We start from the raw sequence: 237,162 nt of genomic DNA on the forward strand, positions 1-237,162 counted from the left end.
TTGCTTGTTAGAGAGCCATTTTCTCATGTATAGTCTGCCTTGTTAAGCACCTTTTAGAATCATAGAGTCATAGAATTATAGAAACACAATGTTGGATAGGACCTATGAGATCATCCAGTCCAAGCATCCTCCTATCACCTGATACACACTAAACTACTAAATCATATCTCATAGCACCTTACCCAGATGCTTCTTGAACACTGCAAGAGATGATGACTCCACCACCTCCCTGGGCAGGCCATTCCAGTGCCTGACCACTCTGAGAGAAAATTTTTTTCTTTATATCTAATCTAACTCTCCCCAGGCTCAACTTCTGGCCATTTCCTCGAGTCCTATCATTAGCTGTCTGGGAGAAGAGGCCGACCTCCTCCTCATCACAACCTCCTTTCAGGAAGTTGTAGAGTGCAATGAGGTCTCCCCTGAGCCTCTTCTCCAGACTAAATAATCCCAACTCCCTCAGCCACTCCTTGTAAGACTTGTGCTCTAGACCCCTCACCAGTTTTATTGCCCTTCTATGGACATGCTCCAAGGCCTCAATGCCCTGCTTGTAATGAGGGGTCCAAAGCTGAACATAGTACTTGAGGTACAGCCTCACCAGAGCAGGGTACAGGGGGACAGTCACCTCTCTGTTCCTGCTGGCCACGCTATTTCTAATACAGGCCAGGATACTATTGACCTTCTTGGCCAATGTCTTAGTCTTCTCATGTCCCATATTTTACCTGAGTACTGGTTATTTTCTGCACTGATGACATACTAAATAAGGCAAAAATGCTGCTTTAATTCCACTCACAGATATCTACAGGTCTTCTGAAGTTCAACAAGGCCAAGTGCCGGGTCCTGCACCTGGGGTGCAATAACCCCAAGCAGAGCTACAGGCTGGGAGAGGAATGGTTGGAGAGCTGCCTGGCAGAGAAGGACCTGGGAGTGATGGTGGACAGTCGGCTGAATATGAGCCAGCAGTGTGCTCAGGTGGCCAAGAAGGCCAACGGCATCCTGGCTTGTATCAGAAACACTGTGACCAGCAGGGCTAGGGAGGTGATCGTCCCCCTGTACTCGGCTCTGGTGAGGCCGCACCTCGAGTACTGTGTTCAGTTTTGGGCCCCTCACTACAAGAAGGACATCGAGGTGCTTGAGCGGGTCCAAAGAAGGGCGACGAAGCTGGTGAGGGGCCTGGAGAGCAAGTCCTATGAGGAGCGGCTGAAGGAGCTGGGCTTGTTCAGCCTAGAGAAGAGGAGGCTCAGGGGTGACCTTATTGCTCTGTATAAGTACATTAAAGGAGGCTGTAGCGAGGTGGGGGTTGGCCTGTTCTCCCATGTGCCTGGTGACAGGACGAGGGGGAATGGGCTAAAGTTACGCCAGGGGAGTTTTAGGTTAGATGTTAGGAAGAATTTCTTTACTGAGAGGGTTGTTAGGCACTGGAACGGGATGCCCAGGGAGGTGGTGGAGTCACCATCCCTGGAAGTCTTCAAAAGACGTTTAGATGTAGAGCTTAGGGATATGGTTTAGTGGGGACTGTTAGTGTTAGGTTAGAGGTTGGACTCGATGATCTTGAGGTCTCTTCCAACCTAGAGATTCTGTGATTCTGAAGGAATCACAGTTGTACACATCATCTCATTGTACTAAAACAATTCTCTTCAATGAGTACAGATTTATCATCTTATATTGGGACCCTGGAGGACACCAGGGGAGCCCTAATGTCTTCCAGCTGTGTTTTTTTTTTTTTTCAGTTGAAACGATCCCCTTGAGTCCCTCCAGGGTTCTAGCATTGCTTTATACAGATGAAATTCAAAGACTTCACATAGAAATCAGGCCTGAAACTGTTACAGGACTGATCCAGGCACTCTGAAAGCTGTTCTAATCTAAAGGTCTGGTGTTTATAAAAATTGTATTAAATTAAATTAAACAATTAAAATGCATTAAGCTCACCTTTGAGATATATTAGTTTCACTATTGTATTTCATTATTCATGTTTATCTTCAATTTCTTCTTGTTTTCTCTCAAGGCAATCTTTGAAATACTGGGGACTATTGCTTTAACTGAGGATGCATTCACTCAGATAAAGAGACATCTTAGCAACTTGGCATTTTTAAGCATAGGTTCCAGAGTTATGAACAACTTTGGAAAGACAAGAAGTGCTATCCAAATAGAAAACTTTATCTGATGGGCACATTTGAGGATTAACAAAAGCATGGAAAGCTCACAGCACAGTTAGAACTGTGCAGTGCAGGAAACTGCAGAAGTTTATTGATAGCAATTAAATTGTTAACTTTTGAAAATAAGATGTTATTTTTTGAACTTCAGATTTCCAAACAAGCATATTAATGAACCGATTTTTGGTTCATTCTCTTGTTTGTGTAGCTTTGGTACAAATGGATATCGCTGGAGTTGATAGGTACAATTTGCAATTTTTGTTTTTCACTTGTTTAAACTTTTAAACATAACAATCTGTAGTTCTAATACTCTTTGTACAGCATAAACTGTACTAATTTTCAGTGTTGTGGACTGGTTGGGAGTGTTAGAAAAGATGAAATAACTACATGTATGCAGTCCATTTCATCTCTCATTCTCCTTTCTCTATAATCTATAGCAGTATACAGTGAATATTTTACACTGGGGGAGCTGTACAATGCTGGATGAAAAGGAAAAAGGTGGGGGAAAAGTTCCTGTATGTCATGATCTTGGACCAAAAGCTTGCAAGATTTGGTTTTGTTTCTGTAATGCCAGAGCTCCTAAACTATCAAGATGGTTGGAGCAGGAGTTAAGCAGAATTCAGGCACCTAGTTTAAAAGTTGCAACCCTGGAGCATCCACTCAATTAATGAATAATCTCTGGAGGTACATAAGTGTAATGAATAGCTCTAATTTGAATCGTAAGCTTCATAAAGTGGGTGAGTGTGTGTTGGTTTTTGTTTGTTTGGTTGTTTTTTTTTTTGTTTGTTTGTTTTTTCTGTCACAGTCTGAGCAAATCAGAAAGTACCTCTTAAGGATTCAGGATCTAGAAACTAAGCATTTTCTGTAGGGTCCAGTAAAGACATGCATCAAACTTTTCAAGTTTGAAGAGGCCAATGTGTGAGCTGGCCTCTAAATAAGTAAATCTGGTTGCTATTTTTTCTAGAGATGGTTGAGAGAAACACAGATCCCCTTCCTTATGCAAGGTGTCTAATGCCTTTGGGGAGAAGAAGAACTGGAGAACTTTGTTGGGGGTAGTGGGTTGTTGTTTTCATTAGGAGGAGGTTGAAATCCCCATCTCTTACTCCTCAAAGGACTATGCTGCGCTACATCAAGCTTATTGGCCATTCTAAGGAATGGTGTTTTTATATTCCCATTAACACTCCATAAAGATTGATTTAAGGTAGTAGGCCAGAGAGAAGGCAATGAAGGAATAGGACTAACATGGTACAAATTGGGAAGGGTGGTACTCCTAGGGGTTGTGCTCCCATTTAGAGATGACAGGCCGGAGAAACAGGCAAAAAGGAATCTCATGAAGCTCAACAAAAGTAAATGCTAAATCCTGCCCCTGGGGAGAAATTACCTCATGCACAGGCTGGGGACTAGATGGAAAGCATCTTTGCAGCTTTACAGCAAAGCCTTTGGGGATGTTGTTGTACAACAAATTGGACGTTAGCCAGAAACATATCCTTGCATCAAAGAAAGCCAAAAGCCTCCCAGGCTACATTAGAAAGAGCATTCATTGCTAGCAGGTTGAGCAACGTCACGCTTCCCTTCTTCTAATCAGTGCTGAGACACACCTGGACTACTGTGCCCAGTGCTGGGCTCCCCAGGAAAATAGACACATAGACAGTCCGGAGCAAGGTCATAGAAAAGCCACATAGGTGGTGAAGGGCTTGGAGCATCTGCTGTACAAGGAGAAACTGAGAGGCTTGGGACTGTTCAACACAGAGAAGAGAAGGTTTCACGGGATCTTATCCATGAATAGGAAATTGGTGATTATTCCACTATATCTGGCAATGGTGTAGCCTCATCTTGAATATTGCATGAGTTCTGGGCTTCCTGATATAAACAGGATGTTAAATTACTTGAATGAATCCACAGTAGGACACCAAAGCTGGTAAAAGGATTAGAAGGTCTGTCCTGTGAGGAGAAGCTGAGGTAACCTGGGTTGTCTGGTGTGGAGAAGAGGAGGCCAAAAGGCAGCCTCATGGTTCTGGGCAGCCTCCTGAAGAAGGGAGGCACAAAGGGAGGTGCTAGCCTCTGCTCCCTGGTGAGGAATGGCAGGAGGCGGAAAGAGCACAGAGCTGTGTCAGGGGAGGGACAGGCTGGGCATGAGGAGAAATGTCAGTGCCATGAGGGTGGTCACACACCGGGACAGGCATCCTGGAAAGGCAGGTGGTGCCCCGTGCCCATCCATGTTCAAGGGATGCTTGGACAATGTCCTCAGCGATGTTCAGCTTATGGTCAGCCTTGAAGGGGTCAGGCAGCAGGACTTGATTTTTGTATGTCTTTTTCAACTGTCCTGTTCTGTCCTGTCCTATCCTATCCTATCCTAGACATGAAAGAGAAAAGGTGATGGAGCCAGACTATTCTCAGTGGTATCTAGTGACAAGATATGTCATCCTGGAAATACAGGAAATTTTAATTAAGCATAAGAAAAAAAATAATTTTTGCTATGAAGGTAACTGAACACACATTGCCCAGAGAGGGTATACAGTTATCATCCTCAGAAATTCTCAAAATTGAACTTGACAAAACCTTGAGTAATTTGCTGTAGCTGAGAATGCTCTGAGCACGTGGATTGGACTAGTCAACCTCCAGACCTGACTCCACTTTGTTTCTCAGGTGTGTAGATTTGTGTCTAGACTTGTGTCTAGACTCTAGTCTGCTCCAAGAACAGTTTCTGTTTGTTATGCTGCATACTCCTCAGAGAAAGAAATCTCTGGTGTTGGGACTAGAATCCCCCTAACTGGTGAGCATTCTAATTTGTCATGCTGATTTATAAAATTTGGTAGAAAAAACTCCTTCAGACAGCCTCTAGAAGAGAAGAGTAACTTTGTTCAGATCTTTGAAAGATAAGATGAATATCCTCAGGAGAGATTTATATCCAGTTTACTAGATCCAGAGCTCAGCTGATAGGATAATATGACTGAAAAGTCATGGAAAAATCTGTTTTGGGGAGGAACTTCCCTCTTCATTAGATTTTCCCTGAAAGAGCTTGATTAATTCCTTTATCATTTAAGTAGGTAAATAAAAAACTGTATAATTAGAGTGATAGTGGTATGTGACCATGAAGCCAACAGGTAAAGAAAAGCAATGTAGTGCCAAAATCATTACGCTGTCACTCATGATAATTATTTACTAGACACATAGTCACAGAGATAACAAGCACTGCTTTTCTCTTTCATTGCAAGGGGTTTTGTATTTTCTTATTTGATCTTCATAGAGCTAAAAGTCACAAGGACCCTTTTACAATACAAGGTGTAATACCATGCATTTAGAACTTTCCTTCCTTCCTTCCTTCCTTCCTTCCTTCCTTCCTTCCTTCCTTCCTTCCTTCCTTCCTTCCTTCCTTCCTTCCTTCCTTCCTTCCTTCCTTCCTTCCTTCCTTCCTTCCTTCCTTCCTTCCTTCCTTCCTTCCTTCCTTCCTCTTGGAAAAGATTAATTAGGGAAGAAGTATTTGCATCAGCCTATCTGTCACCAGAAAACAATAACAGAAGGCAGGCAAAATTACAGTGGTAGACTTACTGGAAGGGTATTACATGATCAGGTTAAACTTAACAAATTGAGTTTGCTTCTATTTTGCTAAAAATCAGTTCCACAGTGGATTAGCTAATGAAATGTCATTGTAGTGACTGAAGGATGCAAACCAGATATAGGTTTGTTGAGTGTGTTCATAGAAAAGATGTTTATATCTTACATTTTAAATAGACATAGGGGATAAATGAACATGCAATGTGTTTTTCATCAAACATACTGCCTAGGAACTTTCAGTGCTTGAGAAACCGTACTGTCTGTCGGCTGTATTTCAGATGATCTCCTTATCATGTAGATCACAGCAATAGAGGCTCTCTGTGGACTTATGTTTTTTATTTATTTATTTTGTTGTTGTTGTTACAAAGACATGAAAAAGTGTATGTTTGCTTTTGTTTCAAATAGTACAAAGCAGAAATTACCACTTTTAGTAATGTTTCACCAGTAAAAATATGACATGAGAACTCAGAAGTGGTTTATGCGTTTACACACTATAATTCTCAGTAATTCTCACTGATTATTAAAATGGTTAGAGAGTGAACTCTGAATCTGAGGCTATTTTATAAACATATATACAGTGAATGTGAATGTCTCTTCTGCCAAGGCTTTCTGTTTCTTACCATGCAAACCACGAAGCTGAGCTTGTTCCATGCTGGGGAACAAACTTGACAATTTGTTGTCAAATGCAGCCACTTCTGACATAAATAGGGCATAAATAAGTGCAGAAAAAAAGGAAGAGGACTTTTCACTATAAAATATCCATTTTGAACATACAGACAAGTAGTTCTTGAGTAAGCTATGGACCTATAGGTTTGTTCTTACTGTCTTGAACCTGGGATACCTTTTGTGTTGTGAATCCTAGAGAAAGAGAGAAAGATATGAAATATATCATATATGAGAGATAAAACAGAATTAAACAGTCTCACTCTTGTTAAGGCTATGGTTTACATTCATGCCAAAATTGTAAGCTGCAAGACTGTATTAGTAGGTTCATTAGTAGCTACTTCAGGTCATCAGCAATTTCCAGTTCACATCACTCAAATCAGACGACTATCCATTATTAGAAACTGTTTTTCTATGTCTTCATTTAATCTTCATATAATGCTAGCATGCTGTAAAAGTGAAAGTGGTTAGTTATTGTTTTGCAGAAAAATAAAAATAAAAAAAGATTAGGCACATATCCATTGTCAGCTTATAAATCTCAGCTGGGAAGCAAAGACTTCAAAAAACAATGATTGAAGAAGTGCAGGAGTTCTGATCTTTTGCATTCTGATGTAAACTTACTGCTGAATACCAGTGCTGGTATTTGTACTGTCAATTAAATCTTCTTATTTTTCTTTTGTTAGGTATGCTCAGAAAGCTGGAATGTGTTTTCTGATATCAACAGAAAGTGGGTAGGAACTGCTCTAGCTCTAGTTATGCTTCCTCAGAATTCAGAGCATTCTTTCTGAGGTCCCTCCAGCCCCTAATCCTACACATGCTGTAATTATGAAATGTCTGGAAAAAGCTCTAACAAATTAGGTTTTGTCCACAATACTGAAATTTAACACATAGCAGAGCTTATTTTGGGGAAGAGAGGCAAGGAGAGGAAGGGAAAGAGAAAGAAAGAAAGAAAGAAAGAAAGAAAGAAAGAAAGAAAGAAAGAAAGAAAGAAAGAAAGAAAGAAAGAAAGAAAGAAAGAAAGAAAGAAAGAAAGAAAGAAAGAAAGAAAGAAAGAAAAAGAAAGAAAGAAAGAAAGAAAGAAAGAAAGAAAGAAAGAAAGAAAGAAAGAAAGAAAGAAAGAAAGAAAGAAAGAAAGAAAGAAAGAAAGAAAGAAAGAGAAAGGAAGGAAGGAAGGAAGGAAGGAAGGAAGACACTATAGACCTTCAGTAAAGTGCATGTAATTATTTCTCCATAAAAGAGAATCAAGGTCGAGGGTGGAGTGTTATTTAAGTACAATACAACCTAAGAATTTTGATGGCATATTAAAATATTACGTACTGGAAAAGAATTTTCAACAGTCATGTTCTTTCTTAGTACACTCTAATAATGCCACATAACACTATGCCAGACAGTCAGCTACTCTGTTGTCTAGACAAACAGCATATTCATGTTAATTACAAGCACAACAAGCCAAATTAAGAAGTAGGGGGTTTGGTAGTAGGAAATGTTAGAAGATGGACTATGCTTTCATAAGTTTTTCATTTCTTATTACTTCAGATGGAATTTAAATCTTGCAAATGAAATTGTACTGATTTAATCAACTATGAATATGTATTTTCCAAAATATATGGCTATGAACATATGGATCATATTTTCAATGCATGTCTCAAGTTTGAGAGTTATTAAAAGTCATCTGTTTTGTAATATTTAAACTATTTCCAGTGTTGAAACTCTACTTCTTAGACACGATATTTTCAAGCAACATTTGTAGAGAATTGTGTGGGTTTAATGTTTGCCAAAGAGAATGAACTACAATGCGGAGGAGCTGATTTGCTTTATATATTTGTTGTTTCTTTTGGCATTTACCCTATCAACTACAAGAACTTTCTCCTTAGACGTTTCCTTGTTCTGGCTTTTCTGGTATGTATCTGTTTTGCCTTGTTTGTCTCCAAGTGGAAAAGGAGATGCTTTGCATTTGTACACGATGATGAATCACAATGCAATTTAGAGTGCATCACCACTTGCATTCATTTCTTCACCAAATTAAAGAAGCAGACTTATTTTCCATTGCATCTTTCCTTCTGAAGCCTTATTCAAGGTGCACTAGAAATTATCATTAGTGAGGTCCTGGAGAATGACAGAATGTTTCTAATACCTGTTGGACTCCTCACGTGTATAGTACTTGCAGAATGAATTGCATTCTTCCTTTAGCTCAGCTGTGTCATTTTCTATCTATGCTGCTATGCTGTCCTGGACATACCAAACAGATGTATACTGTCCAGTTATGCCCTTCTGAACTTGCTGATGATTACAGCTACTTGCTTTTGAACTGGTGTATCATGCATATGGGTGACTTCTGTGTGCGAACTTCGCAAATGCAATGCCCATACCCTTTTGGATTAGGATAGCATCCAGAAAGTAGGTGTGCTCTTGCTCCAGAGCTAAAACTAAACATTTGCACAGAAATATGAAAATGACTTTGAAGTCCTGAAATTAGGACACAGTATAGTTGCTACTGATAAAACCACCCAAGACCACCAAGGCTAAACCAACACACTTCAGCATAGAAACAAAAAAAGGACTTGTCCTTATATATAGTACTCATAGCAGTGTCTCTCGAATAAGAAGAATCAAATTGCTGGTACCGTGGTGTAGATAATAATCTCTACTTCTGTATAGTTCTCACTGAAATTTCCAGTGTTGTATTGCTCTTTCTGAACTTCAGAAGTCACAAGTATGTGCAACACATAGCTCCAAAACCATCGGTATGGATGTTGAAAGAGAATGACAGGTAAGAGCACATATATAGGACTATTTTATGGATTGTGATATTTGTATACCAGAGACAGGGTGATATGGCAAATTCTAGAAAGTCCTTGTCAGAGAAGCCAAAAAGAGTTTTTGTGAGAGGTGGTGTGCTGGTGGATGTTGTGCCTGGTAAGCAATGACGGAGACACCTGGGATACTCTGAAACAGTTGTCTGGCCTGGGACATGGGTTCTACTTGCCCACCACCTACCTTGGTGAGGGAAACCTGGGCACCTACCCAACAGACCAGTGCAGACATTGTCCTGATGATTCCACTTCAGTGTAGAGGCCATGAAAAGAGAGCAGAAATCACTGTGGTCTTAAATTAACACTGACATGTGTCACAAAAATTGCCTACTCTAGTCACTTAAACCCACCTCCTCTCTGTTATGGGATAGGCCAGGATAGTCTCTGCTGACCCCAGGGAAAAGGATGAGGAAGGGTTCCCAAGCCAGCTTCAGTGGGATGAAAATGATGTCACATACAGACATGTCTACAGCACTGGATCACTGGAGTGCTGTGGAGTGCACAGCCTGAGCCTGCACTCACAGGGTTATCAGCCAGATCGCTTTCACGATATCCTTGGCATCCAAAGCCAAGACTACACGTACCGTCTGAGAATTTGCCCTGAAGTGAGCCCCTTCAGGACGCCGCAGAGACGGCTATAAAACCTTTGATCCTTTCTCCTAAGCTGTCAAAATGCCCGCTGCAGTACGGGGGAGCTGCAGGAAGGCCTCTCAGGGAGAGCTGCGGAGCCACCCTGCCTGCTCTGTCTCCTGTCATCTCTGCAGAGGAAGCAGCGCCAGCCCTCTGCGATTCCCTCACCCCCACTAGCTCCAGGATGTTGTTCAGCGCTGCCAGCGATGGGAGCTTGGCAGCGACTTCAATACGATGAGGCTGCTCTACGGCGTCTCCTGTTGTGCTCCGGCCCGTTATCAGAGACATAAAAGGAAGAAGGCACTTCTTACATTCCCCTGTGTGACCCGCAGCAGCAGCCCTGCGTGTGGATCTTTTGCTCCTCTGGGGAGAAGGGAATGAAGGTAGCCCTAGTAAAATAAATTACAGGAGTTTTTGTTTTGATTAAAGCCGTTGTGTAACTACTGCTTGTATTTTCTGCATTCACATTCCTAAGGCTGCAATCACAATAGAAGGCAGCTTATTTTTAAGGTAAGACTGGACAACAGGTTACAGTAAAGCAAGAGAAGCTAATAACATTGACAAAGTAATCCCTTATTATAAAATTATCATCCCTAATCCTCACTTTGAAGTAAATCTGTTGTCGGTTTCCAGATGCAGGCCAAACATTGTTACAATGATAATACACTTTCTCCCATGCAATGGCAAGGTAAAAGAAAAACAATCCAAATGCATTTGCTAAGGGTGAGTTGCTATATCAAAAGCAACCATGTTCTCCTACATTAAAAACGGCATTTTTTTGTCTCTGGAGAAATGCCACCTTCCTGTTTAAAGCATAAAATACAACAGTGGAATAGATGGCAGTATTTAAAACATGCAGATGAGCTCCAGAAACTTTCTAAGGGCATTGGGATAGCTGGCTGCAAAGAAGGTACTATTTATCTTAAGAGTCACTGGGTAATGTGTAACATATACAAAAAAAAAAAAAAAAAAAAAAGAGAGAGAGAGAGAGAGGTACAAAGTCAACTCTCTTATGCTTAGGATCCCTTATAATTTGGAGTTGGAAGCATTTTTTACAAGGCCTTCTACCACTTTACTTCCAGGAAAAGATACTGTAGCAAACAAATTCTTTCAACTTTTCTTCTTATCTCATTTTCTGTGTATGTAGGAAAGCAATTTTTTTTTTTTTTTTTATTTTTTATTTTTCATCATGAGAGTGTCTGAAAACTAAGAATAGATGAAAGAGAGAAATACTAACCCTCTTCTTGCAGAAAAAATTCCTGTATCTATAGATTCATGTATTTTAGGGTTTCAAAGGAACATTATGATTATCTAGTCAGAACTGCCTGACAGGCTGTAAAACCTCACCAAGTAATCTCTCCATCAAGCACATAACATCTGTTTGAGTAATTGCATACCTCTTAGAGAGATACCCAGCCATGATTTAGAGGCTGCAAGTGATGAAGTTCTGCAGCCCTTACTCAGGATTTGACTCAATGAAAACATTGGCATATTATGCTCTTTGTCTGTTAGGTTTGGAGGAACAGAAAGAAATATCTGGCTTTAAATAGAGTCTTGTTTGAAATCTGTATGAATAAACTCTACAGCATTTAAAACAAACAAAAAGAGAATGCATTGTAGGAATACTTTTGTACCACCTTTCCTCTTGCGAGGACACAAAACCATATTCTCTCTTTTTTCTTGGGCTTTCCAGAGACAATTGACAAAAAGATGAATCCGTCAGATTTACACTGATCTAGTTTTCAAGTTCAGTGACCTATAAAATAGTTTCCAATACTCTGTAAAATGCATTGTTCCTGAAATACAATCTAGTTTTTCTTTATGTCTGGTAATGTTCCATCTTCAGTATCCAATTTTAAATATACTAATGCCAGGAGAATAAAAGCAGAATAACCAACTTTGAACAGAAGCAAAAGTTCTCTCATAGGTATCGTAAGAATTCAAACATCTGTGGGCTAATGAGACTGGGTATTCAGACTTGGTACCAAGTCAAAATGGTGACCAAATTGCTCACGTACTGATAAACACCACGGAAACATGACAACTCTGCAACAGAAATAGAGTAACTGGCATTCTGATTGATGCATTTGTGTATGAGGTGGAAGCTGTATGAATATACTTGCTTGTTAAGTGTGATAAAAAAATCTGATAAATATATATACACATACACAAAAGATAGTAGTTTCTGAATGGATTGATGTAAATGCGGTATGCTCACAGATCTCCTCAGGACGTGAACCTATGCTTGTATGCAACTGTAAAGAACACACTGCCAGAAATTACTTGCCCTCTCTCTGACACATTGATGATAAAAAAATATTTCAGAATATTGCCAAAACATGATCATGTTGGTAATCTTGTTTCCTGTTCTAGTGAGCATTAAGCATATATAAACAAAGCACAGTAGTTCTGCTCTTTGAAATAACAAGTTTCCAATATTCATTTGCACCATCTGATACAAGAATAGATTTTGCTTACGTCCAGTGGTGTCCTTCTATTGCTTGAATTGACTGCTGCAGCTGAAGGTCATTGAATTCATGCCAATACAAACAGATGAAATACTGGAAAAACATTAAAAAAAATAAAAATCTTACCTTCCTACAAACAAGCACAAACTCCTGAAAAATGAAACCTTTGAAAAGAGAAGCATTAGCTAGGACTCCTTAGCTGACTAGGCAGCTTTCAAAGTTAAACTCACAGAAAAAAGCAGTCATAATATTTGCACACCTACATAAAACAGGTTTGTATTTTACTTTGGGACTTTAAACAGCTTGGTTCATTTCCCTAGCCAGATAGAAACTTCCTGTGTGACCTTGGATAAATTGTTTGTGACAAGGTTTTTGAAGGTATGTATATGTACACTTAGATGTGTATTAGGGTATTTGCTAGAGATTCCCATAATTTACAGGCACTGAAAATGAGTGCATAGCTACCTTTAAAATGATTTTTGTGTTTTTCCTAAGGGTGGCCTGTGAAGGACCAGAAGTCCACAAGCCCACAAACCTAGGCTGTTCTAAATGATAAAAGTCACACTTATTTTAAATTTTGATGTTAAGGTAGTGTGGTGCCCATGAAGCCTTTAAGAACTGACAACGCTCTAGTATAGAGTATGATCTCTGTAATATGAGAATATTGTACCTTCAATAGAAGCTGCCAAATACATGCAAAAAACATTTTGAGAGTCAAAAAGTATCACAATGTAGCTGTTTTTCAGGGTTAATTAAGACAAGGAATAAAAGTATGCACCCGTTTGAATAAAGAATATAGGTTTGTTCTGTAACTTGCTCTCCTTATTAACACACATGAAGGAAGGGAGAAAGAATGCACCTCAACTTTCCTATAAAAGCATAAATTAGGTAGGGGAGGATTCCTTATGCCAAAAAATGGCATCTTAATAATAGAAATCACAGAGCTGAGTGCTGCTCAGTTCCTCCTGGAAGCTGCTCAGCACCTCAGAATCAGGACAGAATCTATATATTTGTTTCAGGCTTGATTCTGTAACACAAAATTAAATGAGTCATCTGTAACTTACGTAGAATTCCCATAAAATCAAGAGGACTAATTACACAAAAATCACTCAGTTAGGAGGAATCAGACCCTAAGAGAGCACAACTATATACACTTTAGACAATTGAAAAAGCTCTTTCCACAATGCACATCGCATTTGTATGAATAAGCTAATTGCTGGCTGGAAGGCACTATTGGAGTTTATTAAACATGATGGCTCAAAAGCAACATCTGGCTCACGGAATCCCTTGATTTGAGAAGGCTGGAAGGGATATTCGTGAAGAAATCCTTTCAACTTTTCTTAAAATCTTCCTCAAACATCTGTCAGGAGTAGGATAATGCAGAAGGTGGTTACTATGACAGTTATTATGGTCCAGTGCTTGAGTGTCACAATTCCATCACGTCTATGACAAACTATGAGACAGTCAGAAAAGCACTTACACTCATAATTTTTTACCTACTACAGTGGACCAGTGAGATATGACTACCAAGGATCATTATGATGGCAAAATAAATAATGAAGATACTATACAGAGATTGCTGTGTGCATTTAACAGTTTAGTTTTGTTATGCTTTTTAGCTTTATGTAAATACATTTATTCCTTATACTATGAGGCAACAAACTTTTCTGTTTCAAATTATTCAAATATGGTTAGTCCAGTTTAATTATTGCATATAAAAGTGTTTTATTCTTTCTTCAATCAGACTGGCAGAGATCACTTAGAGCATTCAGCTAGAACAGTCTTAATAAAAACTAATCAAAAGCTCCTGTGAGTTTGAGCATGAGATCTGGTAAACTCAGTAACAAATAAAACATAATTCTAAACATTCATGTCTACAAAAAAAAAAAAAAGAAAAGAAAAAGAAAATATCTGAACAATAAGTTAATAAAGTAAAATAGTTATCTACTGCTCAGATATAAAAATCCCAACAACTTAATTTATATATCACTATAAGAGACATGACAAAACTGTGAATAATGCTATCCACTGTCGTAAGTGGTACTTCAAGATTTCCGATGGAAAACTCATATTTTAATTTTCTGTTCATATACAGCCAAAAGTAAGAGGCAGAGCCAGCCTAATAGTAATCCAAGGTTCTGTAGGAGAAACATCAACCAGGGTCGCCGTGTCTGAATATGAGTCATTTCAGGAAGCTAAAAAAAGAATAAGACACCAGAATGAGAGCCAGATATATTCATCTCTGGGAAAAAAGTCTTATGGGAAAACAAGACAAACTTCATTAAAAAAAAAAAAAAAGAGTTTCAAAATACTGTGCTTCTGAATATAGCTATTAATCTGTTGCATGTTCTGTACATTGTAATGACACAGATCTTGACAGTGAAATATTTAATTTAATAAAATTCTACCCATTTTGGTTCCTTTACTAATACCAAAAAGAAATATAAATGAGATTACAATATTTCTTAACTTCTCAATAGTTTTTAGTAATTTTATACAGCTGTCTGTAAGGAAATTCTTATTTAGTAAAATTAGTGATTCCCTTTTGTGGGAATAAACGAGTTTGAGTTATTTTGTTTCTGTACTATATATAGGGTCAATCCTGCTCTTGCTGAAATAACTGGCAGCGCTCCTATTTACTTGGGCTTTGGTAAGTACATAAGTAGAAAACAGATTTTTTATTTTTTTTTTAATATGCTGGAAAGAAAATACCTTTAATATTTTTCTATGAAAGTTTTAAATCAAGTAAAAGAGCAGCATCTGTTTATAATCATATTAGAAGCTACTTACATGTTGACCTTCCACCATACATGATCTTTTATCAAAGTTTTAAACAAAAAGTATGTCTCAATAGAGCCTGTGAAAATAATGCCTCGGGCTCAGACTCTCTTAGTATTCATGCTTTGTGTATTGTGGACACCAGGGGAGACACTAACAACTGCTGCTATTTTCACATCCATTTTGGAAATAAAGATAGAGTAACAGCCTGGCACTGCACTTTTTAATTTTTATTTTGCTGTTGCTGTTTGTTTGTTTTGGTCTATTTTTTTGAGAACTTCAAAACAAAATATGCAAAAAAATGAGTGAGTTGTCCTGGCACTCTCCCATTGCCTTGCCTTCCTGCTCCACTCACAGCCTGTGCTGGAATGAAGCCACTTATTTCCTTTGCTCTTTTAGAGTCTCCTCACACACGCTGTAACAGCATCAGCCACTGGGAGACAGTGGAGTGGTGCTGAGCAAGGAGGCTGATGGGGCACATTTACACCTATTTCAGAGTGGGGTCTCTGGGTCTGCTTCTTTGGCACTCCTGTTTTCTCTGGAAAGAGGAGTGGGCCCAGATGGAGGCACTGGAGTGAAAAGTCTGCCCACACTTTAACATTTTGCATAAAAATAACAGGCAAATGCAGAAGCCCTAAATCTTTGCAACTACTGGGCAGCAGTTTAAATTATGTTACAAATGTGCATCTTAAAAACTCATGTAGTTATATTTAATTTATATTTAAGGGGCTTCAGAAGCATTTAACCTAGAGCAAATGTAAACACCTCAGAATTCTGATGTAAATCAAAATCTGAACTGTCATCTTGTAAGTGTTCAGAGCATGTGGTTTTTGTTTTGTATATAAATAAAAACGGTTAATTACAGCTTAGGCCTGAATCCAGGATTTCAGTCCAGACCTTTGTTCTTTCTAATTTATCTTTATAATCAGTCTATTTTATTTTCTTCCCCAGTACATGGATGAACAAGTTCTCTGACCGTGTACAAGAGGAAACTTTTCCCCCTTCCACTGCAAAAGTCACTATTTTCTGTTATTGGTGTCACTGCTGAGTTATGGTATACACAGGGTAAAATAGGTTGCTAAGAAAGTTTTAAAAAGTAATTCTCCACAGGCTGTACCATTCCTGTGTCCAGTGCAGATCTCTACTCCCCCCACCTAACCTATGTGCTTGTTACCAAATGCACAGATAATTTTTATAGCCTTACCTAGTGTGACATCCCTCTTTATCTCTTTGAAAATAAAAGCCAGCTGCTGCCACGGTATCAGTGATGGTTCCCCTACTCTTTGTGAACTTGCATGCACAGACTGTGTGTGGCACAGCAGGGAAATGCTTCCAGTTGGGGAGCATAAGACTATTCAATTGGCAGATGCACAACACCAGAATTTAATAGCACCATAACCAAGCTGTTGGATGCCATCACACTTGCTAAAGCTTGAAATCTGTTCGAGGCCAAAGAGTCACTGTTAACTGAAGGACTACTCTATTCCTACTTCAGCTTATATTTTTATCCATGAGTACAGAAAGAATCAGCAAGCACCATTCTGAATGAAGGAATGAGGGCTCTAAGTCATGGGCTGGTTAAACATGAGTTCTACCAAACTGGAACACATATAGTACAGCTGTGCTGCTGTGCCACAACAGCACAATAAGCCTCTTTGAAAATACTCCTTTGTCACCAAAATCCAAAAGATAAGCTTAAGGTTAGTCAGAGAATACTTCAGTTAGGTACCTCATTGAGTGGTTGGCTAGCTCACACTACTTTGATACCTTTATTCTCTTTCTTGCTTCTATCTTCCACCTTTCAAATTAGACAGTAAGTCTTTTTGGTCAGTAACTATATAATCCTATAGGATTTGAACAATCACTCAGAAAAGATCTCCTAGCCCTTAGGGTTTAATACAATGCAAGTGATTTCATAAATATTTATCCATAATGATTACTTCATAGATACTCATTTTAAAGACTGATTAAGAATTTGCAGGTTTGTTTCTCAAGAGGAAAAGAGGACATGTTTTATCAAAGAAACAATTCATTAGGAGTGAGTTGGTCTGTTCCGTTACATGTATAGGTGTCTCAAGTTTTGTTTCAGATTAAGTGAATGTTAAGGAAAAGATATGCTTTTGATGAAAGCATCTTTGGAAATAGTGCAATGATATGATTATATTTATGACCTCTAAACAGAGGGCAAACACAAAAATCTCATTATACTTTTCATAAAAAAAGCTGCTTTTCAGGGGATTTAATTTTGGTTAAACAGAATCTAAAGACAAGATTATTACGGGCTTATACTTACATGCATATCTTGAAGCCAACAATCAGTTCACATTGTAATATTTCACCTGTGCATACACATTTGCAAATCAAAACATTCCTCCATTCTACCTTCCCTAATTGCTAGGAAGATGAAAAATTTTGCAAAATTCCTCGGGGAAAAATGATGAAGGCTATAAATCATTTCATCCATTGTCCTTCCCCTCAGATTTTTAAAATGATTAGTCTATGCTGCTTATTAATGGAACTAGAATGCCATTTTTAGGAATGAAAATTATTTAGTTAAGCACAAAAGTACTATTGTGCAATCTTGATTGTGCAGCAATCTCACAGTGCTGTCTTGTGACTGAACCTCCATCTCATATGCCTCAATGTTCCACAATGCAGAGATCAGTAAAACTGTTCAGTCTTATTTAACTAACACGGAAGTATGTGAAAGTCCATAAAACAGATTCTGAAAATTATTGGTATGCTTTGCACACCCTTAGGTATTTGTACACCTTTGGAAGGAACACTGATGATTGCTGTTTGTAGATGAGAATGCAACAGAAAGTGAAAGTTATTTGTATGCAGAAAATTGAAAAATATATAAAGAATGGCTGATTATCTTTTGAGATGTACTATACAAACACATGAATTTTTTCAGATCTATAGATTCCTGCCATGACAGAGGAATTTTTTGAAATAAAATATCTGTGATACTTAGTACTTGCACTTCCGGCAAAGAGATCATAGAATCATAGAATATCCTGAGTTGGAAGGGACCATTAAGGATCATCAAGTCCAACTCTTGACACCGCACAGGTCTACCAACAACAGGGTCTATGAACAACCCTATAGCAGTTCTTTTCACAAAGTGAAAAGAACTTTTCAAAAGCTGATTGGAAACCCTACTGTTCGTAGCAGGGAGGTGAGAGAAGCAAGATCTTTCTCTTTCTCTCCTTCTCCTTCTCCTCACATCAAGAACAAGGTTACAGTGTTGACCTGAGAACAAAAAAAAAATGTGCACTCTCTTTCTGCATAAATTTGTGTATTTTCTTGGGCTTTACAGCTGGCACATTGTTTTGAAGACTTGGGAAAAAAATGTGGTGTTGTTCTGGGAACTTTATCCTCCTGATCCTTCTCTGAAGGAAAGATATGACTAAGTCCTTAACCATGTTAATAAATCCATGCCTATTATTCAATAGGAAGGCAACCTCACCTCCAAATTTCTCTGTGTCAGAAGATACACAATGGTATCTTGGTACACAATGTTCTTGTCTGCTATTCACAACCTCAGTCAGGACAGCTGACACATCCACAATCCTCAGTCAGTTCCTTCATAAGCTCTTAGGTGCATTTTATATTCACATTACTTATGTTACAGGAGGAAAAAAACAGACTATAAAACACCCAAGGTCTAAGGCCAATGATTACAAGTAGATTTTTTAATGGGTTATAATACTGACATGGCATATGAGATTTCAAGTATAATTTCTGAACCTGGGAAATGATATCATAGGCATGAGGTGAGGGGTGGTAGTAAACAAAACAGAGACAGCCAGACTTGGGAAAGGCATGGTAACAGTTTATGAGGAGAGAAACCTCTTTTTTTTTTTTTTTTTTCAACCTCTGGACCTAATGACTCAATATACTCAGTCTTTGTTCAGAAGCTTGAAAACAAATTTATCTTAACAAACATTATTTAAAGAGCCCTGTGACACTTAAAATTATAATAATCTAGCAAGGTAATTAATATTTGTGTTGTTATGAGTGTAACATTTAGGCATCTCTTCAATAAATGATGTGTCCTGAGGCATGAGTGACTCCACTATGTTCTTCTACAGCCCTTAGACCTCTCCCAATTTTTTTTTTTGTCTTCAGATTTTATTTTCTATAGTTAGATCATTGTTATTGAACTGGCATTATAAAAAATGATGGAAAATATGAAAAAAATAGACAATATAACAGGTTTTTAATTGCTTAGGAACTCATCCAAACCTCTCTGATATAGAATGGCAGGCCACAGAGAGCACAGGTTAAGCATCTTGTATTTCAGTTCAGAAACTAGACATTCATGTTGAAATAATGGGTGAAGAATATACAGAGGGAAAAAAAAAAAGTACCAAGAAAAATGTGACCAAATATAACAAAGTTATAGATATATAAGTTATATATAAGTTGAATCTTATAGTTATATAAGATTTAAAAACAAAAACAAATGAAAAAAGGCAAAAAAAAAAAAGTACAGGTTCAATTTTTTAAACGTTATTTTAATTTACCTTTAAGCAATTCTTCCAGACCTAAATATATATTGATTTATATCAATATATAAATCCTCTTTTAAAAGTCCTCTGTTCCTTTCTCATATGTTACTCTTTTTATAGCTTTTATTTCACCTTTTTATTACTAATCACACCTGTAATGGCAGTGACACCAAATAAAACCAGACCATTGATCTAAGCACTGTACACATACATGACAGATGTATTCTTCCCAAGAAGCCTATGTGAATATTTTTTCCCTCTAAGTTCATCTGACACTCATCTGTAATGTGGATATGTTAAATGGAAAGTGTAACAATAGACAGAATTTCTCACCATTTCTGCTAAAGATAAATACAAGAACATTCCAGCGGTAACTGTAAAAATCCAGTTTTGAATGCATGGGTCAGTTGAAACAGAAAGGCCAATATAGAGCCCTAAGAATGCTGTTAGTGCACTTATAAAATTCATCAAAATTGCAATCTTTGTGGGGAGCCCAGTACTTAGTAGCACAGCAAAATCTCCTGCATAGAGAAAAAAGAAGACAGAAAAATTATTATTTAGCTCATAAATGTATTTGTAGGATTCTTTGTAATAAAACATGAAGTAAAATAATTGAGATATGTACAAAGAAGACAGTGAAGGATGGAGGATTGCCCTTAGATTTCTATAGAATTGGTTATGAACTCAACCTGTATCCAAAAAAAAAAAAAAAAGTATTTGTTTAGCTGTTCCTAAAGATAGCATACAGTATACAAGAGTGGCTTCTGTTAGTTCTTGATGTTCTGTGATATTTCCAACTTAGATACATGCAAAAGTGAAGTCACATGCTTTCCCAGAGTTTCTAAATCATTTTTTTTGATTGGGAACTTGCCAGTTAAAATCATGTGAGTATATTTACAAGGTCTTTGAGTGTTTTACAGGTGCTGCAAGTCAGAAAAAAACTGTCTGCCTGATTCCAGATTGAGTTCACTGATTGATTGCACTGATTTTAGATTTTTTAAACTATATATCAGAATCCTATTCCATATTTTTCCTCGTAAACTAAATGATCTTATCAGCGGTCCACAGCAATAATTTTTTTTCTCTATCCATGTGGAAATACGACTTAGACGCTGTGGTACCATTGCACCAGAATTAAAGTCTGGCTTTGGAGTTAGGCAATCAGTACTTTTACATTTTCTTTGAAATTTAAGGAAGAGTTACCAATTTTAAAAGATTTCCCCATCCCACCTTTTTGTGTGGGGAAGTTTTCTACAGAGACAACAAAAATCTCTGGAAGGAAGGAGGGAGGGATGAAAGGAGGGAGGAAGAGAGGGAGGAAAGGAGAGAGAGAGGGGAAGGAAGGAAGGAGAACCTAAAATTCTCAACTCAGTCTTGCCATTATATATATGTTCATCAGCACAATATCAGGAACAACTTCAGCCATGTTGAAAGATTTACAGTAAGGTGATAATTGGGGAAATTTTTCAACAGAACTATCTTACTGTCCTGTCTGCTAGTAAAATAGGTCATACATCTTCTTTTGTTATCTTGTTATTCTTGATTAGTAGCAGGAATGAGGGTAGCACAAAGGTTGCATTGTTAAATAGCTCTGCTGCATATGAAAACTCAGATAGCCCATTGTGTCAGGAATGCCCATTTTTGCACACATGGCTCTTTCTCACAACTTACTATCTTTTTGCTTCTATGGACATGAGAATAAAGGATCAGTCTGGTCTGACACCATTTACATCTGAAGAAGGTGAGATGAGATGGTAGCCAAGAATTATGGAAGAAGTCTCCTCTTCTTTTTGTGAAGGGGAAAGAGAAGTGCATAACCTCTTCATATACCCATCTGATACATTCCACCTCACCCATTAAAGTTCATGATGCTATAAGCAATTTCTACTGACATCATACAGGAAAGAATTCTGTGGAAAAGTTGTAACTACAAAGCCAATCAGGAAATAGGAAAAATACACATACATATTTCTTACCCATTTCATGAGGAATTTCATGGCATAATATAGCAATAGTCGTTGTCACACCTGTTTCTGTTGAGGATGAGAAAGCTGCTCCTATTACCAAGCCATCAGCAAAATTGTGAAGACTGTCACCTACCAGAACCATTATTGCTAACAAGCTAATTTTCTTACCTAGGAAAAAGGAAAAAGAATCAAACAACAAAAAAAGCCTGGAAGTTTAAACATAAAAAAGTATTGCAATTTTTGCTAGGTTAAAATTTATTTATTTATTTATTAATTCACATATAACATCATGAAAAGTCACAACAGTTAGAAGACAATTCTGCTTATCTGTTATGTCCTTGAAATTATACTTCCTTCAATACACTTGAAATGAAAAGGGAGATTGTAAAACAATTCAGAAATTAAAATACCAGGAAGATTTTTTTTTAATCTTTATTTATTTATTTATTTATTTTTATTTTTAGGTCAACTCTTTGGACTAAAAACTAGAATTCAGTTTGAGTCCAATTTTATGATAAACCCTAAAAGTTTCCATACTCTTTTTTTGGTTGGTGAAATTCACACAAGTTTTCCTGCATTCTACATTACTTTTTTTTCCTTAAAATTGGGAGCTTTTCCACCATCACTCTCAGAATTGCACAACTGCAATGAAGATGAAGTCTCATGCAGCTGACTGTTTTGATACTGTAAAGCATTTCAATACTGAGTTTTTCAGGGTCTGTTTTTTATGAGATTGTATTAAGTGGAAAAATAGAGATGAAAAGCAATAAGCCCCAGAGTGTCACTATTAGCTCAGTATCACAGCATGCTCATTTCTAACTTTTGTTCCAATCAATTAATAGCAGTTAGGCTCATAGTATTCCTGTCTACAGCATCACTCTTGGACACAGATGGCTGTTTTTCCTTCCCATACTGTTCTGTGAGCTTAGTGTGGAACAGCACATTTGATGCTCACAACATCAAACCAGACTTCTTGAGAGGAAAGGCGCTACTGGTGATACAAGTACTAAAATCAAGCTAGGGAATTGGACAGTCTCTCTGTCTAGCCTGTAATCCAGACAGTTGGGTAGCATGCTGAGCGGATTCATGGGGAGGGATTTTATCTCTTCAAGTAGCAATGAAGCTCAATATTTAGGCTCAATGTCTAGGCTTTGCAACATGTTTCATAGGCTACGCTATTTTATCCACAATCCTAAAAGCAGGGCTTTCTAATGCCTCCCAGGAAACTCATCCACCTTACCTCTATGCAGAATAGACAGCACGCTTTGCAGAGGGTTACTTTTATGACTGAAAAAGCAGGGTCACAATTTGGATCTTAAGCATCACGTTTTTTCCTGGTCCCACACAGACATAATATGACAGTCTAAGGATGTATGCAGAACCATCTGTGTTGTTATTACAAGGTTTTACTTCAGCAGTGTTTTTCCAGATATGACAATTTTATGGTGATGGGGGAGATGTTTTTCTTACACAGACTGGCTAGAACTGAAGCTTTCAGGCTATTATAAAAAAATAATAAAAAGAAAATAAAAAGAAAAAAGAAAAACCAACACACTGCACATAAAAGTCTAACAACTGTATTCAGCAAATCCTGCCCAGTTGCCTGGGAGCTCTGTGGGTTCAGAAAAATTGGCAGGCTTGTTAAATTTTCCTGCCAGCTTACAGAGCCAGACATGGATGTCCCCAGTTTGCACAGTTCTTTCTAAACACTATAGGCAATTTATAATCAATAGTGCAGAACATGAGTTACAGAGAAGTAATAGATTGCTGCACTACATTAAGTTTGTGTCTTGTAATAAGCACTGGTGAAGACGAAATCAGGATCTGCCCTGAGATATTATTAGTCTCTTTTACTCAAGTAGGTGATTGTTGAAAAAGACATAGTATAATTACTGGAACTCTTTCCAGTGCGTTGTCTATAATATAACAGAGGGGTCAGGTTAACGTGATAGAGCAATTACAAATGTAAGCATCGTGAACTTACTTGACTGAAAGTTAAGATTCGTATATAAACAAATCTGAATGCTTTTCTTCATTTACTTTCAGCCTATTTTAAAGCAACTTTGCTACTAGCAAATATCTCACTGAATTATGTTGCTGCATGTCTAACTATTAACTATCAAGTTACTATCATAACTATTTCTACAAAGCCTCTTCTTAAACAATCCTAACTTTATTTTCTCTGCTTTAATAAGAGGGTTGATACTCATAGCAAATTCTCTTCCATAATTTTCATAAAGCTAATAGGTGCAGGACTCCCACCAATGCTTTTTAAGTTTTGAATAAGAGGTTAAAGCAAATACTTATCAATATCACCAAAACAGAGAATATAAGAATTACTTTGAAGCTCTCTGAAGAACACAGGTTATCCTAAAACAGAGCCAGGGAGCCATTCTGAGTGCAGAATTCTATATTTGTAATAAACCGCTTCTAGTTTAAAGGGGCTATTGCTTTACCATGTAAGAAAAGAAGGAAACAGAATTACATTAGTACAATGAGCAGAAAAGAAAAGAAGAAAAAGAAAAAAAAAAAAAAAGGAAGAAAAAGAAAAACAAAACAAAATAACTACACTACCTTTAAAAGTAAAGACCCCATCAAAGTTTTCAATTATAAATATTTGGCTTATATTAAATTTTGAATGTTTCTTTTTAAGCAAAAGATTTAGAAAAAGTAGTTTGGAATGGTGAGTAAACAAACACTAAAGCATGGACATTGTAAGATTAATGAACTTCACAATTACAGAGTTGGCAGCTGTAAAGGTCTTTAAGCAGAGATTTAATTATGTCGCCAAGCACCATCAGATGTGGTGATGTAGCACATAGCAAACACTGAGCTAAGCCAACTTCACACTTTCAATTCCATCTTAGGTCTTAAGACTTCTCTTATTGCTTGCCTAGCCTTTGTCTTGATACTAACTTTTTGTGCTGATCACCTTACTGTCAGGAGGAACTTCAGTAGCCTCAGAATCTTCTGGACTTCTCTAATAAAAAGGAAAAGATGAACAGTGTTACGGGGCTCTTCCAGCTGATGCTACAAATATAGGAAAATATCAAATAAATTCATGCATTTATATTTATAAAGATAGCTGCTACTTTTTGCATAGATATCATTAGGATTATTTATTGAGTGCTGGCAATGTGATACTGCAGAGACATAAAAAAGAAACCTCCCTTGATCAGAAAAGATTACAGTCTAATTAAGGTAAGAAGAAAGACATTCATAAGCACTGTTGTAACCCCCAAAAATCATGTTTCTGTTTTAATACACAAAAATCCAAGCCAAACGCAGAACTAAAAAGAACATCTTAATTCAAACTTTATCTTTCAATTTTGTCGTAACAGGATGATTGTAGTTTCCTGGTGGACAGTGTGTCTATGGGATTTCCAAGGAAAAATGTGTATATATCAGAATATCCTTGGTATTCCATGCTCTTCACATTTGCTCTGTGAAAACACAAGACTAAAAAAGATGATCATAGGTAGGTTTCATAATAGCTGCAAGCACTGTAGCTGAGTCCTCCTTCCCTGCTCTTCCTGTTGTTTGTAAGGCTTTTATTTTAAAAGCAGAAAACACAGCATATGCAATTATTAAACTGTAGTCCATCAGGATGTGTTTACACTGAGACTGAAAACTGTTCTGTCAAACAGAACTCTTGAAACACTTTCAGAAAATAGGAGAAAAAAAAAAAGGGGGGGGGTATTTTTTTTTTTTTCCTTCAGAGTGGCACAACCTCCAGTGCCCTGCCTCTTGGCCTTTCAGTTAGCCTTTGTCTTGGCACCAGGCATCCCTGGCCAAGCATAATAGCTTATGAGTACAGTCCACTATGAGGAATGAAAATTAGCCTTATTTCATGTGAGGAAAGAGACAGTAGTTTTGTCCCTACCCCAGACAGTTAAACTGATGCATCAGCCCTAATGTTTAATTAACAGAGACTGAGAGACTGTTGAAAGAGAAGAAAGAAGGTGAGGAATCTCTCTCTCTGACCCCTTAGCTTCCTGGGGCTTAGTTCTAATCACTATCTTCTCTCTTCCCCTCACCCCCCCCCCAAAAAAAAAAAAAAAAAAAAAAAAGCTGCTGGCAGCTAGTGAAGAGTCAACAACAGACGACAGCACAGAAGAGTGCTTTGTTAGGGTCAGCAAGCAGCACTCCAAAAACTATAGCGTACTGGCTGCAAAACAGAACATATTTCTTGGCTGGTACTAGCTTGGTTGAGAAGTGGGATTTGTGCTGTAGAGGCATGAGGAGGGAAAAGAAAGGATTTGTTTTTTAAATTCTAGATTTTAAAGGAAAAATAAAAGTCTTTAATTCCCATGATTGCAGCCAGTCATATGAATTCCAGTAACTGTTTCACTTCTCCTATAATATTTATTCACATGCCACTTCTTTGAACTCTGAGTCAAAACTGCAAGACTAATCACTGACCTGAAGGATTTATAAGCTTTTCTTAGTTGATCAGTGTTTTTCTTACTGTTACTCACATGGTTCTGAAAAATTGGCTGCTCTTGCACAAACTAGCTAAGTCAGGCTAGTTCATGTGATATACATAACTTTAGGGTGATCTTGCAGCTGAAAGGAATGACTAGATTGTTCATTACCATAAACAGGAAGCTATGACAGGGCTCACAAATTAGTAAACATTCTTCTCTAGGCTGTTTGCTCTGCATTCACTTGACAGTTTCCCAACCATGCTTCAGAGATATGAGACTCTTACCCATCACAAGTGCTTTGTTAAAATGGAGTTCATGCTATGGATGATCTTTGACTTAAATAAGCAGAAACCTATGCACCAAAGTATTACATATAAACTGAAGAGGTTGGTTGGAAAAAGAGAAAACAGGTTAAAAGGTATGAGTCACTTTACTTTGCAAAGATACATCTGTCCATACACTCTCCACAGATGGAGAGGAAATTACGTAATTTCTTATAGGCAAGCACTCTTCCCAGATATCCAGCTTGTTTGTATTACTCTTCAAATTTGTGGAAAAAATATTCAAGAACATTCCAAGATTTCCTCTGTTCAGTAATTGTAAACTTAGCTCTCACTGCAGAAAATCCTAAAGTTTTTCCCATGGGAGAGTCTGCCCTTATATATAGCATGTTTTTGAAAAGAAGAGAGGAGTGAAATTTTCAAGAATTTGGTACAAATTCTCTACAAAAGGTAGTACGGGAAGTGTATTGTTATATTAATCTGAAACACTTAAGAGAAGTCATTGGAAAAATTTGTGTTTGAAAAGTCTCTGTAAAAGCTTATTTTAAGCTTCAAAATCTATAGATTCCTTTCAATCATGTCATATAATAAAAGACAAATCAATAAAGACTGAAAAATAATATTGATTATTATATTTATTTGGTTCATTTTGTTGAGGAGCAGAGAAAGAAGGATATAAAAATAGGGAAGTATTTCACATTGGTAACCTACCAACTGTATGGTTGAAGTAGATTTGCCTCTGACTGAATGTTCATTTAATTCAGATTCCACTGGAAGATCATGGGAATGTTCCCAGTGCCCATTAACTAAAGAAAGGCCCTGCTGAATGAAGATGCTTTGCAATTAGTTCTGAAACCCAATGAACACAGGTGCAGTCTTTCTCAGACTTTTGTGAAAGTTTGGCATTTATAAGAATTATTTTTTTTTCAAAACAACTATTAAAAAAAAAGATTGTTGGTTGGCATCTGCATCTCCTAATCTTTATTTGGTTTAAAAAAAAAAAGTCGAATCAAAGAGATCATAAATGACCATAATTGTTTGTTGAAATTTATTTCATTTTAAAGCTGAAGATTAAAATTGTTTAAATGTTTACACATTTTAAATATGTTACACATTTAAATATGTTTTAAACATGTTTAAAAAAATTGTGGGATGATGATACATAATTCTCTCCAAGTATGTAACATAATAACTATTTTTTTTTACCAAACTGAATGTCAATACTATCAAAACATTCTCATTCTATTAATTTTTCATATTATTCTTATGGAAAACTCGAAGACAGGGGGACCAGGGACTCAGTACTAAAGATATAAATCGGGCCAGTCATTAAACACTCTCTGTAAAACAAAACAAGCAGAGGCTTAGCCTTCTTAAGAGACATTAACATAATCTCCCATGCTGAGAAACTTAACGAGCCATCACACTGTGTTACATTATATCCTTGTGCATAGTTATATTTTCAGACATCAGCCACACTGAAATAAAATAAGAGAATTACTATAAGCATGGAACTGAGCAGGGAGGTATTATTAATATAAGATTGGGTTCTACTGACCACAACATTTATATTGGATTTTCAAAAACATTGGGATAGGGGTCAAAAACCATTTGGAAAAATTAAGATATCTTTAAAACATCTCATGCTTACATCTATGTCTTTCTCCTCTTCAAACCTAGACTAGAGTAAATGACTATGATCCATTTCATATGGACAAAGACTCTTCCCCTGTTCCACTGCTAGCCATAAAATATGCTTACAGAATACATTCAATTAATGGTTTCTTTTTTGAGTTACAAATATATGGAGCATATTCATGGAGCATAAAAAATCTATGGAGCAAAGCAAAATAGAAATTGAAGGTCAGTCCAGTAGGAATAGTTTAGAAAGCTTCATTTCACTCATACAAGTGATAACTGTTTTCCACACTCATCTTAACACTTTTCAAACTTTAAAATCTCTAAATAGAATTGATTTGTAAAAGGATAAAATGTACAAATTTGTACCTGGTCATGTGGTGTTACCAAAAGAAAGAAACACTTTTCTATCAGAAAAAATCCATGAATTCCTCCAATTATTCCCAAAAGTTTCCATATATATTCTTTCCCCTCATAGAAATGTTCTACCTCTTGTACTTCATGTTTATGCAAACCAAGAGTCTAAAAAAAACAGATAAAGCAAAACATTTAAAATCAAAGTGCTTTTCCTAGAATAATGCATCGTGTATTAATTCATTTCTTCCCCAAATTTGCCACCTCTTTAAATTTGAGCTAATCAGCTGAATAATAGATGGATTAAATGAATTATCATGAGTTTCTACTACACTTCATCATCTTTCAGTGTTGAAAGCTGTATTATTTTCAGAAACAGTTTTATGAAATTGTCGTTTATACATTTTTGAGTATATATTTTTGGAGTATATTGATCTTTACAATTTAAAAAGTTACTTGGCTGTTACTTGATCTTTACAATCTAAAAAGTTACTTCATCTTCAGAAGTCATTCTGAAAATAATCTTTAAGGCTTTCTGCTGATGAGCATGCTTCCATTTTTTCCCCAGCAGAAGATGAGCATGTTTCAATTTTTTCCCCAGCAGAAGGGCATAGTAGCCTTTCTTTGCATCCTTTCTGGAAGGAGCAACTTTAAAAGCTACTGGATATATCACTTAAAAGTAGTGAAGACTGCTTTCAAACTTAAAAGGTGTTTATTAAAGGAAGTTATTTGTCTGATGTTTACTGAGAATTGCCTTCCTCAAACCACTCTCTCAGTCCATCTTCCAGAGATCATGTATAGAGTACAAAGAACATTTTGACCAGAATCTCGAGTGAAGGTGTGAAGATCTCTTTACATGACCAGTGGAAGTCTCCTTGTAATAGTTGTGTCATATCAGAGGAGACTCAGTCAAAAATAAATGAGTACACAATGGAAAATATGGTTCTGTTTTTCATGCTATCCTATTCTTAGAATTTATTCTATGAATTTAGGAAAAAAAATGCACCATTCATGTTATTACAGTTTAAGGCAGCAGTATTAACTTGGCTGAGAGCCCCTGGACCTCTGGAAGTATTTGAGGGAACTGTTGATGCTTTGTAGAACATTTGAACAATTTTTCCCAACATGTGTTAAAGAATCTCCCTCAGGAAAGCATTTTTAGAGAACCTGACTTTCACACAACTTCTGGGTTATTTGAAAAGGTGTTTGTTTGTTTGTTTGTTTGTTTGTTTTTGTGAAAATAGATACCTTATTTTCTCTGTATTAACCATTTATTGAATTCTGCTTCTGATTACTTGGAATTTCTCTCTGAACTACAAATTGCAGATGTAACTTGAATGTTGATAGTTGATTCACAGATTTCATGGAAAGCGTTATTTTTAAACAGATTATCATTAGCCAAGTTTAAATGAAACTTTCCTCCATGTGTGAATGTGTGTGCATGTGTGTGACTGTGTGTGTGTAAGTGCTTGTGTGAAGATCTCAAAAACATAAAAGAGTGAATTACCTACCTGAGGAATAAGGTGTAGCAATGCATCTCCAGAAAGAGTCCCAACAGCCAAACCAACAAACAGCTGTAAAATGAGTGTATAGATTTCTTGACAGGAGTTAAATAAAATGAGGGTTGTACCAAACATAGATCCAATAGTAATAAGTAAAACTGCAACAGTGCTGTAACCATATTCTGTAGGGAAAAAGGAAACAAAATAAACTAAGGGCACCTTTAACCATTCAGTATCTGTATTTGTGTTTGTATTTGAATCTTTGTTTTGTATTTGTTTTTGCTTTTGAGGCTGCTTTACCATCTCTGTCTACAAGCACACAGAGAAGTAAATCACTGTGCTACATCCATTTTGCTAGTCATGTGTGATTCAAATAACAGAGTTGGAAGCCTAAAAAAATTAATTTTTTTCAGACTTTACAGGTAATACATTCCAATATCTTCAAATTTCAGGCCTTAAGTAGGCTGTGACTGTACAGATTAGAGACACTTAAAGCAGCACAGTGAATGCTGGTCTGCATTTGTTCCCTGTCTCAACAGATTTGTGCTTGCTATCTTATGTCATCACCTGTGTATTTTTACAGTCAACACCACATTATTAACCAAGCTATATTCAGTAAACAGACTGAGACCTAAAACCTCAAATGAATGTAGGCATTTTGTTTAGGATCTAAGCATAAAATGTCTGGTCAGAACATTGTTTACTAGTGTGTTGTGAGAATATACCCCTTTAGCTATCACATCAGGACCAGCAACCTATTTTTCCCAGTTTACTGGGATTTTTGAAAGGTTTCTCTTAAAATTCTTGAAAGTTATATGCTGCTCACATTTTCAGCCTTTTGCACAATATGAATCCTGATTAATCTGTATGGGAGTCTTATGATGGAGGTAAAACTGATGAAAAACAGACATTAAGGAACTAATGCCAAAATATTCCAAAGCGTCACTTAATGTTTCACACTTTAATAGCACTGCAAGTGCTCAGCACCTCATAAAATCAGACAGTAAATTTCACAGACTGCACATCCAAATACAAGGTTATAGTAGATACTCATGAAAGGTCAAGCCTTGGTGACTTATCCAAAACAGCACAGCATGTCAGTAAAATAGAACTGAGAATAAAATTAATGAGACTATGCTCAGGTTATTAGGTCACATGTAGGTCAAACACGAAGCCCTTTGTCTGTCTCAAGCCAGAAAATCTCTGTGGTCATGGAAACCTTCCTTAACCAAACAGCAAGGGAAAAAGGCTGTAGAAAGAGCTCTTACTCCTTCCACTATGTATTTGAATAGTTCCGTTTTTCTCATCTACACAGATCTCTCACCTTTATGAGATTACTAAAATATTGATGATTGGGCTGATAGTCTTAGAGTTGGGAGACTCTCACTCTAACTGTGAATCTGCTATGAACCTTGTATATGACCTGGATAAGTTCTTTACTTTGTCCCTTGATTCCCCATCTGAAAAACAGGCATATAAAAGCAGTTAAGATTGCAAAGTGTTCAGGTAATGAGAAGAGATATAACAAGAAAGGACAGTCACCTTCTGGGGAGATTTAATGATTCACCCTATTTTGCATGTTTCTTACTCCTATAACTGTTCTTGGGATATACATGAATGTCTTCCATGTCCTTATCTAATCTATTTTAATTCATGCTCATAAATTCAATTAATTTGCACGCCACAGAACGATAGCTCTGCTCATTCCCATAAACTAACTAAGGATCATTGGCCAGCTAGGATATGAGGAAAGTTTACTACTTCCTAATGGATCTAGTCATCTAGAGTTAGCAATGTAGGTAATAAGGCAAAGGTAATGAAGGCACTGATTTGTAGCCTACAAAACTTTTCTAGGAGCATCAAAAGAGATGCTCTCAGTACAGCTGATTATTGTTAGGTACTCAACCCTGTTGCTCATCCCTGGCTCCCAAATCCCCTTCCAGAAATTAATGTTCCCTGCCATTGCACCAGCATACCTATGTTTCTAACCACATCATTAGTGTAATGATTCCAGTATAAACTTGGTGGAAATTGTGCAAAATCACTGCCCAGAAACCCATTGATGAGGGCCTCCTATGGCTCATCTGCAGTCCTCTATGAAATGGGGAAAAAAAAAAAAAAAAAAAAAAGGAAAAAATCACCACCAAACCCATCACACAATAAAAAAGAATTCTGTCTAATATAAAATTGAAACATTTGGATTCCTTCACTTCTCAATATAGTGTTATTATCTGACATGTATGCTATGAAATCAGAGTGAGAAATTACATAGAACCTCATCCTGTTTTGGTTTAAGGTTAATAATGACTGAAATGTCTCCAAAAGTTAAGCCCCTGCACCCTTTCACCGGAGTTCAAACACTATATATGATGATAACAACAATGTAACTCACTTTCCAAAGTTGTTGGTGGAAGCTTTGACTGCTTGGATTCAGAAAGCTGACATGAACAACTTAATAGTTGCTGAATGATAGCTGGACTGATTTGCTTGAAGTGCTCCTTAGAAATGGACGATGAACTATTTTTTAAAAATATCTTCACAAGTTCATTGGCAGAGAAACAAACCTATATAGAAAAGTATACAAAATTACTGAATATGTCACATGCATTTGCATTTAATGCTGAGGTGAAATATGCAATTGTTGAAGGACAGAGGGTTATACAACCTAGAAAAATTTGTTTTCCATATACACTCTTCACGTTAAATTATTTCAATAACTTCAATTGCTTCTAATTCTTCTTTTTCCCAATTTAAACTTGATACTATTTTATATTTCAGATAGATATTTCAGATAGATATATAGATATTTCAGAATCTTTGGTATGAAGCACAATTTCTACTGAAGCCTATTAATAGCACCCGAGGATCTGACACAATAGTATCTCTAAATGTTTTATTATCGTACATGCTAACAAAAATATTTTAATGTTAACACAAATCATGTTCTTTGCTATTAGTGTAAAAATGAATGTCTTGCTCTGTATCAAGGCAGTACTGAATTTTGTCCAAGCTACATGCTTGTATTTTTAGTAAGGTATGGGACTAAGATGTTTTTCAAATTGTTTTAACAATGGCATATCACTTCAGGGTAAGTACACTAGATGCTACATACTCTAGATTCGGTTTAAAGACTACTTAATTTTATTATTAGAGGCACACAAGAACTTTATCTACTTTTTGTTCTTTTTATAAAGTCTCTGTCAAAATTGAAAGGTTTCTTGTGAAGATTTATTTTGAAATATTTTCATGAATAATTGTTTTTTCATCTACAGGTTGAAACTCCTGGTTAAAACATGAACAGTTAACATTAAAATAGTTCCAGTGAAAAATTCTTTAAGAACTTTTAGAAAGAAGTCCATATCAAATATGTTATCTCACTTATAGGAAAAGTCTTCATTTCTTAATGCCATCTCTTTTGTTTCTTTCACTTAAAATAGTCTGCAACTGAGAATCAAACAATTCCTAAATATTACTTTTTTTAGTCACTGGGTCTTGTAAAATGCTTAGATATTTTTTGGTTGGTTGGTTGGTGGTTTTTTTTATTTGTTTTTAAGGAAAAATATTATTTAAATAATAATAATAATTATTATTATCCTTACTTTTAAACAACCTATTTAAAGAGCAAAGTCTTCCTGCCTTTGTTCATCTTTGTAAATTAAAATATGGCTGGTTGCTCACTAAGTTGAATGAATTGAGTACTGGTACATTTAATCTGAATACCCCTTCAGGGCAATAGGTGATCTTGCTGCCTGGATTTATTCTGTCCTGCCTTCAAGAACAGGACAGCAGGAAGAGAATTAGAGAATTCAGGAACTACTGAATTAGAAGTATAGGTCAGTTTGTCTGTTCTAAACGTTTTTTGACTAAAAGTGTGCAACACCAATGAGTGGTATCAACACTTGGAAGAGTAGGTGATTATGAACAGTATTCCTCAAAGGTTAATAGTGGTATAATTTAATGCCTTCATCAGTGACCTGAGTGGTGGAACAGAGTGCATCATACACACTCATGAAACCCTGTTGAGAGAAGTAGCCAATATGGTGACAGGTATGGCTGCCATTCACAAGTATCTTGACACACCAAAGGCTGACGAGCCCTTCATGAAGCTTAGCAAGGACAACCTTATGGCACCAAAAAAAAAAAAAAATGTCCCTGGGGTCCCAACCGGCAATTTGAATGAGTCACCAGTGGGCCCTTGTGGCAATGAAGGATAACTGCATACTGGGCTGCATTAGCAAGAGCATAGCCAACAGGTAGTGGAGAATGATTACTGCCTTATATGTAGCACATGTGAGCTCACATATGGACTATTCCCAGTCTAATAACCAGCAGAAGAAGAAAGATACTGGCGAACAGGGGAAGGCCACCAGGACAGCCAGGGAGCAGCAGCAAGGAGAGGCTGAGGACGGTGGGTTTTTTCTCTTTGCAGAAGAGACGTCATGCAGGAGATCTTCACCTACTTAATGGGGGTTATACAGTAGATGGAGAGACAGCCTTCTCAGAGGTGTACAGCAAAAGGGTGAGAGGAAATAGGTATTAGATGCAGCATGTGAAATTCCAATTATATTTAATTAAAAAAAAAAAAAAAAAGGCAATAAATCACTTGTGCAAGTTTCCCAGAAACCATCCTTAGAGACATTCTGAATTCAACTGGACATGGCCCTGTGAAACCTGATTTGACTTTGATGTTGACCCTGTTTTGAGAAGGTTAGAGGAACCTATATTATCATAAACTTTCATGTGATTTTATGATGACAAATATTAAATGAAAAAAAAAAAAATCTCATCTGGAAAATACACACATGCACACACATAAATAATCCTTAATACTCATTTAGTAAAGTGTTCTTGTGAGTCTTGGGGCATAAGGACCTGCAGCTTTTCCAGTTGCCAGCTTTTTATAACATAGGGAGCAAAGCATAAGGAGAGTGATAGTGAATAAACATGAAAACAGAATTTGCAGTCATATGAAAAGCTGGCTGGCTACATGCATGGATGGATTTGTTTCCACCCCAAAATGTTTCTTTAATGAGGAATCATAAATGAATCCACAGCTATTGTGATATAGTTTAACGGAACTTAATGTTATTGCTGTTATTTGATCTTCTATTACTTATTTGTTTTAAATGTATTTTTAAAATCTGTAGAGACAATGATGGTTTAAAAAAGAAAGCAGTGACCTTTATATTTTTGGAATGATGTTTCAAAATATAATTCCTATCTAAAAATCAAATTACAGATCTTAATCTAGTTAGCAAACAGAAGCTGTAAACCAGTCAATGCCTCATATGTAGCAGCATCTGTTAATCATGGAGCACAATGACTATCACAGATATGTGCAGAAAACAAGAGACAAAATTAGCAACAACACTGAGACAAAAAGCTCCCTGATAGAATGATATGTCAAAGAAAATAGATATATCTAAAAGGGAGAGGAATGGAATAAAAAATAAAAGCTAGGAATCAATAAAGAAAAAAGTATTTTCTGTCCAGATGTTCCTTTGTGATTTCTCATCATCTGTACAGAGTATTTGGCTCTCGAATTTGACTCCGAAGCCTCAGATAACTTCCTTGCACAACTATCTTTCTATAGTCTTATTTTCTCAGAAGTTCAAGAAATCAAAACTTGTGTTTTATAAATTCTTCTATTACTGGGGAATTACTTTGCTTCTTGTACAAATATTATTATTGATATCTGAGCTTTATAATTTAAAATTATTAGGAAATAGATTTAAAGTGGCCTTCATTTAAAGTTATTTTGAGACCCCGTTAAATGCTTGAAAGGATATTTACTCCCAAATACAATAAAATTATGCAGATAAACATCTATCAGAGTGGTATTTAACCAGATGCCATTTGTCTCAGTTCCACATCACAAAATGACCGTTCAGCAAAAGACAAATGCACATCTCCAGGGAGAAGAAAAATTGCCTTTGAGTTAAGCTAAAGTATAAAGAGTGAAAAACAATGGAAGCATATTATTTGAAACATATATTTCGAATGTATACTTCAAAATATATACAGAGATATATACTTTGAAGTCTCCTGTTTCTGTCCAAGGAAAGTCTTTCAGTTTAAAGGATGGAAGTAAATTACAATCTTAATCGCTGTTATAAACAAAAATCATTTATTATTTAATTTTTAGGATAAGGATGATGTCATCTGATGAACCACTGTCCTTCAAACTCCTCAAATAGGGTACTGGCTGGCAGCTAAAGTTCTGTCTTACAGACTTCACACATTTTCTAAAGGGAGCTTCTGGACACCATAGGTGGATAACAAAAGTGTTTGGAAATATACTGCAGTTTACAAAGACCTTTTTTAAAAAAAGAAGTTATATAGAACCAGGGGAAGTTTAGGAAGAACTTCTTTACCGAAAGGTTTATTAGACATTGGAACAGGTTGCCCAGGGAAGTGGTGGAGTCACCATCCCTGGAAGTCTTTAAAAGACGTTTAGATGTAGAGCTTAGTGATATGGTTTAGAGGAGGACTTGTTAGTGTTAGGTCAGAGGTTGGACTCGGTGATCTTGGAGGTCTCTTCTAACCTAGATGATTCTGTGATTCTGTGATATATTTTAATTTGTACATAACCAGTTTTCTTTCTACAAAGGGGCCCTATAAACTCTGAGACATAAGAATGAAAAAAATATGTGAAAACATTGAAGTCCTCTGTCTTGAAGGAGCAGTTGATTCTATCTAATACTGATCATTTTCTTAGCCCTTCCCAACAGTTTACAACATATGTTCATTATATACTCAGCAGTCATAAAGTTCTTCTGCCTACTAATATTTAAAAAAATATAAATAATTAAAAATATAATTTGGTATCTATGTGACTTTCTGAAACTCATAACTAAAAAAAAAAAAAACTTGAATTTTTATCACTGACATTATGTCACTAACATTATAAAAACATAAAAATAAAATAACCTGATCCCAATCTGTGTTACTTTCGTGATCTTCAAAATAACCTTTCAGGTAGTCTTCTTTTGTATAATTTGCTTTGACTGAAATATTTCTGGTTCCAATATCTCTACCTGTCATACTATAACGTCGTCTTTTGTGACTGTGGAATTGTCCATTTATAGTGCAGGTCTTTCTGGCTGTAAGCACATTCAGGAGTTGTTCTAGATCTGGTTATTTATAAAATAAATAAATAAATAAAAAGAAATGTTATTATGGGAAAATACACATTTAAACAGACAAAACTTTATATATTAAGGTTATAAACCTTAATTATATAATTATATAAACCTTAATATTAATTTGATTCCTTATTCTAATATTTTTCTCTCCTCAGTTTGGTACTGCATATAATTTCAGTTTAACACCTCTAGATGTTCAAGCCACTACATATTCAGCATTTCCACCTTTACAGTACCACACTGATAATATTTTGCCTATGGCTATCTCAGAGGAAAAGAGATGTGACTGAAAAGCAGTTCATATTCCTCTACCAAAGACATAACTGAGTGCAATGGATGTGCCTGCTAATTAAATGCTTAGTTTTATGAGGAGCATGGTCCATCATTCCTTATTTTTCCCTTCCATTATTTTCAGTCTGGTTACTTTCCTTCCCCCCTTCATTTTCAGGATGAAGTCATTATGATTTTTTTCTGTTTGTTCATTAAGAACATAAGCAGTCCACAAAATTTCAAAGGAATTTAGATCAATCAGATTAAAAATGTTTCCATGTGATAATCCTCTATTTTTAATGTTATTATTCAGAAAGAGCAAATGATATAATCTTAATAGTAAATCTTATAAAAAGGCTTGTGCTCAGTTATCTGTCTACTTTCTTTGTCTTAAACAAACAGATCTGAACACAGCACAAGCTGCATTTGTTTTCTAAATGTAGTCAACTCTAATTTTTTTTTTCCCACACTGCCCATTTCTTGCTTTTTCCTCCAGTTTCCATTATGAATTTAAATAAATTCAAAGGAACAATTTAATTAGCTTAAGCTTAAAATATACTTACACTCTAACAAACCAGTTAAGAGTATTTTTCAGTTTCTCTGAATGGCATTCTAACTCTACTAACCATAAGGAAAGTCTTTCTATTGTCTTCACTGGGGACTGGATTTTACCATATATAGCTATTTAGAAGCACTCTACCCAGCTGGCTCCATCCATTCTTGTGAGTCAACTATTTTATAAGATCTACACTGGCAATTTTAAAGGAATGGTTTTGCTGCAAAACTAGTTTATGCAAATGCAATCTAGGTTTAGGACTGAGAATTTTGTTCTTTGCTTTATGATTTATTTATGTGATTCAATAAAGTTCTTTTCACTCTAAGAGTGGTAAAACATGTTTACCTATGCTTAATTAAACTTTTTAAGCTGTTTTAACACTTATTTAATGTAACTTTTAAAAAGTGCTTTGAATATCTTGTAAGTGTTGCTTTTAGTAATTACCACAAAGTAGGTATCTTATAATAGCCTTCTAAACCCATAGTAGGCCCAAGTTGATGGTTTAGCTTCTTAAACTGCTAAGCATCCAGAATCTTTTACAGGACTTCGTAGCCGCTACTGAGAGCTTGATGCTTCCATTATTTTATTTTATTTTATTTTATTTTATTTTATTTTATTTTATTTTATTTTATTTTATTTTATTTTATTTTATTGGACCACTTAGAAATCTCAAATGCATCTATTTATTTATGGTCAAGTAGCATTTCTAATATGTCTAGCAATAGAACTCCTGAAGAAAATGGGTCCTTGTGTTTCCAGGTAGGGAAACACAAACCATAAAAACATTTTAAGTTACAGTGGGCAGATATCAGAGATATATATATATCAGGCAGATATATATTTGCTCAAATAAGAGTGGACTGCATCTACTTCTCTTCTGGGGGTATGTCTGCAGTGAAGTGTGAGGGACTAAAGTGCCTAACCTGGCTACCATGCATGAATTATCCCCTCTACCCCAAGATTAATCTTGTGATATAGTTACAGTAGCATAATGAACTGCATAAAGAAGCAATGTAAATGAAGCCTAAGCAAACTCTGCCCTCACAGCTAGACTGCCACCCTTGGAGCTCAGACTACACTGAGAAACTAACTCATAAATTCTGATGACAGTACTTACTTAATAACCACAGTAACAATATTTTATATCTCCCTGAGAATTATCAAAGAGTTTATTTTCTAAATTTAGAAGGGTCTACTTAACAGCTATAAAATGAAATGGCATTTGATGAAAAGGCTAAAATGAAGTGCAGAAAGTCCTTTAGGCATTTAAACATAGTTTACATAAAATGTGTGTTGTGAAAGGCACCTAAAGATGAATAAATAGCTTACCTGTCACTTGAAGCTCAGTGGTACTGTTTAAAGAATTGAAAATGTATTTCATAAAGAATTCTGGAGAGGGCAAACTTGCTTTCCCCATACAGACTCCTTGGAGAGCCAGAGTAATGATTAAAGCAGCCAGGCGTGGAAGAGTGTTTTCATCAGCGCCATCTCTGTCCATTATATCAGCATTTTTCTCCAGAGTACTCACATCAACACACTGAAATCAGGACAAAACAGCATAAAGACAACCCTGGTCACCTCCATTTAAATAATGAGTGACAGGAGAAGAAACTGGAGAGAACATTTTCACAAGCAACCAGGGTAAAAAAAAAAAATAATAAAATACTAAGATTAAAGCTGCAGTTGACAGCAGGACAGCAAATAAGGAACAGAGAACAGTTTCAGGAGAATGGGGATAAAATAAAAAAGGCTTGAAAAATGTTTTCCTTTAGCAGTATTTTCATGTTGTTTCTGCTATTCCTATGTCATCATCAATTGCTTCCACAACTAACTCCAGAAATTGGCAGGAAAGGGTGAATTTTTTGTGGAGGTACAAGGCATCTACTCAAAAAATGTAATTTCCAAGTCTATTTCAGACTTCAGAAAGAATTTTCTTAGTGATTTTCATTCCCTATTTATTAAATGAAATCAATAATTTGTTATAGGGCACTTATCTAGGACAATACGGAAAGCAATTATTCTACAGATAAAAGGTGATTTCCCTCCTGTGTGACCAAAGAGATGCAATAGACAGTCATATACAACACCTACGTATATGGATGTGTGCAGGTCTGAAGTGAGGGAGAAGGCTACAGCTCTCTTATTTACCTGGAAATGTATCCCTGTTTTCCTCTATTTCTGCCTTTCTTGTTTATTTTCACTGCAAATGCTTTGGGTTTGAGAGAAACAACAACAAAAACTGAGTGAAAATTATAAAAGTTGATTTATCTTTTTCCATATAAATTAATTTGAAAAGTCAGCTAGATGAGCCAATACAGTGTTCATTTATTTTACATATATTTTACATCTGTCTATATATATGCCTTAAACACTGTTGGGAGAAGGCTGGCATTTTTTCCTGTCCTTCCATCTGGTGCATTTTAATTTCCAGAACCTGAAATTTCATCTCTCATTTGAAATTTTCACCTTGGCAAGCTTGAGAGGTGGGCCTGTGCAAACCTCATGAGGTTCAACAAGGCCAAGTGCAAGGTCCTGCACCTGGGCCAGGGCAATCCCAATCAAAAACACAGGCTGGATAGAGAATGGATTGAGAGCAGGCCTGAGGAGAAGGACGTGGGGGTGTTGGTTGATGAGAGTCTCAACATGAGCTGGCAACATGCGCTTACAGCCCAGAAAGCCAACCGTATCCTGGGCTGCATCAAAAGCAGCATGGCCACTTTTGGGCGAGGGAGGGGATTTTGCCCCTCTGCTCTGCTCTTGTGAGACCCCACCTGGAGTGCTGCATTCAGCCCTGGGGTCCCCGGCATAAGGACATGGAGCTATTAGAGTGAGTCCATAGGAGAGCAATGAGGATGATCAAAGGGCTCAAGCTCCTATGAACAGAGGATGAGGGAGCGGGGTTTTTTCAGCCTGGAGAAGAAAAGGCTCTGGGGAAACCTTATAGTGGCCTTATAACTTATAGCGGCCCTAATAACTTATAGCAGCCCTATAACTTATATAATTATAAACCTTATAAGCTGGGGAGGGACTCTTTGTCAGGGAGTGTAGGGATAGGACAAGGAGTAGTAGTTTTAAACTAAAAGAGGGGAGATTTAGATTAGATATAAAGAAGAAAATCTTCACTCAGGGGGTGGTGAGGCACTGGCACAGGCTGCCCAGAGAAGCTGTGGATGCCCTATCTCTGGAGGTGTTCAAGGCCAGGTGAGATGTGGCTTTGAGCAGCCTGGTCTGGTGGGAGGTGTCCCTGCCCATGGCAGGGGTTGGAACTGGGTTATCTTTAAGGTCCCTTCCAACCCAAACGATTCCATGACTCTATGATAAATAACATATTAGCTGTTATGACTGAAGATATTTTCTGTGAAGACAAAAACATATAAAGAGGCATTAAAAATGCCTTTCTTCTATCACTGTCTTACATCATTGGCCCTTTCCCATTACACAAGTGTTGTGATTCTAAGCATTAGATAGCCTATAATGTTTTGAGTACCTTTCATTAAAACATAAAAACAAACAAACAAGCTCTTCTCCCGTCCCTCCCTCCCCCTCCCCCTCCCATGCCAGTGAGTGGATAAGTCTCACATAGTGAAGAGACTTAATAATTGAATATACTGCCAGCACAAACAAACAGACTACACAGTAAAGCACTTTATGGATTGTTGTTCTATCTTGACATGCCAAATACCCACCAATGTCTCTTTACAGTTGCCCAGATACCATTGGATTTTTTGGGGGAAATCAGCACGTTCACCAAGACTTAGAACCAAAAGTACGGGTCAATGAATAATTTATGATGGGAAACGATTACACAAAGAACACAGAAAAAGGGACCGGAGGCTCTCAGCATCCTGCTGTACAGCTAGGACTCCTCGCCATCTTCCGCTTGCATAAGAAACTCGTACTACAGTATGATATATATTACAATTGAATGAAAAAAAAAAAAAAAGGGTAAATTCAAAGTTTGCAATTTTAATTTCCAAATTTAACTATATATCATGAGCAGATCTAACGGGCTTCTCACAGCAGGTCAACTTGTACTTTAAGAGTTATCTAATCAGGCAAAACCTTATTTTATTGCCCTTTACAAAGAAAACATTTTATTTTTTTTTAGATTGTGAAATCATGAATAATATCTTATTATTTTATAGGTCCTACTTGAGATAAGGAATAATAAATAGTGTTGAGAAAACTTGGTGCCTGTTTCCTGACTTTAAAAGGATGTTTTCAGTTTAATATACTCAATAGACTACTTAAAATACTAATAATAAAAATTAACATTTAAGTTTATTTGTATCAGTCTCTGCAAGGCATACTCATTCTCACAGATAATTAGATATGCGTCCTAACTAAAGGAGGCCATAAGATCTTTGGACAGATTCCTCATTCCACCCTACTTTGGATGGATATGGAAGTAAAGGTTCTGGCAAGGATCTCATTACAGCAGACTGATTTATCATTTTTGTTATACAGCAAGACCAGTTTTAGAACTGCTCTGGTTTATGCCATTTAGGTACAATCATTGGTAACATACCTACACTCTTTATAGCTGCCTTAGGCAAAGCAATTGTTTCTAAATTATCTACTGGAAATAGACCCTAACATGCTACTTCCCCAACCACTTCTCAGCAAAGTCTGTGGAAGTGTTAGGTAGCACATGACAAAAGCAAGTCAAGAAGGCTAGCATTGAGCAACATGTACAACAAAAGACCAACATTCAGCCTGTGATTTCACGCTGCTATTTACCAGTAGTCTGGAGAGCCATCATATAGACGTGATATCTGAACTAGCTTACAGGCTTATCAGTAGCAAATATGAAGTTATTTTAAATTTCTTTACCTGGGTTTCAGGAGTTTTAAAATGTAGCTTTACTGCAGCTAACGTATCTTCTGTTTCATTCCGTGAAAAATAATAGCAGTCTTCATCATGCCTTAAACTGAGCATACTCTGTAGGTAAAATTTATAATCCTTATTACTCAAGCTGACTTCTGAAGAACACCCATCTTTATGATGAAGAATGTAGTAGAGGAGAATAAGAGAAATTCTCTCAAATACTTCTTCACTGAGATGGTCTTCTAAACCTCCACCAGCTATTAGTAACACAGCATCTGGTTCAAGGCACTGCAAAAAAAAATTAAAATAAATGGAAATTCAGTTCAAGTAACACATTGCCAGTCATCTGCAAATTTGATTAGTGAGGGTAATAGGAGAATTCATCTCTTTTATATATACGGGATCAAACCTAAGACTATGTGGATGCAGGCTGATGGATATACAGTAGGAGGGCATGTGTAAGTCATTGCAGTTCTGTTGCTGCAAGATCATGCCTTGTGTCTTTTTCCAGAGCCTCTTCTATTTTTAAGAAACATTAAGCATCCAAGGGATTTAAGATTTACTACAAAACAGAAAGAATTCTGATCAGAATTTCACCATGGAGAACTGAAAGTCTTCTACTGGCTTCAACAGATTTTACTCCTGGTTATAAATATATTAGATAAGGTCTACAGTTTAATCATATTTTCACCTCTGCATGCTGTATGTGTTTCTGTTATGAGAAAAAGACCATATCTGCACTGTCGTTAATTCAAGGTATGTGAACACAAGTTATATCATATTCAGTGCACTGTTAAGAGACTTAACTGACCCTACGATCATATGTATATCTTTATTTTTTCTCAGTGAATCCTGATAAGTGGAACAATTCAGTCCAGTGCAGAAAGTCATCTCAACATCATTTAGTCCTTTAAATGGATTTCAAGAAGGACTGAACTGATACACTCTCTGTGTGTAAGCTTTCTATCTGAGCAGTCATAGATTTCAAATATAAATATATGTATGTAAAACTCCATTGTTCTTGATGCAACAAACATTTTTCCAGAAATTTTTGCTAGCTCAAACTAAAGTTAGCCTTTAAAACTAGGCCAGAAGACCAATAAGGCTCTAAGTCAGGCTACAGGAAATAAGATAGTGAATTCCAGAATAAAGAGTCTTTCTTGAAGAGATCCTGTAACTATTGCCATTCATTCTGTAGCTAACTTATTTATTTTTCCCAACTGTCTCTTTCCAACCATTTTATAGCCATGCCAGCTAATCTCAACCACTGTGGCAGAGCAGAGAGACTGTATGTGAGAAGACACTACAACATGTGAAGGTACCACAGAAGGACCATAATTATACTCAAATAAATTCATGAGTCCTAGAAAGAACCTATTTTGTCAGACTAAATTGCTTATGGCTACAAGCATGATGTGTTCAGCAGTGTGGCTCACCTTGTATGTTAGTTCATTTTCCTACACAGAAGCAGAGTAGAATCAAACACACATTGTCGTATTCAGAAGCCAATGTTCCCTGGAGGAATCGAGAGAGCTGCCACATTTTAATAGAAATAATTCCAGCAAAAATTGTCACAAATAATCTAAAAAAAGACAACTGTGTCTGTAATCTCCAAATTAAATATTTATACTCATACGTAAACTAGATTAAAATATGATCGACTGTGCCCTGCCTAAATTGTTTATCAAGATCTAGAAGTTGAACTTTTTCTAGTGTACATCTCTAAACATTAGTATTTCGGCTAGGAGAACGTAGCTATTCTGTTTTCTGTCTGTAAAAACCTTAAGTTAGTTAACTAACCTTTTCAAATACCCAACAGTAGTAGAGTAAATATCGTGAATGTAGTGGAAAGATTTTCAAAGGTTTCTATAACATTTCAAAACCCAGTAGGGATAAATTTTAATCAAGTGAAGTTTTTGTTTGCCCTTGCAAGGAAGATAACTGAAAAGGAAATTGCTTATTAGAAGGAATCAGGTGCGTTGTTAAAGATGCTGTTATTCCATAGTATATGGTCAGCCTATAAAAGGTAATTATTAAGGAGATATCGGGAGAAAATAAATTGGTTCATCATTTCTAATTTTGCTGTCAGACTGTCAGAAATATGTTATAGGTATAACCTCCTCCTGCATTGTCTTGGTTTAGAAAAACTTATTTGCCACAAAAAAAAAAAAAAAAAAAAAAAGCCCATCTTTGAAACTGGGAACCACGAGCTGACTTTCTTTGTTTGAGACCAGAATTTATTAAAAACAAAACAAAGCAAAGCAAAACAAACAACAACAAAAAAAAACACCACCCGTACAATTGTAGGAAATATATGCCCTTTGTGTGCTTAGGAGATAAAGGACTGTCACATGTTCAATCAAGAGCTGTCAGCCCCTATCTAAAGAGTCTTGGGAGCCAATATGTAATGACAAACCAGAAGAGGATCTAAAAAGTGTTAAACTTCATTCATTTTAAATATCTATTGGAGACATCATTAAAAAGGAAAGAAATCTAAACCCAAAGTCATCTGGTATGACAAGGATCCTGGATTTAGAAGGGAAAGTATAGTGTGAAATCAATTAGTTATTCCCAACGAGCATGAGAAAGAAAATGCCAACATAAGGTGGGGCATTCTGTTTCAAATTTTGGAGATCTTGAAAGACAGGACTTTTCACACAGCTTTTGCTATCTCAGCTTACCCAATGTTGTTAAAACATATTAGAAGACTTCAACACAGCTCCGTGTGGGTTGCATGTGACTGAAGATTCCGTCTGTCTCTCTCATGGTTTTTCTATTGAGAACTGTGTTCATGTGTCACTGAAGGATGTGTGCAGTATTACTGGTATATCCAACACTGAGAAGTACTGGAAATGGTGAAATTCTTCATGTTTTTCCCACACAAATGTTTCAAGAAGAAGCCTAAAGAGCATGGAAGTCCTAACTAAAGTAAGCCCCAGAAAAGTTTCACTTCAATTTCTTCCATTCAGGGACACAGTGGTTATGCTCTCCACAAAAAAAAGATCACCAATAGAAGAAAAACTATGGCAACCCAAAGAAGCAAGACAAAGAGGGAGAACAAGAAAGCCTAGACCCCTGTTTTGTGAAGTTTAGGAGTCATCTATATCCATTACCAGTTAATACTTTCTCAGATTTTGATCTGGGTCCATATTGTAACTGAGTACTATATGTAAACTGAGGAAAAGCTCCTGCCTCATTTCTTTTATAACAAATACCCACAGGGAATAACTGACACCTACATTATTTATGTATGAAATTTCACATTGGGTATCATATAAAAAAGGAAAACATTTGAAGGAAGAGACAATGAAGTGAGTAGTTTTCTTCTGCACGGGAGAAAAATATCTCAATTTCATTAGCTAGTCTGATTGACAAGAATAGTATATTCTCAAAGCAATCACCTTTATGAGCATCCTTGTAATTCTGATGTAAAGAGACAGTCAGCTGCATGTAGGTCACTGAACCAAGCCAGAGCTAGAATATCATTAATCAAAGCCAAGACTGACCAAGCCCTTTGTACTTACTTTCAGCTAAGTCGCTCACTTGTCACTGTCTCCCTCCTACCAGAACCTATGATCTTATTAATTTTGTTCCTTTTCTTGTCAAATCAGGAATCAGTTCTGAAAACAGTCTCAATTCAACTAGACAGTCAAACGTTCTGTGAAACTGTACCTTGGACTATTTCCAGTTTGGATTTGCAGATTCATTGTTCTGTCTCTGATTTTCCTTGACCTGAACTGCTTACCAAAACTTCCCCTGAATTTTCAACATTTCAGTGAATTGGCAGATGAATCTGTGAGAATCCTGTCTGGGTTTTATTTTTATAAACTAAATCTACTACAACAACAACAAAAAGTGACAGAACTGGAGCCCAGTTTTTACCTATGTCTTTCCACAGTGGAAATCTGTACCCCAAATTCAAGCTCATGACTTAATAGTTAGATAAGAGTTAAAAATAGAAAAACCTTGCTGGAAAATAAAGAGTTGAAAACTTTAAAGGAAAATTATTACTGTTATGTGACTGAACCATGGGCTTTTTAAGGCATACTTGTCGTGTCTGGAATATCTCCTCTTTACAAGATCAAACAATTAACATTAATAATTTACAATGAAACAATTAAAATGGGGACTATCAATTTTTGGCTGCAACAACAAGTCTTTTACATCTTTAGGTTTTGTATTTAGGAGGGTTTCACTCTAATAAACAATTTTAGAACTCACTGACAATCCTGTAAAGATATCCCTCATTAATTGAAGCACTAACCAGATTACAATCCTCTTGCATGCCATAAATCCGCTGTGGGCACTCAGCTCTCTCCAGTAACATTTTGATCAGTTGTTGTGAGTGGTTCATGTGGAGCTCAGTGTTGTCAGCTGAAAGAACGCGTAAAACTTCCATCAGATAGCCTCGGCTGGGAGCATAGCTGCCATCCTGCCCATGCTCTTTCCCAAGCTGTCCTTCAGCAATGAGCACGCTGAATATGAAAGCAGAACATACCACCCCAAGAGCTGGATGCTTGGTCAGAGAAAGCATCTCCTCTTCCTGCAGTGAGTGATATGCACTGAATGTTGGACTGTTGTTTGCACTTCCAGCTTAAACTTGAAACCTGAGGAATCTGAATAGTAAAGGGGAAAAAAAACCCAACCCCTTAATTAGTGTGAATGCAATATGTTTGAAAGGATTTATTAATTGGTCGGCTAAGCTGATTTGCAGTGACAAGCTGTTTTTGAACAACAGGGAGCCTGTGAGGGCTTTACAGCCCAGAACAGCAGGAAACTAAGACAACCATGGCCTTAAAATTTCTGTAGAATTACCAAAAAGAGGTTGACTCAAACTGCCCTTCCCTCCTCATAAAAGTAAAGTGTATGGTTTTCATTTCAGTGTTATGTTATTGCATTCAATAATAATCCTCTTCAGTAAGAAAAGGAAAATACTGTAGCTTTCACTTTTATTCCATTATGAAACAGCTTTTTAGTAACAAAATAGCTGTAAATAAAGATTACTAGTCTATTTCTGATACAACTGCATAGTAATTATATTACAAAGCAGCAATATAGAGCAGGTTTTATTTTCAAAACACTTTATCAACGTTACCAAACTCCAGCTATACAACACAAAACAAGAATGAGCAGGATGTACTTAAAGATTAGTGCTATTTTATGATCAGAGGAAAGTTTCAAGACTGACGTAATTTCATTCAGAGAACTCAGTGAACAAACAAGAAAATCACATCAGAAGCAACAAGTTCAACTTTTTAAAACTCTAGATACAAAAGACATTTTTTACTGTAAATCTGTCTTGACACTATCTTTCCTAATACATCATTATCTTTGCTTTAATAATAATCTATCCCAATGTGGAAGAAAAATAAAAAGAGTTTCAATTATGTTCTCAAAAAGGACATTTTCACTCTCTTGATGCTGTCAGCAATATACATTTGCAAACGATAATGCGCATGTGTTAAACAACCACACACACAATCATCATCTTTTAAATGCAATACGATACATGTGTGGTTTATTTTAGAGGAAACTCTGCTAAATCAGTATTTAAAAAGAAAAAATTAAATATATATATATAAAAAAAAGACTGCTGAATTCAAACCGGCATTAACTCACTAACTAAAGGTTAGTATGTTTTAGATTGTAGGAAATCTTTTGATATATTTATATTTAGTTATATTTTATTGTTAGCATGAATATGTATCATTGTTATGGGGATGCATTGATTTCTAAACATTTTTTCCTTACCTTCTGAAGGGAAAAAGAATGCTTGTGTATCTAGCTTTGTGGCCTTTTGAATCCTCAGAAGTATTTAGCTGCTGGAAGTCCAATGTTTTTAAAATTCTTGATGGTGCTCTGGAAGCTGGAGAGGATTAGTTTATTGCTGCCTTGAAAAGTTTTCAGTTGCTATGGAGAGAGCTGCTCTTAAGGTAACAATGGAGGTGGATAGGAATTAGTACATGTTCTTCTTGGCAAGTTCTAAGCATCGCATTATTAAATGTATTTCTCATACTTTGGTAGTTATCAGTTTATGTAAACGGTCCCTGCTTTATTGTAGCAAACAAGATGTATAAAATACATTGAAGAATCTTTCACTACAATGAATAATACATGCAAGCACAACATAGCTGTTCTCTATTTTACCACATCATTGGAGCAATTTCATAATGCACCTGAATTTCTTCTTCCATCAAAACTTTCTGTCATTTTGCAAATACCAGAACAGAATAGAAACTGAAATCTTTTCAAGCACCTCCATTAAGAAAATGCTATTTTCTGGGGGGAAACACTGGGAAGAACAGGCTCTTTCATCCCTACTCATTCTGTACCACAACTGCACCAATTAAAAAAGGGTAGCTCAGACTCTGGTGAAAAGAAAAAAATACATATTCAGGTTTTCCTGAGGGATGCTGTTGCAAAGTTGACATATATGTCGCCATGCTGTTACAATGTCATTGCACTGGAAGTTAGTGAAAACTCATGACTGACAGATTTCCATAGTAACAAGTACAGCAGTCATATCATTCTCCCACCTTCCACACATTCAGCGTGGTAATGAAGAATTAGAATCAAATTTGTCTCTTCAAGTCCTGTGAAACAGTAAGGCTGCCTACCTTACTAGTAATAGAAATGCTGTAATTCTCTTTAAAGCCATGTTGACAAAATCCTGAGTTTTAAAATGCTGCTAATGCTTCTTCCAAGGTGGTCAGCTGAAAGGGAACAGTCCTGTGTTAGTAAAGCTGAGAGCTGGCAACGGACACTGCCAACAAAAATAAAAGAAACCAACTACAGCAGCTTGAGTGAAGTGCAAAATATAAACAAATGTTCTCAAAAATACAAAGTACAAGTACATGGAACTATGCACAAACTCTTCTGTGATCAAAGCTGAGAATTTTAAGAATCACTATTAGTTACTCAAGTACATAAACCCTCAGACATCAGTATCAAAATACATTTTATTTTACTTTCCCAAATTCTTTTTTTTTTTTTTTTTAATATGAATGACTGAAAAGCAGAAACACATAAGATGCATCTCCTCTAGCCTTTATGTAATTTGCTCTGTGAAACAAAGCTAACTACATCCACATTTGTTGCACTAATAAAAATAGTTCCTCAGATAATGAGGGAATAGCTTCCAGCATTTAATTCTGTGGATTGCTCAATCTTGAAACAAACATAGAATAGGTTTATCCATATATAATTTGGTGGTTTGTATGTAATTACTAATTGAAACAAAGAATTTATTCTATCCAATTAATGTGTATAAACAGAGGGTGAATTGCTTCAATTTGAGAGAAGTATCATTTAAAAATCACACATTTGATGATTTATAACTATTGAAAGCTGCTGAGAGAAGATTTACATAATAATACTGACAGTATCTTACACATTAACATTTATATTACAGAGTGATGGTAAAAGGAGATGCTCATTATTACAAATCATATGCATTAAAAAAACAACAAATAAAAATTGGTAGAGGGTACTATGACTGATTTCAAAGGAGAATTCACTTCCCTTTTTAAGGCTAAGTGTTGCAAACCTTCTTCTCTGGCTTGCAAATGAGTTCCTCAGAGGTGACAAAGTTACTGATGGCGACTCAAGCTTCCACCTCTGCTTTACACCCTGACAAGGCATTGCCTCTGCTTTCTGTCATGAGCTGTCATCAAATAATTTTTCTGTCAGCACAACACTTGGAGGACTACTTTTAAAGTAATTTCTAAAACCAATTGCTAACTCCTTTTTTGAAACCTTTCTGTAATAGCATTGCTCCCCTACAACCCACCCATGCTGACACCACTCACCTGATAAAATGGGATATTGATAACAACAGAGCTATGTAGATGCCTATTTTAAGTTTGCTGAGATAGAGAGATTCAATGATACAGTTCAAAAACGGCTCAAAACCTCACAAATTACCTCTCATTAACATAATTCTTTCATTTGTTATAACAGTCTCTGCCATTGTGGCTTAAAAGTGATTGCATGTCTTTTGGTGATTTTTAATAAGGGGGGAAGGGTGAGCAGAAGGTCTGCACAATGCACATAATCCAATAAGTCTCTGCTTGTTGTAGAGTGATAGTGTGTATGGAAGAAAAAGCCCTCAGGTACTGCAGAACTAGGGTAACTCAAACCCACATAGCTTGCCATTCTAACACGACAACAAATATATATCAGAACCAGAGGTACGGTAAACTTCCTGATTAAATAAGTAAATGAAATGATTTTATTTGTTTTGTTTTGTTTTTTAATCTATTCTACACTTAGTTAACAACCTTGGCATGCTCAAGCAAGGACACGAGGTCAAGAATCTGCAGAAATAAACCACTATTTTAAATCAATTTGAACATATACCATGGAGAGATACTTGAAAGAGTAACTGATTGCTGACAGAAACTGCTGAGTGTTGGAGGAAAGTGAGTAATGGAAAAGAGTGGGGAGAAAAAAGAAAAGGAACTTCTCAGAATTCATATTTTATTTAATGTTTGGTATCATGATCTCAGACAACTCTATAGCAAATCATCTTCACATACAAATGCAATCTTTTATGACTTTTAGTGAGTAGGAGTAAAGGCAATTTCCCAATAGCATACCAGACACAGAACATTAGTACATGCAGCAAGCCATCTTTGGTTACAGGATTTTTATTTATTTGATTTTCACTTTAAGTGAGCCAATATGACTTACCGCAGCTTGTCTTGTTGTTTCTCCCACCTACGCACCTGCTGCGAGAACAAAAGCAAGCTGCCCATTCACAAATGCCATGAATAACTGCACTCTGCAATTTACTGGTTTTCAAAGGATCAGTGAATAAATTATGTGGGAATAGGAAAACTCTTTAGAGAACTCACTCAGAGATGACAAGGACATTCCTATGAGTTCTATCAACCAGGCAAACCACTTAATATATTTTTATTTTATTTTATTTTTTTATACAACAGAATGAGAGACAATGCAAACATCATTTTTGCAAGACCCCTTGCTGAACTTCACAGCTTACTGAGAAATGCAGCCATATAACTTTTTTTTTTTCTTTAACTACTCTTATTACTTGTTTTGATGGACTAAGCAAATGTATTTTTTGCCCTTTTACTAATCACAGAAATTTTGGCAAATAGAAGAGAATCCCGTAGTACTGCAAATTTCCTCCATGTTATTAATGTGAAGTGTGCACATTACTATAATTACAGCCATAGGCAGCATATTGACATGCGAAAAGACTATATTTTGCATGTAATTTATGTAGAATTTCTTTATATAAAATATACTTGCCAAAGAATTAATGCCACAGTGCTGTAATAAAAAATGTCAGTACTTTAAAATTACCACAGTCTATTCAGCTTCATTGGCCTCACATGCCAATCCTCACAATATCACATATATTGAGCACCAATGAATTAAAATAAATGAATGCTATTGAAATGAACAGAGCCAGACATTAATATAGTTTTATATATTAATATATGTCTCTGGAACAAGCCTTGTATTACTTTAGGGTTGCAAAATTCACCTGTTACAGAAAGCTTCCTGAGCAAGAATTGTGAATCTATTTATACTAGAAGAAAGGAATTCATGGATTATTTTGACTATAGGTAAGTGAAGCTTCACGTTTTGCAAAAAATACCTTCCAAAATATATATTTTTTCAAATACTGAAGAATTAATCTGTGATATTTACTGTTTTAAGACGTTCCTGTCCTGGCATGAAAGCTTTTATATGGTTAACAAAATTTATATGGAAATTTATATGGAAAGTGCAATCTAATGCCCTCATCTTACAAGGAATTTGTCCCACATACAACTTTTCCGTTGATGACTTTCTGGTCAGGAAAACAAAACAAATAAATAAATAAAAAGACTACAGGAACTTGGTCCATGGAGATAAGAGTATCTGGGATGATGACCCAATTTTTTTCTGAGTTTGGAAGCTTGCTAAGGTTATGACTGTTCAATGAATTCCTTTTACAATGTTCCACCATTGCTCACAACCCTATGAATTTCTGCCTTGTCTATAAATTTTGCCCTCAGCTGTTTTATACTTTTTCAGTGCTGAGAGAAATATTGAATGTCAAAGGATCAAAAAGACCCTTCTGAAAACCTGTTTTGCTAACTCACCATTCACCATTTGTTTGACTGAGTCAATATTGCTTTATGGGATCCCACAAAGTAATTTTAAATTGCAGAATCATTCAGGAATCAGGTGAAAGCCTCACAGAAGCCTCGGCTTCTGCCTTGTTAACTCTTTCATCCAAATTTATAATTTTAGAAGAGAATTATCACAGTTTGTTTTTCCAGATCTATTTCCCATAAAATCATCTTGACTAATATTAACTATTTTACCATCTTTAAACTCCTTACTCCTTACATTCTACAGTGCCCTTCTCTGCTGTTGGCTGGGATTGACATCTGGTGAAATAGCCTACTGTTACCCTCTCATCCTGTTTACTCCTTTTAAAATATTGAAAACATTTAAGATTTTATTCCATTCTTTGAAATTTCTCCATGCTTCTGAACATATTAACAAATTTATTAAAAAGCAACATTAATGTTTCATAATGCTCTGTGATCAGTGCTGCTGGTTAAGAGTATGCTATCCTGTCTGGCAGATGCAGAAATATTTAACTCAAATAATTGTTTGGTTATGATAGAGTAGAAAACACCTTCATATCAGAATAAGGCACTACACTATTTCTTTTGAAAGGTAGAATATCAATATACTTATATGTACTTTATATACACTTTTAAACAGACTTACCTAAACCTTATACTTGGGCTAGAATTTGCTTTGGCTTTGATATACCTCTTCATACTTACTACTGATTACTTTGATTTCATACTGGTTACTTTGGTTTTGATACAGTATTAAACCTTTCTTTGTCCTTAACCTTAGCATTTGATAGCTTTTTTTTTTTTCTTTCATATTTGTGCTCTTCTTTTTTTCTCTTTTTATCATAAATGATGACTGTGTTTATTTACTTGTTTTCATTCCCATCAACAATTCTTTTTTCCATCTTATTTTATACATTATTTGATGGCATTATATTTATACTTTTCTGTACAGAAGTACAACTGGAAGAGGAGAAGACACAGTACAAATTACCTTACAGTGTTCAAAAAATGATAAAGCAAAATATGTGATTGTCTTTCTAAATTTTTGTTACGATTTTTATTGCATTCTCCCATACTAATACTTCTTAAGTCAAATTTGACCTTTTCATTAATTAAAGAATTTGTGCTATTTCTGTTTAATACAGCCTTCTTAGTTATCAATAATTACTCACATTTTATTTTTAAAAAACTCTACTCATTTAGTTTTGCTCGATGTTGTTTCCAGCATTACAGTACTTTTTGAAGTACTGCATGCATGCACACACACTGAACCACATGAGTCCAGAAAATCATAAATGCAAAGTATAATCTCACTTTTCACAATTTAGCTGAGCTTAAGATGTGTATTTATTAACCATTAGATACAGTTACTTACAATTAACAACATACAATCTGCAGCACAGTGTAAAGTTCAAAGTAGCCTAGTAGAACAAGTCAGTGCCTGGCAGTTGTTAGCTGGAAAAAGAAAGCGTGTGGATTAGTATGCAGAGCGTTAGCACATTGAGGTTAAATTTTTAATTAACTCTTTATAAAGAGGTCTGGTTTTCTTTTTACCTAGAGTTCTCTCTCTCTCTCTCTCTCTCTTTCTCTATCTCTTTTTTTTTTTTTTTTTTCCCAGAAATCCTCACAAGAACTGAAGAGTAAGCTGATGCAAATTTATTTAACATCAGGAAAACTAAGGTTCCTTTTAAACCGGTGGCAAGGTTTAAAAAGGCAGTTGGGAGTTCTGGGTTTAAGAACCCGTACTCTGCATGTACCTTCAGACAAAAGTCTGGAGAATGGATGCATCCCTATCTTCTCAGTGATGAGTCTCCTCGCATTGCTTCTCTTCATCCTTTTGAGTGACATGGAACTGTCCTACTAGGAAATCTTACCTACTAAAGGGAATAAACATAAACAAAGAGAATGACTGTGTGCAAGCTGGGATAACTGGCTATGTATTAGTTTGCTCTCTTACTGCAGAAAAAAAAAAAAAAAAAAAAAAAAAAAAAAAAAAAAAGAGATACACCCTCTAAAGACTGTCTTTATTGACATTGTGCGAGAGGGAAGTATATGCATACAAGAGAGAAGAAAATATTCCATGATCCCTCTCGGCATGTTCCTTTATATCATCTTTTCTTTAACACAGCCATAAAGCCAAATCAAATCTTTCAGAATGAAAATATGTAGGTGTATGTCAATTAACCATTTTTTTAAAAAACGTCAAACTTTACAGTAAAGCTGCCACTCTTACCATGCTTGCTACTCTTTTGTCTTTGATCTGAATGTTTTCCCAAAAAGCTAACATGCTTTTCCAGAGAGCCTTTGTATTATATGCATAAGGCTCATTAACTCTTTCACCTTTTTGTAAAAATAAAATAAAATAATAAAATCCTACATTTTTTTTTTATATATATATGAGCATAGTCTCAATTATTTACCTTTCTTCCTTATTATATTTTTCTTATTCTGTTTCCATTTCTTCCTCATTTAAAGGGGGGGGGGGGGGGGGGGAGGAGGGAAGGGTTGTTTCTTTTCTCAGTGTGATTTCCCACATTGAAAAAAGGAAGTGATGCTTAGGCAGTAAAGGTCAAGCAGGATTAGCCTTATTTAAATTTGGTGTATGTAGAAGTCTATGTCTGGGCTAGTCATTGGAAGAAACAGATTTAAGACAGACTTTATCTGGCCTATTCTGATAGTCTGCTTTTGGAAGAGAGGCATTGCACTCTGCGGTCAGAGATTGTATTTATATATTTTTACATAAATTATAAAAAAAAAATGTTATATAGTCATATATATAACTTCCTTTAAAGTTAAGAGAGCCTGTGGGGATTGTCTCTGTTGTAGACATCTGTACCATGGAACTACATATTGCCAGCTGAACTCCTCCATGCCTCTGTATGAATTCCCCCTCTTCTTCCACCACAGTAAGTCTTGAACAATTTTTCCCATTTCAAATATATTTGACAGAGTAGTAGAATGCTCAGAGATATTTCATTTCTGCAAGTTTTGTGCAAAACCAAGGGGTTGATGGAGCACTCTACTAAAGTCTGCATATCTGAAAACTGCAAACTCAGCTATAGACATGAAAGAAATGGAAGAGCAGTGTTATGAATGCCAGAAACCAACTTATTCAAAACAAAGAATCCAAAGAAAAGAATCCATTTGACAAAATCAATATTCATTAGATTTGGTGTTTGATTAATTTTTAATGGATTTCCAATCATTTTTATACTTATGAGAAATACTTCTTTTAAATTAGTGAATTCTAATGGAATATTGACTATTAGGATGTAATAAAGCAATCTTGGAAATGTGGAACTAGCAGTCATATTAAAGATGATAGAAGTAGACATACAGTAATCACTACTTGACATGCCATTTTACCACTGCTGCCCTCTGCTGTATGGAACAATTTCCAAGTGCTTGTATTTCCTACAAAGCTGGTGACTGATTAGTTTTAGAGGCAGATATTCAAACGTATATGACAAGATTGCTTTTGTTCATTCCTTTAATGTTCAATTAAAGTTCTGGCAACAGAAGAACGTGAAAGTACAACTTAAAATTGTTACCAAAGTCAATATTAGTTTTATTATATAGAAGAAATACATTCTCAAATTTGTTTTGCAAAGAAGAATGACTTACCTCATGAGGTAATATACCTTTGGAAGGACACCCTCAAATGGGTACACATCAAACTACCCTTGTATTTAGCAATGAAAGCCATAGACACCTACATGATGCTTGTCACATATTCTTAACAGAAACAAAAAACTATAAAGTGTTTTGGTTTTCCAGCATGAAGCTTAGCTTAGCCTCATCAGTAAGTTAGCCACAATCACAAATATGAGACACTTTTTGAGCAAATTCTCTTTCTATCCTTAGATTTTCAGAAGGATTTATTGTTTTGTTGAAAACCCTGCTAAAGTCCATGACATCAGTTAATTTTATTCTATTTAATACATGACTTTTTGGCTGGATTGAGAATCAAAATGCGAGATGAACCTTGTGAAGAGAAGGATGGAAGTGAAATGAAAGAAATAACCAAAAAGACACGTAGAAAAAGAACCGTAAAGGCTAAGAAATGTCCCACTGTCTCTGAGGAAAAGTTTTATCTATTTCACTATTCTGTATCAACAACAGATGATGTTATTAGTGCATGCAAGCCTAGCACCGTGGTCTGTTCCCTTTAAATTCCCTTTTAAACCACAATCTCCTAGTTTCAGTTCATATATTATAAAATTGGAACGATAACAGTTGTGTATCCATTTTATCCACAACCTTAATAGTTTTTTAGCCACCAACAATATACCTCATCATTTTTTTCCAGACTATAATTATGTATTTTTCTTTCAGTTTCTTAAGACAGTTGCTCTATCCCTTAATCTTTGTACCTATTTTAAGCCCATGTACTTCCAAGATGCGGAGACTAACCACAACTTCAGAAAATACTCAAGATGAGGATAGTACCCCAGTCTGGCATAGCTGAAACAGAATGTTCTTGATCAGATTTTAGCAGAACTAGCAGAACCCTTTCTTCTCCTTATATATTTCTTAGTGACTACTGGTAGCAGACATTTGATTTAGTTAGTTCCTGGAATCATTATATTGTTTTGTAGGTCATCTTAACTTTGGTAGTGATGCATAAAGGCAGTACTCTGCAGCAGTTTATATCATTCTCACATACATTCTTCAAGGTACTTGCTTCTAAAAATCAACACAAGTAAAATGTGTATTGAGGTTGGGGCGGTAGATGAATATAGGATTGACTTACACTGAAGCTTATGACTAGAGAAGCTGAGGGCAGGAAAAAACATACCTTTATTTCCAAGAGTGCAGTCCTACAGCCAGTTCATTGCAATAGAAGCTAAAGGGAGCTGCCTCTTGCTGCTGACATGACAATAACGTATAAATATGGATTCATCTGTTGACTAGTTAAACATTTTAATGGAATTAAATGACGAATTCCTACCAAATCTCAACTACAAATAAATGATGCTTGTATTCACCACAGTTTTATATGAACAATTCATCTTGTATTCCTGCAGAAAATCTTGTTTCTTAGCATTTGGTTGGTGTCTTAAGGCACATTATTTGCAATCTATTATCAGTTCTACACAGCTCTCAGTTAGCTTGGAAATATTAGAATTGTTACTGCCTCCTGTTGAGTGTACCTGTGAAAGTTCTTCCTAATATCCAACCTAAACCTCCTCTGGTGCAACTTTAGCCCATTTCCCCTCATCCTGTCACCAGGCATGTGGGAGAACAGACCAACACACACCTCGCTACAGCCTCCTTTAAGGTACCTGTAGAAAGCAATAAGGTCCCCCCTGAGCCTCCTCTTCTCCAGGCTGAACAAGCCCAGCTCCCTCAGCCGCTCCTCATAAGACCTGTTCTCCAGACACCTCACCAGCTTCATTGCCCTTCTCTGGACTCGCTCGAGCACCTCGATGTCCTTCTTGTCGCAAGGGGCCCAAAACTGAACACAGTACTCGAGGTGCGGCCTCACCAGAGCTGAGTACAGGGGGACGATCACTTCCCTAGCCCTGCTGGCCACACTGTTTCTTATGCAAGCCAGGGTGCTGTTGGACTTCTTGGCCACCTGAGCACACTGCTGGCTCATAAGGAGCTGATGCTTGCTCCTTAGGACTCCTTTCTCTCTTTCTTCCCTCACAAAAGAACTGAAGTATTTAATCCTTCGTCCTTCACAAACTTCCAATTTTTCCCCATGTTCTGTGTTAATATCTAACCTCCTAAAGTGTAGTCCTTGGTGCACTTAAGAAAAAGTCATGTCCCTAGATTGAAACTATTACATTAATTTGCTTACTTTCGAGCTGTTTATAGAGAAGTAATTTTCCTTGTAAGCCATTGTCTTCCAGGTTTCAGTTAGCTCCATATAAACACAGTCTGCTTTTGTTTTCTTCTGGCTTTCTTAGCAATATCTTGTATTTTTGACTTGCAAGTCACTCAGAAACACCATTAGTCTAAAAGGAAAAGGAATTAAAACATTGTATGTGACAACTCATGGGAAACATGATTACATTGTCTTAAATTTTAGTGACTGCTTTCAGTTGTCATTAGCATACCAATGATAACATAGGAGTAATTTAGTGACACTTTTTATATACAAGACATAGCACATCATGCTGACCAAGGGTTGAAGAAAGCTTCAGAGATAACGGAGTCACTACCCAGTGGAGTTGAGAGATGTCACTCATGGCCTCTAGAGCACATTAAAACCACTTTAGGTATGACTAGTCTTGTACTCTTCATGATCTTTGAGTTCGTACCTGAGCAGGAATGGCCGAAGCTAATCCATAGATACATCCTACCTCAGCCATCGTGGCTGATTCCATTGGCTAGTGGTGTGTTAGGGTAATATATCCAATATATTACTTATACTATTAAAATGGTTCAGGAAAGAGCTTCTCTGGAGTGATCCAATGTGAAAGAAGACTAGCCAAATATATTAACCCCCTTCATTGACTTGAGTTATATTTTCTTACTTATTGGCATAAATTCCAGTCACTATTTACTAGACAGGGGGTTGTTGAACTGCCAGGCACTAAGACATTCAATTCACAGACACAGGGCAGACTGTGAGCCTTTGAAGCAGTGCCTAAGAGGGCACATCCCTACCATGGGGATTTGCAGAAATGTGACAGTAAACATAATGCTACATGCTAGAACAGGTGGAAATGCCAGCAGTAGGTAATGCCCAGCTGCTTGAGGGTGCTATATTTTAGCATATACATCAACAAAGCCAACATTTGTTCTGTTAGCATGCCTAAAAGATAATCTTTGGCTGTGAAGAAACTGGCCAATAGTTTCCTTAACAGTATTCATGTTCTCCATATAAAATACAATAATATATTTTTTGATGGTAAGCACTGGAGTCATCGCTGATGCAATTTTTAAGGTTCAAAAAATGACCATTCATGCTTTTAATTTCGATGGTCCCCTTACAGTGGCTATAAACGTAAAAACTACATAATATCATGCAGCAGCTCAAAGTCAAATCCTGGCTTCATCCACAGGCAGGAAACTGGAGAAAGCAGTGGCACACCTGGATATTTTTCCCATGACATTTTCTTTAAACCTTCATATGAAGCATTTTTGAAATTCAATTCCTAGCCTTGGTTATAATTCAAATTCGGAATTTATCCAGGATAATATAACCCAGGACTAAGAATCTTAAACAGAGTGTAAAACATCTTCATAAGTAGTTAGTTTAATAATAATAAAAAAATCCATTCAGTTTTGTAAGAATGGAGTTTTTAAATGATGTTTCACACAGGGCCATACACGAAACATTAAGGATGACAACAGCATAATAAAAATTTATCATCAAGACAAAGAATTCATTTGGAGTTTGATTACATACTATTGTACAAGAATGGAAGACAGCTGCAACACTATCACTAAAACCTACCAAGCTTTCATTTTTAATTTGCTAATTGAGCAAATGAATATTCATGATCTCAAACTTGTAGCGGTTCTGCAGTTCATTTCTCAGCAACATGGTTTTCAACACTGCCATAAAAATCCAGACTAGCAGAAAATCTCAAAGAAAACTAGCAGACTGTTTAAATTTCCCTTCTTCACACATTGCCTCATACTCCCTATGCAATACAATACTATACTGATGACCCTACTCAGATTTAAATTCATGTCCTTTTTAACAGGGAAATCTATTGACCACAAAATAAATTTATCCTTTAAACCTCTGTATTAATTTTATCTTTTTCTGATTCCCCACAGCTGGGATAACTGACTGTGTTTTTTTTTGTGTGAGAGGATGGCACTTGCAGTTGCCCACTATTTTTCTACTACAAGCAGAAAACAAAAACAGTAAAATTACTGAACATAGCACATCTGCAATGATAATTCTGTCTAATGATTGCTTAAGATTGGAAATAATTTTAGATTACTTTCTTAATGGATTCAATACAAAGCATTGGATTAAGGTTTACTATCAAAACCACTTCTAAGAAAAAAAATGCACAACAAAAAATGAGTGCTTTAAACAGTGTAATTTGAAAAGATTTTTTTTTTGTCTGTAAGTTACTCAACTGTCAAATATAATGTTATAGGTATTTGTTACCATAGCTTTTTAACCACAAGGTTAAAAGCTATGTTGTGGGACATGCCGAAAAGATAGAATTTCCAAAATCTCTGCTGAATTTGTAAGACTGTGATGAATTTCACTGACAAAAGGGCTTGCATAAGTACAATTTATGCTATTCCAAAACCAATTTAAATATAGAAAATAACTCATTGGTTGGGATTGACATTTGCCGTGCAAAATCCATCACAGCAGATGTCTCAATTCTCTGAGACATTTTCTTCAGGAAAGACAGATAAAGTACACCGGCTAGATACTCACAAATTATTGAACTTGAATTAATTTGGTATACCTCATCTATCATATTTACATAATGCTCCAGTCCTGCCAGTACATCCTGCATGATGTACAGAAAAGAGCACTTGACTAGAGTGAACAGAGCCTGCATAGGAGCACAGAGAAACCCTACTTGCATTAGACAAACCTCCACTTTTGGCAGCAGTGAATTTCAAGTAAACTTCAGGGAGCAGCTGTACGTGGTTACGGGCTTGTTTACATGTAGGTTTCCCATTTCACTTTTGCATGTGATTTTTAAATTGCTTTTGCTTAAACTGGAAAAAAAAAAAAAAAAAAAAAAAAAAAAAAAAAAAAAAAGGTTAGTGTGATACAAAGGAACTTTGCATTTTTCATTTTAAACTAAAAGTCAAGCTACATTTCAATGAATATAGGCATGTCTATGCAGTCGACCAAACCAACTTAATGATTGATTCAATCTTCTGTACAAACAAGGATAAAACCTGAAACTAATTATCCCTGACTATAGTCAGCGTTCCTCGACTTTTTTAGTTCCCAGACAGCAAAAGTATGGCAACCAAAGAGTAAGAGAGTGTATTGCTACAGGAATTTCTGTTTGGTCCAAAGATATTTCTATTGCATTTACAAACAAAAAACAATCAAAAGAATGTTTATGGCTACAGAGCACAAAAAAATATCTACCAACAAAAATATATTTGTACCAAACAGAATCCTAAAATCCTGTCCTGTGGTTCACTAGTATATTCATGTACAAGCATAATTTTCTCTAGCAACATAACAGATGGGCTCAACTACTTTTTCAACTGCATCATGACTTGTGTTTCACAGCCAGGCACACCAAGAAACCAGCAGTTATGGAGGGGGGAGGTTGTGAGATATGAGGGACAGCATTGTTTCCATTATCTTGCACTGAACAGCAAGTCAGAACTCCTATTCTGCAATCTTCTAACTTGACTGAGAGATTCTAGTTGTCCAAAAGTTTTCTCCAACTCTCCTGCTATTCTAAACCTTCTCTACTTTCCTGCAAGATCCTTCTTCTAGCTAAAGTAATATCCTCCACAAGTTCAGCTGAAAATTTTCTCTCCTTGAGCCTATCTACTTACCTCATATCTAAACACCTTCATAAATAAAACTACTATGCAATTCAGCCAGTATTAAACATTTTGGACAATCTAACTACATGAAAATGAGAAATGCTGTGGCACTGCCCCTGTGGTGTGCATAGTCCCCTTGGCACAGCAAAATCCTGATTCTTCTGTCCCGATTTCAAACCTTTGTCCTAGCTTCTGTCTTGTTTTTATTTTACCTTAAATACAACTTTTGTTGTATGGCCACCATCCAATACACTCCACTGAATTTGTGCTCTGATTTGTGCTCTGATACCCAGCCACTACAACTCTCCTCTTAGAATAGTTCCTGCATCACCTCACCTACAAATCATCCATCTTCCCTTTCATCCATATTTTGGGATTGCTCAGTCTTCTGTAGCTTCCCTTTACTTGCCCTTTGCTTAAGGTATATAGATACAAAATGCGCATGCATAAATATAGAATATAGAAGTAAGTTACAAATGGGCAAGTATGTTTTGGTGTTGGTTTCTTTTTGTTTGTTTGTTTTTTGTTTTTGTTTCCTTAGAGACAAACTAAAGACACTAACAAAGAAACTGTTATGGGACTAATATTAGCTATTTAGAAAGCTGCATTTAGTTCTAAATACCTTGGTACATATCTTTGGTATAATGTCCAGCTCAACATTATTATAATAACAGGTGCACACCTCTTTGCACAAATGGTTATGCAGTAGAAAACCAGAACCTTTCAGTTAGAATAGGAGCTCATGAGATTTTTGATACGCCTTAGCTTTATATGGGAGTTTATCCTACAATCTCTTGAAAACCATATGAAAACAGTTCTGAACAAAAGGACACTTAAATTAGCTTTGTTCTTGAAGAAAGTCCTTTTGTACCAAGAAAATGAGGTTGTTTTTTTTTGTGTGTGTGTGTGTGTGTGTGGTGGTTTTGTCAGTCTCCTGGAAACTGCAAGGACAATACCAACAGAACTTGCAAAAATCCCCATGAAATTCTGAGAGAAGTCAGTATAGTAAACGGAATAAATGTTTGCAAAATTTGTTTAGAAGATACACTACAACTTTCATTGTAGGTTTCTGTTTCAGACTTTTGCCTTCAGACTTAGTTCTATTGCACTGGCATAATCCAGCCAAAAGACAAAGATTGGTGGGATTAGTATCAGGCACCCAGACACTACTTATTTGTGCTGTGTTACATACCACAACATGCAGGAGGCAGAAAGGATTGGTTGCAGGTGTAAAGCTTCAGTTACAGAAAGGCTACCCAGTTGATTTATTAATATAAATTAATTTACAAGTGTATGTGCATGTATGCGCATGTGTTTCCACAAAAAGTGAAGTATGGCTGTGAACCCTTTTTAGATAGATTTCTCTGCATTCAACAGTTCATCACTCCTATATTGGTATAATTCAATCACTGAGATTTTTTTATTGTAAGGTATGATCATACAGATAAAGGTTAAATAGGTTTACATTTTTCAGACTATTATTTTTCAGATTAAGGCTTTTTCAGGACACTTAAATCATATCAAACTCCAGGAACCTTTTACAATGGTGGTCACTGTCTAGGTGGACCCAAATTACCTGGAAGGACTTCCTGACAGTCCATTATCTAACCAGTAAATATACAATCATGTTAGTAACCATGTAAAGTGTATCCTAATGTATATGTTAGAGGATAAAACCAACAAACATTTATGGGAGTAATAATAAGAAAAGATATTATGGAATAACCAGTTAATTCTAATCCCACTGAAACCTTTACATGTAGTATTACACTTTCTGCTTTATTTTACTCTATAGAATAGGAAACAATTTATTCAGTGGCTCGCTACCCTTTAACTGCAGTTATGGGAAAAAAAAAAAAAAAAAGCATTGAGCTGACAGTCAATATTCTTGATGATACAGACAACTTCTAGATATTGCTCATTCCCACAGCACTAGAAGAAGAGCATTTGTGGTCATGTAGCTAGACACAGAGTGCACTTTATTTCAGGAAGCTGTAGGTTTATCAGTTAATAGAAACTGAAGTTGATTTCCTCCTGAAAAGACTGTTAATTTAACAGGACAGCTGGCTTCCTCCTGTAAACCCTGAGAAATGACAGAGATGACAGAACAGCAGAAAACAAAACAAATCAGCGGATCAAGTAATCAAAAGACACATATCTCTGAATAAGATGTTTGAATGGCTGCTATGAAGGCTGCTATGCGGGAAAGCATTATTTGTTGCCCTGTGCTCAGTCTTTATAGGTTAAGTAATGGGTATCCTGAGTATCCTTTGATTTGAAGGATAAATTAACTATGCTGCTCTGTATTTCCAGCATAGTTTAAAGTAAAGATGGTGCTGAATATTCATTATGTTCATGAACATTGTCCTAAAGGGGATGTTTTTAAGGTAAGTCAGAAGCAGTTAAATGTACAGAAAGGAAATTTGCAGGAAATATATATCAGCATATTTCTGAAACAAAGCTGACACTACAAGAACAAAGTTGGGAAATTGTTAAATATTTGTTTTGTTTGTTGATGGCAGAGGGAAAATATGTAATCTCTTTATGAAATAATTAAGAGATACAGTAGAAGAATTGGTAAGTTTTACTATCACTGGGCTCTGATTAAAGTAGGCAATTACTATGATGATTTCTGGCCTTTCAGTGTATGCATTGCCTGTACCATACAAATATCTATTTGAATACAAGCTATTTGTCATAGCCCTACATACTTGTTAATCACCTGAATCAATGTAAAGGCAGTACCTTGAAGTATAAAGTCAAACACCCAACATCTTTCACAACACTCATCTGTATTGCCTTCTACTCATGTTCTGAGCTCCTATTATAACACTAATATGGAAATTCTCAAGTGTACTAGTAAATAGAGCTAGAAGTCTCTCCTGATGAAGTATATTTGTGGCTTTTAGTGTTACAGGAAGTGTTTTCTGTTTGGTCAGTAAATTCTATCTCCATGAATGATTTCATACAAATAAACAGATTATATTTCAGGTTTGTGCTTCAAATACTGGAAAATCATTAAGTAAACAAGCATGGAATATGAGAGTGTATTTTCTTCAGTAGAATACACCTGGCAAGGTCTTATAAAAAAAAATAATTTTATTTTCCAAGACAAAATTAAACGATGCTATAAGCTTTCAGAATTCTTCAGTGACAGACAAATGAAAGCCGGCTATTTTAGACAGTAAAAAAAAAAAAAAATGCTTTGAAGGAACCAAATCAGTGGATACACGAAAGAGAGAAGCACATTTTACAGACCTTCTGAGCTAGCAGTCACATTTGGATAATTGTATTCTACAGCCACCCATGGACTTATCCTCCAGAAACACGGGAAATCCATTTTTGATGCTATGTTATCCCATGGCAGTTAAAAAGCTCATGATTTTATATGCTTCCATAATATTTGCCCTTTATTACCTTGTTTTATAACTGAAAGCTCCTAGTGTATTTGCATGCTATAACCCAGTCACAACATTGATTATTCTGATAACCTTTCTCTTTACCTTTTATAGAGATCCTCTGTGTTTTTTTTGACTCAAGAGACCTACACAGCATAAAGTTACAGTTATAGTTACATATTTCCTAATACTCTTAATTGCTTTATGAATGTTACAAGGGACTAACCAAATGCTTCTTAAATGCCTGTCGCTGCACATGTTTTTGATATACATATTTTTAGGATTATTTTTCCCTCACATTCATCATTTTGATTTTCATAGCTGTGCTTTTAGCTTCCATGTAATTATCTCATATCTTAGCAGCGGACAAATCTTCTGTGGGTTTTAACAGTCAGGGTCTAATTTTGACAAATATGAATATTTTCAAGTCTTTGCTAAATGTTGCCATTAACTCTTTCTTCTAAGTGAGCTGCAATAGCACATGACCTATGAGCTCCACATGTGTACCATGTCCCTACGATTCTACAATTCTAGCAGAGTTGCGAGGCATGATTTTATAATACAAATATATATATATATATATATAAATAAAATAAAAATAAAATTATTCTTCTATAAACTCTCATATGTATTTCCAATTTTCTTATTACTGTGTTTACCTCAGAGAAAGTCAGTTTACCTTGGAGAAAGTTAGACTATCTATTTTGTAGAGCTCAAGAAACACAGATGGTTTTACAGCCTGATGAGGTATTTGTCACATTCTTTCCTCTGGCACTTGAAGATTTTTTTTAGGAATAGATTATGTACTAGAGCAAACAGCAACTTCAAAGTTCTTTTTTTTTCTTATGTGATCTGTATTACCTTGCTTCCTTTACCCTGACAAGGTCTTGTGTTCCTGGGATTAAGCTTCTGTTGTGAGTTTTCACTGCAAAAAGCAGTAATTTATTAAATTTTATACACCTGCTATCTGCATGCTTGCCAATAGGATAAGTACAAGTCTATTTGCAGGCAACTGGAGTTTTCCATTATTCCTGCTTTCTGGGTCTGAAGTCTCTCAATCTGTTGCAGTCTCTAGCATTTTAGTGAGCAGATGAAAAGGCAACAAAAATAGAAAAAAAAGGAGAGAAGTACTGTTAGCAATTATACTGATGATCTCTAATGTGTTAATGTTATATTGCCTCTAAGTGCAATCCCATTTCACCTTTTTGGAAAATCTGCAAAGAAACTAATGTACCTAATGAAAGTCTGGAAAAATATGAAAACACCAAAATCAGCATTTACTGAAAGACAATAAAGAACAATTACTGAAAGACTGGTGATGGAGTGAGATATCTTCATCCTGACAGTAAGAAATAAAAAGAAATTTGGAAATAAAAGTGGCCATTAAGTATTCCCCAGTGGGCCAAGTTTGGTGTGTAAATAAGTTTCTGAAATTAAGCCAGAAGAATTCCTGACAGTTCTGTGTCACTAATAAGTTAATGTACTTTGCATTTTTGTGGACTTTTCAGTTTTAAGATTTAAAAGCAATTAACTATTCTGTAGAATGCTTCTGAGAGCTAAAACCACTTTATCACTGAAGGAGAAGCTGAGGAAAACAGTTCTTGATTTGCCACATAATGCACAAATGGCTACCTGGAACATTAAAATGAAGAGGAGGGGCGGGGGAATGGAGGGGAGAGAAAGAAAAACAAGACAATTATTAACATTTTACTGTGTTTGCTTTATTTAAAAATTAAACATAAGAACTATGTGAAAAAAAAAAAAAAAAAAAAAAAAAAAAAAAAAAAAAAAAAACCTACACAATTCTTTAGGCTAGTAAGAGTACTCCAACTGGAAAAAGATGGCCAGTACATTATCTCATTCATCTGCTAAAAAATTAATTTTGAAATCAGAATCAATTCCTTCTCATCATCTCCGTAACAGGTCATTTATTTGCCTTGAGGTTCTGCTTCTCAGTGATGCTCAGGGTCGTATCTGGTTTGCTCTAAGCAAAGCCTGTGTCTGAGAGCGCAGCCTGCCTGTCTGTGGGAGTAAAACCTGGATAGCTCAGGCTGAGGTAATTCACTCCCCAGCAAGGATGAAAGTCCGCTGTCATGTCACAGATACCGTCGATGGCTCCTGAGCTTCCGTCTGTGTTTACTGCAGGTGAACCAGAATAAAGAGCACAGCCCGGAGCTCCCTCCCGGCCGCAGCCTGCCGCTCGCTCGCTAGATGTCGCCGCCGGCTGCCGCGGAACATGGCGCTCCTGGCGCCGGCCGCCATGTTGGGCGCGAAGCCGGCGGCACAGCTCCGCGGAGAGCCCAGCCGCTCGCCGACTCCTGACCCGCTCCCTTCTTTTTGCCTTCCGCTGCTCTGCTGTCATCGCTGACACCTCATCTCATGCACTCCGCCGCCGATCTGCGAAAAACCCGCAAAGGCCGGGCGCCCAAACAGCTCCCGTGCAGGCACCTTAACGGGGTGTAGGGCAGCAGGCAGCTGCTCCTCGTGAGAAGGGGCCGTGCCCGATGGGGAGGAGTGAGGTGCAGATGGAGGACTTTGGAAGTCCCCCTCGACTTTTGGGCACTGTTGCTTTGTGAGGTTTGGCCTGACACATTGAACGCCGTCATGGCAGCCCATGGGAGGATGGCCAAGTCACACAGGCACTGGAAGGTTTAAGTAGCTCCCATCCTGGAGACTCCACTTACATAAATTAAAATAAAAATAAATTCTGGCCAGATTTAGCTGAACTAAACATTGAAATTTGGGGATTAGACTGGACTGGACTTTTGTAAACCATTTTCCTCTCAGCGATATGCATCTCTCGTAGGAGCATCACAGCCCTCATTTCAGATACTCAGCACAGCTTATCAAGGGTTCACTGGTATATTGTACACATCAGCTCATGGAAACTTTGAATAAAAAGACTGTATAGGACTGTAGGCAAGCATGCTTCGTTGATTTCTCACCCATCATGGCACTGAGCCTGGAAAGTGTTCATGAGAATACAAAGGCAGGTGGGCACCTATTGAGATTGATTTTAATAGTTATTTTGTGGAATATCCTGGAATTCTTTCATGAATTAACATTAGAGATTATAAATAAATAAATAAATAAATAAAATTAAAAGATTAGTATGGGCCATGCCAGACATTGCATAATATATCAGTTAAGAACTGGATTCTGAGGTATTCGTTTTTTCTCATTTCATCTGTATGCGCAGTATCTCCGACACCACATTCCTACACTAGTCTTCGAATCTGCCATGCTGTCTTTTTAAAAATGCTTCCTTAAAACCCTGACAGAAGAGCTAGTCACTGTATTCACCAGTAGTCATTCAGTTTTTTTGTATCGCTTTTTCATCCCAAGCCATAGGCCATGGGCTTTGAGACAAGAGTTAATAAAACACACAAAATAACAGCAATAAAAATTCCATTTTATTGCAACTATTTTAATCACACTCTCCCTGGATTTTGTTTGTTCACAATGATTCTTCACAGTGTCATTGGATGTGTCATAGCATTGTTATTACTAAATTCAAATATATGTGAATCTTTCATTTGTTTAAACTTTAAGCTCATTGATTAGCACCGTGGATGTACGTAGGTTATTAATTCTACACAGGCTAACAGCTAACTCATGTTGTATAATGAATTTATCATAACAGTGGAAACTGTATGCATAGTTAAATACTGTTTTGTGTTTGCTCCAATATGTCTTGAAGAAATAAAGGTAACAAACACCAACAAGAAGTTAAACCATTTGAATATATCTGTAGTAGCTACATTTGAAATAATTGGTTTAGGTTTTCTCTGTTTCAGTGAGAGTCTGGTTCTCATGATTCTCTGGAGTAGATCAAGTAGTTGTACCCTGATGTACCTATTTCTCTGTATCGATCACAATGGAGACTGTGGGTGTGTAGTTTAGCTACTACATAGATATTTCATATCTAAATTATGTGGGATGAGTTCATTCCATTCAGTTGTCTTAAGTGGTTGAGCCTGTGCATGAAAGAGATTATGTTGTCATTGCAAATTATTATAATGAAAAATGAGGGAAAGATTATGTGAAAAGGAGTCCAGAATTTTTCTTTTTGTGACAAGTTGTTGCTGGCCTAAAACCATTTCCACAGAATGTGTTTGCCTGTTCCTTCTTAACATACAGTAGGTTTATTTGTAAGTATGTTGTAAAGATTACAAGTTTGTCTTAAAAACCAATTTACTACCTGGATTAAGTCTTCATACTTTGTCCAAGTTTAAAGCTTTAAAATATATATGTAGGGAAAAGAAAAAAAAAAAAAAAAGGAAAAAAAAAAAAGGTACACTTTGCTTCTGTTTACATTCTCTTTAAAATGCTTTAAATAAGCAAAAGGCTGAAAATATTTTTATAATTGTAATGAATGAATTTGCATGGTACAAATTGATATTATTCATAAAGTAAACCACATGGCCCAGGAGTGATTCAGCCTGTTACATATTAGAAGTTTTTAAAGGTCAGCAAAAATAAAAGTAGGCTCTACCTTCTGAAGACAACAGGTAAGATAATAAGATAATAAGCAAACAGCAGAATATAAAATAATTAATTAAAACTAGTGTGTACATAATCGATGGGAAAAATAACAAGATGAATTGTTTCATCACTCCTTTTGTGGTCTGCAGTTAGACAGATACCAGAAGGGAGGAGGGAGAGAAGAATAAATTTGATCATCTTGGGCACTGTATTTACTGTCTCCAAAGGCTCATGATTCACTGTGGTGCTACTGATACTGCCTGTCTTTACCTTGCAACGCATAAACATGATCGTCTCTGCTGGCCTCAGCACAGCAACCAGAAAAGTGAAATTACTGCCCTTATTGTCATCTCTTTCCATATGATTCTTTCTTCTCCATCATGCTTTTTCTGTTTCCTAGTATTGAAATGATCCATCTGTTTAAAAAGAATCCACTTAAGTGAATCAAGACAGCATCTCTGAAGCATTGCTGTAAAGAAACTAGACGCAAAAGTTTAAACTTCTGAATGGTATTGGAGATTTGTCAGCTCCTGGAGTAGCTACAGTGATTATATGCAGTAACATTTTTCGTCTTTCATTTTCTCTGCTTTTCTTTTGTGGGCATGTTTTTCTCTTATATTAAAGCAGTTAAGAATGCAGTTGAATAGCGGCAGCTGCAGCACATCTCAGATAACTTCCTGATTTCCCAGAAAGGAAATTTGTGATCATCTTTAATACCATATAAAGTCTTGACAAGCTAATTTTTTTTTCCTCCCTATAAAAAATTGTTCTAAGTAGAGGAGTAGAGAACAAGGAGATCTGTTAAAAAGTCTTACTTAAAATTTGTAATAACAATTGTTTGTGAAGGGGTATCAGTCCATAAAAACCCTAAACATTTTTAATTGTTGTGTAGTTAAAATGATAATAATGATAATAATTCTGTAACTGCTATTTATTCTGAAAGTATTAGCATACTGGGATCGATTTTTTTTTTTTCTTGGGGGGGGTCACCTGTGATTAATTTTACTGACACCATTATAACAATTGTATGATCATTGGATCCCAACTTCAGTACTTAAGAGCAATGTAATGTCATAAAAGGCACAGGCATACTGCGACTACATGCTGCTGTTTCTGGATACATCCTGTCACTATTCTTTTTCCTGTATTTACAGTAGCATATATTGACTTTCGTCATCAGTGTTCATGATTTAACACAACTCTTTCCTTCGTGTTCTTTTACAGATAAAACCTGCTATGTCCAGCAGTGCCACTCCAATTGTCTGTATAATTTTTTTCCATTGTGTCAACAGTTTAGTCTGCATGCAACAGCAGTCTTGGATACATGAAAATGTTCCAACAGATGCAAAGCCAAACTAGCACAGAAAACTGAAAATATTAATTCTCAGAATTCTGCCATTGTAATTTTGAGACAACAAATGAGTTGTAATTCCATCCACACCCCTGGTTTTGCTCTGATATTTTGAATACCATATAATTTCAGCTTTTCTGCAGCCACGGTTACAAAATAAAACATCTCCTTTGGCTGCAAGAAGACTAAGAGTTCTGTATTTCCATTATTGAATGATATTTTCCTGTCACAAAACAATCACAATCTAGTTGCAGAGGAGATTATGTATGCTTCGGAAACTAGTGGGAAAAATCAAGCATTATTCATTTATAAAAATAAGGTAAGCAATCATACACAATTATACATACATAACAGTATAAATGCTTATATTTAACAGCAGTGGTGAAGTGTCTTATGTTCCCCACTTTGATGCTAATTTAACTGAGACATTCATAGTAAGCAGTATTTTTCTTATCCCAAGATCTGAACTGACAGCATTTTAAGGTCTTTTTGACAAGAAACATGCAGACATCTGACTTGGACACAAGCAGTAGAATAAAGTATTCAAAGGGGTAAGGTCTCCTCTGCCCTGTACAACATTCATCTCCAATAACCAGTCTGAAAGACAAGTGTAGAGGAGTCAGAGGGCTTGGGCACAAAGGTCTCTGTCCAGTGGCTTGTCTCATTTGATTGAATGATCTTTTTCTTTGCTATAATGATGCTGTCCCACACTGCAAGAAATGGGTAATGATGACAGTGCCTGCTTCACATGAGCAGGTCTGGGGCAGGGCTTTGGCCTTCCTCTCAGTCCCTTATGCAGTTACAGGCACTGCAGCACTGGCTCACTCTGCCCCGTTTTCACTGCTGTTGTCACCAGGGTGCTTTCTGTCATTCCCTTTTCTGTAAGTCATAGATCAGTCTTTGAAGTTTTTTGGTTTCTTGCAGAGATATCAGCAACATACATTATGCCTAGCCCATGATCATGTCCATTTCTTGTTCAGACATGATGCTGAACTGAACTACAAAGTATCTGTACATAAAAATGTGTAAAAATCTATATCAAAAGATATTCATGTGAATACACAGATAGCTGGCATAAGCAGAGCAGCATGTCTATCAAGCTCTTCTTTCTTCCCATGTGGTGGTGATACCAGCCAGGCTCCTTCCCTGGAGCTCCCAGGCTGTGCTGAATTTGATCACCAGAACACCACTACTATGAGCTCCTAATTTTCACAGGTACAGACCATAAAACCTGCAAATAACTTAAAAAAAAAAATAAAAAATAGAGCCCTATATTATACATTTCTTAAAAATGCTGTCTTTCTTTTAAGAAAGATAATTTAAATTATGGGGCTCACTGAGATGGACATATATACCATAATACCCAGCAGCTTATATTGGTTTTAAGTATAGAACAGGAAAAGCACTTTCCCTATTTGCTCATCCAAAAAGGCAAGTGTAACTGTATTCCCAGATTGATGTAACACATACCAGGAAACAATTTAATCTTCAGTCATCTAAATGGGAAGCAGGTGGTGTTTTTCTCATTCCAGTTTTATCCAAAGTTCTCTGAGCTATTTCCTATTTCCTCCTGAGAACAGCAGTGAGTTGGTATTATGGGATTTGCTGTAGTAATTTAGGGAGTTTGTTATTATTTTTTAAGGGTTTTTATCTCAGAGTTTTACAAAGTGTTCAAAGGGCTTTAATTGTAAAATTACTTAAATTTAAAATTTAAAAGTAATTCTATAATTACTTTTTATTTACTGCATTTTTATCTTTACTTTAAATAACCTATAATTTTGGTGGTAGTGGTATCAGTTTTTTTATCACGTCTCTTGGTTAAGTAATGTCATGCAGACATACAGAAAGGGAAGAGTCATACCGTCTTGAGAAATCCTTCAATATCCATGATTGGAAAGACCCCTTTACAAACTCAGACGGAGCTGTAGAGTAAGGTTTGTCTATCCAGCAAAGGAGTGCAGGGGGAAAAAATGAAAGCTGAGAAGGAAACATAAGTTAGCAGGGGCGCCCCATGTTTTAAGACTGCTCATGATAAAACAGCTCAAGAAAGTATTCCTGATGGAGCTACTTCCATTCTAAGTTGCTAATAATAATATTTTTACTTAGGGGACTTTATTGTTTACTGGCTATCCAGATGAAAGGTAAATAGTAGAGGTAATAAAATGTGTTCTGAAGACATAGGTGTAGAAACCTATTCCACACATACAACTTATTCTCTTTAAAAGAGAGCCTTAATTGCATCATCTTTTTGTCAGTCAGAGACTTTAAGCTTAAGAAATCCTGACAACAGCTCTTACAGATGGGCCTAGGAGAGCATCTGTTTCCCCTTGTAGATACTTGGTAAAAGCTCCTGTGCTCTAACCCTCTTCCTCCAGACACTTCTTTGCTGAGGCTGCTAGTGCCAGTTGTCCGCCAAAGCTTGCAGCAAGGTGTTTCTGTATCTCAGCAGAGTTGTTGCATGTCTTAAAATATGATATAATAGACTGCCCCTGAGGAAAATGCCTCTATTGTGTACAGTTAAAGAAACTCTGAATCTTGTAGAGCACATTATCAAATGATATTACAACAAAAATGTAAGAATTCAGTTTCAAGAAATACACAAGTGATTTTATTTCTCTAAACTGGAGAGTTATGTAATGCAGTATAAGATAGCCATTTGTTATACATTCTTTGATTTAAAAAGATGCAGCTCCATTGCATACTGCAAGCATCATTACCAAAATAATACCCAACAGAATCATCTAATATTGTATTTTTATTATTAATTTGAACCTGCTGGAAAATGCTTATATTTACAGAAAACTGCAAAAATGCAAGGCTGTAGAAAATGACATAATTGTTCTCAAAGTTCAGACTAGAAGTAGGAATACAGGAGCCTTTTCAATTGTTTTCCATATATATATTTATTTTCTGGTAACAAAGCAATACTGAGTTCATCAAGGCAGGTTTTATAGTGGGTTTTACATGAATGAAAAATAGTATCATAAGCTGTGAAGCTGCAAGTCTGAAACGAGCAGTTTTTCATCATAACTGAAGCAATACAGCAGGAAAAATCATGTAAAGATATGATTAATGATTTCCTCTTTATACAAAAAGGAGAAATGAGTTAAAGAAAGCAATTTCACATATTAAACATCAGTCAGAGTTTTGCCCTGACACCTCTAGAGCCAACTTTTTAGCCATGCTCATTTATGTGAAAAATGTATTTGTACTCCCCCTTAAAGAAACAGCAGAAACTAACATTTTGGAGGGCATTTTGGAGGGAATGTACATATATGTGAATATGTTTAAATAAATCCATGAAATTTATATCTGTGAAGGGAGAAGACTATTATTTGGGTAAGAAAATGCAAAGCTGGCCTAAGATTCCACTGAGAGTTGCACAGATTGATTTTCGTTATTTGGGACATATGGGTATTTTGTCAGACTACATGTTGGTACGTGCATCTTTTCCTTGTATATCCACAGTTGCTTCTGATCCACTCATTCTGGTTAAAATATATGGTTGGTTTTGTCTTTTCTTCCTCAAGTAGAAATAAACTATAATTCCAGCTACAACTATAGAAAGGGCTAGTACAACAAGCAGCCATGTAATGCCAGTGGAAAGTGCTTTCTCCATTTTCTCTCCTGTAAGTGGATGAAATGGAATCAATACCTTTTATTTTAAGAGATTTCAGAATCCATAAAAAACAAACAAACAAACAAACAAAAAACAACACTAAACTAAAAGTCAGAAGAATGCAATAAGCATTAGAATTTCCCTTCAACAAGTTGTTGTTACCATCAAAACTGAATAAAATATAATTAATCATGTCTACTCATAAAACAATTTAATTCAGAATCTCTTGTATTTCCTATACCAAGATACAGATGAAGTTTATGAATTTTTATTTTTAAATACTCTCAAAAACAATATTTAGAAACTATATAATTATTTTCTTGTTATATTTGAGTTTCTCCTTAGTTCTACTTAAAAGGAAGTCTACTTACCTGTGTTTTCTGGTGACATCTCTGTCTTTTCAGGAGCTTTTGGAAGGAAAAGAAAATGTTTATTCTGAATGCTTTAGAAAAATGAGGCAATTTAAAATTCCAAAGTCTGGATGCTCTTGAGAATTACCCGTAAATCCACCTGCTCTCCCAGGGCAATGGAGCTAAGCGTGTGTAACCTCTAATACAATGCTTTGCACTTTCTTCTAAAAGCATCTGACCTCCTCAGTCAAGATACCCAACAAGAAATGAAATTATAGTCAGTTTTCTGTTACTTCCAAAAGTGTTTTCAAATATGTTTCTTTCGAAGAAACAAACATGGTATCTATATTATTTTTTAGGTGTTTTCTGGAACAGGAAACATTTCCTGAATTAAGGTGTTATAAGTTAGGAATGTATCATGAGGAACTTTACATGAGCTGAAAAGGAGTTTATCTTCTTCTGTTGGAAACAACCACTCCTTGTGGATTTGGTTCGTATTTCAATTGTACTTTCTAAATGTATCAAGTAAGGGAAAGAGGAACAGAAATATGTAGTTTACCAAACAAAATGTTCATGTTCTCGAATACTTTCATTTAGTCTTCTTAGGTAATAAAACCCTTGAATTTTCTTGCAGGTGATCATTTTGGTATCAAGATATTATTAGCATTTTATTAAACTTGATTCTGCCACACTGATGTCACATATAATTCTACCACATGATAAGTGCCACAAGAAGGTATTTTATCAGTTCAAACGATAGTAATGAAAATAAGCGCCAAATCTGGCATTTATTATCAGACAGAGTTTTCGTTGCACTCATCAGAACAAGATTTTTCTGAGAATATATTCAGTTGAAATGAAAGAAAACTCACTGCTTTTGAACTTAGACTGCATGATAATTAATGGAAAATTGTAAGGAAAACATTCTTTTTATTAAAAATGAGTGGTGTCCCTCCATTCTTTTTGCTAAACATAGATACCTGAAGTATGCATGAGAGTAGCACGGGGCTGATAGTTATTTTATAGGACTTGCAGGAGCTGCAGACTTGTGAGGAGGCAGTCAGAAGCCACATGGGATATCCAGCTGTTCCTGAGACAAGTATTTGTATCCTGTTCTTCAGTATTTGGCAAATGAATGTTGCTATTGTAGTTTATTGGTTTTGCACATAAAGCTATAATATTTTACATTTTTACACGTTCTACAATATACAATTTAAATATATTACAAGACATTAATAGTCACAGTGTATTAGAAATGTTACTTACTTTTTGCTTTTTTACAGATATATCCTTTTCTGAAAGAACAGACATTGCTTTTCCAGTGCCCAGTCAATGCACAGACTTCTCCACAGTCTTTATACCTGTCGTTTGAAGGCTCTCCAGTTTGCCAGCTGACAAAATCCACTGCAGACTTTGTCCATACCCATTGTCCTGACGTTTAAAATGAGCATATACATATAAAACAATGCTTTAGACAGAACAGATTTTGATAGGGAAAATAAGAAAAATATAGTATGAATAGATTAATGTTTCAGTTACAGTTCTAAGTGCATGTAAACCTGCTTTGAAATAAACATATGTTTGATATATATTTATATTTTCAAATACACAAGTTTGTTTTCTTAATATAATGCATAGTCATTTTGTATGAAATATGAATATACGATTAAATATTGAAGATACTACCTCTGTCATTTTTCTTTAGCCCTATCCAAAAGTTCGGAGATTTTCCATGAAGAATCTTAATGGTTTCTGCCAGAAAGTTTGCTTCAGTATAGTCTCCTACTGATACCAGATCAGCAACTGAAAAGTATTAACAAAAAACATCACAATGTCTCATTTTCTTGCAGCTTAAGTCAAAAACTCTTAAAAGATATTACTGATTCTTACACATAATGTTCAGTAATCTTTTTATGGTTATTGTATCCCTATAATTGTATTTTGAGCAGGACTCTGAACTGTGTGGATGCCAGTCAGTATGAAGAGAGGAATTTTTGTTTAGTCTCTAGGTAATTTAGAGAAGAAAAACTGCTCTCCTACAATGCTTTTGGACAGGTCCAAGCACACCACAAACTGCAGGTAGGCTGAATGTGATACATATGATGTTGTCAGCACCATGCATCCAGCTGTCACCTGCCAGTGGCTAGGCAGCATTTTAGCAGCACTGTGCTATTAGAAATGTGAAGATGTCTAGAAATTGAGTTATACTTGTCATATATCCTAACAGCACAAAGCTGTGTTGTGTTCATCAGAAAATAATCACCTTCCTGGCCTGCCCAGGTAGTGTGTAGGCAAAAACATAGGAATCTAGAATATGGACCATCCAACTACATCTTTTATTCTGGTTACCAGGGTATTTGCAATTAAAAGAGTATCACTTAGAAATATGGTGTTGATATATGGGATGTTTCCTATTCTTACTCGCACTGAAATATATTCTGTTTCACAGTAATTCTCAGTTAACAGTGAAATCAGAGATGTGGAGTAGTGTCATCTCTCCTTTAATCTACATCTCTTCTCCCCAGATCACACATAGCAGTGGGGACTTTTCCAGAGAAGGAGCTGAACAGCTGAATGTGTTTTACTGGTTCATGGAAGCCAAGTGACTCTTCTATCTCATTTGTTGTCCAACCAGTCAAATCCAATTAATAAACTGTGCCCTGGAAATAACAAGAAAAACTTTCCTAGTTTATATCCTAGTTCACGCTGAGTGTGGATTCCCTCTTGTTTAGGGAAAGGAAGGTAACTGCAGTCTGTGCCTCTGTGGGATATTAAGTTTCTCTCTACCCAATCACAAATTCTCATAAAAATAGTAGGGATTTCTTTTTTTTTTTTTTTCTTCTGGTAATTGAGAAATCAAAGATGCCTCTGTATCTGACAAGGTTTAGCTCTGTTGCGAGACAGCATAAATATGGTTTTCTCAGAAAAGCAATCTAAAAGCATTGTTTGAAGTTTTAAAGTAATCTAAGACATTCTTAGCAATGTCACCCATTATTTCATCTATTTCATTGCATCTTTAATCTTTCTAAAACACAATACTCACCTAGTCGCATGCATTCCTGATGAGCTTGAGACCAGCTTTTTTTCCTGGTGGCCTCAAAGTAATAGCAGTGACCATGGAAAGGTACCCAAGATTTGTGTCCTTTTGATTCAGGGCATTTTCCAGGAAGCTGAGGGGGCTCAGTTGGAGCTATTACTGGTAAGAGATCAGGTAGTTGGAATCCAACAATTTTATAAGATTTGTGTTTCCCATTATATAAGTAAGGCAAAACTAAAAAGATTACATTAAGTTTGTCATCAGAGAAGAAATGAAGAATGTTGGGTTCATATGGCTTTGTTTGTGCATATATTTTACTTCATATTTGTTAATCAAGGTGATTAGGAAGATGCACTAGTCTATAAGAAGTATGGATTCTCTCTTATGACAATTTTTATAGTGACTAATCAATATAATATCCATCTGGTTTTCTGGCATAAATATTTGCCTAATTAGTTAAAACCACTATTTTTAAAATGGCTTTTGATACTATGGTCTCATTTTTTGACAGCATCAAAACCTTATAACAGAAACTATGATTATGAAAGAAAGTGTTGATATGACTTAACATGGCTTGCAGGATTTTTCATTAAACTGCATCCTGAATAAGTTCCATAGTGACTGATATAATAGGAAGATTTTGGATGAGAAGATAAATGCAGATGGAATGAAAATTAAATGTTCTGCCAAATTACATTTTCTTCCTGTGAGTCTTCCACAGTCTATTTCTTTCCCCATTAAGGAACATTCAGCTCTCAAATTAGATTTCCAGAATATTGAAGTAGACAGAGATATTATATATCAACTCTGATGATTTTTGTCAAATTACAGCTTCTTGGGATGTAATTTGGTATGTAATTTTAATGTTTCTAATGGTTCAAGATCTTCATAGTATTGAAGAAAACATAAGAATACTTAGATGAATTGTGAAATCATATTTATTCTAACTTCCACAGAAAGTTTGGGTGTTTGTACTTGAAAGTTCCTCAACGGTTTATTTAATTCATCCTTGTGCTAACAGGTGACAAGAAGTTGATATATAATATCATCATTTCTAGCAGATGTTTGTCATGGCTGTTCTTAACAACCTCTAGAGATGGAGACTCCCTGATCTGTTTTTATTTTGTGTTATGTATATTTTTGTCCTGTGTTAAAGGTTTTTGTACAGTTAAAATCTGAAGGCTTTCCTTTCTGTTTCCTTTAAGTCTGTCACTCCTTTTCCTACTCATACCAGACATAGGGAATAATTTAATTCCATTTCTTTAGGGCTCATTTTCAATAATTAAAATTGATTATCTGGTTGAATTAATTATTCCCAACAATTAATTGCCTGGTTTCTCTTAGTCTTTTGCACAAGCCCAGTTATAATCTTTCCTTATAATTCTTGTTTCCAAGTCATCTGAAAACCCTACTTTCAAACTTTTCTGTGTCTTAAACTGGATACAGAATTTCATGAAGGACTTTTCCCAGACTGAATAGATAAGAAATCATTGAGTCCTCACTTTCTTGAAATTTTGGTAATGATTAGTATGGGTTGATTTACTTCTGGGAAGAATTCCAGACAATTTTTAGATCTAGTAGTTAGCTGCTTATTCCTTCCTATAAACTAGTGCAAAACAAATATTTTTTTTTCCAGTGGTTATATTAACAATTATATTAACACAGTTGATAAATCTCCACACCCTGTAGTTAAAACATATGCTTACCATCTGATTTTTTACAGACAGAAAAGAATTTTTCTCTGCATGAAGCTGTCTTCCAGGTTCCATCAGTATCTAGGTAGACACATGCTAATGCCTGTTTTGGTTCTCCACTGGACCACTTGCTGTAAACTAATCTCCATCTGTCAGTCCACTGATATGTGCCCTTGGTCTGGAAGTAAAATCCATGTTGTAATTTCAAGGCTGCTGATGGTGACATATTCACTACACAAGATACTCAGAGGACTGTCATGTAACTGGTATCACAGAATCACAGAATTTCTAGGTTGGAAGAGACCTCAAGATCATCGAGTCCAACCTCTGACCTAACACTAACAAGTCCTCCACTAAACCATATCACTAAGCTCTACATCTAAATGTCTTTTAAAGACCTCCAGGGATGGTGACTCCACCACTTCCCTGGGCAGCCCGTTCCAATGTCTAACAACCCTTTCAGTAAAGAAGTTCTTCCTAAGATCCAACCTAAAACTCCCCTGGCGCAACTTTAGCCCATTCCCCCTCATCCTGTCACCAGGCACGTGGGAGAACAGACCAACACCCACCTCGCTACAGCTTCCTTTAAGGTACCTGTAGAAAGCAATAAGGTCCCCCCTGAGCCTCCTTTTCTCCAGGCTGAACAAGCCCAGCTCCCTCAGCCGCTCCTCGTAGGACTTGTTCTCCAGGCCCCTCACCAGCTTCATTGCCCTTCTCTGGACTTGCTCCAGCACCTCGATGTCCTTCTTGTAGCGAGGGGTCCAAAACTGAACACAGTACTCGAGGTGCGGCCTCACCAGAGCCGAGTACAGGGGGACGATCACTTCCCTAGCCCTGCTGGCCACACTGCTTCTTATGCAAGCCAGGATGCTGCTGGCCTTCTTGGTCACCTGAGCACACTGCTGGCTCATATTCAGCTGACTATCAACCAATACTCCCAGGTCCTTCTCTGCCTGGCAGCTTACTATTGCCACCTTTTTGTGCTTGTAAACACTAATTGCAAGAAGATTTGCAGTGTCTGTTATACACAAATATGAACACAAACAAATTTTCTTTCTGCCCTACAAAAAGTATCTAACAGATACTTTTTTCAGAACAATTTTTCAAGTTTGGGGAAATGGAAGTGAATAAAAAGGGGACATAAGTAAAAGCATAAATTAGTTTTTTGTTCCGTTTACCACCGTCATGTTGGTACCACCATGAAAAGGCCTGGATGGTGTGGGTGGAAGTGTTCTTAATAAGCAGTGCTGATCATCATTGCTTTGGTTGTAGTTATCATGACTGTGATTCATGGGGAAGAGTGTAGCATGTCAAAAATAACACCTACCATCCAAATGTTCACCTCCCCTGTCATACAGCTGGTCTATATGTCTCAAAGATGGAAAAGTTTGTTGTTTTCTTTTTTTCCCATTATATTCTAATTTTTTCTTGGGAGCAATTACACCATGAAAACATATATCCATTGCTTTATATGTACAGTTATATCATATAGACTAAAGATTCCCTTAATTAATTTTTGCCTTGATTCTGTCCAGAATTGTATTTTTCCATTGCGACTAGAAATAATGCTACTCTGGAATTATTTGTGAACATAGATACACATATCAAAACCATTACTTCACAGATCTCTCATATGCAACCAGAGATATTATGTCACTGATGACTCAGGTAAAAAAACACATGAGAAGAGACTTTAAATGACTACAAACCATACAAAGCATTGTTAAATACCAGCTTGCAGGAGTATTTCCTTGTGCTAAAACACTTAAAAAACACTTAAAAAACACTTAAAAAGTTCTTAGTTTGTTAAAGTTTCCACTGCATCCTTTTCGGTGAATGCCAATGTAGATGGGTACTGCACTGATATGCTGTTTTCTGCAGTATAGTGGCAGAAATTCCTATAGGTTTCAAGATGAAAGCATACAGTAAGTTCAGCCTCTGTGTCAGCTTAACTATCTGTATTGCATGTGTTCTTACCATGTTGCTGTTAAGACCAATCCACAGAGGCTCTCCATATTCCTGTGCAATTAAGAACAACAGTGACTGGCTATATGCATCTAAAATGCTGGCAAGTTCCGAGGCATTGTTGTTGCAGGATTTTTGTGCTTCCTCCCAGTTCATTCTAGAACGAGTGACAGAATAGCTAATGCCATCAGAATGGTCAAAAGCAAAGTCCAACACTGTTGATGAAGACTTAAAGAGTTTAGGGTCTGGAGGAATAAAGGAAAAGAAAAACAAAACACAAGAACAGTTATATCTGGAGAACATATATTTGACTTGAGCAAATGAATAACAATATTATTTATGAACCTACTAGAAAATTGCTAATTTGAATACACCTCATATAGTAGTTCTCAATAGATCTTCTCATTAATTCCTTTTAAGTAACAGATAACTTCAAAACAGCAATGAGCTTTCTGGATGAAAGAAATACATTTTCAGCTTCTGGGAACTTGGTACTGTTGTAAATTCTCAGAATTTTACATAGCAGAGGTAACTTTTATACCATGAGTCAAAAATAGTACCCCTGCTCTGCTTTTTCAAAATATTCTTTGTGACTTAGCATCTTCATGACTGTCAGGTTTATTTGGATAAATGTAAAACTTACTTACCACTTACATCTATAGATTATTATTAAATTGTGTAATTATGGTTTTTAGCTATTTAATTACACTTATTAAAATAAGAGCATTTTGCTTTTCTAACTTCTGATTTGCTTTCCTAAATTCCCTTTTCCACAACATTGCTAAGTAACACTGAGATGCAAGAGGGGCTCTTGTTTTATTGATATTTTACCTAAAAACAAACAAACAAACTGTAACATAATGCATGTTAAATAAAAAGTTAATTTTAATCTTTGTGATATAAATCCCAAATTTAGTGATACAGAACTCACCACTGTTCTTCTGGCATATATACCCACTGGATTTATAACATGACTCATCACTCCATTTTCCTGTATCATCAGGAGGACCTCTCTTCAGAGCAACACAATCATACTGTTGGAGAAAGGGAAGGAGTATGAGCATCCATTGATATTAGAAGTTATAAAACAAAGTATTCTAACCCTGTGAAGTTTAATCCTTTTTTTTCCTTTGAATTCTGACATTGTGGGTTTTTTATTACAGCTCTGGAAACACCCTCCGTTTTTCCCTTTCTCTCCTTTCTGGCCTCCTCTGTGGTGGACAGCTCCACCTTGGTACTTGCAAATCTTTTCATCCAGCTTGTTCATATAATCATTTTCAAGAAGACATATTTGAAAGATGCTGGTATTTTCAAGAACTTTATCACACTTTCTGTCTCAATAAACAGCTCTAATATTTTTAATAAAAATGAAAAAATAAAATAAAATTGAAGACCATGATTTGTATTTGGCTTGCAAAGACAAATAGTGCTTGTTCTTTACAGATGGGTCTAACTGATGATCCTTGACAGTAAGTTATCATCAACTTTAGTTCTTAGAATATCTCTTATTTATAGAAGATCAGGTGCTGAGTGCTTTAGAAGCTGGAACTTCAAATTAGTTACAATCTGCAACAGCCTGCTATGTTGCCATACAAAAAGTTTAGGAATGCCTGGTTTAGTGGGTTTTGTGGTCTTACTCTGAAGAAGATTAGGTAGAAGAAAAGAAGCCGATCATGAAACAGTAGAGAAGATGGGCAATTGCTTTTTAAGCTTGAGCAACTTTTTCAATAATATTTGAAATATTATTTTTCAATAATATTGCACTCCTTTGGAAATCATAGAATGAAAAAATAACCTAAGTTGGAAGGGACACAAAAAGAGTCCAACTCTTGGCTCTACACAGGACTACCCCAAAATCAGTCCAAACACTTCTTGAACTCCAGAAAGCTTGGTGCCATGACCAGTTCCCCGGGGGAACCTGTTCCAGGATCTTTCAGAAGAGGATTCTCTGAAGGAGATAATATGTTCAAGGTGAAGAAGAGAATTAGAATGTAACTTAGTGTATTCTGTTTGGTGGTTGTGGTGGTGATTGATTGGTTTGTTTATTTGTGTGTGTGTGTGTTTTGTTTTTTCTGTATATTTCCCAGGAGTATTTTTAGAGCTGTAGTGAAGTTTAGTCAATGTATTGTGCTGTATCCTATTGTCTTTCTGAACACCTTTGACTAGAACATAATGAGCAGGAGCAGAATGAATTGGCTGAGGTGCAGATTTAGCTGGTTCTCTAGTATTATTTCTGACTTCTCTGCAGGAGTGAATAGCAAAATGAAGGATGGTTGGACAGCAAGTAGAACAGTGACATAGAAAGTGAAAGGTAAGTTTTGAAAGGAAGGTATGGAAATAAATGTGGTTCAAATTTGTAGAAAGCTAATTTGTTTACAATGTTATGGGGTTGACCTAGGTAATAACTGCTTTAGAAATTTATTGATATCTAAAAATAGTTTATACCTATTAACCCTTCACAATTCAGTTACAATTTTAAATGTGAAAGAAGTAAAAAAAAAAAAGAACTCTTGCATGCTCTCCTTTTTCAAACATGATTTAACTTATCAAATGTGAAAATGTTTCTAACATGCTAACTTGTAAAATTCGAATTCTACATTTACATTTTCTCCAAAATAAACAGAAAATTACTACAAAAAAAAAAAGAACATTCTATCTGTCATTCTGTCTCAGAATACTTACAAATTCTTTGGCAATCTTACAACGATATCTTATTCTCTTGTGCTCTGAGTTAGCTTGTAGACTCAAAAATTAAAGCACTGTATTTCTAATCCCAGTTTAAAGATAAACATACAATTTGGAGAAAAGGCTGAGGCAAAGTCTGAAGCAACATGAGATGTTTACTTGAAATGATATTACTCTCCAGATTTAACTTCATGGTAAACTCTGAGTGATATTTACCTGTAACCGATTGCGACCATCTTCTGGATGTAGGCTGTCAAACAAAATGGGTTCTACACGTTTTGGAGAACCTGGAGCCCAGTTTGTATATGAGACAGCCCTTCCATCAGCCCAAACAAAGTTGAGTTCACTGAGTACATCATTCAAGCCAATCCAGGGATCATAAAAAACATCCTTCAAATGGTAAGTGAGAAAAGCTGGAAAAAAAAATAATAGAAAAAAGGTGAACATGTCATATCATCAGTCAAGACATCAGCTCATAAACAAGTATTTAAGCATTTTGTTCATTTTTTGAAGTAATTTAAATGCATTTAAATTAGCATTTGATCAGAAATGTACCCAATTTGATTATGTAAAATTTATTATGTCAATATTATACTAGTCCTTTGCCCATGTAAAGTCTCAAAGAGTGAAAGTATTTGGAACTATAAAGCAAGATCAGAAAGGCAGAAAGTTGCCTGACTGCCATTTTGTCTAATGAGTTTCTTTAGTTCAACCCTCAGGATGAGCTGACTGACTGACAGAACTGCAAATGGAAGCCCAGAAATGCACTTAAGGTGAAAAAGTGCCCTCATTTGACATTGTACTGCTGAATTAATTTGCAGAATTTAGGCAGTCATTTCAGAGAGGTATAATAAAGTATCTTTTTCTGTTTCTGGCAAAAGCAGACCATGGGTTCCTTTCTTTTTCTTGGTGTCAAACTCTATGAACACTACATCTGGATCTTTTATTTTGTGGTAATTAATACCCTACAAATAACAAAAAGCAGTTTGCATGGAATGGGAGGAAGCAACCTTTAGCATCATTAGCATGAAATAGTTCTAGTTCTTCAAAAAATGTTTTGTGCTGTGGCCATATAACTCATGTTAAGTATGTGTATTATAAAATACTTGTATTTACATGCTGTCTCTTTTTGCCATGTTCTTATTTGCAGAAAACGACCAGTGTCTACAGAATAAATGCTATTACCTATAGGGTCATTGTACTATACCTTGTACTTGTTCATTTGTTATGGTAGCCAGGTGTCCTCCAAGGCTGATACAAGCTCTACTTGCAGTATGCCAATATTGATAGGAAGAACCAAAGAATTTGTAACACTAGGAAAAACAAGTTAGGCCATCAGTGAGTGACACCAAACGGAATTTAGGTTTGCATTGCACCAGTTTAAGTAGAAATTAGCCCCATCATACAAGAAGAGAATTTTCTAGAGGTAGCAGGGGCTCAGCTCTGTAACCAAGTCAAAACCATTCATAATTTTTAAATTTACTCCATACCATGTCTTTTTGAAAGGAACTCTGAATGTCACAACAAAATTCAAACAGACCTTTATAAACTATAAGCTTTATAAACTATAGTTCATGGTAGGAGCTTGATGAGAACTTAATGTGTTAACTGTTCTGGAGAAGCCCAGCCCAGGACTCCATGTGAAATCATCGGAACTTTCTGAAAAGTAGTTTTGGCCTATGGTATTCTCATGTGTGTATTCAGCCTTTCCCATTTACTAGCTCTTTTATAAATGGAGATGTATGATGGCTTCTTAAAAATAAATGTATATTATGATTTCTTTAAAAGTGCATAGTCATGTAGTCACCACACTACCAATAAACATTCACCCTGGTATAGTTTTGGCAATTATGAGTGTGCCCTATGTGCCCTCTCCTCTCTGCTGTACCAGTAGCACTCTCAGAGAATGCCATACTCAGTTTGTGGAAAATAACTCTGACAACTGTTAAAATAAATAAAAATAAAAATAAAAATAAAAATAAAAGTAAAAGTAAAAATAAAAAATAAAAATGAAAGTTTAAAATTAAAATTAAAATTAAAAACAAAAAAAAACCTGTACTGGCATATGGGTGCTTTCAACACAATATTCTTTATGTTAGAAAATAGAGCCCTTGGTTAGTAAGCTCGTCAGAGTTTTTCCCTTTTAGGGAGAGGAAAGTATATTACATTGAAGCTAGTTTGGAAAAATCAGGCACTATTTCTGATTTGTCCCAGCTCAAATGATTGACTGTACACTACAATTGGTGCTTTCAGTTGAATTCAGTTGTAGGGTTTTTTTGTTAGTTTGTTTTTAGTATATACTATGCAACAGTTTTCTAGTGTATCTCAGATTAATACTCTTCAAAAAAAAATCTATAACTATAATTATGATTTAATTTTGTAAGAATTAGGTAGCTGGTTAAATTTTTAACGTGACTTTGGATAATCCCAGTCAAAAGATATTTGGAATACAAAAGACCCCTTGTGTAGCTTTAGGTATCTTCTCAAGGACAAATATCATTGCACTTAGATGCATGTTATGATACCTGATTTTTAAATAAAAGCCAATCTTCAGGACATCCTCCTGGAGGTGAAGTTACTGCTGGAGCAAGTGTTGCATTTATAAAACTTCCATGCCTCTCACAGATAAAGCCATTTGAAAAACCACAATTGACATCATTCCACAAACCTGAAATCAGTTTAAATATAGATAATAAGACATTGATTCAAAGACAGAAATTTGTGGAAAACTGAACTCGCTTCCATGCTTATAGCATTGAAGGCACTCTGTCTGGGAACGTAAGACTGTGTGCTTCAGCTAGACTCTACCTCCATCACTGCTTGCAGGAGGACTTTGATCCTGCTGTGGCTGTAGTAGCCATAAGATACGGCTGAAATGGTGACTCTGAGTGAACCCACAAACAGCTTTGTTATATTCAAACCTTCTAGTGGAAAGTAACAGTTTCACAGTGAAAGCACAACTAAATGTGAAACTCCATATGTCTGTTAGGTCCTTGCTTATATGTTCTATTCTTTTGCTAAATACTCCCTGATTATTTTTTTGAAAGAAAAATATGCTATTGATTTGAATAGAACATACTGCTCGTACAGCTGAAAAATTAATGACCGTTTTATCCTTGAATCCCTATCGATGTCAAATCTCTTATGGCAAATGTTGCCCCTCAGCTAACCTCAGTTATAATGACTACACTTCATTATGTATATTTTCCCTCAGATTACTGGGACATAATGTATTAAAGTTGACAAAATATATTTAGCAAACATGGGAAGAATTACACCCATAAAAAAAATATTTTTTAAAAGTTGTGTAACTCACCAGTTTTTTTATTTAACACTACACAATTTTCTTGACCATAAGCAAAGTTGGGTTCCTTTGCTGCCCAAGCTGCATAGTACACTGGGCTCCCATCCATCCAACTGAAAAAAAAATAAATAAAAATCCACACATATTTACAGCTGAGTCTGTCTATAATTCGATTTTAAACTAGGATTAAAAAAAAAATAGATTAAAAAAATCCTGCCTGCCAAGTCCAAGAACAAAATTACCTTCATCTTTAACAGATCTTATCTATGTATTTGTAGCATGGATATTCCTTATAAAAATGCCATTTAAACCAGTGATTTTACAAAATAGTTAAGCCAAGGGAGAGCACACGTTTCAATATGCAATATATCTCTCCAAAACTGCTTTTAACTTCCTTGCAGGTGTCCCTGCAGAAGGAACTCTGGCAGGACAAAACTTCATTTTATGAATTATTACAGAATCACAGAATCACAGAATTTCTAGGTTGGAAGAGACCTCAAGATCATCGAGTCCAACCTCTGACCTATCACTAACAGTCCCCACTAAACCATATCCCTAAGCTCTACATCTAAACGTCTTTTAAAGACTTCCAGGGATGGTGACTCCACCACTTCCCTGGGCAGCCCGTTTCAATGTCTAACACTTGAATACCTACCTAAACTGTTGATCGGCATTCCGAATTAATCCTATGAGATATGACTCCAATTTGCCATTTTTTAAGATCTAAACACAAAAATATACGTTTTGTTAGTGCTTTCTCTTACTTAGTTATCTGATATTTAAAAGTGTATATTTTGTGCTATTGAAGCAAATAGATGAATACATGTTTTATGAACGATCATGACTAGTCACCAGAGAGGACTCTTGTTGAAATAAATATAATAAATCACATACTGTTTTGTTGCTTTTACTGATGATTCCCTAGTTTTGGCTGCTGTACTGGTGGTATAATCAAAGCTTTCAAAATGTGTTTGTGCTTTCAATTTTGAAAGACACACAGAACACTTGAGAAAACTAACTAAATAAATAAACAGTATAAAATAATTTGGCACTTAGCAGTAAGTAAACGTAAATTTTTCTGTAGTTAGGCAGTTGTGTAATTCCTGTGTCTCAAGCTGTCTGTCCGCTATTCCTTTCATATCCTATCCCACACATAATAAAAGAAAACATCTAATTATGTGACACAGAAAGGAGGTTGTGGGAATACTTTGGTATTAATAAACCAAACAGAGTTCTGGCAGAAGTCTGAACCAATGTCTATGCTACCTGATTGTTAGCATGACCCTGCCATGGCCCACCATGTGCCCACCAGCATCATCTCAGGCAATGCTCTTGAAATATGTGGGTGGTTTTGATATGTTTTGCAGCAAAATTAATTCATGAAGTTACAGATTCTTTTACAAGTCAATCCCTGACCTGAGGAAGGACAAATCTTTCTTTGGTATGTAACCCTCAGAACTACCCTGGCAGTAGCCTTAAATCTGCACATAACACTGCACTTCTGAATATGGGATTTAGATGAGAACTATCCTGACAAAAGGACAGTTTTGTCAGTATCTGCCTGTTCATTGCTCCTTATACACATTTGGTCATGGGCAAAACTCATTGAACATTGAAATCTACTGCTGATAAAATGTAGTAATATTATGCAACAAGCATGTCCTCCTGTACTTCACAAACATATGCAGTAGGGTGCATATATGATGTATATGGTAAAAAATTAATTTTCTCCTTACATATTTCCACAAAAATTTTCTTTGATTATTATCTCCAATGGTAGCAAGATCTCCATGATTGTTTCTGCAGAATGTTCTGGCTTTTTCCATAGAGCTACTTTCTGTGCTGAAGAAATACTGTTTGACCCCTTTTATAATCCATCCATCCTCTGTGACTTCATACACTGCAACACAGAAGAGGAGTCTCTGTATTCTGCACAGTCCTTACAAAAGTTGCTGTTGTTCCTTTGGATGCAAGGAAATAAAACAGAAACTTACTGGCAGAAGGACCCACAGGTTCTGGCTTTAAGGGTGTCCCTGTGACAAAATGGGAAAGAAATGAAGATGTAAATTGTTTCCCAAATATTGACCAATGTTAAGTGTTCAATTAGTGGAAATGATCTCAATGACATTCAAATTTCTATCAATACAGTATATATTTATTCAGTATCTTTGGTTCAAAGTAAGAAGGAAGGTTTGGGATGTGTTTCAGCCCTACATCTCTGTCTTGGTAAACTTTTGGTAAGTGCCTTTTGAAGGTTGGCTAAACTTTCTTGTTTCTGAAAGAAAACAAACAAGTAAAACTACTTCAGTGTGGGTGTACTCTGCACAACAATAAAAGATTCTGTATAGATGCTGTCAAATTTGAGCAAGAAAATCAAATACTAAACAAATTTATCCTTCAAATATTTTTATTTTTTTTTTTACTATTCATAAGTTGGTGAAACTTATTTTTTATCCATGCCACTACTTTGTGGAGAATCACATTTGACTGAAAACCCATGAACCATTGAGAAATAACTTAAATGGAAAAATATAACAGTGAATGGGACACTGGAGCAATGTATCTAAACATGCAAGGCCAGGAGCTACACAAATGTAAAACAAATATCATCTTTGTAACTTTTTTTCCCCCCGCAGGACTTCATCATGTTTTTTGTGTTGCTGTATCTGTAATTGTTTTAAATGAAGTGTGTGACATATATGCTTGAGTAAAAAACCATCATGTCACATTATAAAAATATTCTCTTGCTGGTTGGTTAAAAGATTTAAATGATAGTAACTACATAAGATCTGCAACTACAAGGAAATTCCCGCCAACTGAGAGATCCAAGAAAAATACATTTTAATGTTAAAACAAAGTTGATAGTTATCAGTTGAAGCATTGTATTCTGAAAATATTGATATATATTGGTCTATTTTTCCTTCTGTAAAATTTCTGTGAAAACAACCGAATTTTCTACAAGCATGCAACTTGCAAAATTTCCTATTTTGATACAACATGATGCAACTTAAATTCTTTTTCTAAGGTGATCTTAGAGTAAAAAATAGGAGTTGGACTTAGTGATCTTTGTGGGTCCCTTCCAACTCGGGATTCTATGAAATAGCCTACCTTTCTTTATTTCACAAATCCAGTCATGACTGTATTCACAGTGCATGGTAATCCATAACCTGAAAGACTCTTCATGGATTGCTCCACAATGTTCAAATCCAGTGTCATCAAAAGAAAGTTTTTTTGTATAATTCACCTACAATATAAACACAGCTTTGATTTTTATTCTTATCTTACAGGTAAAAGAGCTGAACTCTGGAAGGAAAAAGAGGTAGCACCAAAATGTTTCAAACCACTCCTTACTTTCCTCATGTGGCTTCACATGAGTCTATGTGGGCTATTAAATCAATATAGCATTTTGTAGGAGAAAAAAAAAAAAGTCTCTCATCTTACACAGCATTTAATAGACCATTTAATTGACGCCAGAAGTCACATGAAACCTCTTCGCTGTGGTGTGGAATTGAATGAGGCTATAAATCAAAAGCAGAGGAAAGGAACATTGCAATATATCACCACAGACAAATAAAACCATTCTCATATATTTGTCACCTAGATAATTGTCTCTGTAACTAGTACTCCATGTTAGCACTGTTTTGATGGTTTTACCTCGGGGTTTATCAGTCTTTTTATTTTCCAAACCAGTATGAAGAATAATGACTATGAGTTACCCAATGGTAAGGCAGCCATTTCTGGGAATTCTTATACAGCCTTCATCTGTGCCAGTAATGTAAACAACTCCAACATTGAAAAAGCCAGAAGAGAAACTGGAAAGTCTGAGCACTCACCGGGGATCTGTCACTCCAGGAGTACCCACCATCAGGATCCAAAAGATGTAAACCTATCCAGAAAGGCTGAGATGATGGAGATTTTTTTCTAGAATGTGAAAAAATATATATATTAAGGAAGAAAAGGACACATTAGCTGTTTTAAGTTTTGCAAGTTGCGTGGGACAGTAACTCACACTTACTGAAGGTTTTGAGTAGTCAAAACTTTGAAACCAAGAGTATAAATAATAGTAATATAAGTAATAGTCACAACTATTGGCTGATAAGTACTCGGTCTGTAATGGTGGGGTAGGATAAGTTCTTCTGAGGATTTAAAGACTAAACTGTTGAATTACTAAAAAGAAATTATAGTTGAAATTTTAAAAAGAAAATGATGTTGGTCAGTTAACTCTCTTTTGCAAATAAGTGCTTACCACCTAAAATTTTCCACTTTGCAAATGGCTTTGTTGAATATACAGTATATTGATTTTATTCATTGATGCTGCAATTACTGTGTTCTTTGAAGAGTGAAATGTTTATATTTACTTGAAGTGACAATTTATTTTCAAAATGGTTCAATGAATAAAGTTATAAATGAGTCTGAAAGAGAAACATTCAACTGAATCTTTTTTTGTTGGTGGTGGTGGTTTTGTTTGTTGTTTCTTTTTTAAATTTTAATAGTTTGTGGATTTTGATTAATTTTAGCAACTCCAAAGATGTATTTGGAGATGGTACCTATTTTTTTTTCTTTTATAGATATTATTTTACTCACATTATTAAGTTTTCTATCATTCTTTGCTCTTCTTCACTATTAATGGCAGCCAAGTCTCCTCCTATTTCTCTGCAGAAATCTCGGGCTTCAAACCATGTTTTCTTTTGGTTGTTTTCTCTAACAAAAAGCTGTAGATAAATTTTAGAGTAGAACTTTATGTTTACAGTGTGTTAAAAATATATCTGCTGACTGCCATGTATGACAAAAATAGGGAAAACATTCCATTAAAAAGATCATATATAACATTGGTTAACAATATGTTACTTGGATAACCCTACTGATGCAGTGATAGTGATCATTGCAGAGATTTCCATGAGTAGTCTGTGTAAAAGCTTACTACAATATGGTACAATAATGTGCCATTCTCTGAAGTTCAGACTTCCTATGAATTTGGAACTCTTCTATCTCATGAGCAGGATTATTGGAAAAAGTAGTACTTACTCTGAAGCATGAATTAGTGCTATTGCTTGTATCCCAACCCAAGGGACATTTGGAATAAGAAATTCTTTCAGGAGCAAGAGGAAGAGTCATTTTTTCAGCTAGTTTTTTGCAGAGAAATTTTGCTTTTATTTCACAGTTCTGAACATCCCACAGTCCAGCTGCATTTCCAGTCCTTAGGGCAACACAACCTGCTTCATTCCCTTTGTGAGAAATGAAAGAAAATTAAAATGTGTTTTAAAGTGCTTCCCCTGCTATTTTTACAGTTCATACAATTCATTTACAAAAGTCTTTGAAATATTATATGTAGTGTCTGCTTTGTAAAGAAGAAACCAGCAAGTAGAGTACTTCACTATCTTCACTGTCCCCTGAAAAGCTTTGTAGCCCAAATGCATGAACACACACTTGCCTAACTTTTTCCTATGCCACTCACTGCAAGGATTTGGCAGCCTGTTCCACCAAGGAGCACGCATCTTTCTGAAATGTTATCTCCGTCACCTGATGAGTTTCATTCTCTGCTCTCAGAATCAGTGGAACAATAGTCTGTGACTCTCCACAAAGCAATTGTGGAGCTGCTATTAGTGTATTGCTATCAATCTTAATTTCTAAGATTACTGCATACACCTCAGTGTTAAACTCCTAGCCTAACCAAACTGCTAGATTCCTTGCCTCTGTATTCCCCAAATGTGCACGTACAGAGAACTCATTCCTCTTCTACTTGGGTGGAAGTTTTGTAGTGAAGAAAAGAGCAGGTAGACCTGAAAGAATCAGCAGGTGTCCAAGGCTGACATCAACAGGGGATCGGGTATTAGCCATGTGTCAGCTATTATGAAAACAAGGAGAGTTTTTCAGGGACCCAGTGGGCAGGGAATTAGTTGCAAGTGAGAAAGTCCTTATATTGCTGGGTTCAGAGCCAGAGAAAAACAATCTGCCTGCCAGCATGTGGGGAGCATGGGTACATCTGGCTGCCAAGCTGTCCTGTCACATTCTTAATTTTCTATATTAAAAATTGGTCCTTATAATGTAGATTAAATAAAGCTAATTGCAATGAAAAAGGAATATATATATATATATAAGAAAGAAGGAAAACAACCAAACAAGAAACCTATGCAACTAACCCTCTGGTGCTTGGAGTGCTTACTTAGAGGTGCTGGCAGAGCACCTTCAAGCCCTGACTGCCTCCAGGTGCTGTCATAGCAGACTAAACTGATGTCACCAAGAAACAGCCCCGGAGAGTCCAGAAGCAAACCCAGAGCTGGAAATGACACTAGCTGAGACATATTTGTGATTATCCTACTGTAATTTATGCCTCTTTATGTTGATTCAGGTACTGAAATGTTTTCATTTGCTGCAGTAACTCAGAGGGTTGTCTGGGATTACAGAAGGGAAGCCCTGAGATAGTCTCCTTTGACCAAAACCTTAAGGAATGACTACTGACTACTTGCAGTTGCAGTTTCAGCAATCTTGCAGGTTGACTTCAGGGATGCTACTAAGTGCAGCATCACAGGAAAAAGATTGGTCTTTGGGGAACAGCTACTGGCAAGACCAGACAAAGATCTCAGTCCTCAGTGCCTACTCTGTCTTTGCTGCTATTGAGAAGTGAAGAGGCAGTGAGAAGGGCAAAGGTGTACATATACTTTGTGTAAGTCTCTTTTCCTTTACATTTTTCACACGGTGAAATAAAGCAATGCCTGAAGAAGGCCATTGTGTTGACCATATGTCACCAAGGCTGGGTTCCAAGGGAAAGATTTACAGTTGGATGCTGTCATACAGGGCAGGGAACCCATCAAAACTGCAAGATTTCATGCCTTAATTTCCAAAAGCATATATATGTGACACACCCTAAGCATGATATCTTGGGGACAGAGAGGAGCAGCTGTGGACAAATCGATGAGGATGCAAAGGTACAAAGATCTGCCTAACCATTACACCATTTCCTAAATGACATTTGAAAGCTTGTAACTTCTGTGTCCTTTTTCTCCAGCACAGGACTTTAAGATCCTGCGTTTAAACACAAACTACAAAGACTGCACATGAAAAAGAGTACCAGGCATTGCTGAGTTCCAGTTTGTGTAGAAAACGCCTTCACCAGTCACCCATTTGAAGATCCCTTGCTCTCCTGTGTCAGTGAGACCAATCCAGAAGTACTTCTCAGCGCTCAGACCAACAAAACTGGTCAGGTAGGCTTGCTCATATCTGAAATGAGGTGAGAAGTTAGATGAGGATGAAACTTAGTTATCCTTTAGTTTGCTGTTTCTCAGCATCCTAAACTACACAAGACTAGAATGAATGGAGTCATTCCCCCTCAAACCCCTTTAGGTTTCCTTTTTTGTGGAAATGCCTCACTTAAGTGGATACCAGAGGAACTAGCTTCAACAGTAGTCAAGGCTGTGATATACTGAAAAACTGCTCCACACAGAGAAGAAGCAACTGTGATCTTTTCTTTGAGTACTGGAAAACATGAAGGAGTAATGAACATTTGGTTAGTCAAGATGTACTGTATTCAATATTTTTCTCCAGAAAAAGGTCATTCTTTTATGGTTCCACTTTTTTTTTTTTTTTTTTTTTTTCCCTGACATTCTCAACTATTTTATAAAATGCCATAAGTTTTCCACCAGAAGTACAATGTTTAGATTCTTCTCATACCTGTCTGCTATACTTGTTAAATAACCACCACTCCTTTCACAGGTTTTCTTTGCTTCTGAAAATGTTAAAGGTGTATGTCCAACTAGATAGCAGTAAAAGCCATGCCTTTCCCAGCCCTGTCAAGAAGAGCACATGTAATACACTTATAGATAAAGAGCATATGTTTTAGTACTTGAATTTCAATGTACAGTTTTAAATCCACATATTTTTAATATAAGCTAATGTGATAACATATTCATTTAAAATCCAGTAGACATAATAATTAAGTTTTGTGAGCCTACAGAGAGAGATTTAATTTACATGATTCCCTCTCTTTCAACAACTAATAAATCGTACATTTTAACTAAGAAAAGTCAGAGGCATGTAGAATGGGGAGTGTATTCAGATGTAGATGAATAAAACATTTCTTTGCTCAGAACCACAGAGAATGGTCTGTGTTATAGTGAGACACTGAGTCAAATGTACTTAACGTTTCTAGGCTAAAAGAACTGTAACTAGACTAATTAATTGATGTAACCCATCAGTTCACTTTAAAAGTCCAACTGAAGATAGCATAAAAACTACCAATGATGAAAGGTCTGGAGCACCTCTCCTATGAAGACAGGCTGAGGGAGTTGTGGTTGTTCAGTCTGGAGAAGTCTCTGGGGAAACCTTATAGGGGCCTTCCAATACAGAAAGGGGGCCTACAGGAAAGCTGGTGAGGAAATGTTTGTCAGGGACTGTAGTGATAGGACAAGGAGTATGGTTTTAAACTAAAACAGGTGAAGTTTAGATTAGATAGAAGTAACAAATTCTTGACTATGAGGGTGGTGAGGCACTGGCATAAGTTGTTCAGAGAAGCTGTGTATGCCCTATCCCTGGAGGTGTTCAAGGCCAGGCTGGATGGGGCTTTGGGCAACCTGATCTGGTGGGAGGTGTCCCTGCCCATGGTAGGGGGGGTGGAACTGGGTTATCTTTAAGGCCCCTTCCAATCTAAACCATTCTGTGATTCTATATTGAGAAAGAAAATATTCAAAATTACATACATACAGCTGAATTCCAGTTTCCCCTTCTTTACCAGCTCAAGGTATACTTGCTGTGCCCAAGAAAGGTTAACGGTTAATGTATATATATATGTATATCTGTGCTCAATATTTTATATCTGCCTAGTTCCAGTTAGTGCAATGAGCCTCTGCTGTGTTCCCTGTATAGGGCTGTGGGAAATGTTACTAATTATTGAACACTAGTAAACAGGAAAGTAAATGGAAGAAATAAAGAGAAGAATAAAAACAGTAGGATACAATAACTTGTTCTAAAAATAAATTCATTTATAAAAAAAAAAAAAAAAAAAAAAAAAAAGATTGTTTTGATTTGACTTCATTAGCAATTAGATTTGTCATCTTACATCACGTCACTGTTCAAAAATTGTTCCCAGTTTCTGCTACATCTTAGATAACCACAGATGGTTAGTAGAAGAATATAACATATGCACAAAACCACAGTAATGGCTTTAGTCTTTTTCGCAGACCATTCTGAAAATAATGCGGATGACTCATATTAGCAATAACAAAATTAAGAATAGCTTTACTGTAAGTAAGAGAATATATTGAAAATTATCACTCTTGATTTACAAACACACTTACTAGAGGAAAAAGATAATCTCGATGTCAAGTGGACCTTGTGAAGACAATGAGTTTTTGTTAACCAGATTATTGAAGATATTTTATTGTTACCTTCAGACAGGCACGATCAGTCTTTAGGGTCCCAGAAACTCCCTGTAGTGGCTTTCTTTTGCAGATATAACCTAAATTCCTATCACAAGGAATGTCTGCCCAGTATCCATCCTAGGTGCAATTTAGGAAGAGGTGAAAATTAGCCGGACAGGATGTGTTTCCTTTAGAAATTTTATTGGTTATTTTTTTACAATATTTCTTCAGTGGGAAAATAAAGTTCTGTGTTCTTTGAATGAATTCCAAGTACTCGTGCTTAAATGTGAGGTTGTGTTAAATGTCATAGGCAGTCTGTTAAGGTTTGCTTGGCATATAATGTACACCCACAGTCAGATATGAGCATTTATCTAGTTATCTCTAATTTAATTTAGAACAACCATCCTTTGAGTGAATAAAGACATCATTCTCTAGTTCCGTGCACTCATACTAGAAACAAAAATGAAACAGTATAGTGCTGCAGAAAGGTGGGATAATTTTACCTCTCCTGCCATAACAACACAATCTTCTTGTCCGTTGATTGCATGGGTTGGTTCTCCAGGCAACCATTTGGTGTATGTTACAGGAATCCCATCACTCCACTCAAAATACATCTGCATGCTGAGGTCATTCAGGCCAATCCACAGCTCATCTGTAGCTTCTAAAAACAAAAATTCACCTGTGAGAGACACCTGTTGTGACAGGAGCAAGATTTCTAGGAGATAAGCTGATATTGTCATGTTTCAATACAAATTTATTTGGATTAGATGACAGGGAAGTGTATTTTAAGATCTCATTCACATTCTTCTTTCAAGAAGTTAAAAAGTGAGATAACAGCAGGAAATGAAATTCCTTAGCTTTATCAGTAAAAGTTGCTCCCTGTAGCTATAGCTACAAAGTATCTGAGGCAGAAAATCAGCCTAAACACTGTAGCCCAAATAGAGCTGTTTTTTCCTTAAAGTGATTTTATGCAGTCAAAAACAAATGAAAATCAAACTGAAAACAATGAAAAATAAAAGAGAGAGTGCTAAAGATTCCGCTCGTGTTTATGGGGATTTTTGTGATATTTTTTTCTTTTTATTTATTTTTAGCTATATATCTGTATGTTTCCCTGTAAATAATCATATGAAACAAATAAGAAACTTTTTTAAATGCTGTAAAATTTAGAATAATATTTCTAAATAAAATAAATAAATTTCCCATTTGTCATAAACACCTCCCTATATAAATACTCACTGTAACCAAGCTGAGATAGTATGAAGCCATGCTCTTCAGGATTGTGAATACTGACCAGATTGCCATTGCTCTCATTGCAGGAAGTTAAGGCTTCTTTCCATACCCTGGGCTCTCTATGAACCATATAACAATGACCTGCATAGGGCAACCATCCTTCTGGGCATTTAACTGGCAGCGCATCCCCTCAAAATAAATACATATTTCAAGTTTTTAAATGATGCAAACAATACAATGACATTTGAAATCAAATAATAAGCTAATTCAAGTGAAAACTGAGTGATTACAAATAAGCAGTACTTCTATTCATTCCTCAGATGTGTAAAACATTTTAGTCTGTTTGCTGTTGCACATTGTACTTTTACAGAAAACATGCTGTATTTAAAAAAAAAAAAAAAAATCATAAAAAAACGGAGCCCATGGTAACTGGTCTTCACTAGTGTGAAATATTCACTTTTGGATGGGGAAATATTTTGAAATTGCACATGCGGTGTTTTCATACAATATATCCCATCCAATTTTATTTTGCAAGTTTTATACAGGCATTATTACTGCAGCACAAGTAATTCCATGGCTTTCCCTGATAATTGTCACTAAATTAATCACCAGAGAACAAGAAAATAAAACAGTGCAGTGGAAAACTGGTCTGAAGGAAGTTGATCTATTTTGCCGTCTTTGCAAGTCACATACAATCTCATAGAGAAGGGCTCTAGCCTGTTGGTGCCATCTCCCAGATTTCAGTGAGAAGCCTAGATTTTTTTGTTAGAACACGCCTCAGGGATGGTGAAGCATACCTAACTTTATTTTCTTTCACACTAGGATGTACAGTCTTGGTACATCTGTGATAACACATGGGTTAGATCGTTGCCTCTGGAATCATGTATAATAGCATGAATTAAAAATTGCTTATGTGGTTCCTAAGTTTCAGGAACATTTCCAATATTTAAATGTACTTGGTTTAAGAAATAAAACATGCTTTGTTCTGTTCTACTCATCAAAGCAGTAGACAAAGCAGTTTCACATCAAGTGAAAATGACTTTTTTTTTTTTTTTTCTTTTTTAAGTAGCCGTGGAATTTCATCTAAGTGACACAAATTTTGCTTTTATCAAAGGTTTTCTATTTGCTTGACATACCTGATGGAAGACTGAAAGGATCCAATGTGAAGTTTTCCTTTTTACAGATATAGCCAACTTTCTTCTCACATGGCTGGTTTTCCCATTTAGCATCTCTTCTGGGATTTAGTACTGCACAGAGTTTCTCAGGCTCAGGAGAAGGACTTCCTTCATAAAGTGAAAAACAAATTATTTTTATGTAGCACAGGTTTTATGTCAGCAGCTGAAAGAACAATTTACTTCCAGCCTTTTCATGTGTCAATTATAGACTCATGACTTCATTGCTACATTTATTTTTCTACTGCAGATAAGGAAATGTAATTTAAAAGTACCCATCAAAACATTTTTTTTCGATGCTTGTTGCATAATTCACATTTTCTGCCATATCTGATTGCAGAATTACCGTCTCAAAAATATGATGGTCCTATAAGTTTTGTGAAAGTTGTCAGTTTGCACAAAAGAGAGACTAAACTTAGAGCCCACACTGATGGAAATGGTGCAGCAAGTTTTCTCCTTTTCCCATTGACCATTTATTCAGCCCGTACGTGGGTGTCAGCCATAGATCCATTAAAAGTCATCAAATGTATAGCTCACAACCAGCTGCAGCACAGCTAATGCTCTTGCCCAATCAGTAGATACTGGACGGAAGACCCCTTCCAGACACTGAAGGGGTACCTGTAGTGATGCTGCACTCAAACTGTAGGAAATCAGAGCTCACGGTTTCATAACTCATGAAACATCTTGTTTTGTGTACATTTTGCAGTCAGTACCCTGTTATACTAATAGAACTAATTAGTAATGAGCTTAAAGCCCTAAGTTACTTTCATGGAGTCAAAGGACACAGTTTGAGCTAATATTTTGGAGCAGGAAGACAGTAAGGCAGCATCTTTTCTTAATTGATATTCAGGTAAGGAATTTTTCAGATGCGAAGAGAGAAAAATGTTCTTCAGAGTAAGAGCCATGATCTGCTAGTGATAAAAAGAAGTTTCAAAAAATGAAAATTAGAATTCTAGGTCTGTATTATAGAACAAAACCAAGTTCATTGAGTGAATATTATTAAAAAAAAAAAAAAAAAAAGAGAAAATGTAAAAAGAAAAATTAACTGATCTGTGAGATCTGTTGTCTAGCAGTTGAACAGAGAGTGATGTGAATTGATCAAAGTCCAGCAGGGTGTGATTCTTCTTTGGGGGAGCATGTTAAATGGTTTCAAGTTCCTACAACTGTGTTCAGTGGAGCACAAAAATCATAATATGGAATTCCCAAAATATAATAACAAATCAGGTGGATGAGACATGCCAAATCACAAAATGGGAAAGCAAATCTCCCTGTTTCCACATTGCCCTTGCAGGGTAGTCTTTCCTTTGTATGTTAGCTTCCAGTCCAGCATCTTTCAGCATTGTGCTGGAATGAAAAATGTCCACTCAGGCCCTTCAGAAAGGTTCTTTCTGCATGCCCCCTCAGTGAGAACTGCAGATTTGTTCCTTGCTGCAAGCAAGGTCTTCTCACATGCCCTTCTGCTGGGTGCATGTCTCTGCCCCGCCTGCCTCTGCATCCTGCCCTCCAGGAGGTTCTCTAGGACCACTGTGTTAGGGGAATGAGCAGCGTTCCTCTTCTCACAGAGGTTCATAGTTCAGTGAGTCTCTCCCCTCACAAAAGATACAATTTACAATAGTTATGCATTAAACTGGAAATATATAGTAGTCATTTTGTCTGGATACAGGAACTCCAGGGCGTCGGCTGCTTAACCTGAGGACCAGCTTCTCCTCTTCTCTGCAAGCCTGAAGGGATTTGACTAGTGGTACAGAAGGTAGAAAACCCTCTGTCAGGCTCAGTGGCACTGGGCTTTCCCCCCATTCTTTGTGTCAGACAAAAACAGGTGGTGCAGGGGAGCCTTTGAGACATAAGGAGAGCCAAAAGATGGACTTACGCAGTAAACGAACATTCGGCATTTGCTGCACACTGCTACCATGACAACCAGCAGGAGATCTTCAAAGACAAACTGCCAGTGCTGTGAACTCCATTTACAGCCTTTCTCGAATTTTAAAGAGGAGACTAGAAAGGAAGAAAAGTGTAGGAGGCGAAGGGAAAGGCTGATGTTCGGACAGCTGAGTCCTTGCAAGCAGCAAGGTCTGATAACCCTTATGTGAGCTGGAGACATGGGTTTTAGCTCGCTTGAAGGTAAGTTGAAGAGTGGTTGCACACTGGAACAGGCTCCCCAGGGAAGTGGTCACTGCACCGAGCCTGACTGAATTTAAGAAGAGATTGGACTGTGCACTTAGTCACATGGTCTGAACTTGGGTAGACCTGTGCGGTGTCAAGAGTTGGACTTGATGATCCTTAAGGGTCCCTTCCAACTCAGAATATTCTATGATTCTATGATTCTAAGTATGGTATGCTACAACTCAGCGCTTTTCACTTTAGCTACATCTGGTAGAGCATAAGTTTATTTAACCCTTCTGTTAGAAACTCCTTTTGATACACAGTGAAAAAAAAAATCATCATTCTCAGTTTTTTAATCTCATGTCTCATAAACCTTTCAAACTTAATTCATTGTATTCATGGGGAATACTACAGTTCTGTAGTTAATATGCATTCAACATTCTGTCAGGAATGATTCATTCAAAAATCTGTTAACAAAATAAGATTACAACCTGTTGCCCAGTTTAAGTATCTGAAAGGAAAGCCACCGCTCCACTGCCAGCCGCTGTTGAGATTCAGACTGTTAAGCCCAATCCAGAGGGGGGATCTCTTGCTGTCAATCAGATCTAGGTAACCAAAAGAGTGGGAATTCTCATCACATTTGTTATGAAATGCTCCATGACCTCAAGTTTCAGAGGAGGATAATAAATGTCTGTTAGTGATTTCCAAGTTCAGCACAGAATTTGTGTTTACTAGTAATAAATTCAGAGACTTTATTCTGCAGGTGAAAGGTAGAGCATGGGAAAAGATTAGTTGACATATTACTTTATCTGAATTTAATATTATTCTGTGGTTGTATGTAAGCAATAAGCCCTAAAAAGGGGCTTACTGAATTGCAACTGTTAACATTTACAAGTTTAGTAAAGTTTGGTGAAATTAATTCAGGGTCTTCATTCTACAGAGTCCATGCATAAAGCCACAAAGTCTTTATGCAGATTTTCACTGGTGTTTTGTACAAAATTTTTATTTTATTTTAAAAAATCTGTATTATTAGGTCTACAAAAAGAATACCGATTTCTTAGTACAAAAGTCATATATTGACTATCTACTATAATGATTTTGTTATAAGGTTCTTTTCTTGGACTGGTATGTTCATATGTTCTGAATTTGATCCAAATCTTGCTTAATTAACTGGAAAATTTTAAATTATTTGCAAAGAATAATAATAATAAAACTAATCTTAAATGACAACTCCACAGCTTTTATAAGTTCCACTTTTTAAAAGTGTTATTTACAGTAATGTCAATACTTTCCTAGCAGCGGAAATGCTAATAATAATTTAATTATTCATTGTGATGTTATTAAAGCACCAAAAGATTTTTAATCAGACAAAAACTCCTTGACACTCTTTTTATTGCTTGTTTGCTCACCTCTTAGATACATTTGCTCATGTATCTCTGTGACACTTAGCAGCTCTGCATTCTGTTGTTGGCAGCTCTTCCTTGCTTGGTGCCATGTGAGAGCTGACTGGAAGTTTATCTGGTAGTAGGTTCCTGTCAAAGGATCTACACTCCAAAATTTGTCATTGTCACTGCCTGTGTAAAAGAAAAGATATTTAATAGTGCAGTTTGTTAGAAATATAAAAAATGTTATGAGAAAATTTAACTATAAATTTACTTGTGAAATTAGATCATTCTAAACAAACCTAAACCCCTAAAACCCATACTTTTCAGTTAGTGTGCTCTTTATTAAGTAAAAGAGGGTTTGCTATTGACATTAACAGAGATGATCTTTTATCCTTCATTTACAAATTTTCTGCCAAATCTGATACTCTTCAGGTTAAAAAAAATAAATAAATCAATAAAGCAAAACTACACCTTAGCCATTATCTACTCTGAAAATCTTTTCAGATTTTCAGAAGCTCATAAGCTATATCTGAATTAATTCTTCTCTGAAATACAGCTGAAATGCAAAGATTTTCAGTGATGGAAACTTTACTCTTTAAGTTATGTCATCATTTATCTTTTTTTAATTTTTTTTTGTACATCCTATTTCTACTCTTTGTGGGTCACTAGAACTTAGAAATTGTCTTCTGGGAGCTTTTTCTTAGCAAAACTGATCTCTGGGTATTTGCTAATACACTGTGATTACAACTTCCCTTACATTTTTCTTTTGTTAAGGAAAATAAGTTGGATTTCTTGAACCATTCTTCAGGAAAAAAAAAAAAAAAAGAAAAAAAAAAAAAAACACTTTCCTATTTTTCTATTGTGTTTCTTTCTTGCTAATCCATTTCAATATTTAACATTCATTTTGAATTGTAGACCCAGGTATTGATGACAATGTCCAACAGTTATATAATGCCAAATACTTCTTGTTTCCCAGTTTGTACAGGGAGGGTGTTTTGCCTCTTTTAAGCTATTGTGTGTAATATTGCACCAGGTAGTCATCTTCAGTAATGTCAGTGAAAAAGATGGTGGTGGTTGTTGGCTGATTATGAGCTGAATCTTGTTTCTCCTATCTATCAAAATGACAAATTTGATTGAAAAATGAGTCTGTGGTATAACACTGAAATATTAGGCAGTATTTTCATTATTTTCAGTAACGCTATATTTTGCTGTCCTTCAGAGTCTGTTCTCAGATGCACATACATTTATCTGTTGGCTTTCAGTGTAGCATGAAGCAAAGCAAGGGAGAAGCCGTCACGTGGGAAACTTTACAGGGGAAAGGCTGATGATGCAGCTCTTCCAGTAAGACCTGTGAACCAATCTTCTTCCTTTTTGTTTTCAGAAAACAAACTACCTTCCCATGGACTGTAGACCAATGTTGTCATGCAGAATAGAGATTTGCATGGATGAAGACAGTTGTACTACCATTACCACAAATAGCAACGAGGTAGGAAAAATTATAGACTGTGAGTAGCATCTCTATTTTGAGATTTGGCTAAATGTGGTCATATTTAAAACATATTGGTATTTTCTCAGGTATTAACTACTGATGGACATACCCAGACAACTTCAGTTTGACTGTAGACTCACAGGAGATGTATTTTGTTTCTTCTGTAAGGAAGATTATGTCATGGCAACACATCTTTTAGTAAAATAAAGCCACCACAAGAATTTTCCTTTCCATGTTTGTAACAACATTTCGGTATTGATGTATTTACTTAACAATGCTGTGTGATAACACCTATTTCAGCATTTGAGACTTACTGACTGTTGGACAGAATCCATACAAGTGATCCACTTCGAAGTCAGGTGTTGTTGCACACCAGAGCAAGCCATCTGACCGGCCAGCAGCCGTGCACCCAGTGTACCATTTACCATGGAGCTTGAAAGGGAAGGCACATGGAGCTCCATTGGCATTTCCTAGCAGTGTAAACAGATCTGAGGGGACAAAAGAGAAATGATAATATATGTATAGGAATTTCTATTTTCTGAAAATATCTTGTGTAACAGAATGGTAGCATGTATAGAATTATTTCCTTATGTTTACTATTGGCAAAAACCTTAAGGATTTTTGTCTTTCATCCAAGAACGATAATACAATTTCACTAGTACTAGTAAACTGCTTTAGTTTATTTAATTAAGCTTGTTTAATTAAATAAAGTGCTTAGAATAAAGCTAATCACTAAAATAACTTAGAACTACCTTTGCTTTTAAAGTAAAGAAATAGAAGAAAAAAATGATTTTATTTTATTTTTTTTTTCACTCTGTAGCCAAGCACCTCTGCGTCTCTGGATGGAGGAATGGCAGCTTGAGTGTATGAACTGATCATCCAACATTGCTTCAGGGGGAACAGCTGCTAAGACTAAGGGGAGCAGAAATAAAAGAAGTCTGTGATGGCAAACAAATGAGAACATGACACTGTCAGGATTAATCTTCAAACATTACCTTCATGGCCTTGAGAACACAAGTCATCCCTGGTTCCATGGATCTTCCATTTATTTGTTGTACCTGACACCTTGTTCAGTACAATATTGTCTTTTCTCTTTTTGCCAGCACTGAGAAACAAATCTTCCCCTTGGATTGCCAAGCTTGCATTTCTGCACTCCCATTTTTGGAATTCACTTTTCTTGTTGCAGGGATACAAAGAAATTTTAGCCTGGTCTTGCTTGTAAGGCACTCCCAGACATTGTGCAAATGCCATGCTCATCACCTGCTGGTCAGACACCCATCTGAATTTTTGTAATTCACTATTTTTGTTGCAAGCAGCTGTTGTGACTTCATGAGATCTCTGAGCAGTTAAGCACTGTTTGCTATCCTCATTGTATATTAAAAATATTTTATCATCTGTAAAACAAAATAATCAGAATTAATGTATTTATGGTGAACATATTATGAGGGACCTTGTAAGGAGAGATACGTATTTTGTTGACAATTCTATGCTAATCTCCTGACTCATGTCAGAAGACAAAATTTGAGTCACTTTTGTCACATCAGACAGCATTTTCAAGCCTTTTCTTTCTTTCTGGTAAGGAAAAATAAATGCATCTCATATAAATATAGTGCAGAGCAATAACAATACATAAATTATATTATGACGTAGCTTCAAAAATATCATCAGTACAATAGAATTTTCATGAGTATACTGGATTTTGTTTTTCCACATCCGTGATGAAATATACATTTCTTTCAAGATTTCTAAAAGAGGCCTCACTGAATATTCAGAAGTCTGCCATCACTTCCTGCACATACATTTCCACCAGACTATATTTGTGGTTAATAAAGCTAATAAATTAAGTTTATTTGACCTTTGCCTTCTGTAATTGGTGTGTTCTGTTTTGTTTGTTTGTTTGTTTTTCACGTGACCTTTGTTTATTTGATTTTTGTTTGTTTGTTTGGGGTTTGTTTGTTTTTTAAGGGTGAAAAATGATGACTTATTACCTTGCCCTCTTCCAGTATCCTCTTAGTAATTCATTTATCATCAGAAATCAATACATATAAACACAACCAAATCACTCAACAATTGTTACAAGAACCAATACTGGGCAGTATATAGAGATACCAGGCATGTGTCTGTGCATTCCTGTAACATCTTTCTATTTGTCCAAGAGTAACAGCACAACAGAATATGCAATACCCTTCCAAACACTAAAGTAAATTCCTAAGCTAGGGACAGGATGTTAGGGGCACTGTCAGTGTCGAACTGTGAGCAGAATAGAAAGTGCGGGAGAAATTTTGATTAATGTATTTATGACAATTCTTGTTATATCTGTGTTCAATATTCTCTCTCCACAGAAGGTCCTGTGTATTTTTAACAGCTTTGTAATTTATGAAAGTTTCACTTCTTCAAATCTGGATTCAGAATTACAACACAGTTTCTTCTTTCCTTTAGTTTAGTTTTAGTTTTTTACAGTTTTCAGTTTATTTTTTTATGTTTATTTTATAAGTTTTGTAAGTTTAGTTTTTTATAAGTTTTATCTTATATTAAATCTTTTAATTATTACAGCTTACTACTTAAGTGCAAAGTGTAATATACAAAATTTCAGCCATTGCCCTCATAATTGAATCATATTGGGTCTAATAATAGGAATTCTCACTAATAATTGTGATGCTTGTGATTGGGCCATCACATGGGGTTGGCCCATGTGATCTGGCAAAGTGCAGGGTAGACATCCTTTTTTCACTGGCTGGTGCTGGCACAGCTCACATGACACAGTATCTGCTTTCAGAAGCTGTAATTCATATCCTGATCCTCCACAAATTTAATGAATTGAAGGATGGATAGGGAAAATATCCTTGAACCTTATCACTATTTTAACGTCAAAAGGGAAAGCCAGCTGAAGTCTGTTCACAGTCAGCTACAGAGCATTCACTGCATCTCTTTGCCTTACAGTAAAGGTTGCAGTGACTATTCCTGGGCCATTCTTGACTCGGACCTTTACAATATTTTTTTCAGTTGCCCCAATATTATAGCACAGACTCCATGGCTTCTTACACATTGTCATCCTAAGGACAGGATATACACATAAAGCACTCTTTCATTCTTTACGCTTTCTTATTTTTCACAACTCTTTCCATTTACTTCACATAGTAGACATACCCAGTAATTAAGATGCATCCAAAAGAAATCATTAGCTGAATGCATGACTGTCTTGACTTCTGACTCTTAGCTTTGTCCTACCCAGACTTTTCCTTTCTCTTTAAAAGTGAACCAGTATCTCTATCTGTATTGATTGTAACTCCAGTTAGGATGAATACGAAATAAAGGATAATCAAGCTGCATGAAAATCTTAAAGAGCTTAAGAAATGAGCAAGAGAACAAAAGCTTCTACTTTCACATGTATTTTTGCAGAGGATAAAGAATGAAACTCACCGAGTGTCTGAAAAGCAGTATGAATGAAAGAGAGGAAAACTAAGACTGTAGAAAAAGTCAAGGGTTTCATTCCTTTCTTCTTATTCACAAAAAGATGAACAGAAATTCATTGTTGAAGTAATGATCCAAAAAGAGTTGTTGGTGCTGGGTCCTTCTAAAACACTTCCTTGGAGAGTTTTAATTGAAAGAGAAAACTCTGGGCTGTAAATAAGGAAATATCCTGTCACGTGTGGTATTTTGAATTCTAAAACGATTACAAAATTCTAACTTTGCATCTGAAAATTAAGTTTCCTTCCATTCAGATGCAAGTGACTAAGTTTGAACAGTTTGACATAATTCTGCTATTTTTTATTGTTATTGTTGTTGTTGTTATTATTATTTAATTATTGATTTTTCTTCTCTGGGATATTTACTTTAAATCTCATGCCTGTGAAACTGAGAAAAAAAAAAAAAAAAAGTTCTTGACCAGGTATACAGGTATATGCAGGTATATATAGCAGGTCAATGCAATAAAGGATGTATTTAATTTGGCTTGCCAAGCAGTGTTAACTATCACAGTGTGAAAAGTTAACTGGAACAAGATGATTTAATTTTGGTTGGAAAGTTGACAAAGAGAATACTATGTACATACATTCATTTTGTCTTCGGGTTATCAATGGGTGACACTATTGTGTCATAATTTCATGTGAATTTGACTCAGGCGAACCAATGCAAATTAGACAAATCTTTACAAATCTTTCTGTTAATTGATGATTTTGACAACAAAACAGATTGAAAGCTACCTTTCAGAATTACTTAACACATAAAATATGAATGAATTTTAACGCTTAAAATTCATTCTTTGCACCATGTGTGAGACAAGCAAAAAGAAATATTCTCAAAAAAAGAAAAAAAAAGCTGTAACCCTTTCTTAAGCAGAAATCAATTCTAGCTATGTGGCAAACAAACAAACAAACAAACAAACAAACAAACAAAAAAAAAACATTATTTGTTTTGAAGGAAAAAGATATTCAGCAAAAATTACCTTTAGAATTTTGTCTCAGTTTTCATAGCTTTATTATGAAAACAAATCCCCCAGTATATTCTGCAAGAGTGATGCATCACTTTATGTAAGACTTGATGAAATTCATTTACAGAATATAGGGTCTTGCAGAACTGTGTTAATGATATCACCTATCAAAATATCAAAATTATAAATCATGTTATTAGTTGTTATATTTATGGTTTTGTTTTTCTTCATCTGTTTACTCTTCATTTGCCTTGGCTTTATCACTAGCCACCAAAGAGTGCTGGATTCAGTTCAATGTCAGTATTTACAAAAACATAAACATTGGTACATTTTCTAACTTACATGAAGGAAAATAAATAAAAAAATGTAAGATCAAGGGGACTGACAGTAAAAATAGTTTGAGCACAGAATGCCCTTCATTTCCTGTCCTCTGAAATATTTTCTTCTTGACTTCAATATCCATCAACCACCAATCCAACATCATATGAATCTCTCCTTCCCAACAACCTCACCTGTACAGTTTCTATGCACTTTTTAAGGGTCTGTTTTTACCAGAGGACTTCCTTAAGGTCTTTTTTTTTTTCCTTTTTCTTTTTTTTTTTTCTTTTTCCCAGTCTTGCGTAGACAACATAGAATAAACAAACAGCACAGTACACATGATACACTACCAAGATGCTGTTCTTTGCCCCACTGCCTTACTGGCCTGAACCATTTGAGGTTAAGCATGAATACAATGTCCTATCATGAGTTGAATTGTCAGAGAGCTGGAGGTTAAGAGAAGGCATAGAAAAATGAGATGTCAAGTGAAATAAAACAGGAAAGGATTCTTCCAGCTTTATTTGGCATTCACATTATTTTATAGTTTATTTACATTTATTTTTATTCATACGCCTTGTTCATGTTTCTGTGTTTCCTTATAATCTTATAACGTACATGACTCATTTGGTCACCAATCCATATAACACAGTTGAGCATTAGCATGCTAATTCAACAGCACTGAAGTATTATTATGGAAGATATAGATCCTTTATTGATATAATTTAATATTTAATTGATGCAAAATATCCATTGTCAAAGAATATCACTAATCTAAATTGAAGCTCTGAAACTCCATGAATGCAGGACAAATATTTCACTTATAGCTACAATATTATGACAAGAAAGGCAATATGGCAAGTTACAATATTATGGCAATTTTATTTGTTTAGTGTGTAATAAAGGTGTGATAATGGAGGAAAGCAATTCATGTAAATCTCTGGTTATTCCAAACACCATTTCATTTGAGTATCAGCATGCACTCTCAAAAGGCAGGCTTTGGGGCTGAGTGGTGTCAAACACTCACTGTGTATCTGTACTTTGTTCTGTGTGTGATGGTGCCACAGATCTCTAAAAAAAAACAAACACTAGGTTATTGATCCATATCTTTTAACTCCAGATACACACTGGATCTTCTATTTGTCATGCTTGTTTAATTAGCGATTTTACACAGTACTCTGAGTCTTAGTCCTGAGAGAATGTCTTGAAAAGCATAGAGCAATAGTCCTTAATCCATACAAAAGGAATAATTGCTACTTTAGTTCATAATGTAAGCTGGTGTATGTAACATTTACTATGACTTCTTTTGTTCTGGCTAAATTATTTTTTAAGCTCAACTTTACAGTTTAGCTATGTAATCACATTAGATGATGCTGTGTTCATCTTTTTCTTTGTTGCTGGCAGGATCATTATCATCGTCCCCTCCAGGTAGGTTACTGCTGTGCTCTAGCAGTGTACTATATTGCCTCACTGCTCGCTGAGTCTCGCTTTGGTTTTTGATCTTGAATAAGAAATAAGCCATGAAACCCATCGCTACTAAAATGATGACGACCAGAGTAAGTATCCAAACAGTGCTCTGACCATGTTCTTTGTCTTTTTTGGCATCTGTAAATAAATACAAAGTTATTAGAAGCATGCCTATTAGAGCCAAAAATATGTAGACTACTGGACTAATTTTCCCCTTAGTTACTGTGGTGTTAATCAGGAACCCATGTTTATGAAGGAAGTGGAATTTAACTTCCAACATCCCCTGGCCTTCTTCAACTGCTCTCTTGAGGCAAGTATAGGAAGTTGACAAAGAAGCTGTGGTTGTTAAGGTGTAAATACGCTCACATGCTTTTTTAGGATGAGAGCTGTATTAAAAATCTATCGCGGTGTCTGTGTGTCAGCCCCCTCACAGACATTAGAGCATATGAAGGAGCAAAGAGAGGGTGATCAGTTTACCGAAGCATTTAGTTTTCTTGGGATGCTGTGTGTGTCTTCTAGGTACTGCTAAATCATTATGGCAATTAATTCAATGGCAACTAAGTAAACTAAAAACATAAAAATAAATATATAACCCAAATATATGTATATTTCATAAATTTTATATTTCATGAAATCATAATCATATGAAATTATAAAAAATCATAATTTCATACATTCAATACATTAAAAAAATACAAGTGTTTGTTTACATGTCACTTTGAAGTTATTGGGAAGGAAAAATAAAGCCTACCTTTCATATTTGCAGTTACTTTAAGAATAGCTGTCAAAGAGAAAGGCAGATGTTTTGTCAAAATTACATTCCCATCCTGACAGACCATTTTCAGCTAAAGATCTGGTAACCTGCACACCAAGGTTACTTTAACGCATCTTCTAGAAACACATTTGTTAAATTAATAATGAAAATGTGTGATTGATTTCAACCTGATATTCAACGTATGAAACTACAATGTTTTGCATTTCAAAGCCTCCTTCTTGACCCTTTATTAGTAACCAAATAATCTCCAAGCACAGATAGCTCCTGACTGCATCAGGCTGGCTTTCCCTTCCCCTCTGGCTGATAAATCTTGTCATTGTTGGGTCTGCACATCAGCAGATGGGAACAACTTGATCAAATGCTAAGGCTATAGGACAATTTTCCTGTACAGCACACGGTTCCTTTGAGACCCAGCAGATTTTTAATTCACTGTAATCCATTCGCATCTGTAATTACATTTATCAGCTCAAGATTTCTTATGCAGTTTTTCCCAGCTGTGCAAAGAGGGCGCTGTCTGCAAGATATTTCTCCACACACTGGACAGTGCAAGCTGGGTGCAAGCTGGCCTATGGCCTGAGCATTTCAGTGCAGCAAGCAAAAGGAGCTGTGCAGCCACAGCAGAAGCACAGCACAACATTAAGCTCTGGCTTGTTCATGGGCAAGGATGAAATACAACTGTTAAATTGTCTATTGGGAGGATGCAGGGCTTGCTGTGCTGTTAAGGGTGCTTATTCAGAAAGAATGTTCTGCTGGAGAGCCTGGTGTCAAGGGAATACTAAGGGAATATTATCAAGGGAATATTATCAGCACTTTGGCACGGCACTTAAGGACCACTCCTAATCAAACCCTCAAAACAAATTATGTGTAGATCCTGAGTTTGTGCTTTCTGATATAACTGGTAACAAGGCATTACCTTCCTGTAGTGTCTTTTTCTCTAACTACCCAAAGAAAACTAGAAGTTGCCCTAAAAGAGGAATTTTCCATTTCAGAAAATGCTCTGCCACTACCAAAGCATGTACAGCTGTTTACCACACCAGCTGCAGCTTTGCTCTGCTAGGAGAAAGGACAGAACCTCAGAAATGTGCTGAAGCTTGGGGGTTGCGAAATAGGGCAGGAAATTGTACTTTAAAAAAAATAATAAATAAATCTTTTTCAAAATTAACAGTTGAACTCAAAAATACCACATGGCTGCTTGGCTCACTATATTCTGATATTTCTACTTCCTGACCAAAGCAGATGGTGCTCAGTTACACAGAAACACAACATTAAAAAAATAAATGCTAACCAAAACACTTCAACTATTTTCAAAGGTCACTATACGTGCTCTGGATTCTGCTTCCGTTCTGTTATTATTTAAATGAAATTGCTTCATCCATCTCTTGCTGGAACAGCATGTAACAGTGCAGCAAGAGGAAGAAAAGCAAATAATTGATGCAACTCTTGTTCCACAGAACAGGAATTAATGTTACCAGGAAAATGCGTGTGCATGTTGGAAGGGAGAAAAACCACAGAGGAGCTTAAACATTTTCCGGAAAATATTGATAATCTTTGGTTAGTAATTGAATATTCATTACAGAATGTGAGAAAATATGAAGTTATAAAGTAATAAAACATGAACAGTACATACAGCTCTATGTATTTGTAATATTTTTGGCTTAACGTTGAAACAAATGATAGGATAAGTCTGTAAATAGAGCATTTTATTTGACATAAATTGTGGGTCTTTTGTAGTAAAGATATTATGTTATTACTACTGAAATAAACCCATAACCATCAAGAGCAATTATTAAACAAGTCACTTACTCTTTGGTTTCTTACAAATAAACCCTTTTTCAGAAGAGCAAGGAATGGCACTCCAGTACCCGGAGGAGGCAGAAAGTTGCACGCAGTAATCAGGCTGTTCCATTGAGGGCTCTTCTTCACCCCAGTTGACAAAGTCAAAGGCACTGTTGTCTTGCCAAAGCAGCAGCCCTGGTGGTGCAAATGTTAGTAGCAATACTAATAGTTTCACATCAAAGATCTTCACTAGTGTTATTTTTCCTCTTCAAAAATCCCCTCTGTGGTTATTTTCTAATGCATTTTATTTCTCTCAATTCTCATCTTAAAAAAAATATAATTGCATTTCAGCTTTATGATTTATGGATTTGCTAATCATAACACTTAATTTACATATCTCCATGTTTTCTTGTCTAGTGGACTATATTTTCAAACAGAACTGGAGTTCTATAGTTCTAGAGTTCTCTAGAGTTCTAGAGTTCTAGAGTTCTACTTTTCAAAGTAGAATTAGACTTTTTCTTTTTTTTGACCTTCTAAAATCTTTTTTCAGCAGCACTTGCTGAAAATTAAGGAACTTTTATTGCAAAGCTTGAAATACACTTATTTAAAATTAAAATATTTATGTTTAGCATAAGCTCTAAAATAAAAATATTGAATTATCAATGAGTTAAACAGAATCATAAAAAAAAAAAAATCCTTTCTGAATGATTGTGGTCTGAAACTAATGTGTTTTTTTTTTTTGTTTTGTTTTGTTGTTGTTGTTGTTGTTGTTGTTGTTTTGCAGTTAAATGTTTTTTACTGGTAGCCAGTAGCCTAATTTTCTCCATTCAGAGAAGTGTGATGGAGCTCCAACCAGACACCCACAGTCCTTTCAATGGGTACTGCCCGGCCAGGAGAAGGTGGGGCCTGCTGAGATGCATTCCCAACTGGACCACAAAGCAATCAGGGAGGGCATTGCCTTCTTGCAGACCAGGAGTGGGAGACCCATCGCCAGGGAGGGCTAAGGATAGAGGGAATGATCAATGGTATGCGTCAGGGATAGGTATCTTCTGTGAAGTCTTGGTTACATGGCAGCCAATTAGCAGCCGTGCAAAATTGTCACGGATTACAGCACTTCCCAATCAGTGGAATTTAGGAATGAGGCCCAGTCATTGTCTCAATTACACATTGCATCCTACATTCCCATAGAATAGTGTCTTTTGTGTTTTGCCTCTTGAGAGATATTCCCAACACCTATCCACACTTTTGCTACTAAACCAGATATACAATAAAAATATTGGAATGGAGGCAGTGCCCATGCTGGCAAGAAGGCGCATCCCCTCTGGTGGATCCAGAGAATAGCCAAGATCCATAACTGAAGCCAAGCTGACTTCTTTTCTACAGCCTTTCACACCTATTGGATAAACCCACACACTTCCAAGAGTTTTTAAATTAATATGCTATAAATCTATTTTTGTTTGGTTTTAACTACCTTTTACCTTGAATTAGTTCCTCAAAAGCAGCAATACATTGTATTTCTGTTCATTTCATGAATCCTATTTGTGATTATATGTAGAAATACAAATATTTACCATCTGCATTTCTGTATATTCCTATCCAAAAGCCACTGGTCTTGCTTGTGTATAAGTCTGCTTGTTCTGCTAGAAAGTTTGATTCAGCCAAGTCTTCTACAGAAGCCAAGGTGCCACCTATCACACATAAGAAAACAAACAGAAGATGGTTGGAGATATGCCTTGCTGTAGAAGTCATCCAAAGTTTCAGCCTTTGACACAGGACAAGATTAACTATAAAAACTCCTTCCTGACAGTAGGAGTAAGCAAGGGTTTAAGCAGAGACTGCTTAAAGCACAGACTGTGAGTCTGTAATAAAAAACATGAAAGCACAATAAGGATGGCAATTTTGAAACACCAGGAAAAAAAAAAAAAAAAATAATAAAAGAGCACATTATTTTTCAAGTGGTTGGATAATATTTTTGTTATGGATGGTTATTATAGATTGTTATTTATTTCTTCTTCATGGCCTTGACAGGTTATTATATAGCAGGTAAAACTGCACAGCAAGCATGTTTGTAATTCAAACTAGGATTAATTTTTCTGAAAGTGTTTGCAAATTAGAAGTGCTGGAGGAAGAGCGCTAAGAGGATCTAATGACGTGAAACAGGACACATTTAATTTGGACAGCATAATGTTTCTTTTTCTTTTTCACAGCCTTCTGAAGACATGGATGATGTACCTGGCTACCAGACAATTCACCAGTGTGGGTGGAGGACGGACAAAGCTCATGGTCTTGGCCAGGTCCAGACACCTCCAAGAGGAGGGAAGAAAGCATTTGCCCTCCCCTGGCTCTGCAGACTGCCAGGGAGCCCATCGCTGGTAAAGCAAGGGCTGTCAGGCAGTACTTGCAATCCTTTTCAGATCACACAGCCCGAGTTAAAAATAAATGATTGCTATTATAACATTTACTTTTGTCCTTGCATAGGAAGAGATACAGAAAAGAAGAGATATGGCCAGAAAGAAGTTCACCCACTTTAAAATCTCACTAAAAGTAGAAATTTTGTGAATAAATATAATATATGTATTTGTAAGCAAAGATTACAGTGTTAAAACTAAGCACAGCTGGTAAGGGGAAAAAATAAATAAATAAATAAATAAATAAAAAAGAAAGAAAGAAAACAAAACAAAAATCTGATCACCTTTATTTCAGTGTAAGTGAAAACCAAACAGCATCAATGGTGGAAAAGAGACACTGACTTCTTTTTATATATGCATATATACATATGTGTGTGCATATGTATATACACATATGTATAGATATTGCAGTAGTTTTCAAGACTTTTTAAATGTGATTTTCTTTTCTATGTCAAGATTGAAATTCCATTTGAGTAAAACTAATTACCTGACTGAATGCATTGAGTCACAGACTGAGCCCAGCTCATTTCACTGGCATTGAAATAATAGCAGTGGCTTCGGAAAGGAATCCAAGCTATGTGATCAGATTCAGGACACTTTCCAATATCCTGTGGCGGATCAGAAGGAAGTATACCTAAAAGAAATGTGATATTATGGATGCTTTCATTCAATAGGCACTGCAGTTTTTCAGATATGAAATCGAGTTTATAAAAAAAAAAAAAAAAAAAAAAAAACTTTCTTAAAACTACTTAAAGTATTCTAAGTATTCTGAATTGCTAGAATTATCGGTGACTATGGGGAGAGTGATAAGGAGCAGAACTGCTCAGTTGCAGCTAAGCAGTTCAATATGAGCCTGAACTCTTCAATGTTACCAGTTAAATGAAACTTGGGCTGCCCAAAGAATATATGGGTGTTCAGGTTTTTTAATTTCAGTTATTTCTTATGACCGTCAACTTCATACAAATAAGAGATACAGTAAAAAGAATAAAAAAAACTAGAAAACTAGAAAACCCTCAAGAGTTTCAAATAATTTGATTTTTAATGAGTTACCACACAAATCATAAATAACTAAGGAAATTTCCAATCTAATATTCTCCTTGAGATAATTCTTACATAAAGTTTCTAAACAGTTTGACAATACATGAAATAATTGGAAGCTCATTGAATATTTGTGTAGAAGGTTCACATTTTCCCACAATCCCACAAATGACATTATGGGGTGAAACAGTGAGTACAGTTTCAGTCAGTACATACATTTTAAAGTAAAATGAAAGTTGCAAATGAATGGAGATGAAGCTTAGAACATGTCCTGGAGAAGAAATTAAAGCTGAACTACACTAAAATGGCTCAAAAGAATCTCTGAATTTCCATTAACTCTGTTACTACAGCTAACAGCAGTTGACCTAGGACAAATGAAGGACAAAATGTTCCCATCCTAGAGTTTGCCTGTAGTGTTTTAATTTGTAGTATTCCTCTGTGAAGTCCATAGAAACACTGTGAATTAAGAACTTTTGTTTCAGCCTATAACAGACTTTATTTTTCTAATACTGTCATACATGATCAGCAGTCACCAGACTTCCTATTTTATTAATAACCAAACATAACTAGTCCTCCTTTCCCCAGTTTTTAGAATACAATAACAGTGAAGCTGGTATTGAACACTACTTACATTGAAGGAACAAAAATTATTTTATATTTCATGGGCTTTATTGGCTCTAATCCTTCCCACAAAATCTCTGTCAGCAAAAAGTTTCATGTTTTATACTCTAAAGCAGTAAAAAGTTTAGTATTCTCACAATCTGTGTTTTCTGTCTGCCTGCAGCATCGAAATCCTTCTGCATTTATCACCCGAGTCCAATAAAATGGCAGGATCTTTGCCCGTGAATAACAACTTCTTAAAAATAAAACATTGTTCATGCAATACAAAGGTATTGACACTGCACACACAGGGTTATTATTCTGTAATATTTACTTAAAGATATGTACTTTAGTTGAAACAGATCCAGCAAGATTTCTTCCTTAAAACCAAATGTCATCATCCATCAATCATCTTACCCTCAGACATTTTGCAGACAGGAAAATGTTTTTCATTACAAGGTGCTGTTTTCCAGGTCCCGTGGACATCTAGGTAGACACAGGCTTTTTTCTCTTTTGGTTCTCTGTAGTGCCAATTAGAAAAATCAATTTTCCTTTTATCAGTCCATCTGTAATATCCGTAACCCTAAAATTGAAACAGACTTTTTAATATATTTTTTCTACACTGTAAACTCAGATAAGCTGATTTATAAAATGCACCTTCTTGCAGTGATATTAGAAGCTCAGTTTGTATTTCTGTGCAAGCCCTGTTAGAACATTAATCAAATTCTAATTTGATTAATATGTAAAAGCAATGTAACAGTACAACAGCAGAACACCACCCATGAAGGTGTTTTGAAAGCTAAATGGGGCTTCCCAGGTACTTCTGGTGCTCAGTACCTTGCTGGGCAATGTTGTGAGGTAGAATCACTGTTGCAGAAGAGTCAGGTCACCACAAAGAGTAACGTGAGCACCAGGAACACAAAGCCTGTAGAGAGTTCAGGGGAACTGGAGCTCTGAAGCTGGCTATCAAACGAGGACTCTAAGCTCAAGTACAGTTTGCAGGAGAAACAACCAGGAGTAAAACACAGCTGTTACTATGAGAATCTCAGAAAGTGGAAGTTTCTTAGGAGCAAAAGAACAGCACAGGAACAGAAGCCTTAAGTGTCAAAAGGACAAGTACACAAGCTCCTGCTGAGCTCAGCATAATCAGAGAAAGATCACTGCCAAAGGAATGGGAAGAAGATCAGAGTCTCACTCTGCACCAGAAGGGCCAGCTCATTTATTTAGAAGTCTGGTGAGATGATGTCTGGTGATCTAAACTTGATCACAATGGAATTTTGACTGCTTTATAAACCACATTTCTACAACTGTTATATCAGCCAACTTTGATATTAAGTGTACTTAAACACTAGTATTTGTTTTGGATAGACATCTCCTGTGGAGTTCTGCAACTGGGAGGATCTACATCAAGCATTTATTGCAAGGTCTCCATAGGGATACTGTGTTTCAAACATGTTTTGCTATGTTATATATCAATGCAGAAACAAAATTAGTAAAAAAGGAAAGAAAAAAAAAAAAAAAAACACTAGTAAAGAAAATCATTACTGATGGAAGAACTAATTTTTAATATCAATGTAATTTATTTAGCTCAAAGATGCAATAAAGTACAGTAAAGATAGTACCTAATGTAAGTACATTGGACAATTTCATTCATCAGAGAAGCTGAGACTCATTTTGGCACTCAGTCACAGAGCTGACAAGCTAATGCTCACTCAAATGTTGTGGTGAGCCTGGATCATAGGCTGGTCACCTAAAAGTTAACCAGGTAGTTTCATAGAAGTGGCTAAGATTCCCAGAGTTATCAAAGACACCAGTGCTGTCAGAGGTTCCCGTCCTTCTCTACTGCCTGGGATGGTGTTTCATGATTTTAAGATGGATAAAGTTAAATGGACCCCCAGTCCTAGGTCCCTATTCGTGCTACAAATCTTCCTTCTGATAGTAATCCAGCCATAGCATTTAACCACATCACCCTTCAACTTATTAAACTTACCGCATTACTTTTGAGCCCAATCCATAAGGGCTCTCCATATGGCACTGCCTGCAGCAGCAGGAATATATTACTGTAATAATCTAAAATGCTGGCAAGATCTGAAGATTTCTCTTTGCAGGCTTTTCTTGCTTCTTCCCAATTCATTTTAGAAGGAATAATCAAATAGCTGCTGTTACTATAATGGACAAAATCAAAATCTGGAGCAGTTGTGGAATGAAAGAGTTCAGGCTCTGCAGGAAAGAGATATAGATTTGAGAGGAAGACAAGAAAACTTTTAAGTAATAGATTAATATTTTGTGGCAACATAAACATCAAGTAAAATATTTTGTATTTAAAATGCAGGACACACAGGTAACAGAATTGTTTGTAACTATAGCATATATAGTGCATTCAGAGATTAGGGAGAAGCAGAGGAATTGTTGTGCATGTTTGTGGACATACACTCTCACCAGATAAAATTATGTGAATACTCGTCACACAGGAATTCTCCTCCTATCTCTAGGTTCCCTTCCTGCAGTGCAGGTAAAAGCATGGTGCAGAATCTCCATTCCACTTGAGTTTAAAAATAGGATCAATTTGGGGATCAAATCAACAGGAACAAGTTTCATTCTAAGTCTAAGAAGACTCTACTGCTTCTTTTCAATGAAGAATAAAATGAAATATATATGTATATATATATATATATATATATATATATATGTATGTATGTATATATATAATTCTGCCTTAAATGTGGAAGGAGAAGACAAAGACCTAGAAATGATGATGGGTGCAGAAAAAGGACATACATGTTCATGTGGTATTGAGAATGCCCTGGAAAGTGTTTCTGCTAGTGATGCCTTTGTGTAGCTTTCTGCACTTGCATGGGACAGAGCCTGAAGCATGTGGTCCAGATGTGCCTTCTTCCTGTATTTTCAGTTGCAGAACATGACTTGCTACCTAGCAGTTCCCATTTCTCTTCCTGCAGACTCTGCAGTGTAGCTATGTTCCGGATGTGTCTCCCACCCTGAGGATATGTGAAGAAAACTGGAGCTTTTGCCCTTCTGATCCTTAGTCTTGTGTTACAAAAGCATTGCTAGGGAGTGTAACTGACCTTAATTAACACACATACACACACACACAATCTCCTCCCAAGGGAATATGTGTAAGGAAGGGTTTTTGGTAAGAGAGAAGGGCTGATGTCTGGAGGTGGGGGCGGCTTTTGCTGTATTGTAAAGCTAGCTGAGATACCTATGTACCTATGGTGGGTGTTATTGATGGACTTTTCTCCATGCTTTCTATTTACATTTACAAAATCACCTTATTCAGATACATATATCTGGGCCTGTTGACTATCTCACAGATGGCTAAACTCCTTTTTAAGTCAACAGATAAAAACAGGATTTTGAAGTCATGGGTCTTCTAACCTGTGTTAGATTAATCTCATCCTTCAGGATGAGATGAATCCTGCCTTCAAAGTGTCTACCTGTCATGTGCAGGCACCAGATCTAAATGCAGATCTGACGTGTAGGTGTATTCAGACTCTGTGAATGCTGTGTATGTCGGTGGGGAGAGGCCATAAAGCAAAAACTTTTCTGTGATCCTTATCCTAGAGAAGGTTTCATATCTGGAATTCTTGAGTTGGGAAAGGATCCCTGCTTCCTTCACACCAATTGCTACAGACACAGACAGGCAATTGTAACTGAGGACTTGTACACTCACATTGTTCAGTAAGTCTTCCAAAAAAGAAGATGAAAAATAAAACTTACTGCTGTCCATCTGGCAAACATAACTTTTGTTATCCTGACAGTCAGTGTTTTCCCAGCGCCTTGCTTCATTTACAGATCTTTTTGTCATGGCAATACAGTCAATCTAGGGAAAAAGTGAAAAATAAAGTTATAGTAGATAAAGAACAAAATGTCTGGCAAATTAACAGAGGAAGTTCTGAGGAGGCCAAATTAATAGCTTTCTTCTCTGATTTTTTTTTTCTTTTGTTCTACTGTGTAATTTATTGGAAAAGAAATGTATCATGGTTTACATCATAAGCCAATGTATTTTCCCTGGCAGATTACTGTAGGAAATTTTGTCACATTACTAAAATTTCTTGAAGTGCACCAAAGCTATTTTTGCTATATGGTTTATGGTAATCAATACTTAACTTGTTGAACTTTCATTTGGATTCATGCTGTCAAGAAGAAGTAATAAAATGAAATAAGAAACCCAGCACATTTAGTAGAATTTGTATTTTCAGTTAATATATTATAGATATTAATATATTAATATAATGTATTTCATGTTAATATATTTTATATTAATAGAATGTTTTCATTTAAATCTCCTAAATCTAATAATTCTAAATAAGTCTAACAGTAATTATAGTAGAGCATTCTTTTTCTGCAGTTCTAAACTTCTGCAAAGGAATGACAATAAGTTTACATGTATATTCTTAACAGGCCTATTAATCACTGGGTACATCTTTAAAGACTTGATCTCTGAAATATTATTCATTTTTTTTCTACTTAAAGACATTAAAGTATAGAGATCCTAGCTAAGAGAATTCAGGCCAGTTACACTAAGTTACAGGATATTATCTAAGTTATGCACTTGCTGATTTTTTTGTTTCTGTTTACCTGTATTGTAGTATACCTCCCATTAACTTCAATATATTTATCCCTAAAAGGGAATTGTCTTGCCCAATGTGAATAGTCAAAAGAGCTTCCATCCGTCCACAGATAACTGCCCTCATTATTAATATCATTTAATCCAATCCAAGTTTCACTGGAGACATCCTTTAGATTGAAGGTGAGGAAGGCTAAAACAAAAGATATTTAAAAATGGGTAATTTAACAGAAGCATCTTAATTCTATTAAAAATATGAAAGGGATAGTTTTTAAGATAAAAATGCTACTCACAGTGTTCTTAGAAATATTATAGAAATTAAGGTTAGAAGGGACTTCAAAACATTAATTAACCTTCCTAAAGGTAGCATAAACTGTCCATATGTCATTTCTGATGGATGTTTGTTTACCGTCAAACCTCAATTTCTGGGGCCATTTCAAGCCATTGCTATTTATCCTACCTTCCAAAACCACAGGGAACAGATCCTTCTGCTCTTTCCGCCCTATGGTTTTGCCAAGAGATGAGAAGTGCCATAATAGCTCACTCCAGTCTGCTGTCTGGATTAAGCAGCTCTGGGTCTTCCTTCACAGGAGCTATTTAGATATGGAGTCTGTTTTGGACCATTAGATAGGCCAAAAACTCATTTAGTGGCTTCAAAGAATGAGTTTTATAGGAAAGGAAAGGTGCTGGGGAAGGTCAGAGGGATTCAGGAGAGGGACGGGAAACAAAGAAGGCGCTAAGATTTTAAATGGATGTGGATAGTAGGTTTCTCCTACTGTTAGGTTAGTAACCTAACCTACTGGGGGGGCCGGGGGGGGGGGGAGCGCAGAGGGGTTATATTGCAATGAAATCACGAGTATTCATCTTTATTGTCACTATGTGATTTATTTTACAATTATTTCCCCAGGACTAGTATTGCTACGAGGTTCTGTGTACCGTCATCAGTATATACAGGACCTGAATGTTGTGATCCAGTGCAAAATAAGTAGTTGAGATATGTCACTTCAGAGTGCTCAAATATCGAAGCTGTTAACCTCTAGAAGGACTATATTTGGTCGCAGCAGCCACTGTTACAATTTTAGCTAATAATTATGATGTTTTTAGTGACATTTACTGGCATTGTACCTAACACCAAAAGGTTGGGATTTCATACCTTGCACTTGATCATTGTGAATAGAGGCCAAATTTCCCCCTAATTCTATACAAGCACTTCTTGCAGAGTGCCAAGTCAGTCTCTCTTCTTCTCTGGATCCAAATATTTTATAACACTGTAGGGAGAATAAAGGATTAGGCAAAATTTCAGGTGTCAAAGCGAATTAAATTTGATTTGATTAATTCAGTTCCAGTCCCTGCATGCAAAGAGCAGCAATTTGTGGAGCTGCTGAAATGCCAATCCACTCAGCCAGCAAGAAGGAGACAGAGCTAATAACAGAATTTTACATGCAGAGCTCTCAACCTCCCAAAGCTACTGAAACATTTAGCAGATAATCAAGATAGAGGTTTGGGGTCACATTGCTGAAAAGTAAAGTTTTTGAAGGACAAACTATTGCTGGATTGAGACTATTACTTGGGACAGGTAACTCTCAGGTCAAGTTCTTTCAATTATATGCCACAGACATTACTAAACCCTGTGCTTAGGTTAGCATTAAACATGAATGAAGCAGCATTGAGAACTGCTGTTTTGTACAGTATATTAGTATCACATTTTTTTTTTTTTATTAATACTGGTGTAAAACTTTTTCCATAGTTGCGTATGTTCTGAGGGACATATTTTTAACTGACATGCTGCTTCTACCTTTTTCTTTTCCTCCTTTGAAAGAAAAAATAATCCTTTTCCTATTGATTGCATTGTGGGAGTGATTTTTAGTTTTGTTTTATTGTTTGTTTTGTTTTTCTAGTGTCTATGTGTCCAAGTATACTTATGCTCAACTTATTGGAAAACAATGTTTGCTTGTTTTTTACTTTTAATTTAACTTTAATTGCTGCTTGTGTTACTCAACTTAAGATGAAATGTGGTAACTGATTATGTATGGAAAGTGTGTTCATATTTTCAGTTCAGTGTCACTCATATAAAGGGGGTTACAATTATACATTGGGATAATGGAACAGTAATTCTGTACAGTACATCTAATATAAACAGGAAAAAAAATATAGAAACTGCGAAAGTTTATGGGTTGCCCAGGGAGGTGGTGGAGTCACCATTCCTGGGGGTGTTTAAGGAAAGGTTGGACGTGGCGCTTAGGGACGCAGTTTAGGAGATGACATTGGTAGTAGGGGGATGGTTGGACCAGATGATCTTGGAGATATTTCCAATCTTAATAATTCTATGAAGGTAACAACGTGGACATCTTAATATTTCATAGAATAGAAATGAGCAACTGCCACAATCCATTCCAGGAACAGATGCTTTTCATAGACCTTCAAGATAATCTGGTCCAAATTATAACAAAATATTCAAGTTCACTTTTTTGAGATTTACATACGGATTTAAAAACATGAAAATTCACTTTTAGAATACCACATAAAAGACTGTTGTATAAAATAAGAGCATTTATATAGTGAGATAAAAGGGATAATTGTTTTCTCTACCTATAGCAAATCTGCTAAGAGCTACTGAGATTTGTTACTTCACCTTATTATGAAACAAAAGCCAAGTTTCAGGACATCCTCCCAAAGGCAGAAGTACAGTAGGAGCAAGTCCTGAGTAAGCTGAATTGTGCCTTTCACAAATGAAGGCATTTTTCAAAGCACAGTTTATATCCTTCCAAAAGCCTGTAAATAAATGAAATACATAGAAACACTCATGGAAACTCTTGTACCACCATTACAGAGGATAACACAGACAATATTCATAAAGCACAAATGAAACCTTCCAGAGGTAGGTGAAACAGTTGCCACATACACTATTAGCCCAAATACAATCCTCCTTCCACTGCAGTGTGTTTGTCTTCCAATAGTGAAGGCATGATTTTAACCTCAATGTACTTGTTATGAAAAACTGTCTCTGCTGTTCAGCTATGTGGGGAGCCGCAGATTTAAGTACGTGGCAAACATATTAGCTTTTGATACCATTATCTCCTCAAGATGCTCAACCAAGTGTTTCACTTTGCTATTTTACTCACCAAAATCTTTTGACATTATCACACAGTTTTCATCATTATTTGCAAAATTGGGTTCATTTGGAGCCCAGGCAACATAGTCCACTGGGGTCTTATCCAGCCAGCTGAAAGAAAAAAAGGCAGAGTGGTTGCAGGACAGATATCTCCAGCAGCCATTTAGAGATATGAGGTCTCTTCAGCAAATGGGCTAAGCAAGGTATCAAGGTATCAATAGTGACTAGAGGGCAAAGGCTCTAAAACTGAAAGGACAGTTCCACAGCAAATATTACGGCCTCTCACCTATTTAGTATTATCACATTCAAGTCCCATCAGTGTCCCATTTTGTCAAAGGCTAGATAAACAATGTCATACTCAACAGCTTCTTACAGTCTGGATGAGACTGTAACACCAGAGTTTGAATTTCTCTTTCATTCCAGAAAAGCATCCTCCAGAAATAAATCTATTTGTAGAAGGCTAAAACAGGTTCTCTGCCAGAAATTTCAGAAAGCTTTTGGGTGAGATATTGCTCATGCTTCAGGCTCACATAATTCGGGATTTATTTATCAATAAGTGGGATTCATATGGTTAAATGCTTATGTCTAAACCTCTGGAGCTTCTACATAGCCATTAGAGGCCTAAATCAGAGTTAATCTCATCTTAAAGTGGATGTCTAAAGTGAACTAGGTGAACATCATCCTAAACTTAGCTGCTTGTCCTCACTACTTATGAAGGGTTGCTTGGGTCTTTAATTCAGATCTCTCAGTGTAAGACATCAAATGAAATGACCCTTACCCATGAAATACTATTGGATTTTTTCTCCCAGATGTAAATAAATAAATAAATAAATAAATAAATAAATAAGATTATTTGCTTAAATGTAGGAAAGCTTAGTACTTCTAATCTCAAACTTCTGAAATCTATCTAGAGGATAAATGCGTAAGAATTATTAACTTGTAAGATGAAAGCACACACAAATACCTCCACAGACTGACATGAAATTGCCATCATTGTTGTACATTACTATCTTTAATGTTCTTCCTTTACTCACCTGAACTTATGATCAAAGCTGACAACTAAGCCAATGAAAAATGATTCCACTCCGAGAAATATTGCCATCTCTTTTGTCTTAATCTAAAACAAAAGCAATTTAATCACTAAACAGTTCCACAGTTATGCTTTCCTTGTTTCTTTGTTTGCTTGCTTGTTTTTTACATTATTTGAGTGTCAGGCAAGAATGTTGTAGGTTCAGACCTGAACTGCAAGAAGGCTACAGAGAAACAGATCCTGGAGGGAGGAACCCAGTGGACAGGAAAATAATAGTAACTGCTCTGTAGGCTACATGTCTTAGAAGAGATAAGCAACCTGGCCCTGATCTGCCCTTTGCTACTCCTTTAACATTCACATGCATTTTTTCTCTACTTACCTAATGTTAGTTCTTGACAGGTCCTGAAAAAATATACCAAATAAGTAATGTAGGGCAGTAGCTCAGGATTTTAGCCTAGCTAAACAGCTAGACCATTCTCTTTATTTTTTAAGCTGCTCTTCTGTTAAAAGTCAGCATTAGTGGCCACTGACCTTTTCCCTACAGGAAGGCTGCAGTATAAGTCATGCTGCCTATGAATTGCCTGAGCATGTGTGGTGCAAATTACTGTTTTGTATTGGATGCTGAGAAGAAAAAAACAAATCCAAGGGACAAATCCATGAGCAATACAATCTTATCAAATTGTTTACTTGTAAAACAGAGTGAAATTGATCATGGGTTCAAAAGTGCCCACACTCATTATGCTGAACTAATAATTAGGACATAAATATAAATAAATAATTAATATATGATATATGAAATATTTAATAGACACAGTGCTTACATATTTCCATATAAATTGTCTTTTTCTTTCATTCTCAATGACAATAAGATCGGCAAAGTTCTTCTGGCAAATTCTCCGTGCTTGTTCCATAGGGACACGTTCTTTGCTGAAATAATACTGTTTATCCTCATGTATAATCCATCCATCATCAGTGGCTTGATATTCTGGAAGATAAAGAAGCATATACATTACATTCTCATCTGGTTTGTAAAGAGTCTAAAAACTATCCCGTAAGTCTTCTTTTGAAAGAGGAAAAAATCCTACCTTGTAGCTTGTAGTTTGGTTCAGGTTTTAGCAGTGTACCTGTAAAATAAAACATCATAATGAGCAATAGTCTATTAATAATAACAATAAAAAAAATATATTATTTTATTAACAGAGAAAGAAAATACAAATATGAATTATTTAACAAACTTCTCAAAATTTTAGGGCATATACCACCATATTAAATTAAATGATAATTTAGAAACATTTAGCGAGTGAAAAACACATATGTTTAATGCGTACATAGGTATCTCCAAAAACACTATATTAAATAAGTCAGGATATGCAGCAAACACTTTGTAGATGAAACTTACATCCATTTGAAAATGTATTTTATATTTTAAGCCTATCATGCTATTGATATTTCTTTACAATCACGGAACAAGTACCAGACATCATAATCCATCTATTCAACTCTCAAGCTTACCTATCAAATAGTCAACTACTCACAAGTATTGAGAGCATAATTTTCTTAACACCACACATATTTTCCACTGTCTAGATATATTCCTACTATCCTGATGGCTTCCCTTTTACTTGGCAAGTTTGTTTTTAAGAGAGTCCTGGAGAGAGCCAGGTGATGTATGGAGAGGCAGTATATACCCCACTTCCCCATTACAGTACAGACCAGGAGGAAGCAATGAAGCTGATGCTATACCCACGGCTAGCTGTAGCTCCTCAAAGGTAGCTCTGCTAGGATGCCTGTTGTTTTTGTTTGTTTGTTTGTTTGTTTGTCTTCACAAACACCATTTCTACTCATTCAGCTATTAGCCTTCTTCATTTCTTTTGAGCTTTGATATAGAGGAACACATTATTAAAGAAAGAACAAGAACAGTTTACATGAGAGTGAAGCAAAATAATAATAATAAAAATAATAATATAATAATATTATAATATAAAAAATAATAATATAAATAATAATAATAATAATAAAAATCTGTTGGAAATTTCTAAATATTTTCTCCTTAAGCAGATAATGAAGAATAGTACTAGGTTTATTCAAATATATTCATAGTGAATTTACATTGTTCACCTAGTTTGGATTTTATTTTTTAATCCGAATTAACTGTAACTGTCCTTGTTTTTCAAAAAGGAAAAAAAAATAATTTGTTGTATATGTACCCTTGTTCTCATCTCGACAAAAAATTTGTCTTCATGAATGTCATACCATCTAAGAGACTTTAATAGAATGGTCATAACATGACTTTTTTTTTCTTTGTTGTTGTTCTTTGTTTTTAACTCCTTGAGAAGCAGCTGGAAAATTCTGGAAACCACAAGGTTACCAGGTGAGCAGCCTTGTTAAAGGTGAGCTGTTGCTGCTGGTGCAGACAGTGGTTGTACAGGCAGCACCCACCAACATGAGTGGCTGGTGACTGACTCTGTTGGACTTAGCTCCAGTTGTGCTGCCTTTTGCCTGCTGCCATTTGCAATGCTGTGGGAGTGACCAACAGTGAATAATTTATGAAAAATATGCTCAGTGCAACTCCTTCTTTCAAGAGCAGTATGGTAAAACATTTAGTGAACAACGTTATGCATGGATCTCAAGGCACACCAGGTCAAACAATGGGGTTAAGCGCTGAAAAATGAGAATTAACGGCTGAGTTTCTCCCCTCTCATGGGTATTATCGTCTAATCTAGACTCACAATAACAAGGTCTAATTTAAGTATTTATTTATTTTTAACTTCTGAAAGATCATCTAGGGTCAAGATAAACTGATCAGAGTCTCTCTGTCATATTTTCTGAACTCCCCCTGAGTAATCCCATCAAGAGCAGAAAGCCACATCTGTATGAAGCAGCATGCCCAGCATGCCAGAAAGGGCTGCACAGAATGTGCTGCTCCAGGCTGGTGCACAGAAGTCAGGGGTTTGGTGGTGTATTTGCAAGACTAATCTACCCACAAGGGAACAGTGATTCTTCCTGTTTGCATAAGTAATTTTTCAATTACTCAGTAAGTAATTTTTCACTGTTTAAGGATAGCTGTTTGTTGGCAGAAGTATATGAGGTATACCCAGTTCTGTTTGTGCAGCTCCTTCTCCGTTGCCCACACTATCATGCCTCCTACTCATTCCCTGTGTGAAGTCAGCTTTCTTTTAATTTTAGGGAGCTTTTAAGGTGGTTCTAGGAGTCCCTCAAGGCTACGCTAGCTTCTGGTTTTGATCAGCTTTTCAGAGTTGCTGGTTCCTATAGCAACATCTCCCTCTGTTTGGTTCCCATTGTTAGTTTCACAACAGGAACCAAAGCTTTTTTTATCTTTTGTACAGGGAACTCTTAGTCCCTTCCATCTTTAGGTCTCCTGGGTAAACCCAGAGCAGATAGAAATTGAGGGAGGAGATAAAAGCAGAGAAATCCTTGCTAAAGAGATAAGTATCTTTGTCTTGCGAATTTATTCAACTTGTGACAGGAAGAGATAAAGCCAGAGATAAAGTAAGAGGGATATCTTCCTGCATCTGAGTACAATTGAAATAGCTCAGTTCATTCCTCTCCTTTTGTGTTGCATTCACTACTCTAACATGCAAATGAAAAATACCAAATATATTTCTTCCTTTCAATTGGTTGAAATCCATACAATTTGCCTTTGAACTTGTGCTTATCACTCCATTTAAATAGTGAAGTAATCATACCTTTTTTTGTTTCACAAATCCAATTAAGTAAGTGTTCACAGTACAAGTCATTCCAGCGCATTTGGGGTGATCTATTAAACATAGCACAATGTTCAATTTCTTCATGGTTGTTGGGTTCATCTTGATCCCAGTTCTCATAAATTACCTGTGTGGGAAATACATCTCAATTACCATGTGTTTCAAACTGTGTGGAAGTGACTGTGTTTGTCATCATCACACAATTTCAGGGTTTCATCATCCCAAGCACCTCTTTTATGGGATTAAAAGGAGTTCAGAGGGCTGTGGAAGTCATGCCGATCAGCTCACTTTACCCCTTGCTCCCCAGAGAAGGTGGAAAAATTTCACTTTATGGTAAAGCATGTTTTTCGTGGAGGAAAAATAGATAGATGGAGAAAGTCATGTTTATCTAGCTTTGTAAGAGATGGCAAGCTGATTTTTCTGTACTGTCTGTCACACAGCACTTCCTAGTCTGCGATGCAGCAAAGATCTAGGAGCTTGTACTGTGGAAGATGGGGTATAACATGGCACCAGGAATGACAATACAGAGCTTTGTGCTTCCGTTAGAGTGCTAAGATAGTGCTAAGATAGTGCCATCACTAAGCACTGCAGCTCTTCAGCTGATGTGTTAAGTGCTGCCCTGCACCTGCCAAAATTTTAGAGATTGGAAGAAAAGCATAAAAACATGAAAATCTATATATTCTAAAAGTCAGAAGGGCAATTAACCTTCAGCAAATAAGTACTTACAGGAGAGCCATCAATCCAAGCAAATCCTTCATCAGGATTTAAGAGAAACAAACCCATCCAGAATCCCTGCACGTGCACTCCTTTATCCCTAAAGAAATCATACAATATCAATGCATGAGTGTAGAAAAAGGAGCTATGGTATAAGTGCTAAAAAGCATGAAATCATACACTTTTCTGTCATATCTGAATTGGGAGCTGCTTGTTCACTGTTGGCCCATAGCCAGGCTCACTGTTTGCACCCTTTCCAAGTGTACTTTCTTGAGACAAGGCATGCTGCACTCGAATTTAATTTGAATTTATTTGAATTTATTTTGAATTATGCAAGTGGAGTGGCATAGCACTAGTCTGGGCTCCCATCCTTGAGTCAGAAGCATAGTTCTTGCTTGTAGCAGGAGTTCACAGGAAAGGTTTTAGTAAAAGTAAAGCACAAATAGAGAGATATAATATGATATGAATGAAAAAAATAAAAAATATATATTTTTTTCAACTTCTCTGATTTCCTTCTTGACACTTCAATTGAAGTTTATTTAAAAGTTTCTGTTGTTTATCTCCTCATATTTATGAATCAGATACAATAGGTTCCTATCTCACTCACTATATAGCAGGAAATTTTCCCTTCCCAAAATTTTAATAGGCTAAATCAAAGAGCTTTAGCAGATGAAGAAAAATATGCTATTTTCTTCACAATATTAAAAAATAATAAAATGAAAATGGATGAGATCATGAAGACTTTTCTATATAATAGTTTTAAATCTATTTGAAAAATTTTAGAAATTACACCTGAATTCACCACTATGTGAAACAGAGTTTTTTGTTTAAATACCTATATATTATTTCTCATTGAGATGTCTTAATATTAAATATGAAATGCGATCAAAAAGCAGTGGTCTGATTTGGGGGGAAAATGCTATAATTTCTATATTGTGTGTAATGTGGCATTTACAGCATTTATATAAAAGAATGAAGATGAATTCTTGTTTGTTTGATTTAAGTCTTCAGCTTATAGTCTGAAGATTTCCACATTAATTCCTTGCATTTCAGTTTATGTTACATATTAGCTCAAGGTTTGTTTTTTGTTTTGTTTAGTTTAGTTTTGGTTTGGTTTTTGAATGTGTGTCTTAAAATATGAATCATAGTCATTAAAAAAAAAAAGGCACAATTGGAGCCAAACCATTTAATGCCTCCCTTTTGGAAGAGGGCTAACATGTACATGCTTGAGCAAATTTGGAGAAAGCCACTGATGAAAAACTTATGAAAATTTCAGAAATATCAAAAAATGAAATATTTGAAATATTCAGGTTGAAATATACATATTTTTTGAAAATATAATTCATTATGATATTTCCAAATTATATCTTTCCATTTTCTTTTAAAAATTGCTTGTTTTTATTTGCTCGCTTGTCCAGTTCCCAATACATTTTGATAGAATTTTTATTTAGCACTAACATGAAAATGAAATGTTGTGCAAGTACTCACAATGCTAACCGCCTTATTAAAGTTTGCTCTTTTCTTGAATTGATTGTGACCAGGTTTCCTCCTATTTCTCTACAGAATTCTTCAGCTTCAAACCAAGACTTCTTTAGGTTTCTCTCCCTCACAAAAAACTGTTGAGAAAAAATGTGATAATAAATTACTAAATATAATATAATGTATAATTAACTATGTAATTAAGATCAGTACCACTTCAGCATCTCTTTATTCTTGAGTAAGGCAACATAACATCTGTCAAGACCTATAATATTAAATGTTAGTAATGTAGACTGTATTTTTTTCTTACTTTCCTCTATTTTAAAATAGTAAGGGAAGAGTAGTGTAGGAGACTAGGGAGAACAAAAGTTGTCACAATAATTTATCACTTAATTGGAACTTTGACCACTGAAAGGCTCAAAGAAAAATAGAAGAGTCCAGTCTTAGCATTGTGCAGTAGAAAGGAGGAAATTATTGAGAAATTGAAGGTGGTGAGTAGTTCAATATGTTAGAACAGAACAGAAAACATAGCATGAACAGTGAGTTATAATACAAGGTGCTGTTACAGGGTGAGGAAGAGATTTTTCTATTGTGCAAGCATACATAGCTCTGCTTCCTGATGTGAAGTACACACATTCATGAAGTAAGGAATTGTATGCTTGGCATTTTTGAGAAAGCAGCAATTTGGTAAATGGCAAAAGCAATAATGTGAGTAACAGTAATTAACTGGGTGTGACATAAAAGTCGAGAGACATTTAAATACAGAGCTAAAATCATTTCTGTCCTTCGAACAGGTGGAGAGTCTCAAGAAAGTGAGAAGAAACTTATGTAAAGATCTGGAAGAGCAATGTTTCAGATTATTAACCTTTCCTTGTACTATTTTGCTTTTGCTTTTTTCTTAAAAAAAAAAAAAAAAAAAAAAAAAAAAGAGAGAGAGAGCATTTCTAGGCATTTTTTGCTAAAACAAAGGAATGAAAGGAATGCACAGAATTTTTACTTGCTGATGTGTCACCAATGGCAAACTAAGTCTGGATCTAAAAGTATCACATTCTCTGATAAAAGGTTGTTGAAGGACCAGGCTCCCATAAGTTTTCTCTTAGAAAATAATGTCATAGGCAAGTGACACTGACAGCTCTTGAGATACGTTTGTTTGAAGTCCAAAATTCTTGGACATAAACAAATGGAGTGAGGTTCTCACCTGTTATTTAAATAAAAGAAAACACATTTTTAGCTCTCTATTTTCATTGTAGCAAGCTTTTTGTTGTTGAGTTTTGTTATTTTTGATGGCTATGTCTCACGGGTTGGTTTTCCTCTTCCAAGGAGAAGATAATTCTCCAAAAATGTCCCAGCACTGGGTCCCTGCACATCAGGATGAGCAGGGCACTGACCCCTGGGCTCCCCCGTGCTCAGGCTTGCAGGGAAGGAGATGCACACTGACCTTGTAGCACGAGTCTCCCTGGGAGGCTCCATCCCAGCCCTCAGCACAGGCAGCTGCAGGCACCTGTGCAGGAGGAACAGGGGGAGGAACGCCTGCTGCCCACTGCTTGCAAAGAAAATTTGCTCTCTCCTGGCAGCTAATGACATCCCATAATCCAGCATTCGTTCCAGTTCCCATGGCAACACAGCCTTGTTCTTTTCCTTTGTGATATATAAAAGAAATGAATGAAACCGAAGTTTAATTGCTTTATAAGAAAATGGATATTTGTTTTTATTCATATAAAACTGTGAAAAGGAAGATGCAGATTAAAAGCCATCCTGGATATAAAATTATTCTGAGTATCTCCTGCCACAGCTGAGATAAGGGTCAGTATGTCTCAGAGACCCACCTTTCCCAAAAATGGATTTAGGATACAAATATTCCTCATCTTGCCAACCCCAGGCAAATCACAGGACAAATAGCACTTGATTTTATTTACATTTACAGCAAATGGACTGTCAATTACTTTGTGATTCTCAATATCAGAGTAATTCAATTTCAGGAAAGGTGATATCAACTACAGCAAGACTTTCTTGAAACATAACTAGCTACAGAGAAAGCAACGGTTTCCAGTCATATGCTCTGCTGAAATGCAGTAGAGCAGGACATTTGCTGTCCATTTCTCACACAGGCACCTTGTGGGTCAAATACTCAGCTCATAGTCATTTTTCTCAATTTGATGAGTTGCTGTAAACAGGTGTTTAAAAACAAAAAGAAGACCCATGGACCTTGTTAAGTCCTCTACCTTGTTGTTTTTGGTCTAGCTCAGGATACATATGCTTCTCTACAACTTCACAAGTAATGAGTAAAGCAGCACCTGGCACTCAGCTGCAAGTGTATGTTACACCAGAGGCAAATAAGATCTGACAGTGTTGGTCACCTATAGCTGTAAACACAAAAGTACCTGCTCTAATTTCCAATATGAGGAGCTGGAAAGCAGAAACCTGCTTGAATTTCAGAGAGACTCTGATCACAAGGGATGTGCCCATGCAGAACTTACCTGGCATTGCTGAGTTCCAGTGTGTGAAGAGAGGAGCTTCACCACTGGTCCACCTGAAAGTCCCTTGTTCTTCTGTGTCAGAGAGACCGATCCAGAAATATTTTTCAGACCTCAGACCAGTCAGGCTAATCAGAAAGGCTTGCTCATTTCTGAAGTGGAAAACAATATTCAAACACAAAATACTATTTGCAATATAAATCTGATACAAATAGATGTATCTCTACCATGCCAGCACAGCCCCAAGAAAACTGGTCCTTAATGAAGTTCAAGCAACACCTCAGCAAGCTCTTAAGTGTAGTCAGAAATATTTAGTGAAAGACACCTTTTCCTCTTTAGGCAAAAGTATCTTCTTTCCTCTCCATCTGGTTCTGTGAAACATCACAAATCACAGCTCACATCAGTTTATAATTGTATGCTGCTATTGTCCAAGACTTTGTGATGCCTCAAATCTACCAGCAAGTCAGGACCAAACCACTGTTAGCTTTGCTACACATTGTCTCTCAAAGCACTCATCTTCCTCAGAGGCCATGAAGCCTGCAAAGACCATTTGAGATATAGATACATGAGATGACACATTCTGGCTATGGAAGGAATGTACATAAAGCATTCTTATATTTGTTCAAAATTTGGCTTATGTGGTATTTTAGGGAATATTTTTAAAGATTTCCAATAATTAGATAACATTCATCAGTAAATAAAGGAAAATAGTAGTAACCACTTTTCAACAGAAAAGCAAAAATAAAATAGAGGTTTCTTTAATTAGGAATTGAAAATTAAGGGATAATGGAACTCAAGAACACTCAAAATCTGAAAATTGTTTTAGTTAGTTAAATAAAATGCCCTAAAATGCTTTTTTTTTTTTTTTTTTACTACATAGATAATTTTATGTTGTTGACTATTTTTGAAAACTGTTATTGAAATGGTTTGAAAAGCTTTCTAAAATATACTTTTTTTTTTTTTTTTTTTTTTTTTTTCATCAGAAGTACTAACTTGGAAGTAGAAAGAAAGGTATTTTTCCTACCTGGTTTCCACTGTGGCTAGATAGGCTTTACTTTGTTCACATTTCTTATTTGCATCTGAGAACGTTACAAGGTCAGAACCCACCAAATAGCAGTGAGAACCATATCTTGTCCAACCCTGTGAAAAACATGAGGTTCTTAATTTGAAATTGAATTAAACTTCAGTATAGAAATTATCTCCACTATTTTGTATGTAAATATTTGATGTTTAGTTTGTTGCAGATAGGCTTAAAAACAAGATAACACTAGGCAAATCTGTTAATAAAAAAAAAAAAAAAAGCCTTGTTTTGTTTTTGTTTTTGTTTGCTCCTTCAAAGACCTTTTTATTTAAAGGATGACATCATGATATTACTCTTCATCTCTTCAAATTTTCAAAGAAAATTTTGACTCTGCTATCATATTCCAGTATTTTGTAAGGTTGAGATTATGCAAACCTCACCATAATAAACCAGTGATTCATTCAGAGGGAGCTGCAGCCAAGTCTTCCAGAGCTACAGGATCTGACATAATGAAGTGCAAAAATATTCTGATTCTGAAATTAATTCAGCTATAAGCACAGCTCCCCAAAGCTGCCCCTAGCACCCTTAGAGGAATGTGTAAGGAAACTTTCTGAGCCAAGAGGAATCCAGATGGTGCTTGTTTGTAGGGAGGGTGGAAAGAAGGAATATCACCCAAACACCCATGCTTCTTCCTGTTAGAGAGATTTATGCTGGTTGGTATAAATTTAATAAAAGGTGAATTTTGGAAAAAATACTAGTTGGGAAAAAATAACCTTCTGATATCACTGAAAGGCCAACTAAGTAGTCCATCAGTAGTAACATGGTATGGAAAAGCTAATCTTATATTTTAAAATATTTTAGTTCTTTTGTAGTTCTTGCTGTAAAGATTTTGCTATGGGGACTGTAAATAGTAGATCTGAGAGAAGGGACAAAGTGCCTTTTGGTAATTTTGCATGTTTGGCTACAAGCATAAGTAGAGAGAATAGTAATGAAATTATTTCAAAGATATATGTGATTTTGTTACAAGGTGGGTCACCTGGAAGTGAAAGAAAAGTATTAATATACACATAAATGAATCTTGACATTCTGTAGTATTTTCAGAGTACAAATGAAGTATGCACATATATTAGTAATTTGCTTATGGGAAGAGACTAAGTTTCCTCAAGAGTAGAAGATACATACAAATGTAAAGACTCTAAAAGAAGAAACAACAAGTAAATTAATTCCTGTTCATTTTTCCCAACATAAATTATTTGTGAGAGAACATTTACTTTTTGGCAGCCTGGGTCTATGATCATCTCTTTTTCAAGAGATTGTGGTGAAGGCTTCTTTTTACAGATGTAACCAAGTTGCTTATCACAAACATCAGTTGCCCAGTATCCATCCTGGAATAGCAGGAAAAAGAAATACATGTAAAAATATTGGCATTTATAAACATAAGAAAACTGCTACTTCCCTCCTTCTTCACTACAAGGCTCACTGAAATGTATTACATAAGAAGACTGTAGAATTGTCAATGGAGATTTATTTAAAAATATATATATATATATTTGAGGAATGGTTTAACATTCATTTGAGGATATTTTGAGATGAAAGAAGGAAATAAATTACATCTTGAAGTCTCAGCATTATTGCCTATTATAACTATCTGTTTCATGAAAGGATTTGTAAAGATATATCTCATCTGGGCCTTTTGGATCTGTATTTACAGAGGCATTATTTCACTATACTTATGGACAAGAGATCAATGAAACTGAAATAATGCATATCTAAGTGTGTGACAGTAAAACCTATTATTTCATTCATCAAGGAAGAGACTCTGAAAATGACTGCTTTCTTTTAAAAATAGAATTATGTAAAAAATAAAATTGAATGTAAAGCTTTTTTTTTTTCCATAAAATCTGGTTTAGGGTCAATTCTTTTGGTGCCTAATAGTGACAAACATTAATAATATTCTACAGCATATCAGTTGTGCATTTTCAATTTATTTATTTTTTAAAGTTCATGACACTTTTTGTGTGTGCCTTTGTGTGTGTGCGCGCATGTGTGTACTTGTGTGTCCATGTATCTAATAAGCCAAACAACCACATGTGGCATGAAAATAAAGTCTGACAGACAAGCTGTGAGAAACACTATAGGGTTTTAGGTTAGATTATTTGGCAGATAGATGTAATTCTCATCACATTACAGCTGAAGAACCATGCCCTAATGCCAGGTCTTCATGCCTTAATGAAATGACACTGAGGAACTTAATGGTCTATCAGACTGGAAGACAAGGTATGCCAATAGCATCTATGATAGCATAACATATTACTTGCTCATTCTCCTCCCTCTCCAGAGCTACAACCTTTTTCATTGCTGCAGCCAGCAGAATAAGGCTAACGTAAAACTTCTGAACCTGGCTTTGTACCAGGTAAGAAATTTCAAAAAGTAGCCCGAGGAAAATAATGCCTTTCTGTTTCTGATCTCCACTGTACTCTGAAGTCTCATCTGGCTGATGCCAAATTTATCGGGAAAATTATTTTAAGCTAAGATATAAAAAGTTTCCTGAACAAGTATGTAGGGACAAGTGACTTCAGTTTGAGGCAGTTATTAGCTTGCATTTCTACACAATGACTGCATAGTTATACCTGCCCCTTCATAACAACACAGTTCTCTAGACCACTCATGTAGGTGGGATGTCTGCGCTGCCATCTGGTGAATGTCATACGAGTCCCATCGCTCCACTCAAAATAGAAGTGAGCCTTCAGGTCATTCAGACCCAGCCATAGCTCTTCTGTTGGCTCTGAAACATGAAAAGAGACAGGTTTGCTTATGGTCTGCTATGCAATACCATGAATACTTCCAAACCCATAAAAAACAGTGACTGATAGAAGGTGGGATGTGGTACGCGACAGCTGATTTTGTGCTTCAACAAAAGCTCTGGTTTCTGTTCAGATCTGTAAGAGTGTATGTATCTTGGCCTCAGATGCCATCCAAGAATTCTGAAATAAATAAACATACGTCTTTTTATGACTGGCAGAAGATTTTTGCAAATTTTCTGAGTGCCTATGACTTGGTAAAACAAAATACTTGGAGCAGGGAGTGGCTGTGTGTGTCCTGCCAGTCAGGAGATCATACTGAACACAAGCCATCAAGACATTTGTCAAAACATGTCTTTAACAGGGGAGCATGAGAGGGTCTGTAATGGCCAACCAGTGGTGGTCACCAAGTCCAGCACATGGTTGCTACAGATCCAAGGAAAATCAAAAATTTTATTTTCTTGGAAGAAGATATATCAAGAGGTTAACTTCAGCAAGAAGTTAAATTTCTTTCAGATTTGGAGCTCATTTCTGAATCAATTAACATAACAAAAAGGAACAAATACTGTGATTATTGGAGGTTTTTACATGTCTCTTTTAGGAATATTTTTTTTTCTTTTCCTGCTTTAAAATGTTTTAAAATGTAGATTATATCTTGATAAATATATATCATTGTTTACGTAACTGCAGCAACCAGAACACAGGTTAGATATGGCCTTCAGCTTGTGACATTTCAGAGAAAACATTAATATTTAATGAAGCCCAGCTTTTTTATTACAGACGGGGCAAAGAAACTACATGCGTACTCACTGTTATCAAGCTGTGACACTAGGAAGCTGTACTCAGCGATGTTGTGGACACTTGCCAAATCTCCATCTTGCCTCTTACATGAAATCAGAGCATCCTTCCACGTTTTGGGTTCTCTTTGAATGCTGTAACAGTAGCCTGCATACGGCCACCAACCATCTGTGCATTTAATAGGTCTCAGTTCCTCTAAAATAAAAGCACACATTTTCGGCATAATTTCATGAAGAGAAAAATAAAGAACACTAGAATGAGGTCTCTCTAGCACTTTTTACAAGTAGTACTATATGAATAAACATAAAGCTGCAGTTAGAAATGCAAATACTTTCAAATGAAAAACAAATGTCATTAAGGCACAGTATGCTCAATATGCAAATAGAGTGATAAGAATGATAAGTCTTCGTATCTTAAGTAGAGCATCACTGAAAACTACCCACATTATGTCAGAGATGCAATTTAAAATTATACTCTGGGAGGAAAGAGAGACCAAAGCTCTGTTTTCTTCCTGCTATAAGAGTAGTTTTTATAACATTCCCAGATGACAGCCTCTGGTAGATCCCTCCTGCATGGGGCATGTCCATAGACACAAGGTGGTGTCATTGAAGCCATGGCCCACGGATGAAATGCAGCCTGCATGAATACTGCTGCTCCTCCTGCTCTGTGTGTATGAACTCATCGAGTAACACACTGCTGTTGAGGAAATTTTTTACATAAATATTGGAATAATGGCAATTGCTAATTTGAAGCAAATGAGAAGCATAAAATTCCTACTCTATTTATGATTGTTGACACTGGTTACTGTGACAGAGCAACTTGTATCAGTTTCACTAAAATGAATGATTGAAGGAACAAAATAATAATATTCTCCGATGGATGATTAATACATAACGAGAGGTTGAAAAAAAATGTTGTGTACCTTTGTGTCTTGCACGTGTTTATAGATTGCTCTTTCTGGAAGTTAGAGAAAAATCTTTCTTTTTAGTTGACTAACTTACCCTTGGGTATACTGTCAGGTTTTGAACTGAACTTTCTCTTTTTACAGATGTAGCCAAGTCTCCGGTTACATGCTTGGTTTTCCCATTTAGCGTTCTGTCTAGGATTCATCACCCCACAGATTTTCCCAGGGGCTGAGAAAGGATTTCCTTTGAGTAGGAGAGAAAATAATATCTCACAACAAATATAAACAAAAAGATCAACAAAAAGATCAGTAGAAACATGAGGTTATTCTGATTTTTTTCTGTGCTTGATATGAAGAAGCCATCCCCCACAAGATAACTGCTGTTGTAGTTTGCAGGATGCTGTTTTTGGTCTATGTTTTGAGAGTGGAGTATGTACACTGAGTGAGATGAATGACTCTATCTTGATTTCATCTTAGGATAATATTGGGAACTTTCTAGATCTTTTCATTATATCCTGGTGCTCATAGACAGAACAGTGGAAACTAGGCCTCTATTCTGTTTCAAAAACTTCCTAACTAAAAATATTCACCTTTAAATGATATATCTCCAGTATATCTCAAGAAGTTCCAGTTCTACTTTCCTATAAAAGTTTTTCTTTTTTTCTGTTGTGGTGTGAATGAACATCTATAAGCGGCAGAGGAAATTGCCTGATAGAGAATTTTTGAAAACTTAGAGTTTTCAAAACATGAACATAACTGGGTATTGGCCAAATTGCAGTCCTCACTGCCCTGGCAGTGGCAAACCCCACACCCACCACCCACACCTCTTCCACCAGCTCTGGGCTGCTTCTCCTCCTCTCTGGGTGATCTTTCTACCCCCGTGTGAGGAGCATCACAAGTCCACCCTTGTCTCTATTCTTACAGGTGGCCCAGTGCTGCTTTGCATGTAGTGTTGAGGAATTATGAGCCGGCTCTCAATAATATTTAGAATTTGACCAGACAGCATAGTGCCACTATTTCCTAAACACTTTGCTACTTTTGGAAGGCTTGATTTAAATTTATACTCTTGGATAAGATGTTATGGAAAAATTCTGATCTCTGATCTGCAGGGTTATATATCACTCCAAAAAAGACTCTCCATTCATAAACAAGCTCTTTGCTTATATGAGAAAATAAAAGAACCAGCTATAACTGATGTCCACAGTGAACTTTGTAATTTGAAAGTGCACTATAAAAATAAAGTGTTAGGTCTTTGGCTTTTGAAAATCAGCATGGACTTCCCTGAAATAAAAGCAGCTGGGGTAGTTTTTAGTTGGTTTCTTATCAGAATCCATTCAAAGATTATAAAATAGTTCTTACCTGGAGCCCAGTTTAAATATCTGAAAGGACTGCCCCCAGCCCATTGCCATCCACTGTTGAAATTCAAAGTGTTCAATCCAATCCAGAATGCAAAACTGAATTTTTTAGTTAGCTCTAAATGAGAAAAGAAAGTCATGGTACCTCCTTATTCTCATTATTCACAGTATATCTAAAAGAAGTAAAGTCAAAAGTACATTTCTTAGCTTAAGCCAGTTTAGACTAAAAATACTGCTTTCCCCATTAATGAAGTTCACAGATTAAAAAAGTAAGATTTGCAAATGAGTTAATATAAAGATAGCAAAGATCCCATCTTGGTAGCAAAAATGAAAAATTAACATCTGATTTTACTACTTATTAAGTAATTACATCTCTCACTCTGCCACAAGTCCCTGTTTCATTACAAAATAAGAGATATTAAATAAACAAAACAAAACAAAAAATATTTTCATAAGAGTATTACACTAAAATATTTCTGTAACAGATTTCATGGAGTAAACACATCAAAAAGCTTAATAAGACAGTGCGCTAGCAATGTTTTGTATGAAAATGTATCCACAAATCTAGCCACCATCATATGTTATCATTTATATCCTCTATATTATTAAAAATAATCCTTGAACCACAGATGTAAGAGGTACATTTGAGGAACGGTCAACAGTCCTGCTGGGGAATGAGTGCACTAAAGGGGAAGGCAAGAAGGCAAGTGGAGGAAACCTTCCCTGATGGAGCAAGCTGCAGAAGATTTGGCAACTCCTGCCTGGAGTGCAAAGGTGGAATGGGGCCCCTTTCTTCCCAGAACTGATTCATGACCAGTCCTTCCCCCTACCCCAAAAACAAACAAACAAACAAACAAACAAAACTGCTAATGTAAGGGCACAGAGCACCTCCCTTTTGTCTCCTGCCAAACCACACCTGACAGTCTGTCTTCTTCACTGAGCTGGAAGAAGACAAGGCAGCCAACTTTGTCCTGTAGAGCTCTGGGGCAGCACAACTCCCATGCATAACTTACGGTTTTACAGTCCTGTTCTTTATCATTTTACCTCCTATATATGCTTGCTCATGTGTCTCTGTGATGCTTAATAGTTCTGCATTTTGCTGCTGACAGCTTTTCCTTGCTTGGTGCCATGTTAGAGATGATTCTGAATTTATCTGATAGTGAATGCCAGTTGAAGCATCTTCTATCCAAAATCTTTCTGTGTCATCTGGAAGAAGAAGTGAAACTGAATGCTGTTCTTAGAGGATTGGCATTGCATCAACTAAAAGCAAATGAAATATGTGAAGCTGCAAAAGCTATAAAAATGCACAGTATTAACTGTATGGTGTCATCAAGTCTAAAAAAAATTGAAATTGGACTAGTCATCAAATAAAAAACTGTATTTTTTAAATTAAAAGCTTATTTAAATGTTGTAAGTTTTTAGAAGGTATGAGACAGTATGCGATATTTGTTTTTATTCACAAAATGGGTACTAATACTAGGTAAACCAGACATGTCTGTATATTAAAGAAAAAAATAATCCTGGATGAAGTCAAAGGAAGAACTGTGACACTGGAGGCTCTCCAGGAGAGGAATTCCCTATTAGTTCATCATCAAAAGAAGTAGCTTCTTCAGACATTGGAGTACCTGGCCCTTGACAGTCCAAGGAGCTATAAAAATGGCCTGTGTAGCACCAATCTATAGATCATCTGCAATCTTTGTTTGCAGAACAACTCAAAGCCTTGTGAAATTGTTGTGCTATTGGGAAAGCAGTTGGCAAGGAAAGCAAAGCAGTCTGTGTTCTGAGGTAGAGGAATCCCAAACATAGTTTTAGTACAAAGATGGCAGAGGAGGATAATTTTAGCAACAGCATTTTCATGTAGGCTTGCCTTAGAAGACAAAAACAAAATAGGATATGTATGTTAAGGGAGAAAAAAAAAAATATATATATATATATATATATATACATACACTAATGTAAGTAAGAATTGATACAGTATGCGCCTGAGGAATAAAAAGTAATGAGAGGAAAGGAAGATAACAGTCTAGATTCAAGCTGGTCATGCTATGCTTAAGCCACAAAGTGAGACATCTAAGAGCCTCCTCAGTTCTTTAGTCCCTGAAGAGAAACAAGCACCTCCAAAGGAAAGTCAGAACCTGGCTGAGCTGAACCATGCTCTGGAGGGAACTCTTCCCCTCCATTCACTTTAGAGGGAGCACTTGCCTACAGGAGCTAATATTCAGACAGTTGTTTTTCATTGGGGCTACTCTGAAAAGGTTTGATATGAGGTTGTGAAGCTTGTATCTGATAATAAACCTCATTGCTAGCTCAATAAATTGCTTTCTCAACACCATTTCATGACAAGTTAATAAATAAAATTCAGGACTTACTTATTAGTGGGCAAAATCCATACAGTTTATCAGCATCAAAGTCTTCAGTTGTTGCACACCAGAGCCAGCCATCTGACCTACCAGCATCTGTGCACTCATTGTATTGTTTGCCTTCATACTGGAAAGGGAATACACAAGGCTGTCCATTGGCATTTCCTTTTAATGTAAAGGTTTCTACGGGGAAGAAAGAGTTAAGAGAACATATAAAAATAATCATAAACTCATAAATCTGATTTCCTAGCAATAGATCTATCAGTCTCTCTGCCTATCTAAACTGAGGGATCATACCATCCTTTTTATTAATTTAATTTAGCTAGAGATTTTAAATAAAATGTTGCATCAGTCTGCTTTGGGTTTTAAATGTTGTTTTTAGAGTTTTATATACACCTTGTAGGAAAGTCTAATTCTGCCCTGTGATGATAAGTTGTGGCTCTTGAAGACAGAAAAGCCTCAAGTATATCTCAGATAATAAAGGAGTTCATTGCATGGTAGTATTCTGTGTAGCTCAGTTGGTCAGGTTGTGACAGACATCACTACGCAGTAAAAAGTTTAATTTTCAACTGCACATTTCCGTATTTGTAGAGCTACTGAACATTCACCCTCAACTCAGATTCTTTAAGGGTAGCAATGCTTCATATTTTTAAATTATCACAGTATTGCAGAAGAGTTATTTTATCCTGAAATTTCCGACACTTGCTCCCAATCTCACATTCATGCAAACAAAGCCATCCACTTTTTTTTTTCTACATACATTATTGTCTTACTATTTCTTTCTCTGTGGCTATACCCAATGACTGACATATGCCTTTAGACTAGAACTACTCTTCTAATTCGGTCAGACTGGAGGGGAGGAGCCAATTCTTTCTGCTCTTACCTCACTTCTTGAAGTAGAAGAGAAACTTCTACAGCTAACATGAACATATGGCTCTAAATACCTGTGATTGATTACTGCAATATGGAGATTATGGGGAGGGTAAATGGAGAGAGCTTTCCCCATCTCCCAACACCCTCCTGTTCACTCCTATCTCTTTTAGTATTTTCACAGAAACACCAGTTTAAATACCTGCTTTCCCCTCAACATTCCCAAATATCCCTCCTTTAATTCTCTGAATTGAGAGCCACCAGTATAGTACCTAACATACTCTTTACATCCTGTATCAAATCTGATAACAAATAAAATAATCAACACTGTAAAGCTGACCAAGGAAAAGAATTTTCATATCTAGTTTAACACAAAACCAGCAGGAGACTTACCCAGTGACTGTAATGTACCATGCATGAGGGAAAGAAAAAACAGCAACTGGGTGAGAGTCATTGCAAATTTTTTTTTCCTTTCAATCTTCTACCAAAAGTAGTGTATAAAATCCTTTTGAGTGAGGCTAGTGCAAGTCCTTCTCTCTGTCAAATGGCTGATGTACTCTGAATAAGGAAATATCCTGTCACATGGCGTTTTGAAATAACTGAAGTGCACATAGCAAACACTGCTCTCTTTGAGGAGCAAGTTGCTTCCAAAACTAGTTTCCATCCTTGTTACTAGAGATGATAAGCAGAAGGGAGACGTTTGTCCTTTCTGTGACTTTGCAAATATTAAAAATGTGTCAGATGCTGAGGTGCTACAAGAGCCAAGTCTGTAAAAAAGCAACTTGTGATGAAAAGTGTTGATGAGAAACCTGCAGCAAAATATCAAGGACTAAAAACCTAACCTTTGCTTTTACTCTTACACCTTAGAAGAAGAGGGAGACAAGACCCCAGAGGTTCAGTACATCACTATAGTGTCACAGTAAAAGTCTAGAAGACAGCATAGTTTACAGAATTTGCAGTATTCGGTGCATTGTGCATTATTGCTCATTTTGAGGGCTAAAATTTTAGAGGTTTTGTTTGTTTGCTTGCTTTCAGCACTATTACACTCCTTGCTTTGATCACAGTTTGATCATAGTTGAGGCTGGGCTGTTCAACTACTGGTTGAAGATCTGAAAGAAGTGAATATGTTCAATGCCATAGGCTAGTGATAAGTTTCCCTGCATCAGGAAGAAAACTAAGGCCTGCAGTACTTCTGTCAAGCAAAATTATATATTTGTTTATCTAAGAAATTCCCAACAAGGGAGAAATCTTGTTCTAGAACTAAACTAAAGTAAGCTAAAATCAAAAAGGTCCTTTTAATTTGTGCCCAAAGCGCTCACCCGAAGACTTATGTTGGCCTGGCAATTCTTGTACAACTATGCTGACAAAGTTCTGTTGGCAAATGTTCACATGCAGACAAATCCTGCTGTTCCTTCTGTTTATTTGTATCAGTGAAACTGCATGAATGCTTGTAAGGGTTCAGCTCCCCAACGCTGCAGAACGACTGGGAAAGCTCAGTGCAGACACTGAGACTGGCTAAAAGTTAACAGAGGAACTGATGCTGGTTACCAGTGCCTCAGGGAGTGTTCTGAGTGCCACATTATGCTTGTGCCAGAGGCTGATGTATCAGTGTGCTAAAGTCTCAATTTTATTTATGCTAAGAAAACTGGGTTCCAGTGCCTAGAAAGGAAAACTTATTCCTTTTTATTATTATTGCTTTTAAATTTCCTGATTGTTCTCCATAGCCTAGAGAAGGCAAGTGGTGTGTAAAATGGTAAGTGCTATGGCTAAGTACTCCCCACAAAGTGGTTAGTGACTAATTGTTTTTTGCAGCTCACCTAAATTTTATTTTGTACTGATTTCTGCTGTTTAATGGCTTAAAGTTTATCTTCTTGTAGATTCCTCATATAATCTGCTGCATTCCTCAATTTTCAGTTCCTTTTTCTTGCATTTAAAAATTGCAAGTTGGTATTTACTCAAGCTGAATTCAAAGATATGGGGAGAAAAGCCCTCCTTTTATTAAAAAGTCATTGCTCAGATGGGAGCACCTCCCTTCCCTTTCCTTCAAATGGCCCCCAAGGTGCTTGGGAGCAACCATATTGGTACTCAGCATCTTGGCTGTGGCTTCTTGCTGCATCCATATGACTAACAAATAGTCCTAGTGATGGTCCCAGTGCTTTGCCTGTTGGTAACATTCAGCAGCATGCAGCTGAAGTGATATTCTAAGTGTTGCCAAGTGTTTTTATACTCTAGTTTATTTTTGTTTCCTGTTTAATATTGTGACACTTCTGAGAGACAGCCTTTGGCAATCAGTACCTAACACGATCAGCGTAGACAAAAGTTGGCTCTATTGAGCTAAATTGAGCACAGCCATCACATATGCACGAGAGGCTGCAAGGCAAGGCCAGGCCCAGCCCATGGGAAGGAAAGTACTGGGAAACTGGGCATTGTACATGTGGGAGAGGAGACACCTACATCCAGGGAAGCAGTGCTGTATGTCACTAAGGATCTACCAGCACCATGTAAAGCTGAGAGGACTCTTTGAAAATTATACTAATAAAAATTGTATTTTTTTTTCTACAACAGTAACAGTCAGGAGGAATGCAATGTTAAACCCTTTGGAAAAGTCAAAATATTTTAATTCACATTATTGAATGTATTACTGTTAACAATCATATCAGCAGACAGCAAAAATAAATAAAATAATAATAATTAAAAAAAAAAGAAGTCTACTTCTGAGCTTGAGAGAAAGAGAAAGAGAGAGAGGTATGGGGTATGAAATGTTTTCCATTGAAGAAAATGAAATTGGCAAAGTTTTATATGCCAAAGTTATCTGAGACAAGTATATGAAGCCCAAGCCCCGTTTTTATGCTGAAGAGGATACAGCTATAAGGAACAATAAAACAAGTGGAATAAAGTTTATCGGACAAAAGGATTTCTTGATTTCAACACAGTTGGGCTCTTCTTATTTTTTGAGTTCTTTGCAAATTCAGAAAGTAATAGAAATCCGGTTCTAAATAATAATCATATTTTATATAACTTTTTATTCTCAGCAGTTCACATTTATTTTTTTTTCAGTATGTTAGTTTCTTCTTGACAATTTATTCACACTGGTGTTTTTGCTAAGATGCTTAGGAGTAACATCTTGACTTTTACAAAAGTACAACATAAATCAGTAATTCTTATTTTGTAATGATACATGATAAAATAATCTGCTATCACAAAAAGAGACAGAGGGCTTGATTTAAAATCACAGGTGTCTTCACTGAAGAGTTTCAACAGATATAGTTTCAGCATGTAACTTGCTCCTATAAATTAGTAGGTGCCACAGAACCAATCTCACCAATTCCTTAATGACTAAACCCACAATTTTAGAAGTGTTTCATTGGCTGTATCTCTTGATAGTTGTTTTTGCCTTTTTTTTCTTGTAGAAGTAGATTGCCATGCCAGCTCCAAGAAGAGTGAGAATAGCCAAGACAAGGAGAAGCCAAATAGAGAGATGAACAGGTGGATGAGTCTCTTCATTCCTTTCCTTGTCTGAAATGAATGCATATTACTGTGAGACACACTCTTTTTATTATTATTATTATTATTATTTATTTACTATTATTATTATTAAATGTACAACATGAAAAACAAGGAGCTCTTCTCTCCTGTCTGAACTTGGAGTCAGTTCAGAGTATGTCTGAGCCCTGAGTTGTTGCTGATCAGTAGCCTGATCACTTTTGCTAATGCTAATATGGTCTCAGTGGATCTGGACTACAGTGATACATGGAAGTATCATTTTTACAGCATCTTCCAGTGCCTTAATGAGGGAATGGGGGAAAAACTCAAGACCTTTGTTCCATAAAGAGCAGATCTTGAGAGCCACAATTTTAACAGTCATGATTTAGGTCATGCGTTAGGTCACACTTTATATATGGCTAAGGGGTGCTAATTATTCGGAAGTCAATTTTACAATATTTTTCTGTCTGATTATTTACAATAATACCTATGGAATCAATTTGCATATACACCTATACAGGTTTTTACAGCCAAGTTAAAGCTCTCTGTTCTCAGTGTTAGTCACTAGTTGGATCACTGCTGAGCTTGTCAGCTCAGGGTTAGCCCTCTGGCAATCCAGTCACCCAAGAACTCATGTGTATGTGGGATTATCCTGAGAGATTTATAACCATGAATCTCAGTAACTGTCAGCAAAGCTTGTTCTCTAAAAAGAGATGATTGAGAAAAACTCATTTTAAGGTTTTTGTTTGTTTGTTTTCTTATTTAAGTTTTCTCTAATTTTCTTATGAAAGCTCTTACCTTTCTCATATAGAGGACTTCCACTTGGCTCAACTTCAATGAATATCAGAGAGAAACAATATAACACTTCATTAGAATTCATAAGTTTGACTGTTTCACTAAAATTGTACAGGAACAACAACAACAACAAAAACCTGAAGTATCACCATTGTGTTAATGTCATATATGTCTATTATAAAAGACATCATAATTTAAGCAAAAAATAAGTTGCTAAGGTTTTACCTTCCTATGTAACATTAGTAAATTCATTAAAATCTTTATTTTGTTTTAATATTTAATAACACTTAAATATTGACTTTTTTTCTATGTTCATTCAAAAATCATTTCATATTTTTCTTCTAATATTAGTTTTAATTTACTAAGAACATGATGTACAACACTGGGGATTAATTTCGCATAGTATATTCTAGGAAGCTCCTCATGTTCGGTGGGATGCCACTGTTACAATGAAGTCTGAGATTCTTAAATATCTTCCCTAGAAAATACCTTGTGAACCAAGGCTTTAGTCATCCAATGTGGCTATACGAAAGAGAGGAACAGAGAGAAATAAAAAAAAATAAAAAATCTTTTGTTGTTATTGTTGTTGTTTAAGAAAGAGGTGTAAAAAAAATATACTAAATTTAGAAAAGAGGAAAAATAAAACATACCAGATGTTCTTAGTCAGCAAGAAAAATTACTCTGAAAGAAGACTTCCTAAATTATCAAGAAAGTGTTTCTCCTCAGGGTTCCTTTGCATTACAGTTTGGACAAGTTCACTACTGAGGGACAAGTTATTAAAGCAAAACGTAAAAGAAAACAACAACAAAAAAAAAGCAGAGTTGAACTTAAAATAAATGGATACAAAGAAACAGTAACTCCCTACTTAGGCAGGGAATAGCTATATATGTATATTAGAATATCTTATGATTCCATGGATCAGATTTTAGTGCTTTCTAACTGTTTTAATTAGATAAGATATGTGGTTAGCTTTTATTTGCTGATAATATTTATTTTATATTTTTTCACAGAAACTAAGACGTTAACTGCTGATATTAATTCTTTTGGTTATTTGCATACAGAGAAAGAATATTAAGAATAAGAATAATCTTAATTGAGTTTACTGCCAAGGACAGGGTTATTTAAAGATGAAAATTAAAAGTGCATTGAGGATAACTGCTTCATGGTTGTATTTTTAATCTCTCTCTCTTTTTTTTTTTTTTTTTTTTTTATTAAGCATTCTGCACGATTCACTATCGACTGGCACAAGACTCCCCACTGTATTACATGCCAGGCCTAGGACATGCCTAGGACAGAACAAAAAAACAAAATTTGTAAAATTAAACCTGGTCTCACAGGTACTACAAAAGAAAGTACACAGTTTTAAAGACAGCAACAACCATTTTTAGATTGATTTTAAGACAGCAACAACCATTTAAGATTGATTTTAGCACCTAAATTAAAAGAGCATGATAGTGCTTTTTTTAAGACAATTGTATTTTTGTATCTCCACTTGGGAATACAAGAGGAAAAAAAAAGAAAAAAAAAAAAAAGAAAAAACGAAAGAAAAAGCAATTTGCTTTTTTTTTTTTTTTTTTTTCACCTTCAAAACTTTGGTCTGGCATATCAACTATTGGCCCAAATTTTCCATAAATACTGATTTGACAGGTTCTGTAGTGACTTTCTTGAAATCTTCTTTTTAACAGGAAAGTTTGCTTCATATTGCAACACAACCAGCTGTTATTTTTGTATTCCTGAGGCATTTTGAAGTTGTTGAATCAGGTCCAATGTTACACTGGTTTTTGATGTTGGGCAGTAATGTAATTAGTGTACAACAAGCTTGAAAAAGAAGCTTGAATATTCAGACAAAATCTTCCTTGCAAGATTATAACAATTATGACAATACTTAGTTCCTGGAAAAGTTATAAATTTGGACAAGTGTTTGACAGATGCCATACTAATATCTGTGTTAGGTATTCAAAAGTCTTCTAAAAGTCTCATTCTCAATCTAGAGTGTATACAGCATGTTACCATATTCCCATGTGAGAGCAGACATTACTGCAAACACAGGCAATTACAAATATCTGAAAAAGTGGGATATGCCAAACCAAACCATCAGAAATTATTTACAGACTTGTTGTAGAGGAGTACAATTGCTACTAGTAAACAGATCTGCTCTATTCCCAAAGATTTACCTTTGTTTTTTTTGCAGATAAATCCCTTTTCAGAAGAGCAATCAGTGTTGGCCCAGTAACCAAATGGTGCAGTCATTTCCACACAATTGTGCTCCACACTGGTCTCTTTCTCCTCCCAGTTAACGAAGTCCACTGCAGAATTGTCTAGCCACAACCACTGGTCTAAAGAGCAACATATAGAGCAATAAATTTTTGAAAAACTTCCATGAGATATGTAACTTCTCAGCAAATTACTTGAAAAAATTAGTGAATCCATTTTTTCATTAGAAGACCACATCATTTTTCTTGCTAGAAGATTCTTGAAGTAAGGTGGCTCAGGAAATGCTACACCAAAACAGTAGAAAATTATTATAGGTATAATAGTATTTCATTAATTGGCACCCAAAATAGCTATAGACAGAATGAGAAATTCCAGAGTACAACAGCCTTCATTAAAGTTGCAACTGAAAAACTTTTTTAAACATTTGAGTTCTGGAAATTGCTAAAGTTGTCCATATTACAAAAATAGTGCCACAGCATGGAATATTAGAAATGAGACTCTGCTAGAATTTGAGTGCCATTCATTGCGAGTTTTTTCACATTTGTGAAAAAAAGCCTTATAAAAAGGCAGTGGATTATTGTAGGAGAGATAATTCATTAATTATTTTCACAGTTAATTCATTTAATAAAATATTACTTAATAGCAAAATAAGTCTTTTGATTGTATGCTGCATGCTTCTGTATGCTTCTTCTAGAAATCTGCTTTACATTTACTATGTAATTATCTTCCAGATAGAATTGGCTGCAGGATATTTTTTGTTATTGGTCAGGTTATCCATACCTGCAATATCACTTAACTAAATGGAGTAATCCCTTCATTCAGTTTCATCTGGCTATCAATAAATCTCCAGAAACACCATAAATCTTTACTTTATGCCCTGAACAGTTCATATATATTGAAGAAGGGCTGTGACATATGCACATGGAGCACCCTGCATTAGAGTGATACTGACTAGATAAGCAATTTTCCAGCACTGCCTTCATGTAGGAAATTATGAACAGACAGGCTCTGTTTGGTGCTTTTCCACAGTCATGCTGTAAATTGTTGGATCCAGGATCTATTCTTCACTCAGAGGGTCATGAGGCACAGGAACAAGTTGCCCAGAGAGGCTGTGGATGCCCCACCCCTGGAGGTGTTCAAGGCCAGGTTAGATAAGGGCCTGAGCAACCTGATCTAGTGGGTGCCTATGGCAGGGGGTTGGAACTGGGTGATCCTTGAAGTCCCTTCCAACCCAAGCCATTCTGTGACTCTGTGATCTATGTAGATTGACAGTTGACCAGCTTCTGGCCACTACTAGAAACAGATTGTAGATCAACATAATGCACATAAGATATTTCTAGAGAGAAGGAGAGGTAAAGAGGTGGGGAGAAATTTGTATAGCTATTTATACAGATGGTGACCAAATTTATAAGAGAACATTTGAATCATCCAAGTTTTGATAGCTATTGCACTTTTTTTTATTTTTCTCACTTAGGAAGAAGCCAGGTCCTTTCCAAAGACAGGTCAAGTCACCATGTCAAGCAACACTGTTTTTAGAGGAAAGTATACTCAAACAGTTACAATGCCAGTAGGGTCTCACCTTTCTTTGTGGAGACAGTAACAGGTCACAATGATTATCGTGACCATTTTGCACTTTTTGACTATTGGGTTGATTTTAGCTCACATCCTGGGTCTGAGCTTTTTCTAGCATTTCCAGGGTGGCAGCGAGCAACATGATCTGGAAGTCAGCCAGATAATTCAGCCTAATTAATTACAATATGTAAGGAATGGTCCACCAATTCGTGTCAACAGAGGGTTTGAAGGGTAAACCTTGAGTCTCTGATATCCGGGGATAAGAGAACAAAGGGGTTTCAGAATAACTGCTAACTATTGTAACTATTGCATGGGACGCTGGGCAGATCTCTGATATCCAAGTCTCTGATAGCCAAGAGACTAAGGAGAAAGGGGAAGCTGAAGGACGACTGAAGGACAAAGCCTGGGAGGAAGACTACGAGCCTTCAGCACAAACAAACCCCAGTGGGACCAGCGGAGACTGATACGCATGTGCCAGTGGGAGGGTTTGGATTCTGGGAACTAATTATAATAAACCTGCCTTTTCTAGAAGTAGTAATGAATATATATTAGCCTAGGAGCATAAAAACAGCCGCCTGATGTAACGGGCATGCGTGTTGGAGGAGCCCAGACTCCCCATGCACACAGCTCTGTTTACTTGCCTTTTATTGATTTGCCCCATGAATAAACGTTATGAAGCTAAATTGACTTGGAATTTATAACACAATATATACATTTTTTTCACAATGGGAAGGCTGAGGTCAAAAACCCAGAAGAGACATCCTGAGTAAGGCACAACTCAACAAATCTGCTAACTAAAATTTGAAGATTTTGTCAGAGAGGCAGGAAGTTTCTTTTCTTCATGGACGTTCAGGGAGGTTACTTCCTCCCAAAGCATTCAGTGATGTTCACCGGGAGGCAGAAGCATCATCCTATTGTTCACTTCATTTCATTAGTGTAAATTATCTGCCAGCTCAAGTAGTAGGATAAACTTTTTGTACCAAAAAAGGACCATCCTATTGTCATGAATTATATCTTTCTATTTATTGACATTAAGCATTAAAAAAATAAAATTAGATGCTACATTTTTTGTAAAAGTAAAGTTATCCTCATTTTTTTAATGTTAGAAAAGCATTTTTAAATTAAACATTGAAAATAAGACATTACCATCCACATTTCTGTAAAGTCCTATCCAGAAGCCTCCTACTTTGTTTACAAGTGGTTGTATCATATGGATCAGAAAGTCAGATTCATCCATGTTTTCTACTGAAACCAAGGTAGCACCTGAAAGGCATTAACAAGCAAACAACCATAACCTATATGAGCAACTACTAAAATGATCTCCTCTTTTAAGTCTGTAAAAATGGAAACTTTCAAAAGCTTTATGTGTGCTGGCTTCACTCATTTCTTCTCCAAAACTTGGACTCGACAATCCTTCTGGGTCCTTTCCAGCTCAGGAAAGTCTATGATTTTATGATTCTTGTGGAGGAAAGAGCCCTGCAAGTGCTTGGTGGCCATGGTTCCCCACTGCTTCACTCAGGATGGAGCCCCAGAGGCCAGAGACTGACAGGGAGCTGCTGTGCCCCATCTAAATCTGCAGATTTAGGCAAATAAAGTATTTAAATGATCTTTTTAAAACAATCTTTTTACATTTTTGTGTGTTTTGTATGAATTTCTACAAATCTTGTCACTTGATAGAGAAGCCTCTCACCGAACCGAGTGCACTCAAGGGAAGCCAGGGCCCAGCTTGTCACAATTGATGCTTCGATGTAGTAGCAGTGGCCATGGTAAGGGATCCAAGCTTGCAGACCAGCTGATTCGGGGCAGTCTCCAGGCAGCTGAGCAGGGTCAGTAGGAGCTACAACTAAAGATGACATATGGGCTGAAATTGGTATTGTATTATGAGCAACCCACCAAGCAGGACATGTGCATAAGTAGGGTGGGATTTCTCCCACTAAGCATTAACTTCCTAGACCTCTGCTCCTGACTATTCCTTCAGGCCCCCAGCCCAGACACTGGGGAAAGCTAGGCAGTCAGCAGTGCAAAACATCTTACTTCTCCAATCACATTTCTCAGGACAATGAAGCAAAACACATCCTGCAATACCTAAGTGGCTAGTAGTACTGTGAGGAAAAGAAACCCTGAGAAATGTTGACACCCATCCCAAATTTGTATTCTCACATCACAGCAGGCTCTCATAGTCTAATGACTACTGCAGTCCCACATCATACAACTGCCTGCTGTCTGTGTGTGGTCACTATAGGAAGGTGCCATCAGTGGAACATACTTTCACCAAATCAGTGCAACTCCTGTTCACTTCTGTTGGTCTGCAGGTCTTGAACTGCATACAATGACCAAACTTACAGCTAGAAAATTTAACTTGGAAGCTCCCTTGAATCTCAAATATGGAACAGTCTATGTCATGCAACCTTAAATCCCCAAGGAGAGAAAACAACACACTTCTACAAAATCATACAATTTGTGAGTACATTCATTTGCTTACCATCTGATATCTTACAAACTGAGAAGTAGCTTTCATTGCAGGATGCTGTTCTCCAGGTACCATCAAGGTCTAGATAGACACAAGCATTTTTCTCCTTTGGCTCCCCCGCTGCCCACTTAGTGAATTTGGTTTTCCAGTTATCAATCCATTTATAATAGCTCCCAGTCTGAAAACAGTTAAGTTTTGGTAATTTTGGTAAGTTTTGGTAACATTGTGTTTTGGTTTGGTTCATTTTTTCCACATAAAAATTTCTGACACATGACATTCCATGTTTATTGGAGTTTTCCAAGGAAAAAAAAGGTGTGGGGGGGGGAAGTCCTTTAAAGCCCTTTGTTGCCCTGTTTTTTTTAAAACACTGTTCACTGTACTAAGCAATGTCACTGAATGCTGTAGTTACAAGTTACATGCAGTCTACATATGAATAGTGTTCAACAGTGCATTACATTTTGGAAGGTTTTTTGGAAGTAACACAAACTTCTAAAACACAACAAGAAAATCAGATAAGTTCATCTTAAGTCATGTATCAAATCTCATCCCAAGAGAAACAATTAAAAATAACTCACCCTCTCTAATCTGTTTTGTTTAAATTTAGTCTGTGAGCAATTTGATGAGTAAAGATTATTTGACAGTAAACAGTCAAAATCAGACATAAAATCATTACACACACAGTGAAACCATTAGCATGGTGATTGTTTCAGCACTTTTACAAACTGGGCATACAGCAGGACTATAAGAAGCAGGAGAGCTCACCAAGCACCTGAACTTCCCATCTGTCCAGCACTTACCATGTTGCTGTTAAGACCAATCCATACCGGCTTTCCATATTTCAACATCTGAATCCACAGGAAGGAATGGATGTAGGCGTCTGAAATGCTGGCAAGCTCTGCATGTTTATCTTGACAGTTTTTTCTAGCCTCTTCCCATTGCATTTCAGATGGGATGATTAAATAGCTACTGTCACCATAACGGACAAAGTCAGATGATGGATTTGTTGCTGGTACTTCAAACTGTGTGGTAACTACGGAGAGAAAACTGAACGCATGAATTTAAAACATACCATGGCTATCTAGCATACAAGAAATTAAAACAAAAGAAAAAAGTTGCAAAATAGCAAAAGGCCAAAATATTCATTTAAGCTCATGAGCAATTTGTAAATGAAAAACAAACAAAAAAAATTAAAAACAATTAAATTAAATTAAAAATTAAAAATTTTTGTTAATGTAAAAGCAGATTAAAATCCCATGAAGTAGGCAGTATATTTGCTAGGTGCCTGACTCATAAATTGGATATTTGGTGTCCTACACTTCTATATATTTTGACTAAATCTGGATATCTGAGTAACTGGTACAGAGGTTTTAGGGCTAGTATATAAAGGCATTTACTGGTGTTCTCTATTATCACAACTTGAGACTTTGATATTTGATGTTAATTGACCACCACTCTTTGTTCACCGTAAGTCATTAGCCTGTCTATAAGGTGAATGCTGTCTGAACATTTGAGCCAAGCAGGGTCTATTTCTACCATGTGAATCAGTGATGTGTAAAGAACAGTTGTATGTGGGATTATATGAGATAAAAATGCCTCTCTAAAGCTCTTGAAAATCTTACTTGCTGTGCAGTGAGATGGGTTTCTCACAGACTACATTGAGAGTGAACAAGCTGCAGAAGCTAATTGAAATGAGGCAGCTAGTTTTTACTAATGATGTGGTAAAGGTGAGGTAAAACTGTTTTTTTACCCATACTTTGTCTCTATTCCTATTGCATAGCTGGGCTGACACAATTTGCATGATTACAAATCTATAGCAGGAGAATAAACATTCATTATTTGCTTTGGTGTAAAATGTTTTTCAACAATTAAGACACGGCCAAGAGTCTGTACATTTTAATAGACTCCATATAACATTCATAGACGAAGATTACATGCTCTACTCAGAGATAGACAGGAGTATGCAACTCCATGGTTTACATTGTACTTAAAGAGGATGCCAAAAAGACTTCTGTTTCACTAAGAAATCTGTTTTCAAATATTATTCTCTAGTATTGTTTGTGATTTAGGTACATAATCCTGACTGAGATAGTGGATCCTCTCCAGTAATATCTGCAGCATAAAAAGTACTTTAAAAACAGACTTCTCTTAAGACTGGTGGTGCTAAGAAAACCCGAGAGACTCAGAATGAGGCTCAAATCTAGAAAAAATCATATCGTTTTTCCTTGCATTTCATATTATGCTTGTCTAATTGAGCTACTTATCCTGTTTATGAGACTGGGTTAAACAGAACTCACGTGAATTCATTTGGCATATATAACCTCTCTCATTTTCACAGCTATCATCTCGCCATTTCCCATCTGACTGTATGATGAAAACACAATCAGTCTGAAAGAGAGGACAATGTATGCAATCATTAGAAATGGCAAACAGGATGTGGTGAGGTGCTCCTATATTCCTAATGCAAGCCTGATGACAGAAAAGAGAGGTGAGAAGAGAGGAACTCGTTGAGCACCTTTGTAAATAGTTCACTTTGCCTAAGTTCAAATTGGCTTGACCCGGTATTTTTCAACAGCCCATTTGACCTAGGCTCTCACTGATACCAGTCAAAGTTTGAAAGAACTGTCTACAAAAACAGTCCCACTAGTTTTATTAAGAATCCTTTAATGACTACAGAATTTATTAGGGCACCTGCAATATGTCTTAATGCTGATTTACAATTATGTACAGCTACTTCAAAAAAAAAATAAAAATCCACATATGAAAAAAATAATATATGAACTATTATTGAAAACAATAGTCTGGATTTATCTTAACAGAAGTAGTCTATCTTGCAGAAAGCATGAACTCACTATCAGTTGTTTGCAGTCATTATCAAGATATCATTATCAGGTATTTTGGGGAACAACCAAAATTTCCCTTTACTTCCTTATTCTTAATTTCTTCAAGATTTTCTTCAGATGGCTCTCCTAGTTTCAGGATTGGCCTTGTCCATCTTTCAGCATTTCTGAGCATATCCAAGTTTCTCTGCTATACTGACTTAAACAAGTTTTAATCATAAAAACTCAAAACTCTGACTGATGGCAATTGTCACAAGCTTTCCATGACCAGCTTTCCAGTTGCCTACCATTTCTGCAGAAACTATGCATGTCCTTCCTTTGGGAAGGAGATTTAATTTCAGCAGAATGATTTCCCTTTTGTTGAAAATGTCCTTTTTTACCATTAGAAATTAATGAAACTATGTGGGATCATATTATTCAGAAATGGGACACATAGGTAGACAAATGTTTCAACAATAACCTTAATTTTGGTTTATTGTAACTTTTCTCTGCTTGGTGCTGCAACTTTAATGTCAGTGGTAATGTGGTTTGTGCAGGAACTGGTTTAAAATATTCCTCCCTGGGCTTGTTTTACAGAATCGGTATTTTACAGTATAAAAATGATGAAAAGCACAACGCCCTTCTTCAGAATCTCTGCCAAATATTCTTGGTATATTTGGAACGGATATCAGGTACTTTGCTATCCCAATCCCATGCAAAAAGTCCTGTTTCAGCATCTTGTTATTGATGCTGTAGCTTCCCCTTAAGAAAAATTATCTGGCTGTCTAAGATATACAGGTTACTTAAATTTTCTGTACCTCTACAGTGTTGTCTGTCAACCACTCAAAGTCGTAAAAGTTGAAGTAGGCTTGTGCCTTTTCTGGTGCACCGCTAACCCAATTGGTATAGGAAACAGTGCTCCCATCTGTCCAAAGAAATGTGGACTCTCTGTTGATATCATTCATCCCAATCCAAACATTAGTTGTAGCATCCTTTAAATGATAGTGGAGGAAAGCTAGAGGGAAGCAAAGAACTCATTAAGGAAAGCTCATCATGACTCACCCAAAGCATGAAAAGATGTGGACAAATATGAAATGGGAGCCATATTAAAAGCATAACATTTCCCAATATAGAACCCATCTACTTTTAACTAACTTTTAGAAAAGCATCTTCAGGAATTTACACTAAATAAGCATTAAGGTTGGAAAAAATAGCCAAAAAAAGAAAAAAGAAAAAAAAAAAAGACACTGGAGTAAATTAGAAAATGTGCTATTGCTTACTATATATGTACATGTAGCATTTCAGAAAATCATATTGCCAGTTTTCCAGTGAGAGCAAGAGAGACAGACAGAGAATACAGATGTCAGGTTGAGAGATTTGTGCAACCACACTCAAAACAGACTAGAAGTTTCATGAAAACTGAGCAACTGAAAGAACTAGAAACACACATTATTTCTTACATGTAATAATTTATCTACTGTTTCACACTTCAGAATTAAAACCAAGTATAAACTCACCTAGCTAATAAGACATTTTCAGCAATTAATTTGCTTATGTATTTTGGAAAGTATAGTATTTTCCTTAGTAGGAGATGAATATTTTTCTTTGAGAGGTAACATGTTTCAGTAAAGCTTGTATATGTACCTTGCACTTGCTCATTTGGTACTGTAGCCAGGTTTCCTCCCAGATTAATACAAATATCTCGTGCATCATGCCACACAAGTTTTCTTGTTATATTGGAAGCAAAAATTTTGAAACACTGGGAAAAATTAAAAAAATAAAATAAAAAAAAAGCAAGCAATTTACTCAAACAAACATGGAAACTGTTATTTATGAATAGTATCAAGCAGTTATAGGACACTATTTCTCCAGAAGAAGAAATCAGGGCTAAAATAAATGACAGATTTCAAGAGTGCTAAATTAATGGTGTGCAAGATCTTTGCACAAAATACATACATCTTTTGAAGTAGATATTTGGCCCCTCTTTGCACATAAGGTGCAACCCAGGAATTGAGTATCATCTAAATTTATCATAATGACATCAGGTCTATAAATCTGCTTCACATTTTCTTCTGCCTGCTTTTTAGAGTAACAGAAGGATCATTTAAGTTCAAGAAAATGTGTCTTTGGGTAACACAGCTGCAGAAAACGATCTCCACTGCTCCTTGTCCTGCTTCTAATGACTGTGATTATAACTGCTCATCCTGCCATACTGTGTGAAATATCATTGACATGTTGACCTAACACTCTGAGGATGCAAGTGCAGTGCAGAGTGTGTACAGCAGATAAAACAGCCCTTGGCAAATGGAGTTTCACCTCCAGTTGGTACAAATTATTATGTTACAGCAATGAGGACTTCCAGACTAGGACTGTATGTGAAATCGCTTTCAAAACAATTGTAGTTTGACATCATGTTTCTGAACTCAGAGCTTTGGGAGCTCCTATACAAGCCAACAGGATTGTTCAAATGCATTCTTTCTAAATCACTTCACCTGAAGAGTTTTTTGGTGGTGGTGGTATGTTTTGTGTGTGTTTGTTGTTTGTTTGGTTTTTTTTTGAGATGAACCACTATAAACTTCAGTTCCTAACATAAATACATAACACAGGAGAGAAGTATTATTAAACAGTAACAATGTATTTTGAGCTTGCACAGGCTATATTCTCTAAAAGTTATTCAGCATATACCTATTTTTACTGTATCCCTCTGCGAAGTTAGATGTTTAGTTACTTCCAGAAAAGTCCAGCTATCAACCCAACATGTACTGACTGGGTAACTGCACTGCAGATTTATTTCATAACCATAAAAACATATTTTTGCAGTTCTTTTTTTCAGTCCCACTGTCATACATAATTCACTAAAGGTGCTTGTTGACATACCTTGTTGTTAAAGAGAAGCCAACTTTCTGGACATCCTCCAGGAGGCAATGGAGAAGCAAACGTTGAATTAATAGAGCTATTATGTTTTTCACATACAAATTTATTGGAGGAACCACAGTTTACATCGTTCCACAAACCTAAAAATAGTTAGATTGAGTAAACAAGTCAAGATGTTATAACATTTGTAACAATAATATATAATTCCCTGTTTTGAGTAAGAAAGAGGGTAATCGCTGTTTCTCAGACCATCGAAGTGATTAAAAGACATGCATGCTATATTTATGCAATCAGCTATTGTTTACAAACAGAAGGTCTTCATAGACCATAAGGATGAGCAAAGAGCTGGAGCATCTCTCCTATGAAGATGGGTTGTTCAGCCTGGAGAAGACAAGGCTCTGGGGAGACCTTATAGGAGCCTTCCAGTACCTAAAAGGAGTCTACAGGAAAGCTTGGGAGGGACTCTTTGTCATGGGGTGTGGTTATAAGACAAAGACTAATGGTTTTAAACTAAAAGATGGTGCATTTAGATTAGATATGAGGAAGAAAATGAGGGTGGTGAGGAACAGGTTGCCTAGAGGAGCTGTGGATACCCCATCACTGGAAATGCTCAAGGCCAGGCCGGATAGGGCTTTGGGCAACCTGGTCTGGTGGGAGATGTCCTTGTCTATGCCAGGGGGTTGGAACTGGGTGATCTTTAAGGTCTCTCCCAACCCAAACCATTCTATGATTTTATGATTCTATGACTTTTGCTGCTCAACACTATTAGTTTGTGGGCTACTGACTAGCAATTGCAAAAATGAATAAATAAATAACATAAAGGGCTGCAAAGAAAGGGCAAGTGACTCAGAAGAGATGCTCTATCATCAGTTAACTCCATTCCACCCTCCCTACCCCCACCCACACCAAGACAACTGAGTAGGAGAATTACAGAAGACAGAGGATGAGGAAAAAAAAATCTGATGAATATTCTTTTATCAGAACACAATCTGCTGCATTTTATATCTCAGGTTTCAGCTTGATCTGAGAGCAAAGTAACCACTGCAGATCTGACTGAGCCAGTTGAAGTTCTCATAGTAGCACAGCTGTAGCACTTTGTGCTTAATTTGAATGCCTGACCCTGCTGCTCTTCCAGGGCTCTCCACAGTGTCTTTACCTGTTCATGATTGGTTCAAGCCATGACATCATTACATTGCAGGCAACAGTGGTAATACACCAGAAAACAAATTTGAAAGAAAACAGATAAAAAAAGGATGAAACAGGAAATTCTGGATCAATCTGAGAGCACATTATACTGTTTGAGTGTATTATAAAATATTTGATATTTTTTACTCATTGGTTTTACTTTCAATTCCCTTTCTTCTATAGCTGAATCATAAATATTTTCTCAAGTTCATAGGAGTAAAGATAGGCTCTGATCATCTATTAGGTTTTTACTTAGGGAAGTAGTAAAAGGCCCTATAATGTGTAATGTCAATCTTATAAATGTTAACAGATGCCCACATTAAATTACATGTGGTTCTAAAGTCTCCCCCTTCTAAAGACATCGACTCTTCCATGACTGGAGTTTATGCCTGTTACCATATCTTGTTAGGTCGTCCCTCTTCAGAAATTCCCGAAAACAGCTGTAAAAGACTGTATCGCAGCTAAAGGCAGAAGTTTGACACCATCAGTTATAATCCAAACAAAGAGAAGTAAAATCTAATAGTTTAGACTTGTTACTTACCTGGCTTTGATGACATTACCACACAATTTTCCTCATTATTTGCAAAGTTGGGTTCATTAGGAGCCCAGGCCACATAGGTTACTGGAGTCCCATCTACCCAGCTTAAAGAAAAGGTACAAAAATAGTTATTAATTAATACACTTCAGTCACTAGATGAAAATTCTAATGAACATCTTGACATGAAGACAATGTCAAAGAGCATTAATGGGAACTGGCTAAAACTGGAAAGGCTGTTACAGATTTTTTTTCTCCTTACTTGATTATCCAAATTTGAAGTGTAAAATATTGCTGGTTGCAAAACAGAAGAAAACACCAAGAATATTTTCCATTGACAGGCATGAGTGATCAGTCATCATTTAATATCAGAAACCATTATTCAGTTAGCCATAATAAGTAATGGAGAGAATATTAAAAAAATATATTTATCTTAATTGATCACATTTTATCATCTAGATAATATTATGCTCCTCAGTCTAAGTATTCCTGATGTTTCCATAGATGCAATTAAGGACAAAAATATTCTTCTGTAAATTTTACTCTGAAGAGAAATATTTCAATAGGTTAATTAAGTCATGTGTCCAGAAATACATTGTCACCTTTAAGACTACTCTTTCTGAAGTATCAAAATTATTTTTTTTTCTTTAGTCCTGCATGCTTTTTACTTAATAAATTGCTATTGAAGGATATTGCCCTTAAATCTATACAGATGAGATGTTCACTGGACCCAAGCAATAGCCCTTCTCCCCTTATTTGTGTCCTAAATCAGGAAGACACTCAGCCACTCATAACCTCGTGCTTCTCTTTCACTCTTTCCGTGGTTAGTGGTTTACAGACACTCAGTAGTGGAGGAAAAATATAGAAAAGTTCTACTAAAAATTCCTCTAACCCTGCTTCAGGTCAGTTAAAACCACAGTCTGTCACCTCCCATAAGTGTCTTAACTAGCAGATGAGAAGGTAGGCACTGTCTGTATTGTGCTCTTTAGTAACTTTTACTATAATTTTAAGTTTATTTGTTTGTTGACGATTTTTGGAAACACTTGTTAATTTTACTGTAGTGTAAACTTCTGCTAATACATGTATTCCTCCTGAGGTGGGAGTATGCAGAGACTACCCTGAAAACCTCAATCAGAAGCAGCTTTTGAATTCATTATGCAGTCCTTCCTAATTCTGGAGGGTTTCTCTGGAGCTACAGTATAGAGATCGAAAGTAGATGAAGAATGAAGCTCTGAGGAATCAAACATATTTTGTGTGTGCATGCATACATGTATGTGTGTGTGCTTGTAGGCATAAAATCCAGCACAGAAAGACATCTCTCTAGTTTATGGGGCCAATCTTTGAAACAGGCTTGACAAAGCATGAGAGTATGGATGTCAAGCTTTTCTTGACTAAGTATCAACTCAAGAAAAAATGTTGATTTCATTTTTATTTTTGGGAAAAGCTACGCTACTAGGACTTAGACTATTCTAGGATCCTGCTTTGTACTTGTTATGTACATCCTTCAGTCCTTGTAAAACAATACGTTTAGTACCTCCAGCTACATAAAATACTGTTTGTTTCTACATGCTAAGAGCTGCTGTGATGATCTGAACTTACCTAAACTTTTTATCCAGACTCACTTTTAAACCAATGAAGTAATCTCTTGACTCACTCCAGTAACCATCCTAAAACAGAAAGCAACTATTTTTTTTTTTATTAAAAAAAGTCTTTGAAATAAAACAAGCAGAAATGCATATGTTATTAATTACAGAAGTCATCAGCAATAGGCATGTGTTTACAGCTAAACACAGTTGTGTTTACATGCTCAGGGGCAGACGTCAGCTTTTCAGCTGGAGCAGCAGAGACCTGCAGCTCTGAGGACCCTTAGGATGAGGAGAGGGAAGCAGAGTTTGAGGCAAAGACTGGTACATGTCTTTTCTCCTCCCTCTGTGGCTGCAGCACTGTCTAGTGCCAACCTCAATCCTCTCTGAAACCAACTTCTTCCCAAACCCGCACAGTTTACTACCTTATTCTTTCCACTACTCTTCCTTACCACCTCAGCATGCCTGGTGCCAAACAAGAGAGACCAAATTGCACAGAAACAAAGGACATCTGGGGGGAAGGGAGGGGAGAGGGGGGGCAAATTCATCAATTTCAGGTAGAATTCATTAATAAAAATGCTGATGGCTCTATTTCTGAGACAATTCAAATTTTGCAAGCAGGCTGTCAAAAGCATTTCTACTTTTTATTGATTCTTACATTTTGTTTCAGAGCTCTCTGTAGGAACCTCCTCTCACTATTACTACTAACAACAGCCAGGTTTGCAGAATTCATCCTGCAAAACTCTTGGGCTTTTTCCATGGAGACCTGTTCTTTGCTGATGTAGTATAGTTTATCTTCATATATGACCCATCCATCCACAGTGGTTTGATATTCTGGAAGATAAATAAGGTTCTTAAATTCTTCATCAATAAGACATAAAAGTTAATTTTAGAGTAACGATTTTGATAAAAAATAATTAACAAAACAAATAAATGTATGCAAAAACCTACCATATGTGTCAGTTGGTTCAGGTTTTAGCATCACTCCTGCAAAACAAGAGAACAGAAGGCATAATGTGTCCATATAGCACATTTTTATGACTGACTTCAAGGAACCAAGTGAGGACCAGGGCAGAATTCTGTACCCATTTGCCATTGACTAGAAAAGAAGCAGGCTTAATCACACATTTCAGCTACACATTATGAAATATGCATGGTCATCTACTTATAATTTTGTATCATAAACTGTGCTTTGTTCCAGCAGAGTCATAACTTTGCTTGGACCACATACCTGTGAAGAGAAATATAAAGGAAAATCAGTTTTCCAGTCTGTAAGATAAAGTAGATTTATCTGAAATTCTTTAAACTTCAGTTTTGTAGCCCTTTAGTGAAACCCCAGTAGATATATCATAAACTTCCAGAAAGATCTTCTCATCAAGAGGCAGAACGTTTCCACTAGATTTCTTCAACTCTTTCAAATATTCTCTCAGTCCCAAATATTCATAAGCAAAAATAAATATGACTTTGTATACTGACTGCAAGTTGTTTCTGCTTCTGGTTGGAAAAAGAAACACCACTGTTTTGAACCATTCCTTTCCTAGAAAGAGATGTCTACTGAATAATTGTAAAAGAGAGCTTGGAGCACTGCTTACAGACCTGTTTCATCAATTTTCTCTAACGATATTGTTAAAGCTATGGCTAGCTTCAGTGACAACTGCCAAACATACCAACACAACTGTGATCCTGAACACTTTTCTTTCATTAAGTGGATTCAGACAACAAAAAACAGCAGAAAATTTTCTCCTGGAACTGGGGAAGAAAATAAAAAAATAAATAAAAGTGATCTGGCAGAACTAAAACATCTCAGACAAATGTAATATCCCAGACAAATGTTTCAATACTCCAAAGATTTGGTGGATGTCAGACAGGAAACCTGGAATCTCCAATACTGTGCAGCTCCCGACTGTCCTCCATGGCCAGCTGGGCTGCATGGCAAGTGACATGGCATGTCTGACTCTTCAGCCACTTACCCTATGAAAAATGGGGCAGGGTCTCAGCCAGCCCCAGGAGGCTCAGCATCAGAGCTGAAGCGCTGCAGGAAGGCAAGACAAAGCTTTCTGCTTCCGTACATCTCTCATCACCTTGTCTCAACCCATTTAATGGATTTGTGGTAAATCTAGTTATATCTTAAAGCAAAAATACATTTGGTGTACAAATATTAATTTATTTTTCTTAGCTTTACCTGTGTTAGTATAAAAGTAAAAGTGTTGTAAGGACTGTACAACTCCTTACTTCCTACACCACAAGCACACAAACAAAAAGTTCTTAATAAACAAAATGTTTGCAATCTATGTAACCCTCACAAATATATGGGTTATTAATACATCCTAATATACATCAACGAATAAATTCATTTACTCTGATCATCTATCACTGAATAATCCTTTCCTACATAATGCTACATAATTATTTTGGCATGCATTTGGAAGTACAGTTTTCAAAATTTTGTACCTTTCTCCAGCAAATTACATTAGAAAACTTCTACTTTAAAAATTATTTAAGCTTCCTGATTAAAAAGAAGAATGAAAATACCTTTTTTTATTTGACAAAGCCAGTTATGTAGTGCTTCACATTCTGAAAGGATCCACTTCATAGAATATGGCCCACCACTCAGCACACCACAGAACTTGTACCGCCCTGAATTTCTTGAACGATCCTCCAAGACTGTGTACCTAACCTATAGAAGAAAAGGTATTTTCATCTGTTTCAGCAGGTGTACTCTCCATTGGTAAAAAGAAACAAGGGTATTTGAAAGACTCCATCTCTCACTAGGATAAATACAGGAAAAACAATAGGTGCAAGAATTTTTACAGTGTGGAAATGTCACTGACTGGGAGATCAGGCTGTCTTGACATAGAGGGCTTTTTGTCTTGTTTGTTCCTCAAGCTCTGAACACAGACAGAATAAAAACATGCAAATGGACAGTTTCTAATGGCCTCCATCTAGTTCGGAACACAGTCACAGCCCCAACACAGTCATGTTGATCCTATGCAGGCAAGGTAGTTTGCACTTCATCAGCTGTAACCTGGTTCAAAATGATATTGTCCAACAACCTTGTGGTAGCTGTGACCATACTGTGCCTCAATTCAGCATTCACGGCTTCCCTTTACTGAGGGTAATGAGGACAGGAGTGTGGCTTTTAGCAGGGAAGTCTTGTCCTACAAACCTAGTGGAGCTACCTTAAGGAACTGAGATCCAAATGGGAAGGGTGATCCATTTGCTGTAACATGCTTGGGATTTTCAAAAAGGTTTTGTCCAGATCTCTTTAGGAAAAAAAAAAAAAAAAAAAAAAAAGGAAACAAATGTGTAAATGTGTTACAAGATAAGAGGAAAGTTCCTTGCCTGGGTCAAAAATAGGAAATAGGGAGTAGGAGTGCATGGAGGGTAATGAGTGGAATTCTGCAGGAATATTTCACACATTTGTGGATATTTACTTGGGCTAAAGAGATGACTGGATAAATTAATTGAAATATAGAATTAAGAATAAAGTTCTGAGCTCTGGTTCTGAAAGACCCTGAGGCATCACTTTCTGGGCGATACAGGAGAATACTGTGAAATCTGTTTGCTGCATGCTTAGCTCTTAAGATGTTTCTGGCCACTGCCAAAGACAGGATACAAGGTCTGATATGACTAACGTTCTGACATTATGTGTTCATATTTTATTCTTGAAAAAGAAAATATGTTGGAATGCTGTGCAGAAAGCTGCAGATCATAGTGAAATGCACATAATTTCCATGTATTCAGATGTGTTGCTGTGATTTTACTGATGGTTATCAACTTTAACAACCATATAAATGTTTGCAGGATTAGAGTTCTCTTTCAACAGGAGGAGTAAAAACCCAGAAAGCACGTGTACAAACCCCAAGACTTCTTAAGCAAACAAATCTGATGAAAAATTAAAATACTCACTGGAGAGCCATCACTCCAGGCAAATCCTTCATCCGGATTCAAGGAAAATATACCAATCCAAAATGTTTGAAATGAACAGCGACCAACCCTAACACAAATTACAAGACAGAACAGTGTGTAAGCACCAAAACAATCAACATCCAGGAACACATCTTGAAAACTTCTACAGGAGATTCCAAAGTGCACTGAAGTTGTAATAATTATCCTATTAGCTTTCATGAAGGTCATACAGATGTTTATATTCTCCCTGGAAATATCTATTATTTACCTGCTTATTTACTTGCTTTGCTTGCTTTTACTCTTTGGTACAGTTTTTCTGGAATGTACAAGAGCTTACATTCAACAAGTATCCCCAGTTTGACTGTACTAGTGCAACAAATGTAACCAGCAGAGCACCTTGCCAAGAGCTAGCTCTGACATCATGAGCTATGCAAAGACTGTTGTATCAACTCAGAAGTGTAACTAAGGTCATTAAAAACATTAGTAATTGTTGCATACTTTAGACCATGGATGTTTCTTGAACAAAGATAATAGAATCATAGAATCATTTAGGTTGGTAAAGATGTTAAAGATCAGAAAGTCCCTAACTAATCATCAATACCCTAACTATGGTGCTGTAAGAATAGCTCATATTTTAGCCCTGCTACTTGTCATATGAGAAGCCACTGTACACTTGTTCAGTGCCAATGGCTTATTTATCAAAATTATTGGTAGTACTGTTTTTGTGTTCAGTTTTCTTAGGAATGGAAAAGCCTTCACTGATTCAAAGAGGCTGATCCTCTTGAAAATTGTCTCAGCTTTGACTATGTCACAGTGAGACAAAAGTAAATATGTTGGTCATATTTTCTATTCTGCTAAAAATACCAGCCCCCATATTTTTATGTATTCCTGAATGATATCTATTAGCCATGATACATATTTTTCAATCTCTTGGATATAAACAATTCCTTTTTCATGAAACAGTTAATACTAATGTGTAGATAAAACTTCAAGCTTATTACAGTGTTTTTGGCTTTTGAGGAGTCTGTTTCAGAAATCATTTAAGAGTGTTTATAATAGCTCATATTAAATATTTTTTTAGGCTTGGTAGGATAAACGCACAGCAGATACTCACATCTTTGCTCTTGATAACATTTCTTTCTCCTCCTCAGAGTTAATGGTCACTAGATCCCCTCCCATTTGTCTACAAAAATCTCGAGCTTCAAGCCAGGATTTCTTTTTAATATCTGATCGGCAAAAGCTCTGGAGAGAAATTACTTTAAAACATATTCTACACATAAAATGTATAATAGAGATATACACATATACATACATAACATGTAATGTAATACACATTATGTATAATACACATAAAATAAAAAATGAAGAAATGTACTCTTTCTCAAATATACAAGCCAAGTCATAGCCCACACGAGAAATAGCATGGATTATGCTGTTCATAAAAGTTTTGCATTAGAGTGGTTTAATTAGTTGCAATAGAGTGACAAGCAAAGGGGAGGAGTTGCTAGAAGAGAAAACAATTCACTTTAACTTGCTTTGCTTGTAAGAGGGCCCAGGCCACCCTCCAAAGGAAGGTAAAGGAGATTAGTTGTGGCCAAGGCAGAATGGAGGATTCTGAAGACATGGGCAAAAGTTTGACTTCATGGTATATATGTCTCACTTTGCATTTGCAATATGATATCTAACAGTTTGGTAGTTTAAAAGAGAATAAGCATGAGTTTGACCAAAGTTAAAAATGATGATATGGGGATAAAGGAGACCAAGTAAATATCATTCGCACTGAGTGAAAGAAAGAAATGGAAATAATAATAATAACAAAAGCAACAACAATTAAAAGACAAGACCTCATTAATTCAAATAAAGTTATAAGAAATACTACCATCTCACACTTACTTAGAATGTTGCTGTTCTGCAGGATCCCAGATCAATATTTACACTCTATCCTCATTTGTTGTTCAAAGTCCTTTCATATGCCTGATAGTTGCAATTGAGTGTACTTCAAGTAAAAGTTACCTGTAGCTTTGCTACAGCTATCTAATAAATGTTCATAAGCTTCACAAAAAATGGTTGATTAATCTTTCAAGTGATGTATTATCCTTCATTTTGGGGGTAACATGGTTTTCTTAGCAAGGTTAAGCCTTAGGCATTTTGCTGTGTGTGGGCAGACATTATTGTTTCTTTACTTCATTCCCTGAGCTCTCACATACCTTGGCTAAACATGGGATTTTTGCACAACCTAGTGACCACAGCTGATATAAAGAGCCATGCTTACAGCCAAATTTTGCTGCTACTACTATTTAATGCAAATTCTCAACATTGCTGTCTTAATAATGTTGCAAATATTATGTTGTTTCATCTTTGTTCTTATCTTTTCCATATACATGTATATTTTTTTTAGAGACTCAATATTTCTTCCCCTTCTTCCATTTTCTACTCCAGTTTATTCTACCCCTGGGGCACTAACTTCCTGATTTTCTTTCCTGCATCTTTCTTCCTCCCCTTGTGCCCAGTTCCTTAAACATCATCTTCCTTCCTCAGTTTCTTCCCCCTTACAGATGATTACAAATGATTCCTGGAGTTTTTTTTGTTTTGTTTTGTTTTTTTTTTTGGCGTTGTTCTTATCTCAGATATTCATAGAATCATAAAATGATTTACATTAGAAGCGATCATGCAGTTCCACCCCCCCTGCCATGGGCAGGGACACCTCCCACCACACCAAGTTGCTCAAAGCCCCATTCAGCCTGGTCTTGAACATCTCCTGGGTTGGGGCATCCTCTGGGCAACCTGTGCCAGTGCCTCGCCACCCTTATAGAGAAGGATTTCTCCTGAATATCTAATCTAAATCTACCCTCCTTTAGTTTAAAGCCATTCCCCCTTGTGAGGATGTAAAACCATCCTCCCTTCACTATACTCCCTAATAAAGTGTCACTCCAGCTTTCTTATAGGCGCCCTTCACTGCAAATATTGCCAGACGAAGATGTCCCTTTGTCCTTCCACCCTTTGTGTTTTTGTTTTGTTTTGTTTTTCTCCCCAAACCCAACATCCCAAAGCCTTTCTTCTTTTAACTATTTAAGCACTTACTTTAAAACAGGAACTACTATATTTGCTTGACACCCAGCCTTCAGGACATGTGTGTGCTGTAGCAGTAGTTGGAATAGGTGGGGCAGTTGCACCATATGCCCACTGTTTACAGATATATTTTTGCTTTGTCTCACAGTCAAGAACATCCCACAATCCAGCTGTAGTTCCAGTTCTCATGGCAACACATCCTGGCTTATTTCCTTTATGAGAAATAAAAAAACACTTTGGCTATCTTATACAGTCTAACTTGTTTAATTCTTACTTGAAGATTCTGCTTTTTTTTTTTTTTTTTTTTTTACTTTTTTTAATGTCCTTCATAATTAATTATATGGTAGAAAATAATTTATATATATTTTTTTAATAGGTAAAACATTTGTTTGCAAGTGAGGACTTCATTGCTACTTACATTAAGCATACTTTATAACAGGTGGTATAACCTCAGTTACTAGTGCTTTTCATAAGTGCACACACCGCACAAGATGTAGTCACATGCATACAATGAGCTTATACAATGGCATATTTTTGTTCTTTCTTCTTTTTCTGAGTTTATTTAGCATTTATTTTTTGTTGTTGTTGTTGTTTCTGTTGAGCACAGAGCTGAAATTCTAATGGACATGTCTACCATGGCCAATAATTCACCCCTGAAATGAAATGTTCAGCTATAAGACCATCATTTTATGCCAGTTCAAGACATTTTGTTCCTACATGTATGTATCACTATACATGCATCAAAGTTTACCTGCCATTTTTCTGATCATTCTCAGTCACTCATTTGCCTGAGATTGTCCTGCATTTTATCACAGGCAAATTTTCACTATCAGATATAATTTAGTATCATCAGAAAATTTTGTCATCTGACTATTCGCCACCTTTTCCAGATCATCTGTAAGTATATTGAACAATGGGCTTTGGCACAGATCATTACAGAACTCTGTTGGTGAGCACTCTTTCCTTATAGAAATTAGACATTAGTTCTAGCCTTTTCCATTACCTGTCTTTTAACCAAATTTTATATTCATTAAAGAGTTTTCTTCTGTCAGGTCAGATTAGCTGAAAGACAGTTTTGAGTATGGTGATGTGAATGCAGTTTTCTTAGCATCACAAGTAAAAAATATATGGTATGATCATTTTTGATACTGTGATTTTGTAATTTTAACTTTAAAATCTTACTACAATTGTTCCATTTCAGGTTCTTTCTTATGACTGCAGAATGGTCTCAGGAACTGCCTGTAGCCTGTTTATCAGAAAGCAGGCAATTTTCAAGATTCTGATAATGGTTGTCTTTGTGAAGACGAGCCAAAAGGTTAAACTTAAGTATATCAGATGTCCAAATATAAAACTGCTATTCAAATTATTCCTTTAAAATTAAAAGTTGGATTTGGGGAACTTCCAGTTCCTTTGAAATATACTGAAGGGCTAAATGATAAAATTCAGTGGATGTTGCCAATGCCAACCTGAATAGGGACCATGGGGTCAGAGTGCATCCACCATCAACAGTCACAGCACCTACCAGGCATTCCTACATCCCAGTGTGCAAAGGAGACATCTTCACCATTGGTCCACTTGAAGGTGCCTTGGTCCTCTATGTCAGAGAGACCAAGCCAGAAATATTTTTCAGGCCTCAGCCCAACAAGGCTAGTCAAATAGGCTTGTTCATACCTGTAAGGGAGATCACAGTAACACAAGTGGAAGCAAAAGCCTTTATCCAAATTCTAATTGTGTGGTCTGATGATGAATCCTATTCTCCTTTTCTTTGCTTTGGATTAGAGGAAGGGCTTTACAAGGGCATTCTGGCACTACATAAATCAACAACAGAAAAAAAAAAAAAAAAAAAAAGGATTTTTTTTTGTTCAGCTACAGATCTCACCTGTAACTTGGGTAATTTACTGTCTGTCCTTGTGTGAGAACTGTGAAGTAGTTCCATGAGTAATTTAGGAACATACAACCTTTACCTATTCAAAAGACAAAGAAAAGTGATTATCATACCTACTTTCAACTGTGGCTAAGTAACCTTTTTCTCCTTCACAAATGCTGTTTGCTTCTGAAAATGTTGCTGGTGCATGTCCAATAAAATAACAGTAGGTCCCATATCGTCTCCAGCCCTGTAATACAATTATAGAATCTCCTTATGAGTTTTAAATAATTGTAGTGTCATGTATTAAGTGAGCTATACCATTTTTAAGTGATTGAAGCAAAATAATCATAAGTATTATGAATTAGCAAAATTTTGCAGTGAAATTAGATTCTTTCTAAATGGCTTCTGTAAGTAGCTTAATAAAGTTTATAGTAACATTAAGAGAGAGAGATAAATTCCATAATAAATACAAAAATTGTTTCTATATTTAAATGATGCAAATTCAAATATTTCTGGATGATTCTCAGACAAGGGCCTTATTTGATCTGAAAAATTAATGTTTCAGTCTTTTTTACTTACTTTTGTGCAACCTACATCAGTACTTTCCTTTTCTCCAGCTATTTGTGATGCAGGTTTTCTTTTACAAATGTAACCAGCTTTCTTCTCACAGACATAGTCTGCCCAGTAGCCATCCTACGAGGCAGGAAAAAGAAAGAAATAGCAATGAGATTAAGATGAATAACTTAAAGAAATTGTATAGAATTTTCTTTCTCCTTTCACTCTGAAACAGAAACATACTGTTTTTCTTATGCAGTCCCCCAAGCTGATAACAAAGCTAAATCTTCTCACACTCAGTGAAATGGCAGAGTGGTCTATGGTAGTACTGCTATGGCCAGTAGTGATGAGTGGGAATACGGGTGCTGGGTTTCCTGTCCTCTTTTCAGCTGGAGCTGGTCTTCAGCCTGTTCTGCAGGAGCAGGCACAGGCAGTTGTGTCACACAGGGACAGGCAAACAAGCAGACACAAAAGCAGCAGCAGGGATCCCCACATTACACCATTGCCACAAGAAGAAAAGGAAGAGGAGAATATATCCAAATGACATTCAAAGACCTTCTTTATGGCCCCAGTTTCAGTGGTGACTTTTAGATGAACTTGAAGAGAAAAATTCTTTAACAATGCAGCAATGTTTTCATTTTATTTATTTATTAATTAATTTATTTAAATGAATGGTCATATTTTAGTCTCATCTTTTCTCCTCACATCATTTTTCCTGGCCCTAAATGGTTGATAAAATAGCAGGGCACATTATTCTTTTGCTAAGAATTTAGTTTCAATGTTAAAATCAGATCCATGCTGAATAGTGTTACCTGGCCCTTGATCAGTACACAATCTTCTGGTCTGTTGTTGGTGCTGGATGGCTCTCCCAGGTGCCATTTTGTGTATGTCACTGGTGTACCATCACTCCATTCAAAATACATTTGAACCTTATGGTCATTCAGCCCAATCCAGAGCTTGTCTGTCTGCTCTAAAACACGGAAACAGAACTAGAAAGGACCTCTTACGGTGCTGCATCCCTTTCTTAGCAACTTCAAGCTCTAGAACACATAATCCCTTAATTTATCAAACATAACATTATTTAGTTTGTTGCATGATCATTTTAAATGTTAATTTTTTCACACATATTACAATAAATACAGTGTGTTCGGTGTGTTGCAAAAATAAGATATAATGAAATAACAGAATCATAGAATATCCTGAGTTGGAAGGGATTCACAAAGATCATCAAGTCCAACTCCTGGGTCTACGCAGGATTACCTAAAATCCCTGTACTTAATCTAAATAAATAAATAAATCAGTTCTTTTACTCATAGCACTGGAAGAAGAGTGCTGATGCTGATGTACAATGGTGGAACTGTGTGAATAGTTAGTTTTCAGGTTCTATTCCACTGGTCAGATTTTAAATTATTGTTTTGATCTAACTTGGAATATAAATGTTTAAATTGTCTTTCAAAAAAAAAAAAAAAAAAAGAAAGGAAAGCAGAGAACCCTCCCTAAGTCCATCCCCCAAGGCCTAGGTCATTTATTTAGGCAATAAATTAAATCTCTGATACTACACAAAACTTAGCAGTGAAAGGACATCAGCAACCAGATCTAACTTTGAAGCTAGCCATGCAAGCTGGGGCCAGACCATATGACATTCAGGGTCCCTTCTGGCCTAAATCAGTGTAAGATCCAATGGTTTTAGGCATTCTAAATTAAAGGAAAGTGAGAAAAATGAATGGTAAATTTAGGCAGCATTCAGAAAAGATAGAAAAAATTCTGGAAGGGTATTCACAATTTTCTCAGTAGTAATTAAACTGAGGGATGATACCAGAACCAAAAAGTAAACAAAAGCAAAAATATCTCACTGTAGGAGCTGGTTGTGAGAATGGTTGGACACTAAGCAGATAAGTTACTTTTGATGAAAAACAAAAATTTTCTGTCTTGATTTTGCACTTTCCAAATAGTTAATTAGGGCTTTCACTACCTCTATGAATAAGAAAAACATTTCTGTCAGTATTATTATTATTATTTCTACACATTTCTGTCAGTATTATTAAAATAGGCCATGGTGAGATCATGATGTTAGATCCAGTCATCTAAGTAGGTTTCTTCAAGAAGCCCAAGCAATTTCACAGCTATCTGCCTGGAGACCCCCTTGGCTTGCTCTGCTGATCTTTTCCTTCTGGCAAATTCCATCACTTTTCTTCAGTAGGTGGTTCCTTCCATTGCTTCTGCAGAAACTCTTGATCTTGCTGATCTTGGTGCTGGGTGACCAGCAAAGCACAGCAAATGATTTAGAGCCACACTGTAAATTCCCCAAATGTGCTGAAAGCAGTACAAGTTGCTTTTCCATATAAATCAGATTCACAGTTATATTTCACAATACTTCACTGAGAAAGATTCTTACTTGGGTGACTGGCCCCCTGCACTGGTGCAAGGCAAAACACATCAGGACTGTTGAGTAAGCCTGCAAGTTGCTGCATAGATGAAGGCATCAGTGTTGAAGCAGAAAGGATAGTACTGCACTAACACTAGCAGATTTGTGTGTCCTTGCATGTCTTTGGCTGCAATGTTTCACGTTAATACAATTCCTATACCTCATTTGAGGTAGCTGATACTTCTTTCATGCAAACAAAACAAACAAAACAAAACAAGCAAAAAAACAAGCAAGCAAATATAAACCTGGAAACACTTACTGTACCCAAGCCCAGACACTATAAAGCTGTGCTCTTCAAGGCTTCGGATGCTGGCCAGGTGACTCCCTTCCTTTTGACAGGAGGTCAAAGCTTCTTGCCATCCTTTGGTCTCCCTGAAGATTTTGTAACAGTGGTCTACATATGGTACCCATCCACCTGGGCAAGTAATAAACCCAGTATCACCTAGAAATAAACATCACTGTATTAGAGGAGTTCAAATGCTATCCAAAAGACATGAAGCTGAAAATTATTTCACTCATTCTCTGTAAAAGCTCTAAACTAAGAATTTTCTTTGGAGATTCTTATTATAGTGAAATTATGGGTGGAAAACCTTAAACACAAACATGATTCCATGATGGCATGTTTAATTAGGAAAATTAAAGAGTTTTAATACAGATATTAATTAACACAAATTCTAGAGTCATTATATAGTCAAATGTGAATAAAATAAGCTAATGTATAAATTTTAACACCTTCTGCATTACTTAGTAGCTATTTTGCAGTTAAGGGAAATCAGAAGTCATCATCTGCACTTAACAGACTGCTTACAAGTTTCTAAAAGATAAGTATGTTGGTAGAGTGAAAATCATCTAGACAAATTTGCAGCTAGATATATACAAAGGGAAATACCAACAACAAAATACTTATTCACTTAAAATATCTTTTATCTTTGCAATGTGTCCATTCTCCTTCCTTTAAAGATATTTACTAACTTCCCTCTTCCAAAAATAATTTTTGGTTTGTTCTCCTTTTTCATGCTCAGTACTGTGTGTATTAAAAGAGGAGACCTGACTCTTTCATTCTGTGTATTGTGGACTGGAGAGCAGCCTAGAAAGGGTGCAAAGGTTTTAAAAAATGAATTAGAAAAAAAAAAAGAAAAAAAAAGTACTGGTTAAAATTAGATCTTATTTCTAATTTTGTCTCTGCCATTGGGAATACCAAGCAATTCAGATAATGTCTTTTATTTTTAATTATCAACATAGATTAACATACCTGAGGGTACCAAGGTAGTGTCTCTTTTTTTACAAATGTAGCCAAGTTTCTGATCACATTCCCAATTTTGCCATTTAGCTTTTGTTTCAGGATTCAAAACCACACAGAGTTTTCCAGATTCTGGAGAGGGACTTCCTTTGGGAAATGTACAAAAAAAAAGTGAACTCTTCTGAAAGCCAAGTAGAACTCTAAGCCCTAAAATGCACAGAAGTAATTTCTACTGCTAGAAGTGACAGCCACAAAGATCAAGCTTTTTCCACCTTCAACAAGAACTGAGGTACTGGGAATGCCTCCATGATGTCTAATATATCATCATTTAAGTGTACGTGAACAGGTAACTCATTCTTCTGATTTTTAATATTACTTGCTGGTAATATTGCTAGTAATATAATAAATTATAACTATACTAGTATACTAACTATAACTATACTAAAATATAGTAAATTAATATTGTTGCTAGAGACCAGAAATGGGAGAATATGTGTTTATGGGGATTGTATTATTATTCTCAGGCCTAAAAAACTTTTGCAATACATAGAAGTTTCTGATTTCTACTAGTATAGAAAAAGCTATAGAAAAATACAGACAAAACCTTTTCTAAATCTAACACAATAAAAGTTAAAATCCATGTTGTTTTGGTGGCTTAATGTTAACATTCTATTTTTTTCTCATGCTCAGGTAAATTGAGAGTAAAATTTAAAGAAGTATTTGAGGTATGTATCTTTTGTCTTCAGAAATACAAAATCAAGGAAATTCACACCCACCTGGAGCCCAGTTTAAATACCGGAAAGGGCTGCTTCCAGTCCACTCCCAACCACTCTTCAAGTCCAGTCTATTGAGCCCAATCCATAGCATAGAATCTGTACTTTCTGTTAATTCTAAGTAACCAAAGGAAGATTTATAAATCACTTTTTATTAGCAAATAATATTAATCATTGTTATTCATTAATAATATTTATAGGAAAACTTGCAATTCTTAAATATCTATTTACAAATGCCTTTACATATTATGATATCTGATAAATTGAAATATTCCAAAGCTTTGATCAATGTAAAATGTAAACAACGACATTCTCTTATTCTTTCAATCACCTACTGCAAAATGAGTTGCCACAGAGTAAACTCAGAATTAAAGTGCTTTTGTAGAATAGCCCAAACACTTTAAAAGACTGGAGATATTCAAGTGGAAATATTGGTGCAGTGTAAGTGTAAACTCCCAAGCAAAAGTCTTATAATTTAAATTCATCATTAAAATAACAACTGAGACTTTCTTCCATGCAATTCCTCCAGAAATAAACAGGTGGTTAGAGACATGATATGGGATGTATGAAGAACTGACATTTTTCAATTTGTCAAATTAAATAAATAAATAAATAAATAAATAAATAAATAAATAAATAAGCAGGTGCCAAGCTGCATTTGACAAAAAACATATCTTTCTTTTTGCATAAATATAAGTCATTTCTCTTACTTTCAATTTTTTTTTTAAGTTTACGTATTATGAAAAAAAAGGAGATTTTCATTTACATTTAGGAAGTCTTTTTCTCTTAAAAAAATAGATTATAAAATGAGATATTTCTAAATAGAAAGTAAAACTGCCACACTAGCAGGATGCTGGAATACTATGAATTTTGTTTAAAGTTAACAGTGATTTTGAGATGAATTTGCAATTTCTAAAAGATTTTGTTTATTTACTTTTGTATATTTAGGCCCATAGGCATTAGCCAGAACTGTACCAGGTAGTCCTTAGCTGTGATGATAGACTGAAAAGATCCGGAATGTCAGGGTTTGCTTTATTTCCTTACCTTTAATGTAAATTTGCTCATGAATGTCTGTGATACTCAATAACTCTGCATTTTGTTGCTGACAGCTCTTCCTTGCTTGGTGCCAAGTGAGAGCAGATTCCAAGTTTACTTGGTAGCGGACATTTGTTGACAGATCTGTAGTCCAGGTTGTCTCTTTATCTGTGGAGAAAATAGTTATTATGGGGTGATAGTAATTCACTCACAGAAAAACGAGTTGAAGGTTCTCTTTATGCATGACATTCTCATTAAATGCTGGGAAGTTGGCTGTGCTATTCTTTCAAATGCACTGGAAGTGTAACAAGCAGGATAGGGAAGGAAGAAGTTAAGGCCTGTAATCTGACAGGTAGTGCTGGCAAATGTTCCCTCCTGTTGCATGAAGATACATAATTCAGGAGTTACTACAAGGGAAGTGATTGCATGGAGAAATATATTGCATGGAGTGCTGTGGCAGATACTGTAGTTGAAATCTATAAAAAGATACATAAGATCTCCTTCTCGTTCTTGGCAGCAGTTCCCACTGAGATCTGTGAGACCTAGCTATAGAACTGAATTTAACATCAGACTGCTTTTAGATAAATCTTCCCCTGCTAAAAGCTTCTGGATGTGCCTGCCACACAGCTTCAGATCTGGGGCACTGCAGTAGTACTGAGCTGCGTGGCGCTCCTCTCCTGATTATCTCTGCTTCTTTGATCTGTTGAGGATCTATACATGCTCAATAAAGTGCAGTATGAAATTGAGTCAGATGCTTGATTAGTCTCAAAAACCAGTATGAAGTTAAATTAAAAGAAGAACTAAGAATTGGCTTTCAAAGGATTTGAAAATTACTCATTGACCCTATGTCACATGCCATTTAGACTCATTGTAATAGGTATCATTGCAGGGACCTGGAAAATGTATTTGATTATAGATCTGAGTCAAACCAAATGCACATTTTGAATGGACTGGGGTAAAGGAGTGTTTTAATAATAGAAGTAATGTTGATCAGAAGCAATGGGGACAAAGATAGAGGAGAGCTGAGAAGTCCCAGATGTCCAAAGCTTATTTGTCAAGCATCAAGCCATAAAGGGAGATGGAGAGAGGTGACCACAGAAATGGAGGAGAATTTTCAGAAAGCAATTGAAGTAGTAGTAGAGAAATGCCAGGGATGGGAGGCAGCTGTCAGGGGAGTGGAAAGACAGCTTTCCAGACAATGTGAAGAGGTCTTAATAAGACCAGTAAATGGACATGTACCACTTAAGCAAATATATATATATATATATATATATATCCATATGAAAATCACAGAGACTGAATTGTTAACTTTGTCATCAAGCTTCCTACAGCTCTTATTTTTATGCCCACATCCATCACAGTGGGGATCCTCAGAAAGGGATTATACAGGTTGTACAATGCTGACAGATTGCATCCTGCCTGGGAAACGGAGAGGAACTCAAAATTACCCTGCTGCTCAGCAACACCACCACAATTAGTGGGAACTGCATGTTATTTTATTATTCAGTCACAGTTTTCTCCACGTCTTTATGCAACATGTTATTTCTTTGTGTAGAGTGCTGTAGGATGTGGCAATATTACTAAAATCTATTCATGTAAACTACCCATCAATATAAAGACATTGATGCTCTGCTAGTGCTGGTTTGACAATGCCACACTGGGGGGGGGGAGGGGGGAGGGGGGTCTTGGGGGCTTGTGTGGGAACAGGTATCTTACCTTTTAATGGGCAAAATCCATATCGCTGGTCTGCATCATAGTCTGCAGTTGTTGCACACCAGAGCCAGCCATCTGATCGGCCAGCATCAGTGCACTCAGCATACCATTGCTTCTTGTACATGAAAGGGAACACACAGGGTGCCCCAAAAGCATTTCCTAGCAGTGTAAAAGTCTCTGAGAAGACAAAATGATAATGACAATATGGAAATTTAAAAAAAAAAAAAAAAGTTTGAAAAATATGAAGTCTATGCCTATGGTAGAATTGCACCTGAACCTTTCCAAACTTAAACAGCTGATATATGTTGTAGAGCAGTGTTATTTGAAGTAATAACAGCTAAGTCTAAAACTAGTTCTTTGTTCTGACCAAGATGCTTTCAGAAACTATTAATAAAGCTCCAGAGCACTACCCTAAGGTAGTACTACTTTAAACAATGTCAAGAGTTATATAAAATGCACAAGAGCAGGAATTAATATTTGGATATTCTACTTCCTGGAAAAAAGTAAACATCAGGTTCTTCTCTGTTTTTGTTTTAGTGAGCATTTAATCACCTCACACACAGTGGAGCAGCCCCATATACAAGGCAGGGGGGCGAATACTGAGAATATTCTGCAAGATGAGTTAGTGGTTTCAGAACATTTGTTTTGGATGTGGGAAAGCCATTCAGAACAATCAGACTTCAGCTAATTAGAAAGGCTAATTGCACTGGTAATTATAATCATGCCATGAGCATCCTTATCTTCTGAGTCACAAAAGCCACTCTTCCTCCACCCACAGTGAGCCTTTTCCCAGCTCAACCATATTGTGCATTTCTCTCGAGGGTATAATTTCATTTTCATGTTGCTGTATAAGAAAATTCTCAGTATTTATACTCTCCCAACAATGTACTGACAGGGTATGGCGAGCGATAGTGATTTAGAGAATGCTTACAAATAAGAGTGAGTGAGTAATTAAGTATATATGTACATATAATATAATATAATATAATATAATATAATATAATATAATATAATATAATATAATATAATATAATATAATATAATATAATATAATATAATATAATATAATATAATATAATATAATATAATATAATATAATATAATATAATATAATGTAGTATAGTATATATGTATATAATTATGTGGTATTTAATAATGATATGATATAATATTAATATTTTTAATACTGTTAATTTATGTAACATATTTATTATTGAATAACATTATGGTGTATTATTAATATGTTGATTATATAATTTTCAATAATAGTATATTGAAATACATTATTCACACAATTAACTATTCAATTATGTTATTATATTAAGGCAGCACTTATATAAATACTTAAAATACTAATAGTGCTAATAGAGTATATTACATATACTGTAATATTATAGTGTGTATACTATATACATAAAATATGTGAATTCATGTTTTATATATATATATATATTATATAATGCAAAAAATATGGAATTAAATTCAAAGCTCTCACCAGTGCACTGATTTTCTAAAGCTCTGGTGGTTACTGAAGGAATCAGAATATTCAGAACCAAAGATCCAAAACACTCTAACCCACAACGAAATTAGTGCAATGGATTGAAGAACAGATTTTCTTTACCTTCATATCTATGGGAACATAAAATATCCATGGTCCCATACATCTTCCAGTTATTCTTTGGACTAAGGCCTTTCTTTAATATAACATTATCATATTCCCCATTGCCAGGACTGAAAAACAAATCTTCTCCTTGAATTGCAAGGAGGCTTTCATTTCTGCATTCCCACCACTGGAGCTCACTAGTTTGGTTACACGGGTATAGGGTGATAAGAGACTCATCTTCCTTCAGTGGCACACCCAAGCATAGGTTCAGTCTCACACTCATGAGCTGATGATCAGTAATCCACCTGAATTTTTGTGCTTCATTGTCTTGGTGGCAAGTTGCAGTTCTAACTGACTGTGCAATAGAAGCCTGAAGACAGAGTTTGCTGACTTTATTATACATTAAAAATGTTTCAGTGTCTGTAAAACAAAATAATGCAAAGAATATATGTAATCAAGATAAGTGACATGATAAGTCTATTTCCCATTCACATACGCTAGAAAGCATTGCTTTCTTATCAGATGCTTTTGAATGGATTCTGTTGCAACACCAATTTTATTGGTTAAAAAGCAATAAGGTAGACAATAGAATATGTGTTTCTTTATTATATGTCACTGTATTGTGGACTAGTGGCAGCCAGCAGCAACAGCAGAGCTAAGCACTTCTTCTTGGATTTATTTATATTAGTTATGTGAATTCCCTCAACCACACTGCTATCACCATTGCCCTGTTTCCATGTGTTCTCAGATGCTTGGCCTTCTGATCTCTGCAAATTTTCCTAATGCTGCCAGACCTTACAGGTGTCCTAGAAGGGTCACAGCCATCTTTGCTGAGCCATTTATCCTTTCCCTCCTGAAGCTATATCTTTGTTCCTTTTCACTGAATAAATGTGGGTGAACAACTCTGGGCCTCAAAGAAGGTTTATGGGCCTCACTGACCTACAAGACCTGCAGTATCCACTATGAGCCAAGGCAATGTAAAACTAGGAATGACACTGACAAGCCAAACAGTCTGAGAACGTAGCAAGGACTGGATAGCAGGGGCATCTGACCACCACTTGGCAATATGGAAAAGGCTGGTGGAATTTAGAAGGTCCACCTGTAACAGGAATTGGGTCTTCAGCTCTCTGGGTAGTGTCACTGATCATGTCCACAGTGTTGACATCAATGTAAAGTAGAAGTAATTGAGCTAATTTCAGTCCCACAATGAGTTTATTGGTAGCAATAGTGAATCAATACAGGCACATCTATGAGTGTGCTCTGCTGTTTTATGGTGTACCTTGTGACACATACAACTGTATTTCCCTCCAAAGTTTGCGAGATTCATAACTTAATTTGGTCAGTGATACATCTTTTTATCACTGGGGGTCATATATTCTTAAAATTTTTTTTTAAAAAAAAAAAGAGAGAAAAAAAGCTTGCTAAAATATTAAATCAATTTAATTAATAATTTACAACACAGATAAAATAACTATTCTGCCCCTGCAGTGATACTATGCACAATGATACTATGCACAATTAAGAAAAATAGATACTCTGAGGCAATCAATAACAACTAGTTTTACTCAGGAGACATCTGGTTCTCCAAAGTTGTCTGCTTAACATCTACAATAGAAGTGTAGCTAAAGGAATGGAAGTACTATTATCGCTACAGTTCTACAATAACTTCCCAAAGGTATTCCAACTTTATTTCACACAAATTTTACTTCATTCATTTTATCAGTATCAGTGAATTCAGAAAGTCTGTTCAAAAGAGCGAAGGGGAATAATCCAGTAAACACTGGATTGCCCAGCCATCAGCTGTGAACACCTTAATGTCCTCCAAATAATCCCACACTTCACCACCCCTTAAGTTTTTCCTGACCGATTTTGCTAAACATTACTCAAACACCTCAAAACAGTTCAAAAAATAAGAACACAGATGTAAAAAATAGACATTTAAAATTATCTTATAATTTTCTCTAGGTTTGATCTTCTGAGGTCATTGAAATGATACTACCACTATACATGAATAAAGGCATTAAGAATTCAGTCTCTGTTTCCATGTCTGTTCTCTTTTTTAAACTCCTAGATCCCGCCCTTGCTTTTTGCCTGCCCTGAAGAACTCCCCATCTATATGTCCCAAACTAATAATGTACATACAGGCACTATTGCAGGACTGTAAAGAACTCTGAAATGTCAGGAAACACGGAAGCACTTTCACGCAGTTTTACAGGAGACAAGCGGGAGGCACTTACCCGCCAGCTGCAAAGCACTGTGAATGACAGAAAGAACAACCAAGAAGCCAGAGAACATTGCAAATGCTACTTTCTTTTCTTTCTTCCACCAGAAGATGTATAATGAGTGTTGCTGATAATAAAGTCCTTCTGGAGAGAGGACAGTGATCAGTCCTTCTCAGTTTCAAAGGCTGGCTGGTCAAAGAGAAAGCTCTGGGTGCTAAATAGGGAAATAATCTGTCACATGCCATATTTAAAAAAAGAAAAAAAAAAATGACCACACAGCACAATTTTGCCTTTGGACTTCTAACTGATGGCAAACTGTGCTGCCTTGAGAAAGCAGGTGATAGACAGAAAATTATATCTCAACACTTTGTAGCTCTCTCTCCTGAAGAAACATCCATGGAGCTAACAGCTATCTAACACCTTAACACCTTAATCACACAGTGAAAAAACACCATCAGGAAAATGTCAGTCTCATGTTTTCATGTGTGAGATGAGTCAGAACTCAATTTTAAAGGACCAGGATTTCAGTGAAATTCACTGTGTAGGATGTTATTAAAATTTGTTTCCTTCTACATGAGATTCCCATTACCTTACTGACCTCGAGTTCTGTAGAAATACAATTAGGAGACCAAGACCCAAATCTACCTGAAAAATGTCTAATTTTTAAAACAGTCCCCATTTTTCCCATGAAAATGCACAGGAAAATGCAAATCGTGTCGGACAGTGATCCCAAGAGCCAGCCACAATTTCATGAAATGCCATGTATACAGATGCATTGCAGATCTACAGATGCGTAAGATCTGGGATCTTACATAGATCACAGAACCAAACTCATGAGCATATTGGTGGAAACCTGGAAAACACAGTGTTCCTGTCTGATCCACAAGAAACTATCCCTATAACTGAATAAAGTTCTGACATTAGCACAGTGGATTTCTACCAGGTAAATGTTTTGTTCTATTTAGAAAAACTTTTGAATAGAAAAATCAAACTACAGCATGAGAATATCATTCAAAGTGTAGCAACATACTTATTCTTTACCTGTAGCAAAAGTGTGATAGCAAGGAAATTTGGCATTGTCTCCTCTTCATCGCCATGACGATTGCATTTCCTAAGTACAGGATTTTTTTATACTTGGCTACTCAGCAAAAAGACAAAATAAGAAAGAGAGTTAGTCTCTGGGAAGGTCTGCAAGATTAAAATAAAAAGGAGAAATTGAATTGCAAAATAAGAAAGTACAAGGACACAGGAGGTACAGAAGTTAGGAAGTTAAGGACAAAGTTAACTGAATTTTCTTTTTCAGACAGTGACAAAATATATTAACAATGACAATTAAGTCAATACCTTTTCCTGGAAAAGACATTTGAAATTTCTAGAACTTCTTTTTTTTTTTTTTTTTTTTTTTTAAGTCCTTTTATCAGCTGCCAAACATTTTGCCTGGAAAGATTTCTTTAAAAGCTTTCTTTAGCCTGAACTGGTATCTCTCAAATAGACAGCACTTCCTTATGGCATGTGGCCTAGTTATATAAAAGATAGATTGTCACTTATTCTGTCAAGAGTTTTAACAGCCTTGTTTTATTCAGGAGTTGATACAGCATGAGACAGTCCTCTTTTTTCTCTTTGTAATTGCAAAATTAAAAAAAAAAAAAAAGTAAAAGGGGAATGGTCCCTTTACTTTGCCCTCTGCAGTTCCTCAATCCACTGACTAACACATCTGGCAGTATAACAAACACTGGTTCATTAACAGATTGAATGCTCTTACACCTTTCCCAGTATGCCCAGGATGGAGAATTATGAGGTGCTGTGCTGGTTCCTGGAAGGGGATGGCTGATCAAGGCCATCAAAATCCCTAGGACCAGACTCTGAGGAAAAGTAAAGCCAGAAGTTATCGCATCGTCACACCTGTGCCTGACACCTCCTGACATTGCAAGTCACCAGACCTTGGTGAGTGCCAGGCAGAAGATGGCATTGTTTTATTCCTCCATTGCACTTAGGTCATCAGGCAACATCAGGTGCCTTCATCTCAATTCTGTCCACAGGGGTAGCCCCGCCATCCCACCAAGATGCATTTGTGCGGGTGCAGGTTAGCCATTCCTGATCTAAAAGATCAGAAGCTGGGTTAAAAGCAGTTATACTCCTTAGCATGAATTTTTCAATTCTCTTTTCCTTCAAATTCAGGGAGACTGCAGTGTTAGTTGTTAGATCTACATCCAAGACACTAATCCTATAAGGAGATTGATCACTAATAGAGTAGAAGTTGACTTGCTAGAGGTTCACCTGGAAATCACAATCAGTTCAATAAACTTTTACTTACTCAAATATTGAGAGAAAAAGAACAGTGCAATATCAACAGCACCCTGTACCTCAGTATATCTGATGTGCCTAAATGAAAAAAAGGAGGGACCTAATGATGCTTGCTTTTCAGGCAATAATCTGCCAGACACTGATGTCAGGTGTTCACTGACAGCTACAGTGACATAAAAAGACCTTTCTGTTGAGCCCATAAAGTGCTCTGAGATCCTTTGGCATCAAAGAGGCTTTAGGATCTGCTCTGCTGGAAGAGAGTCCCAGTATCAGTCCCAGCATAAGTCTTCCCACACACTCAGATGCAGTGGTTGAGAGCAGCTGATGCGCTCCTGTGCTTGTAGTCCAGTCCTGACCATTAGGGACTGATTGTGAGCGGATTGCTCTCATGTGTTACAGCATTAATTAGTCATGCTGTGCCATGTTTAGTTGAATATTTTGATATAGAGATGTGATGAGCCTTTGTTACCCATTATTTTTCTGGACCAATTCCAGAAAGCATAGACAGGTGTTGTCTGGCATCCATTGTAAATATCAGGCTGAAAAATTATCACTTTAAAGCTGCTGTTTATCAGTAGTTCAAACAATAAAATCCACACAGGTCAAAATAAAAACTGAATAAGGAAAACAAACACTTGGACTGAAAATACTATTGCTAATGCGTTCTTTTTCTTGATTTTTGCACGTCTGTTGAAAGCAAATGGAAAGCAAGAAGAAATCAAGCAGAAAGGCAGCATCATCATGAAGTTCATCATGAAAAGGAGACCAAAAATTTTCCCTGGGGAGAAACAAATTTTAACATTGTTTGAGGAGGGATATTGTCTGGTTATTTACTTTTTTTCTAAAGAATTGGGATTTACATGTGCTTCATCTCAGAAGACCATAATTATGACATCCTCACATCTTAAGTCCATTATACACTGCCAGAAACTACATGTGTGGGTACTACATGGAAAATAGACATTTTAAAAGCAAATTTAGCAACATACGAATGAAAAATGAAACTTTAAATGAAAAAACATTTTCCTAATACAGAATAATTAAATGAATCTTCACTAATTAGAATGGGAACTCATAAAAAGTCTGCACTTTATTATTATTCAGAGTAGGAAGTATTAAATTAGACACAAATTTTGAAATGACAGCAAGTTTTTTCTGAGGTAATGAAAAAACAATTGTCATATTGTCATACAATTGATTTACATTTTCTACAAAAAATGCTGTGAATATTTTTAATGGGATGAATAATTTGCTCCATATGATCCGGTCTGTATTATACTAGCAACAATACAATGCAGTTAATAATAAAAAATGACCATATTGTTTCCACATCTAGAATTGATCACAAATTAGGAAAATTTCATGTGCTCTATTAATTTACTAGAACAAGGAAAACAGCATGCAAAGAAAGCATAGCTCCATGAAGTACTGCAATGATACAGAGAAGTAAAAATTACACCAAGTTTTTGTTATTTTAATCTTCACAAAATGAGTTAATTGTGACAGAATGGTCAACAGTGTTAACTACATTGAGAAAGAAAGAATGGAAATTAAAGCAAGGAAAGGATGCATACTAAAATTAAATAAGACTTACCTTCTGGGCTTATATTATGACTGAAGGACTGAAATATTTCTGGAAGTAGTATTAAACCATTAACAGTAATCTCCAAGAAATTATGTGTGTATAAAGTCTTAGAATACTGGAGCAGAGAGTTACACATGCTTAAATCAGATTTAACAACAAATTTTATTTGTTATAAGAAGGCGAAATTCTGGATTACACTGACTTCAACAGAAAGATAATGATAAATAGCATGGATTTTTCACTGATATATGGAGATATTCCTTAAATACCTACTTCTCTAATAGTCTTTTTCTTTAGGAGTAACCAGAAAGTTGTTGGACCTGTTGCCTAACATTGTACACCTGTTATACATTGTACACTTCCAAAGCAAAAACAAGCAAGATGTAAAAATAACGCTACTGGTCAACTCAAGACAGCATTTCACTGGTGTAAAAATTCTGACAATCTCCTTATCATTCTTCTAACTTAGATTTGGCAAGCACAAGTAACAAATATGAGTGATCTTTTCTTGAGTAGGAGTGAAGGAAATATGTTTCAGAGAAAAAGGCTCTCTTCATCTGATAGAACCATCTAATTTATATATTCCTTTTTGAACTCTGTATGATGATATACTCCAAAATATGTTTTGAGTGACATATTCTACTGACCAAGATTTACATTCACACATTCAACATAGGTAGCCACTTCATCAGACCTTCACTTATTGTAAAGTGTTTCACTTCAAGTGTTTGGTATCAGCCCAGCCTGATTTCATAAAGAATTTGTAGGGATTTCCAAGGCTAAAACATCTCTACACCTTGCTTAAGCATACTGCAAATTAACTCCTCAATTCTCTATATGGCCACTTTGTTAATTCATAAAACCATAAGCAGTCTTCTGTTTTCAATGCTCCTCTCTTTTTTTTTTTGTTATTCAAAATAAGAATACTATTTACTGTCTGTGACTTTTACACATCTGTTTTCTTTTTGTAACAAGAATCTTAAAAGAGAGAGAAGACTTTTTAACATTTTAAAACTTTTTTTCTTTTCCTCTTAAAAGAATACCATAAACCCAGAAGGATGTGGAATAATTACATGAACTCCAAGGAGATGTTGGAGGAACATAGACCAACGGAAGGAAGACTGGAGAAGGACACAATAGTCATCTGTGAAGTTGTAAAATGTCTCTATGTGGAAAATATATTACTCTACATATCTACTCAGGAAAGGACAAGAAGTACAGGAAAATAAACAATGGAATCAGTTTAGCAGAGGAGGGTGAGATACCAGGAAAAAAAAATCTTTTTAATTAAGAATTAATTACTTGGACAGATTATTTAGCAAGAGACTTGGAAAAGGATTTGTCACCCATTTCAGGTATGTATGAAAAATCACACCATTAATCTCTTCTGCTCCGTCTCCTTCTGTTTGTGGCACTGGTAAGTCCCAGGGTTTCGACATGCAGTTTCTACTAAGTCTCAGGCAGTCACAGAACACAGGGAAAGACCATGACAACAGATGTGTGACTGCCACTGAGAAGCTGTCATGGGTGCCCCCTCCACTGTGGTGGCCTCTCAGCTGCTTTACCAGGCCCATTGGGCACTAATGTTACCCTAGTTTGGGGGAAGAAGTTGGTTCTGTAGCTCCTCAGATCAATCATATAACTAAAGGGACCAAGGATCAATTAAAAAAGCAAGCAAATGTGGTGAAAAACAAACTCAACCATCCTTTGCGATGTGAGTAAAATAAAAGAGAAGATTTGGGACTGGGCTTCACTGACAGCCTGAGTCCATCTGCCAAGGCCTGCAATGGCTTCACCGCATCTCATGACCAGCTGGGCAGGGCCACCCTCACCCCAGGAATAGGACTGAATCTGCCAGCTTCTGTACAGAACCATTTCAAAACACAAATCCAACCGAAATATAGCCCTTTCTTTTCCCCCTTACTGTGCCAAAGCAGCTCATAACAAGGTTACTCTAGCTACAGAGTGCATGGGAGGTAGGGGTGAGGCCCAAAAATCTCTGGTGTGAAGACCAAATCTTTAAGTCCCTCATGCAGTATTGACCTTGGGCTCACAGAGGTTGGTGAGACCTACCCAAGCCTTCAATGGAGAGAAGAAGGAGCTGACTGCATGGAAACTTCTCTTATTTTCCACAGTTTTAGGGTGCTAAAATTAGAGTGACATGCTAAAATGAGAGAGTAAACTGCAGAGCCAAAGTCATTACTATACTGACAGATATCTGAGGGAACCAGTCCCAGCGCTGGGGCTGCAGGCAACATGTTTCAGGGATGGAAGGGCCCACATGGGAGGCTTGCACCCAAGGGTCATATCACAGCTGCCTAGCCCAATGACCCAAGAGCATTTGAACCTCGATATTTTGGCTGAGGTACAAAAGGCTAACATATGCTCCATGACTGCTGATTTATAGATACACTCATCAACCTTTTGTACTACCCTTTAGCAGCTTCTCACTAACTGAACCTCAGTAACCATTGGAAATAATCAGCATACATCTTTGGACTATTGTTTAAATACACAGCTCGTGTAAGAAAAATTAACTTGTCCAGTCATATTTCCTGGATATCAGTATATAGTTCTAAAAATAACTGGAAAAATCCCTGTTCTTTATATTATCTTTGTGATGGGCATTGTTTTCTTCCCATGCTTTATCACTTTTTCCTTCCGTATTAAAAAAAAATAAAAAAAAATGCTTTCCAGAAAGAAATGTTTCAAAATATTTTCCATGGGATAATACTTCTATTTTCTACACCTTTTAAAGCTTTTCTCTTTATGTTAGCTCTCTACCATATCTAAGTGTGGGATTTGACTTGAATATATGAGAAACTCATTGAAGCAGGAAAGTTGGCAGAAAGATGTATTTAAGGCTGTTTTCTTCCCCCACTAACTGTAGATTGATGAAGTCCAAAGGTTAATATTAAATATTAAATAACAAGGGTATATGTCATCTGAAAAAAGTTCTTAGGTCAGCTAGATGCCCAACACTGATTCATGCCCTGACCAATCTGTCCGTCCATATGGGGGTTGGAGAGTTGTAGTAATTCAAGTTTCTTCTTTCTTCATCAGCCTGAAAAGAAGACTCTGTCATTAGTCCTTTCTTCACACACTTGCCATCTGCAATTGTATCATACCTATTTTCTGGAAGAGGAAGGAAATTCCATAATTAACAGCAGAGAAGAAGACAAAGACAGCAGACATTCACATGAGCTGTTACCAAAGGATTTTTTTAACTATGAAATGATAAAAAGATCTGTAGGGTTCAGTTGTTTGTTTTTTTTGTTTGTTTGTTTGTTTTCTTTTCCCCTTTTTTTTTTCCTATTTTTATTTCCTGGGCAGTTACACACAGGAGAGATCCTATAAAGAGTGAAAGAGTGAGCTGCTCTAAGGAATGACTTTAATCTGAAATGGTTTCCAGATTTCTTTGTTATGAGGGGCATCTAAATCTATCACAGTTCTTCCAGGCATATTCTGAGAATTGCGATATCACTGCAATGCAATTTATTCTTCTTTGATGCCTTTTTGGGGTTTGAATTTATAACCATCTGGGAACAGGAGATGTTTTGCCTAAGGCTCAGCCATCAGTGCAGTTTACCTACTTCTCAGGACTGTCTAATGTATTACTTTACTTAGCCTGACCTTACCCTGGGCACACAACTTTGGTCACTCTATGCAGAATTGTCTGTTTTGGGGAAAGGCACCTAACCCATACCTAAAGCAATCCATATTTAGGCAGCCAGGGATCTGAGCTTCACTAATGAGCCTGAAAAGAGCTGCAGCGGTCATGGTCGTATTTTCAGTTTATGGTTCAGAATTGCAGGACAAGTGCTGATCATGAGCACACAGTTAGACCAGCCTCCCTCTTGCCTTTTCTACTCCTTGCTATATGGACAAGAGATGAGAGATGGAGAGTGTCCTCAGATAAGATAAACTGGGCACTTTGGGAACTTTGAAGAGGTGTAGCTTCAACTTCTTTTACCTACTGTTGGTCTTTCTCAAACATCTCAGTCGTTACAAACAAGATGGACAGTAACCTGCAGCCACTGGCTATATGTAGAAACATGCATTTGACAAATAACTGTGAAATGAACTGGTGGTCTCCAACCAGATTTCCATGAACAAACTAGAATGACTACAGTGATTAAGAAAATTTTTTACTGCACAAAGCTGCCCTGATTTTCAACTTATCCGGACACAGGAAAAGTGAAAGGTTAGTCTTTCTGTTCCTACACCTGCACTTATGCAACTTATCAGGCCCTCCTCCCTTCCAGGCAAACCACACATCCTATAACTCCCACACCTGCATAAAATGATGGTGTTGCAAAGTCTAACTGACATTTATAAAAATGTTTTCAGCTCCTCAAATATAAGGCCTCATGTCATGACACTTAGAATTACAGAATTACTCAGCTGACCTGAAATATCTGTAGCAAGCTGGTAAGCCTTGGCCAAAACTTTAGATTTGAACCACAGCCAGTTCCCAACTAAAGGACTATCCAAGGCAACATACTCTGCAGCCAATGTCTTCAACTAACACTTATCTCTAAACACACACCTAAGTAGGCACGTCATCAAGAAATACGTTTGCAGATGCTATTTGTATCTGTAAACATTTGCTGCATATATGGGGTGCTTTTAACTTAGCTGAATTTCCATATTTCCAAAGCCAATGTGCATGCAAAATCAGTTTGGGCTCCTGCCCACAATTTTAGAAATCTTGCCCTTTTTGTTGGCAGCAGCACAGTCTATCAAACGTAAGTCTGTTTTGGAAAGCTTCAGTGAAGAATTAATTTTCTTGTTATTTTGCATGAGACAGTGTCACTGCATTCATGAACATAATTCTTCACATAAAACAAATGCTTGCACTATTTAAAGTACTTTTCACTTCAGTAACATTTTGTCAGCTGCTTCACTATATAAACACATAAACACCTGAAGATGGGCAAAGAGTTGCAAGATCATTTCTTATACCATGAACATTGATTAGCTCTGCAAAAGATGTGCACAACACTGCATAAAACAGTATGGATTAAATATTAAAATGAAACATGATATGTGGGCTGCAGAACAACTCCATGCATTATTTTCAAAACTGTATATAGCTTTATATAGCTTTTTAAAAAATAAATAAAAAATAAAAAGAAATATTATTATTATTGTTATTGTTATTATTATTTGATTAGCCTTAGCACTTTAAGAATTGGCTGAAGTACTCAGAAACATGTACAATTCTCAGTAAACTCTACCTTATAAAGGATAGGGTTTCAGCATATCAAAAAACAATATGAGGAAAAAGAGGAACCAAAGAATTCAGGCATAACCTAAATTTCTAGAAAGGAAAAAACAGGCATCACAGTCGAGCTCTAAGGAAAGAGAGGTAATTAAGATTATGTAGAATAGGGAGGTGTACTGACAGCACGCTTATGGAAAAATTTTGTGCTATTTTAAATGTTAACTATTCAGATAATAGCAAAATGAGAACTTGATAAGTTATTAACTGAAATTAAAGAGTGCCCATGAAGAGGCATTACTGCAGAGCTGCCTATCCTGTGAGTGGATGATGCATATGTCCCTCACCCACACCAGCAAGCGTTCTTCCAGAGGGCTTTTTAGGCCCAGTTTGGCATGTACAGCATTCAAGGGACCGTTCCCACAAGGCAGTTTGAATGCAGCCACTGCCAGCCTTCTCTGCAGCAACCACAAGTTTATTACTGGCATACATCTAGACCACTCTAGCCCAGCTGTCCCAAGGAGCTGGTGACATTAAAAAGCACACTGACATTATTAATAAATAAGCTTTGGATATGTTGCCTGGGGACGTGTGAAATCACTATAATTGTCAGAAACTTTATAAGATGATTTTATATCTGTCAGCAGCTGCTTAGTTTTAGCTGACACTGCCTTTGGGCAGGACTTTTTCAGTTCCCTGTTTCTATTACAAATATGATAAAGGGTTCATATTGGTAGAATATATACATCTCTAAGATCTTTAACCTTTAAATTATATCATGCTGCTTAACACTTACCATGGCATTATATGGAATAAAATCCTTTCACACTTTTCTTTCAGTCATGTCCAGAACAAAAGAGAGTATGTTTATCCTAAATTCTAAAATGAGATTTTTTTGAAGCTTAAAAACCTGAAGTGACACACAGAACAGAGCTAGTGTGACATGAAAATGACAGATCACAGTACAAGAACAAAATGTGTTTTTGTATGAAAGATTTATATACCGATTCTTTAGGACTATGAAATGAAATGCAATGTTATCAGCTAAGAGCTTGACATTTCCAGCACTACAAAAGATTTTCACAGATGCTGTGTATTCAGAATTATAATTGCTATTCTTGAAGTTATCTAGATGAACTTCACAATTTGACTCTCTCTGAGTGATGTTACTACTGTGTACAGGCTAGAATAGGTGGGTAACTGCTTCACATAGCGTGTGGGTTTCACAATATTTATCCCAGGATTAAGCTTAGATAAGACTCCATATACTGTAACATAATCATAGGGATAGTTTTTCGGTTAGCATGCAAACTGTAAAACTGCTCAGGCAAAATGAACAATTTCTTCCAGGAGAAAAGCACTTTGTTTTTGACTGTTCATAGTACAAGTACCTTCATCCATCAGAAGCTTTATTTACTTGTCATGGAATGATATTCCTTTTTTTTCTTTCTTTCTTTTTAATGACAAAAATATTCTCTAATCAATCTCTCAGAAGCAATTTCATTTAGATTACTGTGTATGACTGAAGTCTGCCAGGGCTTTGTTACTTCTCGAGAGTAAGAACTACTTACTGCTACTGATCTCATGAAGATGTATCAATGACTTTATGCTTCTTCTGAATGCTTTAGACAAGTGCAAAGATCATATGTGACTATGGGAAAGAATGAATCTGATATCTTCAAAGTTCTGAAAAATCTAACTTCTAGACTTCTGAAACCAATGCTACTTCTACATGCTCAGTTGAAAATCAGGCCTCCTTGACTGGAATCTGATTTTAAAATCAGTAATATTTCCTGGTATATTTTCTACAAAAAAAAAAAAAATAGTATGGTAAAATGTATTGTGTATGTTCAACACATAACTAATTAACTTGAAGTCTATATGAGATCAAGTTTGAAGAGTCTTGATTTTAGACAGACAGGAGATGTAACAATCTCAGTTATAACTTCAGCAATATTTTCTTGAATTTCTGTAGTTAATTTTATTAGATGTCAATAAATACATACAAACATATTTTGGTGTCTTTTTAGATCATTAATAGGACATATGTCTATCTTTAGGTGTAAGTTCTCAGGCCAGCTCACTCACCATAACTTTCAGATACTATTTAGAATATTTAAATCTTCACTTACCACAAATTATATAGTTTAAAAAAAAAAAAAAGCTGCAAACTTAATTATTGCAATGACTCACTACATTTCAGATCACAAAAATGCTAGAGATGTCATTCTGAAGTAATAATTATATTTAAATCAATCCAAAATTTCTCCTACATAGTTAGAAAACCATAAAATAAAACAGCTCTTCAATAGCCTTATATATGTAGTTTTGAAGAGAGATTTTGTGTTGTTGCGCATTTCCAGAACATTAGGCTTCCACAGAATGCTGAGATGCTAAATATTCCCACTGAATTATTATTAAAAAAATAGGAATAAAAAAACCACTTGTGACTTCTAGAGTGTGTAAGCGTTTGCTCTTCTCCCCACCCTAAGCTATGATGATAATTTATCTAGATTGCAGGGTCAGTCAAAATCCTTTACTTACTCATAGGCTTTGAAAATATGGGAGCGTCAGTTCAGCTTTCCATATTGGTTGAAATAGTAATCATGGCCATAGAAGAGAATCCAGAAAATGCAGGTAAGAAAGTACCAGTGATCCCTAACAGGTAAAGATATATGTATTTTGAAATTAATATTCTTTTATAACCAGAACTCTCGTTTGCTACATAAAAATTGTTTGCTTTAAACCATTGGTAGAAACTATAGATTTGACAGTGTTGCCCCAAAAGGGCTCTTGTATGAGCCCTGCCCTGAACAATCCAGGGTATGGCTTCACTGCCAAGCTGCTCTGAGCAAAATGTTGTGCAGCAGACTGGGAATCAAGCCTTGCACATCTGCAATCTTGATAAGCACTCCCCTCAGTGGCAAATAAAAGGTGCTGCAGCTTTTCCGGGCATCAGCATCTTGAGGAAGCCACTTATGGTCTGCACAGCAGATCCAGTTATCTGAGCTGGCCCAGAGCCACCTTGCTCCCACCTGTAAGCCAATGCCTTGTGACCAGGTTAATCTGTGTTAATCAGTGAGAAGGCTGCCACATGAACCATGCCTTCACACCTCTTGCACCTGAAGGGGCTGCATACATCCATACCTGCTCTCATTGGTAAACTCACATAGCAGAATGACACTCACTTTCTGTCAAGAGCAGACCGTGAGCTTGAATGGACAGACAGCTTTCCCAGAAACATGGTAAAGATTTTAAGAATATTTTAAAGCATGAGTTAAATAATTATTTTACCCCACTACTATCTCTGAACATTTTTTAGCATTCACTGAGCTGCATGGGGTTTTTCCCATACTAGATCTTTAGCTCATGGTATGTACAAACAAATTCATGAAATAGACTGGCTATTGTAGGTATGATTACAAAGTTCTGGCATTCTTTATCAGTAACTGCATTTATTGCTCAAATTGGCATTAAAGCAGTTGTTTCATTTCAGGTATTTTTAAATACAAAATTCTATAAGGACTATTTTTACTAATATTTAGAAGAGACACAGTTCTTCATTTTCTTGGCACTTACAGTTCTTGATGAAGCCCAAACACTGATGCAGAGAGTGATGCAGGAAACATCCATAAACTAAAATACAGAATGAACTTCATAAAGAGTACATAGTATCTGGCTTTTGAAATTAAATACAAAACTGAAGACTATTGTGCAAGGAAAGACTGATCAGAGAGTTTCCTCTAATGAAACCAACAGTAAAGGATGATACATATGTATAAGTACCACTTTTCCTCATGAAAAGGTGTGACTCAGGGTTGTATTTCTTTAAACTCAAAATAAACTCTGATTTAACCAGAATAGTCTGCCATGGGGATATTTACAAAAAGAGAAGTATATTTTCATGAAAAATGCTTTCTTTTTAAAGTTGTCAACTGAGAAACTGTGAGTCAAGCTATGTTGGCATGAGCCAGGGAATTCAGCAAGATTATGGAATGTCTTTAAATGTGAGGGAGAAAACAATAGGCCTCTTCAGAGGTGCCAAATTTCTACCCTCTTATGACCATTAGAAAATCTTTTAATATTTTGACACTCTGCAAGCTATGCTACACTGCCCTAAGCTGTTCATCCTGTCAGGCATTTAATAGGCAGGTGTTGTTAGAATAGAAATGGAAATTCTGGAATTGTAAGGAAAACATACAGGACTGCTGTCAGAAATCGTTATGATACATGTGAAGTTTCAGAACATCCAAAAAGATTCCAAAAAAAGAAAAGATAATTAAGCATGCTGAAGAAATACTAAATGCTTTTCTATTTCAATACTGCTTTTTTTTTGTTTTGTTTTGTTTTGTTTTGTTTTCTCTGCTGGCTTATTTATATAGCAAACTTTTGTATCAGAATTCACTGAGTGTATTTCTAGCCTGTTGTTAAGTCTCTATGTGGATTTTTTTCCTGTTCCATGCAAATCATAGTATATCACCCCACATTTATTGCACATTAAAAATTGTCTATTTGAGGATTTACAATGGGCTTTCCTACCTGCCTCCTCATGGCTGATTCATCCTTCTCGTTCCCTCCACTGAACACAGGACTCATACACCAAATATACCTTTTCATCTCCCTGTTCATCTTGCTCTCTCCCCACCCAGCAGGTAGAACCCAAACTGGCCAGATTTTGTAGGTGAAATTACCGGCAACTTTTCCTCAGATCAAGCATGTCCCAGGACACCAAATGTGTTATAGAAAAGCCCACACAATTTCTCTATACCTCTCTAGGAGAAATCTGTTCCTTGACATCACTCCAGAGACTTCCCCACAAATCTACTTTCTGTTTCTCTCACAAAAGCCCTGGTTTCTACTTGTACTAAGACTCCCTCCCACTGTCTCTACTCTGTTACGATGCTACAGAGTGCTGCCCCCAACCTGTGCACACTCACTGCTCTCAATGAAGAAGCCATCTCTTCATCATTCCAGATGTCTCTGCCCTCTGAAAACATCAGGAGCCAGTGCAAGTTATGGAGGGAGCCTCCCTTCCCCAGCTGTGGCCTTTCCAAAGAACATAGAGTACTCAGGCAAATTGGGAACAAACACAAATATATCTTGGGTAGCTCCTGCTTAAAGCATGCTCATTCCCCCTGTTGCTTCTCCATAACCAGGAGTCTTCCAATTCCATTGCAGTAACAAAACAACCCTTGAACTCTTGGCACTCCAGCATTTCCAACATCCCTGCCATGCCAAGACACTGGGACTGGCCAGCCTTGCTTGGCTCTCCCAGCTGGTCAGATCCATCCTCTTATCAACTCAAGTCTATGTTTCTCACTGCATGAACTCCTCTTCTTCCCATTACTGAACATTACTTCCTCCCACCTCTGGAAGCTCTGTCCCATCATTAGCCACTTCTGGTGGACCATGGAACAGATAACCCTACAAGTATGTTTCTGAGCATTGACTACAAAGGAGAGTTATGTCAACAAGTTCTGAAAGTAGGTTAAATTAATTTCATCTAACTGCTCGAGTGAGAAGGCTGGATAAAAAAAAATACAGTATAACACTCACATTGTGTGCATTCTCCTGAAATGGGAGTAAATATTTTCTCAGAGGAACCAGAACTTTTAAGCATATTCTTAAAACATTTTAAATGCCATTATTTATCAAATATCATATTAAAAGTTGTGCCCCACAGAACATCAGAGAAGAAAGAAGGCTGGATATGTCAGATAACCGCACAGCAGAGAAAATGAACCCAAACTTTTCCTGTGTCCATTTATGGTGACATCAGGGAAAGTTTATGCTCATGGAGCAGTTCAAACCTGCAAAATCTGCCTCTTGCCCACTGGAATCTCACCTGAAGGCACAAATTAATTTCACAACTGTCTATCTATTCAGTACAGCACATGAACAATGTTAAACTACACTATCTTTTATTGAGGCAAACTTTCAAATGTCAGGAATAAAGAAACAGTGAGATGTTCTTTCATGGGATGGCAAAGACAAATCACTACTAGAATTTAAGGACATGGTAGACTAAGAAAAATAGGTGCTTATTTTGAGTACAGAACCTTAAGATTCCCATCTCTCCTTTCTGTTATGTTACGTTTAGGATAAATTGTTCTATTTAAGAAGACACAAACTTTTACTTATAACCAACCTTTTAATGACTATTTAATGAATCAAAGTAGAACAAAAACTTATTTACATGTATTTCATATACAAGTAAAATACTTTAATTTAAACATGATTAAAAATTGTCAAAAGATTACAATATTTTAAAATGTCAAATTAAATATATTCTTGAGACTACGATCTTTGAGTCATTTGATTGTTTATGTTTGGCACCAAAAAAAATGAAAATGTTTAAAATATTTTTACATATAGGAACCAACTGTTTATTTTCAAGCTTTCTGAACACAGAGGATACACTCACATAAAATGCAGTGCTATCAGCTCAGTCCTGATGGAAGTCTGGAATGAAATTTACAGGACTGAAACAGACTTTGACAGGGAAAATTCAGTGAGAAATTATGAAAGCCTTTCTAATAACAAGCTTCATTAGACTTTGAAAAAAAAAAAAAAAAAAAAAAAAAAAAAAAAAAAAAAAAGCCTAAAAAGGTACAAAATCTTCACTTGTATTGGAGATATCAAGAACAAATTTTACACAGTTTTGTCAGCTGTGTATTAAGTATCCTGCCCATTCTCCCCCTTTTCTTTGAAATTCCTATTCTGTTATTTAAATGAGAACGTATGAGAACGTATTTCTATTCACAATACACTCATACTTCTTATCATAGCTGATCATTCAATGCATTCAGTTCAACTTTATAAGTTATATAAAGAGGAAAATGTGTTTATTCAGGTAAGACTGGAATTTTACAAAAGACCAACAGAATAAGATTTAATAATACTTTTGTGATGAGATACTCTGAAGTATCCTATCATTCCTATATTACAGGTATGTGCTGTAGAATTAAATATCCCAGTATGAGAATGCATGCTATCTGCATTTTGGAGCTTTCTGACCTGAATTTATACAACACCGACCCAAAGAAAAATCAAATCTGAATGAGGTTATTGAAAGGCCAAGGATCCAAAGATAGTTTTTCCATCTTCAAGGACAACCTCCTTAAACTTCAAGAATGGTTTCTCCCAATATGCAAGACACAAAGTAGGCAGGGCAGCAAGCAGGCCTAGCCCAATGGGGAGTTTCTGATTGAGCTGAAAATCAAAGAGCTCAAAGTGTATGGAAGGTGAAAAAGGCAACAAGTTTCCGAGAATGCAAGTAGGGACATGTCCTGGACACACTGGGACAGAATGAGGAAAGCTAAAGCTCAGCTGGGGTTCAGACTAGCCAGGAATATGAAGAGTAACACAAAGGATTTCTGTGGGTGCCTCAGCAGCAAAAGGAATATGCGGGCCCATAGCTGAATGGGGCAGGAGACCTGCAAGACATACAGCTGAGGTATTCAATGCTATCAACCATTTCTCACACTTCCCAGGTCTCTAGTTAGCAGCAGATGTTAGGGAAGAACAGTACAACCCATGGTGCAGAAGGATTGAGTTAGGGATAAGGTTAGCTGTACCTATAGACATCCACAGGACCTGAGGGAATGTATCTGAGGATACCGAGGGAGTTGGCTGTGGTCACAGGTCACCTGCACTCTGTCACCTCTGATAAGTCACGATGACTGCACCAGTGACTGGAAAAGTCAGATGTCACACCTTCAAAACAGGAATGATGAAGGATTTGGGAGCTACAGTGCAGTCAGCTTCTCCTCAGTCCTTGGGAAAATTATGGAACAATTCTCTTGGAAGCGATTTCCAGGAACAAAACAGACAAAAAAGGGGGAATGGAAATAGCCAGAACTCAGTTATAAAGGGCAAATTATGCCTGGCCAAAACAGTTATTTCCTATGACAAAATTATTGTCTGCAGTCCCCAGAAAAGGGAGTAAGTAGTGGATGTCATTTACCTTGATCTCAGCAGGACTTTCAAAATCCTCTGTCTTAATATAGTGGGTCGACTGCAAGTTGGGTGAAGAACTGCTTGGCCCAGCAGGTCTAAAGGGTAATATATTGCCAATGATTTGAAGTGTATCCTGCACCTGAAGGGGTATGACTCCATGAAGCAGTAAGTGCTGGAACTGGATGGTGGAAAAATGAAGGGTCTAGCCGAGGGCCACTGAGAGGAGTAGGGACTTGATATATAGGTATGTGGTAACAGTAAGAATCTGAAAGAGCAGGGAGAATAAGTTAAGGGGAGACCTGAGTCTTGTATTCAACTATAAGGGGGTTAGAGAAAAGATGCAGCCAAAATTTTCTCAGAGGTGTGCAGTCTTTTGCTGTGCAAAAGTGAAAAGGCAAGGGAAATTCAAATATGGTATAAGGAAAGCAATCTTCACCAAGAGTGTGGATAAGCATGGGAGCTAGCTCCCTAGCTGGGGCGGGGAGCTGGTCCTGCTTCAAGAAAGGATGTGCGCGAAGTGAGCTGGGAGATCCCATCTGACCCATGCAATTCTGCCAGCCTGTGATCAGTCAGTGGACATCAGTAGTGGCATTTTCAGGATTTCTACAGATCTGGATGTACTTTTTGGAGACTGTTAAGACATTTATTCTCACAATTGCCTGTGACGAGTATGGGTCTCCTCATGCCCCAAGGTGATGCAGGACCTATACAGAGACTGGAACAGCCCGAGTGTTCCTTTACACAGCGTAGCTCCAGGGTCATAAGCATGTCCTACAGTCCTGCCAGGTAATACTGTCTGAGAGCAGATCCAGAGTGTTGCAAGATTGTTTATTCCTGCTAGTACATAAGGCAAGAAGCAACCTGTGCAAAATGAACTAGAGTTTCCATAGAAGAAAATCACTTTAACTTAAGAATTCTGATATTCCAGTGCTTTAATTCATTTCCAAATCAGTCCTTAGTATGAAACAGTAATTCATTTCCAAGTTTGTCCTGATTATTAAACCAGTGCCTGTTCATTTTCTTCAATATTGGTCACAAGACACCTTGATTCATGAGTTCCAGGGTCAGCATCACCACAGTATATAGTATTGTCAAAACTGGCTGTAATTGTTTTCTGTTCTTGTCTTTTCTTATAGAAAAAATAGACTGTAAGGCCAGTTCCTGCTAGCAGTAGGAAGATCAGTATAACAATCATCACACTTAAACTATGTGAGGATGAAGCAGCAGCTTCTCTTTTTGATGCTATGAAAAACAAAACAGAACAGTTACCACAAATGAACAGAGACTGCTACTGTGTACAACAAATATTTTCCTGTGTAAACCAGCTGGGTGAACTATAAAAGTACAGAACAATCATAACCACACTTAAAATCAACACCCAGTCTCAATGGGCAGAGCAAAATTGGGCTCAATCTGTCCTACATTTCTCTTAAAAGTAGCATTATATTGTACCCCACTTTATTCAGAAAATAACAAAAATATCAATAAGCCACCCAGTTTGAAAGAAAAAAATCTTTTTTTCAACAAGTTTAAAATAAAATCATCAGTGATAGTTAGATGGGTATTTCAATGAAACTCATCTAGAGGCAATTTTACTTGTAAATAATGAATGCATAGAAATGTATTGAAATTTCTTTTTAACATGCTTATAAAAAACAACCTACCTTTATTGATGGATGAATCATGGGTTGGTTCAACTTCAATAACTTTAAAATTAAAATATGGATATATTATACACTGTTCACAAACAACCATTCAAAGACTAAGTACACAGTATATAGTTATTACTTTGTGTTCCTATTAGATTTTACATAATACAGATTAATAATATATGAAAGCATTTTCCCTGAGAATTCACAATAATTTAATCAAGTATTCTTGTTTAAAATGTTTGTTATAACAACCCCAAACTTTTGTCTCATTGTTAATTGCTTTGAGCACTTTTACTGTTCAAAGTTTTCACACCTCCACGGTACCCACTCTTCACATAGAGGAATTCAATTTTTTATACTTGAAAAGCATTTTTACACATGAAAACATTTAAGATATACTTTTGTTTTCCTCCCTCCCTTGCTTATGATTCAGTCAATTCCATGCAGGTCTGGCTGGCTGGGTCCTACAAAGCTTGTGAATTACTCCATTGACAACATGTGGAGAACAAACAAACAAACAAACAAACAAACAAAAAAATCCCCAACATTATTTTTCTGTTCTTAACAAAAGTTACTCTTGGCTTTAATACAGATGCACATGCATCAACATCAACACATAAAAAGTATCCAGTGTATGATTAGTTTGACCAGGTATATGTTAATTGGTACTTCTAAAATAACGTGGTAAACATAAATCAGAACTTACTTTTTGGGATTTTGCAAATAAAATTCTGGTCAACGGAGCAGTAATAGTTCCTCCAGGCTCCACTTGAGACATCCATGTCAACACAGTGTTCATCAAAAATTACTGTAGGCTCTCCTTTCTCCCAGTTGACATATTCTACCACACTTCTGTCTGCCCATAACCATTCCCCTAAAATTAAGAGTATTAAATTATAAGTGAATGAAGTAGGGAATCAGTTCTAGTCTACCAGGCCCAATGACATTGCATACCGAATTTATTATTGATTAATCTATCATCACAGAGGATTCAATTTTCACTCTTTTAACAGTCAGAGATGTTCAGATGGGAATGCACAAAATGTAATGCTCATATGCTGTACACAGACAAAGTTAACTCCATTACCCTCCAGGGCCATGGCTGTTAACAAAGAAAGAAAGAAATGCCCAAGCTGCCTGAGGACTTTGAGCTGAAGTCTGTGCCCAGAACCCACCTATTGTGTTTTTTTTCAGAAAAGCAGTGTCCACATGAGCCATGCTCTGCAGTTTAAGGATCCAGACTGCTCAGAAAATTTTCTTTACTTGTGGATCCATGATCAATTGCCTTTGCAATCTGAATCAGATCTCTTTAATAATAACTTTTTGCTCATCTCCTGCTGAGGGCCATCAAGTAGAAATAATTGCCATCTCTGCTCCCTCAGGGTGTGCTTTCATGTCAGGATATCCTATCTGCTCACTGCCACCTGAGTGCCACCATCTCCATCCCACTGTCTGCAGCTGCACTTTCCTTTGCCTCTGCTTTCACTGGCATGTAGCAATGTGGAAAGGTAGTGGGCCAGGTTAGGAAAAAAAACACTTTTAGTTTTCAGTGAGAACAGATCAGCCTGGCCAACCATACTACAAGGTGCCCAACACTGCTGATGGGGAGGGACAGAGACTTGGGCAGCCACAGCCAAGGCCAGAGCAGCCCACTTGTTCTGGAGCCCTACCTTCAAAGACTGCTGTGAAAAACAGGATTAGGATTACAATTATAAAGAAAACATTATTAAATTTGTTTTTACCAACATTTTGAATGAGAAATTTTGAATTGCATTTCCAAATAAATAGCTGAAATATTTTTGGATGAAAGCAAAAAGTTCTACCAGAAATTTATGAAGAAAAAGATTTAAAAGAATAGATTAAGAATTATTGCTAGGCAGTTTGTGAGTTCCTATTCTGCTATTCTCTGTTTTGTTTAGAAATAAATTTCAGTTAAAAGCTGCCTCAGTTCTCAATTGTTAGACTTTTTTTTTTTCTTTTTTTTTAAGACTAACTCTGGCTGTCAAGCAATTTTAGTAAGTAAGCAGTTAGTAAGCAGTTTAGTTAGTAAGCAGTGCTAAACTAGAATCTTTTACAGACTGAAGTATACTCCAACTACGATAAAGATACAGAAAATATAGGCCTTTAGCTGGCATATATTGTAAGTATTTTAGCTGAAAAGCTATTAAACACTTAACAGTTGATTTATTTGTTTAATCATTTAATATTTAACATATTAGTATTTAATGTTAGTGTTACTTAGAATTCTCCTGTTTAGTTAGTATTTATTTTCATCTCACTATGCATTTTGAAATAATTACCATCAATATTTTTGAATAATCCTATCCAAAACCTTCTGAAGTCACTTGCAAGTGGAGACAGGTACAGTAAAAGGAAGTTCAGTTCAGCTGGATCTTCTATGGAAACTAGAGAAGCACCTAAAATATAAATTAAATATTACATATAATTTCAGCAATATTTTCCACTATAAATCATTTACCTCAGTAAAAAAACATGATATGATTCATGATCAGATTTTTCATATAGTAGAGAGGCTTGAGAGTAAATTCACTTAAGCTTAGAATTGATATACACACATAAATCTACACATTATCTCTTGGTTCTGGATTTAAAAATAAAAAAATAATAAAAATAAAAGTCCCTCCCAAGGTTCAGGATGTGTTTATTTATTTCTACCTTTTATGAGCTGTCTTCAACCTGATAGGGACTGCAACAAATTGAGACCAAGAATACAAACACTCTACAAACAAGGGTAGGAACTTCAGATGGGGAAGAAAAGACAAAATGCAGAACAGACATCAAAAAGGTCAGATAAAGCAAACAAGAAAATCAATGTGGTGATGGATTGAAAAGGGAGGCATAAGGTGTAACAGAGAAGGAGTAAAAAAGGCAAGTGGACACTTTCAAGCCACCTACCCTAATGGGCAATCAAAAAAGGATTAAAACCTACCCACATGGGTCTCTGAGATGCTTGAATTTTTACAAGAACTAGTGGAAAAATGGAACAATAAGCCAAAAATGAAATTTAGACTGCAACCTGTCACATTATTCTGGGCACAAACAACCTTTAGAATTGACTAATAAAAAAGGCACTTACCCATCTGAATACACATCATGGAAGCATCAGGCCAGCTTTCTTCCGAAGTGGTGTGGACATAGTAGCAATGGCCACGGAAGGGAATCCAAGATCTACCACGCTTCGGTTCAGGACACTTTCCAGGAAGCTGTGGTGGTTCACTAGGGATTAACTCTGTTAAGGAGAGACAGATTTCAGTAGGGCTGTAGAAGACAAGGGTAACATACTGCTGCACCACATATCAATCCTGTCATTTTGACAGTGATTCCAGTAAAAGAATATTCCATAGGCTCAACTAATAATTAAATAAATAAATAAATAAATAACAGGACTAATCATGGTAAAATAGTAATGTTTTCTGGATGGGGCTGTTCTCCAACGTGCTAAAGAAGGCTTACTGGAATCTAACTGCAATTGTCTTCAGCTAGGCAATTTAAAACTTCAAAACTTAAAAAAAAGAATTAGTCAGTATGCCTAAAGTATCTCAAAACCACCACCACATGGGGATGGGTTCCCAAAGTGCCATTCATTCATTGCTGAGGTGTGCTTTGCAGCATTCAGATTTCCTATATTTTTTAAGTATTTTTTGTTCTCCTGTGAATACAGCTACCAAGCAGCACCCTTCTGAGAAATTCAAGAGTGAGGAACGATGAAAAGAGAAGGCACAATGAGCAATACTCCACAGCAGCAGAAGCATGCATGGTATTGGGCATAGCTGGACTGTATTGGTCTGGTCACACTGCCAGTGGCTTGCGTCCAGCTGCTTTGTAGCAAGGTCACAGAAGCTGTCTGTATCTGTCCCTGTGCATACATCTTAAACTATGTAAAAGTAGAAACAGCAACCTATTGAATGACATGATTAAAGGCAAAGTAAAGCTTAAATGAGCAAAACATTTGCAGTGAAGTCTGGTACAGTGATCATAAATTCCATGCATAATTTAAAACATATTTGATAATTAGGTATAATATTTGAACCCCTATGGTACTTCAGTAAAAGTACTTCAAGCAAAATTTCCCAGGATCTTATACTTTTCTTGAATATAAATTCATCAGTTTGGATGTTTCCATATTTGTCTACCCCCTGGTCCTCTTTCTATCTGCACTTATTGGTTCTACAAAGTGAAGTTTCTTATCTCCCAATATTACAGAAGATTATTTGAAATGTAAAATATATTTTTAATGTATTTACGGTTGGGTTAAGGTTGACCAATTCTGCAATCCCTGACAAATACGGATGCAGAAAATATCCACTTGTGGCATGAAATGTTGCAGTTGACTTTATTATGTGCATGTATTGACTGGCATGGGAAATGAAATGTGAAGGTCTTTGGAAATCGTTCAAGACAGACTAGATCTAGGTGTTCTTCCTTAACAAAAGCAATAGTTTATCACAAAGCATAAAACTTCTCTCACAATCATTGTCTATGTGCAAAACCTAAATTCAAATAAAGAGAAGAATTTAAATTCCAGCCTCCCTAATCACATTTCTCCTACTGATAACCTACCATCAGATTGTTTACAGACAGATAAAAAGGTTTCATTGCAAGATGCTGTCTTCCAAAAACCGTCCAGATCTAGATAGGCACAGGCTCTGTTTTTATTTGGCTCTCCACTGGCCCAGTTATGATACCTGCTCCTCCTTCTATCTGACCACATGTAACGGCCACCAGTCTAAAAGCAAATGACAATAAAGATTATGTCACATACATGAATTAGGTTAAAAGAATATTAAGATTGCTTGCAGGTATGTAAAAGATAGGACAGGTCAGAATCACAGTTTCCTGCACATAATTTATTATTCCTCTGTCATGATTATATAAAAGTCTGGTCCAAGCTTCCACTCTCTACAGTGGATCTTACAGTAAGATACAGTGATCTTAATGACATTTGTTCACTATTCAACCTGCATTGTTCAATTCACACCATCTGGCTTGTGCAGTAAAGGGACAAAGAGCCTTGTGGTAACAAATATAAATATGTCACAGAAAAAATTATCAATGGACTCCACATACACACAGAGATCAAATAAAGATTGCAGATAAACTATTCCTAGCTTTCCTCTAACACAAGCTCTTCTATATTTAAAAAAAAAAAAAAAAAAAAAAAAAAAAAAAAAAAGCAGAAGTTCCACTCAAACGAGCACACTGACTTTGTTTTTCATGTGACACATGCCACAGACCTCTGCCACTTGTCCACTTGTGCTAATAGGACTTGTAATAGGTTTTTAGCTCTTGCAAGGACCAGCTACTAACTATAAGTATTTTTCTCTCTACAACATGTTCTTTTTTCAATAGATTTCATGATTATTTCCAAAACATGACTAACAGCAGTCACATCCATGGCTCCTCTCACCCTGTCCTGTGCAGTCTGACCCCTTCTTCCTGCCACCTTTTAGATGCAGGCTCCTATTCTGTTCTTTGTAACAGTTGCTTTCGTGTCCTTTTTCCTTTGAACTCCCCGGCCAAGTGTCATCCCAGTTTCCTATCTAATCCTGGGTTCCCAGTGCCTGCTCTCAATGAAGTTCAACTGTGGTTCCTTCCACATCATGAACTGTGCCCTCCTTCTGCCCCATGTCTCACCAAGCTCCAGCTAGCTCTACCTCTCCACTCTTTATTTCCTCACAACTCTGTTTCCACAAATATCCAGCTGCATCTTTTTTTTTTTTTTCATGTCCTTTTTATATGCCTTTAGTAAGTGCTTCCCTTTCAGGCCTTCATGCTCTTGGCTGTTGGCAGCTTTCCCTCAGGCACTGGCATCATCTCTGAAAACCAACCTAATGCATCCCCCCTGCCAGAGGCCTGCTCCTTCCTCTGTGCTGCAGCTTGCCGTCTCTCCTGTTGCTTGGACAACAGTTCATGTTCTTGTACTGCTAGTCTGTAAAGTGAAATAATAAAGCTTAAAATAACCTCACAAAGAAACAACTACTTTTAAGCCAAGCTGTTTCTTTGGTGTGCTCCACAGAATGTCCTGAGAAATAGCTGTGCTTCCACATGTGAGTGCGTGGCCCAGCCATGGCATAGGAAGCAAAAATTCAAAGCCACTGAAGCCACTGAAGCCACTAGCTACTGCAGCTGTATCCTTGGTGGCCTTTGAAATACGGGCTGTGGAAGTTCTGACTTACAATTTGGCCAAATATTTAGATGTTTAAAACCTCTGAAGTGGAGCCAAGTCAAGTACCTTAGCAAAACTTTGATTCCTGCCAAGCAGTCATAGATCTGATCAAGAGCATTCACACTAGAGCCTGCAAGAGTGGATCCTGAAAACCTCTGAGCAAGAAACATGGCTGATCTATGTTGATCTGGAATACAGGTTTGATTGTCACAAGCGTTTGATGGACTTACTGTGTTGCTGTTAAGACCAATCCATACAGGCTCTCCATGCTTTAATATTTGTAACCACAGGTAGGATTCAGCATAAGGATCCAGAATGCTGGCAAGTTCTGCATATTGGTCTCTGCAGTTTTTCTGTGCTTCTTCCCAGCTCATTTTGTAGTTGATGACTGCATAGCGGTCATCACCATAATTGTTAAAGCCGAACATCGGGACCGTAGGTTGGGAGTTTTGTAGTTTAGGGTCTGCAACAAACAAACAAAAAATAAAAATAAAAATAAAAAATAATAATAAAAAGAAAGTCCATAGCTATATCTTGGCCAGACATATCACAATGAAAGAGGATCTATTTTACCATGGTAGTCAAGTAATTAAAGGAGGCTGCAATAACAAATTAAGATGTTTCCCAACTAACACTGCAGTGATGAAGCCATGTTTTCACATTCTGTAATAAACTTTTCTAATTCTTTTTAGAATTACTTTCTAACATAAATATCTGTATCACTTCCAGGAACGTGCCAAATAAACTCTAGACCTTCCCAAAGTGACTGTGTAAGGCATTAAAAGGAACAATCCTCCCACTTTTTCTGTGATATACTAGTATTTGGTGTATTTCTGATAAGAAAAAGAGTAAGGAAAATAGCAGAGGGTAAAACTGGCATGCTGTGAGCAAAGGGATAGTGCTGATGATGAAATTTCCCAACACTGTAAAAGGGCACTTGAAAACTGAAAATCAAGCAGGGCAGATTTTCAAAACAAAGTTGTTTCAGTGCTTTTAAATATAACAGTAGAATTCAGTTTTAAAGAATTTTCCCATATAAAGGCAAAGTACTTCACTGTTCTCTCTCTTTCTCCCCCTCCTGACTGCCAAAAATAGTAAAATACATGATATTCCATAGAGGTTTATTATTATTATTATTATTATTATTATTATTATTATTATTATTATTATTATTATTATTATTATTAACAACAACAACAACAACAATAATAATTAACAACAATAATATTATATATTAATATTTATTTAATAATATATATTAATATATATTAATAAATAATATTTATTAATATATAATATATATATTAACAACAAAAATATTATATTATTATATAATATTATTATTATTATTATTATTAACAACAACAACAACAACAACAATAATTAACAACAACAACAACAACAACAACAACAACAATAATAATAATAATAATAATAATAATAATAATAATAATAATAATAATAATAATGATAATGTATTGGTCTGGTACTTAAAATAGGAAAGATTAAAAAGATCAAGAGTTTTTCTTCAGAAAATAATATGTGTGTTCATTTTGTATAAATGGTTTCTAGTGCAAGTGACACTGTTAAATTAAATTCAGTTAAAATAGCACTGAGCATGGGAAGTTAATTTTACCACCAGTTTAAATTAACCACAATAAATTACCTGTACTAGAAAGTATTGAAAGAAAACTCACCAGTGTTTTTCTGGCATATGTAGCTTTTGCTTGCTTTACATTCTTCGTCTTTCCATTTCCCTGCTTGTTCAATAGGGTTCTTTATCATATAGACACAGTCATCCTACATGTGAGATGAGATTAATAAGAAAAAGATGTGGAAAAATAGGAAACATTCCTTTTCCTACAGGATATACAGACTCACCTGTCACACATACCTGAGTAAAATTAAGATAATCTGTATGAACTCACATTAGAAATAGTCAGAAGCAGTAATACGACAACAGTCATTTACAACTCATCCGTAGAACAGTTTGTGCTTGCATGATGGAGGGATTGCAAATCACAGCTCCGAGGTAGGGACTACCTGTCCACATGATCTGTGTGTGTGTGTGCATACAGGTAGATGCACATATGCTAGATATGGCACACAGGACATTTGAGCTCTGTTATTTTCCTGGAGGTTATATAGAAACTCTTATCGGGACTATAGCTTGCCTAGAAAGCTAAAACCCTCATTCTGCACCAGTCTGGCACTAGAAACCAAAGATGTTGCCACAGCCCAGTAGCATATAGGTAGCAAGCAGGAACAATTTTTTGTGAGGGACAATTCCCCAACCCTTTGCACCCCAGGTTTGGTTCTTCTGCTTCCTCCTTTGCCTCCTCCAGTTTTCTGCAGCAGGAAGCAGCAGCTCTCCCTCCCTCATCTCAGCATAACCTCATGCTGTCTCTGACCCCCTCAGAGAAAATAGCCCAGCAGCAAGTGAAGGAGAGTGCATGGGGAACAATTTGTGAAGGGAAATGGGCATAGCCTTCTACAAAAAGCATGTGTGTAAGATGGGGAAGTCCTGAAGAGCCTAAAACTGAGCTCTAGCCTGGGTGGCAGTGGAGGTTGGACCTCACAGAGCTGTTTCCTGTTTCAGCAAGACTCAAAACAATTCTGTCACAAAAAGAGAAACTTGGTAAAGCTAGCAAAGGAGCAAAGAAGTGGTGCTATCAATCAGTATTTTTCATTAGGCTTTTTAAAATTATTGAAAAACACTCAGTTTTCTCTTGCAATTAAACACAAAATGGTATAGCAGTGCTGAAAGCTTCAAAGCATGCAGAAAAGTTTCTGTAAAACTGAGAAAATTTAATAGAAAGTATAGAAGGGGAAGAAAATAAGAAAGGAAGACCCAGATTCTCCTTTTGAGGGCTGCATTCAATGCATTTATCTTACTAAGCTCAGCACCATGAAATGTAAACTGTACAGTTCATATTTTCCTAGAGAAGTCTAAATGACATTCTCTGTATCACTAAATTATGCAGGTATTGCTATACTATGGTTTATTTGAATCTCCTGATCGGTCATGGTAAAGTAAGGAAAATTGCTTGTTTATCTGAGTTTTGCATAATAATTCCAAATGTCTGACTGGATTTATAAATTGTGACAAAACAAAGTTGAAGAAAATATCTGAAAGTAGATCTTTCACATGACTGCTTTTCCTTCAGAAGCAACAAGATCATTAAAAAACTTTATAAAGGAAACTTTACAAAAATATTATTGTAGGTACATACATTTTATTAATCTACCAAAGCTATTAAGAATAAGTGATAACCATAAATTAATGTTTACCTTGCTATAATAACTTCGGGAACCTTTTGCCCAATTTGTGTAGTAAACTGGGCTTCCGTCTGTCCATAAATATACATGCTCCTGATTTATGTCATTCAGTCCAACCCAGGCATCAGTTGCAGCATTTTTTAAGAGGGACATGAGGAAAGCTGAAGGAAAAAGATTAATTGCACAAAGAGGGAAACTGAATTTACCTTTCCCTAAATAGAGCAGTGCCTGGAAAAGGGATGATGATTTTTTCTCTCTTTTTAAATAAAGAGGTAATTTTATGATGAAAATAAAAATATGGACAAGGTTTGATTCATAGAGTTGTTTTCAACATTTTTAGAGGAATTTGTGTGCCCACTCTCCTGTGTTATTGATCATCTGAAGAAGCAGGGAAAATTGTTTTAATGGTATTACAGAAATTACTATCAGGACAGTACACCTTGTCACACAGAAAATGAGTCTACAGACTGCAGTCCATTTTCTTCTTTAGTAATTTATTTGTTAACCAGATCCAAAGACTTGGTTTCAAAACAGATACAATGCAAATAAAACTATTTAAGAACTAAGTATGTATGTACTAAGACCTCAGCATGTAGGAAGGCCAAATGCTGTTTCCCTTAGCTCCTGCTTAGACTGACATTCAAAGACTGTCCTTCCTTTGCTATAGATAAAAAGGATAAAACACAAACACTGATGGAGTGAGCTAAGAAGTGGTCTGTGCAGCCCTCAGCAGACCTGTGGCATGACATTTCCTTTCATTATATGCATTACTTTTCATTCCTTACAATCAGTATTGAAGTTTGAGGCCTCAGTAAAAAATAAAAATAAAAATAAAAAATGTAATATGCTGAGCTGCAAGACAAGCAGGCTGAGGTCTAGAAGAGCAGAAGGAACAGGGGAACATGGGAACTCCAGTACTGAGGCATTTTATTGTATGACAAGCCCCTAATACAAAATCTAAATATTTGAACAGCATAAATTCCTTTGTGGGTCCTATAGGTCCCCAAAGATATGATTTTTAAAGTTAATCCGGACACTAATATCTACACAAACTTTTTTTTCCAACATGCAATTTGTTCATTGAACATGACTTGATATTAATGTAGCATATATTTCAGAAAATTTAATATTTGATTTAACCTATTTCTCAATGATTATTCGAAGTCTCATTCAGTACCAAAAGACTTGTACTTTATACCTTGTGTTTCCTTTTTTGAAATAGTAGCCAAGTTTCCTCCAAAATTAATGCAATTGTTCCGTGCAGCATGCCACGTCAGTGTATCATTTTCATCAAGGCCGAATACTTTAAAACACTGAAAAAGAGAAGTGTGCCAAAGCTATAGTTGGATGGTGTTTCAGAGTTTCCAGTGAAAACATTTCTGTTTGTAACAAGTGAGATAAGTTAGATATTTTACACCAAAAAAGGGGAGATTAGGTGGTTTAACAGTCCTCTGTAGCTTGCTTTAAAGCTCCCTATTTTACCATCTCCTTAAAATAACGAATATGTCAGTCTAACATTTTCAGTAGAAATTAAGCCAAAGTGATGGTTCCTCAGCATTTCAGGGGAATGCCTAAGACCTCAAAAAGCAATGTGTAATACGGATGAGACATTATTGAAGCTAAATATCAAGTGTCAAGCAACCCTAATGTGTTAATTAAAGTTTGCAATAGAAAAGTTAATCAGGAATCTTGGGAGAAAATGGGGATAAAAGACAATGCAATGCTATCTAAACATGCAGAGAGGAATGCCTGGAAGCTCCCCTTCCAGGAGGCAAGAAGGGGAGAAACATTTAGGTTGAGTGAGCATCACAAAAGGGAAAAATCTCTGTCTGTGACTCTTTTCCCTGGAACTGAGAGAGAGAAGGAAAGAGGAGACAGCTTATCAGAGGAGACAGTTCATCTCACACGAAGGAGTTCCACCAAACTTAAATCCTGTTTTGGCTTAGCCAAAAGAGAGAGAAGAAAGAGAGGGAGAAAAGGAGGGAAGGAGAGAAGGACAGAGAGACAGATGAGGCAATGTAATCAAGGATTATCTTTACTGCTAGGTGTATGCTTAACAGCATACACTGGTTGTTTATAGCTTTGTATTACTGACAAAAATATCTGGGTTTTAAATGTATATACTCTTTTTTCCTGAAATTTTGTCTTTTGAGAAGACCAAGAATGATCTCATGTCATAAATTGTGGTGAATCTTATAACTGGTCTACTTGAACAAATATTTAGTTGCACAAAAAACCTAAAAAATATTTTCAAAGGAAGGTGCTTTAGTGGTGTAAGAGCCAGTGCATGTTAGGCAAGGAACAAAACAGTGTCCAGGCAATAAATGGCAGCCAGATAAACACAGCAAAGTAAATAAGAACATACAACAGCTTTGCAGTTGCTTCTCCCACACAAGGAAAACCACTCAACTCAACCATCTTTGGTAACATTAAATCATAGCAAAAAAAAAAAAAAAAAAAGATGAAGATGAAGCTTTGTTCTTGTATGGCTCATGACCTCTTTCAGAACTGTTGTGAGCCCAATAAAGACTATCCTGATAAAGACTATCTCGATAATCTCGATATCAGAAAACTTATTTTTAGAGTCATTTATACATATTTTTACATGATCAGAACATATTTTATGACAACTAGAAACCCTGCTACAACTTAAAAACTGAACCAAATATGTTTGTTTTGTATTTTTGTTTGTCTGTTTTAAGTACAGTATACTGACTTTTCATACTGCACCTTGTTATCAAAGAGAAGCCAGTCTTCTGGACACCCACCCTTTGGTGGTGGTGTGGTGGGAGCAATAGTTGGGCGAACAGTTCTGTTAAGCCTTTCACAGATGAATAATTCAACACTGCCACAGTTGAGATCATTCCATGTACCTGTTTGAAAACAAATTAGAATTAAAGAAAAACAAAACAAAACAGAGACTGGGATAAAGAGTATCCTTTCCTAAAACAAATCCATCACAGGAAGTAGAACTGACTACCATATTTATATTTCTCTCTGCCAGAAATAATGAGTATTTTTTTATGTACATTCTCTTTAGAAATATTCACGTTTCCAGCAAAACTGAGAATATTAATATTTTGGCTGAGAACAGAAATATTTCAGTGTTTGCAAACCATAACACTGCCAAAGGGGAATTTTAGTTCAAACGTTTAATTCACCTCTCTGAGATCTGATGCAAATCTCTAAGACCCTGACTTAAACATTCAGCTCTCCCAAGCCTATATCACACCATGCAGACTGAATGTTGTTACAGCACACACCTGTTTGGGTATACATGACCACACAGTTTTCATCATTATTTGCAAAGTTGGGTTCATTTGGAGCCCAGGCAACATAGTTGACAGGAGTTCCATCCATCCATCTGAAAGAAGCAATTTAGGGGAATAATAATTCTTAGTTGAACAGAGTAGTATTTCTTTGTAAAGGACATACTAGAGCTTGGTATTTTGTTTCTTGTATCCTAGTTTACCAACATGTGTTATTCTCTGGTAAAAGGAAAGCAAGACCTTTCACCTGGAATCACTAAAAAAATCTTTATGTCAGCTACCTATTCTGTTGACCTGGAACTGGTCTCAACTAATCAGCTGGTGGTTGCAGCCTTCTTGGCCTCTGAGCATTGATAGCTTAAAGAAAACACACCAGTGTAACACTGGACCTCACCTTCCCTGGAATACAGAAGCAGAAACATGAGCCTAGTTTAGTAATTTCCTGGGGCCAAAAAGAGTAAGATAAGGTATAATATAATATAATATTATAACATAATACTACTAATAATAATAAAAATAATAATGTAATATAAGATCTTTCAGTGTAAGAGAGATCCTTGAACCTTACACTGGGAACCATTTTATTAAACAAAGGAGATCTTTAATATTATATACCTATTGCTTTCAGTTTTGTAATACACAATTCCTATTTGGTGATTCACAAATTTATTCTCAAAAAAAAAACCAACAACTTGAAAACAAAATGAAAAAGCTTCAGAGTGCTGGTGGGAGCACAGTCAAATGGGGAATCTGCCAAGTCTGAAAGACTTCAGAGAACACCTGATCCGGTGTTTTTCTAGTTTGAATTCCTGAGTATTCCTCAGTCAAGCAGGATAAACAGTGCATAATAAACAGGGAGAAATAATACAAAAACAAATGATGTGAGACAACATGAGCCAGCAATGTGCACTTGCAGCCCAGAAAGCAAACTGTATCCTGGGTTGCATCAAAAGTGTCATAGCCAACAGGGCAAGGGAGGGGATTCTGCCCCTCTGCTCTGCTCTTGTGAGACCCCACCTGGAGTGCTTCGTTCAACTCTGGGGCCCCCAGCACAAGAGGGACATGGACTAGAATGCGTCCAGAGGAAGGCCATGAATATGATCAGAGGGTTGGAGCACCTCTCCTATGAAGACAGGCTGAGGGAGTTGGGGTTGTTCAGCCTGGAGAAAAGAAGGCTCTGTGGAGACCTTATAGTGGCCTTCCAGTACCTAAAGGAGGCCTACAGGAAAAGTGGAGAGAAGAATGGGATATGACTGTCTCAGCTCCACAGAGATGAGTCTTTGTGGCTTGTAGACAAGAAAGACATCCCAAGAGGTTAGAAGAAAGGCTGAAATTAAGAGAAATGAAGAGGCTGAGACTCATCTTACTAAGCTTGAAATCCCAGGAAAAGACACTAGAAAAAGGCAGAAGGTGAAGGGGGAGGAAGGTTTTGATTATTTGAATATTTAGTAATGTCTTCGAGTACCATCTGGCACATCCCTAGAGATCTCCAACCTGTTTTATGTCTTGTCTAACAAGGAAAAGGGAATGACACTGCACTGACTGAGTGAACATGCCCTCACTAAAAAAAAAAAAAAAAAGTCTCACAGACAGCCATGCCAAATATTCACACTTGATGTATAAATCTGACAAACTTAATATTTTCACTTACCGGAATGTCTTATCAAGGCTCACACTTAAGCCAATATAGAAGTTATTTCCCCAATCTTTATAAAAAATCTAAAATACACAAACACAAAATAAGAATAAGAATAGAATAAGAATAAGAATAAAGAGAATAAAAAGCTTCAATGAGATGTAAAAATAACAGATTCCAAACAAACAAGTACTTAAAAATACTTTTGTTTTAGTTGTACGGTTACATAGTATGCAGTGTGCATGGATTCACTGGGATTATGTGCTTGAACTGCAAAATGTAAAATTTTCATCCAATTTCTAGTATTTAAATAAAAATAAAAGCAGAATGGAATGAAAAAGAAATGGAGTAAAATACTATGTTAATATTAAAAAAAAAAAAAAAGCCTCAGGCAGGTTATAAAATAAAGCAGTATTTTAAAGAGTTTTAGGAAAATATAGTGAGAATTTGCCAAAATGTTACACGTAAATGGTGGAGTTTAGTAGTTAGTCATGTGGAGGACAGGAAGGAATCATTGGTTTTCAGTAGTATGAAAACTGTTTACAAAAGATTATCCTAACTAGGTTATTCACTTCCTGTTAGAAATTAGTCTGGCTTAAATATTTTATTGAAATTCCAAAATCCATTTTGACAACAAGAGGGAAAAAGCTCTTTTTTTGGGGGGGGGAAGGGGGGGGGGGAAATTCTGTGAAGAGAATGAGGTGGAAAACAAACAAGCTAGCTCTAGCTTTCAGATAAACAGAATGGGATTTTTGAAAGTTACACTCTGGGAGTGCTCCTACAAAGAAACTGAGGATTTGTCTACATGTAGCAATTTTTTATCAAAATAATGATCATGGTAAAGCTTCTAAGTAGATAAACCCATGAAAAGTGTCACTGATTTTTTATGATGGGGACCAGTTTCTAATATTTCAGAAGCCAGGTGAAAAAGATGCTTCAGTGCAGGACAGAACTGTGCATTTTTGAAGTAAAGCAAGTTTCTTACATATTTCCAAAGAAATGTTCTTTCACTTTCACCCTCAATGATGGCAAGATCACCACCATTCTTCTTGCAGTAGTCCCTCGCTTTTTCCATAGCCATTGCTTCCTTGCTAAAGTAGTATTCCTTATGATTATATATTATCCAGTCATCTTCACTAACAATATATTCATAATCTGCAAGATAAATCATTAAGCAGAGTGTCTGTAATAGACATTACCGTCATCATATGAAAACTTCTTTCTGTTAGTAGAAGTACATGACTTACCGAATGTGTATGTAGGTTCTGGTTTCAACGATGCTCCTGCAATATAAATCAATATCTGAGTATATTACATCTCTCAATTAAATATATCTATTACATTGTTAGGATTTAAAATCCTATCAATACAACAAATCCTAGAGGTTACTCTGTTTATTTTTTTTTCAGAGAATTTCTAAAAATATCTGGAAAAAAAGTGTTACACTCAGCAGTGTTAGAGCCAACACAAGTTAAGCTTACAGAAACTATGCATGATTTAGACTACCTGATTTCACTTCTTCAACATGCTGCATGTACATTGTAAACTTACACATGTATCTTATGAATGAATTTGTTGTTTTCAGCTGCTTTTATTTAAATTGAAATGTACTGTGTTTCATTGTACTTGATGGCATACTAGCTTTACGGCATGCAGACATTGTGGTTTGACATGGAGAGGATGTTCTTAATTTTTTCTAAACACTTCTGAAAGGAAAAAAAAAGAAAAAAAAAAAGTCATCTTACCTTTTTTTATTTGGCAAACATAGTCCTGCATATGTTCACAAAATAAATCGTTCCAGTTCATATCATTGTAGCCATTAAACACTCCACATTTTTCATTTCCATCATAATTGTTTGGTTCTCCATTTGCCCATTTTTCAAAATTTACCTATAGTGGAAATACAGCTTCATTAGTACTCTTCTGAAACAAAACAATTGTCTTATATTATCTTGTTAAAGAAGAACCAAGTACAATGTACCAAGTACATCTTGGTAAAGAAGTACATCATTTGATTTCATGATCCATGCTTTGGTGCCAGACCCTGTAAGAAGGACCTGACCATTGTACAGAATGGTCATCATGCTGTGTGTAACTACAAGCTATGCTAGTAAGAAAAGTTGTTGTCCTTGTTTTTATCAGGAGATATGAACTTGTCCTGTTAAGGTCTAGAAAGAAACATCTAATAATCTTCCTCTGATCCCCAGGTTGATTATTCAGCTCTGATGTTTCAGCCTGAGAAATCTATAAATTCTGTGGTACAGACTTGGGCCTTGCATTGTTCTGTCAGAGAGCAAGGGCCACAAAGCTTAGCTTGACTAGATATATACAGTTATTTCTAACAGTGAATGTCAAATGGGAATATAAAGATCAGTACAACCAGAGCTGCTAAAACCAAGATAGACAATAATCACAGAATCACAGAATACTCTAGGTTGGAAGAGACCTCCAAGATCACCGAGTCCAACCTCTGACCTAACACTAACAATTCCTCCACTAAACAATATCACTAAGCTCTACATCTAAACGTCTTTTAAAGACCTCCAGGGATGGTGACTCCATCACTTCCCTGGGCAGCCCATTCCAATGTCTAACAACCCTTTCAGTAAAGAAGTTCTTCCTAATATACAACATAAACCTCCCCTGGCGCAACATTTTTGTCCATTCCCGCTCGTCCTCTCACCAGGCACGTGGGAGAATAGACCAACCCCCACCTCACTACAGCCTCCTTTAATTTACCTGTAGAGAGCAATAAGGTCACCCCTGAGCCTCCTTTTCTCCAGGCTGAACAAACCCAGCTCCCTCAGCTGTTCCTTGTAAGACTTGTTCTCCACACCCTTCACCAGCTTCGTTGCCCTCCTCTGGACTCTCTTGAGCACCTCGATGTCCTTCTTGTAGTGAGGAGCCCAAAACTGAACACGGTACACAAGGTGCAGCCTCACCAGAGCTGAGTAAAGTGGGACAATCACTTCCCTAGCCCTGCTGGCCACACTGCTTCTTATGCAAGCCACGGTGCTGTTGGCCTTCTTGGCCACCTGAGCGCACTGCTGGCTCATATTCAGCCAACTGTCAACCAATACTCCCAGCTCCTTCTCTGCCTGGCATCTCTCCAGCCACTCATCTCCCAGCCTGTAGTGCTGCTTGGGGTTGTTGTGCCCCAGGTGCAGGACCTGGCACTTGGCCTTGTTGAACTTCATACAATTGGCCTCAGCCCATCGGTGCAGCCTATCCAGATCCTCCTGCAGAGCCTTCCTACCCTTGAGCAAATCGACACATGCACCTAACGTGGTGTCATCTGCAAACTTACTGAGGGTGCACTCGATCCCTTCATCCAGATCATCGATAAAGATATTAAAGAGGACAGGCCATAGTACTGAGCCCTGGGGGATGCCACTAGTGACCAGCCTCCAGCTGGATTTGTATTGTATATGTATATAAGTATTATTCTAAGTATGTATATGTATATAAGTATTATTATAAGTAAATAAGAGTATTCTTATAAGAAAGTATCACCATCTTTGGTGATGTTATTTCATTGTTATAAAAAACATACTGCTGTGTGGGATTGTAAACTAACAAAAGATAAAAACTAATTCCTAGAGTGGGACTAGGAAGTTAGGATTTATACTCACTTGTGGTTATACTCACTTGTGGGTCTGTCTGCCAAGATATATATGGAGTATGAGCAAAAAAGCTGGAAGAGATTATTTACTCACTGGTGAGCCGTCACTCCATGTAAATCCTCCATCAGAGTCCAAAGCACTTAAACCCATCCAGTAAGACAAGTGAAGATAATCCCTCTTCCTGAATGATTATGCACAAATACCACAATCACAGTGTAAAACAGAGATGGAAAATACATATCATTACATTATCAGTGTTTTGGTACTTGAAGTACCGTTTAAGACATTCATATTATGTAATCATTCCATTTATGTACACCCTGGTATTGCACATGGCAGGAAACAGGGACACGAAGAGTTGCACGGGGAGGATCATAGATAACACAATACCATAAATTCTGAGTTAAGTGAAAATATTTTTGAAGGTCTCAGTCCCCCAAAGAAACTTAGGCGTCCAAACTCAGACCTGCCTGTAGTCATATGCTTGAGTTAAACATTTATATAAATACATCAATAGGTCTGGCTTCCCTTAGTCTCCATTGTTTTTCCCATAGCTAAAGAAAGAATTGCACCTTTCACAGCACAAAGTGTTCTTTTAATCAAGACTATTTAATCTACTTGTCTGTTACAAATGAGCTAAAAAGATCAGGTTTCTCTTTTTGAACTAAACTCAGTTTAAACCAATTTTGCTGATGCTTCTTTCATTTTTATATATTCAGGCTACTTCCACACAGAGATGCATCTACACAGAGGCCTGTCAAGAAACCCTTTTCTCGCCTCTCTCTACCTCTTTAGTTCTGCCAATTTGACAAGATACATATATTGTCTTTCCAAAGTAGAAAATGATCACCAGAAATTCTTTATGTCTTATAGAAAGATCACTTATTAAAAATGCTTTCCTTCCTAAACAGTTGATTTTGCAGATACTTACATGCCAGCTATTAGAGTTTGTTCTTCTTCACTGTGAATGCATGCCAAATCTCCTCCAATGGCTCTGCAAAAATCTCTTGCTCCAAACCATGTTTCCATCTTCTCCCTTCCTCTCTGAAAAATCTGTGAAAAGTAGGCAGTTAAACACTGTCTCGGATATTAACAGAAATTTGGAAACAGCATTCTGTCTTTCTTCTGGTCTCCCAGCCTTAAGTTTTATCACTTGCCCTTTAGTTCAGTCGTGCCACCATAACTGTGAAGTCACCTAACAAATTTGGTTATCACAACTCTGCTTTTCCCATCATCTCAGAGTCCCTGTGGTCCAAACTTCAATTCCATCTGCATACACCAGTTCCAGCACAACACAGCCTCAACACACATGCATGGCTGGAGATGTGTTACAGCAGACTACTGACCAGGTAAGCAGGGTAAAATCCCCCTTCCATGCACAGACAAAACACATTTTTTATTGACATGACAAGTGCTTTCCTTCAGACGTTAAACACCTACTTTGAAGCAAAAGCTGCTCTGAGGAACAGAATGCCATCCCTCCAGGCAGGACGGGAGTGGGGGATTCGTTGCAGGGGGTGGAGGGGTCACTCCCTCCACCAGCTGCTTGCACAGAAACATATTTTTTTCTTCACAGTTGAGAATATCCCATAATCCAGCTGAAGTTCCTGTTCTCATGGCCACGCAGCCTGGCTCCTTTCCTTCATGAAAGACAATTTTTTTAAAATCTTATTGATAAATAGCTGCATCTTTTCAAGGCATATGCTATCTACTTAAAAGGTATCTGTTCCCACTGCATTTGGATGTCAGTAGTCTACATGCACTTGAATTAATTTATAATCCGATTTCTTCTATATTATACTATGACTTACTATGACTCACCAAAATATCTAAACCACCAGACAACAAAGAGTGAATGATATCAGCAGACACCTACAGTCTCAGGTGACCTCTTGAATGGGCTACCATGATTCCCAATTCAACCACTTGAGCACAAACAGAAGTTGCCTGGTTGTTTCTGCACATTTATGGCAGCAGAGCTTCAAAACCACCCTATAGCTTCTAAACCCCAAATTTCTGGCCAGCCATAGCAGAAATTCTGCATCCCTGGTCATGGAGGTGCTGCTGCCCTGCAGTGCCTACCTGGCATCCCTACGTTCCAGTGGGTGAAGATGACCGTGTCCCCACTAGCCCACTTGAATGTCCCCTCCTCTTCCGTGTCTGAGAGGCCAATCCAGAAATGTTTTGCTGGATTAAATCCAATTACAGAAGTCAAAAAAGCCTGTTCATATCTGTGAAGAATAAGCACTAAAGTAATGTACGAATGCAATTTCACATTTCTTCGAACAGTTCATTGTAGCAAATGTGGTAAAGTTAAGAAGAATTGTTAATATGTTGGAAAAATAAGCATGGGTTGAAGCCAGCATAATGGTCTTAATATTATAGGTCTTATTATTACATAAATTATTTTACAATTTGGAATGTAAATCTGTTTAGAATTTAAAGTGATTCTACTCTCCCTTTGTAGTGTACATTTAACAGCATAAACCAAATGATACTTGGGTTAATGCATTTGTGTTATTCATTCTTTACAAATAAGTAATACAATGTTTTACTGAGCTTCAACATAAGGCTTAGATATTTAATTTTTTTAATATAGGAAAAAAAGCTTTTATTCTAAAAAGGGTAATTTTTCAGATCTTTCTGTTACAAAGAAGTCTGAAAAGTTCATATCCTCAAGAAGTAAATAGTTCCACGTTTATCTGTTTAGTTTTAATTCAATGAGTTTTAAAACAGTCTGGCAGCTTTGGGTTGCTAGGGGTTGACTCAAATTTTTTATTCTTGGGTTCCACAAGAGTGTAGGGGAGTAGCAGCTGTGGCTTGAACACTGATATTTATGACATACCATCCCCTGTTTCATTTTGTAAATTGGTTCTACTTTATATTTTCCACCAAAGGGGTGGTAAAACACTGGACACTGTTAATAACTGCAAAATGGGAAGAGATGACTTTTTGGCTTGGTTGCACGTTTGAAAGGACAAGAATTACATTTCCATACCTGTCAGTCACAGTAGCCAGGTAAGCTTTATTTTCTTCACAGATTTGTTTTGCTTCTGAAAATGTTGCTGGTAACTGCCCAGTGGAGTAGCAGTAAAAGCCGTGCTTCATCCAGCCCTGTCGGTGCGAACAGCAGAGATGCAAGGGGGGATGTCAGATTGCTCACCACAGTGCACTTCTAAAAGCCACATTAAAACCAGAGCCCAAGCCAAAATCAGCCTCAGAAGCCATGAGACAAAATGAAGAGGCTAATCAAATACAGCTTTGTTCATTGCCCCTTGAAAGGGGTCTTTGTGAGTAATGGGCCATGGTTGTTACAGCTTGGAGCTGGAGAGCATGCTCACAGTCACCGTGCAGCTCCTCCTGTAAAGCCTGCTCTGCTGTCATGTTGTGTAAGTGCAGCTATTGTAAAAGGCCATGCTGCAAACAACCTGCAACATAGTTGGCTCTGATATTCCTCCCTTCTGACAGGATGGGTTGATTGAACTGAGATGGCTGTGTACAACCCATGAGATAGAGCCTGAAAATATAATGACATGCTGGCATGGGTGAAGGGACCAGCTCTGCACGGCAAGAGAGCTGACTGAAGTGCATGTATAATCAAGGAAAAAAAAAAAAAAAAGAAAGAAAAAAAAAAAAGAGCAATGTTTCTAAATTTTATTTAAATAAAGAAATAAAAGCATCCCCATTAATCTGAGAAGTACCAATAATACGAATTAACAGTTTTCTAGGGTTCCACAAAGAACTGTCAAAATAATTGATGTCTATGATACTTACCATCATGGAAGTGAAAGTGAGACGCAATTACCCTTCACTGCTTTTGTTTTACACTTACTTTCTGGCAGCCCGGGTAAATAACCTCAGCCTCCCCTGATTCTTCTGCCAAAGGTTTTCTTTTACAGATGTAACCAAGTTTTGTTTCACAAGCACTGTCAGCCCAAGCTCCATCCTGAGCATAGTAAGAAGAAACAACAAAGAGAAGTGAAATCTAGTGAAAATCTGGATCCAACAGGAATTTTTACCGTTATCATTACCACTTCTATCTTCATATGGCTAAGGTTGGTTCAGCATGTCTACACCTTGAAAATTTGTCCAAACCTCTCAAACAAGGAACACAACAAACAGAGGGCCACATTTCCTCAGAGGTATGAGAATTAGGGCTGCATGCGGCTAATAAATAATAAAGGTTCAGCGGCTAATGAGAAAAGTAAGGAAATACTCTATTCTACCCTATTCTCACCACTGTAGGATTATAAAAACAGTATGTGCATCTACCCAGACTACACTAGCAAGAAGTGCAAGAGAAATTAAAAATAAAATATTAAAAATATATTATTCGTCTTTCTCCATAACGTTATGATATGTCATTTTAAAGTGAGCATAAAACAGGCTGCAATTTTTTGAACCAATTTTTTTGTGCTTCCAGTAATATGAGCTTCCAGATTAGCTGAAAACTGTATGTGTTGATGCTTTAGGGGAAACATAAGAAAGTCCCTGTTCCAATACCAACACTATACAGTTATGATCATCCATGCTGAATGCAGAAGTTGAGTTACTTCAACCAATTTCGGATGGGAGATTTGTTTCTACTATTAGAAAGCAGCCCATGTCTCAGCACAGTGTGTCACTTCCTGTACTTCACCATGCCGTCTTTCTAAATCTGGTCTCCAGTCATCTGTCTTCCTCCTCACTAAGACATTCTGAATCAAACTAAATTCCTAAAAACATTTAAAACCTTTGTCCTTTTTATTTTTTTTTTTATTATTATTTTTTTTTTTTGTCACAGACTTTTCCCTTTTGGGGGGCACAAAAGACTAAAGAAAGCATGAAGGAGAGAAGGAAAAGAAGGAAAGAAGAAGTAGTACCTCTCTATTCATAACAATGCACACTGCCTTATTCCTTGTATGGGTCGGCTGGTTGTGATGCCACCTGGTGTACGTCACAGGTGTCCCATCACTCCATTCAAAATACATTTGAAACCTGAAGTCATTTAGACCAATCCACAGCTCATCATCTGGCTCTGGAAACATAAAGTTAATTGTTGGCATTGGTTTGTCTTAAAATGGAGCAATCCTGTCTCACATCTACAGTTGACTGAACAAGGAGTTTATAAAAATAAATAAAATCATGAATAAAATGATTTTTCATGAATAAAATGAGTAGTGGAAACAGTATAATTCCAGATTAAAAAAAAAAAAAAAAAAAAAAAGTAGAAATACTCACTGTACCCAAGCTGAGACACTATAAAACTGTACTCCTCAATATTATGAATACTCGTCAGGTCTCCGTCTTCTTTTCTACAAGATGACTGGGCTTGTTTCCATATTTTGGGTGTTCTGTAAATTCTGTAGCAATGGCCTCTATAGGCCACCCATTCTCTGGGGCACTTAACAGGTTTAACATCACCTAAAAAAAATATTTCAAACAATTTGTGTGCAGCCATGCTCAGTGCTTTCTGTCCATCAAAAAGAAAATTCCTGAACTGACATCTGAGATATTGGAGTACATAATGGTAAAGAAGACAAACAAAGCTGGGAGGATCACAAAGAATGCAAAAGAGGATTTTTCCATCAGTACAATATTGTGTTGGGAGCTACCCAAAAGCTCTTTTTACAAAATGACATTAATACTAATTAATTTGGCACGGAAACTTGCAGGGTACAACTCTATGTTAAATCCATGATGTGCTGGGTACAGCCATGTTTTCCAACATGGGGCCTCTTTTTCTACCCAGACAGAGGTCTTGATGAATTGTGGAGATTTTCTGATTTTCTCTGCAAACACCAAGTCCTTGGCAACCACTTCGAGCTCCTGAATAGCCCAGGACATATACAAGATCGCCCAAACGTGTTCTTGTTATATCAGACATGTTAGAAATGCCAGCCAAACACAAATGCAGTGCACTTTCTTCAGAAGCTGTGTCTTGGTATGAATTTAGTGTCATCAAGTACCTTTCACTTCCTTGAAGGTTCACATAGTCTACACCTATATCATATATTGAAGAGGGCAGGGTGTACGCTCAGCATTGGCAAGTGATCAGCCACGTTGTTCAATTTTGATCACAGTCCCCAAACACATTTTTGCCCTTTGAAAGCTTGCGTTCCCCTAGACAACATCCTGGCATGGATGGAGGTGAGCACATGTCAGTAAGCTGTCTGGATGCAGCCCTAGTATATAGGATGATGTGCCATTCATCCCCCAAGCCAGTGAATAGCTTGTATACTATTATATGTATTGTCAGGGGAATTATGATAGAGCTAGTAGCTTGCTGGGAATTCCTAGGTGAAGTAACTGCTAACTGTTCTTTTCCCATAGATAAGACTACCTTACCTCAGGTAAAAAGGGAACTCAATTGGGAAAAATTCCAGTCCCAAGATCCGACTTTTTCTTTTTGGAACAGAGCAGGAATGCTCAGAGAGAGAAGAGGGAGCCTGAACTTTGGCTCACCACCTTTTTGCAAGACTTGTCATTAGTGTGTTTTGCAAAGCACAGAATATTCAGCAGTATTTTGACATCTGGATCGCATGACTAAATGCGTGACCCTACCTTTTTTGGTAACCTGGGATCTTTTCAAAAGTATCTTTGGTTGAACAACATTTAGGCATCATCTTTAAAATGAATTGGAAAATGAAAGTCCTCCCACGTCAGGGAGGACCATGTCATTTCATACATGGCACCTTCCTGGTATTTCTCACTCAATTAAAAATAGAATTCTTTATCCTCCATCATACCTGGGGTAATAGTGGAGGAGTCCACAGTAGAGGAGTTTCTCTTCTGGCAAATATATCCCAGTTTCCGATCACAGTCCTGGTTTTCCCATTTGCCATTCCTGCCTTGGAATGTCCCACACATTTTTATATGTTCCACAGATGGATTTCCTTTAGGAAAGAGTCAAAATATACAGATAATCCCTCTGTTAATGTTGAAAATGTTTGTCTCACCACAGGAGGGAATGGGCAAGTATTTCACAGCAACAAAGCCGCTGGTGTATTATTCTTCAGAGTGATAATTCCCAAGAGAGGTGATGAGGGGACAACAATGAGACAGCACTAATGAGACTTACCCCTCTTATCACATGCACTGTTTAAGCAGAAATTCAACATGTTTGAAATACTGCAGAGTACAGAAAAACACTTTATAAAAACTCAGCTAAGCACAATTCCCCATGGGGTAGTAGTATTGCTAAAACTCATCATCCTGTGCTGTTAAACACTGGACATGAAATGCATATTTAATTCCATGTGAGTTCTTGTCCTTTAAATTTCCCAGTAGCCACAACTGCTACTCTGAAAGTACACAATGTGGCAACATGAACAATGATGAATTAGATCCTAAGAAATATAGTGGAAATGTTAAGATACCAAAACTTATCACACAAATGTCATAATTGATACATGAGAAAGACAATTAAAGTGCATTTTATATGATGTTTATCTTATTTTTTTTCTTTATATCAATATTCATGAGTTTTTTGTTTTGTTTGAATAATACTTGCAAAGAGAAAGCTGTAGGTGGAAAATCAAACATTGAATGAGGTGCAAATACTTGTCGATAATACTTTTTTTTTTCTTTTTTGGATGAGCTTCCTGCTTTTTCTGGGTAATTCAGAATTAATGATGATACATTGATCCATCTCAGGTGTGACCCCTATTACTGTAATACCCTACTTTTATCATAATCTTTTGTAACCTGTGAAAATTCTGTGATACCAAAGGAATTAGATAACAGGAATTTAGGGAAGAGAAGAGAATTTTGGCCCAATGCCTTTCATCATTTCAAATAAGCACACTCACCTGGAGCCCAGTTTAGATATCTGAAAGGACTACCCCCAGTCCATTCCCAGCCACCATTAAGTGTGTTGACAAGACCAGTCCAGAGCTTGGCATTGAAACCCAGATCATTAGTGAGCCCTACATGTACAAAAGAAATGAAGTTATTAAAGGCCTCTGATAAGTTATCAAATAAAACTTGTCACTTGGACCTATTTTCACAGGGTGAATATATGTATCCATGTTAAAGCTCATTTTAAACACATGCATCAACGTGTTAACACTTTTTTTTTCCTTTACCTAATAAAAACATTTCTTCATGAAGGTCCGTAACACTTAATAATTCTGCATTCTGCTGCTGGCAGCTTTGCTTTGCTTGGTGCCATGTCAGAAGTGAGTTTGAGTTTATCTGATAGTAGGTTCCTGTCAAAGGATTTGTTTTCCAAAAGTCTTTGTGGATGGTGTCTATAAATATGAAAAAGCAATTTGACAAGACAATGGCGCTTGTTAATACAGAAATATATATATATATAATATATATATTACTGACTAAAACAGTGTAACTTTTGGTAGGTAGGTTTTCCACCTTGTACGTGCTTTATCCATTCAATATTAATAATGCATCAATAACATAATGAATTATTTCTCCTTACAATTCTAATTTTTCTACATTCATCCTGTCCCTCTCCATTTATATCTCACCTACATCTTTCACAGTTCAGTCCACATCAACCCACTCACTGATCTATTCCCTGTTCCACATACAGAAAATCTTGGTCTCCACATCCATTTCTTGGGAGCCCTCTTACCCCATATCCCACATGCCTCATCCCTTGCACTTCTTTCTGCCTTTCATTTGCCCTAACTTTCTTCTCATCCAGGCCTCTGGTTTCTCTTCCTTTTTCCACCAGTCCCAGTCCGCACCCTCACAGTACTCTCCACATCTACCAGTGTTGGGAGGCAGGGTAAGCCCACTCCTCAGCTGAAGAAGCAATGAGTAGGCAGAGCAGGCACTCCAGGTCATATCGCACCGCTCAACTAGGCTAGCCAGAACTGAGCTTGCTGTCCAATACCACTGCCACATCCTGAGCAGATTTTGACCATGAGATAGGATGAAAATTTTACTGAATGCCTTTCTTGAAATCTTTCTGAATACATTACCTTTTAATGGGCAATATCCAAAGCGTTGGTCTTTATCAAAATCCGAAGAAGTTGCACACCAGAGAGAGTCTGCATCATCACTCCGAGCAATGCACTCTGCATACCATTTACCATTGAGCTTGAAAGGGAATACACAAGGAGCACCAAAAGTATTTCCTCCCAGTGTATACATATCTGTGGAGAGAAACAGATCAAAAGCACTCAGTTTGTATCTGGTGTTGACCACTGTGTGCAGCACTCCATGGACACTGCCAAGTTGTACAAGAGCTGATGTGGAGAAAGCAGGTCAATACTTCATTACTACAACGTTTTACAAGGCTGTTATGCCAATTAGGTATGGTTGGGGCGAGATGTTCAAAATTAACTCTCAAATAGCCTTGATTTGGCCCTCAGCCAAATTTCTGTCAAACATTTCATTTCTATCTGGACTGCTGTTTCAGTAGTGCTCATGACTCAGCTCATTGCACGTATATTTCTGTCCTCAGATGATGTTTAGGATCTTTTCTTTTTTTTTTTCCTGTATGTTTGAAGAGGCTTGGAAAGCTATTAGTATGTTTTTTATTGTTCTAAATCAGAGGAAGGTATATTTTAAGTTCAGAAGTGACTGCTGGAAAGTGACAATCCTATCTCTACTCAGGCTAGCTTGCTGATATAAATGACAACTTATGGTCAAACCAAATCAGAACAACAATAAACATTTAAATATAACAGAATTCACCATTTCTTCCACAAAAGGATCAGATTGATTTTGAAAGTCACAGATTCCCTCCAGTGATGCTGTACAAAAAGATTTCCCATTCTCTCTGTTGATTTCATCATAGGCCTTTGCCATTTCATTCTTTCATTTGACAAAAACACACTTTCTGAGGTGAGCAGAAAAGTATACAATCCTATTTGCATTGCATTGTTACTCTCTGTAGTCATTTCTGTTACTGGTGTCACTGTACCATAAGGATGGCTGCATGACAAACAGGGGGTGGAATGTTTTTTGTAAATAGGAGCAGCTAAGTTACCTAGAAATAGAGATTAATTTTCACTACTCACCCTCATAGTGCTGGGAGCACACACTGTGTGTGGTTCCATGGATTTTCCACCTGCTCCCTTTGCCTGTTCCTTTGGACAGCCTGATTTTCTTTCCCCTCCCTTTTCCATAGTTGAGAAATAAATCATTGCCTTTAATTGCAAGGGTTTCATTTCTACATCCCCACTGCTGAAGGTCGTTCGTCCTGTTGCAGGTTTCCAATGTGACGGCAACCTCGTCTTCCTTGGCAAGTGCTCCCAGGCACAGCTTCATCCCCATGCTGAGCAGATGCATGGCAGATATCCACCTGAACTGCTGGAACTCGTTGTGCTCATCACAAGGAGCTGTTATGACTGAGCTAGTGTTCTGAGCTTGGGCACAGAGCTTGCTGTCTTCATTATAGATTAGAAATTTTCCACTATCTATAAAGCAAAATCAGAATGCAAATATTTGAGGAGAGATGCAGTAGGAGAAAGGTCAGTTATTTGCTATTTGACAGCTTGCTACAACAAAAAATTGAATATTCAGAGTCAATAGAGAAAGAAATCCAGGGAGTTTGATCAGCAGTATCAAGGACATTCATCAAAATGTTCTGAAGATACATACAATACAGAAGCTGGAAATATAACACTCATAATAATTTTTTTTCATCTTCACAGCCTTCCTTAAAGCACATTGTTCTCCAAATGCTAATCAAAAATGTCATTTATTTTCCATTAAAAAACTTTTTAAGTTTCAAACTTTCATCACCACACAGCATGTTAGATAGGTTTTAATTTTGCAAGTAAAAGGGCTTCTTGCTTTAGAACTATTAAAAATATTTTACTCAAGATTCAACCATTTTTATATTTGGCCAAGAATGACATCACGGTTTGCAGCTCATCAAACAAAAGCAGTGATTTTCACTTTTAGCTATTTATCTTGGAACTTTTTGGCAACAGAGCAAAAAGTCATTTCTTCACAGAGTTCAGATTGTGCATTTCTCAGGAGGGAAACCACAACTTGCAGCATCATCACTTCAGTCCTGAGCACAGCTAAGCCACGCGTCCTAGATGCCATTAATAGCTGCAATGTAAATAGAAATGTGAAGTGCAGCACAGCACAGCTTTGTTTCCAAAGACCACCTGCAACAACAGGGCAAGATTTCAGCCTGCACCAAACCTTGAATATTTTTGCTTCTGGTCTTGTAACTCTCAGCTCCCCTGTAAGCGACAGCAACATCATCCAGCTTGCTCTGCTGTGCCATTGAGCTTTACTGGCACCCAAACTTTTCTACCAGGAGTGAGATAGTTAAATGGGGCTTCAGAACCCCAGCATCCCGGGGCTGCCAGAGAGCCATCAAACAGCCTTGGTGACATTCCTCTGAAGGGCTGAAGGTCAGAACAACCAGACAGCATTTCCCCTGGCACAGCTCTCCTGCTGCAGTGGAGCTTCAGCAGGTTAGCAGGGACAGCTTGGTCTTGTCCAAAAACTTGCACAGAGGAAATTCTCCCATTGTGGGTTAGATCGGTACTGCTGGTTATGCAAGAGCACCGGGCTCCCAGCAGCCCTTCAGCTGGGAGCTTCACGGGAGAAAGCATGGCACATACGGGATTGTGTTTTGCCTCTCAGCAGTAGGAGCTCCTGAAATCTACTAGCAGCTTTCTAGGTCCTTCCTAAAGACATCAGCTTGGAAATGGGATTCCAATAAACAACTCATGCCATAGTTATGTGAGCTAAGAAAGTCAATGCACACATCAGCCAGTGGTCCTGTGCCTGCTGAGAGGACAATGTCTTGTATCTCTGAGCAGATTTGCCCTCCAGTGGAGTAATTTCAGGTCAGCTATGTGCCCATTCAGCTGGCTGATTTCGAAGACTCAGCACTCCTTAGGCTATGCCCGCACCTGTTGGCATATTTCTTTCACTCAAACACCTCCTTGAAAACTAGATTAGGGAAACAGAGTGCCTATACAGGTAACTGTGGATTTAGGAGCTGAATGAAACTGTTCCAAATCACATGCTGCAATCAGATCTAAGCTGCACTATCTCTCCATGAAGAAAGATGTCAGGAAAGCACGAGAAAGCACAATTGCGAACCCTCACACTCCATAGAGGACAAAGACTTACCGGGCACTTGAAGAGCTGTACTAAAGGAAAAGAGAAAAGCCAGGAGCAGGCAGACAGCCATTGCCAGGTGTTTCATTCCTTTCTCCCCTTCACCTCAAAGTGATGCTGAAGCCCACGCTTGTGCCTTGTAAGAAAACCCTTCTGCACTGACCCAGATTAACAAATCCTTTTCAGCTTTTCCGACTTGATAGATACAGGGAAGTTCGGGTCTGCAAATAAGGAACTGGATTGTGTCATGTACGTAACTTTGAAGTAATGATTCCTTTGACTGTAGCGATGAAACTGTTTTCTAAGCTAATTTCTTTACTGTAATAAAGAGTTTTGTTTTCCATGGATGTATTAGTTCTAAGAAGTCACATTTCAGTGAAGAGTTTTGCAAGGTACCTTGCAATTCAGGAACATTGTTTTGGAGAAGTAGGTGACATGAATGTCTCTCCACTGGAAATATTTTTTTAAAAAGAAAAAGAAAACAAAAAAAGTAAAAGAGAAAAAGACTTGTATGGATCAATAAATGATTAAAAAAAAAATAGTGCAATGCAATACTGTGAAAAAATGGCTGAGAAAACTATGCAAATCAAGTAACTATGAGCTTGGAATTAGAAAGAACCAGAATTTCCTGTCTCTGGAGTTCCATAAAGAAAATCTGTGGAAGACTCTGTGTACCACAGGAAGCACCTGTGCTTTCCTTTGCTCCATTCTTGACATAAGCAGAAGCAACGTCCCCAAACTGACAGCAACAATTGATGAAATTCTGAAAAGAAACCACACAGTTACGGGGGGGGGAAAATCTGCCACCGGAAAATGGTGGGTTTTCAATTATTGCTAGAGAGGAAAACTAAACTGATTAGGAATGCTGCCATATTTTTCACCCATCTAGTCTATGACAGCTTGTACCCACTGCAGTACACACTGTTCAGACACTGACAAATTTTGATGTTTACTTTGAAAAAAAACCTCTCTCCTTTGTGGCAAGTAAAAGAATTAGAAATGTGTAGAGGAGATGGAAGAGAAAAGGCACTGATTCCTGGGGTAGGTTTGCAATGCTTTATGTATCCTCGAATATGGCCTTTGGAAAATCTCAGTCTCCTTATTTTCAGGAGGGGCTGCTTTGGGATAATTTCCCTAATATTCTATTAACAGCAACCTGAGGTCTTCCATGAAATATGGAAGCCAAAATAAGACTTTCCCTGAAAATTGCTGCTATTGTAGGCAATAGAAACTCTGCGTACCTACATGGCGAACTGGGATCCTACTTCTATTGTTCCAATTCAGATTCAGATGGATGACATACTTGGTCTAAAAAGGTACACGAAGAATTAGAGTAGATTAAGAATCACAATGCTAAGAGAAAAGAGTGGGACCAGCAGATCAGTGATTGGAAACAAGGAAAATATGGGAGCCTGGGAAGGACAACGAGAGCTGAGGAAAGAGGAAAGAGAGATGACTGCCTCAACAAAGAAACAGATGGACAATTGTTCTGTAAATTATGACGCATATGCCAAGATGACTACATTGACATAGTGTTCTTGTACTCCCCAGCATGGGAATGCTTGACCCTGCTACATCAGCTTTCCAACTTTCTTTGCTTCCTTTTTGGGAGCTTCAGATGTGCAATGGAAAAATATCATTTATTACTTAGGCAGGAGAAATGTAACATCCTGTGGTTCTGCTATGAACAGTGTCCCAGCATCTCCAAAGCTAACAGGAGGCACCAAATGCAATTGTAACAGGGGAAAATAACCCACTTCTGTTCCAAAGAAGGACTGGTGTTTGGTAAAGGACTGTTATCAAGGATCTGCTGAGAGAAACTGAAAGAGAGTAAAATATACAAAGGTCAGCTTCTCCAACATGTTTGTCTGAGAAGACTTTGTCACAGCCCAGAAATTTAAAAGAAAATCAGAAGATGGCAGATATGCAGTCCAGCACCTTCCACTTGGCAAAGCAGTCTGAATTCTTAGAAGTGTCGATGAGGGGTTTGGCTTTGGCATTTGTGTTGAGTCAGCGTTGTTCCTTTGGCAATCTCTGCTCCCAGGCAGGAAGTTACACTCACAGTGTGCAGATTCCCCAACTTTTCTCTGTTGTCTGAACACTTCTGCAGAAAAGGGGAAACAGAAATAAAGTGCAAGTGTATCAAGAAATGTAGCAATGGGCAAAAAGGCAAACGTCTACATGCTGTCGACTATTACCACCAAGTCTTTCTTCATCTGCCTGCAGAAATGAATGGGCGATCCCATCCAAGTCCCACCAGATGCTTCCATACAGAAGTTAAAAAATCGTTATAAAAATCAGAAAGAAATTTTGTGATTATCAACACAGAAACCCCATATATAGCATAATCACAAAGTTTCATGGTACAGCATCAACTTTTTTATTTTTATTTTCATTTATTTAAACCTCCAAGATGAAATATAGGAAAACTTGGCAGAATTAGGGATTATGGATCTGAATTCTTAAGGATCTATTAAAAAGTTTCTTTTGCTTTTCTATTCATCCCTTCTCTTTCATCTTGTCAATAAATTTATTATTGTTATTATTTTTATAGCAAGAGTACTTCAGGAAAGCAAAATCCAAGTAGTGGCAACTACTCAGGAGACAAAATAAGAACTCAGAAGAGCAACAGGGTGCTTCTAAGACAACTGACCGAGCCCAGAAGTAGTAGCAGCTGGTCGTAGAGAACGGCTGCAAGAATTGGTGGAGGTTTAGAATAAGTTGATACAAATTGTATTGCATCTGTATGAATATGAATCATTACCAGGAAGACATAGTGATTTTATTCAGACCAACAGAGCAACATGGATAATTACTGCAGCCCAATCTTAGAAACTTCTCTATGTAGCCATCACTTGGCAGAAGCATTATAGCATAGCTGCAGGAAAAGTGGACATAGTACCAGATCACCTAATGCTGTTTGATAAATCCATTGCATTCCAGCTCAGCCCAGGGATGCTGGAAATAACATGAGGGTGTGGAAAGAGAGCAGCAGTTGGACAACTCTCTCAGTACTTCCTGAAGATGTGTGATCAGTTTTGTCACAAGTACGACCAAAAGAATAATGATAGTAAAAAAAAAAAAAATGGGATCTTTATTCAGACAGCCTAAGGAACGAGTTGCCATCAGGAAAGGTTCTATGTGGGGAAGAAAAAGAGAAAAAAGAAAAAATGGTGCTTTTTTTGTGTGTGATTACAAGTTCCTAGCATTCCATTTAATCTTATGTTAATTATATACTTAGATATTAAGTGTCCAAGCATGTTAGTTTCTCTGCTTTCCATCCAAAAATTGCCATTAAAGTTTGTGTTTAGAGCATCAGTGCTCATCTTAAGCTTACTAAATGGAACTATAATTATCTTCTTTTCTTTTCTTTCTTTTTTTTTTCTTTTTTTTTCTCTTTTTAATGGGAGATGTGCTTCAATTCCATTTTATTGCAATTGTGGCTTAAATTTCATCTTCTGAACATCTTTAAAGTCTTAGAGCAGACCAGACACAGCACTTTACAGAAGCAGCTACCATTGTCACATGTACATGTGACAAATTATTATCTGGAAGAACCATTCAGTGCACAGATACCACCTTAAGATTGTGCAGGGCCTCAGAACAGGGCCGAACTTCATTAGGGAAGCGATTGCACCTGCCTGGTTTTTGCACAACTGCCAGTGCAATGAGGCTGGGGTTGCAATCGGGGCCTCTTGG

General features: G+C 36.5%; 5 protein-coding genes across 16 annotated transcripts; all 5 read right to left on the bottom strand.

Annotated features, from left to right (window-relative positions):
* Nucleotides 1-13,183: 13,183 nt before the first annotated feature.
* SLC39A12 (solute carrier family 39 member 12) lies at nucleotides 13,184-48,446 on the bottom strand. 7 transcript variants are annotated; one of them, XM_068673791.1, is made up of 14 exons: nucleotides 48,293-48,306; nucleotides 47,040-47,157; nucleotides 46,806-46,915; nucleotides 42,548-42,829; nucleotides 39,044-39,251; nucleotides 36,674-36,876; nucleotides 32,136-32,307; nucleotides 29,753-29,925; nucleotides 28,257-28,409; nucleotides 26,961-27,071; nucleotides 24,458-24,521; nucleotides 21,551-21,709; nucleotides 19,908-20,095; nucleotides 13,184-14,474 (listed from the first exon to the last, which is right to left on the bottom strand). In XM_068673791.1, the coding sequence occupies exons 3-14, from the start codon at nucleotides 46,893-46,895 to the stop codon at nucleotides 14,346-14,348; spliced, it is 1,932 nt and encodes a 643-aa protein (XP_068529892.1). In that variant the 5' UTR covers nucleotides 46,896-46,915; nucleotides 47,040-47,157; nucleotides 48,293-48,306; the 3' UTR covers nucleotides 13,184-14,345. The 7 variants fall into 7 exon arrangements, with proteins under 7 accessions (XP_068529892.1, XP_068529890.1, XP_068529888.1 ...); XM_068673789.1 differs by having other exon boundaries at nucleotides 26,961-27,068; nucleotides 46,806-47,157; nucleotides 48,293-48,446; XM_068673787.1 differs by having other exon boundaries at nucleotides 46,806-47,157; nucleotides 48,293-48,446.
* A 25,630-nt stretch (nucleotides 48,447-74,076) lies between these two features.
* Nucleotides 74,077-108,345, bottom strand: LOC137852259 (macrophage mannose receptor 1-like). Of its 4 annotated transcripts, XM_068673816.1 has the most exons (30): nucleotides 108,147-108,344; nucleotides 105,722-106,120; nucleotides 105,041-105,214; nucleotides 103,262-103,426; nucleotides 102,344-102,457; nucleotides 99,714-99,860; nucleotides 98,584-98,766; nucleotides 97,851-98,008; nucleotides 97,375-97,485; nucleotides 95,663-95,778; nucleotides 95,064-95,212; nucleotides 93,020-93,219; nucleotides 92,579-92,706; nucleotides 91,828-91,915; nucleotides 91,103-91,238; nucleotides 89,989-90,027; nucleotides 89,731-89,894; nucleotides 88,650-88,717; nucleotides 88,007-88,107; nucleotides 87,216-87,358; nucleotides 85,898-86,003; nucleotides 84,907-85,103; nucleotides 82,937-83,039; nucleotides 82,018-82,250; nucleotides 80,053-80,218; nucleotides 78,353-78,505; nucleotides 76,996-77,112; nucleotides 76,576-76,740; nucleotides 75,331-75,366; nucleotides 74,077-74,967 (listed from the first exon to the last, which is right to left on the bottom strand). In XM_068673816.1, exons 1-30 carry the CDS (start codon nucleotides 108,214-108,216, stop codon nucleotides 74,768-74,770), a joined length of 4,329 nt encoding a protein of 1,442 aa, XP_068529917.1. In that variant the 5' UTR covers nucleotides 108,217-108,344; the 3' UTR covers nucleotides 74,077-74,767. The 4 variants fall into 4 exon arrangements, with proteins under 4 accessions (XP_068529917.1, XP_068529918.1, XP_068529920.1 ...); XM_068673817.1 differs by lacking the exon at nucleotides 76,996-77,112 and having other exon boundaries at nucleotides 108,147-108,345; XM_068673819.1 differs by lacking the exon at nucleotides 105,722-106,120.
* A 1,614-nt stretch (nucleotides 108,346-109,959) lies between these two features.
* On the bottom strand, nucleotides 109,960-145,329 carry LOC137852261 (macrophage mannose receptor 1-like). Its single transcript, XM_068673824.1, has 29 exons — nucleotides 145,159-145,329; nucleotides 143,905-144,078; nucleotides 142,580-142,741; nucleotides 141,540-141,653; nucleotides 140,278-140,424; nucleotides 139,289-139,471; nucleotides 138,308-138,462; nucleotides 136,949-137,062; nucleotides 135,681-135,796; nucleotides 134,660-134,808; nucleotides 133,621-133,820; nucleotides 132,192-132,319; nucleotides 130,716-130,803; nucleotides 129,972-130,116; nucleotides 127,350-127,388; nucleotides 127,086-127,249; nucleotides 126,269-126,351; nucleotides 125,245-125,345; nucleotides 124,755-124,894; nucleotides 123,276-123,390; nucleotides 122,134-122,315; nucleotides 121,273-121,375; nucleotides 119,525-119,754; nucleotides 117,952-118,117; nucleotides 116,384-116,530; nucleotides 115,060-115,176; nucleotides 113,516-113,683; nucleotides 111,689-111,718; nucleotides 109,960-111,075 (listed from the first exon to the last, which is right to left on the bottom strand). The coding sequence occupies exons 1-29, from the start codon at nucleotides 145,217-145,219 to the stop codon at nucleotides 110,834-110,836; spliced, it is 3,963 nt and encodes a 1,320-aa protein (XP_068529925.1). The 5' UTR covers nucleotides 145,220-145,329; the 3' UTR covers nucleotides 109,960-110,833.
* A 2,328-nt stretch (nucleotides 145,330-147,657) lies between these two features.
* LOC137852260 (macrophage mannose receptor 1-like) lies at nucleotides 147,658-184,916 on the bottom strand. 3 transcript variants are annotated; one of them, XM_068673820.1, is made up of 30 exons: nucleotides 184,719-184,915; nucleotides 182,500-182,901; nucleotides 180,882-181,055; nucleotides 179,175-179,333; nucleotides 178,134-178,247; nucleotides 177,370-177,504; nucleotides 176,377-176,559; nucleotides 174,505-174,662; nucleotides 173,717-173,830; nucleotides 173,269-173,384; nucleotides 172,793-172,941; nucleotides 171,283-171,482; nucleotides 169,316-169,443; nucleotides 168,202-168,289; nucleotides 166,825-166,969; nucleotides 165,244-165,279; nucleotides 164,951-165,126; nucleotides 164,309-164,376; nucleotides 162,716-162,816; nucleotides 160,993-161,129; nucleotides 159,760-159,874; nucleotides 158,934-159,130; nucleotides 157,594-157,684; nucleotides 156,097-156,329; nucleotides 155,312-155,477; nucleotides 154,520-154,672; nucleotides 153,976-154,092; nucleotides 151,218-151,379; nucleotides 149,047-149,079; nucleotides 147,658-148,281 (listed from the first exon to the last, which is right to left on the bottom strand). In XM_068673820.1, the coding sequence occupies exons 1-30, from the start codon at nucleotides 184,774-184,776 to the stop codon at nucleotides 148,127-148,129; spliced, it is 4,263 nt and encodes a 1,420-aa protein (XP_068529921.1). In that variant the 5' UTR covers nucleotides 184,777-184,915; the 3' UTR covers nucleotides 147,658-148,126. The 3 variants fall into 3 exon arrangements, with proteins under 3 accessions (XP_068529921.1, XP_068529922.1, XP_068529923.1); XM_068673821.1 differs by lacking the exon at nucleotides 153,976-154,092 and having other exon boundaries at nucleotides 184,719-184,916; XM_068673822.1 differs by lacking the exons at nucleotides 158,934-159,130; nucleotides 159,760-159,874.
* Nucleotides 184,917-200,214: 15,298 nt separating this feature from the next.
* On the bottom strand, nucleotides 200,215-233,675 carry LOC137852258 (macrophage mannose receptor 1-like). Its single transcript, XM_068673815.1, has 30 exons — nucleotides 233,476-233,675; nucleotides 231,393-231,791; nucleotides 230,349-230,522; nucleotides 229,488-229,652; nucleotides 229,212-229,328; nucleotides 228,150-228,296; nucleotides 226,642-226,824; nucleotides 226,284-226,438; nucleotides 225,254-225,367; nucleotides 224,420-224,535; nucleotides 223,504-223,652; nucleotides 222,862-223,061; nucleotides 222,353-222,474; nucleotides 221,515-221,602; nucleotides 219,544-219,688; nucleotides 219,046-219,081; nucleotides 218,784-218,953; nucleotides 217,814-217,881; nucleotides 216,157-216,257; nucleotides 215,624-215,766; nucleotides 214,092-214,206; nucleotides 212,906-213,054; nucleotides 211,312-211,414; nucleotides 209,845-210,077; nucleotides 208,009-208,174; nucleotides 206,525-206,677; nucleotides 205,728-205,844; nucleotides 204,134-204,301; nucleotides 203,440-203,481; nucleotides 200,215-203,017 (listed from the first exon to the last, which is right to left on the bottom strand). The coding sequence occupies exons 1-30, from the start codon at nucleotides 233,549-233,551 to the stop codon at nucleotides 202,773-202,775; spliced, it is 4,359 nt and encodes a 1,452-aa protein (XP_068529916.1). The 5' UTR covers nucleotides 233,552-233,675; the 3' UTR covers nucleotides 200,215-202,772.
* Nucleotides 233,676-237,162: the final 3,487 nt, after the last annotated feature.

Source organism: Anas acuta, chromosome 2, assembly GCF_963932015.1.
Source record: "Anas acuta chromosome 2, bAnaAcu1.1, whole genome shotgun sequence".
Lineage (NCBI taxonomy): Eukaryota > Metazoa > Chordata > Aves > Anseriformes > Anatidae > Anas > Anas acuta.

Bases quoted from the DNA above. Each gene is read 5' to 3' on its own strand.
- LOC137852258 (XM_068673815.1), bottom strand. From the start codon at position 233,551: ATGAAACACCTGGCAATGGCTGTCTGCCTGCTCCTGGCTTTTCTCTTT. The intron at 221,603-222,352 runs GTAAGTATCTGC...ATAATCATTCAG, and splicing joins CAAACTCTAATAGCTGGCAT to GAAGAGGGATTATCTTCACT. The intron at 219,689-221,514 runs GTGAGTAAATAA...TTTCCACTATAG, and splicing joins CATGGAGTGACGGCTCACCA to GTAAATTTTGAAAAATGGGC.
- LOC137852261 (XM_068673824.1), bottom strand. From the start codon at position 145,219: ATGACTCTCACCCAGTTGCTGTTTTTTCTTTCCCTCATGCATGGTACA. The intron at 144,079-145,158 runs GTAAGTCTCCTG...TCTTCCCCGTAG, and splicing joins TGGTACATTACAGTCACTGG to AAACCTTTACATTAAAAGGA. The intron at 122,316-123,275 runs GTATGAAATCCC...CTTTTGTTTTAG, and splicing joins TCACAATGATCAAGTGCAAG to CCTTCCTCACCTTCAATCTA.
- LOC137852260 (XM_068673820.1), bottom strand. From the start codon at position 184,776: ATGTTCTCTGGCTTCTTGGTTGTTCTTTCTGTCATTCACAGTGCTTTG. The intron at 179,334-180,881 runs GTAAGATACCTG...TTTTCTCCACAG, and splicing joins TGGATTTTGCCCATTAAAAG to ATAAAGAGACAACCTGGACT. The intron at 148,282-149,046 runs GTAAGAGCTTTC...CATTCATTTCAG, and splicing joins AAGTCCTCTATATGAGAAAG to ACAAGGAAAGGAATGAAGAG.
- SLC39A12 (XM_068673787.1), bottom strand. From the start codon at position 47,075: ATGCTTTCTCTGACCAAGCATCCAGCTCTTGGGGTGGTATGTTCTGCT. The intron at 21,710-24,457 runs GTTAGTATCAAG...CCTTTTTCCTAG, and splicing joins TAAGGTGATCAGCACAAAAA to GTAAGAAAATTAGCTTGTTA. The intron at 14,475-19,907 runs GTGAGAAATTCT...TTCTTTTTTTAG, and splicing joins ATTTATCTTTAGCAGAAATG to CTTCCTGAAATGACTCATAT.
- LOC137852259 (XM_068673816.1), bottom strand. From the start codon at position 108,216: ATGAAACCCTTGACTTTTTCTACAGTCTTAGTTTTCCTCTCTTTCATT. The intron at 102,458-103,261 runs GTGAGCAAACAA...TTGGTTACCTAG, and splicing joins TGAGCAAATGTATCTAAGAG to ATCTGATTGACAGCAAGAGA. The intron at 91,916-92,578 runs GTGAGTAAAATA...TTCACATTCTAG, and splicing joins ATGATAGAAAACTTAATAAT to AAAAAAATCTCCATCATCTC.